Genomic DNA, 282,500 nt, shown 5'->3' on the forward strand with positions numbered 1-282,500 from the left:
CAATTCTAATGGAAGATTACAATGAGACCAGACTTCCATTGTTAGAATGGTACCATTAGGTGAAATTTCCATAGCTCAATTTTGCACTGGAATTTTTCAGTTTCTCCATTCTTTCCCTGTGGTTATGCCAGCATGTATCATAGTTTATGTCTTTTTAATATGCTTTTCCATAGCAATACTTGCCTATGCTTTACCATGTTTTGTTACACTGTGCTATTCTGTTACTGTGGTAAACCTTTATAAAAGGCAATCCCTAATGCTTGGCATTCTCCATAAAAACCAAAAGCAATGGTCCAGTGTGTTTCATTTAAACCAGACCCTAAACCAGCAGTGTGCACAGCTAGCTCTATAAAGGTAAAACCTTAAGTTTTATTTAGATTTTATTCATTTTTGAGAAAACAGTCGCGATACTGCAAAACATCTTCTGGAAAAATGTGGAGAGGGGGGAGCTGGGGCCAGGAGCTTTGGAAAACTTTTCCCATGATTCAAGTTTATTATTGATAGATAAGCCTGTGTTTCCCTACTGTGACACCCCAGTGGGTTCAGAAGGTTAGCTGCTGTAATAAATGAGCAAACCCCGTCGTTGACACTCCTTCAGCGGGGGTCAGGGGTCCGGAGTCACTAGAAAAGCAGGGCTGTACCAACAATAAAGTTCTGGGGACGAAAGTTTGAATTTTTCAGAAGCAGCGGCTCAATGAGGGCAAACTGCCCCCCAGCACCCCCGGGAGAGTTTCAGGCCCTCCATAGGTATGTCCACCAGATTTATGGTTTATTAAATATAATAATAAACCAGGGAGCTGCTTTTCCCTAATCTAGTTGTAGAAAAAATGAAGGTTTTGTTGAAGGGAATTCTACTGTTGTTTTAAACTGTGCTCATGCTGGATCACGCTAAGGGCTATGCATTGGAAAAGGTTTTTGATGTCAGTGAGTGCTGTGGATCCTGGGCTGAGAGTCGAGATGAGGACCAGTCTTCCTGCACTGTCTGCATGTGTATACCCCCCCCCTCGGTGACCCACCCAGCCTCTTGGGGTTACCTGGCAACCCAGCTGCACTGCCCCTCATTGTTTCTGCCGGACGAGAGGAATGCACTGGGAAAGCTGATAACATACCACTGCACAGGCAGGCCAGTGGGCATCTACTCCTTCTACAGGCCCTTTGTCTGCAAAGTGAAAAGCAGGTGAGCCCATCCCACCACTCAACAAAAACTCAAAGGTTTCAATACAGGCCTTTTACACAAACCACAAGCCCCAAACCCAGCCAAGAGTCTCACACATTACAGGCTGATCTGATAGGGTCCATGCATAGAGTGCCATTGAAGGCACTGCAGTCCCATGCATTTATGAATACAGCTTTGTACAGCCTCATATTGTTTATTGTGCATTAGCTAGTTCAAATGAAGTTGTGTTTGCAGAATCACCCACCCGAAACACACATCCTGCCCTTACATTCCAGCTCACCCCAACTACTCAGCCAGCATCTTGTTTACAAATTGTTGATCTGCTGCAGACTAAATGTTTATCTCAGTGACGCTCGACAGCCTTGATTATTCTAGACTCCCCACTACTGCCTCCCAGTCTGCGCTCTCCTACACTCCCCCCATAACCGATATCCCAGCTCCCAGCTTTTTCTTATTCCCAGAATAATTCTGTCAAAGTTCAAATAAAGATGAAAAACGGAATGCCAACAAATTCCACAAGATGCATAGTGAAAATGTGGGACAGATTGTTATTCTAAAGACAGGTGAATGCTGAAGTACAAACAGCAAAATGACAGTGAAAAACGATGTAGATGCACCCTGGGTGACTGATGATGCATGTAGGAAGAGGACAATGAGGGCTACAGCAGCAGGGCGCAGAATCTGAGCTGGGATGCGGTGGGGCTGGGAGGCGGAGATACATAATGGAGGGGACTGCGACCTTGGCAGCTTTACCATGTGTGAACAATCATGACAGACCCAAAGTACAAATTCCATTCAAAGGGTTTCCACTTTGTGTAAATCCAGTGCTGCAAAATAGAGGACAATGCAGAGAAACGTGAAAGAAAGATGAAACAAACCCCTCCCGGGAGGAGGATCTGAAGACATGTAGCTCTGGAGCACTGGAGCAAACACGCATACTTCCCTTGTGAGGACACCCTGTCATTCCCACAGGGATCCAGCCCCTCTGTGCTCATCGAAAACAAATAGGCATTTTCTGCTGCCTTCCCACAGTCTTTTCTCCGGTCTGTCGTTTATACACTCGTGCACGAAAAAAAGGAACTCCACGGTGGGGTTGAGGTTTTTGATACTTTTCATTGTAAACATCCTTAAACTTGGCACTTTCTTGAGAGCACGGTGTGCAATACTGTCTGTGTGGAGCAACTACTGTCTGTGTATACCATACTACCCCTGAGCAAGACTAACACTCCACACATATAGAATTACAGTATACATCAAAGGGATGCTATATAAAGACACATTAATTGATTGACGTACTGTATATATTTGATATGGTTATTACCTGCAGCATGTTCTATGATTTAAATGTGAAAAATTCAACAAACAAGTATTATACATACTTAATTATAAGCTCCAAATGTAACTGAAGCAACATCAAATGACAAATGAGAGGCTGGATTTTATTACAGTCATACCCCTCTCTCTGGCTCTACTCTGGCCCCGGGGGCAGCAGTTCTTCTCCAGTGCCCAGAACAAATGTTGTTTGTGCTTTTATTAAATATAAATGTTTGAGTTAAACAGTGTTTTTAATGTGCTGCGATAAATGATGGAGCTTTGCAGCTCTGCTGCTCTGAGGAAATAATTCAGTCTGGAACGCAGACTGCACGCAACAGTGTTCACATCTGGACCCCCCCCCCCCCCTTACTGGCAGCTGTGTGAGTCTCAGATGTTCTGAACCTGGGTCTGACACACGCTAGCATGTGATTCAGTGACTCCACCGAACTGTCAGAGGGGTTCAGTACTGGCTTTTAATACTCAGAGTAATAATGTCACAGCCAGATATCAACATGTATGTCTCTGTGAGCCGCTAGACTGGGGCTGCGTATGTGGAAGAGAATGAAAGAAAAAGAGATGCCATTCGCAGCACAGTCAGGTGGTGCATTTATCAAACCTGACAGACGGTTTAGTTATTTTTCTTGCCCCAGGTTGCAGGAAGTCCAAGTTCACGTCCTGTGCAGCGAGTATTAGGATCCTACCTGAGCCCATAGGAGAGTCCAGTGTGAGTGTGGTGGCACACGTGCTGTCCTATTGCCGTGTCGCACAGGAAGTGGATATTGTCACGCTTATAGTGTTGTGATCCCTGTGCTGTACCTGGCTATAACCATCCACAACTATAAACACTGGTTGGCTGTAACCCAGTGTAAACGAATATTGGTTCCCCCAGGAACACATTTTCGGCAAACATTTGTACCCCCAGGGGAATGCATATTTGTTCCCCTCCTACGTGCATGTTTGTTATTCATCTGTTGTATGTAAATTCTGCATGTGCAATGCTAGTAAATGGGAGCAATGTTTGCAGGCTGTTCTCATGACTGGGTGGTGCAAGGTTAGGGTTAGGGTTAGGGAAAGTGTGCTGAGCCTGTACTTCCCCTGGTCTGACCCTGGTCCTTGGACTTCTCCCTCGAGTCTTGATAAGACTTGGTGTTCTGGAAGCTCTCCTCGTTCTTTCCTGCTCAGGACTCTTATCTGATAAGAGAGTGAGAGAGTGTTTCACATATGTTTTTTCTTTCCTCTTGAAATTAGATTTTATTTTTCATCCGTCAAACTGCAGATGACCTCATCGGATTCCGACGTGACTCATCTCAGCGTCGCTATCCTAAAAGCCCAGACTGGTCTCTGCAAACAGATCAGGGGCCTCAGCCTCACGAAACACAGCTGCTTATCCGACGCTCGCTCCCAGATACCGGGCTCTCCGCTGGGTTTGCAAGGGCAGAGAGGCAGTTCACACTGGTATTTGCCACCTGCACATCTCCTAACAACTACCTTGTTCTCCTATTAAACATGGAGCTGTTCCCATTTGAAACATTTCTACTCCTTGAGCCACTGAAGCGACCCTGGCGTTTTCTTCTTGGTGTCTCAGAGCTCCCTAATAGAAGTAAGTGATAAATTAAGCTCTGATTAACCACACTCTTATAATGATTTACTGGGACTGTCTGCGCTTACCACAGTTACCAGCCTACTGTATGAATATGCTTTTACTGTAGGCTGAAGTAAACTTTTAGAAAGAAGCCCTATATCATATAATTATGCCATTTCATTTAATATGTTATTAAATGTATCACCTTTTAGCCTTTTATAGTTATGGATGAAACTTTTGAATGTCCGAATGTCAATTCTGGACACATAGTCCTGTAAATGTGAGCGCTCTGAGTCCATACCGTTTCTGTGACTTGTCTGTGAGTAATCTCTAGGTAATCTGTGAGTAGTTATAATGGAAAGAGACCCCACTAATCAATGTGGGAGCAGCGCAGTGGAAACATGGTTTAAATGATTCACAGTCCAGGTTCATGCAGAAGAGAAGCCTGTTCATTTGGAAAAAACCCAAACTGTAAATCTGAACGATAACACAGCATAATACAGAGATGATGTCATTCCTTGTTGGGCAATTTAAAAGTTTTTTTCAAGTAAGTCCGTATATCTCAATGATTTAAACTGTAAAATGTTACGCCTTAAACTATAAATCCAATTAGGATACTGGGCCAGTGTTTTTAATATCTGACTTTATTATTTCTCTCTGTGGAGGCTGGGAGGGGACTGGTGTCTTATATCTGAGACTGTACATCCCTTCAAGATTTCTGAGTGTATCACTTCTTAACCATATATTAACATGTACTGATTTGTATTAAATCTCATATCTCTATAACTAAACATAAATACATGTAAAAATAACTACAGACACGTTAGCAGGAATCTTTTCGATCTTTGATGCAGCCGGTGTCTTTATCTTTGAGGACACTGTGAAGAAATGGTGCAGCCCTAAGCAGTGTGTGTTCAATCATTTACCGGAAGGAAGCGAACTAAACCGGCTGCCTGGTTCCCCAGTGCAGTGTAGCAGGCAGTGGTTCATCAGGCAAACGATTGCTGTATTTATTTCAGTGATAAAAAAAAATATGCATATTTATGTTATTCTTTCAGGAATGGGAATTTTCATGGGACGCTGCATATTACCCAGCAGTGGGTACAACTCATGGAAATACAGCCTTACCTGTAACTACCAAGCACTTTATTACAATGAAAAGCCTGCTTAACTATTAAGAACCAAAACATTTTATTCACAAAAACAATGAAGTGTGAATATTAAAACTCATGCCTCTCCAGTCAGAACTGTCCAGGGGACAGGTGCAGCTGTCCAGTCAGGCGCAAGGACTCTGCACGCTTATTTGAGTTCAGTTGTGCTGTGTGAATGGTTTTCAAGAAGCCAGCTCAATTCCTTTTTAAACTTCCCCAAGGGTGTGTTTTACTACTTTTATTTCACCTTTCGTTCTCACAGCAACCTCTAAATGACAACCCTCAAATAAACCGAGCAAAATGTAATAACATGCCTTAACATACCATCACTTATGAAAGTGCCCCATAGTAAAAGCATAGCAAAGGGTCATAAAGCATGGAAAAGCACACAGGTAAGCATTGTGAAGAACAGCAAGGTTTGGTAAGGCATATTAATATATATGGCAAACCAGGGTAAACTATAGTAAATGTATAGTCCAACCATGGGGAAAGCATGCTAAAACTGCAGAAACACTGGGCAAAAATACCAGGGTAAACCAACAAGAGAGTTTTTGCAGTGCCCTTCATGTATGTGCACTCCCCCTAGGGCCTGGTTTTTGCAGTGCCCTTCATGTATGTGCACGCCACCCAAACTCACACTGAAGGAGCGGAGGGCTAAACATTGCACAGCACAGTGGGGTGGAGGCGAGGGGGGCGGGATGGGACACAGCGTGGCTGTCTGTTCTCACAGCCCGGTGTACCCCTGACACACAGCCAAGGTTATTTTAAGAGCTTGGTGATCAGAGTCACACCTTCCAAACATGTCAGGAAGTCAACTTCCCAACGGAGCCTCTCAGTGAATCCTGAAGCCGGGCTACAATGCTGCTGCGAGGGGATGAAGATCAAAGCTGACGGAAAAGGGACGCTTGTGCCAACACCAAGTTTTTGTGGCCGTCATTTTGGGTCAGCTGCCAACTTACCCATGCACTCAAAAATGTAACCACGTAAATATGATCCATGTGGCATCCTCAGCTTTAAACTTTTAATACTATCTAGACTTCCCCATCTATAAAAATGGATGAAGACTCCTCGTAGACCCCCTTAAAATATGACCAGCTACTTTCCATATGTAACACAGTTTACTTGCTGTGAAAGTGCAGTGAATTGAGCATAGTCCGAGCAGCCCTGTCTGTTGTAAAGGAGAGATGTGACTGGTACAGAACTTCAATACCAGAAAGCCCTTAAAATAAGCGCTTGAAGTTTTTAAGCTCTGGAACAAAATGCAGTAAAAGCTTCGACCCATCCCCATAATCACACAGAAATATGACGGATTCTTTACTGCTTTTGTTCAAGTTTGAAGAAGGCACTTACAGAGGGGGCACTGGCCTTCATAGCGACCCCCTGCAGAGAGTCACATACCACAACAAACAGGAACGCCCCTTTGAAAAACAAGCAGGGTGGGGAAACGGTCAACTGAAACTAATTACTGGGGAGTTCAGCAGCTCTGCAGCCAGTGGATTCCTCCAGTAGTCCCAAGGTGCTTTGACTAAGAGTTTAGTAGCTGCAGCAAGAAGCAGCAAGAGTTATAGATACATGAGGCATAGCAAGAAAAAACAAAGGAAACTCCACTTGAACCCGCTTCCTCTTTAAATAATCTGAACCAAAAACACTAAGGGCAGGATAGAAACAGGACCAGAGCACACAGTGGAAATAGAGTGGAGACAGACCAAACTTGACAAAGTTCTGAGATCAATCAGCTACTGGACAAGCTTAAATGGGCTGAATGGCCTCCCCTTGTTCGTAAACTTTCTTATATTCTAATGACTCACAAGGTAAAGCTTTGTGACGAGGACCCCTGTATTGCTGAGTCCAGATTGACCCAGAGCCTGACATTCCACAGCGTCCCTAGAGGAGCGGGCTGGAGGTGAAGTGAAGACAGGGCAGAGAGGTCAAGGGCAGAGGTCAGGAGGACCCACCCTGGCCAGGCAAGAGCAAACAGAGGAAGAGTCTGCCTGGCTGGGGGGTTCAGTTACAGGTCAAGGTGAGTCCTATACTTTAACCAGGAGTGGTATGGGAGGAATCCCAACAGAGAGAGAGAGAGCAAGGATGAAAGCTAACAGTCTTCATTGTGTTTCTGTTTGTACAGGGAGCACAGGGCAAGGGAGTGCTGGGGTAAAGCACAGTAAATGCATGCTATTGGCTTGGGAAAAGCCTATACAAGCAATTGTAGACAGCAGACATTTCTGACTGTGTGGGTATTAGTTTTGTTGAAGCTATAGATTCTTCTAGGGAAGCCCATATAAATCTATAGTTAACTATAGTACTGTATATTTTCATGTTCCACATTGTACACTGTAGTAAACTATATGCACACTGCTGTGGTATTTTTTTTTATTTGGGAGAATAGGGTTAACTAGATTTCCTGTGCAGGGTCCCACCTGGTTGCTCTGCTCCCCTTGTCTCAGAGAGTGATATTGATTTGAGCCCAGTCCAGTCTGGGAGCTTCAGAACTAGCAGGAGAGTCCAGTGGAACAGGGAGGACACTAGGACCCCGAGGGGTCTGAGACAGGACTCCATTCTATTAAAAAGCACTGAGTACCGTGGAGCGAGCCAGAGAACGTCTCCCACACTGAGAACAGACTCACTGGCACACAGCACAGCACAGCACAGCACAGCACAGCCGGACACAGGGATACAACCCCGGACAGCCTCTCTCCAGAGACCTCAACACCAGCTCCAGGGGCTTGGGTCTGAACCTCTCATAGAAATGGGAATTAGTTGGAGAGACAAACTGGTACATTGGAAGAGAACAAAACGTGATTTGATTTAAAGTAGACAGACTGGCAAATTGACCAGGTAACTATATATATGTAATTTCATTTGATTGTGTTTTTTTCTTATTTAAATATAGGTATACTGGTTAAGTGCTGTGAAAGTGAAGTGTTTCAGATTGGAAAAAGGTTCAAGTTGTGTTGAGAGCGTGAATTTGAGCTGCACTTGGTCTGCAGATTTGTGCACCCCTATTCCAGTGCTGTGAGCGTGCTTGCTATAGTGCAGTTATCTGAAGCGATGCAGCTGCAGAACAGCTATACTGGGGACTAGTTAGAGGGCAGTCTAACACACTGCAGGTATCTGCCCCAGATTAATGTGCTTACACTGCAGTCCAGCTGGGTAGAATCAGGTTCCCCCTACCTATGGAAGGGTGGCCATTTGGTTAGATCTGTGGACTGAGAGCTAGTGGATTCGGCTTCTACAGCCCTGGGTTCCAGGTGGCTCAGTGATTAGAGAGGAGGACCAGGGCCAGAAGGTTTCTAGTAATTGGGGTACGATAAAGCAGTTTGAAAACCACAAGGACACCACAGCTTCCCATTGAGAGGCTGTGGATACAGAGATGAGGCTGACACAATGTTTCAGCTCTGACATGACAGGGAGAGAGAGAGAATCAGAGAGAGAAAGAGAGAGCGGAGAACTGAAATGTGTACAGGACAGCAGGCTTACAAGACTTTCAAAAAGGTAAAAACTAAGTTTGAAAAATCTCTCTCACTAAAAAGAAATCCTGAACAAAAGATGCTATCTTTGCCCCCCCAAACTAAATATTTAACAGCAGAAATCCCAGGAGTGTGCCCCTGACTGCCTGGCATGATCACACACATCCCAGGAGTGTGCCCCTGACTGCCTGGCATGATCACACACATCCCAGGAGTGTGCCCCTGACTGCCTGGCATGATCACACACATCCCAGGAGTGTGCCCCTGACTGCCTGGCATGATCACACACATCCCAGGAGTGTGCCCCTGACTGCCTGGCATGATCACACACATCCCAGGAGTGTGCCCCTGACTGCCTGGCATGATCACACACATCCCAGGAGTGTGCCCCTGACTGCCTGGCATGATCACACACATCCCAGGAGTGTGCCCCTGACTGCCTGGCATGATCACACACATCCCAGGAGTGTGCCCCTGACTGCCTGGCATGATCACACACATCCCAGGAGTGTGCCCCTGACTGCCTGGCATGATCACACACATCCCAGGAGTGTGCCCCTGACTGCCTGGCATGATCACACACATCCCAGGAGTGTGCCCCTGACTGCCTGGCATGATCACACACATCCCAGGAGTGTGCCCCTGACTGCCTGGCATGATCACACACATCCCAGGAGTGTGCCCCTGATTGCCTGGCATGATCACACACATCCCAGGAGTGTGCCCCTGACTGCCTGGCATGATCACACACATCCCAGGAGTGTGCCCCTGACTGCCTGGCATGATCACACACATCCCAGGAGTGTGCCCCTGACTGCCTGGCATGATCACACACATCCCAGGAGTGTGCCCCTGATTGCCTGGCATGATCACACACATCCCAGGAGTGTGCCCCTGACTGCCTGGCATGATCACACACATCCCAGGAGTGTGCCCCTGATTGCCTGGCATGATCACACACATCCCAGGAGTGTGCCCCTGACTGCCTGGCATGATCACACACATCCCAGGAGTGTGCCCCTGATTGCCTGGCATGATCACACACATCCCAGGAGTGTGCCCCTGACTGCCTGGCATGATCACACACATCCCAGGAGTGTGCCCCTGATTGCCTGGCATGATCACACACATCCCAGGAGTGTGCCCCTGACTGCCTGGCATGATCACACACATCCCAGGAGTGTGCCCCTGACTGCCTGGCATGATCACACACATCCCAGGAGTGTGCCCCTGACTGCCTGGCATGATCACACACATCCCAGGAGTGTGCCCCTGATTGCCTGGCATGATCACACACATCCCAGGAGTGTGCCCCTGACTGCCTGGCATGATCACACACATCCCAGGAGTGTGCCCCTGACTGCCTGGCATGATCACCTACTGGATAGCTAGTAGCAATAGTTTATTTATTTGTGTTTTATTACTGGAGTAACATAAAGTTGATAACAACACAACTGGGCGATGCGTGCCAAGGCAACACAAAGCAAAGCTCTGTAGCGACACTTCAAAGATTATGATGTAATGATCCATAAAGCATTTTTAAATGAAATACAAGCTGACAAAAGGAGTGTAGGGTGGGTCTTTGAAGAAGCACCAACAGCTAAGAGCTGAATATTCCTTGGGCTGTCAACGCCCAAACAGTGTATAAAAACAGCAGTGAGGATGCTCTGATGTAGTCCACTGTGGTGAAAAGATCATTGAAGTGAAGTGCAGAGCAGAGTCTTTGAAGAAGCCCTAGCGTAGCCCTTCACATTCTCTACAACAAAGAGTGCTTCTGTCTAAAAGCAGGCTGTTTGTGTCAGCGTCCCTCTAGTTGCTGAGGTGTGTACACAGCCAGGCGTTGCAGCTTACGCTGTGATGGGACTGTTCCTCACTGTACCTGGGAGCTCTGCAGAGCTCTGAGAGCACAACGCAGTTCCATGCCTTGACTTGTTCTACTGCTACCAGGTGTCTGCTCTCCTCTCTCTCCCTCACCAGCCGAGCCTGCGGGCCCCTTATCAAACTCACACACACCCTCCCTCGCTCACACTGACAAAAACATGTACATGTTTGCATAGCTACCCTTCTGGAGACACTGTGTTGCAATTAATAACACTCACAGAAAGGAAAGCTACAGCTCTGTGCTCTTAGCAGCAAAGGGTTATTTGCATCGACATATTTTGTTTTTCTGAGTGGGGTGTGCTTTATATTATTGGTTCGTCGGGACTTTGTAAAATTGCAGTTTCCACAAACACACCCAGTACTGTAAATGGGGAGTGGAGGGGAGGAGAGGGTAGGGAAGGATGGTATGTAAGCCCTATTCACAAAAATCTAACTCATGTGGGTGAGACCCAGTGCTGCCTTTTCCATGACACACAAGTAACTCTGCAGATCTAAGCAGGACTGTTCACTTGAGGGACTCGGATATGTTAAATATGTAACTGACTCAGGGCAGAGTGTGGGGGTTTGTAAGCATGTGGTGATTGCTGTCCATAATCAAATACATTTGGTAAAATATTCAGACCTATAAAGACAATACTTATTATGGAATTCCAGAGACAAACATTGAATCAAAAAGAAAGGAAAGGAAGCAGCCACAGAAAGTAACAAATAAACTGATATGTTTCTTCCACAAAACAGAAAATAACCAACCAAACAAGCAAACACTGAATCACTTGAAAGTGCTGGAGGTGTTTTAATTACAGTTGGTTCTGGGGCTCTTGCTTATAACAAAATTGAAATGTGAGACTGCCCTCTTCTGGCCAAATCTAGCTATTGCTCTTGTGTTAATTTTCATCTTTTAAAAAATGTTTGCTTTTCGTTTTTGCCTGCTATTGATCAGCAGTGTGGAACGTGTATTGATCCACGCCATTGTGACAACACTGGTGTATCAGCACAGTAATCAAATCACCTTAATAAACCCCTGAAATGTGTTTCTCCCTTATTTGCCTGCAGGTGCGTCCCTGATATGTTTCGACAAGCAAGAGCCAACTTTCCCTCCTCCTCTACCTTCCTCCTCCTCCTCTTCCTCTATCTCTCCCTACTGGGTCCCTCCCTCCCTACTGGGTCTCCCCGTCACCCCCACATCCCCTCCCTGGTGCCCCACGCCACCCTGGTCCTCTCCAGCCCTCGCTTCAGCACCCAGCCCCAGCTGGACTTCACCACGTACTGCAACTCCAGCTGCTACCAGCAGGGGGAGCTGCCTCCCAGCCGGGAGTCCCTGAGAGAGAGGCTGGCCTACGAGACTCTGTACGCTGACGGCAGGCGCACCCTGACCACCGTGGACCTGGAGGAGGAGGGGGAGGGCGCCGTAGCTCAGCCTCCACCCACCACGGGGCGCCCCGTTCCCGCTCCCCACCGGAGGTGCAAGCGTCAGATCTACGGGGCGGACGGCCGTTTCAACATCAGGGGAAACAACTTCCTGCTGGACTACCCGTTCTCCACAGCCGTGCGCATCTCCACGGGCTGCACCGGGGTGCTGGTGTCAGAGAGCCACGTCCTCACAGCCGCCCACTGCGTGCATGATGGGAAGGATTACGTCAAGGGCGCTCGCAAGCTGAGAGTGGGCATCCTGGTGCCCCCCGGCAACGCCACCCGGACCGGGCGCCCCTCCTCCTCTGCCAGGCCTGTGAAGACGCCGGCCGTGCGCTGGGTCAGGGTGAAGAGAACCCGAGTCCCCAAAGGCTGGATCCAGGGCCCCCAGGAGATCAGCATGGACTTCGACTACTCCCTCCTGGAGCTGCGTTGGCCCCACAAGCAGCCCTACATGCGGCTCTCAGTGGCCCCCTCCTCGAAGGACCTGGCTGGGAAGCGGATCCACTTCTCTGGGTTTGACAGCGACCGCCCCGGGGAGCTGGTGTATCGGTTCTGCCCGGTGGAGGACGAGTCCAACGATCTGATCTACCAGCACTGTGATGCCCGGCCGGGGGCCAGCGGCTCGGGGGTGTACGGGCGCGTGTGGGACCCTGTTGCAGAGCGCTGGGAGAGGAAGGTCATCGGCGTCTTCTCCGGACACCAGTGGCTGGAGGTCAACGGGGAGAACCACGACTTCAACGTGGCTGTGCGTCTCACACCGCTCAAGTTTGCACAGATCTGCTACTGGGTTAGAGGGAACCACGTGGACTGCCAGCAGGACTGAGACCGGGAAGCACCCCTGCCTCCCTGAACCGAACCCAAACTCTGGACTAAACAGAGCAAACATCAAACTTCTCAAACGTAAAGAAGCAGGACAGCAGAAGAGCAGCCTCCTGAAGGCTTGGGTTTGTTTTTCTTTGTTAGGCTGTCTTTTGCTTTATTTTATTTTTTTAAACTTTAAAGCACTTTCTTGATCTAATTAAAGTATGAGCAAAACTGTGATCCCAGTCTCAGATCTAACAGTTAAGCAGTTCAGCAATTATGCTCCTATGATGGGTCATCAATAACTACTGAACACTCCATAGTGTTAAGTTAAAAAAAAATTAACACTATTGAGTTAAGTTTGTCTTAACTAGAAGTCCACCTTTCTAAGCTCTCCTGCTCTGCTCGACAGGGTCACAATGCCTCAGCTGTATCCACTGAGCCTCTCTGCCTCCCTGTGTCAGTGGGTGCTTGGCACAGAATAATCTCTCTCTGATCCTACCACTGCAACACAGCCCTTCTTTGATAGATTAGGAAAGAAAGATTGTTGGATGTGTTGATTCTCTTAAAAACCGTCTCCTGATGGAATGTTTCTTGCAATGTTTTTTGAAAAGAAAAAAGGCTTTATCTATTTTAATAAACTAAATTTTAAACTGCTTGCTTTTCTTGTAATACATGTCATCACATCTACCCACTTATACACTGTCCATTACAATAGCTCGGCGTTCTTCATTGCCTCTATCCCAGTCTTATCCACTGGAGAATACTCATTCAATCCACAATGGCTGGAGACCTATTGTAATGATACAATAAGATCACAATATGCAATACATGTGATGGTCCTGATGGGGTACTCTTGTGATGCTTTTAGATCAAATGATCATTTAATGATGGATTATTTTGTCAAAAGACACACATGTAGTGAGTTGCGGAGAGTATGTATTCATGCTATAAAACACAGCTGCTCTTCATTCTGTGCCTCTTGGTGAGCTACAGTGAGCTGTGTTGTGCTTTTGATTTGGTATCATGATATGAACGATGCAGACCTCCACTATGATGCAATATGCCATGTGAAGAAAGTATCAGATTCACCGATGCATGATTAAACCCCTGATACCCTTAATAAGTTGGTTTCGTATAAAGAAACCAGATGGATCCCGCCTCATTCCAGGAGGAGTCAAGTGCCAGACCAGTCCTGCAGCTTGTAGGAGCGGGGAACAGTACTTTACAAACGGATTTCATGGTTCGTTCAGCGAGTCAGGTTTGTGCAGAGTAGTGGCGACCAATCGGAATACCTCCTACCAGATGCACCCCCCAATTGCGCCCACCGTTAGCCAATCACACTAGTGCTAGTAGTGACGTGATATCCTCACTCCTTACAAGAGGCATTCTCACTGGTTCCTTATTGACCAGCAGCTGATAGAATGTTAGACAATGCTTTTTGAAATATGTGTTTGCATATATGAACTCTTTGCACATGTTAAAGGCGTGCTATCCATGCTTTAACAAGCACTGTATTGCCTTATCATGTTAGTTTCTTTGCAGTATCACTGGTCTTTGAATGGGCTGAGAATCTTCTGTTTCTTCAGTTTTGGCCAGGATAATGAAAATGGATTTTGCAAAGCACTCTTTTAACAATGAGTTAATTATGGGAGACCCGCACAGAGCATTAATCATGCACGTGTTTATGCAGCGTGTTTAATGTATCCATGGTGACCAGTATTAGTGCTGCGCGAGGATTTACTGGGCCCTGGTGCAAGACTGTGACGTAGAGGCTTTGCTCAACCAAACGGATCATGTTATGTACTGACTATTTCTAATTTTAGCAACACCATCCTTTGTCGTGCAACATGCACACAACACACGGTAAGACTGCACGCTATTGGATCAACTACTCCCTCTTTTGTTAAACAACGCTGCTTATGGCAAGTGGAGCCAGAAAAACTACATCCCCCAGAATCCTTCGCAAGGGAGAAAAGAGGCGGGGTTCCAAAGCGTCGTCCGTTACGCTCAACGTTGGCGCAGCGTGAGGGGAAGGGGGAACTTGTTCAGATGGCGGCTACCACAGAGAGCAGCGATGCCGGCGCTGGCAGTAAGAGAAGACACTTAGGAATCCCCGAAGCAGTGTTTGTGGTAAGGAGAGGAGCTGGGAGGTGTATCGGGGAGTTTTAAAAAGCAGGACTGGGTGGGTCAGGGACCTCTGATAGCGACCGCGCCGCGGAGATTGCTGTCTGGATCGGCTGCCGCTCGCCGCTCACATCCTTAAATGGCTGCGCCTGTGAGACTCGCCTCGATACCCCAGCCTCGCCGAGGAGGCAGCTATTGTGAGGAAAAGGGTGCGATCACAAGGGGACCAAACTCAGAGACGGTTAAAAAAAAGCACGGGCTTGTCATTCTTAATGGGATAGACCAGCTTTACATTAAGACGCGTAGAATGGGATTCTTCAATTAAAATACAAATTAAAAATAATAATAATTTAACAGTAGTCTTTCAAGCATCCAGATTTTTCACTGTTACCACTTGCCTGCTTGTCAGTTACACGCTGATATGTGGAGTATCTTGTTATTTATGGATGATGTTTGCGCATCACGTTTAAATAGAGGATATTATGCTCCTTAGATGTTTGTCAGCATATCAGATATCTTCCAGGGATGCCTCTTAAGACAGCTGGGTATAAAATGTGTTTTTTTTAACTGTCTTTTTGCTTATAAAGATTAATAACAGGAAACAAAGTTTTTAATAGAAGTTGTATCTGATTTTATTGCCAATCATTTTTTATTGTGTCGTACTACAAAAAAAAAAAAAAAAAAAAAAATCTGGAGTTATGCTATGATGTTTGCCAGGTGGCACTAGGCTGCTACTGTTGCAAAAACCGAATCCGAGATCCGTGGTGTCAGCCCGAACTGTCTACAGGCAGCCCGGAACACAGCCGTCCCTTCTCAGCGTCAGTGCAGTGCTGCCCTTTATACACGAGGGCGAGAAGCAAGCTATCACCATCTGGAATATAAACGATATATTAATAACAAACATTGTTTGAAAACGAAGAAACATTGGTACCAACAGCTAAAAACTGACTGTGGAGTGTGATCAAACTGCACATATATAAATGTAATGTGTGTGTTTTTCTCATTGTCTTCCCCCTCTCTCTTGGTCAGGAGGATGTGGAAGCGTTCATGAAACTGCCTGGCAATGACACAGCGGACGCAGTGCTGAGGAAACTGGACGAGCAGTATCAGAAATACAAGTTCATGGAGCTGAACCTGGCTCAGAAGAAACTGAGGTAGGACAGGAACCCAGCACAGGGATGCAAACAAGAGCAGTCTCACCCAGTCCAGCTTGTAATACAAGCTTGATTAGCCCCAGTGTATAGCTGTCTTATTCAGCTCGTGGCAAAATCAGGATTGGATCAAACTGCTATGCAATGGGAGTCTTAAATAGAAATGTATATTTCTATCGATGACACCAAGCCACTTTGCATTACTAACCTTTTTATCTTTTTCTTTCCAGGTTAAGAAGTCAGATCCCCCAAATTAAACAGACATTAGAAATTTTAAGACACATGCAGAAGAAAAAGGTAAGGGATGTTTTTAAGTTACATCAGTGCAGTGTCGTTGATCAGCTGTAAAATGACATTTCCTACGATTCAATGTTTTAGTTTTTAAAATGGTCAGAATGTACCACACTAGAACAACTGCTTCCTCTGCTTTCACAAAGTTTATGGATTAAAAAAAAAAAAAAAAAAAAAAAAAAAAAAAAAAAAAAAAAAAATTGGTCGAATCCATTTGACCAATTTCAGTGTGATTAACTGGCTTACGTTTCTGTCCCCTGCAGGAGACCACAGATCCCATGGAAACACGATTCCTATTGGCTGACAACCTCTACTGCAAAGCCTTGGTCCCACCCACAGATAAAGTGTGCTTGTGGTTAGGGGTGAGTGTGCATCCCATTCACTCTGCTCCTGTCCAGGTTTTGTACCACATGGACAGCGAGTTAGATGGATGGTTGCTTGATTATTTATTATTATCTCCACTTGAGATACGATGGCAATGCATTGGCTGTCACGTTTCAAAGAGAGGCGTGTCTTATTAAACTCCCAGTAAAACCAGGATTGGATTTAACTGCAATGCAATGGGAGTCTTCTTTCCATCCCTGAAGTAGCTCTCGCTGCCATTCTTGACGGTGGTTTTGTGAAATCTTTAACTTGCACACCAGCAGGGTTTCTGTTTCTCAGAGACTATGTTTGAATGTGACGTGATTAACCCCGTGCAGGCGAATGTGATGCTGGAGTACGATATCGACGAGGCCCAGGCGCTCCTAGAGAAGAACCTGGCCACCGCCACACGAAACCTGGACTCGCTGGAGGAGGACCTGGACTTCCTCCGAGACCAGTTCACCACCACCGAGGTCAGTATCCTTTCACAGTGGAGCAGCACCTCGTCCAAACAGATGAGCACACCTTTGAGGCTGGGCTGATCCCACTGATAACCACACTGTGGGGACTTTAAAGAAAGTACCAAGTGGAATAATCCCTATCCCAACTTTTATTTCATCCATAGAATCTAATAATTCTGGTGCTGCCATCCTTACAGCGCTGTGTTAGGTGTGATTTACTCAGCTCAGGTAGTGAGAGCAGCGTTAGAGAGCAGCGCTGTGTTAGGTGTGATTTACTCAGCTCAGGTGTTGAGAGCAGCGTTAGAGAGCAGCGCTGTGTTAGGTGTGATTTACTCAGCTCAGGTGTTGAGAGCAGCGTTAGAGAGCAGCGCTGTGTTAGGTGTGATTTACTCAGCTCAGGTGTTGAGAGCAGCATTAGAGAGCAGCGCTGTGTTAGGTGTGATTTACTCAGCTCAGGTGTTGAGAGCAGCATTAGAGAGCAGCGCTGTGTTAGGTGTGATTTACTCAGCTCAGGTGTTGAGAGCAGCATTAGAGAGCAGCGCTGTGTTAGGTGTGATTTACTCAGCTCAGGTGTTGAGAGCAGCATTAGAGAGCAGCGCTGTGTTAGGTGTGATTTACTCAGCTCAGGTATTGAGAGCAGCGTTAGAGAGCAGCGCTGTGTTAGGTGTGATTTACTCAGCTCAGGTAGTGAGAGCAGCAATTTGGGCATGGTTCCTGTTTTTTCAATTCCTTTTCCAATTCTTTTTTAAAATCTATTTCCAATTAGCAGCATTCTGTTAAAATGAGTCCCAGTTGAAGACCCTGTTAGTCAATTAAACTGGCTTCAAATGAAAGCAGTTGAAGAGTTATGTCTCTAAAAATATCAATTCCAGATAGGAATTGGAATTGATTTGAAAGAGGAAATGGAATTGAATTGATTTGAAAGAGGAATTGGAAGTGTAGAACAGGAATGGACCCCAACCCTGGTTGGGGAGGCTCCTGGATCCAGCCTTTGTCTTTCTTGTGCTGTGATAACTGCGCACCACAGTGTTCCTTAACCAGCCCCCCTCTCAGACATGGCGCGAGTGTACAACTGGGACGTGAAGAGGAGGAACAAGGACAACCCTTTGAAGAGCAGCGAGAAGTCTTAATTGACACGCCGTGCTCAAGAGCCCAACAATCTTTTCTGTTCTACAAAATCAAGTTTCTTTTTTTAATTTTATTCAGAGACTGGATATCCTTCACACTCACACTACTTTACAAGCCAACAGATAACCCGCTAGCAGTGAGGCAAGGCGCAAGAGTCAGAGCCCTGGCGCGCTTGGAGCAGCCCGCGGAGGCGGTGATTGGGGTCCGCGGATGGTTCGCAGTGGCTGATGTGCGGCCTTGTATACATTCTGTAACCAGGCACTCAGTAGTATTGCTTTGGCCACTTGAGAGTGACCAGGTGGCGACCAAAACCTTTTAAAGTTCCGCTGGCCATCCCTGTCCACAGGACATTTTTTTTTTTTTTTAATTAGCACCACGCCTTTCAAATTTAGTGGAGAAGCTGTGGCTGCCAGTGTACTGTGGTATTTATTTGTCTGTATAAAGAAAAAAAAAAGCCAAGTTGATTTAAGCATGGTCTGATGTGTGTGTGTGTGTGTGTGTGTGTGTGTGTGTGTGTGTGTGTGTGTGTGTGTGCTTGTTTTATCTATGAAATGAGACGTTACTGAAGCGTTGATGGTGTCCTTGTTAATAGCAAAGCTCTGACCGTTAATCTGCACTCCTCCCCTCCTCCCCTCCCAATTGTTCCTGCACTCTTCCCTTGGAACCACAGTGACCCCTGCAGGTGAAATGCCTCGGGAGCAGTGGAAGAGTGTATCCTCTCTTATGTTGTCTTTGTAGTGTTGCAGCTGGCAAAGGCAGGGCTGCTCCAGCCAAGTATTCCCATTAGTAATCACTTCAGGGAGTGGATCACTCCACTGTGTCCTCTTCATCCACACAAAGAACAGAGGCCCCCTCTCGCCTGCAGTCTCTGCACAGCACTCTAGATTGATCTGCAACGCCACAAATCGCCTGCTCTGAGCTGGAAGACTTGACCCGCCTCCCTTCCATACCAGTGGTTCCCCACACTAACCCTTGATGACTCTTCCACTCCAGGACTTTGTTCAATGAACTCATTTAGGACTGCAGGGATAGAAAGACCTGTTGCAGAGCAGTTTGAGCCATTCCTGGTATTGCTAGTTTAACAAGATGCACCTTACCAATACACTGGGGCTAATCAAGCACATGCTAAAACCTGGAATGGCTGAATCTGGGATGCAAGAGGAGTCTTTTACTATCTCTGAACTGGACTTGAATGCACTAAAAAAAAAAAAAAGTAACGTACAAAAATACGTCAGTGATTGGAAGTCGTCTGCAAAACAAATAAATGCAATTCCAACAGTCTGGATGAATCTCTTATAGCAATTGCTAAAGGTCAGACAGACTTGGATGAGGGGTTACTGGTGCTGTGCTGGGCTTGCCAAGGTGTATCTAGTAGGTCCGTGTGGCTCGTTTGGTCATGCTGTTTTTTAAACTAGTATTGAAATGAAAGGTTCAAGCACAATGTAGGGTGCAGAATTTAGGGGTCTTGTTCCTGCATATTATGGAAGGGGAATAGGAATCCCATTTCATAGCAGTCCGAACAAATCCAGATTAGTTGAATATGACCACTGCAGAATGATATAGGCTGCGTCTTCATTTAGCTACAGTCTGCAAAGCTTCAATCTACTGTGCAGTTCTGGATGAACCTCACGTGCCTTGGTAAGTGAGTTGATATGGTTAATGAAGGGGTCTCCGTGCAGACTGAATCCGCACACACCACCACACAAAGCACGGAAAAGCCGCTGCACAAATTCTCCACATTCTACTGTAGCTGCTGCATGCCGCCTTGAACACGGGCACATATATATATATATATATATATATATATATATATATATATATATTTTTTTTTTTTTTCAAAAGCCCAGCTGGCAGTATACAGAAATAAAATAGGAATTCATGATTGATAGAGAAACCTGTCTGGTTTTAAAGGAAGAGATTAGCAACTGCTTTTCAATCAATAGTGTTGTAAGTTTTCCAGTCAGTGACTGCACACAGAACAAAATGGAAGAGTTTTTATAAGCAGTGCTTGAGGCTCTGGAAAAGAGCTCTCCGCAGGGTAGGATGAACCAGAGGACACTCCCTCTGCGGCTTTTCTTTCACAGTGTACTCTGCTGCCATCTACTGACCAAAATTAATATTACAAGTTCAGATGTCAACAGCACTGGCGCTGGTGCTAAATAGAAGACTTGAAGTACTGAGGCTGGAAATATCTGTTTAATGGAGTTTAAACCTTTTGTATAAACTAGGTCTCTCATGAAGTCTGTCAGAGTTGGTGACTATTGAGTAGGGCTATGCCTCCTGTATATATAACAATACATCTCTTACTAGAAGGTTAAGTGGGGCAGCCTGATATTAGGTGGGTAGGTGGAGACCTACAGTGGCCAGTGAGTGCACAAGAGTTGCTCCAGGAACAAGCAGAGCTGTATCTCGTTTACTTGCCAGTTTGCACACTGCCATTCCTTTCCTAAGCTGTCATGACAGAAGGATCCAACAACTTCAAGCTTTCCCATTAAAAATCTGTACTTTATGTGCATTTTTACTACAGCAGGAATGGGTAACTCCAGGTCCATAATTACACCTACTGGCTAAAAAAATATACCACAATGTAAGTGACATGGGAGCATCCCCTTAGTCTGTGATGTAAGCAGGTTTGTGGTCATGTGTCTCAGGAAGCCTGTATAGAGTTGTGTGTAACTCATGAGCTGAATGTTGGAAAATGAATCAGAAAGATGGAAATGCCCCGCCTAAAATATCCCCATGCTAAACATGCTTTCTTACAGCCATGCTTTTCAGCATAGATTACAAAACTTCTCTAGGATTTCACTTGAAAATCTCAGGGCTGGTTTCACAGACTCTGATTGACACTAATCATAGACTACCTTGCCAAAGATGAGTGCGAGTCAGCCTCTGTGAAACCAGCTGTCAATCAGAAGTCAGTAAAGATTTTATGAAGATTGTTTCAGTTTGAACATCTGCAATCATTGTGTCCCATGGGTCTCACTCACCATCCATCCATCCATCCATACATCCATCCATCCATCCATCCACCCATACATAAGTGTGTTGTAATTTGGCATGGTCTTATTAGCCTACTGAAGTGTCAGTAGGGTTAAGAGCTACTAAATATAGCAATGCAGGTGTGTATGTCAGGAGCTGTATGTCTATCACAAATAGCCCATCTCCCCAAGCCAGCGTGTTAAAAGTATTTCAAGGAACCAGAGACCTGATGACCAGTTGGGGTAAAAAAGCCAGACAGGATAAAAGATATCACACTTTGTTCAGTTTAACAAGAAAAGAAACATTTTGTTTTAGTACATGTTACATTTCTCTTGCTAAGTACAGGCGTTGTTTTCTATAACCCAGTACAGCTACATACATCATACAGCTTGAGTTGAAAATTCACATTTTAGCACTTCTACTGGTTAGGAATGAGCATGCTGGTGCTATTACTGTAGAAAGCACTGACTGAGCTGGTGACCTGGGGCTACAGGGGTAGTTATGCAGAAGCAACTGGTGTACCGTTACAGCCAAGGTACTGAGAGGGAAGAGGGGGTCAAAGGAGCTGGGTGTTTTGGATTGGAAGCAGAACACACCTGTTTCTTACTCATAAGAGTCCATTCTAAAAGGAGTCTTCCAGGACAAAGATGATAGTGTTTCTGTCCTTCAACTCCAGGAAGGAGTGTGCTTTTGTGGGAGTCGCACCCACTCGGACAGAAAGAGTCCAACATGATCTGGAGGTACCTTCCCAAGTCTTAATTGGCAGACAAGGCACCTTGAAATGTCTCTGACCCAGCAACGAAACAGACAATAATTTGCTGTGGCCCCCTTCAGGTAAGCACTTTTCCAGTGTCTCCAGTCCGACACCACCTCTCAGCAGCAGGGACCCAAGCCAACGCCAGCCCTGGGGCTTGAGAAGCAATGAGGTGTGGAGGTTCACCTTGCCAGCTGTGCAGGTCCACAGAGGTCAACACAACTATGCCATTCAGCTTGTAAATGTGCTTATAGGCAGCTGAGCCCATGCCAGGAATATAAGAGAGACAGTGTCCAAGCTACACCTGGGCATCACAGGGTGGGTAGCAGGGTGGTGTAGAGTTGGGATTCCTCCAGATATACTGCCCTACCTCCTGGACAATGCATTTATAGCACAGGTGCAGCTGCATGAAATGAGGCAAGAACCAGTTTGTAAAATGATTGAGGTCACCAACATCTTTTCTTTTTTTAATTGTCTGATTATTTTACCTGCCAAATTCTGTTCCCTCTCTGCAACAACTCCCCACAACAGCTTGGAAGAACTGAAGTCCAGCGGGCTTCACACCGGCTGTTTAAACCCAGGAGCTCGACTGCGGAGATCAAAAGGCTACGGGACCCTGGAGGACAAAGGTGCCCCTGCATTTATTTACTAGAATGAGCTGATTTCTGATATATTGTTCTATTGTGAAATGCTACAGCTAACAGCAGGATGCAATTTGACTGATGGTGCCACTATCCTTATAGCAGCTTTTTAAAAAGTGCCAAAATAACCCTGAAATATTAATCTGTGATTAAGGTAACTGGTGTGGTCAGTTTTTGAAATCCTCATAAAGATAAGACTGCCAAACGTAACAGTAAGATTACTGGCCCCGAGTAGTGGGGGCACAAAATAATTAAGAGGGCACAAGACGGGGGGAGCACTACGCTTGACAGGTGGTACACTGTGCTGGTATACAGTATGTTTTGAGTGCCGTGGGAAGCTGATTTCAGTCCTCTCTTAAATAACAGTGAAATAACAGGAAACCTTTGAACCTCCTTGTGCAATTAACTGCGTTTTTGTTTGTATTGTTAATTAAGAATGCCGGTCAGCTCAAAAGCAATTAATTCCAGCCTAGAGGGGAGTTGCTCTAGCCCTTGCTGTACACACTAAGCACTGTATGCACAGGTGGGTGTACTCTGATACTTTGCAAAGCAGGGCAATCAGACCTAGCAGGCTGCTGTTGAGAAGCACCCACCAGTTATCATTGCAAATACTGCATTACCTCACACTTTCCAGGATTTCTTCTAAAACATACTGCTTTTTCAATCGAATGATCTGGAATATACATTTTACCATTGAAACAAAACAGCAATTACTTGGGGAAAATAAAAAACAAAAAAAACGTGTGCAGTAAGAAACATTGATTTATTTTTTTTTTATTACTATACATGACATGATGAGAATCAAGACAACCCACATCGTCCGAAAAAAATGTGCCTTGCTTAGTTGAAGAATTGCTGGAAATGGCACGGCAATGCATTCCCTGTGGGCACTGCTGGTTCTAGTATATATTTAGTATACGTGGGATTGCCACAGTTGAAGATGCCAGAGGCCATGCAGCACCCTCACTGTCAGTCAATGACACACCTAAGTTAGCTGCTCTTATTGTTTGCTATTCTTGTTTCATAGATTACAGTATATTAATATACATTGCCTAAAAAGCTGGAGCTCTGCATTACAGCAACAATGTCCGTGGACGTTTCGAAAAGCAAAACAATAAAAACATAACAACCAAACAAAAGAAAGAAAGAAGGGAAATGCCGCATTTCAAATTGCCCAGGTGTGGAAGGAGAAGCGCTGTGTGGCCTTCATTCCCTCTCTCCAAAACAAGAGGGAAGGAGGGAGGTCCCAGTGAACGCCCGCTCCTGTGCTGGCAGCTCCCTCCCTCCCTGCTTGTGTGTCCGGCTGTGGCTCCATGGCTGTGGTGGGATTAGCAGAGACAACGGCGGTCACTCTTCATAACCTCCTCGGAGGAGTGCACCACGTTGGGCACGAAGCCGCTCTTGACCCCCTCCCAGCCCTCCTGGATGGTAATGTCTCCTCGCTTGACCAGCTCGAAGATGTCCCGTGTCAGCTCGGTGAAGGCCTTCTCCACGTTGATGGCGTCCCGCGCCGAGGTCTCCACGTACCTCATCCCGTAGGAGCCCGCCAGCTTCTCCGCCTCCTGCCGGCTCACCTGCCGCTGCCCGTCCAGGTCGCACTTGTGCCCCACCAGCACGAAGACGATCTGGTGCGGCTGCACGTGGCTGCGCGCCTCCTCCAGCCACTCATGCACGTTCTGGAAGGAGCGCCGGTTGGTGATGTCGAACAGCAGCAGCCCGCCCACTGAGTTGCGATAGTAAGCGCGGGTGATGGACCTGCGGAAGAGAGAAAAAATCGAATCAAAACTGATTTCAAAAATAAAACAACAAAGTCAAGCTATGGAACTAAATCAATCGGATGAGTTTTAGCGTTCTAATCTGGCCTAACAGACTACTGTAAGAGTGGCCGAAGTTTGCCCTTCCTTTCCTAGTCTTTGTTCCATCCACTTCTGTTACAGATAAACTGACCCCTGGTCCCATAATGCTAGCTATTCCTAAACCTATTTGATGCTTAATACAGTCGTTCAAGTACATAAAACTACAAAGGCCAATTCAAGGATTTTTTCCACCTCCCCTGATGTTTGCAATCAGATTAAAAGTTCTGTTGCATTTTATCTTTAGTTTTATCTGTTGCTCAATCTAACATGAAGCAGGTCGAACCAACAGAGCTGCAAGCTCGCAGTATCACGTGAGCAAAACCCACACAGGCCTGGGAGCGATATTGTGTAAGAGAAAGATTCTAGAAAAGATGTGAGAGCAACTGAACTCAGAAACATTGCAAATATCTCAAAGGGGTGGCTGAGCAGAATAGCTACCTGGCATCTGCAGCTACAAGTGCTTTGAGCAACCACTGAAACATGAAGCCCCAGAGGGAAGGCAAATCTGTCAGCTCTCCAGTACTTAGCCTTTCATTTCGTGAAAGTATGTGCTTGCAAAAAAAGGTGCTAGACTGGTCCCACCACCGTTTCTCATGGCTAAGCTGAGAACGCCGAACTCGTTTTATGTGGGACTCAAACCCCAGCTGCGGTACAGGGCCCATGGGGTTCAGAGAGCACAGTATTGGTTTCTTATGAAACGGGTCAGATGAACATGAGGGAAGAAAGCAGGAAAGTAAAAACATGTAAACTGTGCAGGAAAGCACAGTAACATTACTGTGGCTATATTGCAGCCTTGAGCAGCGCTAAGCAGAAAATGAACGCCATTTGTTGATTGCGTTTAACAAAGCAAATCTCTTGTGTCCCTGTGGAACTGACCCCAACCCAACTCAGACATCTCGCCGGTACCAGGTCCTAGCGAGACTGCGCCACCACCACGCCCCTGCTCCTCACCTTTATCATCATCACCAGCCCTCCCTCCAACCTCTTCCCGCCCCGCCCTCCATACCTGAAACGCTCCTGCCCCGCAGTGTCCCAGATCTGCAGTTTAATGCGTTTCCCCGGCTCGATCTCCACCAGCCGCGAGAAGAAATCCACACCGACCGTTGGGTCGGACACCTGGGCGAAGCGTCCCTCGGTGAACCGCCGAATGAGGCACGACTTTCCGACCGTAGAATCACCAATCACGATCATCCGGAACTGGTACAACCATATCGCCTCCATCTCGCCTGATCTGTCACACACAGAGCTGACTGCAGTAGCGTATTGTCCGGCAATAACAACACACCCTTTTTATAAATGAGGGGTGCTTCTGAATTTAAACTAGGCTTGACAAATAAAGTCTTTTTTTTAAATGTATTGTTGGTTTGCCTCGTATTTGAAACTGAGCAAAAGCTTGAAAAAAAATATTATGCACGTTGGAATCACAACACGTTCAGTGACGATCTCGCAGGAAAACACAGAGGGCTTGATATTATAAACTAGTTTGATAGTTTATGACAGTTGAATGTGATTTAAATAGTGCGCATGTCGTGCTGAAAACCGGCAATACCGCACCTGTTCGACAGTAATGTAAGATTATGAAATAATTTGTTGAAAGGCGTTTAAAAGCCTCCCAGTTATATTAACATCCCACAGTGACAAGAACGGGCTACAGCTCCGTGGATTGCGAATACAAATACAATAAATAAACACAATATTAAACCAAACCGTCGTTATAAATCCAGTAAGCATTAATTGCCCAAACACCCGCGGGTTGGGGAGTAAACAGAAGCTGCAGATATACTATTCTTCAGATTGCTAGCTTTTCAGAAATTACAAATAAACACCGAGGCAATTCTCGTCTCGCATTGGCCTGCTCCTAAAAGAGCTCTAGGCACACCAGCAGCAAGGGGAACGGAAATCCCGAATGAGTCACATAAACATCAATATGAATATTTAAAAAGCTTTTTTTTTTTTTTCTCCAGTTTGTGTTCTAGCTCCAGTAATCGCCGTTTCCCGTGTCTCGCAGTCTATTTTCCTCCGCTCCGCCGCTGCTGAAACTGCAGTGCTGTGCTGTGAGATCTCCGTTTTCCTCCTGAACGCATAAGCCTCTAGCTGAGCTCCCTATTGTGCGAAAACAGGCTGAAATTCCAGGCTGAGTGCTGCAGTTATCGCACCCGCACCGGCTCCATCTTTCAGGCTGCAACACAGCTTTTTGACAGACACTGTCTCGGGAAACTCCAAGGTCAGTTGGCCTCCATTTTGCAAATATCAGCAATTTGAAACAGAGACTATAAATGTTGATTTTTCTTTTTTTTTTTTTTTTTTTTTTCAGAACCGATTTTCTTTCGCCTCTCTTTACGCTTTAATTAATTGGTCACGGAGCCTCGTGTATCTCCTGACACAAGTTACTGGTTGCTTGGCCCATTGATGAATTATTTTAATAATGATTCGTTTCTCTATGTATGTATTTATTATTCATCTATTATTATTAGTCCAGTCCAGTAGTGTTGTTTTTTGTTAAAAAGTAAACATCTCACTTAATCACAGCATCTATCTACTGTACGGATTCTTCAAACATATGAAGTAAATGTCGGTCTAATAAAGCAAGCAATTTTTGTCGTTTTGTCGTGTTTTCATATGCTGTCAGTAGAAAATGGCAACTAAAACACCATATCTACATTTCTACTTTAAAAAAAAAAAAAAAAAAATCGCATTAAACGTCTTATTTGAAATTATTTCTCTGGAAAACAGATGCCTGGAATCTAAAGGCCTGCTCTCATCCATTAAAAAAACAACCAGCGATAATGACGCGTCTAAAGGGTTAAATGGTCTCAATTTTGGTGTTGGAAAAGCGTCCTGCTTCCGTGCTGGTTGCTTTATTCCAGTTTTTCCATGTTGTAAAGATGGAGAGGTGTTTGGAAAATGCTGATGAAATGGCAGCAATCTCAGCATCACACGGCCTGACTCATCGCAGCATCAGCACCAGCACCGTAATAACCCAGACAGAGGCGGCCGTGCTTCCTGTTCTACAATTACCGTAATAACCACTGTATACTGCCCGCTTAGAAAGCCCTTGTGTTGTATAAATTACAATGCCTCAGTCGTCAGCCTTTAATCAGCAATTACCCCCGCTCCTTATCACAAACCAGGTGACCACACTGCCCCCCCCCCCCCCCCCCCCCCCCCGGGTTCAGTTCCTAATTTCTAACCACTGTGCCACACCGTCTCACGAATCGCCAGTCCTGGTTTTTGTTCCAGCCAGGAAACCAGTAAATAAATGCATTGACCAAATTTGACCCCTTCATTCCAATTCCAGTCCAGGTTTTCATTCCACAGTTCAGCTTCAGTTGCGCTGTTTCTATGGTAGTTGTTCAACTGCATGTTGTCCGTCTGGTGTAACTATGTAGGGATGCATCGAGCAAAAGCCTGGACTGGAAAAGGATTTTGATGCCAGATTGTGTCAGTGTCTTGTCTTTACCGCTAGGCTAGGCCACACTGCTTTTATTTCAGCCCCTCAACTCAAATTAGCTGCACTGCCTGCCTCCCAGTCCATCGACTCTAAACTCTAGGCCATGCATTTAAAAAAAAAAAAGAGTCTGAAGGAACTTTGTGGACTGAATTTAAATCCGAAATGAATAATATAGAAAAACAAAGTAATTTCCAATTTTGAGAAGCTATTTCAATATTTGTTTACTGATAGATGCCACGCCTGCTCCCACACTGTCTGATGTTGGTATGGCACGAGTGTGGGGAAAACAGAAAACGTGGTGGGTGCTGGCAATTGTAGTCGAGTAGCCAACCACAATTAAGAACTCATCGGATAAAACTACAACTCCCTGCATGGATAGCCACAAAATGAAAAAAGGGATGTGGGTCTTTGAACAATGCATGCTTCAGCTGACAGTGATATAAACCAGATAGGAGAGGTAGAGGATTCTAAGGAAGTTGCATAAAAGTTTGTCTGCGAGAAACAAACTCAAACGACTAGTTTACATGAAAAGCAATACGTTTGCAAAGTAGTCTGTCAAAAAATAGCGAAAAGAAGGAATGCTACATAAAAAAAGCCTGACCCAAGTGAGTCATAAACTAAAGCGCAAGGAGACGGTAACGAAGAACAAAACTCAAGATGCAACTGTTCTGTAACCGTGGTTTAGAAGCGGATACATTTCAAGATTTCCGCTCTATATCCGATAAAATCAGTATCGAGAGATAATCATATTTTTAACTAAAAAAAAAGAAAAAAGGACTTAAAGGGGCAAACACGTTATGCGCGTTATTGAGTTTAAAACGATGCACAGCAGCGTGTAAGCTGTTATAAAGTACCGCGGATCGGTGGGGGACACGCCCTTTCGCTCCGTTTATTCCACGACACCCCACAGCTCGGTTTTACACCTAGTGATCCGGATTTTCTGTTTGAACGCACCGCACCCTGCACGATGCAACAGCCGCAGCAGGAGTTTCTTTTCAAGGTTCTCGTGATCGGGGATCTCGGAGTCGGGAAGACATCTATCATCAAGCGGTACGTGCATCAGATCTTCTCCCAGCACTACAGGGCGACCATCGGGGTGGATTTTGCATTGAAGGTGCTCAACTGGGACAGTAGCACTGTAGTTCGGCTGCAGCTGTGGGACATAGCAGGTAAGAAACGGGTAGAATTTTCTGTTTTGTTTGTTTATTTATTTATTTATTAATTATTATTATTATTATTATTATTATTATTATTATTATTATTATTATTATTATTACTATGCGAGTAGTGACAACAGCTTAAGCTCATTTTTATTATTGGTATTTTTTCTGCTAAAGATTGCGTACATATATTGTAGCCGGAAATGTTTAATTGCTTAAAAGTGCCCCCCTACAAGAAGTGACCTTTAATGTCCTGAAAAAGTTGTCTGAAAGTTTCTCGTCTTCCATGTGCTTTAATGTAATGTCTCTGAGTACCTGTATAGTTTGATGCCACTGCAGGTTCGGTACATTAGCGGCTCTTGCAGAGCTAAGAGCAGGTCAGACTGTCCAGGATGCTGATCGGAGTCTGAGACCAGCCACCTCACTGTGGTGTTTTTCTTTGACGTCATTTCGTTGTACTGGGTTTTCTGCAGCACTTTTATCGCTGCTGTACAGGGTGGGTGTTTAAACAGCGATTGCAGTTCCTCGCCCCTGTTGTGTCTGTTGTGTAAGTCTTCCAGAAGGCAGTCTCATGCTCATATTAGGAACATGAGGTGGAAATTCAGTGCCAGGAATTTCACACACATGAGGAGACTGGCTCACATGAACACAGAGACACACAGACACACACACACACGCTGAATAGCAATGACACGCATGGCTCTATTGTAGAGGCACAGTGAGTTTAGCATCCCGTCTCTCTCTGTGTCATAGTCCCTCCCAGTCCAGCCGTTTGCTTGTTTGCTGTGGCAGGTCAGGAGCGCTATGGGAACATGACCCGGGTGTATTACCGGGAGGCGGTGGGAGCCTTCGTGGTGTTCGACGTGGCGCAGGCCTCCACCTTCGACGCCGTGCTCAAGTGGAAGGGCGACCTGGACTCCAAGGTGACCCTCGCCAACGGCAAGCCCGTCCCCGCTGTCCTGCTGGCCAACAAGGATGGCCTGAGCCCTCAGCTGCCCAAGCTTGACCATTTCTGCAAGGAGCACGGCTTTGCAGGCTTCTTCGAGACCTCCGCCAAGGTAGGAGCTGCCTTCCTCTCCCCTCTCTATCTGCTTGATTATTGTGCCAGCTTTACTAACGCAGTAGAGTGAAGAGTCTGCAGACACACCAACGCATTCAGCCCGCTGTCTCTGCCCTCCAGTGTTTCACAGTGATGCAAGCACTTGTTTGATTGGCCTTAGAAGCTGCATGTATTGTACTGTGGTTGGGTGACACTCAGGAGATGTCAGAGGGCTGAGCAGATCTACTATATTTCAATGCACAGTGTGCTAGCAGAAGTTTACTAAGCTTTGGATCAGCAGGCTGCCTGCAAGCTCCCAGGCTGTGCTGTTCTCAAATGAGGGCTCCATTGGCATCTCTGTTTAGACTGTTCTGGTTCCATGAACACGCTGAGCCACCTAGCAGCCCCCTCTCTTTCATAGATCTGTTTTTTTATTTTCATCCCCAAGCACCACCTGGACCCCTGTTAAGACTCCTCCTGTGCAGTATATATCGATTGGCGTGACTTCAGGCTTTCCAATGAGCTGAACCTGTTACGCCTGTGTCTGTGGCCTCAACTACAGGTCTGGTTTAAGTTCAGGTGTGGCTTTAGCTGCCATGGTGTATGTGTACATCAGTGTAGCTTTAACATTGATTCTGTGGAAACATGCGCTCCTGTAGCCATCCTTCAATGCAGGTTCCATGTGAAGAATGACGAAATCACACTGAAAAGTGAGGCACTGCGTGTCAGGGGGTGCAAGGTAGTGAACAGACATCCGTGCAGACACAAGTAGAAAAAGCAAGTGGTTTAAAATAGGCTGGTGCACATGTGGTACTTGATACGTAAAGAAATAACATTCTCGCGCCCCCTCTCTCAACGATATGCGATCTCTCACACGCTGTAATTCTCTGCCTGTCTGCTCTGCCTCTTGATTGTGTGCAGGGGTTAGTTCTATCCCTGTGTTTACACTGCCCTGTCTTCAGAGCTGACTCTGTGTTTGTGCAGAGGAGCTCAGTCTTGGGTTGAAGCCACACTGCCTGACCCCCTGTCTGTACCCCGAGGAGAGTGTCAGTCTGCCTCTGTTCCTCTAACTTTGCTGAACTGAACCAGTTGCACTGTGCCACTGCGAGTCCAGATCTCCTGCCCCCTGCCCTCTGGGATGTAATCATCATACTCCTTTAAAACACATCTAAAATATAAAGGGTTATGAGAGCATTTCTAACAGTCTCCCTCTGCTGGTTGGTATTTGTGAATGCAAGGATTACCAAAACTACACATTTTCTTATGAGGAACCATAAAAGGAAAACAGCAAGTACCAAGGCAAGAGGAAAGGCTATGATGTGAATCCAGCTGCAAGGGAAGAGCTTTGTATTTTAGGATGTGGATTTTAAGTAGACCGAACGTTTGATCAAAGATACACATCATAAAACTGTTAGCAGAACAATAAACCTGCAGTCGTAAGAAAAAAACAACCCAGCTGTGATAGAGCCATGTGAACCCCTAGAGCAGCTGTTGGTTTGAGGCAGCCTGGTGTAGGTATGGTGTGGGGGTGGGCTGCCTGAAGCCAGTGAGCAAAAAAAATGAGAACCCTGGAGCAGAACTCCATCGCTCTCGCACGGAGATGCTAATTAAATCTGCACAGAGGCGTGAGTGATTGCGTGTGAGAGAGAGAGAGAGTTTCAGCAAGAACTATAAAACACTCCAATGGACTACATTTAGAAATACTGAAAGAAATTTAGTAAATGCAATGAGAAAAAGATTTTTCTAAAATTGTCTGTCTCTGTGTGTGTATCTCTGTGTGCATGTCTCTGTGTGTGTGTGTAGAATCTCGCCCTCTTCCTCCAGTGTTGCTGTTTCCGTTCACTTCAGGGCTGCACTCACAGGTCCCGGACAATGTAAGGTGCAGTAGTTGCAATTGTTTGCCAAAGGAGGTGTTTTGTAAACCTCTTCCTGGTAACACTGGGGAAGGCATCAGCTGAAATGATTATCTATCTTTTTCTTGTACATTTTGCGAATGGATCAGCAGCTTGTTTCTTTATTGCAGGAGAACACGAACATCGTGGAGGCGGTGCGCTGCCTGGTGGAGAACATCCTGTCCAACGAGGAGGGCTCCGGAGGGGACTCTGACCCCGAGGTCGTCCTGCCCGGCCTCAACAACAATGCCAAACACAGCGGCAGCAGCTGCACGCTCTGCTCCAGATTTTAGAGGACGGCTGCTGGATAGGAGAGGACAGAAACCAGAACAAAGAAACAGGCGTGATTTCCACCCGTGCATCCGAAAGCATCGGGATGGACTGTGAGGCAGACGGATCTCGAGGCCGTGTCCTGGAGATTAGAGATTGTGTGGTAGCCCTTAGCATGGAGAGGAATGCTAGATTCCCCCCGGATGTGCATTAGCCCCCATCGATGAAGGCTCGTTTTGTGGCTTTGTTGGCGTCACCACCGGTTCATGCTGATTTTCTGTAACCTCCATGTTTGATTCAAAGCGTTTCTCTTGTCTTTCTCATGTTTGACACACTTTCATGTTCTCTCAATAAAAATAACTAATTCTTCCTGCTTTGTCCAGAAGCTGTATTTGATTTTGCTTGTACCCCTCTAGGGGTTAGGGGGGATCTTCTCAGGATTCTGTTCATTTCGCTGCTCCAAGGCTTCGAACACGTTCGTGGGAATTGCCTTCGGCATATCCTCTCCCATAGTGTGAAGATGGACAACCCTCCTCTGGTTTTAAAGACCGTGTTTGTGAGTTGCTTAGAAGCTCCTGCTCCAGTCCATCTTAACACACAGATACATGTCTTATTGATGCTTGTGTGAGATCTCTGTATGCTGCTCATTAACTTTGAACCGCATGTGTTTTTATTGTGTGGTTTGTACACTGTAATTGCTATTTTATTGTCTAATAAAACCACCTTGTGAACCAGGTTTCAATCTCAGTGGTTAAATAAATAATAAAAAAGTGGGTTTAAACAAAGAAATCCAATTTGAACTGTGATACTGGCTGACCTGCTGTCTGTAGAATAAGAAAAGCACAGTTGAAATGACCAACCTCCCTTCTCCCCACCAGTTGAAAACTGCTCACAGATTTGCATTCGTATCATTGAATGTCTTCTCTTGCTACATTGGCTACCACTGTTCTTTGTGTATCAGTATTTCTTTGTGGCATTCATCAGCATGGCCTATGCAGGAAGGGGCTTGTTTGCTATAGGTGTGAGTGTGCTATTCACAGTGCAGTTGTACATTGCTCTCAGGTGCCCTGGAGGGTAATGCTCTTCACTCTGGATCCCTGATTGGAAGCAGTGATCTGATAGAGGCTTGCCACCCCAAATCAGCCAGCACGCGGGTGAGCTTGGGCAAGCCGAGCTAACCACATTCACTCCTAAGGAAGGAGCTGTTGGACTGGCACAAAGGTCCTGATTCTTCAAAGCTTAACTGGAGCACAGCAGGGGAGAGGAGCTCTGGCCTTCCTGCCAAGCAGGACAGTGGATGGAGGGGGTGTTGCTTCATGAGGAGAACAGTAACAGTATGTTAAGAAAAGGACTATTCTATTTGCAGAGAATCTTTAAAAAAACAAGATGCAAGTGAGGAATAAGTACTGTTCTCCTCATGAAGCAACACCTCCTCCTTCCACTCTCCTGCCTTGGATAAAGGTGTCTGCCAAATAAAATATATTTCTGTTTCAGGGCAAACCACGGGCTTAGATTCTCCTGCCTGGCAGGAATCAGTCTCCTGTGCTCCAGGACCAGATGGGACTGTCGTTCACCGGCCTGGCTCTGCTGCTGTTCCCCTCTGCGTGCTGCAGTATGTCTGCTCAGGCTGCTGCCTGCCCACACACGATGCCCGAAACAGACAGCCTGACCGACCAGGTGTAGGCAGGGCAGAAAACGAGCTGGGACATCAGTGACCACGTGCTCCATTCACTGTCCACTGGAAAAGATAAGCTATTCTTTCTGTAAGAAACACAATAGTCGTATCATGACAAAGCCAGCAAGGAGAACAAACTTTGCATTTTCTTTGAACCACAGGAACGTGATATGTAGGTTGGAGTTCTTTGAGAAAAAAAAAAACACATCTTTTTATTGTCCACTTGGGGGCAGTCAACTACCGAGAATGCGGGTTTGAAGCAACGCAGAGGGGACAAGTGGCGGCAGCATTTTTCTTTTTGGTGCTTGACTTTGTTGGTTAACTGTTGACTTAAATTATTAAAGCATGCATGTTTCAATTCTGAATCATGTTGTACTTTTAAAATCTGGTTATGTAATTGATTTAATAGAGAAACACTATTTACTTTAACAGAATGGGTGAACTGTTAGTAGATTTAAATCAGTACTTATTTAATTCTGAACCTCCTGACGAGTCACTGGGACAAAGGTATACTAGTTATTTCAAGTGCTTCCATTCTAATTTCAATGCCTTAATAAAAGTTCAAAATACTTAGACATACATTAGGAAAAATGTTTTTTATTATTATGCAGCAAAAATAATAATGTACTCCAATACATAACATTTCAGAATCAAATACACATTTACTGGTTTTTAAATGATCTAATGATTTACTTTTTCATAACTAGTTCTTTGCTGTTAAATGTATAAATGGTAACACATACATTTTGCATTAATTAAAAATATAATCTGTGTAAATTTGGAAATGTGACTGCAGTCAGTTTCCCCTCTTTACACCACAAACTACCCTAGAAATGAAAGAAACACACACACACACTCGTTATGTACAAAACGCACCGATCCACAGTGCAACAACTCATAGGAAAACATGCCCCTCCCCTAACCCCAACACAGCAGGCAATACCTTTTAAATCACTACCCTATCACAGAAATGCGTAGCAACAATACAAAACGCCATGTAGAAGGAATTAGAGAGTTATACAACTTGGCAATAGTTTAGAAGTTTATACTTAATATTGTCTTAAAGGCGGCTCAATGAACTTAAAAAAAAAGACACAAAACCCAAGGAAAAGATGACCAACAAAAACAGCAGGAAGGGAAGCAGGGCTTTGACCATCTCTTAAAGCACAAGTAGCTTCAAATATTCCTTTTTGTGATGTTAACACCCATCCCATCCTCAATACTGAATTCAGATATTCCTCTCTGTATCACAAATCTACCAGATCGATGATGAAAGCTTCTCAATACTTGAACGAACCCTTGATGAAGGCGCAAGTTGTAAGGTCATTATACCAGGCTATTGCTTTGGAATAGGTCACTGTCAGGCTATTGCTTTGGAATCAGAAAGTTATCAAAAAAGGAGATGGCAACTTGCATTCGACAGGCAAAGACAATGCCAGGTGAACACTGAAGCAGCTGAACTCCGAACCAGTCAGGCTGTTTGCTTACATCGTACAGGTGTCTAAGGAAATCGATTTGGAGAATTCCAGGTTCTACACCTCGACTGCCTCTTTTATTCGTTTTGCACAACTCCACCGCCAACAGCACTAAAACAAATCCACACACAGAGCACAGGTACACTGGAAAACTCTTGGGACGTCACTTTTGTATCATCTTATTACTTTGTAACATTTTTCTAAATCAACTCCTAATGAGAGCTTTAACATACAACCAGCAACAGGTTCACACCACTCTGCAAAGTAACCCACTACTAGGACGGCTAAAAACTGTTAGCTGAAAAGGCATTTTTGTGCAATTAATGTGGGTTCTTACTGGATATAGTACATGTTTTTTTGAAGGGAAAACATTATTTGTGAGCGTAGAGATTCTACTGCCTATACATAGTAACAGGCTGTATAGAGTGAACTGCAAGACAAAAAAGCAGCATGAGGTAATGAAATATACACCCTGTACTCCAACAGCAATGAGAAGACCTGCACAGAGCAGAGCACAGCGGGGTACAGTAACAGCCCTTCAAGGGAAGGTAGTTTGTATGTTTAGAAAGTGGAGATTAGTATTAGTGGCAGGCTGTTGCTACAATTCCTACTGAAGTGGCTAACTCACTTGCCTGATGTGTAACAAACCATCTCGTCAGATCAAGCACCACTAATGAATTCAAGCTCTCCACACTAACATCACGTGTTATTGCTTACAAATCCCAGCTCTGGTCTCACCTTTATATACAGAAATGTTTATTTAAATCGTAAAAGACAGATATAATACAGCTAATACTGTCTGTCATTTTAGAAATATTTGAGGGAACCAGCAATGCTTAATGTCAAAACCAAGTCATTTTAAGTGCAAAGACTGCAATAGTTTAAGATCAGTTACTCCTTTCCCATCTGATACAGCATCAGAGTGTACTCAGAGCAGTGACCTAATGGAACCAGCATGCTTACAACCAGGAGGTTACACTGGGACCAGTTTATTTTTATTACCATACATGTAGATATTTATTAATTTTAGCACCAGAACTCAAACACAAGAAATCAATTTTGCTTTCGCTAAATCGTTGTTTTCCTTACTATGCTACAGCTAAATGTAAAAGCTGCATTATGTAAACAGGTGTCAGTGCCCTCCAGCATGGATTGCTTGCATGGATTCCAGGGCAGCAACCACCAGTCCTGGAGTCTAAAGTAAACATAGCATTAGTAGCATGAATGAAATGGAGAGGACAGGGTGGTGGGGGTACACGCAGACCAGCGACAGAGTAAAGAGCTACTGCACTGCCAAGATATTCCCAAGTGCAAGCGAGCACCCAGGCAAGCTGCCCAGGACATTGGGCTTGTCTGCATTCTTTGTACACCATGATCAGCACATGTTTAAAATGAAAGCAGAAAGGAAAATCATCTTGGGCTGTGGGTTTCCTAACTGGACTGAATTTGACAGCTTGGCAGGACACTGTGTAGCAGACGGGGTGAATCAGAACAAAATACTAAACACATGCCACGTAAACAAAGACCCCTATCCCCCGTCTCCCAGTCCAAGACACATTGCCGCCAACAATACTTGGAAATGTCACGTCACTGGCTGAACATGCAGTGAGCCCTCACAATCCGCACACACTTTCCTTTCCATTTCCTTCGTGGAAGCAGGGTTTTTTTCTCTAATTAAAAAGGCAGAAAAGTACATTTGCAAAACTAAATGATGTGCTTGTTGGGCTAATTAAAAAAAAAAAAAAACCACTGTATTATGACCTTTAGAATCTTGAGTAAACCAGTCTTTAAAAAAAAAAAGGCGTACAAAGTAAACATTTGGATTATGTTTTAAAAACACGTTTTCTACATGGCATTAAAACCTGACAACTCTATTGTAAATAAATATGTCCAAAACTCTTGGAAATGCATCTTCCAAGCACAGGAATCTTTTGGCATAAAAAACCCAATGCAACAGGAAAAAGCTGCAGTATCCCCTTTTAATGAACCTTTACTGATTCAGATTCAAAGCTATAAAAACGTCTGCAGATGATAAGAAGCTTGAGGACACACACGGGATGACGACACCCTGAAGTAATTATTTACAACACTGAAGAGAAGCGCAGTTTAATATATTCCCTGATGCATGACAGGCAAGGATATCGCTGCAGAAGTAGCATGTATTCAAATATCCGTGTGCAAGGGAAGGGGGTTCAAAAGGGGCTACCAGTGTAAACTCCAGCGCCACCTTTCCCAGCAAGGGGTGCTGTGGACCGAAACACAGATCTCAGAGCAGGGGGGGCTTTACCAGGTATAAGAGGTTATTCCAGTCCAGATCTTTATTCCAACATTGTTGTATGACCTAACCATATTTAATAAATCCTTTTAAAATGGGGCTGGAGTGTAGGTCCTAAACTAACATTAGACCGCAGCAGGGCTGCCCAATAGTGACCCCCTCCACACTCCCTCATAGCAAGTCCAGTCCAGGTTTTGTTCCAACCAGCACAATACATTTAAATTGTCAAATCTGCACAGCTTTCCTGTGGCACCGCAAAAAAAAAAAAAAAAAAAAAAAAAAAAAAAAAAAAAAAAAATCGAACAACATATTATACGTATACAAATGAAATGCAGGACTGGAAATAAATCATGAGGTTGAATGGCAAACAGGGATCAGAAGTGTGCAGCCCTGGAACGGACAGGTTAGAAAACAGGCTGAAGTAAGCCCTCTAACCCTAAACACATACTGTACATTGAAAGAGAACTCCTCCCACTCCTGCAGTCTGGAATCAGCCATGCCTCAGAACACAGGTTACTGGGGATACTGCAGGTTTTTATAACACACATGCTCTCACACAGACACATACTGTACAAACACACATGTACATCGACTATACATATCTTGTGTATGCGAATAGAAACTTCCTGTATAGAAAAAGGCGGCTCTTCGGCTTGGTTTTCTTTACATTCCAGCGAATGGCATTGTTTGTGCAGTTTTTATGTATTTACCTATATACTGTATATATGTCTTGTGCTGAACGCTGTTATCATCAGAAAAAAATAAATACAAAATAAAATAAAAATATATATGTATATATAATATATCCCCAGGCTCTTTGTCACCAGTTGTTGCTAATCCAAGCCAAGCACTGTATAGAGCGATTTCAGAAGACAAACTGCTCATGCCACAGTTCCCCCACTAGGGTGTGCTGTGGTACAAAACATATCTCATAGAAAGTACAATGGGGGGAGGGGGTGGGGTGGGGTAATGGCAACCTAAAACGTGTTTTTGGCAACCTCATTTTGATTAATTAAGTTTAAGTGAGGGTAGAGTACTTTGCCGTTTCTTATAGTGCTTCCTAAATGACGTGACACTGGGCTAAAGGGTAAGATACAATGCCTGTCTCAAGAGAAAATGGGAACTAAAAACACTGAGATTCTTCCACCCTGCTCACAGCATGTCTTCAACAGTGTCCAGCCATAGATTCTGACTCTGGCTCAGACTGCCTGTCAACGACAGTCTTATTTCTGTCCTAGTTGTAGCTCATACATGGATTACAACAAATTACTACCAAGGAAGAAAAATACCCTTTTAGGGCTGTGATCAAAACAGGGCACAGCTCATCGTAACACACACAATGAAACAGTCCAACCCTTACGCTGCTATAACCTGTCTGCAACAGCCACACTACAGAGTAAATGCAGCTTGTACTTGAATGCTATACAGTCAGCTCACCCCCACCCCCCACCCCAATGTAATGTCCTTAATATGAGAATCTCAGTGGCAGCTCCTGATCTTGTAGACTTTGGAGAAAAAAGATTTGATTTGTTTGGCAACTTAAAAGATCTAACACCAGATACATTCCTAAAGGACAAACCCTATCCCATGCCCAGGGGAAAATGCACTGGTATTTCACAACACCTGCAGACAAAAGCAAAAAAATAAATAAAAATCAGGTCTCAACACCCAAACAGGTACTTCGCCTCTCCAAATACTCAAGATACCTAAACACCAGGGGAACCAGTGACGCAAGTACCTTGTTAAGAACTCTCTCAAACACCCACGCACCAAACAGAGAGCTGGGTGAAGAGCAGAGAAAACAAACAAGGGAGAGAGAGGCGTTCAAGTAGCCAAATATCCATGGAACAAAACATTTGGTCATGCCGTACACCCCAGTAACCCCAAAACCTGCATCTCTACCGGGGGTTGGTCTAGTTTCAAAGGGGGTGACCTGATACACCTGCTAAGACAGGTAGATAAAAATACACAAACTCTACCAACGAGGATATCCAGTGCATGAATATATGATTCCCCACCCCCACCCCCCCATAAATCTCCCAAACACATTCCTATTTTTTTCTGACCTGTGTTTCTTTTTCTGAGAAATACTGTTGGACTTTACATGCCAGGGTTAACATTTTAAAAGCGGACTCTATTATAAAAGAGCCCGGCAGACACAGAGAGCGAGGTGGCTGTTTTAGACAGGGGCTCCAGTGCTGCGCAGGTGCGGGTTAATAAGTTACTGGAGCAGTAGGAAAGCAACAGTTGCGAGTCTCTGTGCAGCTTCCTCCTCGCTCTATTTGATGTTCCTTTTGCCTTGAACAAGCTGGCTTTGTCTTCTCTACATGAACTGCATCTGGAAGTGAAAGAAAACAAAAACCCAGTCACATCAGAGCTCCGGAGTAGAGACAGTGTACAGCAGCCCCAAACAACACTGGAGAGCTTCTTAGAACCACCAGCCTCAAATTAATAGTACAGATTTAACCAAGTGCCACACAAATTGTATAATGTGCAAGGCTCTAGTTCAAAGACAGTGCGTTTGAGGGTTTGAATTTAAGCAACTTCAATTTCACCCCAAGGGCAGCATTTTCCTCTTTCTCTTTACTAAGCTGTGTTGAAATGACCCCTCATTTAAGGTATACCATTTAAACAGTAAAAAGAAACTATGTGTAACTGCAGGAAGAGTGACTGTAGCACCACTACAAAATTAATGAAGTCATGCCTTATCCTTACAGCACAGTGGTAAACAGGACCCTGTATTTCTTTATTCAGATTGTTGCTAGAGCAGGCATCCTTCTGGTCAAACCCAGGTCAGTGAATGGCAGAAGGGAGCTGGGGGGCAGTGTTACCTGCGCTCCAGGGACGGGTGCAAAGGGGTTTGTAGGTCTCAAGACCGGCTGGTTGTACATCATGGGCTGAGGGGCCATCATGGGCACAGTTCCTATCTGCTGGGGAACCTGGGAGAGGAAAGAGAGAAGCAGCGTGGGTTACTGTGCTCTCCACTAGGCAGCAGTAACTTGGTAGATGCTGGCAAGTATTTAAATTAAAAAAAAAAAAAAAGTGCAATGTCTAATGACAGCGCTCACAGACTCTGAAATAGATTTCCCAAGAATGGGCGTTTAAGGATGTAGAAGAGTTAAATCGCAGATGAATCCTTACCATTCCCATTCCATACATAGGCACTTGAGGTGTTGCCATAGGGTATGCCATGGGTCCTGGTACGGGCTAAGGAGAGACGGGGGGGGGGGGTTCAGAGTTATTACTGGAGGCTCTCAATCATTACAGAGCAAACTCATGCACTGTACACAAATAGTCATACTGTTATTTATTAGAACAAGTGAGAGTAATGAAGGGCTGAGATTGGATCTGGGATTGTATGTGTTAGTTTGAAACCCCAAGGAAACCTTTGCAGGGTGTCTGTATAGCCATCCGATTAAAGTCCTGTGATGAAAGTAAAATGCCCGTCTTGGAGTCAGGTATTACTCAAACAAGGGAAGAATCACTCCAGAAACGATACCTTGCATTAAATATACTTACATAGCCAGCATAGAGAACTCCGTTCTGAGTTAAGCAGACAGAGAAAGAAGTAAAAGGAAAAAAATCGAATGGGAGTGAAACAGAATGGAGACAGATTAAGAAAGAAAGAGATAGCAAAGGTTAGCAATAAAATTTTACAACATAGCTTTGAGCATTAAACCTCAAAGTGCAGCTGCAGCTGGGTTACACATGTTCATTTCACCACCTATAATGGTAGTTCCATTAAACTGCCACAGTAAATATTTCCTTTTGGCTGTCGCTTGCAGGCAAAAATTCCCATGTCATAGACCCTGTCCCGTATTGCGTTTGTAGAAAGTTCAGAAGATTTCAAAAGGCATGCAGGGACCCCCCCACACTCACCATCTGCGGTACTGCCACGGGTGCTGGAGCCATGGGCGTCGCGTTCCACGCGGTGGTGGTGGACATGGTTTTAGACTGCCAGTGCGTACCGCCTGTCAGCTTCTTCTCCCCAGGCTGGGTCCACAGCATATCTGGCCTGCAAATCAGAGACACAAGCACAGTCAGACATACCAACAAAAGCTCTGCTTTTACTACTAAATGACAGTAGTACCCACATTTATTGTACTGCTTTTCTTCCTCTTGACAAAGAGCCTGAATTGCTTGGTCAAAGGTTAAAACCTATATAATTATATTACACACTACAGGGTCACTTTGAAGCACCTAGAGGTGGATTCCCTACGAAGATAAAATGCTCCAATAAAAGTAATTCACATAAGATTGATTGACACTTACTTGGCCAGTGCACCACCAAAATGAAGATCTGTAATAGAACAAACACAAAAACTTAAAAGAGAAAGCCATGAATATTCTGAATATTTCAGGTCCTGGAACCTCCTGTCATTCCTAGAGAACACTGCTTCTCTCTGTAGCACTTTGCAAAGGAGCAAAGCTCAGAAGCAGTTCTAACAACAGTGTTCACACACTTACTGCCCACGAGGCTTGCGAGGGAGGAGTCGAGGTCGTTGGCGAGCAGCTTGCCTCCCTGCTGCTGCTGTTGCTGCTGCCGCCCCGCTGCTGGAGAGCTGCTCTGTGTCGACACTGTGGGCTTCAGGAGATCGCCTAGTGGATCCAACCCTGCCCGAACAAACACATGCAATACCTTACTGCTGCAGGCAGAGCAAACGGGATAAAAGCGTACACAATCAAGGTTTTACTCCTCTAACTCAGTTACAAAGAGTAAAGCCATAAACTAAAGTGGGTTATAAAAATGTGTCTTTAGGTAGCCGACAGGGATATAGCCCGTTTACTATCTGTATATTTGATATTGTGCTATGTACTGTAAACTAAGCAATACTGTTTGTCCTTTGTCACCACTAAAATGTATGGTGTATAGTTTCACGGGAGCATAAACAAATACATCAAAAAATAAAATCTTTAACGCAGGTTTACAGTGTCCAATTAAAGAAACAAAAAGCACCACTCACCAATTCAGTAAAGCCATGAGACCCCGAAAGGATGGAAATGAAAAAGACAGAAAGAAATATGTAAGTACAGATCCACTTAACCCACAAATTCTACCACCTTCTCCACAGAACTTTATACACGCACAAAGACGTGCTAACCAAGATTTTAAAATCTAGCAATATTATAACTTTCCTTCCCTGCCTTGATTTTGGATATGAATTTTAAGACAACACTGTAGAAAAAAGTTGCTGCTGTTAGACCATGTGACCTACAGCCCAGGCACCTTCATGCAAGTAGTAAAGAACCAACAGTTTCTCAGCACTATGACCAGGAGACCGGTAATAATGTTCATTTTAAGTGTTGGTTAGCATTCCTTGAAGGTGATCTATAAATGGCAGGTGTAATGTAATAAAACCTGCTATTCAGACCTCAATGGCTAACTGACCAATCAAATACAATCTGTTAATATCAAAGCAATGGGCATTGGCTTCAAAGCTATGACGGGTCAGGACTCGCTGCAGACAGAGTAGAGATCACACTGGATCTGCAGGGCGCACTTTACCGCTTGTGGTCTTCACATCATTATTGGCAACTTTAGTCCCGAACACAGCGTCGAAATCTACATTCATTGCGGACAATGGAACGGCCTGTGGCATGGAGCGGGGGTCCAAACCTGGGGGGGAGGGGGAGAGCCAGAGACACCAATCATCAATAATATCTGAGCAGGCAGCTTGTTTTCAGGGGGGAGGGGAGGGGGCAATCCTGTAAGTAGTATATGATCATTTAAGGTATTGCAATAACTCAGTGATGAGATGTATTTTCATGGGAACGTTGCCCAACATAAAACAGCATGCAGAGAAATGCAGCGCACCTCCCCAGGTAGTGTTGATTGAGGTTGAGATGGCTGGAGTGCTCTGCACTGTGGGGACGAACGCAGGCTGCAGGTCGAACAGATCACTGGTCAGGTTTGGCATGCTGTGGACATAAGAACAACGTGTCATTACAGAGCATCGATTCTAACAACGAGGGATATAAAAACCAACAAAACACAGACAAAATCTCCAAGTGCTGGGAATCTGGGGAAAACATACTTCACATGCTGCTTCTGCACTCAAATTACACTGCATCAAAAAATATGTATTTAAAAAAATATTAAATACATTACAAGACTAAGGTAAGACTCACTAAACTGAATACGTGCAATGCATTCCGAGTCCTATCTACTGTACTTAAAATGAAGCTCTGAATATAGACCTACATTAAAAAGTATTCTCACTGTTAGGACTGTACAGGTAGTGTAAATGTTAGACGTTCTCAGAGGAACGGTTAAGCAGCGGTACCTGTTGGTGGAGGGAGCAGTGGCTGGGGTTGAGAAGAGGTCCAAGCCAGTGGCGGTGCTGGTGTTGGCACTGCCCCCAGACTGGGAAATGGGAGACACGGTTGGAGTCTGCATCCCGATTTCCTTCAAACGCTGTTCCTATCAGCAAACACACATTACTGAGGATGCAGTCTCAGAAGCCACTCTGCTAGGGAGGCTGAGGTGTTAACAAGGGGTGGAGTCCTGTACCCACTGGGAAGCCCCCATATAGTTTAAGGAATGCAGAGATGTGTACAGTATATAAAGGGCACAGAGTTTAAAGCACAGCATGGCCTGTATTAACCATCAATAAGGGTGCACTGTTTGCTTTGAAAGACTGTAGCCAGACCTGTTAAAGCTCTCTATAGTGGTACATTATTTACAATGAATCCTGAGACTTTCCAGACCATGTTTCGCAAACCCCAATGCAGCTATGCAATGCTAAGGTTTATGTTTATCGCAGAGTTCTGAAGCTTTTGTGTTGCTTCCCAGCTTCAGTCTCTTTCTCGGAGGACTCTCTATAGGAGGCACAGCACCCACCTTGAGGGACTGGAGCCTGGCCTGTTCCTCCTCCAGAGCCTGCTGCTTCTCCTTCTCGTCCATTCTGCTGAAGGACATGCCTGTGTTGGACAGAGTGGACACGGCACTGGACAGGGTGCTTGCTCTGGGAAAAAAAACAATGCCATTAACAATACAGCACGTTGACACCTGCACCACATATCCGCATTTCAATTTGCAAGTTACCTTTCATGAGAGATAACAGAATGCATAAGTGCAATATGTGTGCATGTTACATTGGCAGGACAGGTTCCTCAAAGGAGGAGCTATGAACTGCAACAGAAATGCAAATGTGCACTCCATGGAAATGGTACTGAATGAGATCTTGGCACGAAGGTCAAGGAGACAAAACATTTGGGCTAATCATGCCGGTTATGTGGGTCAAAGCAGACCTAGAGCTAGAAATAAGTAAGGGTGCTGTACCTGCTGGCTGCAGAGAACTCCTTGGTTTTCTTGCCCTCCAGAGAAGCCAGGTGCTGCTCCAGTGCTTCCAGCAGACTGCTAGGCGCCTGCAGGGGGGCGGGGGTTAAACAGGAATGTGAGACACTTCAGTGCAGCGATAGGACACAGCACACTATCAGCACAACAATGAGGAACAGGCTTCACGATGCACTTTCCTTTAGCATGGTAACATGCCTCAAGCCTACATATAGAAACACACACTGGCTACATGCTTTTTTGCTAGTGTTTATCACATGCTAGCATATATACAAACCTGAGAAGAAATGCACCTTCAAATATAGCTGCTTTTTATAAGAAATGCCCGGCACAATAAAACAGCACACTCAAATATGCTCCACAGGGTTGAATATATGCTCACATACACAGGATATACAGGTTATGTTTGGTTTCCAAATTCTTGTCTGGAGCTAGCTGTTGTCAGATTTCACTCAAGGACAGTATATTTTACTCCTAGTATTGCTCTGAGAAAGCACAAACAAAGTGGACGTTGTGATGATGCTGAAGTTTAATTGGATAACCACATTCAAAAGAAATAATGTTCTATTTTAAATATACTTTGGGACGTGTAAGCTGGTTCACTTTCTTGTTTATAATCATAATCACTAGCAAAATCTTAAGAGCACAATAAGCAAGCCTTCTGTCTTCTTTTAACTAGTTTTCCCTGGGGATTTACAAATGGGTAATCCCTCAAATTCCATGCTGTGTGCAGGTGCTCAAAGAAGTTGGAAGCCAAAATTTGTATCAGTCGCTACTCTGTGCTTGACATTGAAAGATAAACTCTCTCAAGATGCCCCGCATTGATAAATGCAAAATAGCAACTTGGGTCGCTGACAATTCCGGTTTTCAATACCAATTCCTTTTTCAATTCAATTCCTTCAGAGGAACTGGAATGGATATTTTAGAGACAGAATTGTTGTGACAGTTAAACTGGCTTCAAATGAAAGCAGTTGAACAAAGTGATTTCAGGTGCAGCCACTGTGGGAAGCTGATCTTAACACACCACCACCAACTGTAATTTTGATCAATAACGTGTTTGAACTGATTACAAGGGAACAGGAATTAGAATTAATTTTAAAAAAGGAAATGGAATTAAACAGGAATTGGTCCTGACCTTGATACCACCTATTGAAAAATAAACTAAAAGAATTCTCTTGTAGAAAAAAACAACAAAAAAAAAACATCCATTGCTCTCCCCACAGCTATTTGTCAAAGATGACAATCAGCCCAAGCACCAGTCTGTAGGTATTCATTTGAGTTATGTGCCTGTGTTTTCTATGAGAATTTGCACAATCCAATATTACTTTATGGTGAACAGTCATTATAAACCAAATCACACACACTGTTGCACAAATAGACAACAGTTAAAACAATTTTAAAATAAATCATTCTGTTATTTAAATTAATACATCCCGTTAGCAAAGCCATGCATAATGTAGAATTATATTAGTTAAGAAATATATAAAATAGTGCAAATAAATCAGAGCAATTTATAACCTCTCCTCCAGGCATGAGTTGCCTGTACCTGGTGCTTTGTTTCATTTATCCCATCAAGACTGGCTACTTCATTTTGGTAAATGATATATTCCTTTTCCGGGAATACTTGTAAAAGCGGATTCATACTTCACTCTTGTGAATACACTTCAAGTTGACGATATCAATTGAGAAAAGTTAAAGTCAGACAATCCCCGATTAAAAAGTAGTCAGGCAGTCGTATGATAAGAGAGACCAGAGACTGCCCCGAGTGGCTGTCACATGACGAAGCAGGAACCAGCTTTCAGGAAGCATTCGAGTTAAACCAATACTGTACATGTGCATTGGTAAACCTTTAATTAGATTTTTTTTTTTTTTTTTTAATTGCATAATTACTTTAGCACAACAAGAAAAAAAGTAACGCTACACAGTAGAAAAATAGAATGGCTCAAAATAAATATACCCTGCATTTACAATGCAAGAACTGAGGCATATAAAGTGCATTTTATGATGAGTGGCGAGTCTGTCCTGTCTCTTTAAAACTCATTGCTCTCACTGCATTTTTAAGAAGCCCGTCTTTCAGCTGAACATTGCTGGCGCTGTATCGATATACACACACAGAGCGGAAGCCTGTAGGGTGAGTAGGGAATGGAAGTGTTGCAATGAAGCCACATGGAGAAATCGACATGAAATGCACACTGACCTGTGTAAGATCTGGAATGTCACCCTGATCAATTCCAACTTGCTGTCCACACAAAACAAAACAAAAACAAAAAAGGGGGAATAAGAAAAGAAAATATATAACAAAAGGATCCATTGCTCCATGCAGTGACTGTAAAAAACAGAAAAAGGGTTCTGCATGCTTACAGACAGACAGACAGACAGACAGACTGGATTGAAATGGGTTGCACATTTAAATGCCTGGGACTGGTGCAGAACTGTGTCCTGGGCGAGTGGATCACAGTGCTCATGTAACCGCGAGACGAGGAATATATCATTAATAATAGAAAGAAAAAAAAATTGTTGTTACTTTAATAAAGCATGCAAAAAACTGGTAGTAAAGTGATTTATTTCTGTCTCTCTTGAGAGCACTCTGGCAGTCATGACTGAACCTTGTGTCTCGTTTCCACTGCTTGGATCTACGGGCCGCTGAAATCAAATGAGCGTTTTCCAAACCTGGCCCACCTCTGAAATTCTTGCTGTGCGTCAAAGGTCACTGGGGGATTGTACTGGGTTTTGTTATAAAGAAACCGACAGTAACAAATACATTTAACCAACGGCTCAGTGTAAATAAAGAGGAATCTGGTTAAGGAGAGTACAACCAAACAAACAGCCAGGCTTTGTCATTGTATTTAAAATGAATAAAAAACCATGCTGCAAAACTCAACCTAAATATGTAACAATCAGGCCATGCTGGGATCTACACGGACGTTTCCCCAGCTCTGTGTGCTGCACTGCCAGGCTGTGAGCTCTGTGCTGTACAAATCATTAACTCCATGCAGCAAAGGGCCGCAGGCAGAGCACACAAGATGCAGAACCCCAAACCTGCCAAGTCATCTCAAAAGAAATCATTACTACAGCATTTGCAAATAAAACAGAAGCTCAACTAAACATGACATATGAGTGTATTGTAACACTTATCAACTGAAATAACAACAACAAATAATAATAATAAACCATAATTAACTACACATTATGTACAACTCAATCTAAATAAATTAGGTTCCTCATTTTCCATTTCTTGTGTCACCCTCCAGCTAAACAAAATAACTGAACCCCCCCCCCCCCAAGGAGTTTAGAAATGCTTGTGGTGCACAATGGTTTAGGGGAGACTCACAGACAGTGCTGCACCAGCCCTGTACAAGCAAGCTGATGTAATAAAAAGAGGCTCCACTCTACCTCAGCCACTTTGAGAAACTCAGACAGCTTGGTCATCCTGTAGAGGAATTTCTTATACATTTCCACGGCTTCTTTACACTGGTTCTTCTTCATGTCAAAGTATTTCTCTTTAAAATTAACAAACAAAGAAAACAACGTATGCAATCGTTATCTGCTTCAATACTTGCCCTATGCTTTAAAGAAGCACTGGTGCCACGATGAAACAGCACAAACTTAAGACAGCCAAACATACTCAACATTACCCTATTAAAACACAATCAACCACAGTCTGGAAATATACAAAGTTATTAGGGCAAGACTGACTGCCACGTGTACTTCATGCATACAGTAATTGAACATTTACAAAGATACACCCTTATGTTCACCCAGTGAAGCACTCATAAATCACTTTTACAACACTACACATATCAATGAAAGATTGCAGTTACTGTACCAAACAAACCTACTACCCCAGTCATGCATCATTCACAGAGCTAGCAGATGCCGAGAGGCTCCCTTACCCAGCAGGTTGATGACACCCTCATTGTATGCTGCAAAGAGACGGATGGAGTCTTTGAAGAGCAGCATGAAGGCAGTGTTGATCACCCCATTGGTCAGCTCATTGGGGTTCGCCTGTGTGACACCACAAAAGAGCAGAAACAGTCTTAGCTCCTTCTGCAGAACCACCCCACCGCACGTTACAATAACGGCAAACACAACACAAGTTCTAATATAGCGGGATAAGAAATACATGGTACAGCTTACTTCAAAATCCAACAGTGCGTCCAGCTGGTTCTGAATAATTGGGAGCGTCTTTATCAGCTTCTCTGCATTCATGGTGCGCATAACTCCTTCGACTCTGCAAGGAAATCCCCATCACTGACATGAATACCTTCTCTGCTTTAAGACCATGACCATTACACTGCACAGAGCAACACAGTGTAGCAAGTAGACTGTGTTGTCTACATAATCTACAGTGCCCCACTAATGTTTTTATATGCAACATTTCAAGTCTTAGTAGTTACTAAGACCACGTTAGACTGAAGGATGGGAAAACCACCTAGACAGGACAGAACATTTCGGGTACTGCTACAACTATCGTTATCTGCTCCTAACGCAATAAAGAAGTCAAGCTTGCCCCAACTGTGGCTCATTTAAGTAAGCCAGGTCTACATTGCATCTTTAGATGGCTGACCATTTTTCATACGTAACGCAGCGTGCTTTGTAGACCTCACATTTCAGTATGGGTGGTCCCTTTATTCATTGGGTTTTTCTCCATGGTTTTTGAACAGACACGTCTTGCACTTCAGTTTATAAATCATGTATGTCACAAATACCCTCTCTTCATTTTGGTGAAGTCCACAGCGACGAGCCTATAGGAGAGGGCCTTTTCGTTCAGGTACCGGCTGTAGCGCCTGATAAAGGTAGACATGTCATAGCCTGCAGGAGGGAAAAACAAAGCAAATGCCACGATTTAACCCTCTTCATTTTTCTTTTACTAGAAGTCCAACTGTACGTGCCATTTCAGACCTGCAGTCAACCTATCTTGTATCTTTTTGTTGCACAACGATAAGTGACAGACAGATATGAAGCGACTAAATTTATGATTCATATCTGACACCTACGCACAAACAGTAGACCTGAACTAGCAACAAGAAATCATACTCAATCTATCTTTTCATGGCCAAAATTTGAATTCTCAGATGTCAGGGTTAGATATCAATTACAATGTGCTGTTCCCATTTCTGCAAAGTTAACTGTACTGACCACAGGTGCGAGCGTCCCTTCCCATGGCTTTCTTTACAACACTGTGGCTTCCTCATTCTGGGAAACTACCCAAAAGAAAGCCAGGTTTTGGCCGCTGGGCATCGCTGCTGACAGACATTCTTGCCCAGAGCAAATACCTCTCAACGAATTTCATTAGGAGGTAGAAAAATCAGATACATCTCCCAGGGAACAGCCACGTGCTACATACCTTGCAATGCACCTTTGTCTAGGAAGTTATTTAGGTTAAAGAGAGTATTTCTGGAAGCCAAGTACTGGATGAAACGCTGGGGGAGAAAAAATAAAAGGGGGATATTTAATTAATCCTGGAGTTTTTTCAACATGTTAATCCTGAACAGGTAATAAAATAGAAATCAAAAACCTCTGGAAAACAGCTCATAGTTGAAGCTGGTTTCAAGGGGCTTACAGGCTGTCCTCAGGCATTTATAATTCGAAGGTGGAAATGCTAGATTTTTTTTACAGAAACAGTAAGAGGAATAGTTTTGGAATCCTGCGTAATCAGATTGAAGCCAGATTTGAGTTTAAACAAACACAACATGTAATGCAAGCCTCCTCTTCAATGTCCTTTGACAATGAGGCGCAGCCTGCCACAGCTGGCTCCAGCAGAGTTTACAGGAAGGAATCTGGGGATTCCCACTGTATGTATAACCTATGGCTGAAATAGTGTACCTGCATCATCCAATCCACACCTTCCCATATTCACAAACCTGCAGCTTTCACTTTCAAATTCCCACTGTAGCAATCACTAAATACATTTTCAAGTGAGGAATGGCTACAGATCAAACCACGAAGCAACTCAAATCAACTGTCGAGGGATTAAAACTACTTCCACCAGTGCTGTATACCACTGAACAAGCCACTGTGTTGCTTGCTCCCAGTTCTTGTAATAAATACTAAGGATATCTGACTTACTCGAAGCGCATACCACTTTCTCTGATCTCGGTATCAAAGTGAGGCTGGACTGGGTCAGTACAGGGAATGAGACACACACACAAGGAACCAACACCTGCTGCTGCTACTGAAGGTGATGCTGGTGGGTCACGAGAGGGACTGAATCAACTCCCCAAGAACGGTGCGAGGATCCACCGAGTCAAATTCAGAATTGAAATTTACTTTAAAATGACAGTTTTGCAACACCCCCAGTTGTTTTTTCTAATACAGCGATGGTGTAAAGACTCACTGCCTGGCTCTTGCAACACCTCGGCTCAAAGTGCAGCTGCCTTGTGTAAGACGTGTAACACATACTGTAACATTGGGCAAGCGGATCTCCAGAACACACATTCAATCTGGGTAAATAAATGAATAGTGTGTCTACAGTGGCCTGTGAAGGAAGCTGCAGTTCAGTTACTCAGCGCACTATCTGCTGTCTCCACAGCACAGGCAGTGCCCTTATCTCAGCCCCACACCCAGACCAGACACTGCCCTGAATCCTCCAGCCTCCCACTTATCTCTGACCCCTTAATCCAGGTTGACAGAATCTCTATGTCTTGGTGCAGCCTCCCTGTCCCTCAGTCTGCTGCAGGAACACAACTATCAATAAAGGAGTAAGAGTGTGGAGACTTCATTACTTAAACCTATCCTTGTTACACACTCATTGAGTAATGACAGGCTGAGTGTGCAAATAACCGCTATAAATTGAGTCATATAGGTTGAATTGGGAGGATTATGGTGATCATTCACACTTCTACTTGGGGAGGGGATTTTGTAATCTTATGGGTATAGAAGACTTTTTTGCATTGCTTTGAGTCTTAGTCTGTACCTATCCGTTACTTGTTCCAGGACCTCACACTGCTTGTGTAAACTAAGCTTTTGTTACCTTACAAACAACAAGCAAGCCATCAGCTAAATGCGTGTATAATCCACTGTGTCTGCCCCTCTCCACAGCACATGCTTACCTCGTTTCCGTACATCATGAGGTGGTGGGTTGTGATCAGTGCTTTAAACACGACCACCCAGCTGCTGCTGGCAGACCTTTCAAAGAGAGTGTCTGCCAGCTGAGGGATGCTCACATTCATCTCGTTCGTACAGTGGATCAGATCTGCAGGGAACAAGGGGGCAGGTTAGGGCCTGTCTGGCGCTTCACAGACTAGACACCTTTCTATCTGCTTAGGGCAGGAAAGCCATGACAATAGCTCCAGTATTACAGAACTGACAGAAGAGATGATTCATTTTACACCAGAACAGTAGACACCACTGGTTTAGCTTGTAGTACTGAACCAGACACCCTCTCACACACACACACACACACACACACACACAAACCCTCAATCAAAACGTCTAGACAAAGAATTAAGCTAAATTCATTAAAGAAAAAAAAAATTGTCTATCCCTCATTTTCTCTTCCGCTAGAATACTGTAAGTGAAAAGAGGATTAGCAGCTGTACTCATTCTTGAGTTAAGATTTCAACATTTTCAGGTATTTTTTTTTATTTTTACAGGGGTATGATTTACTTAAGAAAATATGTTTTTTGGCTGGAAAGATCAACATTCTAATTTGGTCTAGTGGGAAGAGACAAAACCGGGACTTTCTACATGCATTTCCCAATCATCTCTATGGCCTTGTATAGAAGATCTGGGGTTGGAAATAAGACTCCTATTGCACAGCAGTTTCACCCATTCAAGGTTTTACTACAAACTTGGTTAGCTACAGTGCACAGGTAATACGCTCAGGTGAGTTATTAAACTAACAGCAAAACCAGGAACGGATCAAACTGCTACGTAATGGGAGTTTCCATCCCTGAGCTCGTACATTCAATCTTCTATTATTTTACAATCAAACTCCCATTGTTTTCAAAGTTTTCCTCTCTCACATGGCATGATGTAACAATGAACCCAAAGTATAAGAGAACTGATTCCAAGGACTGTAAATAGAGTTCTGCTTTTTCCACCAAGCAGCTACACCCAGAGAACAGTGGTAACATCTCCACTTCCTGAGTGCTGGTATTCATCAGAAAACAAGCCCATATTCTCAAGCACTGCAGTTATAGCTTGGAAGGGCCAGGGCAAGGTTAATGACAGGAAATGCATCATCACAGCAACGACAAAGGCCCCGTGTGACAGCACTCCAACCCATCTGATAAGAATATTCACACGGTTCATTTAACACGCATCATCATGAAGAAGGAATCAAATAAGCTGTGTGCTACTGTAGCACCGGGTGTCATATGTGCATAGAGCTGTCCACCCGTTACTAAATGAAAAACAGAAAGACAACTACACAGCTAACTTAAGAGTAGCAAAGCTAGTTTAAAAGCCTTAGATTGGCCTTGCAGTCTTTTCACATTCAGGGGGGAGCCCAATAAAAATGAGTTATCATTAAGCTAATCAGATACAGTACAAACCACACCTTTAACTGCACAGGCAAGATTTTGAAAAAAACACAAAAAGGTTAATATTCAGATCATACTGCTTGTAGTTAGCCTTCCTTCCACTTACACACTGGTTAGCAAAGTAACATTACAGAAGGTTCTAACCACTTCCACTGGGTGCCTCAGTCTCTCAGCTCTAAGCTAGATATTTAGCTATATGTTACAAGTTTAAAATCTGACTGATTTGACATGGATAAAAAAAAAAGATAAAAAAGGGAGAGCAAAAAAGTTTCCTGTAGTGCAATCTGGTGTTGAAAATGAACGATTACTAAACAGGAGCAGAGTAATTTCCCCCAAAGTTTCCAGATAGCGTAGTTATATATATATATATATATATATATATATATATATATATATATATATATATATATATATATACACACACACGCACACGCACACAGGTTGAGAGCTGAATTTTAAAATCTGATCAGGAACAATAAGAAAATGAAGGGTAGAAAAAAAAGACTGCCATCACAGAGCAGTTTGTCCCTTCCAGGTTTTAATATACTTCTTAATAACCCCCCAGTCAGGATGAATAGCCCCAAGAGGTGATGTTAAAACCTGGGGGTACACGGAGGTATCTGTCTGCATGTGAAGCTTACATTTTTACAGGTGTGTACAGGGGATGTATGTTGGTCACAGCGATTCTTTTTTTCTTTTCGAAATTAGACATGCTATAAATTCGCACGCTATCACAGGTCCCCTACTTTTTCTACTTAAGATATTGCGGTTCTTTGCTTTTATTGTATACAGTACTTCAATTTGGAACATGCAGATCACTCAAAAACAATAATATACATTAAAATGTACCGAATCACTGATGTGTTGCATTTCAAACTGAATCGAATGGTCTACGGTCATCAGACCATGTGAACTAAGCGCAGGCACCACGCTGCACCTGACCGCCCCTTGCATTGTATTATTGGAAACACTTGCATATCCTGAACTCGCTACAATGGCGTTTTTTGTTTTGTTTTTAAAACATTGGATTGCATTTCTTTAATATGATACACCTAACCTGGACTGGAAAGTTTGAATCACTTTGCCATGCAAACGGAGTCATGCCTATAACTCCGTAATGAACCTTGATAAAAGACACACAATGCAAGACACATCACTGTGATACCAACCCCCCCCCCCCCCCCCCAAAAAAAAAATCACATCGTCCAGATGTGTGGCTGATCTCCAGGTTCAAATTCAAAGCACTCCTGCATATTACTGTATTGCATTATCATTCTGAAGCAATCAAAATTACAATGCTTTTAATAATGCGTCACTTTCTACAGCTCACAGCTAACTCACCGACTAATGTAGGCTGCTAGGACAGCAACACAGCACTAATCATTAATGCTGTATATACTTACAATCCAGATGCTTCTTTTTGGGTCCACTGACTTCGTGTGTGGTGGCCTTACACACGGCTTTGCTAATTGCAGATCCAGTCATACTGTGCTGAGCCGCTGCGATCCGATCTGTTATCGACTGTCCCGACATATTTACAGGCAGGCGTTAAAAATGACGAATAAATGCAGATTTTAAGATTAACGTTCCTTTTTTTTTTAAATGGTAAACGGCTGTAACACAAAATGGTTTAGACGCAGATATAATACAAGACCGTAAAAAACAGAGATGAAATAAGCCGGTTTTCAGAAAATGAGTTCAACCGAAACGTATATAAACGTTAATATCAATGACGGATATGTTATTTTCGTATGGTGAGCGCACTGAAAGGTTTTACAAACTGCACGGGCCTGGGACCCGATTACCAGCCAGACTGGTTTTTTTGACAGATATGAAAATGTAAATGTAACAAAACTTAAAACTGTCATTAAACCGCCCCGTCTCAAAAACTTTTCAAGACACGAACAAACACAAATCGCAGACGAAATAGAAAAAAAAGAACTCTTAAGGGAGGAATACACAATTTAAAAAAAAAAGCGTGTCTCAAAAAAAAAAACAAGGTGAATACCTAAAGCTGGTTTAACATACAAAACTGTTTCGGGTTCCGGAATCTCACAGACAGCAAAATCAGAAATATTATTTTTAATTTTTTCGAATTGCTGGCGAAAATGTCGATTTTAGGCACGAGTATTACGCTAAAGGTAACTGAGTTACTGAAGATTTGTTCCTTCAATTAATTTCGTCTCCTTTTTAATCGCCTTTTTAATTTTTTTTTTATTCCGGTGTATTTGATATTGTGTTTTACTCCCAGAGACAAAATGGCTGTGCGACGATCAGGTGATCTGAGGATGGGTTGGGGTTGGATTTAGGAGGCGGCGGGGCTCTTAAGGTGGACGTGCCAGTTAAGAATCAATTTCTAAATATTTCCAACTTCAGTTTTTTTTTTTTTTTTTTTGAAGCAAAATAAAATTCTCTAAATAAATCGAGCGGCAATGTTCATTTTAAATCAACGACTATCGTGTTTATTGACACACCTGCAAATTATTTAATCAAACAAGCAAACAAAATCCTAGTCTCGTCCCTGAACATAGACACACATACCGGCACATGCCTTAAGGAAGTATTGTGCATTCCTCAGGCAACTGAATTCCCTGCATTTAAGACTTGCATTCCTTCTTTGTCGTTATGCAGTATTAACCAGGGTTTACAAGGCAATGCGTTCAATTGCGACAGAATGAGGCACAATGCAGTTTTAGTGGTGATGCTATAAAGGAAACGCATATAAATGCAGTTGTAGCCTGGGATAAGGGATGCTAATTAACAACCATGCTTTCAAAATCCAATACTCAATGCTTCGAAGCATTTTACCGCCAACTAACATCTAACCACTCTAGGCTTTATAAACTGCACAATCCTGGTTAGCCCACTTTATTTCATAACAATCCACAATATCGCTGTTCCCCTCCACCTTAAGAGCACCCTGGAGTGAGTGTGGGTGTGTGTGTCTGCCATTCCTGTCTCAGGGCCAATCCACATGCAGAGAACTGCCTGCCATGAGTTCACAGCTTAGTCCAACCTCTGCCAGTGACTACATTTACAGTTCACCAGGTCACATTTTGCTCAACCTCCATCTCTCATTCTCCTCGGCTCAGAAAGGACACTGGTAAAAAATTAAAAAAAAGAAGCACCTGGGATACGCGGCACACACTTTTGAGTAAATACTCTGTCCGTCTCTCTCGTTCTCTTTCTTGTGTGTGAAATGCAGTATATAGAAGCTGCATCTCCCTGTTGCTGGTCAGCTTCAGTAATGGGCCAGACAGCATATCAGATAGCAGAAGCTCTTCTTAGGTGATGAGCACGCTTTGGTGCAGATTTCCACAGACTTGTCACGGTTCCCAGTAGTGCAGTTGACCTTCCTGTTCCAGTACATTTTCTTTTCTTTGGGAAGTCGTGGAGGTGCATCACTATATAACAGACAGCAGCTCCGTGGTACGCAGCTTTTAGCCCCCCCATTCTTTCTTTGCTTTATGTTGCAGTGCTGTAGTGCCGTCTTCGCAGACCGGTTGATAACGGCACCCATGCATTTGAACTCCTTTTTCTTCAACTGTAACATTCTGTACCGGTCTGCCGAAAGCCTGCCTTTACAGTGAAATTTAAAAAAAAAAACAATCTTTGTGAAGTGTTCCATTGCTACCGGAGTCCCATCCAGACTGAGGAGAAGACACCAGGTGCACCGTGCACATGCTCAGCAGCCTGCATGGATCGAGTGAGCAAGTGGTTTCAGAAGCTAAACGAAGCACATTGCTTTATTCCCCTGGGCCTTGATGCACTAGCATCAAAACTCATCTAAGTTTCTCATCAGCCGTAAAGGTCAGGGTCAGTGTGGTTTCCCTGCACACTTTCACACATTAGCTCCTCAGCTGAATTGCTTGCGCTATCATGTAAAAATACTGACACATTCAGGCACATTGTATGAACTTGGGCGATGCGTGATGACCAGCCCTGCTGTATACCTGTACTATGCAGTTTAATAAAACATGGGTCAATGCATCTGTATAACCATTGGAAAAGCATGTGAAGATGCAACATTGCTGTGCTCATTTGCTTTGGTATTTACCACTCTGCAGATTTTTGGCAGGACTACAGTATTGTATAGCATACTTTTTTAAAGTAGTTTTATCTTCCATGCATGTGAGCATGGGGGGGGGGGGGGCGACAGAATGCTACAGAATACAGAGTTGTGTGCGCTGAGGAAGCAGTCAGTGTCCCAGGCAGTGCTCCGACCACATCCAGTGAGCTCTATTCCTGCTTCTGGTTTGCACAGTCTGGCTGTACAGTATGTAATTTGCATGCATACATTGTTGGGAAGCGAAGAGAGCGAGTCACACCCCCAGTCTGCACTGAAACGCAGGGAGGATGAGCTGCAATTAACAGCTTCAGGAAGTGGGTTCTGCAGCAGGACGAGACATCATTTACAAGAGATATCCTGTTAACTAACCCGAGCAGTTAGTTAACAGGATAGCATTTGTACAAAATACAGTGGGAGCTTCCATAAATGTATTTTGTACATTAAACAATTCACAATTAACTAAAAACGAACACAAAGCCTGCAGGTGATGCTCACTGTGGTTTTATTTTCAACATTTCCTAAGTGGAGTAATCCTGCACAAAATGTAATTGGCTTTTTTAGTTCTAGAACACCATTAAAAGTCATTTATTCAACATAAGTTACTAATCTGTGAAAATAGCCCCCTGGGTTTTCAGACAGCCCGGCTAAACTAAAATATTAACTTTGCTCGGGTGAACAGGCTGGAGAGGTGCAACAGCAGGGCCAGGAGACAATATCTAACCTGTGTTGGAATTTTTCCAGAAAAAACAAAAAAACAAAAAGCCAAGGCTGGCATTCCTTCAGTCACAACGGTCTTTAAAGAAACGCCACCTAGTGGTGCTTTTCAGAATCATCTCCATGACAACTGGAGCTGGCGGGGTGTTAGCAGGTCATCATAGCATATGGAGCGGCAGGCTGTTTTCATCTGGGATTGCTTACCAACGCGAGGTATAGTCTGTCTCCATGGCAACACATGCAACACATCACATCTTTTCTTTTCTTTTCCCGATGGCAACAATCCACAACCAATGAAAACGAAGTAGCTTCAAATGAAGTATTCATATATTTGTTTTGCTGTTGCCGTTACCTTTTTAGCATGTTTAAAATCATTCGAGCGGTTCTTATTGCAAATATTAAAATACCGACTTATATTCAGGCTTTGTCCCAGGTATTATGACACCTTTTCACCTATCCTTAAACTGACATGCCTAGATGCCTAGAAGAGTCAAACTTCTGTCAAGTACAATCCAATGGCGCCCTCTAGTGGTAGTGCCATTAATTACTTTGATAAATAGCCTTCACTACCAGTCTGCCAGGCCACCCAATTGCATGCATTCCAGTTCACTTGAAAGATTGTCCTTCGGGACCAGTTAAATGGCCCTTAAACTAGAGAGCTTGCCAGTTTCAGAATGGCCTCCTCTGATGTTAATAAATCTCATCTAGTGCCTGTGGTCAATTGCACCACACCAGTTTCCTGTGATATATTGTTGTGAGAGCTAGCTGTGTAGAGAAGCATACACTTCAAACCAGTCTCTATAGTAAAGCATGGTATTTTCAGCACTCGATTAGTGATATGAACTGCTCTTTACAGTCTCAAATCTTTAGCACTGCCCCTGCAGAGAATTCCAACAACTGCTGTTGAGCTGGTGACCAGCAAGAGTTGGGAACTGGGACCTGTTTTTACTGGTTTCCTACATGATACCAAGCTGGTATGTCAAACCCACACACATGTTTACAGTTTAGATTCACTTCAGAGTGTAAACAATAGCGTTCTTTTTGTTTAGGTGCACTGCAGTGTAAGGATAAGCCAATGCTGTTAACTGCTGGGAGTTCAACTAGGCTTGTACAGTAATACCAGTCATTTCATATGGAAACGTACATAGGCATGCTTTTCAGCTACTCCCACAAAGTAGATACAGTGCAAACCTGAACCAATTGTTTTGTATTGAAAGTACAACTTTGACCTCTTTCAGCACTGATTTTGGACTACCTTACCCATTAGCTGTGCATTTATCATCCTTGACTTCAAAACGCTCAATTGGAATTCTAACAAAAACTTAGATAGGAAATTAAGTCAAGTAGATAGACCAGTGTCAGCGTCTCTAGCTTTTGAAATATGATCTTTGCCTCCTGCCTCAGCCTGCCCTACAGGGACCTCCTATCTAAACGGATGAGCTCAGCAGAACAATCCTTTACTCAAACTGCCTGCCTGCAGAAGTACCCAGGGCTTATTGTGCTTTGCACTTCACCCAGTGGGACTGAGACTGGGTTCACATGTGCCTATATGTGTTATATTAAAGTGTAAACACAAATGGAATTACTCCCCCCCCCTCCCCCCCCCCCCCCCCCCCCTTCACCTTTGTAGCACCAAGTGTCCCAACTCAATTCAGGGAAATGTCTGAGGGCTGGAAGATAAGAGCTGACAGCTGGAGAGAGGGGCCTGTCTATTTTTGGGTTTGTCGGCCTGGAGCACCACATTCCGTGCTCCTCCCCGGCTCGGAAGGCACACTCTGCAACCTCCTCTCCGCTTCTAGTCATGTTTCCCAGGCCCAGAAACTTCTAGAACAGCAACCGGAGAAGGACTTCAGCTGAAGCGGACTGCATGCGCTTCACTTGCTGAGAGGAAAAGAAACCTGCCAGGTCCTGCTAGTCCAAGCCAGCTCATTTCAGAGCAAGTCAGTGTCATCATGGCTCTCCTATGTTACAACAAAGGCTGTGGAGAAAGATACAACCAAGAGGAGAACTCTGATGGTGAGCTAAGAGCACTTTTCTATCCGACCTGAGACTGAGAAAGCATAGTTTAGACAGTGCTAGCCTGTAAGTACCATCAAAGCCACTACTATAACTACTGCTCCTAACACTACTCACTACTAATAATGTAATAAGGGCTGGGAATTAATGAACTAATAGGCAGCCTTTTTAATTCATACTGAATTCATGTCAATGAGCATTGATCATACCTGTAAAACATATTAAACCTCGTATTACTCATCCTAAACTGTTTTGCTTAAAATGTTGCCAGTTTTTAAAAGTTTTTTTGGTGATTAAACTGTTTGTTTAAGACAGATTCTGACCGTATGAGAGGAAGATTACAATACAATATACTGGTCTAGATGCACAAAGCATTTTGTCCAGCGACACGTCGTGTGTGCCACATATCCCAAGTGCTTCTTCTTTTTACCTGTGTGCTTCAGGAACTATAGCAAAAAATCAAATCAGCTCACATTCAATTAATTAGACCTTTTACCATTAACCTCTGTGTCTTCATTCGTATGCAGGCACGTGTTGAGAGGGAGAGGGGGTTGTGGGAGGGGGGAATCAGTTTCTCCTGAATCTGCTTTTCAGAGACAGCTGCGTGGGGCTCGGGAATGCAAAGTGACACAAGGTAGGGAGGGGGTGGTAGAATGGAGAGGTGTGTGAGAGAGAGAGAGAGAGACCTTGGCATCGTAATGATACAAGCCCTTCTCAAATTCTTCTTCTTCTTCTTCTTCTTCTTCTTCTTCTTCTTCTTCTTCTTCTTCTTCTTCTTCTTTTTTCTCTGCCCCACAGATGTCTGCCTCTATCACTCGGGGTACCCCGTATTCCACGATGCCTTGAAGGTAAGCACCCCCCATTTCACTGCTTTATTCTCACTGATCTTTGGAGCCTTGTGTTCTTGGTGGTCATTGTTTTTATATTTCTTGTAAGCCTCTGAAAGCCCCTGATGTAGGGCCCACCTGAATGTCTTCTTTGACAGTGTGATAGGGATCCTGGGGACTTGGTACAGCTGTTATCACTGTTCAGTTAAATATATTCAGAGCAACAGGTCTGCTGGGATGCAGAACCTGCCTTATTCAAAACAGTGTCCTGTCCCTTCGGTTTTGGGTGTTGGGAAAGTGAATTTTTTCATATATATTGTTTTTGAATTCTCAGTATCGTTGTATAGCTGAATAATTTTTGTCTGCTGTTTACTTTCAGGGCTGGTCATGCTGTAGAAAAAAGACGACTGACTTCTCTGAGTTCCTGTCTATAAAGGTACAGAAAGCTGGCATGGTCTTGCTGCTGTGTAGCAGCGGTCACTGTGTTCACAGTGCATGGGGTTCAGTGTGAAACCTAGCAGGTGTCTGAAGATCCTCCAAGCGCAAAGGTTGGGCTACATTCTCAAAGTCATTTTTTCCAAATTGCCACCCAGAAATAAACAATTTGGATATTTAATTCACTGGATTGGTCTACAAATGCAAATGATGTTTTGCACTCATGATTATTCTGAATATAAAAAAAAAAATCTGGCACAGAACTGAAAGGTTGATAATAACCCTAATTATAATAAAAAGAAAACAAACTTCAGCCGAAAGTCTGCAAGCTCTTTTTGCAGTTTCTATCGAACTATAGGTTTATCACGCTTCACCCATTCCCCTTGCTTCGCCCTGATCATGCTGCACCGTTGTGCCCTGCTGCAATAATAAATCCACTGTTTGCTTGTGCTTCTGCAGGGCTGCACTCGGGGGCGCCATAGCAACGAGAAGCCCACCGAGCCCATGCGGCCGGAGGTCAGCTCCAACAAGGCTGGCAATGAGCGCCCCCTTGTGGACACCGAGATCATCTTCTGTGGTCCCAAGTCAGCGGAGAAGCTGCAGAGGGAGAGACCTAGGTACCTGAGGGGCGAGTCTTCCCTATTTACATTTCAAGCCAGCATTGCAATCTCTTGAACCGGCATGACAAGTTGCAAACCAGTACATATTAGCAGCGTTGCAGAAAACTGACAAAACCGTCTCCCCAACCCTCAGCAAATAGGTGGGGTGCAAACTGATGCCTAATTGACTTTCGTGTCTGAGCGTCAGTGACCTGCTCATTGGTACCTTGTCACGACGTTCCGTTCCACATGCTGTGGATGTGTACTCTGATAGGGTGCTGACCATGGTTCACATCCATGACGGTGGGGTCCGTGTTCCTGACACACCTTGTTTTGCGTGTTGCAGTTCTGAGGAGCCCAAGACCAAGCTGCCCATCACAGTGTCCCAGTCTCTCAAACAGGCTCTGGAGAAACTGCGGGTATCCGAGACCAACGAAGCTGCCCAGAAAGGTACTGGTGTTTCAGCCAGCGCCTTCATTACTCCATTCAATCGCATCACATGCTTGACCCTTGCTCAGAGCGTTGTTAACATTTATATCAGCTGCCAGATCTCAATTATTTCATTGTTTTCAAGTGAGTGTCAGTTTCACCTCCAGGGCAGAAAATCTTTGTGATGGCATCGTTAGCGCTGGAGGACCCTGCTGTTGGTTTTCAAGTCCACCCCACTGCTATAACCCTTCCCTCACTCTCTTTGCAGACAGTAATCTGGTGATCACTGGAACAAGGTGCAAGAACTCAGGCTGCAAGACGGTACGTTTGGGAATCCCATATATGCTTCAAGTTCTCATCTGTTATACGGGTCATCATTTGAAAACCAGTGCGATACGGCCCAAATAAAGCCCTGATGTTAGATGACTTCTCTGTAACGCATTGGACTCCAGTCTCGGTTTGACAGTATGAATGACAGCGGCTCTTGGTTTGCTTCCTCAGTCTTACGCCGGTCCCGAGACAAACGCTGAGGCCTGTATCCATCACCCTGGGGCCCCTGTCTTCCATGAAGGGTATGACAGCTCTTCTGCTTTCAAACATAACCAATGCTAATCCAGGTAGGTTCTTTTCCCTTTTTGTTCGGATGATTAACCTGATGTGTTTTCTTCACTTTTCTAGGTATAAATACTGGAGCTGCTGTTGTATAAAAACCACCGACTTCAATGCCTTTCTGGACCAGAAGGGCTGCACCACTGGCAAACACACCTGGGTCCAGAAAAAGGTACTTCAGCCTTCCCACATTACTGACAGCTGGCGGATCTTTAACTATATCCTTTACTTTCTTCCCCGCTAGGGGTGATTTCTGCTTTGTTTCCACTGCCTTTTGCCCAGGTGTAGCTCAGGTGGACGGTCTGGGCCAGGTGTAGCTGGAGGGTGTTTCCACTGACGTTCATCTGTACCTCAGCTACACCTCAGACAGCGCAGTTTCGTATCTCATACCCAGCGGGGTCAAGCTGTGCTGTGCGGAGGTGGGTCATCGAAAGCCGTGTGCTAAAGAGACTGTTTGGGACAATGGCGGCTGTAAGCGAAGGCTGTGGTGAAAACTAACCAGACACAGTTGTTGCTTCGTGACCAAACCGCATTAATAAGACTACTGACAGCCGTGTAAAGACCAAAAATAAAAACAGCCACTCATGCTTGTTCAACTTCGTCCATCTCGTCCATCTCCAGTTTTAAATAACTTTAGCATAACTGAGGCATAAGTGTTAAAGGGACTAGGAGCTCTTAAAATAAACAAATCCCCTGGGCCGGATGAGATCCTCCCAGTAGTACTCAAAGAAATGAAAGAAGTAATTTACAAACCGCTAACCAAGATCATGCAGCAGTCTCTTGACACAGGGGTGGTACCGACAGACTGGAAAATTGCAAACGTAATACCGATCCACAAAAAGGGAAACAAAACTGAACCAGGTAACTACAGACCAGTAAGCCTGACTTCTATTATATGCAAACTTATGGAAACTATAATAAGATCCAAAATGGAAAATTACCTATATGGTAACAGGGTACTGGGAGATAGTCAACATGGTTTTAGGAAAGGGAGATCGTGCCTAACTAACTTGCTTGATTTTTTTGAGGATGCAACATCGATAATGGATAATTGCAAAGCATATGACATGGTTTATTTAGATTTCCAGAAAGCTTTTGACAAAGTCCCGCACAAAAGATTAATTCTCAAACTGAACGCAGTTGGGATTCAAGGAAACACATGTACATGGATTAGGGAGTGGTTAACATGTAGAAAACAGAAAGTACTGATTAGAGGAAAAACCTCAGAATGGAGTGTGGTAACCAGCGGTGTACCACAGGGATCAGTATTAGGTCCTCTGCTATTCCTAATCTACATTAATGATTTAGATTCTGGTATAGTAAGCAAACTTGTTAAATTTGCAGACGACACAAAAGTAGGAGGAGTGGCAAACACTGTTGCAGCAGCAAAGGTCATTCAAAATGATCTAGACAAGATTCAGAACTGGGCAGACACATGGCAAATGACATTTAATAGAGAAAAGTGTAAGGTACTGCACGCAGGAAATAAAAATGTACATTATAAATATCATATGGGAGATATTGAAATTGGAGAAGGAATCTATGAAAAAGACCTAGGAGTTTTTGTTGACTCAGAAATGTCTTCATCTAGACAATGTGGGGAAGCTATAAAAAAGGCTAACAAGATGCTCGGATACATTGTGAAAAGTGTTGAATTTAAATCAAGGGAAGTAATGTTAAAACTGTACAATGCACTAGTAAGACCTCATCTTGAATATTGTGTGCAGTTCTGGTCACCTCGCTATAAAAAAGATATTGCTGCTCTAGAAAGAGTGCAAAGAAGAGCGACCAGAATTATTCCGGGCTTAAAAGGCATGTCATATGCAGACAGGCTAAAAAAATTGAATCTGTTCAGTCTTGAACAAAGAAGACTACGTGGCGACCTAATTCAAGCATTCAAAATTCTAAAAGGTATTGACAGTGTCGAACCAAGGGACTTTTTCAGCCTGAAAAAAGAAACAAGGACCAGGGGTCACAAATGGAGTTTAGAAAAAGGGGCATTCAGAACAGAAAATAGGAGACACTTTTTTACACAGAGAATTGTGAGGGTCTGGAATCAACTCCCCAGTAATGTTGTTGAAGCTGACACCCTGGGATCCTTCAAGAAGCTGCTTGATGAGATTTTGGGATCAATAAGCTACTAACAACCAAACGAGCAAGATGGGCCGAATGGCCTCCTCTCGTTTGTAAACTTTCTTATGTTCTTATGTTCTTATCTTCTCTTATTTACATGTATTCAATCAATCCCACAATCCAACGTGACCGTTTATTGCCGCACTACTACTTCCTGGGTCAGCGATACCTGACACAATTACACTGGAAAGCAGACAGCCATCTTTAACTACACCTCACTCAGCTCTACCTGGGAAAAGGCAGTGGAAACAAGGCATTATAGACCCAGTTATTGACAATACTACACACAGTGGAAACACAGTGATAAACTCCCGTTACAACTGTGTGTTTGAAGCTGTGCGTGAGGAGCTCTCTGTAAAGTCCTCAGACTGGTAGATGCCCCAGTGCAAGCTCAGATGCCCCCCTTTAATGTTGCAGAACAAGAAAACGGTGGCGTGCCGGCATGATTGGCACCAGACGGGGAGCCAGGTGGTGATCACAGTGTATGCCAAGAACGCAGTGCAGGAGCAGTCGTACATCGAGGCCAACCGCACCATGGTGGGTGGTTATTCCAAACACTGTCAAATAAACAAACTTTACGGAGATGTAGAGTGTATTATAACTTAACATTGTACCATAACCAGTGATTGGATTTGTTTTGCTAAGACAAAGTCAAATTTGGATAGATCGCCTTATCTGATTGCCCTTTACTGTAACATGTACAAATGGTACATCTCTTATTAAGTAAATGTTATGTTATAAAAGTATGGCTTTTTAGTGCCTTCTACAGCAGCCCTGTGTAATGTGGATCCTGAGCGCTCTCTCTTTCCTTTTACTTTCTCAGCTGACCATTCACATCCAGTTTGACGGGGACAAAGTGTTTCACCAGGAACTTCATCTCTGGGGGGTCAGTATTCATCTCATAGGCTGACTTCTGCATCACTGTCTGTCTGCCTGCAAAGGCTGTACTGTTTTTAAAACAGTGTGATTTCCGAAAGGAGATTTTTTAAAACCTTATGCAGTTCACTACCCATTTTGAGAATTAAGAATCCTAGACTCTGCAGATGTCCTACTACTGACCAGACACCAGCAAGCTGACTTATTTTCCTCAGCGAGAAAACCAGCCTGAAAGCTATCGCTAGTGCCACGCCAGGAGATCACCGCCTGTGTTCTTGTCTCCCCCTGCAGGTGATCAGCGTGGAGCGCAGCGCTGTGAAAATGGTGCCCTCCAAGGTGGAGCTGACCCTGGGCAAGGCGGACGCCGTGTCCTGGGGCAAGCTGGAGGACCGGCGGGCGCGGGCGGAGCAAGCGAGCGAGAGTGTGGAGGAGAGCGGGCCCAGCGAGGAGGCCAGGCCTGTCTGGGACGACTCCGATGATGATATCAGTATCAGCGATTCTGACGAGGAGTACACGAAATAGCACCCCCGCTTTCCTTTGACCCCCCCCACCATTATCTCCTTTCCATTACCTAATTTACACTCTTAACTAAATAATTGCTAGAAATATATCTTCCCACCCCCTTTCTATACTATACAGCAGTACCATTACAAGTGTCATAATTATTAACACAGTAACCTCAAAAGCACCACTACATGACTAATTAATAACAACGACAGAAATACCAATGCCGTGTGTCTGTAGCGAAGGATCTTCTTACTGTTGTGCTTCTGTAAGCCTGAATGAATGATTGGACAGGCAATGACCACACTGTATTGCATACATCTGTTCACTGGAATTCTAATAAAACATGTGTTGACTAGAACGCTGGCCTGTTTGCAGTTTATTTAAAAGTCTGCCTGCTCATAAACATTTAGAATACACCAGTAGCTAGTATAAATCTTTCATCGTTGAGATGTACCGGTTTGAAGACGATGGTGCCTGGCAACTTTTCATAGGAACTGAATGCAAACCAACGAGTTGACGAGGTCTGCTTTCTGGAAGTAGAATTCACACGATTCTAAACGAGACCATATGAATAGACGTGCAATAAACGATTTACGAGTATGAAATCGATCATGACTGCATTACGGGACACGCCAACGTTTAATTTGAATAGTTTTGCTTATAGGCTAGTTCACAAATTCCTGCATATAAATCATTCAGTAAACCTTTGCCAGTGACCACTTTATCCACTTAAAATTTTTAATATAAAATACATTATGACTGCACTTAGGTAAACAAATCACTTTGCTAGCCAGTCTAACGGCAATATTCCGGACTGAAGGACGTTTAACGACTGCAGACTAATTCCAAACCGTCGTGTAATATTGTATTTAATGCACTGGAATTAACACAATATATTAAAAGCAATTAACAATTAAATACAAAAGCTGTTAAAATATGTGTCTTTCTTGTCTTCTGTTATTTTTTTTTTCCTGTGAAAATATGTTTTCTTGTTATTGTTGAGAAATAACAAGGTTATGCATCAAGTCACGTTAGTCATCATCTGAATCGGAATGCACTGTGCAAATCAAAGAGAAAAAAGGGCTTGGACTGTCACTGAAGTGAGCGACATTCATGATCACCCAATGGCATTTTCCTTCTGCTTCTGCGAGTTCTGCTTCGGGAATCCCCGACTACAATCGCGAGTCTCCATCGACTGTCCCGTCACTGGAATATCCCTGTCTCAGGATCTCCGACTCCACTCGTCTGCAGCCTCGTGAATTTCCGTAAACACTCGGCTTTTGTCGTACGGGAAGGGGCAAGCCTTCGCTGTGAATGATGCCGCTGGAAAGATGGCCGCTTTCGGGATGCTAAGTTGCGAACACCGGCCCCTGAAGCGGCCAAGACTGGGGCCCCCCGATGTTTATCCACAGGACCCCAAGCAGAAAGAGGTGAGGTGAGGTGCGGTGCAGGGAAACTGGCTTATTCGCCGGTAGAGAGTGGACGGGGAACAAGGAGAATAACTGACTGGCTTGGGAAGGGGGCTTGCAGGATAGTCCGAGGATGAGGTGTGGGCCTGCTGTGGAGCTTCACTCAGAAACAATAACAGTGCAAATTATACCAACGTTGTATTTTTTAAATAAACTAAAAGCGTTTAAACTTCGGTTTTAAACCAGCAGCACTGGATTCAGTTACCATACAGTACCTCCCATTTAACGTCACATCAGCGAGGGTAAACAGAAATAAACCTTGAAAATAATAATGTTTTATTTAAAATTGTTATAACATTTTAACTATTACAGAACACGTCCGTTGCATTAAACGTGTACTAATATAACGGCTGTAAGCTGTCTTAGATGTTGCAATGCCCGATCTCTTGCGAAAAGATGTAAACATATTCACTGACATGTAAAAGAAATCCTAATTTACACACTCAAACCCGCACCTATTTATTATCAAGACATTGTCGTTTGTTTTTAAGCCATAGTCTAATTCATCATAAAACCAAACAACTAAATTCTAGGGCCCATTACTGGTTTATAGAAGGTAAGCTTGACACAATTTTTATTTCAGCCCTGCCTAATAAACCTGAAGCCTACCATAATTCTGTATATGTGTAGCTGCCCATGTAGTTTTAGAAAACTTCATAATGTAATATACACCGCAGAACATTGTTAGTATTACAAAAACACATGTCTTGCTTTCCTGAGGGTCAAGAGAGATTTAACTGAGCATTAGCATTCTCACTGCATCATACACCCAGTGGCTAGCAGGTCAAAGTCTACCTCTGCTTATGTTTGATACAGTTTAGTGCACCACATAGTGCCAGAACATAAATGCAGCGTTTAAGGCAGAGAGCACCGCCCTGCTTCCCTCAAGCAGGTGTGGGTGGCTTTCTCTTTTACAGTAAAGATGCCCACATTGATAGAATAAGCAGTAATACACCAGTGGGGTGCAGCATGTGTTTTTGTATCTCCAGTATATCTCTTCTGCAGAACTTGATGTGCATGAATGGTATTCCCCCCAGACTGAGTTTACAGGCAAGCAGATGCTGTTTGATACAGTGGTACTTCAGTGGCAAGGCGTTTTAAGGATGTTTGTGAGTCAGAAAGCACCGTCGTGAAACTTAACATTGTTTTTTTTGTTTCTAGGATGAGTTGACAGCACTGAATGTGAAACAGGGGTTCAATAACCAGCCGGCAGTTTCGGGGGATGAACATGGCAGTGCGAAAAATGTCAACTTTAACCCCTCCAAGGTAAGAAAAGGCTCCCCATGCTTTACTGTGTTCATGTCGCATTTGGCAGTGGTTTTAGTTTGGTTGCCATCAATGCTTTAGCTTTGCTGGCACCATGCCTGAATTAAATTGTCAGGTTCCATAATCTCCCTGTACTGATTCTTTTGCATTGGATTTTTCTCTATTTATTGGATTTGCAAATCTCAGTTGTTACCCAGATTCTCAGTGTGATCTCCTTTATATGTTTAGCATTATGTTTCCTCTGCATTGTATTTTTGGCTTGAACTGTTTTTGATATGAATCCTCTGAATTGCTGAACTAGGATTTCTTACCTTATTGCAGTAATAATGCTCATCTCATTCAAATTACCTGACTAGGCTTGGCAGTCCTCGCTCAAAGTGCTTGTTTGGCTTTCCTCGTTTGCAGATCAGTTCGAATTTCAGCAGCATTATTGCTGAGAAGCTGCGGTGCAACACGTTCCCTGACACAGGCAAGAGGAAACCCCAGGTCAACCAGAAGGATAATTTCTGGCTGGTTACAGCGAGGTCCCAGAGCTCCATCAACAACTGGTTCACAGACCTGGCAGGAACTAAACCCCTCACCCAGCTTGCTAAGAAGGTACAGGGATTCAGTTTGAATCGTTTAATTGACCAGGGAAGATCCCATTAACAGTTACAATTAAAGAAACATATATTAATCTCTTCTGTCAATTTTTACATTTTTAGCTAAACTATAGTAAAGTATTTCAAGATTAGTGCCGATCAGGGTCTATATAACCAGCTTCATTAGTGTTTTTTTTTTTGCAAGGCTTTGATTGTAATGCATGCAAGAATGTGGGCAGATTCCCACCTTCTCACTCTTGTTAACCTTTGTTTCATGTCCTAGGTGCCGATATTCAGTAAGAAGGAGGAGGTGTTCGGCTATTTGGCAAAATACACTGTGCCAGTTATGCGTGCGGCCTGGCTAATCAAAATGACGTGTGCATACTACGCTGCCATCACTGAGACCAAAGTGAAGAAGAGGCATGTGATCGACCCCTGCATAGGTAATGTAAAGAAAGATGCATGTTTATGCAAACAGGAAAGGTACCCGATAAGTTTTGTTTACAAGACAACATTTCCAATATTTTAAGAGATTCAGTAGTAGTTGTTTGATGCAAAAATGTCCACTCCTGGAAAAATGGCATTGAATGAAATCCTTATATTTAAACCTTTTGCTCATGGACTACCCCAGGATATTACAGAGGGGTAGGTTTTGTATTAGGATCCAATAATGTGTCATGACATTTTGGCATAAAAAAAGAATAACGGGGTGCTCTAGATTGGACTGTACGATACCCTTCAATGTACACTTTTCTGAAGGTGTCTCGCTGTCCCTTTGCAGAGTGGACACAAATAATCACCAAGTACCTCTGGGAGCAGCTCCAGAAAATTGCTGAGTTTTACCGGCAGTCATCCAGCCAGGGCTGTGGGTCTCCACTTCCGGCCACACCAGTGGAGGTGGAGACTGCAATGAAACAGTGGGAGTACAACGAGAAACTGGCCATGTTCATGTTCCAGGTGAGCGCAGCGCCCTCAGTGTGCAGACTGACACTATTGAAAAGTGTTGCTACTTTAAAGAAAAACCTTGCTACCAAATGACGCCTCACTTCTTAATTTTTGTGTCCATTACATACTCATTTTCGCCAGGTCTGTGGCTGTGAAAGCTGCTTTGTCCAGTTTAGCGTGTGTTTTTCGCTGTAAGGCTGATATACTCTACTTAGAAAATATGTCAAAGTTCACTTGCTCTGTGTGTGAAAGCTCTTTCTCAGAATATATATTGTCTCTGTGCCTGGTGCTGACGGTTTCTGTTTTCTGTGTCTTTCAGGACGGCATGCTGGACAGACACGAGTTCCTGACCTGGGTTCTCGAGTGCTTTGAGAAGATCAGGCCTGGCGAGGACGAGCTACTGAAGCTGCTCCTGCCCCTCATGCTGCAGGTAACCATGGGAAAACACTCAACCTGAATAAGCTTAATATAGAAACAGCATGGAATAAAAAATGGAAAAGAACTGGAATTCTAATATAGGCAGTTTTAGTCCACCAGGTGGCAGCAAAATCATTTTTGTAACTAGCAGGATTGCACTGCACTTGCAGTACATCCACATCATTGCACCAATTCATGTTTATTTGCCGGATTGTTTTCTGTTTGCAGTGCATTTTACAGTCCCAAGCAAAATAATAACGGCCCTTACCTTTCCTGTGTTTCTGCAGTACTCTGGCGAGTTTGTGCAGTCTGCCTACCTCTCGAGGCGGCTGGCCTATTTCTGTACTCGCCGGCTAGCGTTACTACTGAGTGATGGGAGTGTGGGACCAGGACCGGGAGGGCACCAGGCCCACGGGATCTCAGCACAGCCCGGGAACGCTCTGCCACAGACGCCAACCCCTCAACCTGCTGGGGGGAACCAGCCCCAAACTCCCTTCTCCGACTTTTACATCTGCCCGCAGCATCGGCCTCTGGTCTTCGGACTTAGCTGCATGTTACAGGTGGGACTCCCTTGCCCAGTGCCTCATAAAAAGACTGGGCTGTTTTTTTTTTCAATTAGCTAACTTAAAAATGCCTGAGCCTGGATGCAGTCTATCCCTGGATTGTGGCACTGCAGACTATATATACTCTCACAATGTTTGTATTGCTCACAAGTTCTTTCTATGTCCCTGGCTCTAGAGTATCGTGCTGTGTTGCCCCAGTGCTCTGGTGTGGCACTACTCCCTAATGGACAGCAGGAACAAGACTGGCTCGCCTTTGGACCTGCTGCCCATAGCACCATCCAACCTGCCCATGCCAGGTGGGAACACGTCCTTTACACAGCAGGTCAGTCTTGGGGGATTATCAGATGGGTATGTGGCTGTGTGTGTTTTTATGGGTGTGTTGTGTAGACTGTTTTTCACAATATACCTGCCCTTATTTCCCAGGTCAGAGCAAAGGTGCGAGAGATTGAGGAGCAGATCAAAGAGCGTGGCCAGGCTGTGGAAGTCAGGTGGTCGTTCGATAAGTGCCAGGAAACCACAGCAGGTAAAGGGGTCTTCTAAGGAGATATCCTCGTGTTGCAAGTTATAAAATCAGCGGAATCAAATTCAACGCCACAGTAATGGGAAGTAAAAGTGACACGTGTAGCAGTCTTGGATGCCATGTTTTATTTTCATGTTAGGGTTCACAATTGGACGTGTCTTGCACACGCTGGAGGTCCTGGACAGCCACAGCTTCGAGAAGTCTGACTTCAGCAACTCCCTGGACTCCCTCTACAACCGCATCTTTGGCGCGGGCCAGAGCAAGGACGGTCACGAGGTGAGACTGAGCTCTTTCACACATTTTGCAAACTTCTATAGGGATAGGGATTGAAGCAATGGTTATACAACAGTATGCACAAGAAATCTAGTTTATAAATACAATGTGTTTTTGTTTTGAATTCAGTTCTCAACCCTAATAAGCACTACAACTTTGTTATAGCGCTGTCAGATAATGGCAAATAGTTGAATGGGATTTAAAAGTAACTACTGTATACTTTTGCCATGTTACCACAAAGGAACTTTGGGGTCTACAGTAACTTAGTACCCTGCAAAACAAACCTTGCTGTGCTGATGATTAATGATTTGTCCGCAGATGTCCCCTGATGATGATGCGGTGGTCACCCTGCTGTGCGAGTGGGCGGTGAGTTGCAAGAGGTCTGGGCGGCATCGGGCCATGGTGGTAGCAAAACTCCTAGAGAAGAGGCAGGCTGAGATCGAGGCCGAGGTAAGCAGAGGCACCTCTCCTAGCTGGTAGCTCATTTTAACACCATGTCATGAAGCAAAAACAGCAAACTGTATCTAATGAACTGTGTCTGGGACCTCTCCATGAAGAAACACCAAATGGTTTATTCAATGGAAGAAGTCAATGTGAGACTAATAGCGTACATTATGACCAGCAATGTAAGAATGTCGTATACAAACTGATATGCCAGATCAGCCGCAACAAGTAGTAATACAGCAGTAGTTTTATTGACGTTCTTCAGGCTAAATAGAGCTGCTGTTCTGGTGGCAGTGTGTAATAATAGCAATCTAAAGTAGTTCTACACTACAGTCCAATGTAATCGGTAACTCCTGTGATGTGCTTTAAATAATTATATATATTTTTTGCACCATAGCTGTGTAATGGTTTTTGTGTAAAGAGTTGTTTCACAGTGGTCTCTGTGTTTCTCCTTGTAGAGGTGTGGGGAGTCTGAAGTTGTGGATGAGAAGGGCTCTGTTTCCTCAGGATCGCTTTCTGCTGCTACCCTGCCGGTCTTCCAGGATGTCTTGCTGCAGTTCCTGGACACGCAGGCTCCCACACTTAGTATGTCATCTAACACAGCAGGTTTAAACCCATGACTTGTGAAATTAAGATTAACTTTAATGGTTTCACTGGTAAGGGGCTGATGGTATGGCAAAAATATACAGTGTGTCTTTATACCCCTGTAATTCAGTCCTGATCTGAAGTCAATTCTTGTAAGTACATTGTTAAGTGTATTTTATGCTTTGTCTCGCTCTAGCTGAGCCAGGGAATGAGAGTGAGCGTGTGGAGTTCTCGAACTTGGTGCTCCTGTTCTGTGAACTCATCCGGCACGACGTTTTCTCCCACAACATCTACATGTGCACGCTGATCTCGAGGGGGGACCTGGCCTCTGACTCTCACCTTCCCCGCCCCCGCTCCCCCAGCGAGGAGCCCGCTGACGAGTCGGACCGCAAGGAGCAAGAGGCTGGGGTTGGGGGCAAGATGGAGGTACTGACTCGCAATGCCTTGTGCCCGTGCTTAAAACGGACGGATTCTCCTACCCTTTATTTCTATTCTGCAAATTTCTGTATTTCAAAAAATCTTATATTTAAAATGGAAAGCCAGATCAACATGTTTCTTTATTTTACATTTTTTTTTCTCCTGTCAGGATGCTGGCCTCTCTGAGTCAATGGAAATTGATCAGAACTCCAGCGCCATTTTCGACGATGTAAGTTATTGCAGAGGTGTAAAAACAAGGTTAAGTGTTTATGTATTGGTGACAAGAATCAAGGCAGTAACTCACTATACAGAAGTTGTGCAAACACTTAACAGCAATGTGATTTAGCCAAACACAGTCTTGGACGTACTTGATCCTCAGTTAATGATAGCATACTTGAGTCAGAGGGTGCTGCATGATCCTGCTGCAAAGCATCTTCGTAGTACTGTCCATTTGAAATTGAAGCCCTTGCTCCCCTCCCTATCAGAAGTGATTCATATTACAATTCTTATGAAAATGCAGGCTAATTTTTTGCCTTGGTAACCCATTTCGAGTTTAACTGGATCAGTCTGCTAGGATTCTTTGTTCTGTATACAGTGTTTTTTTCTGCAGATTCCTGAATGATGGTTTGTATCTCCCTCTCCCCCTTTTCATTCAGATGTTCTCTCCTCCGATGCACTGTGAGTCCAAGGGCAGCCCCTCCCCAGAGAAACCCACCTCAGAACAGGATGGGAAAACTCTGGCCAAGGACAAGGGTCCCGACCCGGCATTCCCTCTGGTGTACGAGCTGCCTCGGCACATCCAGTACGCAACGCACTTCCCCATCCCCCAGGTAAACACTGCCAGCTTGCATTCCCAAGTACTATAAAAACCATCTAATCTGTAGCCTTGCTGTGTTGCATGCTGACTGAAACTGCTCCACACTCAACAGGACTTGTATTCTTCTTGTATTTGGAGTTGAGCTTTGTGCACAATTAATGTGTGATATTGTGTTTGTGTGCGCACAACCACCTTGTCACAGCTGTTTTCCTCACTGATGCTTATGCGTTCCACTGAGCTCTCATTACCCACTTTATTCCCTACAGGAGGAGAGTGCCAGTCATGAGTGTAACCAACGGTTAGTGGTTCTATACGGTGTGGGGAAGCAGCGAGACGAAGCGCGGCATGCCATCAAGAAAATCACCAAAGATATCCTGAAGGTGCTGAACCGGAAAAGCACAGCAGAAACTGGTGAGTTGAGCTGTTTGGCACATGAACGGTGTCACATGATTGTGTCTTATCATCTGCCCAGAGCCCATAGCTGTTAGTTAGTGGGCCATAAACCATGCAAAAGGAAAGATATCAAAATCCTCTGTAGAAGGAATAGAAAAAGCTGTAGCAATCCTTTGTCAGTAGAGGGCGTCCTTCACGCACCCGCTTGGTAATTGTATTCAGAAGGCGGAGAGCTTCAGGCTTAAACACCAGGAATTTGAAATGCTGTCAGCAGATGTTCCTGTTCAGGCTAGAGAGAGAAATTGAGCGCAGATGACAGTAAACTGGATGGCTTAAGAGAACCAGACTGACAGCCTGTTAACAATTTTCAGGAGAGTCGTTTGCAGATTGGGCTGTCTGATCTCTAGTCTGGTAGCTGATCTTCTGCAGAGGCTGTGTTCAGGGGGACCCTTGGAGAGGGGTTGTCCTTGAAGTCTTTTAAGCCCTTTTTCTAGTTTTGTTGTTCTCAGACCTATGGCAGCTGGTTTTATCACAGATGATGTGTATCCACTCCAGCGCAAATTGGATGATGAGTGGTGGTGTGTTTTTTTTTTTAATTTAATGTCCTGCATGCTCATTCTTGTGGTGTTTTGTGTTTTTTTTTTTTTTTTTTTTTTTTTTCCTGCAGGGGGTGAAGAAGGACAGAAGCGGAAGAGGAATAAGCCCGAAGCTTTCCCCACGGCGGAAGATATCTTCTCCAAATTCCAGCATCTCTCCCACTTCGACCAGCACCAGGTCACCTCTCAGGTAAGAGACACACACTTGCCCAAACTTTTGGCTTCCCACTGCTTGCAGCCTGAATGTTCTGGGATGGGAGCTGTTTTTTTAAAGTTTCCTTGTTCTGTGTGCTTGGCAGGTGTCTCGGAATGTCCTGGAACAGATCACCAGTTTTGCCTTAGGGATGTCATACCACCTGCCACTGGTCCAGCACATCCAGTTCATCTTCGACCTCATGGAATACTCCCTCAACATCAGTGGCCTCATTGACTTTGCCATTCAGGTACCTGGCCTCTGCTTGTGAAAGGTCCTGGCCTGCCAGTGTCCCTCAGTCTAGCCCTGGACAGCCCCCTGTGAGCTTGAAAAACATAAACTCCACACCCATTGTTGTAAAACTATGAGTAGAAAAAAGTTTCTGAAGATGCCTTTTTATCAATGTAACACTCGACAGTGCTAAATTTAGAAATACTGAAAGAAAAAAAGGCAAACGTTTTGAACCTTCAACGTCTTCAGTGCTGAAATGGTTCATATTCTTATCGGTGGATGATTTGGGACAATATAAATGAAACCAGCACCTCAGGAACCCAGTGGGTTGTGTCTCATTGCCCTGCTCTGTCTCTCTCTCTCCTGGGCAGCTGCTGAACGAGCTAAGCCTGGTGGAGGCGGAGCTGCTGCTGAAGTCCTCCAGCCTGGTTGGCAGCTACACCACGGGGCTGTGCCTGTGTATTGTGGCCGTGCTCCGGAGGTACCACTCCTGCCTCATTCTCAACCCCGACCAGACGGCCCAGGTCTTTGACGGGTGAGCCTTGCATCTCCTCTTCTTTATTGCACTTCACAGGCCCAACCTTTTCGTAAATCTGTATCCCAGTCTGATTCTGTCTGGGGAGTCCTGTGTGACCTGGTGTGTCAGTGAGTGATTACGCTGTGTGGCGCCCCCTGCAGGTTGCGCATTGTGGTGAAGCATGGAGTGAACCCTGCAGACTGCTCCTCGGCAGAGCGCTGCATCCTGGCCTACCTGTACGACCTCTACACCTCCTGCAGCCACCTCAAGAGCAAGTTCGGGGAGATCTTCAGGTAAACAAGGAACGAGAGTCTGCAGAGAGAAAATATTCATTTCATTCAAGTTACTGCTTTCAGTATCATATGCACATTTTATCATTTTGTGTATTGATTTATTACTTTATTGTCACTGTTAAGGTTAGAACTCTGACTTACCCAGTAGATTCAAGCATTAGCAAGTGTAAACTGTAACTAGCCATGTGTTTGTAAGTGCAGTATCTGATGTGTCTTTGTATCCGGACAGTGATTTTTGCTCAAAGGTGAAGAACTCCATATACTGCAACATTGACCCTTCAGACTCGAACATGCTGTGGGACCCCGAGTTCATGATCGACACCATCGAGAATCCCTCTGCTCACAACTTCAGCCACTCCATGGCAGGCAAGATCCTCAACGACAACCCGGCCAACCGTTACAGCTTTGTGTGCAATGTGCTCATGTACGTGTGTGTGGGCCACCACGACCCAGAGAGGTAAATGCACTACAAAATACTTATTTTATGTTATTTTTCTCTTGATTTGATTGAAATTATTAATACGGTGTCTAGCTTGCAGTTTTTTTCATAGTTAGTACTTTCCTGCTTACACACTTTTTTTTGTCTGCTTTTTTGGTTTTCGTCTTTAAAACACTCCTGCTTGGACACTGAACCTTTGATATGATTATCAATAATAAAGACTAAAGTAATTATTGGTAAAACACTGATAATAGATTATTGTTTCGAACCTAGCATAAACCCTGCCGGTCTTTCGCTCTCGTTTTTGTTTCCTGGATAGAGTGAATGACATTGGGATCCTGTGTGCAGAGCTCACTGCCTACTGTCGGTCCCTGAGTGCAGAGTGGCTGGGCGTACTCAAGGCCCTCTGTTGCTCCTCCAACAATGGAAACTGTGGCTTCAACGACCTGCTCTGCAACGTGGATGTAAGGACCCCTCTCAGGTCTCCAGAAACGTAGGGAGAGAGGAAAGTGCATGATGAGCAGATCAGAGCTCGCCAAAGGATGTTAAATCCCTTTTGTGTATTCTGTGATTGAGAAACATTTTCTAATTTTCTAAACCATTTTGTCAAGGCACCCTCCCCTCTCCAGAACTGAATTTTGCTTTTGAGGAAACCAACTCCATGTTTACTGCTGAATTCATCACAGATGCATTTATCAAGCATGTGTTGACTAGTGTGCACCTGTTAGACAAAATAAGTGCATTAATAAATAAATAAATGAGCTAGCTGTCAAAGAAACAATTTCTCTTCCCCCCAATCCACTCAGGTGAGTGATCTCTCTTTCCATGACTCCCTGGCGACCTTTGTTGCAATCTTGATTGCCCGCCAGTGCCTGCTGTTGGAGGATCTGGTCCGCTGTGTGGCGATTCCTTCACTTCTCAATGCAGGTGAGTGCTGCTTCGTTCAGGTTCTGTACTAGAGGTTCGGACTTCCCTCTGGTATGGCTACCCCAGGTTCTGACTCTCGTAAGAATAGGAATATGTACAGTGTACAGGTGCGTTTTTATTTTTAAATGTTTACCAATAAGACTAAAGGGATATCTGCAGCTGAAAGGATTCTGGTCTCTCTTCTACTAACTATGTTTTGCTGAAATAAGAGCTTGAAGTAGTTAGAGCAAATAGCCAGGGGGGAAGGCAGCTTGAACCCAGGTTACAGCAAGGCTCTGTATATTAGATGCTACTTTTAATGTTGGTTGGGGGCTGGCGATGGGCTTCGTTTGATCTTTGCCTCCAGAGACTCTTCCACTCCTGGGAGCTTTGTTTTGGAGCCAGTGATCTGTCAGGCCTGGGGATTGAAAGCACCTTTCCCTACCTTCGATGTCAAGGACACACTGAAAGGAGGGTAGGTGTGGGATGGAGGTTTACTGAAAGGAGTTTGAGATGTTGCCAAATGTGCAGGGGCCTCCTTAGGGGATTGACGAACGGTCTCAAATACTGTGATCTGGTGTTCAGAACTGAACTAGTTATACCTCAAGACTTGGAAGCAGTGTTTTGTAGTTACTTTGGGACTGGTTTCTCTGAATCACGCTCTCTTTCTCTGTCTGTCTCTGTAGCCTGCAGTGAGCAGGATTCGGAGCCCGGTGCCAGGCTAACCTGCAGGATTCTCCTCCATCTCTTCAAAACCCCGCAACGCAACCCCTGCCATCAGGACAGCAGCAAGTCAGGTACACTTGGTGGTATATCAATTCCACATGCTCCCAGTATTTTAATCAGTGCTGTGTAAGTAAACGAGCACCGTCTCCTCCTTCCCCTTCGTCTACAGATAAGCCCTCAGTTGGAATCCGGTCCTCCTGTGATCGCCACCTACTGGCTGCTTCCCAGAACAGCATTGTGGTGGGAGCTGTCTTTGCAGTCCTGAAGGCAGTCTTCATGTTGGGTAAGTGTCACTGTGACAACCAGCTTCTTCTTTTTAATCCCTGTTCACCTTGATTTTATTAAGTATTACCACTTATAAGGTATTTAAGTACAAACCAGTGGTAATAAGTGCGCACTGTCTTGTTTTTAAATATGTGTGCATATTTGGTTCTGTGACAGGGAAGCCTGATAATCTGATAAGGGGACACGTTTTTGGTTGGGAGAGGGTAGGAGAAAATAAATAATAAAAAAAGTAGTTCCTTAACTTCAAGTTGCTCAGAATAACCCTTTAGAGAAGTACAGAATGGGGACCCTCCTGACTATTGTCCTCCTTCCTTCCCCTCTCTAGGCGATGCTGAATTGAAGGGCTCGGGGTTCTCTCACCCTGTGGGGCTGGATGACATTACGGAAGATGACCTGTGCTCCAAGAAGACAGGTGGCCGCTCGGTCTCTATAGAAACTGCTAGCTTGGATGCGTACGCCAAGTATGTGCTGAAGAGTATCTGCCAGCAGGTAGGGCTGTGGGGGGGCTAGCAAAGCCAAGTCCTGTTACTTTAATTGAGTTTTTTTCTCCTTCATCCTTGTTGCTTTTTCCATCTTTAAGCTTGCCCTGTTTTGTTATCATGTCGTTTCAAACTCTTGCTACATCAGTGACAAACTGTTCTATCAATGGAGCCTTTCATTTAACAGTGCAACAAAAGTAGGCCTTGCTTTTGTTCATAAATAGATAATTTTCTCTGGCATCCTATTAAACAGGCAGTAATGCAGTGGTTACTGGACATGTCCACACACACACAGTTACTCATCTCCTTCCATGGCTTTCCTGTTTTTTACTCACTCTCCTTCCCTCTGACCTCTCTTGCTGAAGGAGTGGGTGGGAGAACGCTGCCTGAAGTCTCTCTCGGAGGACAGCAGTGCTCTGCAGGACCCCGTCCTCGTCAACATCCAGGCCCAGCGCCTCCTGCAGCTCATCTGCTACCCGCACCGGCAGCTGGACAGCGAGGAGGGGGATAACCCGCAGAGACAGAGGATCAAACGCATCCTGCAGGTCAGCTACAGCCTCAGGGAGAAGCCGTGGGATTTCACTCGAGTCCTTTCTACAATGGCATATAGATTGTTAAACATAACTTGAACCATGTGATGCACGGAATTGTGTGTCAGTCCATTCCAACTTACTTAAATATCGGTGAATATATATGGCCACCACATGGCTGAATCGAGAGGTGAAGCTTAGTGCATTGTACAGGAGCCAGACATTTATAAGGCTGAGCGGAGTCAGGCATCTTTCCAGGCTCGGGAAGCAAAAACATTAGCTGAGCCAGTGAAGAGAGATCCTGTGGAGACTGAGAAAAGGGAATACTTATTTCATTTTTACTAGTAGATTTATGTATTTGCGCTGCAGCGTAATACACTGTAAAGTTTTACATGAAGTACATATGTTTAAGAAAAGGGCTTTCTCTTAGTCCTGATTTAAGTGCTGTTTCTCTTCTAAAAATGGTGGAAATTGATCTTGGGAAATAATTATAGGGCAAGAGATGGGTAATAGCTGCAAGGTGAAAGACACAGGGAAGTAGTAACAGTTGAAAGGATTGTATGGAATTTGTTCCTTGGCCCCATTCCATTTTGCTGGGATGGGAACTTTTTTTCACATTTGTGTCTCCTACAGAATATGGATCAGTGGACCATGAGACAATCCTCTTTGGAACTCCAGCTCATGATCAAGCAGAGCACAGGCAATGTAAGTCAGCCTGCACTGGGGGATTGTGGAGGTGGTTTTGCAGGATCAGGGAATGTTGGATGTAGCCTGCTTTACAGTAAAACATGAAGCGGGCATGAGCACTGCAGGAGCAAGGGAGTGACTCCTAGTGGCAAAACTCATTATGCTACACCACCGGTGCACATCAGTGGTTACTGTATTTTCCCATTTGTTTCAGACTAACATTCTTCCCTGTAGTGATGCATGCTTCTGAAGGATTCCTGTTGCAGTGATGGAAGTTGACTCTTATTACACAGCAGTTTCACCCATTCCAGTCTTTTACAACAAGCTTGGTTGACCACAGTGTGCAGGTAACAATCTCAGGTGTGTCTTGTAAAACCAGGAATGGATCAAACTGCTATGCAATGAGAGTCTTCTTTCCAGCCCTGTGTAGTAATTCCCTAAAAGGAAAAGCAATTGAATAATAATCTCAGTGGAATTGGTGCATTGGTATGTATTTATTTATTTCTGTATGGTTGCTGCAGGAGTTGAACTCCCTGCTGGAGAACATTGCGAAGGCGACTATTGAAGTGTTCCAGAAATCAGCTGAGATGAACTCCAGCAACCCCTCTGGGAACGGGTCTGCAGGGCCGGGCAGCATCGGCAGCGCGGTGTCCAACAGCAACAACGCCAGCAAGCTGAAGCCAGTCCTGAGGTGTGTAAGTCTGCTCTGCCTGACTTCAGCACTGCTGCTCCCCTGTGTTAGACTAACATTGTAAAGTCCTCTCTCTGGGATTGTTTTATCTACAGTATAAGACAGATCCACTGAAGTGCAACAGAGATTGACTGCACATATTTGTGGATATTCACGAGGACAAGACCATCACTAAGGTTTTAACCCCCTTGTCTGTGTATTAATTTCACTCCCTGCAGCTCGTCGGAGCGCTCAGGAGTTTGGCTGGTGGCTCCCCTCATCGCCAAGCTAGCCACGTCTGTGCAGGGCCATGTGCTGAAGGCCGCGGGAGAGGAGTTGGAGAAGGGGCAGCACCTGGGCTCCTCGTCCCGCAAGGAGAGGGACCGGCAGAAACAGAAGAGGTGATTGACCCACACAAACACAATAATCGCTGCTGACTCAATCACGCATGGCCATCGGATCACTTGAATGTGTATCAATTTATCCACAGATGTACATATGTGTGCATTTTCACAATCTAATGCAACTGTAGGTTAAGTCCCCTGTGATGACTAGGCCTGTAATTACGTATCTTTTTTTTTTTTTCCTGGTGCAATTCCAGCATGTCTCTGCTGAGCCAGCAGCCCTTCCTGTCTCTGGTGCTGACATGCCTGAAAGGGCAGGATGAGCAGAGAGAGGGGCTCCTCACCTCCCTCTACAGCCAGGTTCAGCAGGTAGGGATGGGCTCTTCAAATGATTGGCAGCATGTAGAGTTTAGACTCTAGTTGTAGATGGCAATGATAACATTTGAGTTCTTGCTTTTCAGATTGTCACCAACTGGCGCGAGGACCAGTATCAGGATGACTGTAAAGCCAAACAGCTGATGCATGAAGCCTTGAAACTGCGGCTCAACCTGGTGAGGAGGGGGGCTGGGCTGTACAGAGGAGGGGTTATTTTCTTGAGGCACAGCAAAATTAGTCCTGGTGTTTGCTTCACGGCTGAAGTGGCCAGTTTGGCTTAGATGTCGTATACATGTTTCAGACTGAATATTTATAACCAGCTAGTGTTGTAAAGAACCGTTTTGCATAGTGGTTCCCAAACTTTAGGTCCTGCAGTTGAAAGCATTCAGTAACCGTAACAGAGATCAAGAAGGAATGATTTGGGTTTCTTTAAGAAACGGATTGCTTTATTTTGTCCTGCAGGTGGGAGGGATGTTTGATACGGTCCAACGCAGCACCCAGCAGACCACCGAGTGGGCCGTCCTTCTCCTGGATATCATTAGCAGCGGCACGGTCGACATGCAGTCTAACAAGTAGGGATAGCTTTCCCTCTCCACTTCCAGCCATGGGACTCTCCTGTCTTCATTGTGTTGTGCATGCCTTGTGAGTGTGTGTGTGTGAGAGAAGGGGAGAGAGATTTATATTAGACAATCAATCCTTGCTTTTGGGTCAGAACCTTTCTCATATGTAAGACGCTGGTGGAGAGCAACTAAATAACCCAATCCCCCTCCTTCTTGTGCAGGATGTGAGTAACACGCTGTAATCACCCAAGTGGTGGGTGTCGTGTTTTTCTTTGTTCTAAAGGTGAAGCGCTTCTCCCTTTTTTTATTACTCCTTTCCTGCTGTTTTTTTTTTACTTCTCCATGCAGTCATTTGTTCCCTTGTTTCCTCTGTTTCTGATCGGCCTGTATTTCTGTCCCCCAGCAGTGCTGAATCTCTGTCTTTGTGTTCCAGCGAGCTGTTCACCACAGTACTGGACATGCTCAGTGTTCTCATTAATGGCACGCTGGCGGCTGACATGTCCAGCATCTCTCAGGGCAGCATGGAGGAGAACAAGAGGGCCTACATGAACCTGGTCAAGAAACTCAGGGTAAGGCGTTGGTTAATGCTTTGCAGTTAATTTCATGTCAAGGCTGGTAGCTGGTGTATGGTAGCTGTTTTTTAATGATTACCATCTTTTGGAATGCAACATTTATTCACTTTCAAGGATGGAATACCATTTTGAGCCCATACAGGTTTTTCTGTGGGTTTAATTAGACAAACCCTTGTGCTTCGACACACCATGCATCTTTTGTAGAAGTTACCATTTTATGTTTGCAATTGTGTATTTTCTATACGTCCAGTGTGAGACACACAGGGCTGTTTGCATAAAAAATCTTTCTTTAGCGCATAAATGGGGCTTTAAAGATGTAATTGTTAATTCTGGACTTCCGGGAATGTTAGATATTTAGTTAGTTGGAGTGGGAGTCTGGATTTCTAAACTGAATTTATTGAAATCCATGTTTCTCCTCTCGATTCCCTCCCACCCCAATAGAAAGAGCTTGGGGACAGACAATCGGAGAGCCTGGAGAAGGTGCGTCAGCTGCTCCCCCTCCCCAAACAGACCCGGGACGTAATCACCTGCGAGCCGCAGGGCTCCCTCATCGACACCAAAGGGAACAAGATTGCCGGCTTTGACTCGCTCTTCAAGAAGGAGGTGAAATACAGTGTAGACATACAGCACCTTTCATTGCACTGTCACTCACCTTTACTGTGCTTTACTGTAATTGCTTCATGATGTGTAAAAACTGAATCTCTCTTTCCGCTCCAGGGTTTGCAGGTGTCGACGAAACAGAAGATCTCCCCCTGGGACGTGTTCGAGGGTCTGAAGCACTCTGCACCGCTGTCCTGGGGCTGGTTCGGGACGGTGCGTGTGGACCGCAAGGTGACCAAGTTCGAGGAGCAGCAGCGCCTCCTGCTCTATCACACCCACCTGAAGCCCAAACCACGCAGCTACTACCTGGAGCCCCTGCCCCTGCCCCCCGAGGAGGAGGAGCCCCCTACCCCCGTCCCGCCCGAGCCAGAGAAGAAGCCCATCGAGGCTGTCAAGCCGGAGAAGATCGCCCCCACCAACACAGACTCCAGCAAGAAGAAACCGAGCAAGAAGAAGCGCAACCAGTCCACCAGTAAGACAGAGGTGAGGAACAGTTTGACCTGCATACATCCTAAAACCAGGATTAAAATAATAGACGTACATAAATGCAGATGTATTCACACATCTCAACATAATCAAGTAACTATGGCATTTCTTTTTAACACATTAGGATTATGGTGCCAACACACAACGTGGACTGACCTATGGGGGAGGGATGCCACCAGACCTTGTGCATGCCCAGCCAGGGCACCCCTTCAACAGGATGGGGTATGTGCAACCCCCCATGGGGATGTACACACAGAACCAGCCTCTGCCAGCAGGTAACTTCTCAGGAACTTCTCTAAATAGTCTATTTGCAAATCTGTTTACAAGAGGCAGTGTCTCTTGGTTGGTTGCTAAAGTATGTGTATCAGGTGTCTGTTAACAAGGCGTCTGGGACTATTGGATTCACTGAGACAGTGTAGCCATTAGCAGGGGCTCTTTTGTTTTTGATGCTTTTAACAGTCTTCGTGCAGTTTCATGTCTGTTCTGCCATGACATGCTTTTCCCTGGCGCTCCTTAACAGGCCTGTTTTATATGGAAGTAGCCCTCACAGGACATGGAGTGCTGTGCCTGTTTGGTCCTCCTCCCTGACTTCAGGTAAACAGCTGTCCTCCAGCGCCATTCAGCATTCTTCAGTTCATAATCGTCTATTGTTAGACTTTAAAACAGCTGCCACAGTGTTTTGCTGTTTCAGAGCAAAATGAATCGGCGCAGGAGACTTGGAAAGGAGCTTTTGTATTTATATGCTTTCTCCACATGTGGTGACCAAAGGGAGTTTCGAGGTGGGGGGTGGCTCCCCTGGTACTTGTCTGTTTTGATCGATATACTGTAGTCTCTTTTAAAGCCAAAACATTTCCACAAATGAAAGATCTGCTAAAAATAACCCATCTTCCCAGTCTCTACAAGCAATGTCTTCATTTTGATTGTAAAATGTCACTTTTAACAATATTGGTCTTAGTTGTTTCCACCTTCTAGTCTAAACTAAAATGACAGTGTTCTCTCATAACTAGTAGGCCCTTAACAGCACAGAGTGGTTGTCGGGTTGTGTGCTCATGGCTCCTATTGTCCCCATAATGCCATTTCACTTGCATTCTCGTCATAATAGTAAAGATGACTCTCGGCTACAGTGTATAATTTTTAAAAGCCTCTGTGGGATTATTTATTTATGGCTTTCTTGACAGTATAGGGCTACGAACACTGTAGACGGTATATATCTAGTTCTGAAAAATATCCGTATAACCCTCAGACTTCCTTCCTGCCAGCACTTTGTAGTTTTTAAATTGGTTTCATGCAGCAAAAGTGATCTGAACTCTATCAGGCAGGGCAGGAGGGCATTGAAGCTGTGAATTGTTGATGACCGTGCAGAGTGAAAATTACATGGCAGCCACGACGGAAAATATGTATGTTTGACTTGAACATCATGTCTGAATGGAACTCCTGCATTCAGTATACTTTTACACTGGTTGTTCCAGGGGCTGGTGTAGGGATAACAGATGTGTTCAGTCTGGATGCTAATAATTTACCGCGCTGTTTCAGTCTGCAGCTAGATTCAAAGAAAATAGAGTTTAGCATTATTATGAACGTCTTTAGAAGGGAAACAGTGGAGACTGCCTCTCCTAAAATCCGACTGTGGGATAGTAAATCATACACGGACGTGATGTAGTGAAAGGTAAAGCTTGTTTACTGTCATGATACATCATTTCAGGTCAGTACAGATTTTTTGAAAGGGAGAAAACAACATTTTTTACAGCGTAACGAGCAAAAACTGAGTTGCATGTGAAGTAGTTAATTTATCCGAAAAGTTGACCAGTTTCATATCCTTAGCATTTGTTCTCTAATAAATTAGCTTTTGCCGTCGCTTCAGACTGGGTCCCCCTGATGTAAAATCCGAGGACAGCTGTGGGCTCCTGTATGAGAGCTAAAGTAATGAATGTGGTTTTTGCCAGGAGGCCCCCGGTTGGACACAACGTATCGCCCCTCCCGCACCATTTCTATGGGGAAGTTGATGCCAAACCGCCCGCCCTACCCTGGGATGATGCCAGGCATGCCGGGGACGATGGCTGGGATGATGGGACTGGATCAGCAGCAGTACAAAATGGGACCTTACAAGCAGCCCCCTATGGCACAGGGGCAAATTCTGCGGCAGCAACTGCAGGCTAAACTGGTAAGACCAGGAGTCAACGGGCAATGGGCAAGGAGCAAGATTAGTGTTTTGGGGTTCATGCTGGATGGCTGTGTTAGGTATTGTTGGTAAGTGATTAGTTTGGAGAGAAGTAAGCGATGTTTGACTAGTGGGTAGAGCAGAGGGACTGGGAGTTGATTTGCACAGCTGGCAAGAACAGAGCTAGTCGGTAGAGAAGAGAACATGGGGATGTTGTGGTTTGTTAGAGAGAGAGAGAGAGAAATAATGCACAGGTTGCAGCGTCGTAGAGTCATGGGTATTAAAGCTGATGTCACGTTCCTTTGTTCCACAGCAGAGCCAGGGCATGTTGGGGCAGCAGGTGCGACAGATGGCTCCTAATCCCCCCTATGGGGGGATGCAACCTTCACAGGTGAGTTCTGCTTTTGATTGCATTGGGCAAGTTTGACTGTACTTTATTACAACTTTCATATTCCTGCCTCTTCCTGTAGAGCCTATGTTTTATCTTTTCAGCAATCTGTGTAATTAATTATTTTCCAGAATATGTCCCAAGGATATACCACCTATGGCTCTCACATGGGGATGCAGCAGCACCCCTCCCAGACAACTGGAATGGTTCCTCCCACTTACAGCAGCCAGCCCTTCCAGGGTGGACACCCAGGTGCAAACCCAGCCATGGTGGACCCCCTTAGGCAGATGCAACAGAGGCCGAGTGGCTACGTTCATCAACAGGCTCCGGGTTACGGGCACCCAATCCAGAACACACAGAGGTCAGTTACTCTGGCAATGGACCACTGTAGAACCATAACCTGTTATTTGGTTTTCTGTGGTTGGGAGAACAGTGTTTGCAAAATGCCTGTTTTGCTGGTACCGTTTTAAACCAAAAAAGTACCGTCTGTTCATTTTCCGACACTGACACCCGTGTTGTTTACTGATCTTTTGCAGGTTTTCCCATCCGCCCATCCAGCAGACACCCATGATGCCCGGAATGGCTCACATAACCAACCAGGGCGTACACGCAGGAATGAGGTCGACACAGATGCTGGCAGAGCAGCAGCAGCAGCAGCAGCAGCAGCAGCAGCAGCAGCAACAATACCTGAGACAGCAGCAGGCTTTGAGGGTGAGAATCCCTGTTCGTTTTAGATAAATCATTTAAGAGCCATGCAGGTCTGTTGCTCAGATGTTGAGGCTCACTGATTTTAGTTTTGGTTGTGCGCATATAACCAGAGCAACTTGGTTTCATACAGTTTGCCCAGTGTATGTGGTTAACCCTTTGATACATGACATTGAAAGTAGCTGGAAAAAAAAAGTTTTAGACACATAATAAATTGCTTTATATGGGGGGGGGTAGCATCTTCATAAGAGGTCATCATGCATTTCTGTCTTTCATATGTCCCCATTTCCGTCCCCATATGAGGTTGCCATGTATGAAAGGGTTAAGGTTCTTATGTTGTGTGTTTTTGAATGCATCTTATTATAGGCCTCTTGTATTTGGACCTATGCAGTGCAGTAACTACCAGGCTGTTGCTGTAGCACATCAATCGATGAGTAATGTCCTGTCCCGTCGGCTCTTTTGCATTGCGGTTAAGACGCTTGTTTGTGGTGCGCAGGGTTGCCGGTTCGTGTCCAGCATCTGCCCTGCTGCACCAGGTTAAAACAAAGTACTTGTATTCATTACATTTTGTATTTGCCTTCTAGCAGCAGCAGGTGCAGCAGCAGCAGGTGCAGCAGCAGCAGGTGCAGCAGCAGCAGCAGGTGCAGCAGCAGCAGCAGCAGCAGCAGCAGGTATCCGCCGCTCAACCCCCAGCACAGGCACAGCCACAGGCTCTGGGAATGCAGCCTCTGCCGCCCCAGCAACCCATGGTAAGGGATTCTGCACAGTGTTAAGAGTTAGGACATGTGCTCCCTTATTTAGCAGGCAGTCAATTTAAGTGGGGTAGCTGGGGAATAATCCAGCCTCTTGCGATGTGCTTATTATGTAAGAATCACCCGCCTTCTAAAGATGCAACCGCACAATAAACATACACACTGTGCTCCCTTGTTTTGCTTTTTGACTTCCACACAGAGTAGGATAAGCAGTGCTGGTTAATAGTTACATTTTATTTATTTATTTATTTTAATTAGTTTTAAAAGGTTTTGTTGCCAGGGATGATGGCTAAAGGGGAAGTTGTCCATGTCAACACTTAAATTAAGAGAACCGCTTGTACAATTGATGAGGATTTTGCTAAAGAGATGTATTGTCCAGCTGTATGTGTTGCACTTAAGTTTTACGTAGGCATACAGTGGAATTATAGCTGTGGCAGGGGATGCATTTTTTTTTTAATTGAAATTGATAAATATGGTTGGAAAATTGGAAGTGTGTCTAATCAGCACAGCTTTTGAAGATGCTGGTTGGCTTATTGAACACACTCTGTTCACAGGCCACTTTCAACAAGCTCTGAAACACATTCTCATGAGTGAGGCTGGCAGCCTCTGTCCAGTAGCTTGCCTGTGAGCCTGCATAAAAAACAGCAGCATCTGTCTGTCTGTTTTAAGCCGAGTCTCCCTGCCACTGAGCCACCTAGTGGTTTGAGCTATGTGCTGGTCAGGGCTCCACAGCCTCTTCATGCCTGCTTTAGTGATTCATTCACAGGGTGCTCAGTGTGGGCCAGGTACCTCCTATAAATAAAGGGATTTATGAAGCAGAAGCCTTTTAAAAATGCAGACCATTATTGTAGCATAGGAAAGAGAACTCTACTAAAACCAGCAGAGCAGTAAACCAATGTTGCGTGTGCCCTGAAGTATATATTTATTATTGTGTTGTACAGTTCCCCAGGCAGGGCATGCAGCAGACACAGCAGCAACAACAGACGGCAGCGCTGGTGCGACAGCTTCAACAGCAGCTCTCAAGTAAGGACCTGATCTCCCTTCCTCAGTCTGTGTTTTATATTCTATCCTCCCCTCTCTGTTAAAATATACATTTGTGATATTACTGTGTAACCTATCTTTTATTTTTGTATTCTCCTCCAACAGATACTCAGCCCCAACAGAACACTACCACATATTACTGATCCTGGGGGTTCTTGGGAAGGTGTGTGTGTGTGGCAGGGGATAAGAAAGCAAAAGAAAAAAGAACATAAGTGCAACACAGAGCTGCAACTACTGCCACTGCTGCAACCAGGGGGCCCTTTTGGAAAGCATTATTCTCTGTGCCAAGAATGACTTTGCTGGAGGTCACCAGCAGGGCTGATTTTCAGTTGGCCTGCACAGGCTCTGTATGCTATAAGCCCTGTTCAGCCACATGCATTGAGAAACGGGTTAGGGCTGGAGAAAGGAGGAGGGTGGAGATTAATTATGCTGTTGGTTTGGAGGACACACTGGAGTTCTCTGTTTCTGTTTCTCTCCTCTGGACACAGAGACATGTTTACTCATAGTTATTGCTGGTCTCTACTGACTCCACTTGGAACAAGGACTTTTATTTTGTTTTGTTTTCTCCAAGAAGAGTCTTGCTGTGGAATAACAATCAAAGGCGTTTTGTGGAGGAGAACGTGGAGTTTGTGTATAAAATAAACAACAAAATAATAATAATAATAATAATAATAATGCAATTTTTTATTTCAATTTGTACAATTCTTTTTTTTTTTTCTCTTATTAAAATCATGTCTGTGTTTTTATCAGTCTTTTGATATCTGTAAATCATATTAAATATATCCACAGCATCACATTTGCATTTATAAGTGTGTTTGGAAGCATAACTCCGTCTAGTCCAAGTATAACACCGTGTAACAAATTTATTATTTTTTTTGTCTCCTGGGTAGTAAGTGTTATTTCCTAATTGCTTATGCCTCAAAAGTATAGAAAATGGCTATTATTCCCCACAAACTTTGCTTTTGTGACCAGGACAGTGATATTTCAAAATATCACTATTTCCAATGGGAAAAAGGGCAAATGTGTGTCTTTTCTTTCACATAAAGTCAGAAAAAAAACAACATATGAATCCAAATTAACATGTATTTATACTAAAGTAATACAAAAATGACTACAAAAGATTTAGAAGTGAGTAGTTTTTCGAGATTTACGATTATACTGTATTTACAAATCCCCACAGTACTACAGTAAAAAGTAGTGTATATATATATATATATATATATATATATATATATATATATATATATATATATATATATATATATATATTTTAATTTAATATTTGCAAACACTATCAAACTTTTTACTGCTGAACATTTTCATAAATTAAAAAAAACAGCATTGAATTTATTATTTTAAAATGGGTCTTGGGTGGTGATCTGTGAGGCATCACACTTTTTCAAATTCTTTTAAGTCCATCGATTCAAAGTGAATGCAAACTAGACTGAGTTGGTGGATACCTATAGTGTTAAGTTTGGTAGTCCCTATAGTTTGCTTTTCTATGCAGTTCTTTGATCTTGGCATAGTGCAAATCATAGGCATTTAACAAAAGTTTGCCGAATTTTAACACATTGTTATTCGTTGGCTTGAGGGTGATTTACTGAGTTTGGAGCTGTTTTCCAGTGGTCTGATATTTTTCAATACTTTGTGTACTTTGTCTCTTTTCATAATACCTGCAAATATGTGGCTTTGAAGTCCATACCAAGAGCATTCTTTACGTTACATTTGTAAATCCTGAAGTTCAATAGCACTGGGTTCTGGATGACCAGAGTCCCCTAAGGTGTCATGTGAATGCCACCCTGAGTGGCAAAGCGGTTGCTAGGCACAAGCGTGGTGTGACCTGGAAAAGTCCAAGATATATCTGGCTTCGGTATGCCGAAAGCAACGCAACTCAGCTGCACAGGGGAGCCCCTGTTAACCCTTGTGATGGATGGAGGAGCATTGTTGATACGGGGAGGATACGCTGTTACTGTAACCGGGATTGACACCGATGCAGTGCCAAACTCATTGATGGCTTTGCAAGAGTAGGCCCCCCTATCCGAGGTGAGAGTCTCACGAAGCTGGAGAGTGCCGTTGATTAAATAGGATGCCCGTCCGATAACCTGTGGCTTGTCTATTACCAGGCCGTTGGCTAAAGTCCAGTAGATAGTGGGCTGAGGCCAGCCCTCAACAGAGCAGTGAAGGTTCAGGTTTTCCCCGTATGAAACCCTCACCTGCCCTGGTGTCCAGTGCAGCTTCGGTTTCCTCCCTGGCTCCAAGATGAAACGTTTTTCTGCCTGTCCAGCAGTATTTCTTGCAATGCATCGATATGCCCCTGCATTGGTTGAGACAGAGCTCAGTATTTGTAGCGTCCCATTGCCCTTGACATGAAGGAACCTCAAGAGCCTGGTGCCTGGTGCCAGCAGGGTGCCATTGGGCAACACCCATGTGATCTGTGGAGCAGGTTTACCATGTGTAGTACAATCTAGGTTGATGGCCTTGCCTCCTGGTTTGAGGATAACTGCTTCGTTTTGAGGCAATTTGAAGCTGGGCCTTCCTGCTGTAGCTATCACCTCTAGTTCAACTTCCAGCCTTGCTTCTCCCATCTTGTTGCGTGCCATACATAGAAACTGACCTGCATCAGACCTTCTGAGGCCCCTCAGCTCTAAACTACCATTCCTGTGAACCTGAAATCTACCACCAAAGTAGGGTGTTGTCCAGCTGACCTGTGGCTCAGGCAAACCCTCCGCATTGCAGGCCAACATCGTTGTCTGATAGGAAACTGCTGTTGCCTTTATGGTACTGTTTCCTGCTTGTCCGTTGATCTGAGGTTGTTTGCCTTCAACCTCCAGCTTCACATTCTTTATGTCGTCTCCCTCTGTGTTTCGTGCGACGCAAGCGTATGTCCCGCGGTCTGCAACACCCAACTGCCTGATAACCAAAGTGCCATCTCCAAGTACCTGGTATCTGGTGTTGGAGACTGTGATTATGTCATTTCTTGGGGACAACCCTATGATTGTCGGGGCCGGCTCCCCAGTGGCCTCGCATTTCATGTAAGCAGGCTCCCCGATTCTGCCCCACAGCACTGTCTGTTCCTTGAATAAGATGCTGGGAGAGTCTGGGACCAGCCTGACGCTGACTCTCATCTCAACCTTCCCCAGCTTGTTCTCTGCGTAGCAGGTGTAGTCTCCCTCATCTCTCGTGCCCATCTTCTTCAGGAAGAGAGTCCCATTTCTGATGACGTAGCGACGGGAACGCACCCCGCTGTCGTCTGACTGGAGTGCGTTGTTGATCATGGTCCCGTCCGGGAGGCTCCAGGTCACCTCTGGGTCTGGAAGCCCCGAAGCCACGCAGTCCACTTGAAAGTTTCCCCCGTAAGACACACTCTTCTGAGCTCCTCCCGTGTGCTCGATTTTGGGTGGTTTCATCAACACCTCCAGCTGGAAGAGGGCCATGTCCTCATCGGTGAGGCTCCTGGACATGCAGAGGTAATCGCCGCTATCTCGCTCTGTTACCGACTGGATCCTTAGCGTGCCATTGGGGGAGGCTGTGGTTTGTCTCTCTGTGCTGAAATAGAAAAAATACTTTTTTTTTGCTTGAACCCATTTGTAATACAAAAGAGACCCATCAACATCAATTCTATAACATACAAAAAGTATAAAAGAAAAATAAAATCCAGTTTGTATGTTCTCATCCAGTTCATAGATGTTGCTTTTGGAAGTGCATGACTTGTGGACACTGTCTTTACATTAATTATGGTTCTCTGAAACTCGTCATGCTGTAGACAAGGAAAGCAATGGCCAACAGAGTGCAATTGTGTGGCTGACTTATAAAAGACTTCTTTAACTCATTTACCCTGTCTTTAAATTTTAGAAAATAAAAATGATCTGGTGCAAAAACTGTTAATTAAAAAAAAATAAATTAAACCATAGTAATAATACGATTAATATGATTTTACCTGATGAGATAATCCACCAGTTGTTTGGATGGGAGTTTCCAAAATGCTCCATGCTGTGTGTCCTCAGACACGGGGCAGTGCAGGTAGACGGTGGTCCGGTACATGGCTGTCACTCTGTGCTGCTGTGTACTTGGGGATGCTGGTTTCATGTTTGACATGCAGGTGCACCAATCGCTTGCTGCTGCCCACTGTGTTTGTGGCAGAACACTCATACACTCCCGAATCGGATGGAGAAACGTTCATCACAAAGAGCATCCCGTTGGGGAAAACAAAAAGTCTTCTGCCTAAGAACTGAGAGGGCTTTATCTGCACCCCTCCAGGAAGGGTCCGCTTCTGGAGGGGCTTGGGCTCCCCCCTGGCTGTGCAGTGGATGTAGACGCTACAGCCAACAGTCAGTGCTACGTTCTCTGAGGCCTCTTCGTTGATAGAGGGAGGCAGAGCTGCTACATGGAGGTGGTACATCACAGTGTCAGCACCAGCTGCGTTGCTGGCAATGCACTTGTAGTCACCCTTACTGGAAAAATTGGCTGCTTGTAGCCTTAGCGTGCCATTGGGAAGGAGCGCTCCTCTAGTGTCAACAGGCCCGGAACTGCGTACAAATGTCCTGTCTGAAAGAATCCAGGAGATTTGTGCCTGGGGTTTGCCCTCTGCAATGCACTCCAGGTCAACAGAACGTCCTATTTAGACCGAAACATCCTTCAAAGTTGGGGTTTTTATCCTGGGAGGCTGTGTCAGAACCGCAAGAGTAATTACCATCCGGTCTGACCCGAATTTATTCTGTGCCGTGCAGAGGTACTGCCCTCGGTCTTGCAGCTGTAGATTTTTAATTACAAATGTACCATTTTGTAAAACTTCGAATCTCTGACCATGACTTGTGCTAGCTTGCATAGTAGCACCTGTCCAAATAAAGGTTAAAAGTTAAAAATCAGTCAGTAAGTAATATCTGCAAGCAATAATTTCCATCAAATTAGTCAGTTTCACTTCTGGCAGGTCAGAAGAACAAAGGTCATTGGGTTAGAGAGAGGCCTCACAGAGACCCTCTCCAAGGATTCCTTCATCAAAGGGGTTCCAATCCCAACATTGCCGCAGGAACTTTTAGCAGCGAAGGGGCCTCTGTTTGAGAAACTTGGAGGCCAATGAAAGTCTCTCTCTATGGTGCCAAGACCTGACATAATGATTAAAAGTCAGTCTGGTATAATTTACATTAACCCATGCGTACCCAGCTACAGAGCAAGGCAAGGTACTTGTTGCTTAAAGTATCTTGGTTTTAAGTTCCCTGTAAAGTTTCTCTCAATTCAGTTTCCCAGTAGATGGATCTAAGATCCCCCTGCCCCCAATACCTAGTTTTCTTTATTAATTTGTGAAATTTCCAAGCACTTCTGTACTATTTTTTCTTTTTGAAATATAACAGCACTATGGCAGCAGGGGTCTCCAATCCTGGCCCTGGAGGGCTGGTGTCCCTCCTGGTTTTTGTTCCAATTGTACCCTAAATTACATAATTGGACCAATTACGTGCTTATTAGAAGCTTAATTGGTCCAATTGATTAATTTAGGGTACAGTTGAAACAAAAACAAGGAGGGACACCGGCCCTCCAGGACCAGTACTGGAGACCCCTGGTCTACAGTAATACATTTATTAGGCCTGAGAATCTGTGGTCTTAGATCCTGTAGTACAAATTCTTGAATAGCACTTTTTTCAACAACAAAAAAACACAACCTTAACTAGACACAGCTGAGTATGAACTACAATCAAGCTGTTTTGTAAGCTATTAACAAATAGCTCATTCTAAAAAGATGAAAATAGAAGCGCCTACCTGTGGATACCTTGGTCCAGGATAATGAGGGTGGTGGGTCTCCTGAAGCCTTGCATGGCAGAAACACATTTGTCTCTGCCAGTGCTGGCACACTGACTGTATTCACAGAATGGATTCTCGGCTTTATTCCTTTGCCCATCAGATTCGGGAACAGCAGTGCAGTGCTGGATTTTCTTGGTAGCCAGTGGTTGTAGTGCCAGCGACCACCAAATAAAACACTTGGGGTAGAGGAAGGCTGGCTTGTGGTAAAAGGTAGAGATGGGTATACTGGGGTCACTGGCCTGTAATGCTTTGGAGAGGCCGGGGATGGTCGAGGGTGCAAGCTGGGCTGGTGGGCGACGCTTCTGCCTGCCTGCACAGGATGGTGGGGGTCAACAGAGGGATGCCTGTATTGGTTCCACAGTCTGGATTCTCCAGCTCTGCTTTCGGTGGAGCTTTTTGGAGGATGAACGGTTGAGTACAGAGCTTGTATTTCAGTTAGGGAAGCTGTCACAGGGACAAAGGCAGTTGGTTTGGCAGTCACCCCTGTGATTTCTGGATGGTTAGTAACCACAGAGTCTCTGGTGTCAAAGTGGTGGAAAGGCCAAGCCCTGTTGGGGTGTGATGGGTAACGCAGAGAGTAGTGATTTGAGGGCCAGGCTGGGGGCCTGCTATTAGCGGCCCAGGGTAAAGTGGTGATGGAAGGGTGATGGAAACCTGCCATGGGGTATTTACGAGAGGACTGGGGACTGTTCCCCTGTACAACTGGATTCAGGGGGTTTTCTGATTTGCTTCTCAAAGAACCTTCATGCCCTTTAATTATTTTTGACTGAGTTTCCCTTTGAAGGCTGCTTGAGTCCTGGAAGGCCTGTCCTCCATTTACAGCTTTCTCAGATGCCTCAGTGGATTTCCTTGAACTTGACAATGTTAAAGATGTATACTTTGGCTTTTGAGAATTTCCTGCAGGAAACGTGGTATTAGGTTTTGGGGGAAGGGGGGTAGACTCAGATTTTGCTAAAGGAGGGAACAGTGTAGACTGTGAAGGAAAAGACACTGGAATATATGAAGGTGGAGGTTTGATGTTTGTTTTCTGGGCCGGAGGCTGCATCATAACAGGGGGCAAAGCTTTTGTTATTTCAAACCTTGGCTGTTCTGTAGCCCTCCACTGTTTTTCAATGTGTGTCTGAGGGGTAGTACCTCTTTTTTCACTCCTGGTGGATTGGTGGAAAATTATCCTGGTAGAAGATGTTTCAGGTGGAAAGATTTGGAGCTTTGTCTCTTTGGAAAACCAAACAATTTTCCCTACGTTGTTGGCTGAGGGCAACATATTATTGTCATTCTTGCCATGTAAGATATCGTTTACTGGCTTGTGGTGTTCCCTCATAGGCGATTGGGTGGTCTGGAGTCTGTAGTTTGAAGAGGCAGTAAAGCTACTGCCCTTTCCTGTTGATTCAATAGCTTTAGGGGTCTTGGTGGCAGCCAACTGCAGGCCATGATGTGCTCCAGAAAATGCATCATGTGGGCCAGAATTTTTGTCCTTTTCATTTTTGGAGGTGGGTGATGATGCAGCTTTTGCTTCTTTTGTTTTGGTTGGGAGGTGGTCTGTTTGAACTATAGTAGCGTTCCTGCTGGGGATTTTGGTCTCAACCCAAAAGATACAGTGGGACTTGAATTGGTTTGTATACTTCCAACTCTGCTTGAGCTGTTTTTTTTCAGATCTGTGATTTCTCCTGTCTGCTTTCTGTTATTTGAAGCAGGGTGAATTCTGACCATTGGTGTAAAGCTACTTTGTGTCGAGAAAGAGGAACGTGGCAGTGGTTTCTGAGAAGATGCAATTGAACGATATCTGCGCTGAAAGGGTCTTCGGCGTCTCTGTTGAGGCGTCCGGCCAACAGGCTTTCCTTCCGCGGTGACTCTAGTTTTTTGGCCTTCCTGCATTTTGTTGTCTGGCTTCAGAGCCTGTGCCTTCCATTGTGCACCAGGTGTTGGCCCTGGGCTGTTTGAATGGGTTGAGGGAAACACGTTTTGACTGGGCGTTACTGACATCGTTTTAGTCAGACCTGGTTCTATGTACTGAGGAGACGTTGCTGTCTCAGGAATCTGCATTGGGAGTAATGTTGGAGTTGGCTGTAAGGGTTCAAATTCATCTTCTACAGATGCAGACTCTTTTTCAGTGTATCCAGGTGGCATTGGCACCTCTTGAGTTATAGTGTTTTCATATATTTCAGGAATGGCAAAAGTTGTCTCAGCAGGGAGCTTAGCATGAGCTTTGGCCAGTAACTGAGCCCAGCGTTTGGGGTCAATGTCTTTTACTGACAGGTTTGTTCTCCTCTTGCCCTCCCATGACTTCCTTCCTTGCTGGTCTTGACTAGTAGACCCCTTTTGGACTGCACCTGGAGGCCTCCTGGTGGTCTTGTCAGAGATCACATGGGTTTCCACCCTGCCACTCTGCGGTTCCTCTCCACCTGACCCCCGTTCCTCCTCCTCTGTTATCTGGTACCTCTGGTAGGACATTCTGACTGTTGACTCATTACCGTGCCCAACTAGCTGGGATGGACCTGAATTCACTTTCTCTTTGATTACGACAAGATGGGAAAGAATGTCCACCCCATAAAGGTTGTTGGCCAAGCAGCTGTATTCCCCAGCGTCCTCTTGGGAAGCCTTTGTGATGATCAGGGTCCCATTCTGCTAAACATACCTTCTATTGCTTTGGGTCAATGGTAATAAGATTATATTTTGAGGGAGGAACCAGCTGATATTGTTGGGGGGAGGCGAGGAGACAGTGCAGGGAAGAGTTAGAGAGTCACCACTGTATAAAGACATTTCTTTGCCATTTACGCTCTCTGGGCTGAGCAGTAGTTCCCTCACAGTTAACCTGAAAGGCACCAAATCGACTTCATCCTCACTCTGGGCAAGGCAATAGTAAACCCCTGAGTCTGAAACATCCACAGGCTTTATAAATAAATGGCCATTTTTAGATACCACCAGATGGTTGTGAGAAGCATTGGCTCTCAACAAATCTGGAAGGATCCACTCAAATTTAACTTTCCCAGAACTCATCACTTCGCATCCCGGAGTTACCCTGGTTCCGTCCAAAACAGCCTTCACCCTCCCCTCAGGCCCTCTTCGTATCATGACCCAGGCAGTGGGGACAGAGTTGTGCTCCTCCCAGCTGCTGAAGCTGTGTGAGATATGGGTGGTGTAATTCAGGACCAGCTTCGTAGTGGTGGTTTTCCTTCTGTTCAGCTGGACGCTCACATTGGGCTGCAACAGCCAGGCTGGCTCTGCTTGCAGGTGTCCCTTGAGCTCTGTAAAATAGGGGGTATATTCACTTGGTACCTGCCTGTACTGGAAGGTGGTTTGGGATGCATTCTGTAACATCTGACCCCGTTGTAGTATAGCAGGGCTCTCGTAGTAATAGGCGATGAGCCTCCACAGCCTTTGAAGCTCATCCTTCTCAATCTCGCATTCAAGCAAGGCTTGCAAGCTTACATTGACTGCCAGCTCTCCCTGCTCACCTAGGTGCTCCCAGACCACCAGTGCTCCTTCATTTGGGAGCTTGACTTTGCAGCCAACGTGCGCCACGTTTCCCTGGTTATCCGACAGGACAAAGGTGAGTTGGCCCAATGGGGGCAGAAAGTCTTGAGCGGACAAGAGTTCAGGATCTGAGTCCTCCCAGGCATTCTCACTCTGCTTCAGCAGAGACTGGATCTCTGGTTTATCGCAGGAGAATTTTTCAAGGGAATGTTGGAAGACTTGACTGCCGTTGAGGGATTGAGGAGAGAAACACAAGGCGCAGCTCTCTGACTCTCGCTCTTTCTTGTACTTTATCACCCCTGCGAGAAAGAAAATATTGTGCTAAATTAGTTGAAATATGTAAACTGTACACTGATTTTCTGGTGCTAGATTCTTGATTTCACAAATTTTGGAACTGGGATGGGATTATGGTTTAAAGACACATTTCCCCACCCCTCTTCCAGATTACCAGTCATACCATCAGACTTCCTGTTCCACTCCAGCAGCCACTGCAGCTGACAGTCACAGGTCCAGGGGTTGCCATGGAGATGGAGCACCTCCAGGTCTCCCAAGGGCTGCAGAGCTCCAGCCAGAAAGAACTGCAGCCGATTGTTGGAGAGGTAGAGGTGGCGGAGGGAAGAACCCCAGAAGCGCCCGAGAAAGGAGAGCGTCACAAAGGTGTGGAAGGTGTGGAATAAGAAGGTCTATTTGTTGTGGGCATATTTTAGGTCTGATACACTGTGTATTTCAATATGATCAGACCTCAAACATGCCCACGCTTCTTATTTATCCAGTCCATTCACATATTTGACGAATTCATTTGTTATAGGCTAATTAATGCTAAATGTGTAGTATCAGCCTCATGTCATCGTTATTTCTATTTACCCCAATACCTTATCTATTAATCAAGACACATTTACTGCAGTTAAATATCATGAACCACATGAAGTCCATGTCTATGACCTCCAGACCTGCACAGATTAGTGCAGCACACAAAAGGACTGTCTTGCTTGCTTTGCATGAGTAAGAGCTCTGTGTCCTACCCCAGGTTGATGCGCTGGGTGTCTTGGGGGAGACTGGGTGGCACGGAGGTGAGGTGGCGGAAGGTGCAATGCACTTCATTGGGACTAGGGCAGCTGCAGGACTGGGGGCAGGCATGCAGGGCGAGGGGCAACCCAAACAGAAGGGCAAGGCCAGCCAGGGCCCAGGACGGAGCGATGCCCTGCGGTGACATCTCCCTGCTCCATACACTAAATCATCCGCCCTGGTCAAAGAGGGAATAGGTTGGTTAATGGTTTAAACTTCATGTATTAATAGACTGTGATCATTACCACATGCCTACAAATAACACAAATTGAAAGAATAAAGTACAAAACTAATTCATGTTGAACATCACAAGCTGACCGTTTAACTACTTCTATACGGCAGGTTGGTGTGGTGTATTGGACTAAACGGATATGTGAAGCAGCTGTGGTTTAACCTGATTGGCAGGGTAATGACATCTAAATAGTAGAGTGAATGTTACCTGCTGCTCTGTATTTAAATGTTATTTTAAATAAATCGGTTACTTTTTCTTTAATTGAAACCTGACCTGGACTTTAGAATGCAATACACACAAGTCTGCATTAACCTTTACTCAGCGTTTGGAGACATGTTAAAAACTTGCTGTTACTTGCTATTGAGTTTGAGCTCTCGATAACAATTGACAGCATTTACAAATTAATGTGTTTCATAGAAGATAATATCAGTTTTATAATAATATATAATAATAATAATAATAATAATAAATAATAATAATAATAATAATAATAATAATAATAATAATAAAAACTAACTACTAGTTTGGATTTTAGTCCATTCCCAATACAGGAAAGGTGAATGAGAATGGAATAGTAAAAACAGGGAAAGGAAAAGTGACAGAGGGAGGGAGTGAACATGGATTTGTCCGCCAGCCTGCCTGCTTCACGCTGTGTGTCATTACAAGATATCAGTGTAATGTAGTTATGAATATGGCAGCGTGCCATGGCTCCCACAGGCCACTGTATCAGGCTAGTGGCTGCTCATTTATATAATAGATTTAATCCCTCAAGATGAGCCCCTGTCAGTAATGCAGTGAGGGGGCTATTTAATCTGAGGGTGGTAACAGCTGCAGTACTGTCTGTTTAAACAGTTTACTAATCATTCTGCTCTCCTGCCTGGGGTAGTAGGCGGTCTAGCCTCCTTCCCCAATTCCCCTCCCCATCTGTGGCTGTGAAGGAGTTCAGAGGTCATGTAGCTGTCAGGTCTGTGCTCTTTGTCCATGATGGCTTAGCTGCCACTGTGACTCTCTGTTTAACCCTTTCTAGCCTGCTGTAAGGAATGACGCCCTTCCCTACAGTCGCTAACAGCTAACATCATTATCACAAGCCAGCAGCTAGTGCTGTTGAAAAGTACCTGTTAATACCCTGTCTTCTTATGGCACAGAACATGTTTGCACAGACAGGTTTAGTTTGTGCTGCTTTTGTCTTTCTTCCTATCTGGTTAGCTGATTTCTGCTGGAATCCATGTTATATATATATATAATATATATATATATATATATATATATATATATATATATATATATATACCTTTTTCGGAGGAGAGTCTCATGGATAATGGTTTACCGCTGTCTTGTAAATCTGTGTGGGAACTAAGTTCTACATCTACTCTGATCTTCATTGCACTTTCTGCAGTGCGACACGAAATGTTGACTGGCTGTGAAGTTAAGAGTTAAATTGTTGCATCCTCATGCTGGGGCACTCACTAGTAAACTCCCCTGCAACTTTGAAACAAAACGGCATGGCCAGGCCAGGTGCAGGGCAAGCCAATTAGCACCACTACGCTTGATCACACCCTTGATATCTTGAATGTGACTGGGCAGCGCTTTTAAAACCAGTACTTCACAACACTAACTTAACACTGCAATGATCACAGGCACACACAATTCTGTAATTATTGCAAAGCATAGGCAAATACTGTAAAACGCAGTAAAATGGGACAGAATAAACACTTTTACCATAGAGTGACTTGTCAAAAAAACCTGCAAAATTCATGCCTCAGGTTTCAACACAACACGCTGTAAAAGTGAGTCACTGTAATGCTGCCTAACCATCTCTTCTCTTCTAGCTTTATACTGAATTCTTTAGATTTTTGTTACAGGCTTCTTAATATGATGCTGCCACTCTGTTGAAGTTTACCTGGGAGCTATATATATATATATATATATATATATATATATATATATATATATATATAATGTGTGAAGTGTGTAAGTGCATCTAAATAAATATTTTCTTTTTTTTTCAGAGCAAAAACTAAAATAAGTTATTTACCCCTACACCTATAGACAATAAAAAGTATGCAATATCATATGTTATATGTTCTTAATTTCTTACCTGAAAACTCTGGAAGCAAAATGTAATTTGCGACACCAGAAAACACCATGAAATTCCCCTTCCAGAACTTGATTCCAGGTAATTCTGTCCTAGAAGAGTTTTCTCCCCCTTCAAGGCCCTCCTTTGCAGTGTTCCCTCCTGGTGGCTGAGGAGCCAGGGCTCCTGCTTGGTGTAAAGTGAGAGGTGCAGAGGGGGAGCTCAGCCCTGGCTAGTCTGCTGGAGCAGTTCCTCCTCCTCCTCCTCCTCCTCCTCCTCCTCCTCCTCTTCTCCACACCTGGATTTGTATTTAGGCTCGTGCCTCGTCTCTCCCTCTGTGAGCGCTGTGCTGGATGAAGGAGGAATGTGTGTCTCTGGCAGCAGTACAAGGCACACACACTCACTCTCACTCCCAGGTGCTGCCTCTCTTGTGATTGTCTCTTGCCTCCTTCCTGTCTTTACTGTTGTTTTTGTTTCTTCCTCCCTCCCTCCCTCACTGTCTGCCTGTCTGTCTCCCTCTCTCTTTTTTAACTGTTCTGTAACTCCTGATCACTGCCTCACTTTCTCATTTACATTTCTATCTGAAAAGAAAAGTATTTTTTTCGTTAACAAAGTTATGATGTGTGTGTGTGTGTGTGTGTTTGTGTGTCCTACCTTCCCTCACTCACTCACTGAGAGGTACAGAAGTCTTCCTTTATTTCAGTAAATTCAACCTCAATACCCCTCTACCCCAGCTCTACAAAACCACTGAGCCGGTTGATTTCCAATTAGGTGTGCATCCCCTATAAAAACAATCCAATTGGTAAATCAGCTGTGGAGAGAACATGCTCTTCACCAGGACCTGCAGTGGTTTAGGATTATAGTGCCACAGCTTTTCTTGACCCGTGCAATTGCAGTAGCAGCTCTGAACATCAACCTGCTTGTTACTCTCCCCATCAGGGTTATATCTGTCTGATCAGTTTTATTGTCAGGGATATGCAGCTTTTATATATTGCAGAATATATATCGGGGAGGGCATTTGGATAACAACAATGCATGGCAGCAGGTGTGTCCACCCCTGCATGTATAATTGACAGTATTTATTAGAAGTTATTTATGAAGGATTTTTCCACTGAGATGCAAGCATCTCATTCACAGAGAGCGCTCATCTTCACACAAAACCTGGGCTGCTCATCCAGCTGATTAAATATTTCAGCGAGGTCTTGTATAAATTCATTTTTCTTTAACTCATTAAGACTGGAACATGTTCCCAGATTAAAGAACTAGAATCCACTGATGAAATTCCTGTGGAATATTCACCCCTAACAGGGCATCTTAATGACATCAAATTTCAAGCTGTTTAGATTAATAGACTCTGTCCCTCTTACTCCCTGTTCTTTTTCCAATTTCACAGATTCTGGGCCTTTCTCTATCTCATAGATTCCTTGTCTCCGCTTTCCCAATCTCACAGATTCTGGGGCTCCCCTTTCCCTATGTCACAGATTCTGGGGCTCCCCTTTCTCTATCTCATAGATTCCTTGTCTCCCCTTAACCAATCTCACAGATTCTGGGGCTCCTCTTTTCCTATATCACAGATTCTGGGGCTCCACTTTCCCTATCTCACAGATACCAGAAACTGCACAATTGTCAGAAACTGGCCAGTAGTCTGCAGGACTACCTCACAGAGGGCAGGCAGGCAGCCCTCACCAAGACACATCCCAGCCCCTGGAGCTGCACTTTAGAGGTATGGCTGTCAATGAGTCGCTGATGAACAGTATCGCTTCCCCTGTTCCTGCTCCCACATGTTCTTCTCTCATTTGCCATTCGGGAGATGAGAAGAAGCTGAACACAAAATAGTAAAAATGTTCTGCCCCAAAATTGGCAGGCCCTTCATGTTCTTGTCTATGCACATCAATAGATTTGTGATAGATGAAAGTACTTAATTAAATAATAAAAATATTTATACTGTATATGATTTATGTCTTTATTTATCCCTGTAGTGACAATATTTTGGACGGTATTGTTAAGGTCTAGAACTCTTTCCTCGGGCAGTGACTGTTTGCTAAATCCCAAGCCTTTAAAGTTGGTTAAAAAAAAAGTATTTCAATGCTCCTGCTTTTATCTTCAAATTGCTTGTGTTGTTTAACCTCTTCAGATCTTGTGACTGTGATAGAATGTGTGTGTGTGTGTGTGTGTGTGTCTGTGTCTGTGTGTGTGTGTGTGTGTGTGTGTGTGTGTGTGTGTGTGTGTGTGTGTGTGTGTGTGTGTGTGTGTGTGTGTGTGTTTGTGTGTGTGTGTTAGTGTGTGTGTGTGTGTGTGTGTGTGTGTGTGTGTGTGTGTGTGTGTGTGTGTGTGTGTGTGTGTGTGTGTTAGTGTCTGTGTGTGTGTCAGTGTGTGTGTGTGTGTGTGTGTGTGTGTGCGCGTGACACTTAGGGGTATTGCCTTCTTTTTAAATTACAATTGATATCCTTTTCTGTAGTTCCATTGCTTATAAAACCTTTGAAATGTCTAGATCTGCATTCCATTCTACAATCAAATAATGACATGCTGGAGCCCAGCATCTGAGAGATGTCAAGAAGGGGAGTCTATCTGTTATATATGTTACAGCCTCTGAATTATGGAATCAGGTAGCTTTCTGCATGAGGAGAAGCCTCTTTATGTCTCATCTGAGCGGAAGGTAGACTGGACCAGAGCAGGACTTTAATAGATGGTCTCCAGGGAGCACAAGGTCAGAGGAGCAGTCTTGTGGATGAGGAGTTACCGGTAGCAAGGTCCAGTGTTGTTTGTTAACACTAAAGAGGTCACTGCAATACTTTGAAGCATAACAATGTAAACCTTCTCTCACCTCAGTTTCAGCTAAGGACTCAAATGCAGAGAACAAGGGGGCGCTCTACCTAACGTTTTCCAGCTGTGTCTCTTCTTGCAAAGTGGAGCGCACCCAACGTGACCTGCTCTCAATCTATAAATGACAGTTCTGCTCACAGCAGGAGAGTACTCAGGGCTGAAGGCAGGAAGCCTGTTGTCTGTGCAGCCCTGCCTCTTAGCACATGGAGCTGGGTCAGCCATTGGGCTCATATCTGTAACTGGGTGTGATTAAGCTTGCTCGCCACTCACTTTACTTGTGCCAGGCTTAAGAGCAGCATGGTAACAGAGAGATCTGGAGGAGAATCATTTATGAATTTCATAACGATCCCCACGTATTATTCTATTTTTAAGCCCCAGATGATTTTCAATCTTGTTTTCTCTCTCCCTCCTTATTTTGTTTTGGCTTGGCTATCCTCCCCTCTCCTCTCCTCTCCTTTCCTCTCCTCTCCTCTCCTCTCCTCTCCTCTCCTCTCTCCTCCTGGTCTACTCTTACTGGTTCCTCAGGTGTTTATCAAACCCTGCTGTCGCTCCAGACTACACCACTGTTTCTCCTTGCCTCTCCTTTCTTCACCATGCTTCACTATGCTTTTTCTACGACATGCTGCAGTAAACACATTTCTAGCGGACAGAGCAGCTTGTCTGAGTACAGACCATGCCCTGCGTGCTGAGATAAGTGCAGCTGATCCTGTAGGTGTTGCCAAGTACAATGCCTCATTGACTCCAAGTGAAAGCCATGAAGGCATTAAAGAAAATACATTTATAATCTAACATCTGCTGCCAGATTGTATTAGCATTACATAATAACACTATTTATGAGCATGAAGCCTGGCGTTATCATTCCCCTTCATTTCAAGTGATCTGGGATTGAGACAGAGTGAGGGAGCATGACAATACTCCACTATGATGTGGGGGCATTATCATACTGATCAGGGAGTCCTGTCAATCTACATGGGGGTGGGGGGTTACTAAGAGAGACTGTCCTAGCAAGACTGGATGACAGGATGTGGGCTCGACAGGTGAACTAAACTAGAAAAAAAGCTTTATAAATACCAAAAAAAAATTGAATGTTAGAGCAGATAGAGGTACTCTTTCTTTAAAAGCGATATTACTGTACCTTACATGCCTATGTCGAATATATTACAGTCCATAGGTTTGCCCTTTTACTTCACGTTAAAATGTTACCTTGGTAACTTGGTGCTGTGTACATGGAGACGCTTGGTTGTTTTTTGTTAAAGATTTGAATAGTCTTTTCCTGTTGCTTATCATTCTTATCTTCTTATGGCATGGAGGCTCCTAGGCACTGCTGCAGACATGTACTCTATCACTTAAAATAACAGCCCACCCTGATAATGCCACACACAGACAGTAGATATTATTATCACTGTGACACTGTAAAATACGCACCTCATAATGAAGGATTAGGGTTAGGATTAGAGGCTGGGCTGGAATCCCATATGAATTAGAGTGGAAACCATCTTCAGCTTTTCATTAAAGAACCCACAGCCTGAGATCTGCAGAGGAGGAACCTGTGTAATTTATACTCACTCCACAAAGACACTCTTATCTAAAGTGTTAGCTCTTTATGACATTCCTGTGAAAACAAATGAGACCGGCTGCGTTTTGATAATTATATCCTGCATGAAATTGAACCAGCTGGCGGTGTGCAGGTAACCATAAATATCTGGTTACTTACCCAGCTAAACCCATGTAAATATTGACTGAAACAGTAAAGGACAGGGGTCTAAAGATGAGCAGTGATGGTCAAAACATGAAATGTTTACTATGTAAGTTGTTTTACCTTTTAATGGGACTGTTATATAGGGTTGCCACCTCTGAGGTACAAGAACGGGACCTCTGAACAGAGGGGGGTGTTTAAAGTGCAAAATCTCTCTCTCTCTCCTGTATTCATACAATAGGAAACACTGGCAATGTTATCACTGTTGTAATGACAACCAATTCATATTGTGAGTCTGTTGCAGGAATATTGTACCTGATTTGTCTGACTTGTGCTCAGTTTATGGTGCTGGCATTTTGAAGGCATATTGAAGGCATATAGAGATAAACATGTATATTGCTACATTCTTTTTTATGAAAATCAATGTACTAAAAGATACTATCGTTTTAGTTTCTTTTAGTATTTCTTAATTCAGCACTATTGAGTGTTAAATAGTTATGGAAGATAATAGATGTGTATTGAATCTGTGTAGAATCTGTATAGAATCCTAAGTAAAAAATGTTTTCCTCATTTAAAGTCATTTCCAACTTTGCATCCATTACTTAGTATTTGATAGACACAGGAACAAATAAGAAAGTGACGCAACAGACAAGTTCATTTCTGAAATACACCCTGTGGTAGTTCCATTAAAGGTGAGAAATAAAATAATAACAAAAACTTCAATAGCAAATATGTCATTTTTGGCCTTGACATTGTGCGCAACCGAGATCAATACGGTTTAACGAGTCATGCGACGGATTATTCCCTCTCACAGTCTGTGCTCTTATCAGTCCTTCACCACAAGCACAGAAATAAAAAAGCAGAAGGTTTCTATAATAAAAAATTGCCTTTCCAGCACTCTGCTATCAGAGCGGAGACAGAGCGGGGGGGGTCAATTAAGAAACAAACAAAAAAAGAGACTCTGCAAAATGATAAATGTTCTCGACCACTCCAGGTACCAAAACAAAATGCAAATATTCATCTCTGCACAGAGACCCTGCAACTGGCAGCTACAGGATTGTGTGGCTCGTTTCGAATTCCTGCACCTCCCTGATAAAATTTTACTGTGGAGCTGGCACACCTCTATACAATCCATAATGTTTTATTCTAATGCTCACTTACTATGGACCCCTAGATTCAAATTGTTTCCTCAACTCTGAGTCTATCATATCGGGAATGTATTAACTAACCATTAACAAACATGGAAGCACAACCTTTAATGAGAATTCTTATGTTAAATCAATCAGGACATTCTTGCAAGATTAACTCAGATGCCAGCGGGGTACATTGTGCTGAATAACCACGATAGGACTGAAGCATTAACCCCAGTAAAGTGAGTATTGTACCAGCATCCACTGCCTGCAGGTAAACATCTTAGATTGAACCCGAGTGGGGCTGAGACCCTGCATCGCAGGATACAGGGAGAGAGTTCCTTACTTGAGAGAGAGGGGCGGGGCATCACCTGATAGCCAGGCCAGATGTTGGACAGAGAATACATTAGGATAGCTTTTATATTCAGCACACATGTCTGGAGGTCACATGAGATTAATGCTTTTTCACTGAATGTTTCCTGTTCAGCCTTTCTCCTTAAACGCTCCATATTTGTGCCATCTCTCGCTCTCCTTTTCTCCAGGCTAGATTCATGGAAAGTGGATTTCTTTGATATTTATCCATGATTATTCCTGCTGCTCAGTGCCTGTCAGCACTGCCAGTGAATTATTGAGTCTTTTTCTAAAGAAAGGGAGGGAGGCAGTGTGACTCTAGTGGTTAGATCAGTGAATAGGAGGGAGGCAGTGGGACTCCAGTAGTTAGATCAGTGAATAAGAGAGAGGCAGAGGGAGTCCAGTAGTTAGATCAGTGAATAGGAGGGAGGCAGTGTGGTCTTGATCATAAACAACACATCTTAGTTTTGGCAGTATTGTTAAGCATTTTAATATAATTATGTTGATAGAAGACCACACAAGGATTACCTAAGTAAGTCTGTTGTGTGTTCCTGTGCGGGTAAGCGTCCTCGAACATATTCAGGAATAGTGAGTCAGGTTCTCATAAGCAGCTGCAGAAATCTGACCACTGTGCACCTCATTAACTGTAGTAATTAATCTGATATGAATGGAACGCTCCTGAATAGTATCTCTATAGTCTCAAGCCACTTCTATCCTCTCATGTGACTGTGTAACTTGAAATTTCCAGCATGAACTCCAATTAAAGCACAATACCACACTGCATCTTAGCAATACCACTTCCTTCCAGTCTCTCAGTTTTTAAATACACAACCCCAGCCCTCACCTCCTACAAACTGCCCCTTTATACTGTTAAGTCATAGTGCCTCCCAGTCTGTTAACTATGCTAATGCAAGCAACACTGATTTCTTTGATTACAGTGACCTCTGCTGGAGCATAAACAATAGATACATGTCAAAACCCGGTAAATTAGCAGGCATCTGTCTTTAATGTATTGCAGATTTGTAATATCGAGTTACTACATTATTATTATTATTATTATTATTATTATTATTATTATTATTATTATTATTATTAATAATCCTTGCTTGGTTTTATTCTACTGTACAATAGTATGCTATTATTATCACTGCATGCTAGTATTTAGCTCTGAACTCAAGTACTCTAACCAGTGTTGAAAGCTGCATTGAGTAAATGTGTCTCTATCTCTATGCATAGTGCTTAATATAACGGTGCATCACAACTGCAGTGTTTTTCTAAAGAGATCTGTGCTGTTCTTGGTAGTGGCTATTGCTTTGAACAAAAACATGGCACACAACAACCGCTGGTTTGTATTTGTTGTACCAGTAACTAAAAAAGCATCATCCAGATTTGTATAATTATCTTAAGGAATTCGTTATATATGGGTCTATTTAAAGCACAAAAACACTGCATTTAAACATGTTATCTCAACAACAGGGAAACATTTATTAGAGTTTTTTTTTTATAGAATCTCATGCATTAGCCATTTGTTTCTTTATTTTCAATTTACTTTAACTGGGATAACAAGAAGTCTCTTTTACAGGGAGGTTCCTGGGGCCAAGCTACTACACCACAAAACAAGAGATAGAAATCCGAAAATCCCCATTCAACAAACTGCTTAGTTTTACTAGAGCTGTTATACATTGTTATTGATACACCTTTATCCAAATTTTTAATAGATAGAAATCCGAAATTTATTCTCATAATGTGTTATATATCAAAATATCCAATATATATATATATATATATATATATATATATATATATATATATATATATATATATATATATATACCGGTATTTGATCTTTGGTCAAACCTAGGGGATGATAGTCTTAAATAACTTCACACTCTGAATCTTCACGACATATTAACTATAAATTTTGCAAGGACACACGACACCTATTGACAGCTCAAAATTTTTGGCCTGTGAAATGTAAAACCAGAGCCGTCCAGTTTTTGCTTATTTTGTGTCTCTGACAATATGGATCCAAGATCAATCCTGGGAGCCAACTTGACAGCAAACCTCTGCATGCATCGTGACACACCGGGAAAGAAAGCAGATGGCAGAGTCTGTATCAAGAGGATGCAGTCCTGGGGCTATGATAGTTAACAAGCAAAGCAGCCTGTTAAATGTGAATGCATTTATGAAAGATCTGGCCACACTACCAGTGCTGGTCTTGTATGCAGCACAGACACTATTACCAGCTCTGCTTTCCTTAACAAGTCTGCAGAGAGCTGCAGGAAGAAGTGCTGAAGAACAAAAGACACTTCCTTGTTGAAGGAACAAAGGTGCAGAACTACCCATGATACCAGAGAGGCTGGCAGTATTTAGATTAGTGGAGTGGAATAGACCCCCAAATGTCTTTCAGACTTTATTAAAAATGATGCTTATCTGAATGTACCCTGTAAAATGATTGGTTAGCTGATCCATTCAAATGACTGCTGAGTGACTGACTGCTAGAAACAAATCACAGTTTTACTTCAGTCTTGCAGTCTTCCTGGCTGACATTATGTGGTTTGTGACATGCAGCAATAGCATGGACCATTTCGTTTCTGGGCTTGATCAGTGCAAAGGGCTTCCAGCATAGCCACTTTAGACACTGAACCCGAAGCTCTTTATTCATACAGCATAATATAATGGGACTGGTAAACACTGGCAGATCAATCAAGAATTCGGCAGCAGTTTCAAAACACTTGCTCTCGTCAGTGATGAAGGGGAGCACTCCTTCTGCAGGAACAATGGGGAAAGGGAGATCAGTGAATAGGCAAACACCAGGGCAGTGCTTTCATCTCAAAATACATCAATTAACAATTCACATAAGGGAATAACAAGAGTCACATTGCAGAGCAGTTTGAGCCATTCCAGGTTTTCCGGCGAGCCTTGACTGGAAATTACTTGTACAAATGGTGTGGTGTATCTTATTAAGCTCATACTGAAAGCTGGGACGGCTCACACTGCTATTGCATGCAACGAGAGTCTTAAGTTACACATTGAATAACACCATGCAGCGGGGGTTCCTGCTAGAATAATTGCGAGCAACCTGATATTAAATTCTTAAGGGTGCAACATGAAGCTCAATAGGAAATCACATGCTAATGTAATTACAACTAATACAAAAAACATAAGACAGATGGATGTATGAAAAAAAGTATGTTAATACTGTCTTACCTGGGGTATGCGCAGCTAAAGTGATCAGAAAAATAGCAGAAAATATTTTGGTGAGCCTAATGTTAGTATCTTGGTTTCTGTTTGTGAGCCGAGCGCTCTTAAACACAGTGTGCAGGATGTGGATGTAGAAGTAAATGGTCAAGGGGAGAAACACGCTGAGCTTCATCAGCATTCGAATCTTCATGGTTTTGTCATTGAGGCTGGTGAAACAGGTCTGGTTAACGCTGTCGTAATGGCCATTCTTCAAGCCAAGAAGATGCTCGGATAGCTCTTCGATGAACACGGGCAAAAGTGGAGAAAGCAGTTCAAAAGCTACAAACAGCTTGTGGTTAATGATTTTCCAGCCACACACGATAACGGTGTAGATGGAGAATGAAATAAAGGACACGTAACAGAAGGAGAGGGTGCTGGTGATTTGCTTTATGTTGACCATTATTTCACAAAACGTCACACCCAGTCTCCACATCCTGTGGCTGTGCCAGTCAATCATCAGCGGCCACAGTGACATATTGATGATGTTGCAGATGGTGCTTCCAAGGATGAACCCCATAATGTTCTTCTTGATCTTCTTTTCTTTGCCCCGCAAGCACCTCATGACCAAAATAAAAATGAGTGTATTAATGCACAGTCCTGGAAGCAGCAATATGCACCTTAAAGAAGTAGAGAAGTCAAAATAGATGTTGACATTACAGTAGTAGGTGGAGTTTTGATCCATGTCTGAAGAAGAGAGGTGCACACCAAGAAAACTGCAGACTGGCTGCTACAAACTAGTTTGCAGACTGAAGATGCATCCACAGGGCTGTACGCTGAGATACATCCCCAGGTCTGCTGTTGAAGCCGCTGTTCAGAAGATATCAAGGCAGTGTTAACAGCTAATGGTCAACCTGAATCACGTTGGACAAGACTACGTTAATCACCTGGCTTAAACCCATCCAAATCCTGTGTGGGTTAAACATGTTTACGTGTTCCCAGCCTTTCCTTCCCTGTGGAATAAATTACTAGGGTCTTATTTTTTAATCCTTTCATTTGACCAACTACCTTCATTAGGAAGAACATGAGCTGTGTCAGAGATCTCGTGATGTGAAAGCTACGTCAGACAAACCTTTGCTTACTTTGCACTTACTGTAAACTATACTGTATTATATATTAATCTTGCATTGTAACTTTGTATTGACCTGTGACACCTGTAAGACGCCTTGGATAAATAAACAAATAAATAAATAACTAATCTCTCTCCTCTAGAAAAGTTTCACAAATATTACATTTTTATTCATTAAAAAAAAGACAAAACATTATTTAAATATTTCCCTGATATTTTAAGTAGAAGAATCTAAAACAGCTAAACTATATTATTTGTAAATTGCTGTACCTGCAACTTTGCAAGAGAATCAGTGCATATGTCCAGTATTTATTATGTTTTATTGAACGTCATCTTGCTGAATACAGGTGGTCATATTTGCATGCTAATGTCCCAGAGCAGGATTTGATATTTAAGGCTAACCTAAGTATGCTCCATGAGGGTACACAATGCTTGTTGAATCCTATTTTTCATCTAATTAAGCTGCTCATGAATTTCACATCTTTAACTAGCCTTTACTTCCTTTACAGCTTGAAATGTGTAAATCTCTCTAATGAGCTTGTGAGCCCGTTTGCACTGGTTTATTTAATTAGCAAAGTCACCCCTCCTGTGTATCCCCCCCCCCCCCCCCCCCCATGAAAAATAATGCACATGGCAGACTGCTCGACAACTTGTGACAAGAGCTTGAACAATTTCCAACTTTTTTTTGCAAGAGAAACAGCTGCGATCTTCGCCGTTTGTTTGCATGTCATTTTGTAGTGATGAGGTGCACTTGTGGAAATCACAATTCAAACCGTGTCAATGATATGACGGTGGTTCTTGAAAGATTGAATAAACCAATCAGTGTGCCTCAAGACACTCTTGTAATGACATATTTGAAAAGACTGAATAAACCATTTTAATTTAATTTGGATGATGATGAGCTATCAGGTTCCAAAACAATACGAATCACTATCAGTACCAAGAAGATGATCTTTTAAGCGAAGTTCTGTTCCTTTAGGTGGAGCATTTACAAAGGGAAAAATCTGATTCACCACAAGGGTGTTCTCTTAGGAGGTGTTCCTATATGCAGAGACGGCTGTATTGTTAAATTGTTCAAATGTACAGGCAAGTAGCTTAAGGTATTATTTTTAATTGTTTTTTGGAAATTAGCCCTGTTGTTCGAATCGATAGCCCCCTTTTTTGAAAATGATACCACTTTATTGTAAAGGCTGGTATTACTTTGAGGCCAATACCCTGGAAATGCTTCTATCAATCCTAACATAGCAGTGACATGTTTGATTGGCACAGGACTAGAGATTTTACAGACGGTCACGAGATCCTCTAAAAACCTCAGAGAAAATGATCAGTGATAAAAAGAAATGGAGGGTTCGCACGAGACTAATTTCACCGATGGTGGTAAATGGGGATTTTCAGTCCTGTGCATATTGAATTTTAGTCATCTATTGTTAGAAATCTTTAGTGCTCACATTTCAGCTAATACTCCAGCCAAACAGTTCACTTGGCATAGTGCGTTACAAAGACAAAACAACTTACCTAAGTACAGGTGCTAGAAAAATACCTCAATCCACTGCACACTTTCTAGAGCAACTTGTCTGAACTCAGAGCCTGTCTATGGCTAATTCCTCATATTCCACTAAGATTAGTGTGCCAGGGCTCTGCTATCAATGGTTATCGCTCTCACTGCACATCGTTACAAAGTGTATGAAGGACAGTTAAAACACTGAGCACTATGTGGAGGAGCTAATCAAATCTGAATGCCTGAGGCTTCAGTGTTGTGCTTGTCACGTCCCTTTTGTGCTATAAGTCATTAGATCCTTTTGCATAGAAGGCCTCGGTTGCAAGGGTGTGCGGTTCTTTGATGGACCCAGATTTAGTTAAAATGTGTTTGCCCATTGACGATGGGAATGAGAATGCAGAGATGGGAGCCCAGCTAACAAAACTGAAGTGTTTGCAGGTATCAGGCTTTTAAACACTGTCCCAGCTACTGGAAGCATGCTGATCTTTGGGAAACAAACTGAACATTTGTGAAACTGCAACAAATATTGTAATGACTGTAATGTGTTTTAAAGAATATACAACTGGTAGAAAGTATTATTGCAGATCTGTGTAAGTCCTGTTGTGGTCTTTACAGAACCAGCCTGAGCTGAGTCTGGCGCAGAGTTCGAATCCTGCTGGGAACGTGCTGATTTCTTACACATGAATTGGATGACCTAAACGAACATGTATTGATTTAAATAATATGATATATATGCTTAGTCAATAATCAGAGCAATACTGCATGTACCCTGTTTCAAATAGGACTGTATACTTGGTAGAAAATGTTAAGCAGCTGTTATGTGCAGTCTGTGAAAAAGCATGCAGAGAAAGGTGGGGCTGAACAGCTCTTGGCAGACCCTGATCAGAAGTAGGGAACTCTTTCATTTAGGTTCCACACACCTTGGTAGCTAACTTTCTGGAGAAAGCTGCTGAGCTGAGTAAAAAAGGAAAAACATACTTTGAAATAAATATATACATGTTCTGTTAGTGTAGATGTTTAAAGTAGAAAAACAATAAAAATCTTGTAATGCAAAAACTAAAAAGACTTAGAAAATTAGTGTACAGGGTAACAGGTAAAAAGAGCAGAAATAATCAAGTCTCTAATTTAAAGAAAGGAGTGAGTCTGACGGGCTCTGATTTAAAAGCAAGTATTCTAAAGTGATGAAAACAGAATAATTGAATCAACAATTTAAAGTCTTAGAACTGCTGCTATATTTCTGGGAGCTAAAGAAAAGCTGATTAAATGACGGGGCAGTCATGCATCTTATTTGAAAAAAAAGTATTAAGACTTGATCTAAAAGGAGCCCCTGAGTTAGAAGTAAACCTTTTAATTAGATTACAATAATACAGCTATTAGAATGCTGTATTTAACAGAAGCAAGACAATACAATAAAAATAGTACAAACTGTAACTCTAACAGTAAAGTTACTAAAGGAATACAAGCTAATGTTGTAACCTTGATTCTCACCTGCTTGTGGTACAGACAGCGTTGAAGATGACTCATTGGTTTTGGCTGATGAAGCTGGGATTTTTTCTGATGATCAGTGATTTAACAGCCAAGATCCTCTCTATAATGAGCAATCTTGTTACTATTAATGAACAGAAATACCTTTCGGATAACAGGAGATAGGAGTTCATCTTACAAATAATCATTTTCTATATATAACTGAAATTAATTAGAACCTGGCAGGAAGAGATGGGATTGGAAAGTGTAGGACTTGTTAATACGTTGAGTTAGATGTTGGTTTGAAATAATGAGTATTGGAAAATGCTTACAATAGTGTTTCATTCTAATCAACCCTAAAATTGGCAAAAAGCAAAGGATGTCTTAAAAACCTGCTTTGACTGGATTTTGTTTGAACAGTGAAGAAGTCAGACTTCAGTCACTATAACACTATACCATCGTAATATGTTAACAGTGGCCTGTATTTAGATTAAGAGATTTATCAATAAAAATAAAATAATATTACCATTTCTAGGAGCAACTGTTATACTGAAGTAACTTAATTAGAAATACATCTTATAATGCCATTTAAAGTTAAACTGTTGAAAGAACATAGTAAAAGTTTATTATAACAGAAGCAAGGTGTTGACAATATTGTAAATATATTGTTAAGACACATTTGAAATAATGTAAATTTAATTAAATCAATTTAAAAAATAGTTCAATTTCTCCAACTAAACAAGAAGTATCTTTTAGACATTGCAATATCAATTAAACCAAATTATAGACATGTTTCATTTATATCAAGTTTTTATTACAGTAAAAAACAGAGGTAAGTATTTGCAGAAAAAGCTGTAGAGTTTGAACGTGAAATATATAATTGTTGGTCTGTGGTTTTTCTGTAGATGTTTGTCTCAGACACACAGGAAGGGCATTAGCCCACATGGAAGGGCATTAGACCTTCAAATAAGGCTTAGTCTTTGGCACCTCTTAAAAGCGGGATTTGCCAACCTTGAATGATAACCAACAGAAGGTGCTTTAAGAAAGACAGGAGTATGTATATCCTTATATTACAAGAAAATAATGAGAGCTTAGTTATAAAAATTAGGATGTATGCTTTTTTGTATAATCAAAAGATACCGGTCCAGACGTCTCTTGAATCAGCCAAAAAATGACTTCATGCAGTGAATTTGGAAAGTGCTTACAGTGGAGTTTCATATTAATTAAAACACAGGCCTTGGCAAGTAAACAAGGTGTGTGGAAACCTGCTTGTGCAGGGGAATTTATAGAACCCAAGAGAAAGATCAAGCTTATACAAGTTAATATAAGCCTATTATATTTGACATGTTTCATTATAGCTTACATTTAAATGGAAATAACTGAACTGACCACTGAATGCTTATTCAAAGGCTTGTGATAAACCCCTACTGAAAAGGTGATGAGATCTGTTACTCAGAAGGTATATAGTAGGCTCAGGTTAATATAACAGTTGATGTCAAATATATAAAACAACATCTCTTTTTATACACATATAAACTTGTATCGTATTGCATTATATTGTAGCAGGGATCCTGTGAACTTTGTTTCACCTGACTTTTTGGAGAAAGGAGGGGTTAGAGATCCTTCTAGAAAATATCATTAACAAAGATGGGAACTGTCAAGGCAGACTGATGATCAGATTTAATTGGGACTACTGATGTATTCAGTGGAGAGAAAATCCTATAAAAACCAAGGCAAAACCCCAGTCAAGTATCACTCGACTTGTTAACTACAGGCTGTGTGGTCCATACTCTGAAGGCCCCTGAAAAACTGACTGCTGTTTGGTTGAAGTCAAGTCTCTGCATTTTGAAGAGAGTTCTCATTTTTCAATATATCCTACACTAATACTGGAAGGTAAGCATATATTTAAATTTAATATCTCTTTTATATTGAAATTATGTTTTAATCTTAAGAGAGTGACACACACACACACACACACACACACACACACACACACACACACACACACACATATGCTGCAGCAACGCCAAGCCATAATGAAAAGCAAAGAAACTCTTTAATCAATATCAGACCGCTAGTAAATTTTAAAGCTTATTGGCGTTTTAGCTTTTTAATGTTATGGTGTTTTGAGGCTTAATGTTGTTGCAGTGTATAACTAATGTGCTATCCTAGCTGGATGCTTACTAGATTGCAGGAATACATGGCGGGCCTTATTATTAGGGATTTTACCCCAGTTCTAATTTACCCCCGAAGCAGCATCAAATAAATAATATCCTATTGCAGTTTTTTATTCTTTTAAAATAGACAGTGCAAGCTTAGCACAGACAGGGTAACACACTTGGTGACTATGGCTCTACATTCCACATTTTGAATGTGTGCTAACCAAGGGTTTAAGTCAGTTTTTATTAACATTAGTCCCTTTATCGCTGCTTTTTTCTTGTGTTGAAGTATTTATTTATTTTTTTACCTTATTTGGTGGTAACATTTTACATTACGTGTGTCTAATTACTGTGTATTTACATAGTACTTACTTAGTAGATGCATGTGTAATTATGCATAATTACAATGTTATTATGCACAGTTACAATGTAGTTCATTTGTTTCCACGATATAACCTGAACCCGAACTCAAACCCTAACCCTAACCCTAACACTTTTCTGATGTGTACTTACATATACCATGCAAAAAGATTTACAAGTACATTATAACTAATTGTAATGATGTGTAAGTACACCTGTATTTACTAAGTAACTACTATGTAAATACACAGTAATTAGAGACACAATGTAAACTGTTACCCTTTATTTCAGGATTTCACATTTTTTAAGTATGCTGTTACACCAGGAAGCCTATGAAGGATGACTTTGAAAAATGTACACATTTTAAACAGAGGTATTACAAAGATCTTCAAACGGGATCTTAATCTCTCCTAACTTAAAATAATACAAAATGTCATTAGATTTTCATGAGACATTTTCTCTTTGAACATTCCGTCTCTGTGAGTTTAAGATAATAAAATAAAAACAATCGCAGTACTTCCTGTCCAAGTTGAATGCATTTGCAGTGAGCATGACGTGCACTCATCGGCTTTATGACTTCACTTTTATTTATTGCTTTTCAATGTCTGCAGATAGCATTAGGCTATGAGGAGCCCACATACCCCTTAAGACTATCCACTGTCAAGACAAGCACATACAAGGAAGACAAATAAATAATCCACATGGACAGGAATATGCAAAAAATCTGCACCAGGAACCCACTTTATATATATATATATATATATATACATTATTTGGTTTAGTTGGTCTACAATATAGTTTAACTGCATAACTATGGAATTGGGTTATCTTGCTTAGATAGGAGTTTACAGTAGGTGCTGCATAATCATACTGAGCTGCTTGAAAAGACACATGCTCCTTATTAAAAGCGGCAGCAGTGCTAGCCTCAATCTGTTGTTACAGGACACGTTGAACTGACACACACTCAAATAGCTCCATTTATCTTATCTTAGAAGCACTTTTCTTTATGTATTAGCCTCCATTTACTGGTTTACTCCTACCTATGCATGTTCCTTTATATTTCAATTCAAAATGAAAGCATTGCTTTTCATTCTGTTGCAATCTGCATATTCTTTACATTGGCTACAACCACTTTGCGCTGCCACACCAAGCTTATCTTGGGACAGTGCACCAGATAAGCCAGGTAAATTCTGCACTGTGTCAGTTAGCTTGCAATCTCTGAATATTGCTTGTGTCTGCGTTTCTGATTCAGAAAGTCCTGGGAATCTCATCTAGTACCGTGCGGTTCAGATTGAATGAACTAGATGATGCAGACAATTCTCATTGTACTGTGCCCATGACCTTGAGTTTTGCAGGACAACTTACTGGATCATTAAAGCAAAGCTGAATTCAATGAAGCAGATGTCACACCGGGTACTCAGATGCTCAGATTTTCCCCCCAATTTGCAAAGCAATTCCTTTCCAGCCTTTGAGAAAATTGCTTATTTTTTTTTTTACAAAGCAAAGCAAAGGCAAAATAGCACTTTGAAGTCATAACATCCTTATCTCTGTCTGAATCTGTAAAAAACAGAAAATGACTGCAGCGTGAAGATCACCCCAAAGACCCTGACAGGCAGCAGCAGGTCCAATCTAACCTTGGTTAAAACACCTTCTTTGATTGCACACAGCCTATCCACATGGACATGGTTCTGGGAACCCCTGTGTCAGAAGTGTTGGGTCAGTAATGTAATGAACAATCAAGTTGGCACAGGCACATCTGTGGATGCATTGAAAGCATTGGAACGTACAATACTGTGTTGGCTCCCTATTGCCATAAACAAAGAAAAGGTCCATAACACTATTTATAGGTTACATGAGGTCCTGTTTTGGAACCTTTTCAATGAAAAAGCTGAACTGAAAGTATCTGAGAATTTATTTTTGAAAACAGAGTAATTGCATGCATGGTTGTGTGTTTACAATGCAACTGCATGTTTCCTTACAAAATGAAAGTGTGTGGTAGTTGATAAAGTATTTTGTGCAATTGTACTGTGAGATTACAGTGTAATAAGAGACACCCAATTGAAATTATGAATGGTACCGCGTTTCGTTTTCTGTATTGTCCTGCTGTGTGTTTTGTTGTTATTGCTCGATGTCTAGTGGGGGTTGAAGATGTCACACGCTTTATTTCACCATAGGGTTTGTGGGTTGAATGACTGCTAAATAAGGTTTTAAAACCCATTAGGTATATGCAGATGTGTCAAATTGTTTCTTCCTGGTATCTAACCACTTCCTCTGTGGTAGGTCACATGATGATAGACCATTGGAGTGAAACTGAGCTGCAACGCAGGAAATGATTCAGCACCAGGAAGCAGCAGTAACTTTCACTTCCTGTATGTACAATAGCATATTTTGTCGCTTGTGTAGCATATTCCAGCTTAAATGATACAATACAAGGAAAAAACTTAGAAGATCTTCAATGAAGAAAATTGCTTTTTCAAATGCATTTTTAAATGCATTCAATTATAATTTTAAATAGCAAAATTATTGGCAAAACAGAAGCGATGCAGTGGAGAGGAAGGCACTGATATGGATGACTAGCTGTAAAGCGCAGGGTAGCATCGGAGTCAAATGTTTTTCAAACATTCTGTTTGGCAGGTAGAAATTCCTTTGTTAACCCATTAAGAGCCATTGTCTTTCTTTGAGGACAGGCTACTTTGTAATTTTTTGGAGCATTTTTAACTGGCATCTACCTGTTATTTAAATTTTCTATTTAACTATATTGTTATGATATCTTACTCTAATTTTGTTAACCGAAAAAAGTTTAAGTTTAACTGTTAATTCTCCAAGCATATCCCTTCAGGTGCTTTTATGATGCCTCCGAGATGATAAAGCTTCACTTCTCTGATTACATCGGGCATGTCTAACTTGACTATCCTCAAAATAGGACACAGTTTGTAGCCAAAACAAAGGATTTAGATTTTTTCTGTGAAAAAATATAGATTTTCCAAAATCCTGAATACTAAATGATTTATATATTTATTCTAATATTCACAGAACTGTTCTAGATAACAGCAATAACTCAGAAGTTAAAGAGATCATAAGTTAAATAGGTTCTTATACATCACCAAGCAGAAGCGCTACTCTGTAGTCTAAGTGGATATACAGAATAGCGACCGAATGGCCATTAACAACTACTACTGAATCATTCACTACTTGGTTTCAAGCTGTTCAAACATCCGGCTGTAAATCCTGCAGCACTTGAGTAACTCAGCTATGATTGCTGCTCTGTCTTTTCATGTTGCTCTCAATAAAACTGCACCCCACTGAGAAAGATGTATAACAAGCCTTCCCCTCTGTATTGCATTCCTATAATAAGACATGATAATGAATGATTTAAATATGTTCCCCTTTTGCAGTTTTTTTTTTGTTTTTTTTGTATCCAAGGACAAAGGGTTTGCCAAGTTTCATAAATCATTTAATGTTGTCTGAAACAATAAATAGATCATTTTTTATTTTCTTGTTTTTGGACATTCGCACAAAGCAGTTTCACATGCTGTTCTCAGCTGCACTACCAACTAAAGAACACACTTCTGCTTTGAAGAAACAAACAAACAAACATCAAATCCAGGTTTGAAATGAATTCCTTACATCAACAGGTTTGGTTGCACAGAATCGCTGAGTGCTGTTCTTTGGTTTAGGAAATGTTCTTTTTGACAGCAAACATTTGTTCAGAATAGCCACTGAGGTATCATAACAATCACAAGGGAGCGTGCTGTTTATTTTATAACCCTTATATATGCTGTACATGCACTGTGCAAGTGTTGTCTACAAATAACAAATCATGACAAAATGATCCCTATCTGCATCTTTCTCTGGAACGGTGCAGAAATTGTTCATATATGTCTTTTATTTCAATTTTCCGCACCTTTCAAAGCCTTTTTATTTCAACGCGCTGTCATATTTTTTCTGCTGATCCGACAAAATCCAGCAACACTTTGAGCTGATGAAATGCATGCTGTAGTGAACCTCATTTAGTTCAGGAGCTGACAAACATTTCAGAAGTTGTGCTGACACCAGTCCTTAACACATTACAGCACTGCTTATCTTCCAAGACTTTGATTATTCCTCAGAGCATTGTTGTAAAATATGGAACATGTAAAAGTCTTTAAATGTACATTTGGTTGATTTTTATTATATTTACTGCAATACAGGTTGGTGATACATAATTGTACAGAAATTGCTTTATGCTTGTGTACAGCAATGATACATTTTAATAAAGAGTTTTCATTTTTTATAGAAATATTCAAACAGTGTTATGAATTCTAAAACAAATGAAGAAATTCCTGCCTGTGTAAACATAGACTTAACACAGTCTCAGATTGATACTGTTTGTTTCTTAAATCATTTTCAGAAACGTCCCAAACTTTTACTGTTATATCTCCTTTAAAGTTATAAAGAGTTTACTGTGACAAGTAGATAAATGTAACAAAAACAACAATGAATTAAAAAGCAACGCACACAGATCTCTCACATTGCCTGTTAATAAACACGTGTATCTTCATCAGTTTGGAATTAATAAAATCCAGCTGGTTTCCTTTTTTGTTGTGAGGTGTTGAGCTCTGAGTAGATGACTGATGAGTGCCATTGCCATTAAAGATTCCATTGGGAGCTTTCTGAACAGCTTCCCTGTAATCTCTACTCGTGGTACTCATTACCATAATTAGCTCTGCCCCTACTTGAATACCTGCTGGAGTGCCACACATATTTTTTAGAAGCTCAAGACAATCACAGTGACAAGAGTAATCTCCTTTTAGGCCGAGAAGGATAAGGATGGAAGTAATTTTTCCAACCTCATATCTGATCAAGACATCAGCCGAATGGATAATCAATTTAGAGAGATGTATGCTAATTGCTCAGAAACAAATTGCTTCATTTGCTCATGGAAATGATTGTTAACAGGAGGGGGCATGAAAAAGAGAAAACATTTATCAAGACTAGCTTCACTTCACTGTGGCCAATGTGAGGTTTTTGATTTATTTTACCCTTTGCTTTGCATCTGGAGTAATGTGGGTTAAATATCAGGTTAAATTGCACCTGACCATGTGTGACGTGCATGTTATAGAATGGAACTGTGGACCCAGGCTAGGTACAGTGCACCCACAGCCTGAGTCTGGACTCGCTATACTGCCTTCAGGCCTGGATTAAGACCAAACCAGCCTGCCCATCGTTACACTGGCTCTGTAAAACATCAGGCTGCTCAAAGTAAATAATCACATTATCTTGCTGTAACTCCCAGGCAATAGTACAATGACAAGCAGGCACTATATCCTGACAAGCTAAATCTCTTCTTCTCAATACCCAGTCTCAATACCCAGTCGCTGCCAAAAGCATGTCTCTATACTGTTATTTGTTTAAAAATCATTTGTTTTTCCTTTTTTGTTGTTAAATGAAAGTGTTTAGTAGGATTGCTATTTTATTGGCTGCCTGATTTCGTGTCTTTTTACCTGATCGCCTGTGTCTGACCCTCACAGAGTGGCTACCTCATCCTCACCATATAAAAATGCCAATGCATACAGCTATGGCCAAAAGTCATCACCTAGAATTTTAGGATTGATATATATATATATATATATATATATATATATATATATATATATATATATATATATCAATCCTAAAATTAGTACACCAATGAAGGCTGACACCTTTGTGCCAGGATATCTGTATCTAGTTTACTACAATATATGAAGAACTGCCTGCTTCTGTGAGGTACGGTACAGCATTTTGTTTAGTTTAGAACTTTAGATTTGTGAGATTTGTCTGCATTTGTAAGTATTCTTCAGCATCGCTGTAGCTCCTAGATGCTGACTGTAGATGTCAGTATTTCACTTTCTTCTTTGTGATCCATGCTCCTCTTGTCTGTCTCAGTAAGGGTGGCAGGAGGTTGGGTTTATTTCATCAGTGAAGGTACATTATCAGAATTACACGGTACAGGGCACTGAATTGAACTTGTTGCAATCACCATTTATCTTCCTGCCCTCCAAACGGTTTCTCCTTTGGAGAATCGCTTGATAGCACTCAAAGCCTTTGGAAATCTTGTCTCTTTTTGAGATCAGTACTTTTGTCTGAGTTTAATGCATTCTCATAACGTTTTGTTCATTTAAAGATTATGCCTACATTATATAAATGAACTGTGCGCTGGTGCATTAAATATTCCAATAGAAGCGACCAGTGAAACACAGACCCTTGTGGTGCGAGCAGATGCTTAAATCCACCGTGGTTTAATATCTCACTGGGGAAGGAAGTGCTTTGAAAAGAAAGCCTTTGTGAACTGTTGATGATCTTCAATACGCTCCAGGCAGGATGAAAAGTAAGAAACAGTCCTGTTGACCAGGATATTCCCAATGTTCTCATATAATTCTTGATAAAGCGTCACATTAAGCGTTTCTAATGACTGTGTATTTACATAACAGTTACTTAGTAAACACAAGGTCAGCACCCTTAGCAGCAACACTGCAGGGTACACTGGGCACTAGTGTCTCCTACAGTAGCTCACTTCAGTGGGGCTTTGTGCAGAGAAGCAGTAGCTCACTTCAATGGGGCTTTGTGCGGAGAAGCAGCCTGTAGTAGCTGAACTCTCCAGACAGCTGATCTGTTTGCTGAGCTCACAGATTCTCTGCATCATCAATGTATCAAACTATTGCCTTTATGTTTAGGAAGCCCCACAGGACAGAAGATCACTCCTGCCATCTGTGATCTGATACAACCTTTTCTGATACCATTGTGTACTTACCTATATCATGCAAAAAGGTTTACATGAAGTCCATTGCAACTGTGCATAATAACATTGTAATGATGTGTAGGTACACATGTATTTAATAAGTAACTACTATGTTAATACACCATAATTAGAGACATGCAATGTAAAGTGTTACCATTCTTTTGCTGTCATGGTTCTTTAACTAAGGGAAACAAACAGAGCACATGATGGTAATGGGATCCACACTAGCTTGACAACCTGGGAGGCTTCACCAAGCTCTTGGGATAAGTTCTCCAATTACAAAATCTTAATGCGCTACGTTTCAGTATGTATGTAGATTTTCTTTGAAAAGCATACCTGTATTAAAAACAAAATAGGGGAATGGGTTGTACTACAGCAGTCTTGAGAATTAGCATTTCAACCACATTACGTGATACTGAGCAGATCTTAAATAATTTACCACCAGTACTCTGATACCAAGCGCAATCAGCGTCCCGGAGGAATTTAAGATTTAATGAAACAGATCTCTCTGTACATCTGCAGCAGAGGAACATGCAGAATCTCCACTGGCTTTGTAAGGAGAAGCAGCGCTGTCTTCTTTCAGAAAGGCTTGAGAACCTGGCCCTCTGTGCTGTGTATTGCTGAAGAATAACGGTTCATCATAATAACGCTGCCAGTGCTCACTGACCTGCTGCTTGGCCGATATGCAATAGGCTGGATAAATGACCATCCGCCGGATGCCTCCTGTTAGTGCTCATCTTAAAGACGTTCCAAGAGAGGTGAACGCCCTCAAAAATTAATGAAAGACGATTCTCCAGACGCATCGTTCATTCCAGGACAAAAATAATGAAACTGGCACAGTAAATGTGAATTGATTTTGTATTCATTACCATTTCAGACTAGTCCCTGAAGCTTGATGTTACCCAATCTTTTCTGGGGATGCCCTCTCGATACCTGGCACTAAGAGCCAAGGATTCAGCTGCAGTGACTCTTAAGCCTGTGCCCCCTGGCACGAGGGATGTTCTTTATCACACAGGGAATAGCACACATGATGACAGGCTCTCTGGACATGGTGCTCATTTTGACTTGATATTCCACATTCACACACAGAAGATTTCGAGAATCAGACCCGGTCACTTCTCTTACTATAGATTTTATCTACAATCAGATGAGTGAATGTTAATCTTACATAGTTAATGTATGTGATTTGTTAGCAGGGTGATTGTGGTGAAACTACTTCTTATCCTAGAGGTTATCCCAGAAAATGGTTAGGGTTAGGGTTAAATAGTGTACATTAAGATATTATAATCATGTGTAAGTACACAAGTATTTACCAAGTAACTACTATGTATATACGCAGTGATTAGATACATGAAGTGTAAAGTATTACTCTAAAGAAAATGAAAGTGTGGGTTGTCAGGTTTTTCCAGGAGATACATTTAACTAATTTAAAAGTCAGATTTCTTGAGGAATTTGTTTTAAATGCATATGGAGTAATCAAAACCTTTTACCGCATTTAACACCCCTCCTTTGAAAGTTGGCAAGAATTTCCATTCACGTTACAGTAAATGCACCTTTAAATATGATAGCTCATAACTAATTGCGTTCACAGTTGCCAACCTTTACTATAAAGTACTGCCAATGTTTGTTAAAACCCTTTTAAAAAAACGAAGATAGGATAAAACATGTTTAGCATTACTCTGCAATTCAAGAGCCATACCACCCTGCTGCATTGCTCTGCAATTCAAGAGCCATACCACCCTGCTATCAGCTGTTTGTTGTATGCACCAATCATGCTCACAATGGCTTTGCTGCATGACACAGAAACAGCAGCAGCGAGTGTAGTAGCAGAATACTAATCAGGAATGCTCCTCTGTGCTGTGGTTTGATCTCAATAGAAGATGACTCTGGTGTCATTAGCTCTAGTTTATTTGTATAAATATAACATGAATACCAATACTTGGAGAGTAGCTGATACACAAAGGTTAGAGGTAAGAAACTGAACTCATGTTATATTTTCATAAAACGAAGACACCCCTCTCCCGGACAGAACTGCATTAGCAACATTCAAGTTTCTCCAGAGTTTGCATGAAAAACGTCATATAAGAGCTCTTTAAAGACCAGGCTGTTTTCATAATTACTAATAACCCTCTTTTTTAACCCTCTAAGGTACACAAGGAATTGAGCGGTTGTTCAAACAGTGTCTTCTTAAAATACATTTGAGAGCAACTCCAGTACAAGAGGAGGAAGCTGACCAGTTGGATGACCAGATCCAGCCTGTCAGTACATTTTAAACCCTGTTTCGTGCACCTCATTGTGGGACACATATGTCCCTTGTACTGTACCTTAAAGGGTTAAGGTTCAGGTTCAGCTTTTCCCATTGCAGAATGACAGCAGCCTTGAGCTGCTGCTGCCTCCTTTAACTTTTTAGTAACAAAAGCAGGTTTTTTAATCTGTTAATAGCATTTGGAGATGCAGACAGCAGGCTGGGATAAACTTCTCTCAGAGTTGCCACACTAGCAGCCCTTCAGGAGCTGATGGAGTGTGTGGGAGAGTGAAGTGCAAAGATCTCATGTCTGGGGCTCTTAAATGAAGAAGTTAACAAGGATCAAACAATATAAGAATAGCAAGGGAAGTGGCACTGCACTTGCGTCAATGAGTTGTCTGGGGCTTTCCCAAGAGGAATGGGTTATTGTAATATGAATATTGTAATATGAATATGAACATAGCTAACTAAGAACACTCTTATTGTAACAGTAACAGTTTTGTACCATGTTTTTTCCATTCTTCTGCTGTATATTTACCATTCTTTTTACTGTGTTTTTACTATACATCAGTTACTATGCTTCGCTACACTTTACAATGCTTTTATAAAAGTTAACTTTTATAAGGGTAAAGGCATCTCCCAGGGGGTTGCCTGTGAGGTAGTTATGTAATAATCCTTTACTAATTGCTTACTGTACCTTTAAAGGATGTATATAGTTCATTAGTGCCCCCTATTAGCTAGTAGAATATGTCAGTGGCGAGGGGGGTAGAGTGTGGACCTAGGCTCTGTATGGTTTGAAGCATTTCACTGTTAAATAAATGTGCTCTGTGCTTGTACCAGCAATCGGCATCTGGACTTGCTATGCTGCCTTCTGGCCTACATTAAGATTAACCAGCCTGCCCAGCATTACAGAGTCTTGTGGTGTCTGTATGACAGTCTTCAAGTGATATGTTATAGGAGACTGCTGTGAGAAGCAAACCCAACGCTGAGGGTGCACCAAGCTCACTGTGCAAACTGACTGACATTTTTACAGCAAGAAATGCCTTGACTTAGCGAAGAGCCAGGCATGACACAAGCTTACAGTGTTTGATAAAGGAGTTACTCAGGTGGTGACTAAAGCATGAACAAGAATGTATTCGGTAGAACAACTGCAAATCATAAATATCATCTCCGAATGGATAACCGTCCCCTCTTCAAAACATATACAAGCGATTTTAATGAGCAGCCTGGGACACATGTGCAGTGGCATCAAATCCACTTACCACCAATGCAGTGTGACTGAGTAGGACATTTTCTCCGGCTCTTTATGGCTAAGGTTCTTGCTTGCAGTGCGCAAGGTCCTCGGTCGAGCCCAGTTTCCACCCTCCTGTTGGCAGTTCAGAAAAACTCTATTTTTTAAAGAATACATTTTAAACTGGTAGCAAATGGATCATATTTGGGATACCATTCTGCCTGTGAATGTCCTTGCGCATTATTACAGAGGAGATAATCCTCTATTCAGGGATAACAGGATATTTAATAAGGGTCTGCTTGAGGGGAAAATGGGCAATGAAATCCCCATCGCCTGTTCTGTAAAACCTTTGTCCTTTAGTGTATGAAGAGCAGGCTGAGGGTGTGCGGCTGGGAGGCTGTACTGGAATTCAGATACAGCAAGCCCTCAAATGAGAGAAATGAGAAAAAAGATGGAACAAGAAAGGCAGATAAGAGACAGAGAAAGAGCAAGATAAGAAAGCAAGGGAATGTAAAGAGGTGCTGTGCGTCATGAAATAATGCCCCCTGCCCTATCAAAAATAAGACCCCCACAATTGAATTTTCTTCAGCAGCTTATTTAGGATCTCGTGCTTGTTTGCTGCAGACCGGGTTAAGAGATGCTAGCGATTGCATCGTATGTGCTAGGAAAACTACTCAGCATCTTATCTCCTCAGGCGGTGGTGAGGCGGGTGTATTGATGGGAACATGATGTGGTACTAATAAGAGTAGCGTGCGCTGTGGAATAAAAAGTCAGGTTCAAGGGCCCTAGTGTTTGCTCAGAAGCAGGGGAAAGCTCGACAGGGGATCTGATCTGCAGTGACAGACAGGAATATGATGACCTGAGAAAGAAAAAGTCTTCCCTGAGGCCTCATGACTGCAGCGCATTACCTCGGGGAAGGTACAATACAGGGGGAGCTATCTGTAACGGACATCACATACCTCAGATTGTGTGGGTTGGTGAGTGTTGTAGTGATGATGTAATTGCTGGGGCTGGGGTCAAGCCTGTGATGATGATAGTTGATGAGGAGAGTGAAGGGGGGATGTTGAAACGATACTTAAATGTCTCCATTGTACCTGCTCCTTGACTAGTGACTGCACTGAAGCTATTGACAACCAGCAGCAGCAGCAGCAGCAGGGCACACATGCCTTCACTGGAGATGTATCAACACTATGGGGTGCCTTTTAATGATCTAAACAGCGGCTGTTCTAAATACCACCACAAGTAAAGCTGGTCTAATTTGGACTTCAATCCACTGCATTTTGTCTGTGCCTGTATTATTTGTTTATTTAGCAGATGCCTTTATCGAAGGCGATTTACACAGACTAGGGTGCCTGAACTGTGCATCAGCTGCAGAGTCACTTACAACAATGTCTCACCTGAAGGACGGAGCACAAGGAGGTTAAGTGATTTGAACCATTGACCTCCTGGTTACAAGTCAATTTCTCTAACCACTGGGCCCCCCAGCCATCTACTTCTACTAGTAATGTGTGTGTGTGTGTGTGTGTGTGTGTGTGTGTGTGTGTGTGTGTGTGTGTGTGTGTCGTTGCCGGACACTCAAAGAGAACCTGGAAAAAGAAATTGGACATCATACTGTTTAATTTAATATATTTCTGTAACTAGCCTTAGAAGAAAAAAAAACAACTGATTGCAACAACGTTCCAAATCTCACTCCTTCATATGGATATATATTTACAAGCATGAAGCACTAGAGTGCTACCTAGTGACTGACAATTACTGTGCTGCTCCCTAGTGATAAAAATTCCAGTAAGTGATCCTTCCCCTTGGTTTATCAGCAGCGAAATCCATAGGTGTTTAGAACACCAGCCCATTCAAACCAGATGCAAAGTTCTATTCAATTTCACCAACTCAGTCAGGGGTTATAACTCGCCAAAGAAGAGCATGAGATGGAAAAGCAGTGGCTCTCGCACGGCAGGGCTGTGGTAATGAAAGAAGGGTTTGAGAATGGATTTCAAGCTGTCAAACACAGCCCCGTCACGTGCCTCATCTAACTGAGCACGCTTCACCTTCAGCGTGTGTTTATTTATTTTGCTGAAGAGACAGCCCCACACTGGAGTTAGCAACCCTCTGGGGAGCTATAGCAGTGAGAGAGTAAGAAGGCAGACAGTATTATTAATCACCTCTCAGTGGGCTGCTGATCTAGGGAGAAAGGTATCACCCTCACCACACCCTCACTGCCCGCTTGCTGAGAAACAATCCTAAATTACCTGAGAATTGCACATCTATGATGCTCCATAATAACGATGTTCTTTGTTTTGCACTCGTAAAACTGAAGGTTAAATCCATTAAATAAAAACATACATAGCACATGGCATGAGGTCTGTTTCTATGAATGAATGCTTATTCTCTTGCACTGGCTGTATAGATAAACACTGATGCTGATTACTGTGGCTTATTGCAAACACAAATCTCAGACTCATGGACTGTATTTCACACTGTGTGTAGACGCCGTGTCCTTCCTAATGTAAATGCATGATTTGGGTAATTTGCCCACAGTGGAAAACCGGGTCCATAAAAACCTGGCTGAGTTTGAAGCAGCTGGGTACCATCAGTTAACACCTCCCTCAAGCCACTCACAAACATTTTAAAAAGGTTGTGTGCACAAGACAGTTTTTCAGTTTACAATAACATCACAGTCCTGTGCAGCTGTTGTTACCTGTTGTTTCTTTTGTTTTGCTGTTGCCGCGGTATCATCTAGCAGGTACTGTAACGATGGCTCTGCCTGAAGTTAATTATTTCTGATGCTTTTTTTATTCTTAATGTATTGTCTTTCAAAAGAAAAAAAAAACAAACAGCATTATTCAAAAAAATATATATGCATTCTAGCAATTTCAATCTCAGCGTTTCAATTTCATTTATTTCTAGTTTTTTAAACAAAAAGAACATCTTTTTGTAATTGTTGTTTTGTTCTTGACTCCGAGAATCTCAGAAGATGTGTCTAAAAGATAATATTATCCCCCTACAGTTAAAAAGATTTATACATTGAGGGTAACACTTTACATTGTGTAATTAGTGTGTATTTACATAGTAGTTACTTAGTAAATACATGTGTACTTGCACATAATGCCAATGTTATTATGCATAGTTACAATGTACTTAGGGTTAGGGTTAGGGTTAGGGATAGGGTTAGGGATAGGGATAGGGTTAGGGTTAGTGTTAGGGTTAGGGTTAAGGTAGGGTTAGGATTTGGGATAGGGTTTAGGGTTAAGATTAGGGTTAGCATCAGGGATAGAGTTAGGGATTAGTTTAGGGTTAATATTAAGGCTAGGGTTAGGGTTAGTATTTGGGATAGGGTTAGGCTTATGGTTGATAAGATGCCGTTCTATTCTTTAATATAGGCTGTTTGCTGTTTTGTTAACTCTGCGTTGTTTAGAATTAAACTCATCCTTAACATGCAAGAAGTGGATAGTGTGATTCGGTGAATTAGTGAAGTAGTCAGCGAAGAGGGCTGGACTTGTTTGTTTTCTTACCTAACTCTTAGCTGCTGTGGACATTCTAGATCTCCTCCCCGCTCTGTGAGAGGCTTTGAATGACTGACTTCAAAGACACAACCATAGAATCTAAGAAGAGGCAAGGAGGCAGGCTTTCAACGAGAAGTTTTCATCAATGTCAACACTGATGCAAACTTCAGCTACAGAAGCAGTAAAATCCTGGTTCCTATCTGGAATGAACTTCAACTTCAAACAAGACTGGTGGTTAAAACATTGATCAGCTTGAGCTGGGGGTTGAGTGGCATCATTTGAGAGCATTCTTCTGTACAAGGCAATCTGCCTGGGTTGTATTAGCAACCTCTCTGTGGTTATCCTAGAATCAGCCTGTGACAGGATAGCCAAAGTGAGGAGACTCAGAGACAGATAGTGCAACAATATACACAAAATACACTCTCTCATACAGGTACTCACTCTCTCACACAGGTCTTCTCACTCTTACAAACACTCACCAACCAACCCTCCCAACCACTCCCTTTTATACAGGTGATGCAGCTAATTGGGCAATTCACGCCTAATCAGCTGCAGCACCTTTCACACAGTCCTCACACAAACTCATTCGCTCAGATCCACACAGCAGACTCACATCCACTCTAAACACCACAAAAACACAAAGACAGGCTGCACCCTGTCACACACCCCTAAAAATAAGTGGCTGATGGAATCCAGGTGCGCTTTGCTCTAACAGTCCAGCTATCCAGGGTGTAGTCTGATCAAACCAACCCCTTCGTTTCTCAATAGTTTTACTTTTAATAGATCTATATTAAAATACAGAATTATTTTGGTCAAATTGCATTGTGTATGGCTGTTGACAACAAACTTCAATGAAGCATTTGCATTAAAGATTTCCATTGATCTTTTATGATAATGGAGTGACATCATTGTACCATACTACCATCTCAGTACCCGTGTTCGGACCACAGTGCATGATTTGTTTCAAATTCATTAAGCTGTCATCGCTGGCGATGCTGTGGGCTGCTAATGGTTCTGCAAGAATTTCAACAGAAAAAAAAGTATAAAGATATAATTCTGTTAAGGTCCCAAAGGTATTGTTTATGCAAGGCTACTTATAATAACAAATATGAAACTGTTTTGTAAAAACCACACCACCAGTGCATTGTAGCTTGTAATGTGCCCAGTGATGATACATTAAAAGAGAAATGGGGTGTGTCTCACTGTGAGTGCGTGCAATGGACATTGCAACCTGTTCTGTTCTATTTGTGGTCCTTGTCGTTTTCACTTACACTGAACTGTGGGCTTCAAAACTGATGGCAGGATACAGGGTGGGCCAAAAGTTGCACGAAATTCATTTTTATGATTCAAGTTGTTGAATTTTGACTAACCCTGCATTTAAGACAAATGTTCAAGGGTAATGGCCTAGAATATCAATATTGTTGCCTTTTTGATAGCATATCACAGTTTGGATACTGCCTGTATTAAAGGTTTATTCTGATATTGAGCAGTAATCATTCTGAAGTGTGTACTAGCTAAATCACTAAGGGATACATTCAAACACTGCAGTGCAGAAAGCATAAAACATTGTAGCATAAGTTACAATGCAAATCAATAACTCTTTATGAAACAGCGATGCAAAAACAGTTATCCTTTGCAGTTCGGCTGCTCAGGTGACCTGTCACTAATCCCCCTCTTTAAATTTGAACATTAAGTAATTGCTTCTCCTCGCTCTTGTTGAGGGAAATGCGACATGAACGAAGCAGAGCTGTCTTGGAGCTGGATTAAACGGCAGCGATGTCTGGCCATATGGAGCCTGCAAATTGTATGAGACTCTGGCAAGAACACCAAGCTGAATTCAATAATGACTCCCAAATGGAACATCTGCTGGATCATTGCCTGCAAAATTCTTGCTAAAAGCAAAACTTCAGAGACATGGATTCTGAAGTAGGCTGCAGTGTGTGTTTGAAATGCATGAGCCCTGAAACAAACTGCACTGCACATCGCAGTGCTCATACCTCCATAACACAGCACAGCACATCAATCTAACTAGGGCGCAGCATGCTGCTTCACTGAAAATGAGCACATCAAGCTCTCTGACCTGAGGGAGCTGTGAAATGACAGAAATAGCTCAACGTGGAGAGGTTTGGTTTTGGATTTTTCAAGGCAAAAATGCCTCTTCATTGAAATTACTTGATCCCCACAAGGAATTGAGATTTGTATGCGGAAAAAAAATGAAAGTAAAAAGTTAGACACACACAATATAAGCTAATGATTGAATTACATTGTCATGGTACACTGAAGAAATCGCTTCCTCATTAAAATATCATTTTCTGGTACATGACAAGGGCATTCTGAACAGGGTTCTTAAGGTGGTTCCACTTAGGCCTTGAGAAACTGGTTCAAGGTCTTTCTCCCATTGGCACACAGACGCTGAACAGGCCTGAGGCAAGACCATTTTTCACAGCGTACATTTACAACTCAGACATGTGCCTCCTAATTTGCTCTTGAGATGTCAAAGTGAAAGCTTTATGGAGCATATTTGAAGGATTTTTAATAAACTATATTCCAGTGGGAATCCCTCTTGTAGTTGTCGCTTTCAAGTGTGTCTTCCTTTTACATGCACGTCCTTGCAGGCCTGTTGATGATCCCTTTAGCATCTTGATTACCTAAATAAATGATACTCCAAGCACTCCCTTTACTGTAAATGCCTTGGCATTTTTGTTCCTAGTAGGTGCGTTAGTCAACCTGAAATCCTCAACAAAAAACATTACAACCTTTAAAGTCACTGACCTTGATGAGCTTACGCAACAGAAGCAAGTTGCTTATGTGTATCTGTGTGCAAAATGCAAATAGTGAGGATAGTGTTGGCTGGCGCCCAGAACGTCTCAGTAAGAAGCACAGCGATGGCTCCTTGAATGTGCTGGCTTGGCAGGTCAGAGTGAAGGATGCAGACGAAGGGCAATGCATTTCATTAAGCCCTAGGTAGGAGAAACCTGCTGATTAATGCGCTGTTCATTTGTTCTAACACTTGAAGACTGACCTTTTGTTTGACAGTGCTGAGGATCCTAGCGTTACTTTATCTTTCTAGATTAACTGGCTTTGCTCTGGCAGAGAATATTTCTCTAGCAGGATTCATCATGCTTACCAATATCTTTCTCTCATAGGGGCAAATGAGTAGCACTATGAAAGAATTCTTATTCTAAGACTTCACCAAATACATGTTGGAGGGGAGCGGATATTTCACGGCTAAGATTAGAAGTAGGCACATTTTAAAAATATCCCATTAATTATAGCATTAGCCTGTAGGATTGTTCTCGTTACAAAAGCTGTCAGATAGAACTGAAAACGTTTTGATAAACAGTTCAGTCAGGAAATGCGATAGATTATTTATTAGACCAGAAAACACTACTACAATATACATATTTTACACTACATTCTTTGGCCTCACCTTTCGAGGTACCCCTGCCAATAAATAGCTCACAGATCAGTGGAGAGGCTGACCATAGGGAAGCCATGGGCAGGGAAGCAGGATAGCTGCCCTCCCTGTTAGACAGAGCCAAAAAGCAGGCAGAGTCTGAGGAGAAGGAGGGGAACTCTGGTACACAACACAAAATGGTGATTATTGAACTTGTTACTTATCGAAAGACAAATAAGATATTAGCTATTCGACAGACAATTTGTTCTGGTATTTACTGTGTATTTGAAATTAAGGGAATTGAAATACATTTGCATTAGCTTATTTCATAACAAGATTTGATAACGTATTTCTCAATATGTTTTTCAGTGTCAGTTCTTTTGTATCTGTTCACATGTCTGTAAACTAAGAATGTTTTGTCCCTCTTAAAGATGTATTGTCTTAATCTCTGTTTCTGTCATGTGCTGAAACTCAAAGTTACGTACATTGCTTTTAACTCTCTCAACATAATTGCATTATATCAGTAGCAGTAAAGACACAAGTGGTTAATGTAAGCTTTTTATTTGTAGACCTTGCTGTAAAACAGAGCATCCACATTCAAGGGTTTGCTGTACTTGATAAACTGTATGAGGTATTTCATGCTGCGTTTTCTTGTTGCAACAAACAATACATTTCCATTGATGTAGAGCCGAAGTGCTGTTAGACAAAGGTAGACAACCCTGGGGTGATGAATTCATGGATAGAAAGAGACGCAAACGAAATGCTGCCTTCTGCAGCAGCCTTTTTACAGTACTTCTAGGATCCAGCTCTCGATACAGTCAAGACCCAAATAATCCACAAGCGTTCTCTTGTGAGGCTTGCTGAAACACAAGTATAGAGTAATGAAGGGCTTCTTTTTCCTCCAGTGGTAACAAGTGCACACAGGCTTTATTATGACAGCACCACTTTGACAATATTGGCATCTAGCTTCCGAGTGGCACTAGTTTAAAGGTTTTGGCCCCCTGAGGAGTAATCTCATTTAGAACTGCTGAAAGAAGGTGAATAAAGCCATTGCCTAATTTGTAAGATGTCAATCAACCCCTTTTATCCAATAATAAGCATCATATGGTCTGACGGTATATGGTTTAGCTGACATGTCTGACAGTTATCAATGCATCTGTCCATGGGCAGCTATTCAAAATGATCAGAGTGGAAATAATACCCAGCATGCATCATTCTGGCACTAATAAGTCTTCATGCAAACCGCGAGCTTCTTAACACAAGAGTATTACCCACTGTTTGTAGGAATGAGCTGTCAGCCATGCCCAGGGACTCTTCTATATTGAGTCTGAGAACTCAAACCTCTTTTGACCTTTCTGAGCACTTTGCAGTGGACATAACACTCAGTCTGTCATTGTTCTCGAGCTGATAAAACTGCTGCTGTGTATCTTCGGAGCTGACAAATAGCAAAACAACAGTTTACAAAGCCTAGCATCTTTTACATTTTTAATGCATGGTGAAAGTATCAAAAGTTGCATTCATTATTAATTACTGTAGCTCACGTTACAACAATTCTGGGATTTCCAATCAATATATTCGATCAGGTTTCATACAAGACAGTATACTCAACATACTCTTTTAATCTTTCTTCATTTCCTCAGTTTGTGGATAAGTGTCTTCTCTCTCAAGGCCAATGACGGTGATATTTTGTACCTGTTCTCCAGTAGATTTCTTCAAGATCATGGGGCTCCACTTTAATGATTAAAATGTCATCAGAAATGAAGAACCGTACTCAAATGAACCTTCTCGTAGTAACGTTCTATGTATAACTCCAAACCCGAGCGCGAGAATAGACCTGAAACTTTTTAACAAACTGAAACTCAGCTTAAATCTGTAATCAGAACTGGTACTGCGACTGTAAATCATAAAAATAAAACCAACAACTCTAAGCCGTATACAGTTTGTACTGTAAGCCGTTATGTGCATGCCAGGTCTCACACAATCTTAAGGTTGTTTAACAATGATAGCACAATGCCCGTGACGTCTTGGTTTCCAAAGGAGAGTGTAGAAACCTTGGGTTTGTATGCCAACTGCTTTAGATGTTAACCTATAGGTGGGGTTCAAGGGGGGCGGAGCTAGGCACCAACAACCTATCATCTCCTGTCATCAATTAAATCTACCTTATTTAAACATTAGTCACCTCTACCTAGCTGTCTTGTGTTTTTCGTTTGGCGTAAACCTAAGCGATTTCAAGACCCATCAACTTTCATATACCTCAATAATGGAGTACTTACAGCAGTTGTCATCGGATTCAGAGGATTCCCAGGATTTTCCGCCATTGCCAGACCATTCTCCTCCAGCTTCAATCCAGGGTCCATCCAGTCTCCGTTCTTTCTCCCCTTCTGGTATTTCAGTTACATCTGATCAGGCTCCCGATCAGGCTCTCGTCCAGGTTCCAGTTCAAATGTTGCCTGCCGTTCCTGCCACGCAAACATCGAATCTGCGCCTATCCAAGCTACTTCAGCCTCAGGACGCCCCTCCAGATCAATTGTTTTGGAAGGACTGGCCCATGAATAAATTGATAAAAACCCTCCTTAAAAACGTAGCGCAATTCCAGCAGGGAGTGATAGAGAGCCTCTTTTTATTCTCTATTGCAATTTAGTCTCAGCAGAACCAGTCTTTCCTCCGAAAAAAACATAATCAGCCGTGCCCAGCCATTCAGCGTCCTAAACCAGACAGCAGGCAGTCTATTCAGGATCAAGTCACCCCCATAACTAGCACCCGCTAACCAGCAGCCAGCCATTGAAATCCAACATTCGCAAATATTTAACGAAATAAAATCATTTATGCAGGTGTCTAATATGGAACAGGGAAAACAATCTACAGCGCTGTCATTAATTCCAGCATCAAATACTGCAGCGCCACCTACAGCTTCTTCCGGTCCAGCCCTAATTTCAGCCAGCAAAGCAGATCCTCCAATATACAACCTCGCTACTGCCTGTACATACGGATACTCTCTCAACTACTGTTAGACGTCACACTATATCTCCACAAATCAGATGTAACATTCTCGAAGGTAAGGACATTAATCTTGTTTCACTATTAATGACGACTTCGGAATTCTTGAACCATAGAGTAGTGGATTGCGGAGATTTGGCAGTAACTCTAAAACCCAGAGATCCCAGACTGCTTAAAAATCTTACATTAGGGGAATTTGTCCTTGCTTTCTCCATATTCAGAGATGTGTTATGCTCAGTATATCCTAACCGCAGAGCTGAATTGGACTCCTACGAATACTACATCGTGGAGCTGTCTGTCAGATATGGAGGGACTATGTTTTTTGAGTATCATAAAGCATTCTCTGCAAAAGCAGCCGCGATATTGGCAGCAGATAATCACATCATCAATTGGGCACAACCTGACCCAGATCTATGTAACAGAATTTTTGGTGGTCTAAGAGCTAACGCATGTGGGATCTACGCTTCAACAGCTCACTCAACATCCCTCTGCCCTAAAGCTGCAATTGCATCAACTTCTAAAGCACCTGGTTTTGCCGCTAATTCATACAGATCTTCAGTATCTAATCCTATACATTCTTCAGCTCCCCTCCATCAATCCACAAGGAAAGACAAATATGGGTGCAGTGTTAGATTTTCAGGAGGAAGACAAATCTGCAACAATTTCAATACTGGCTTCTGTTCGAATAGGCAATGCAATCTTATCCACATGTGCAGCAATTGCGGAGACGATCACGCTAATACAATCTGCCCTTTAAAACGCAAGTGACTTTCCCTGATGCTCACAGTCTTTACTCCTATAAACATCCCGGCATTATCAAGTAAATTACAGAATCATCCCGTCAGTAATTTAATCAATTACCTGATCGACGGATTACAAAATGGTTTTTCAACTGGCCTGACTCAAATTCAAAAGCAAAAATCTTTATTCAGCGACTCAAGAACCACAATTAGTGCAATCTCTCATTGAAAAAGAAATTATAGAAGGATTTATAGTCGGTCCGTTTTTAGCTCCTCCTTTTCCAGTATATAGAATTAATCCTATCGGCATTGCCACGAGGAAAATGTCAGGAAAAAAGCGTCTCATTATTGATTTATCAGCACCACGGGGGTCAAGCACCAGCAGCATTAACTCATTAATTCCCCAAGATCAATTTTCTCTGCATTACATCACTATTGCAGACGCAATACATTCAATTAAATTAGCAGGTCGTGGTTCCTGGTTAGCAAAAGCAGATATATCAGATGCATTTAAAGTAATGCCAATCCATCCGTCTCTCCGTCACCTGTTTGGTATATGCTGAGATGGGAAGTTTTATTTTTCAACCCAGTTGACTTTCGATTGCTGCAGCAGCCCGAAGATATCTGATACCCTGTCGGAAGCACTATGCTGGATTCTTCTTAATGTCTATCATGTCCCATTCTTGCTACACTTGCTGGACAATTTTTTAGTAATTTCTCCTCCTTCAGATGCACCAGCAGAAGCGATTTCCAATCTTAAAAGCTTATTTTCTGAAGTTGGCGTTCCGCTTTCAGAAGAGAAATCAATCAGTCCCCTTCATTCTTTGGAATTCCTTGGAATCATTCTATATTCGTTTGCTCATTGAGGATTTTCAGATCAGTAAAACAATTAAAAAACTGGCACTGCTTTCATTGCTGGGTTATTTTAACTTTGCAATACGTATCATTCCACAGGGGAGGACGTTTATATCTCGACTGCTAGGGCTGGCAGCAACAGCAAAAAATCTGGACTCCTATATAAATATCGCCTTAGAAGCTAGGAAAGACATTAAAATGTGGTCTGCACTTATTCAGCACTGGAACGGTCTCTCTATGTTTTATGATGATTTCATTTCAGCTCGACACGATATGGCTTTATTTACTGATGCCTCATCTCTGGGATTCGGAGGTCTATTTAACAATCAATGGTTTTGCAGTACATGGCCTGAGGAAATCAAAAACATATCTCCTCATCTAAAATCCACAGCTCTGCTTGAGATATACCCAATAGTAGCAGCTGCACAGCTATGGGGTCATCTCTGGTCTAAGAAATCAATACTATTTTACTGTGATAATTCAACTCCAGTGCATATTATAAATAAAGGACGTTCCTCTTCCCTTCTTATCATGCAATTGCTGCGGTGGCTAGTATGGATTTCAGTCTCTAATAATTTCCTAATTCAAGCTCACCACCTCACCACACTCTATCTCGTTTACAGATTTCCAAATTCCACAGTTTGGTGCCCACAGCTTTGCAATATCCAGCAGCAATGCCACAGTTCAATCAGCTGATTTTCAACTAAATCCAACTATTAATAAACTTCTTAATTCAGCTCAAGATTACATGGCATCAGCACTTGCCCCATCTACCAGATCCTCGTACTCTACAGGTTGGGCATGTTATGTAACTTTTTGTTTACAAAGCACAATTAATCCTACTCCATTCAACCAGGACTGGATCATCACATTCATAATGCATGCAAAGGACTCTCTACATCTGGCACCAGCTACAATCAGACTATATTTGTCAGGAATTCAGCATCAATTTCGTTTGATGTCCATCAATTCCCCAACTCTATTATCAATTCCAGCGGTTCGTCTCCTTTTATAAGGAATTTCTAAGTGCTCTCCGGCTCCTTCTTCTGTTCGCCTGCCTATTTCTATAGACATTCTCAGTAACTTGATTTCAATTCTGCGCTATTCCTGTTTTTCTCCATTTGATGATTTAACTATGGAAGTCATAGGTCTATCTGCATTTTTTGGGTTTTTGAGATGTTCTGAATATACAGTTCCTTCTATTGCCAGCTTTCCTACCCTCAGTATCTGCTGCAGTGACCTCAAGCACATCCCAGATTCTCATTTCATCTTATTTCTTCGCATTTCAAAAACAGATCAACTGCAGCAAGGACAATGTATTCAGCTTTCTAAGATCAACTCTCCTCTGTGTCCCTTCACTTCCATGTTAAAGTACATTGCAGAATGCAAGACCATTTCATCCTCCGATCCTTTGTTTATCAATTCAAGCCGGTCCATAGTATCAAGGCATTGGTTTTCAACACACCTTTCCACCGTAGTGTCCAGAGCAGGTCTTCCTTTGCAATTCTACACTCCTCATTCATTTAGAATAGGGGCAGCTACTTCAGCTGCAAAAGCCAACATTAACCAGCATTTAATTAAAAATATGGGGTGCTGGACTTCATCAGCAGTTGAAACGTATATTCGTTCTTCATCATCCGAAATACCCTCCACACATCAGTCCATTGCTAGTATGTCCGGAGTGGGGACGACCTTTCTGCCTGAGCCACCAAAGATTTCCCGCTAAGAAATAAAATTAAAAGAAAGGGTTTTTTTTCTTTCCACTGTGCAAAGGGTCTTCACATAGTCATTAGGGTACAGTATACTAACCCCTTTGTCACGTTAAATGTTTGTTTTCTTTCATTTCTTTCATTTCGTCTTCTCTTTTCTTCTTCACGTTGCATCAGCGGGGAGCCGGGGGTCCATCTTTTGGGGGGTTAGTGATTCCACTTTCTCCAACCCTTTGTTAAGCTCTGCTTCATTTACCTCATAGAGGAGGGTTCTCCATGAGTCAGAGGGGACCCCCAGCCAAACCCTTCCATCTGCATGTATGTTTCTTTTGGAATTCTTCTTTCAGGTCTGATGCCTCTATGTGAGGGTCCCCAAGCAGTGGCATCCCTCTTGGTATGTCGGGTCACCTCAAAGACGGTGGCCCCCCTCCTGTTTGTCAGGTCTCCTCAGCGACCGGAACCCCCCTACTGTATATGTTGGGTCAGGAAGAGCCGGAACCTCTTTTGTGTTAACAACACCAATTCATGTTTTTCTTTCCGGTTCGCGAGCCTCTTCGTATGTCGGGTAACCTCAGAGACGGTGCCCCTCTCGTATGTCGGGTCACCTCAAAGACGGTGGCCCCCCTTCTGTTTATTGTGTCTATCGGTCAAGTAAATGTTGGGCGTTGAAGAGGCAGAAACCCTCTCTCTGTGTATATGTTTACTAACTCTGTCAATAAACACTATCAGGGGCCATAGCTCCGCCTCGTGAACTGTTATCAGTGTCTGCTGTGGAAGTGAAAAATGAGATTGGGCAAAAAGGTATCGTTTACAAAAACTGAGATTACTGAAATGGCTTTTCAAAGTTGGATTCATTACATTCAACCCAAACATATATATATATATATATATATATATATATATATATATATATATATATATATATATATATATATATATATATATTTGTTATCACTAAAGTACAGCACACATACCACCAATGTCACCGTCAAGGACTGGAAAATGGCCTAGAAACAGAAGGGTTTTGTTGGATGCACCATTTTAAAGTTCCATAACTTATATGACATGCATTAAAGGTGGTCAGGATTAAAGACATACTTTTACAATTTAGCCTTTTAAACCTGACTTACAAATAGACTTGTTTTCATCTACTTTATCTGTTTTATTATTATTATTATTATTATTATTATTATTATTATTATTATTTATTATTATTATTATTATAGTTACTTTGTAAATTTTACTACTTCTTGACATTGTATCTTTCTGTTTTAATTGACATGTGAAACGCTTTGAGGTACTGTGGTATGAAAGGTGCTCTATAAATAAAATAATTTACCTTAAGACAATCCAGTAAATAAGTTCCTTAAAACAATCCAGTGCCCTCTTTTAATTGATCAGCCATATGTTCATATTTAAATTTCCATTTGAAGAACATCAGGTTGTCCGTTTCTTTTTAAAATCCAGGTGCAATCCAGTTTTTTTTAAAAAGGTTGCTTTAAAACAAATAGTCATTCCCAGCCATCACAGCTTGTTGCTACACAGTTTATAAAAAATGAAGTGTGGTTTTAAAATGCAGCTGAACAGACCTGCATTGTTGTCAAGCCGGTGTGTCCTTGGAAATACATAGTTCATTATGAGAACTCAGCGTGATATAGCAAAACAAAATGATAACAAAGACAAATTGTAAACAAACACGTTTAATGAACCCTACGATTCGTTATAGACTGAATTGGATCTGCTTTAGGTAACAGCAGGTGTGGAAATTAAAATGAAGACAACATGGGCTTCTGTGGAGCTGTGCAATTCCTCTGAAATGTAAAAGCGTGTGTTAGTAAGATTGTAGACTTTAGAAGAAGCCCCCCTTGTTGTCCATTCATTATTTATACTGCACTGAAAAGCCTAATCATGTTACACGCTTGTTTTGCCTGATTTAGCCTTGGGAAACAATATACATAACAAAAACAGATGCTTGTTAAAATGATTAATGCTAAAGGGAACTGCACCAGAAACAAGGTCTTTAAATAGACCCCCTTTTTTAGAATAGGTTGTGCTGCACACAAGAATAGCTGGTCCTGAACCATGAACCACACTGCTAAAAGCAAGGACCATTGTTATCAGTGTTGAAATCATGCAACATTAATTACCTCAACAGGTAAGACGACAGCATAACTGTTTTTGACTTCACACCTTAATAAACAGGGCTCTAAGTTTGACATCTTTTGACCCGAACCCTAAGGCTGCTTGTACTCACTGCGATAGAAAACTGCCCACTGTTTCATGTCACAGACGCTCTAAATGTCAGGGAGATTTGTGAGTAGCTTGGACTTGTGGGAAACGCTTTTGCTCTTTGTAACCCAGGAGGGGGATTTCTCGCAGCAGAACAAAATGATCTGGGGAGTGGAAGGGCTGCTGAGAAGGGGGTGGTCAGCCTGACAGACGTCTAGCGACTCCACATGGTCCAAGTCTATGAGTGTTAAGAGGGGAAGATACCTATACACTGCATTGCAGGATGAAAGAAAGCTTTTTCATGCAATGTTCATTTAGGTAAGGAGGTCCAAGAAACCAACTGATAGTCTCTTAATTGATTGTTAATCCTCACTATTGATATGCAGGTACGTGAAAAGCCTAACTCTTCTATCAGGGCTTAGCTGTGTGCAGGAGACTGCATGGGATTCTATAAGTGAAGACACCACATGGAGTTCAGCAGCACTGCTTACTGGGTGTGAGCCTGGCCCTCTTGGATATTATTCAGACTTGAGAACCTCAGGGCTAGAACCGCATGGATCAAATGACCAGCTGTGTGCTCCCACACAATAACACTTTCATGCAAAATCAATTTGTGCAATTCATGTTCAGGTAGCAACTTACTGCTTTTATTGCTGTATGATACCAAAATAATTCATATTATAGCAAATCTTAACCATTAAGGCAACCCGCCCCTAAAAAGTCGTGACCAAGGAAAAATTGCAAGGAAAAATATCACAATATACAGGAGAAAAACAGTTAATTTCCTTACTGTGCATTTACAGCATGTGTGGCACAAAGAAAAAGAAGCAAACAGGTAATTTAATTTAATATATAGAGGATCTCCAATGTTGTATTAATCTGTTCCTGTGCGTATAAATAATACATCAGTAGCCCACAGGCAGCGGTGCAGTGATCGAGGGGTACAGTGATCGAGAGGTGCAGTGATCGATGGGCGCAGTGATCTATGGGCGCAGTGATCTATGGGTGCAGTGATCGACGGGTGCAGTGATCTATGGGTGCAGTGATCTATGGGTGCAATGATCGACGGGCGCAGTCATCTATGGGTGCAGTGATCTATGGGTGCAATGATCGACGGGTGCAGTGATCAAGGGGCGCAGTGATCGAGGGGTGCAGTGATCGACGGGTGCAGTGATCGAGGGGTGCAGTGATCGATGGGCGCAGTGATCGACGGGCGCAGTGATCTATGGGCGCAGTGATCGAGGGGTGCAGTGATCGACGGGTGCAGTGATCTATGGGTGCAGTGATCGACGGGCGCAGTGATCTATGGGTGCAGTGATCTATGGGTGCAGTGATCGACGGGTGCAGTGATCTATGGGTGCAGTGATCTATGGGTGCAGTGATCTATGGGTGCAGTGATCGAGGGGTGCAGTGATCGAGGGGTGCAGTGATCGACGGGTGCAGTGATCTATGGGCGCAGTGAACGATGGGCGCAGTGATCGAGGGGTGCAGTGATCTATGGGCGCAGTGATCTATGGGTGCAGTGATCTATGGGTGCAGTGATCGACGGGTGCAGTGATCAAGGGGCGCAGTGATCGAGGGGTGCAGTGATCGACGGGTGCAGTGATCGAGGGGTGCAGTGATAGAGGGGTGCAGTGATTGACGGGTGCAGTGATCTATGGGCGCAGTGAACGATGGGCGCAGTGATCGAGGGGTGCAGTGATCGATGGGCGCAGTGAACTATGGGTGCAGTGATCTATGGGTGCAGTGATCGACAGGTGCAGTGATCGAGGGGTGCAGTGATCGACGGGTGCAGTGCAGAGTAGTTAAATTAAGCAACCAGCCAAATTAATGACTAATTAAAAGTACATTAATTTAACTTGAAAACAAATACAATCGATTTGTTTACCAACACTGTATTTGAAGAATGCTTGATTCTTCCAATTCAGACTAGCATACTTTTTTTCTTCCTGTATTTAGAGTAACTGACGTGACCACGGTTTTGTCTCCAGGGCCCCAAGGGGTCAGTGTGTAAAGAACCACTGGCAATGCACACCAGTGTCAGGCTTAAAAACATACTTAACAGAACATTCCTTAATACAGTGTGTGAATACCCTTATACAAGTTTGCCCTAGTAAAAGCATAGCAACGTGTAATAAAGCATAGCTAAGGGATAGAAAAGAATAGTAAAAACATTGTACAGCCCATAGAGATATTGTAAACCACTTAAAAAAAATAAAAAAAACATGGTAAACTATGGTAAATGCATAGTATTGCCGATGGAAAAGCTTTGTGAAAACTGCAAATTGCCTGCAGAAAACCTTTATAAAATAACCTGTGCCATGGTGTTAGATCAGGTAACAAATGTTGTAATTGCACAGTAGTTACCAAGTAGTAGCAGCAAGCATGGGTGATTATCCAGGTATTACAATGCAATTGCATGGCTAGTCATGCCCTATTCAAACTGCTATTGAATGTCTTCAAAATGTGACTGAAAAGCAGCTAGTAAAGTTGGTTAAGTATTGTTTAACAGAAAAAGTAATGTTACCAAAAAGATGCCTATATAAAAAATAAAACTATGGAAACCAGCTCCTGTCAAGCATCCTAAATCCATTAAATACTGCCAGTGGTGAAGTAACAGTTCTATGGCCCATTTAAAAAGAATTAGTGAACAGGTCAATACAAATATTTTTGTTGTAATAATCAATAAGTTGATTGTGATGAGAAAGACAACAGTAGTAGTCTGGTTTAAAATGCATACCTGCTATTGAAGGGGGAACACTTCAATGGAGATCATTAGTGTGACTGGCACAGGCTATTGTTTGTGAGGAGATCAGAAAAGACCAGACTGAATGTTGGGAACGTTGGTTCAGGGTGGGCTGAGTTCAGAGACAGAAAGCCTGCAGTAAAGAGCAGCATGAAGCCAGAAAGACTCACTGGGATTCTTCTGAAGCCTGCTCAGTTGAGACATTTGCCTTCATATCACATCTTTTGAAAGGCCACCGGGTATGTTTTCAGTTGCATTTCCTCAGCTACACCAAATCTGCATCAAAGATACTGGTAATGCGATAACCCTTCTCTTATCCATTACCTTACAGAAAACAAAGTGTTGCTTTGGTACAACTATGATAGCAGTGACTTACCCTGAAGAAACCCCATCTAGAACCAGTAGCAGAATGGAAACACAATGGATCTAGATCAAATATGGCAATACCAGTCCTGAGACTGTGGCATTGATGTGGCACTGTGGTACTATGATAGAGTCCCTGTGTGTGGTGGCTCATACCATTGGAATACCATTGGCAAAGTACATCAGAACATGAAACCAGTTACCTCTGACAGCTTTCTACCAGCTTCTCATACCAGTGACATTGCCACTAAACACAGAACCCATGTATTGCCATTGAAAACTCTTTAGTACCATGAAGGGGAAACTTAGGGTTATGTCATGCAACAAAACGTACAAATTAAGTACACTATATCGATGCATAATAACATTGTAATGATGTGTAAGTATGCATGTATTTGCTAAGTAACTACTAGGTAAATACAAGGTAATTAGGGATACTTCATGTAAGGTGTTACCAAACATTTAGTCTTCCTTTTAGAAGCCGTTCTCAGAAGCCTGAACGCTCAATGCCTCATACTTGCCTGCAGACTGACAGTGCACTGTGTACTTTTGCTTACACTGAACGCATGTTGCTAATCTCCTCCAGTGCGCTTGTGGCTCTCTCTCATATTGCCGTTCTTTGTAAATGTCATGTGTGTGTTCATTGAAGCTGAGTAAACCCGAAAGCAGAACCCAGATCGGCTCAGTGTAGATAATCTTTCCATTCTCTCGAGCACTGGTGTTAATCTCCTGCATATGTTTAATCTATTTTTAAATGTTAGATTCCACTTAATTGAACATTGAAACATGATATTGGTATAATTACTTAGATAACTTGTGTGTGTGTGTGTGTGTGCTTAAGGGAAGTGTGTTTGTTATTGTGAATAAAAGTGTTTATAATGTCAGCTGTAAGAAAGATGTAAGACTTTTAAAGAACAAAGCAGGGGTTGAGCTCTCATTTCTGCAAGAGGAAAAAGTGTAAAAATAATTGAAGCACTTTCAAAGAAGAACAGCCTTGTTTGACTTACGATGTCCTTTAACAGGCACAACCAATTGCCATTTAATAATAAATTATTCAAACACTATTTTATTTCTCAGAGTTGTATGTTAAGAATATAATCCATAATTTACTGCATTCTTAACAATTAACACTGAAACGTCTTAAAGTTGCCATATAAGGCACCGTGGCATGTTTAAATATGCATGTGACATTACTTTACACTGAATAGAAATAAAAAACAAAACTAAAAAATGTAATCAACTCCCATTTTCGCTTAGCACCATGAGTAATACATAATTAATACAGTCATTATAAAGCCTATGCTCACTATTCAAAACTGATTTCCTTTCTATGTGAGATAAGGGAGCCAATAAGACTCTTTCTGAGAAACAAATAGGATAAGCCCTATTTTATCTCAATATGTTAACCAGTGCTTTTCCAATTACGAACTCTGCATCTAATTATCACGGATTAAAAGACCAGGAAAGTCATTTGGACGTGTTAAAATGAGCTAGTTTCAGATACAGTTTTAACTTGCCTTTCTGGTGTTAAGAAACATTAAAGGGCTAACACATTGTTGGACTTTCAAATAAGAGGTATCTATACATGTGTAATAACATAGTAATAACTGGACAACTGCCAATGTTTCCTCTTCTTACAAGTGTTGATAACATGACAATAACATGTGTCATGTTGTTACATCAAGTAACACATGTTGTAAATGCACTGTAATTACCAAGTAGTAGCAGCAAGCATTATCCAGGTATTATAATGTAATTGCATGGCTATGCATGCTTTGTAATCTAAATTACTATCACATCTGTAACTATTTTAGTGTCAGTGTTCCATCATGTTGCCCAATGTAGTCCCCTTGCCTGGCATTCCAGTCAATCTATCCACACTAGTTCTGAAAATAAGCAAATGCATGCACTTTCTCTAGTATATTATGCAATAGGATTATTCATTTTAATTCAGATTTATCCCGAACTTGAGTGAAAGAAAATGAGGACGTTATCAGCCCTAAATCATATTATATTGTATAGTTGTGATATACTTCTAGCAACACAGGAGCTAATATGTTACAACTCTGAAAGTACTGCAGACTGATGAATGGATTTCATTCATCACAGTTCACAAGAGTCATATATTACCTGCACACAACTCCAGTGTCTAAGACTACAGGCATTTTTAAAATGATTTCTTTATTTTTACACCTTTCCCACATTTAATAGTAAAAAAATTGCATGGCATAACATTACACACATTTATAGGAATCTCGTCTATTGCCTTTATAATAATATGTTTATTTTCTTGTTATGTTTTTGTGTCCAGATATTATGCATTGGCTGTACATATGAAAGCACAATATTGTTGCTTGTATATTTTCAAATAAATAAATACATATCATTATGTATTTCTGTATGATTTTTATATTGCAGTCTTTACTAATTCGCTTTGAAAATGATGTGTCGTTGCTTAATTGGAACAAAATGTTTTTCAATATGTGAGCAGCACCAATGCTGTTCAATAAAGTTAATTTATGAAGGCAATGAAAAACATCCAATAAAGCTTTGATACTCTAAAGTGAAGTGGTCATGTTTTAATGAGAAAACGTCACGTGCAGTAAGAATAACTTCTGGATCACTGAATTAAATGAAGTGTACCATAAACACACACACACAAACACACACACACACACACACACACACACACACAACACACACACACACACACACACACACACACACACACACACACACACACACACACACACACACACACACACACACACACACACACACACACACACACACACACACACACACACACACACACACACACACACACACACACACACACACACACACACACACACACACACACACACACACACACACACACACACACACACACACACACACACACACACACACACACACACAAACACACACACACACACACACACACACAAACACACACACACACACACACACACACACACACACACACACACACACACACACACACACACACACACACACACACACACACACACACACACACACACACACACACACACACACGCAGAGGTGTCCAAGTTATTAAAGGGATGCTGTAATTGCTACAGCCAGCATGAACGACATTATGAACCTTTTCTGTCACCAGGAATATGCACACACAGTAACATAACAGGTGTAAGATTTGCAATGCGATAGTGGGGACTTAGATAAATATTTGTAGTTTGCTTTGCTAAACTGATAATAATGTAAAGGTTTATAAAGTAAATGGCTTCCTGAAATATATATTTAAGTCTGTATGTAAAAGCTGTTGGCTCTTAGACAATGTTGGCTGAAACTGATTGACAGGTAAGTTGTGCTGAGCACATTTTAAACCAGTGGAAGCTAATACAGAAACAAACCATATTAAACTAAGCTGTCGCAGCTGAGCTTTCGGAACTAGGGTAGCCAGAATAAAATACAACCAGATGGTTCTATAAGGGCTCAGAACATGAATGGCAAATGCATTCCCACAAGCCTCTTTCACTTGCTAATGGCTCAGAGGTTTTGAAAGCACTTACTGTATTGTAAAGCTCTAATCATCAGTTATAGCAGCTTTTTCTTCCTGTTCCACAGGGCTCCAGTAAACATATGGAAAGGTGCAATGATGGAAATGCTTTTTATTGGAGTGCTTTGATTGAGTATGAAAAGATAAATGCATTCATCAAAGTGTGACGTTTAGCTGCGCTGGTCCTCGGCTCTCATGTATTTCTAATGCAGGGATTTTTATACTTTGTTCATGTGTTTGTTAAAATTGCAGGTATTTTCAGTATTAGGGTATTGTACTGGCTGAAATCCCAGAGTAAGTGCCATCCTTGTTGTTACACTTAGAGCAATGGCATAGCTGGTGCAGCCGATTCATCACTGTGGTCATGTCCCCTGGCCGCTTGTAACACAGGCTTGTGTAGCTTCTGTTCGTCAGCTCTGTGGGAAGCCTCTCTCTTCTGCAAGCTTCTTAAACTGAAGAATACGGAGAGAACCCAGAATAAAAACCAGTGGTGCTGGTTGGGTTCACAGCTTCACTTATTAGAATCTTAAATGGACTATAAATGAAGTGTCTCTAATTACTGTGTATTTACAAAAAAGGGTCATAGAGTGAGGGTTATATCATGCAAAAAGGTTTACACATTAAGTACATTGTAACTATGCATAATAACATTGTCTTTGGACCCCATAATGCCAACAAAATCCCAGTCTTTCCCAGGGTCACGTGTATCTATGATTTTTACCCAAGATCCACTAAGGGCGTGAGCATACTACCTCTTTGACAAAACCAGTAAATACTCATTCCCACTAATCTATAAAAGGGTGACCCTGACTTTATGCAAACATGGGCATATTATTACAAATGACAACACCCATCGGAAACAAATAAAGTCACGTTATGCTTCTGAGCTGAAGTCACACCAAAGGAAATATTACATTATTATATGATTATTATATAGCTCTAAGAGGAAGTCATTGATATAGACAGCAGAGCCACTACAAAGGTATTAGGGTCTGGTATATGATTTATACAGCTCTTTATATCCAGCGCCTGTCCAATTTAATCAAAATCTTTAATAACTCTGATCCATTTTGTTACCACAAGTTTTGCTCCATATCGCCAGCGGTATAATGCTTAGTTTAGCAGATAGGATCTGTCCTAATGTAACCTTCAAAGACAAGTTCTTCAACTAACCATTGCAGGTATTTGGGTGTCCTTAAAATTTTATTCCTAGCTGTACTTGTTGTATTCAGAATTTCTTCACACATTCAGTGGCTTGAGTCTTAAATTTCCACAAGCGTGAAACCTCAGGGATATTGTGTGAGTGTTTGTTTTTTTAAACTAGTGTAAAAACTATAGTTTTATTAAACTTTTAGCACAGGATGCAGTGGTTTATTTATAAGCATTGCATTTGGAATATTTTTATATCCTGAATTAACATGAACCAGAGTCCTCAAATACAGAAGGCCCTCAAAATCACGTAATAATCACACATGTCCTATAAAGACTAAATATACCGTACTTGTATAAAATTGAGAGTTTATCGGATTGTAGTCGAATGCAAGTCTATAGGCTAGGAGTGTACAATAACATTTTGGTGATTCGTGTACTAGTAAGGTAGCTATCGTAGTCACCATAAATCTATAGGGGTCTATATTTTATAAATGAGGAATTTTTTAAGTGAAGATTCTCACCACAAAAAAGAGGGGCCAGTAATAATGTTATTAAAGCCAACATGAGGTTAAAAAATACACTTTTCAAAGCGCTGGTTAGGACTCCTTTATGTATATATTTCCTGAACTGCAATACCTTTGCAATTTATTTGTATTAACAGAACCCTTTGGCTAGTGGTGCCTCTTGTTTTCACTTCTGTGAATCAGATTTAATATCTGTGTTTCCAGTTGAATTATCACGGGAATCATTGAAATGGAGGGAGTATTCAGAAGCAATTGGAAATCATTTAGTTTTGTTCTATAAATTGCTTCGTGATTCTGCAACTTGCTTCAACTTAGAAAATATCAATACTTGAATTCATTTTCCAGACTGTGCATTAAAATAAACATGGGAAATATAAATTCAAATTATGCATTCAATATACCCCCCCCCCAACCCCCACCCACATTTCTTTTACATCAATGTAAATTTTGAATTATATGGTAGTGTTTAAAATCCGTTCTCAATATCTTATCATCATGACATGTATGGGGAGAATAATGTGCACTGCAGAAAGCAGAACATTGCTAATTAAAAATGCCAGGCTAATTTGTTTCAGTCTCTGAACACTGACATTTTGCCTGTGGGTTGTTGTGCAGTCGCTGTCAGTCGGTTGTTTGAATTTAACAACTGGAATTTTCACTCTGCTCTTTGTTGCTCTCTAGTCAAAATAGTTCCCAGTGTATTTTGAAGATGTCCATTTCATATCTGGCAATGCATTTTTAGACAGGTGTAAAATATAGAGACAAATGAAGAATGAAGAAATATTTTAAACCGCACAGACTGTCTCTGTATTTCAGCTTTATTATTCATTATTCAATTTCTTATTATTATCAACATTTCTTGTCTTATTACATATTTAAAGTAAGCCAATTTTATTTTTCTGTTAAAAGTGCTCCCGGATATAATGCTCTGCCACTCAGCTTTACAGAATTCCTTGGGAGAACCCTGAACAAAATAAATACAAATTAATAATAGTGATGCTTTATCCAGGATGCAAGCCAAGCTAGAAAACCATGCTTCAGGGGGTTCCAGGAGTGGTCTCATAATTCTAAGATAGTTCTGGAGCGGTATCTCAAGTGAACCAGGAAGACGGGATATCCACAGAAAGGTCTAACATGTTTTACTGGCATTGTTATAACTTATATAGACTCGTTCCACGCTATTTGTGTTATGTAGGTGAATAAATCACTCGTTGCTGGAAATACCAGCAGGATAATTGCATATTGATCCAGGTACACCAGGCCAGTTTGTTTTAAGTTTGCATCGAAATGCGTTTGAATACTGTTAGTCCTGTATCACAGAGAAAGAGATACTGTCTGCTTAAAAGGCAAGCAAAAAGATTTACACATTAGGTACATTGTAACTATGCTTAATAACCTTGTAATTATGTGTAAGCACACATGCAATTAGAGACACTTAATGTAAAGTATTACCCACAACCTGTAGCCATCTGACACAAACTAACAACCAGGCTTACCAGCATCAGCTTGTTTTAATATTCCTTTCTCTTGCCTTGCTGATTCACCCCACAGAGCCTAACGGCTTCAATGCAATCTGAACAGGAAACAAAGTTATCTTTCTCAAAATAAGTATTTTGTCACCATTAATATCAGTAATCAAAAAAGAATGATGGCAGAGGTTACAGACCTTTGGCATTAACCAATATTGAAACATTCCTCTAAATATGTGCAATATGATTTTATTGTTCATCTTGGAGAAGAAAATTACAGGAGAGTGAGCCAACCAATGCTGGAGCTTGTCAGTCATCACAAACGTCACACTGACATGCAAGCTTTGATTGGTGCTTGAAGGAGCGATGACACTCAGAACTATTCTGTTGGAACACCTTTCATTATTTTAAGCTTCCATTTTATATTTTAACAAACACCTAGTTTAAAGAATCAGAATCTAGGACATAGTGACCTACTTTTGTTTTTGGATGTATTGCAGACTCTGATTAGTTGGGATAATTAAAAATATTGTTTCAGAGCCTTAGAATGAATGATATTTATAAGATGTTATTCAGCTTTTATACTGTATTGGTGGTGGCTTAATCTTTCCTAGTCCCTGCAGTTTGGTAATTGTTTGGCCATGTTTTTACCTTTGGGTTCACCAAAATGTATCCAATAAGAAAAAGGTTCTTCAGGTTTTATAGGGCATGTTCCATTTGGGCATCAACTACAGTAGAACCAGGTAGGACCTCCATGCTGTGGCCATCAAGTTTGCTGGAATCATGGGAGAATCATGTGACCCACTGTTAGACACATCTTTCGTAGGCTACAGTACCTATTAGACCAGCAATCTCCTAAGTTCCATCAGCTAACTGTCTGAAACAACTATGTATCTGTTTGACAACCTGGCGCTTCCTGAATCAGTGTGTAGTGGTGTCTGTATGCAAAGGCTATAGACACATGCAGCAGCAAAACATTGTCTTTAAGTTTACCTTTCGAGCGTTTGATAAACTTCATTCAATGAATGCATTTGAGGAGTTCTTTGCTGTGCGTCGTTGGTGTTCATTTATAAATCACGCTGTTTATGCCCTTGGAGCATGTTGCTGGTGTCTCTACCCCACGGAGCTGGTTTCTTTAATGGGATTATCTATGTTCTCTCTTGGTGATCCATCAAGAAACCAATATAATATTTTACTGTTAGTATTCTTGGGATCTCACTGATAGTGAAAGGCAAACATATTGCAAGATATAAAAGGACATTAATCAAAAAGACATAGAAAATTATGTTTTCAACAGAAAACCGTGCCTCATTCACCATTTAATATTATTAAAATAAACCCACAGTATTTGTGTGGTGAATGAAATGAAAATCTTTTTTCAGAAATGCAACCTCAAATCACTAAATAAATACCAAAAAGAAAGTGTGGATTCATTTTGAGGTAATGCTTTTTCTTACTTCTTTTTTACTCATGGGTGACTTAGATTATGTTTATTTAACACTAGAACTGCCATGAGAGTCAATTTGATTCATTTTGGATTTAAAATATTACATTCCGTTGTAAATCGTATGTGTGTGTCCATTTTTGACTTTTCCTAAATATATGAATTAAATATCCTGATGGCGTTTGATAGCCAGAATTACAAAAATGACAAAGTTCTAAACAGTTCTACCTCGAACCGTCACGTGAGTCAATGTGACCCATGCATTACAATACTTAAAAAAAAAAAAAAATAACGTAAGCTATTCTATATTTTTTTGTAAATGAAAACAAAAAACAAGACATGCCTTCTCCTCCTAGCACATGTGTTTTTTATTTCAAGCCTTTCTTTGTTTGTAGACTGACTGCAAGACAGAGATTGCTATGATTGTGGATTTGTACAATTGCACCAAGATGCCAACTCAATGAAAGCCTAGCTGCTTTATTTCTCAGTGTACCTGGGAGACAGCAATCCTTTGTTTTGTTCCAGAAATGCAGCTGGGAATATATCAGAAGGAAATATTTCATCTTGGAAGTAATCATTTTGATTGGAATATGGCAAGCTGCACTCAGATGCATACAGCAAACTGAAATGACAGGTGAGATAATAACTTATGTGCCTAATATGAAACATATATATATATATATATATATATATATATATATATATAATATATATAGTATATATATATATATATATTTTGCATGTACATATACCTGTTTACACCTGTAAATGGGTACAAGTACATACCAGTGTCTTTTGAAATGTATATTTTATTACATTTTTTCACTGTTTGTAGTCGTGCTGTATGTGCACTCATTTTGAAAACAAAGCCTTTTATGTTTAATTTCCCATTTAAATACGGTGTTTCTGCATTGCAAATGTTAGATATGTCTTTCATTTTCATAATAAAGCAGTTTAAAAATGTATGGGTCAAAGTGACCCACCTGGTGGTTCTAGGTAGTTCAAAAATCTGGCGGTTCTACTGCTAAAGTATGCTTAGTAAAACTGTTGTGGACTGTTCTTAAATAAGCTGCCAACAAAAAACAGTTTCATGAGTATCAAACTGGAATGGTTAAAGAAAATGTCCTTCTTCAGCATCTAGGGCAAATGACCCTGTTATACACTGATTGTTTCAAGCTCCAGACGACCCACAAACAAATAGCATGATTGCTTTTTGAATAGGAAGTGTGGTACGCTCATGAAGGTGAATGATGCTGCTTTCATCCCTGTCTGATTTAGAATGGCATCAGGATTTATGTGCAAAAGATCACTGGCTTAATGAACAACGATGAGAAAGTGCTTTCTTCAGGGTTGTTGCATCACGGAGATACATTTGAGTGCGATATTTAAATGTAAAACTGATTAACACATTTTAGGCAGTATAAACCATTTTCAACAGCCACTCCTTTGTAATATCTTAGATGCTATGGAACTAGAATAGCATGATTCCGTTTGATGACTTGATAATGCGATTGAGATTGAAAACCCACTGTGGACCTTGGCCCCACTCTTTCAAACAGAGCTAGCAGTAAATGAACTCTACTGGCAGCTTATGAATTGTCTTGATCAATCTGTAAGTGTTCAAACGAGGTCTTTTGAAGTAGAGAGCTTTAACCCCCAAGAAAGAAGGCTTCTTTCCCTCAGTCAGCCATGCAAGGGTAAAAGCAAACTCTTCGTTGCCATAAATGAAGTACATGGGAACTCAAAGAAAACCTTTGAATTCAAAATGAAGGATCCTTAAATCTTCATAGCTCTTTCTTTGCAGTAAGAAATACCTGCATCCCAATAATACCATCCCAAAGGAGGATATAAGTAATCAGGTATTTTATGTTTTGAAAATGGATCTGTAAAGTAAAACATTTTGGCAGTATTACTTGCCAGGTCAATTAGTCGTCTTGGAATATCCAAGATTTACACATGAAAACTTACTTAATGAATGCTGAGAATTCATCACATACAGATGGCAGATTTGCCACAGATGTGCTGAAAAGGAGTAGTAATGCCCATCTCTTCCTATGAACGGTATTGTTTGTCAAAAGACTGGTGCATTTCCGAAATTATTTAATCAGTCAGATAAACCACATGCAGAAATAATGGACGTCCGTTAGGTTTCCATTCACAAGCTTGTATTATGTAACGTAAGATGAAGGGATTGAGTCATCTGTAATTCAATTTATTCTTCTTCCTCCCCTTGACTCAATATTTCAACAGACAAACCCAGATAAGCACACATATTAAGACAAAATTCATTCTTTGAACAGGCAGCCTGCTATCAAACCAGAACTACACCAATACGTCTTGCGTCTGCCGCACTGAAATATGAGGGTAGAGGGTTGTCCTTTATTAACAGGTTCTTCTGGACAGGGACTAGTGCTTATTCCTACCATAAAACCCAAAAGGGGTCTTCACTTACAGTATATCAATTATGGTCTTTGCAAGAGCTGGCAGACGTGGAAGCAGCTCTTTGATGTGGTCTACGCTTTGTAGATTTAATGGGTTCTGCAGCTTGGACCTCTGCCCAGAGCTGTTGCATCACCTGAACATTGTTACCAAAAAGGTCTGGAGATGATTTATTGTATAAATCACTGTTCACAAGCAATGCTACAGTACAGGGACATGCAAGGGAAGCAGCACAGCCCAGATATTTGTGTCATGTTTAAACCATTAACTCAATCCAGGTTTACTATGGATAACCATTGCCGAAACATGTTAAATACATGTTAAATGTTAAATAAAAAGTTTTTTAATTTATACCATGGGTTACAATCTTGTACCACATCTACCAAATTTAAAATAGCTGTCATAAGGAATCACTGGGACAGCAGAACAACCTTCAAAAGTCCATGAGTGCAAAACAAATGGTGATTATAACAGAGGCACACATACAAATCATTTTTTGTCTGGAAAGATGAGTCTCAATGTTTGCTTTAATGTTCCATTGGGTTTTTAAAAGCGCTCTCTTGAAAGCGATATCTCTGATACGGTTGTATTAAAGGAATTGGCATGGCCAGCGAAGTAGTTTCTCAAGCTGCTTTGAGACGAGAGAATAGGCATTGCATGGTGCTCATTATACTTTGGAAGATGTCCAGTGCTTCCATGTCTAGACTATCTAGAGCAGGAGATTTCTAAACCACTTCTAGTGCTTTTCTAAATGCTGCTAAACAGGGACACAAGCTATAAGCTAACAGCTAGCCCCAGTTTATCTCTCAGACTCAAAGTGGCCTTTTACTCAAATCAGTCCTTTCTTCTAATTACAGTACCTTCATTGCTGATTCAAGTCTGCTGCTGTCAGCATGCTATGCTAAATTGACATTCCCATGCTATCATTAGTTCAATTAGTGCAATCTGAAGTTACTTAGCCTGGGCTAAAACATTGTAATAACACAGTTAGCACCTGACCCGATCAACTGTTAATGGTAAATAATTACAAACAAAGGATTTCCAAATCACCATCTTACGCAATGTCAGGATAATGTTCTCTGTAACCACACCAGAATGACCTTAAAAAAAGTCTGAAGTGTTGGTTCAATACAACATTATAAGAGGGCAGAGTTTGTTGCTAAGACATCCATCTAAGGACCTAAAAAATAAATAAAATAAATACGTTTTACAGCTTACAACTTTTATACACATGTGTACACCTCAGCGCTTTACCTCTCCCTTTGCCCTGCTAACCACAAATCCAAGATGAAACAATTGTGGGTAACACTTTACACAAAGTGTCTCTAACTACTGTGCATTTACATAGTAGTTACTTAGTAAGTACATGTGTACTTACACATAATTACAACGTATTTTTGCACGATATATGCAAGTACAAAATTGGATCAGAAAAGCGTCAGTGTTAGATTTAGGGTAGATGGTTAAATTTCTTTTTTACACATTAAGTACATTGTAATGATGCATAATAACATTTTAAGAATACATGCATTTACTAAGTTACTACTATGCAAATGCACAGCAGTTAGAAACACTTAATACAAAGTGTTACCCACATGTGTATGCTGCTGTCTCTCCAGGACTCCCTTGTAAATGAGATCTGAGATCTCCATGGTTCTGTTTCTGTCCAGCAGCAGGGCACTGTTCAAATAAAAGAGCTCATTAAAAGCAAAGATGCTACATCTAGTCAATAAATCAATTGGGTCGACTGTTTTCGCTCTTTACCTCCTGCTGGGTGTAGAAATGTATCTTTTGAGGATCAATAATGTTTCCAAGTAACTAAATAGCTGAATCATTAGTCAACCCAGACTGGTTTTAAATCAAAGCCTTCCAAATCAGTGTAATTCTGTCTGTGGTAGAAATGAGATATATTTAAGATATATAGTTTATCTGTCTGTCAGTCACCTCTCTCTTTCTCTTTTCTTGTATTAAATCAGGTTAATATTTAAATATAAAATTGGATTTGATATTCTAGGTAATACATATGTCAAAAGTATTCCGTTTGTCAGGGTCAAACTAAAGAATTTAATAACTGTTACATTTGCTTTTTTTTTTTTTACCTGAAGAGAGATTTACGGCATCTGCAAATTATCTTGCAGGCAGCCACTGCAGAGGTAAACAATTAAATGAAACGCTAACTAGTAAACCCGCAAAGATTAAACCTGACAGGACATTTATGAAGTCACAGGGTCATCTAGTGTCCTTGGAGTCCGAGACAGAAGCATAAACTGTGTGTGAAACGCAATGTTGCGTTGAAAAACAAACAAACCAAAAACAAACAAATAAATCCAAATCATATGATTTATTCATGCAGAAATGCATTACCCTGTGGGAACCTGACATTTCATTTGGAAATAAATGGATAAGAAATAGGAATGAATCTTGACATAACTGGCACAATGCAACAGGGGATAATATAAAATGACAATATACTTTTTAGCACGCCTATTGTTATTAAGCTGGTGGATCCTGTCAAATACTCTAATAAAGGATGCTTGACCACCAAGGATGTGTATATAAAAACCCAGTTTACAAGAAGATTAAATACCACTGTGAAGATCATCTTTACATTATGCAAGTGTTTGGTTAAATAATTTGAAGTAAATATGCAATGTCTTCATTTCTAATTCTGCTATAATCTATAGTCCTTGATTGCTGCGGGAGACCATTCCAGAGCCTGGGTGCGTTACAGCAAAATGCCTGATCAGCCACAGAGCAAAGCTTTAGTTCTAGGAATTCTTAACAGACCAGAGGTCGCATTACGAGCTGGAATGTACTTTTTTAACAGGTCTGAGGTGGTTGTCTTAACGTATGCTTTCTTTGTGTTGTTTAGATTCATTTTGTGTACTCATCAATAGAGCACTTAGACTCATAGACTTTAAGAACAACAGGTACACCAGGGTGTAACCATTTACCAGTCCCCCCCTGCAACACTGATGTATAAATAAAACAACATTTGCTTTAATGCAGTTTACATAGCTGTTGTGATGTATCTGAAAGAAGCAGAATTGTGTTTAAAGTTATGGATAGCAGAGGGGCAGTAGTGGTGTTCCTCTGATCAGAACCACACTGAGGCCCAGCATATACTGTAAGTACTCGGGACTGTGTGCATTCCTGTGGCTCACGCCGGTGGAGCAGTAGGACGTGCATTAGTGCAGCTGGAGGAGCAGATAGCAAGCAGCAGGTGTTAAAAGCTAAAAACGATGCTGGCAGCTTGCCACCCAACCCGCGCCACGGCTCAAACAAAAGAAGCCATCTAAACATTTTATCCTGCCAGCATCGCTCAAGTCGGTGAGCTAAATATTTATAAAAGAGTAGGAGAACGAGGACAACAGCCATAAAGGAGAGGCACGGTCTGTGTGTGTACATGTGCCATGTTGTTTCTGGGAATATTTTCGGTCATAAGAGCTCTCAAACTTGGTCCATTTGTAACTGTACATTATAGGAACTATATCCCCGTTGGTCACAAGGTTTTATTTTAATTAAAAAAAAAAAATTAAAACAGTTTGTGTGAACTTTGAAAAAGCATATATGCACTGTAATATATATATATATTGATAGGAAACGTAATGTGGTACAATTGTGCACACAGTGACTGAAGGAGATATAGAGTCAAAGTTACCCCATTTTATGGTCATAATTCCAATGATAATGACTGTATAGTACAGGATTTTCACAATTATTTCTATAAAACCTCCAGTTGGTTAATTTAATTTTCTTTTTTAACATTAAATATTAAGTTTTATTTATTTTTTATTTTGAAATGAAATTAATTCCTGTTTCTCTATTTTCTAACATATACAGCTCAACACTGAGACTGCCTACAGTTGTCATTAAGTGACAATTGAAATATTTTGTGCACCACTTTTAATGACCAAACAATTACTATTTAGAAGAAGGGGACCATAATATAGAAAAACAATTATTTTACAGCAGCGCTGTTTTGTTTTAATAACCTGTGTTGTTGCTGATAATTTGAGTACCAGCTGTTTATCTGCCATCTATTGTTCTCCAAGGACCCAGCTGAATATCACACGGGCTCATTACAGGAGACCTTTCTTAAATATTTTTTTTAATAAGTGCAGAAATAATAATCTTCTGCAGTGGCAACATCAAGAGTAGAAACAGCAACCTGTATCTTTTTTTGAACTTCGCAAGCAAGGTTTTTCAAGAACTGGCTTGAAAATGTCATGCCATAGTCTTATGTGGCTTTAAACCTGATGGCATCATACTTCCTTTGAACATTCTTGAAAAGAGTTAATACAAATCAAAAACCGTATCAATCCATATTTATTGGCAGAACTGGCTTGCCTAGGAAAATGCAGGTTAACCCAAACCCCAACTCTTACTCTAACATTAACCATAACCCTAACAGATATAGGTAACCCTAACACTTTTCAATACATAGAGAATTCATTTACAACGCTCGAACACTGCACTTTGCTGTATATTACTCTCCTTGTGTAGATATAAAAGCTTATTAAAAAAAGAATGTTCTCTGGTTTATTGTAATGACATAAACATGGTTCAGTGAAATTGCCTTCTAGAGAGCCCCACTTCTCCCAGCCTGCACAGCTACCCCAGTGCTTCAGTGTGCCGTCACTCCCTGGGTCTGCCTGCGACTCTGCACTGTTCTGCTGACTTAGTGATGAAGCAGATCAATAGCGGCCAGGCTCTCATTAATGTGGCCTTTTGATTCTTGAACCTGTGTAATCAATGTCCCTTTCAAGCACATGGAAAAGGTCAGTAGCTGGTAGTTTTCTTTCTCCATTTTTTTCAGCTCAGTCAATAGCAAGGTAGAATGCATTGCTTTTTTACTTTTTTTGTCTCTTTTATTGAGGACACAGAAAACTCATTCTCTACCACCCAAAGGGTGATGGGTGGGAAAAAAAGATACATTTATCAAAGCATTTAGACTTGAGATAAGCTAAAAGTGTATTAAATGTGATCTATATCAGAGTTTATCCATCAAACCCACCTCAGCTCTAAATTTGGCAAAGGTTTGCTGGCAAGTTCTTGCATAAGTTAAGAGACAGATGATGGCAGGATATTTAACCCACAATTAATGCCATTCATTTGGTAAAATCCTAGTCAGCTGCAGAAAAGGATGCAAATCTTGGGGAAATGCTTTTCACTTACCCGTGCAAAGAGATGGGGTGGAAAGCCCTTCTCTTAAAGACGAAGGCAGAAGTGTGGCTAGCAGCTTTAACATTCCTGCCCACAATCCGATTATCTGTCGTGTGGATTTGATTTTGTAACACCAGCAAGGCCTTCCAGAGTGATCAACCAAGATCCATTACTCAATTAAGATGCTTTGTAAGCAATGGCTGGCTTGACCGCTGAGTCAGATGTAAATGTTGTTTTTTTCAAGGCTTGCCTATGGGATGTGATGTGAAGTTCCCTCCGGTACCCATGTCTTGGTGTGCACTGCAGTCCCACTCTTTAGCTGAGCTCCCAGTGAAGTGGAGAGTAGTCTTTCAGTCCAGTTTAGGGATTATTTTTTAATGGGACTGCAGGTCTTACTGTACATGTGGATAAACCTGAATGCAAATTAGTTTGATTGTGCACCGCTGGCCCCTGGTGGATCTCCAAAAGCTTTCTTATTCAAATTCTCCTAGAGTAGGCAATGAATACACTATGTAACACAATTTTTGTTCCTGGGTAGTAAGTGTTATTTCCTAATTGCTTATGCCTCAAAAGTATAGAAAATGGCTATTATTCTCCACAAACTTTGCTTTTATGACCAGGATAGTGATATTTTGAAATGTACCTATTTTACCTATTTACAATTTGTCAGAGTTCTAGATAAGGAGTCAGCAGCCTTCAAGTACCTTCAAGACTTCTTCCCTAAGCTGTCTGAGGCAAAGGTCAAAGCCGGTGTCTTCGTCAGGACCACAGATAAAGAAGATCCTGGAGTGCAATGAATTCCCGAAGAAGCTCACTAGTAAGGAGAAAGCAGCTTGGAACAGCTTTGTCACAGTGGTTCGGGGCTTCCTGGGCAATCACAAGGCCAAAAACTATGTGGAGCTGGTTGAGACTCTGGTGAAGAACTAAGGCACAATGGGCTGTAGGATGTCCCTCAAAGTCCATATCCTTGATGCTCAAATTCAAGGAGAACATGGGAGCGTACTTGGAGGAGCAAGGCGAGCGCTTCCACCAGGACTTTGAAAGCCACTTCCAAGGACAGCATAATGAGAACAGGATGGGAGACTACATTTGGGGGCTGATTTGTGAAAGTGATTTACAGTATAATGGTAAATCTCAAAAACTACTCACTTCTAAATCTTTTGTAGTCATTTTTGTATTACTTTAGTATAAATACATGTTAATTTGGATTCATATGTTGTTTTTTTCTGACTTTATGTGAACGAAAAGACACAAATTCGCCTGTTTTCTCATTGAAAATAGGTAAATTTCAAAATATCACTGTCCTGGTCACAAAAGCAAAGTTTGTGGGGAATAATAGCCATTTTTTATACTTTTGAGGCATAAGCAATTAGGAAATAACACTTACTACCCAGGAACCAAAAAAAAAAAAAAAAATTTGTTACACGGTGATATTACAGCAGAACCTTCTAATTGGTTTCAAACAAGGACTGGAGAAGTTAAAGATATACATAAGAGGAGTATCTTAGCGTTGGAAATCTATCTGTGTGATTAACTGTTTGCTATTCTTTAACTTGTCATACCTAACATACAGTATATATGACTATTACTACCTGATGTTTTATTAAATTATGACTTATTATGTTACAGCGACTGTTGTGATATTTGAACATTCCTTTGGACTGATTGCTCCTGACGAGTAATAAAAAAACAAAACAAATCTCAATGTATTATAAACATAAATGTGAGTGAACTATCTTACTACCCATCTATTGTGCTGCAGTTGGCTACAACACTAAGAAAACAAATAGTTTTTAAAATCCCATTCTAGTCCAAGTTTATGTTATATTCATTCCCTGAATAGCTATCTGATGTGCAAATAACAATTGATACAGACACTGACACATAATGCAAATTGAGACTGGATGGAATTAAAGACTGGACTGATATGGAATTGTGGTGCTGGATTTTGCCATTCTGGTGCCACATTGTCATGGCTTCCATTACAGGAGAGTAGCTGTTATTTACTTCATGATAATATTGGACTGTTTTCTCCAAGATAAAGTGAGTGGTGGGGACCAACCTAGACATAGCTTTGCCAGGTAACGTGTTTCTTGTTGGCTTGGTGTTGAGGGCTATGTGCAGCCTCCCTGGCACATCAGCACACATGACCGTAGCGATGCTGGCTCCAGGGATCAACCAAAGTGTGGTCTCCCCAGCCCTCAGCATACAATGAGTAGGAACTTGTTTGCAACAGAAACAGGAACAATTCTTTCTTTAAATTGAATATGGCTGCAGGTCAAACTGTACAATAAGATATAATGGTTGTATGCCATTAAGATGCTTGTCTTAATTACTTGTTTCAAAGTGGCTTTTAAATGTTAAGGCTGCTTTTTGTTATTGGCTAACAGCATCCTCTCCTAGAGAATCATAAGCTTACTGCACATTTACCATGACTTCTATAAAATCTATATATATCCAGAAAACTTACTGTACATGGAAATGTAATCCCTTGGTTTCAAGTGAGGTTTTGAGGATTGTCATTCACAATCAGTGAAATTCCCCATAAAATGAACACAATGGCCACATTAATATATCACCCTAGTAGCAGGTTCTTTGGACTACAATGACAGCTGAATATTGTATTATTAAATAGTTACGTGCAATTCTAGTTCTTAGCAGCTCTTACACACTTGAAATGCCACATCTACTATTCATCCTTGATAGAAAACCTGTTTCCAAATGTCTACTCAGCCATTTGGACACTGCTATCTGTTACTGCCAATGTAGTAGTTCTACTAATTTAATAATGGACCTATAGTTCAACTACATATTATACAGTACTATGTGCTCTCTCTCTCTCTCTCTCTCTCTCTCTCTCTATATATATATATATATATATATATATAACTGCTCTATATATATATATATATATATATATATATATATATATATATATATATATATATATATATATATACTCAGTTTGCATATATAGCTTGTAAACTTCCTGAAAGTTGGAAAAGTCAACCTGAATTGTAAACCCGCTTTTGTGAAATTGTCCAACAGAAAACAAAAGCTTCAGAACTCAACCATGACAACTCAACTCTGGAACATCGCAGAGGACACAAGACAGCCATATTACTTTCCACTGTACCATGAAATAAATTACCACAAATAATTTGCTTTTCTCCAAATTGCTGCTGAGCTATAATTTTAGCTAATTACATGCCAGTTTGATGCTGCAGTAACGCTTTGTTAGTTTGATAGTAAGTATTAACAGCCCCCTCTTGTAATGAGATGCTACTTTGGGTTGTATTGATTATCCCGGCATAAAGAGCACACACAAATAAAGCCTAGAGAACCTAAAGCCTTTTTCAAGTTTGCATGAAGAGGAAAGGGCATATCCTTTCTTTTTTTCATGCAGTAGCTAATCTATGCAAGTATAGAAATGTGCATGTAAGCACATACAGGCAGTCGATGAAATTTAATTCCACTGTTTCTTTGGTTCAGAATTACTGATGACTATAGGGTTTGACCTTGGAACGCTCTCATTTTGTTAAATAATCTGTGAATAATTTATATTTGATACCTTAATGCCTAAAATTTACCAAGTAGATTTCCAGGGACCTGACACAGTATTCACAAAGATATATATATGTAGGAGTTACAGTACGGACTTCCAGGTGCAATTAAAAATTGTTTATGAATTTGTGAAAATGAATTAGATATGTGTATCGTATTATGCAATCACTAGAAACAGTTCTGCTTATCTCTAGGTTTACTTTATAATAGTATTGAGTATAATGACACCAAACAAAACCTCCTGGTGCCCTTTACTGCCATGATTTTGATTTTGACTTTATTGCCACTTTATTGGTGTAAGTGCTGTTATCGAATGCAGCATTCTTTTACATCTTGCCAAATAATAATTCTCTATTTTTTATGATGTTAATGCCTACTTTACATGAGGCGTATTTCCTTGTTTCTCTGCAGACCGCTGCTAAGCTCATTGGAGGAGTTCTAGCCCCCAGTCAGTCTCCATGTTTGCTATGGTGCAGAAGCTTTTAGCAATCACAACTGGAAGAGTGCGATACCTTGACCTAATGGACAGGCCATTACAAAAAACCGAGAGTTCAGTGTTATATTGATTACATTGCACAGTGGGGGTACATATCATAGGTTTCATGTCTGCCCAACAGTAGATTCATTTATATTTGAATTGCTGTTTTAAACCAGTTTGGATATATTATGGATTGTGGGGGAAGCAGGCAGCAATTCAAAAAAAGTTAAATCTGCATGCCTTTTTAAATTGGTAACTAATATGGATCTAATATAGTGTATGACGTAATAATATATTAAAACATTCTTATAATATTTTATATATTGTAATTCAGTGTTATTATTTCTATATTCTATATTTCTGTCCAATAACCTTGTCTCTGTAAGTCGCCTTTGATAAAGGCATCTGATAAATAAACAAATAATAATAATAATAATAATAATAATAATAATAATAATAATAATAATAATAATAATAAAAATAAAGAGAACACATATTGCATTTATTGAAACCATCTGTATAACTGCTTAAGAACGCAACAGAAATGCCAAAAGCCTTGCACATACATGAATGACATCCTTTATTGCCAGAACCTGTTCTTTTATGCTCCAATTTAAAATAATTTTCTAGGACAGCAATCCTCCAGACCCACTCTACTAAAAGTCACTCTAAAAATAGCAGCTCCATTGGTTTGTGCCGACAATGACGAAAACTATAGGTTTTACGTTATTGAAAAATTGAAAGAAGTCTGATTTTTTTCACAGCACTCACTTATATCTGAAAAGGGACTTTATAAATAGATACAAAGTTGTTTCCCTCACTTCTATCAGACACAAATGGAAAGCTGTACCTGGATGCACTGTATGGTCTCAGAACCATGAATGAAACAAGTTAAAACCCAAGCTCAGTAGAATTCGTTTTAGTTTTAATTTTGCGTTCAGCCACCGCCCTGCTTCCATTCACGACCACTAAGCCTTAGTCCTGCTCTCCTAGAGGATTCTGATACTACTGCTGAACAAGAAGATAATCAGGAACATTTAAATAATACAATGAAGAGCATATCACATCTACAAATTCCGTGAGACTCCAAAATACCATTGCAAGAGCTACAGTTTTAATACTGAGCTTATATTGCTGACAATGGTAGCAATGAGTTATCCAGATGATTCATGCTCTACTATTTTTCTTTATATGAAATTCATCTTCACCACAGCGTCTGATGTATACCTCACTGCAGGTAATATGTGTCAAACCAGCATTTAACATCCAGTTCATTACCTTTTAATAACACTGTCTTAATAAAGTAAGCTGACAGAGTTTTGTTGTCAGTATAGAAATATAGTGACTGAGTATCAGGAGACAAACGCAAGATTTAAGTAAGTGAGGCCAGCAGGAACACATACAGGTGCAGTTTCATGAGTTTTCACTCACATGAAAATGCATTAATTGTGAGAAGTGTTAGTTCATGCCAGAATGCATGCCTTATACTGCACAAGTGTGATCCAGTGGTTAAAGAAAAGGGCTTGTAACCAGAAGGTCCCTGGATCAAATCCCAGCTCACTCATTGTGTGATTCTGAGCAAGTCAACTAACCTCCCTGTGCTCCTTCTTTTGGGTGAGATGTTATTGTATGTGGCTCTGCAGCTGATGCATAGTTCACACACCCTAGCATCTGTAAGTATCCTTGGACAAAGGCATCTGCTAAACAAACAAATACTAATAATGTGATCAACATCATTTTTTACAAAGGAACATGGAATGAATACGGGTAATTTAATCCACACAAATTAACCGTGCAGAATTCAAAATGAACTACTTCAGAACTCCGAGGTGATGGATAAGATATTCAGGGGTTATTCCTGTGGTATTGATTAAAACTAGCAAGAAACAAATCGGAACAAAAACAAATCGACTGTTCTTTCCTTTCACAAAGTTTTTGTGCATACCATTACATCCAACTTTGAACTTTCTAGCTTCAAGAGGGTCTAGAGTGACAAGCCTAATGAGGAGATCTTTACATCTGGGGTTTTGTAAAACATTAAGAGTAAGTCAGCTGATATGATAAGTGCTCGAGTTCGGATTTCCTTCAGACTTTTCTAAGCCCCTTGATAAGCCCCCTGACTGAAATCAGAACATCTAGAAGCCCTATAATGTCTCTTCATTTGGATACATTACAGATTGCATTCATTTAGCTAATCCCTGAAAAGAAAATGGAATGGAGTCAATTACAGGTCTATATCCCTCTTAAATGCAGAGTTCAACATCTGAAGTTGTGCCAGCGTGTTCAATAGAGCTGTTAGGAAGCCTATCACAAGGGACTGAGACTCTTAAAATGCTGTTGAATCACCCCTTGGCACAGTAAATCTCATTGCATTATGCCATTAGATGAAGCAAAGGAAACACTTGCTGGATCAAAGAGCAATGCAGTTCTACTTCGTCTAGAGAGGACAGCTGTCAGTATGCAATATCCAGCTCTGATACCAAGAGTTTGCTGGCTCTCCATTGCAGATCTTACCTGTGTGTGGGTGTAGCAGGATGGAGGCTGGGTGTGAACAGCCGACCCCACAAACCGCAAGCGAACGTCTTAACCACAATGCAAAAGAGCCGGGCTCCTCTGCATTCATGGTTTTAGAGCTTTTAACCTCATCTCATCAACAGGACTGGATACAATCTGTAATGGCAATGTATCACACAACACTGCCTGTTACACTGGCAACTTTTATTTATTACCTTAGTTTTGTTTAATTATTATTTTTTTTGTAAATAAAATTGCTCACAATGGAGTTTAACATCATACAGTACATTTGTTTGTGTGATTCCTGTCGTGCCTGCTTGCTCATGGACTGTTCTGTCACTGTTGGTATCTATTCATGGTGCATGTAAAGTCTCAGATGTGGCCGCTATTATGGTCAAGGAAGGTACGTCATGGTCCTTTTACATAATATCAATGTTATGAGCTATGAGGATTGATCCCTGGTCTTCTGGTTTGGAGATCAGCATGCTACCTTCTGCATATGGTTCCAAGAACAGATTTAGCATGGCCTTGAACTCTGACGACTGCTCCTTTCGCTGACACATATCAGCATTACAGCTTAGGCTATGTTTTCTCAGAAAAGGTTAAATTCTAAGATGTGCAACAAGAAGATTGTACAAGACATTTTTTATTACATCAAAGTGATTGAAAGTGCAAATGCAACACTCAGTTCTATTTTGAAGGTGTCTGACAGCAGCAGATACATGTCCTTAATTCAATTAATTATCCCTCAAAGCTAGAAATAAGTCTTTATTTGATGCATTACTGTTTCTTTTCATTAGAATAGCATGTGCTCATATTAAAATATTGCTCAGAATTGGATGACAGATCCTCTGTGCTTGGTTCCCTGCAGCAGTCAGTGCCCAAGGGTTGGGGATATCAGATTAAATACATTTACAAATACATTTACTCTCACTATATTTGCTTTACAAGTTTCCTTCGTGTATATTAGAATTGTGGGTTAACCGTGGTTTAACTATGTAGTCATCATTTATTTTAGGGGCTAACAAATATAATGCATATTTTCTCCAAAATGATATTTGCTATTTGACTCCAGTATAGATCGAGAAACATTCAGCTTGATAAATCAGGAATCAATCTATACTTTGTAGCAGCAGAAATAGTCATCTTATAAATGCAGATGAAAGGGTAAAGGAAGTTATCCCTGATTCCATAGGGTGTGAGGGGTGACAGCAGACAAGAGGACAGCAACTAGAACACCAGCTGGTGGAACTAAAATAGTTGGTAGCATGGCAAATTATCAGCCATATCTTCACCTATTGTCCAATTTCATGTTTTTAGATGCAATAAGAAATATCTGAAATATTGCATCTAATTGCCTCACCCATGTGTTGATGAGTACCTTCAGTTCTCAAATAATGCTGAGATTTCAAGGTCTGCTGCTAGGGGAAAATATTTACATTTATTTAAATATCTACTTAAGAAGTGGAAGCAGCCCAAGATTAATCTCCCTTTTGGACTATAGAAATTGGTGGGTTTGGGTGGTACAGCACCCAGATGACCAGGCACAGTCTCAAGAACCACAAATAAGGTTCAACACAATGTTCTTTGTAGAATCTTGTAGAAACCAATGTTCTAAACATGTCTTGTGATACTTTGCAGAATTCTATGTAGTCTATGTAACTAATGCCAGCCCGACTTTCTCATGTGTACTGAGTTCACTGAAGTTGAAAAGGTCCGTGAGTCAGGAGATTAAAATGCTTAATGAATAAATAAAGAGGACAACAGACCAAGATTGCAACAATTTCTTGCTGTCCTTCTCCGGATGTCGAGATGTTCTTTAATAAATGACACAGGTCAAAAGCTACTGAATGTGCAGCATGACTAGTCCAATTCCCAGGTGTGGTGCCGTTCCAGGTGCAATTTAATTACAGTTAAATGCAATCACAGACCAGCTGAGGCATGAGATTAACGAAGCAGATTTTTTGTAGCAGGTTTTCAAATGCAACCCCTCAAGATAACAATGCAGGCATGACTAATTCAACAGCTTTTAACACTGCCTTCCAGACTCCCTTTTTGAGCTTAAAGGCATTGGAAAAGAAAACTATCTGGACACAAAATGTATGATGGATAAAATACTCTATTTATTTAAAGGACCCCAAAATAATGAATTTAGTAAATATTACCTTGAGATTCAATGTGATTCCCTCTCTTGCTTATGAAAAAGCCTCAAAAGTAATTTTTTATAGTAGCTAGGAAATTCTAAATATTCAACAGCTTCATATGAGGAACTGTCTGGCTATGGGGGGCTGATTCCCACATTCATGTGATGCACAGGAGGCAGGAGTTACAATTAACTTCATGTGTAAATCTTTTTGCATGACATATGTAAGTACACAATTGTAGCAGAAAAGGGTTAGGGTCAGGGTTGGGGTTAGATTGTGCAATAAGATGTACACATGAAGTGCATTGTAACAATGCATAATAACAATGTCAAGTGTTACCTTTTGTTCTGCAGTTCTAGGTTTAACAGAGTCCCAAGTCAAACCGATTTGATCTTGGTCTGCTGCCGATGAAAACAAATGAGACTACAGTACTACCAACCTGGTTCAACATATCAACTGCGGCTACATCTACAGTACATTAAGTGCATCCTGGATAGAGGCAGCCTTCACATTTTTCAAAAGCTTTGAACAAAAGCTTTGGAATGTAAAAAGCTTCTGCTTGGCACAGCCCCTTTGTTTAATTTTATAATGTTTTAATTAACTCCTTTGTATGTTTTCCTTCTCTCTTTTTCTCAGAAGATATAAGTCCATTTGAATGCAAAGCCATAGTATTTTCTACGGCTGACATTAATAGACAAGGACATTGTCTATTTAATTGTCGTTAAAACCGCATGAGCGAGTTTCGCGAACGCAGTACACCAGATCTCAATCTGCTGAAGATGCTTTTTCACTGTCAAAACATTTCCTGTGGAAAGGAATACTCTGTTGTAAGCCTAAACGTGGATGAGGAAAAAGCACAAAGGCAGAGTGAATGTAAAGCCCTGCATTTGTCTTGAACTGAATCCCTGCATTTACTGGATTACTGGATATCAGAAGAACCACAAGAGTTCTACTGCATTCAAGATCAGTGACACTAACAGTAATGCACAATGTCTTTCCTGTCATGGCTATCACACAGGAGCCTTCTGTGATTCAATTTCTATACAGCAGACATGTAATCTGCACAGTAACCCAACCAGTGCATTAACCACTGTTCAAAAGTCAGGCTTGTTTGTATGAGTAGATGCTGAGGTGGTACCCTTGTCTCATCTGAAGGGGTCAGAAGTGTAGCCACAGTGCGTCACTCACAGACACGGCGCTGCTCCTTTTTAAATCCACTGGCTGATTCTTAGCACCCATTTTTCACAACTGGTTGCTTCTTAGCATGTCAATGATACACTCTGTCTGACTGGCTCTCATTGATCCAGGATTTTGCTCAATACATTACAATGAAATGCTGGCAGGACAGAGGCTTTACTGATTGTCTGTTGGCACATGGCTGTATGAAACAACAAAAGTAAGCCTGTATTCTGGCTATTAGGTGTCTTTGTATTGATCATCTGCTCCAGTTATGTGCTTTGGTATGGACTATAAGTGACCCCTTCCCACGTGCAAAGCTTATTATAAGCCTGGTAGAATGTTGTGAACTAAAGCATCTAATTGGTTACTACTTCACAGGTAGCTTGTTACTCCTCAGCACAGAAGCCCCCCCGTCGGGCTTTCAGAAGTGCTGTTCTGTGCTATGCAGTACAGCTGTGGACCACTAGAGGGAGCTAATCAAGCAACACAGCTGAAATAGCTTGGTTAGGACTGAGCCAGAAGTTGGATGCATTTGTGCCTTATTTAACTCTGTCATTTGTGCCTTGTTATAGGAGGTTGTGTGGTCCAGTGGTAACCAGTAGGTCCCCGGTTCAAATCCCAGCTCAGCCATTGAGCCACTTAACCTCCTTGTGCTCCATCTTACGGGTGAGACGTTGTTGTAAGTGACTCTGCAGCTGATGCATAGTTCACACACCCTAGTCTTGTATCTTGTAAAGCGCTTTGTGATGGTGGTTCACTATGAAAGGCGCTATATAAAGATTATTATTGTTTAACTCTGCCACGTGTGTCTTGTGTCACCATCTCTATGGGGCCGACCTGGTTTTATGTTCTACTTCGTCTAGAGTTCTTGTTTGTTTGCTGATTGTGTTTTTTACCCAGTAGGAGCTGTACTCAACACCCACAGCAAACAGCAGCATTTACATGTATTATTTACTCTGGGCCTAGGAGACTGCATGTGCTTCTTGGGAGAGATTATCTGGAGCCAATAAGATTAGAAGGTTGAGCAGTATGGATTTGGCGCCAGGGGAACTGAAAGCAATTTCCATGTTCCACAAGGACTACTTATAAATAGCTGAGCTCTTATGTAGCCTATGTGTGATCTTGCAATGCCAGGCACTAAAAATAATCTTTGCAATGTCATGGTTTCTTGTATGTACAGTGATCAAGAAAAGAAAAACTGATGGAAGATGAATAGGTCAATTTAAACATTTCCAAAACACTCTATATGTGTTTTAGTAAATGTCTCATTATTAAGAATATATTACGTTATTAAGAATTTATTACAGATGATTACCAAGGCATTCTGATGACTCACTAGTGTAAAGCTATGTTATGTTATAAACAGTTCTAAGCTTTCTTTTACAGTAAGCATGATGCGTCTCTTTTGTTAAACCACACATACAGTAGAATGTAAGACACATGACATATCACTGCTGTGGTGTGAGGCTGGCATTGGAATACTTACATTCAATCTTTCCATTCACTCCAGAACAGTTTTTCTTTCTTGATTTGCCTTTCCCTCCATTTTCATTTAGGGGGCCCCTTGCCTTCTGAAGAGTTTGAGAATCTGTGAGCTGAAGAGGTACCAATGACCTGCATTGCAATGAACTGCATTTAAAACAAGGCATTAAAGGAGAAACGAATGACCTGAGTCATGAGAGTGGCTGGAGTCCAGCAATTTAAAGACAGGGCAGGCTGGTAAAGAGGAGCTCTGACAGCATCCCACGACGGCAGTAAAGGAACAGCAGGGCCTTTATCTTGGAAGTAAAGCATTCCATCAAGGATATTAGCAATAGTAGCCTGGCATTAATTGTGCCTCAGTTGCATGTCAAGAGGTAAGTAAAGACACAGGCCTTTAATCATTACTGGATACAAAACTGGTGTAGTGTTTGGATAATACTTTACATTACGCATCTCTAATTACTGTGTATTTACAAAGCAGTTACTTAGTAAATGCATGTGCACTTACATAAAATTACAATTTCTTTATGCATTTTTACAAAGCACTTAATGTGTGATTTTTCTTGCATGATCTAACCCTAACCCTATTCCCAACTCTTTTCTGATACAATTGTTTACTTATATATATGATGCGTTCCTAGTATGCAATAAATACAATATTAATTTCCAGCACTGTCCCTCTGTACTCAAAAATAAACCTTTTTTCCCAATTTGCATTACATTACATACAATTTGCAATTATATATATATATATATATATATATATATATATATATATATATATATATATATATATATATATATATATATATATATATATATATATAATACTCTATGTAGCTATCATATGAAGAAATACAAATGAAAGCTAAACCTAAGGAAAGCAAAACATTGCATCTTAAAAGAATAGAATGAGGCAGTTCAGCCCAGCCAAGCTAAAAGAATCCACTGCAGCACTGATAATGCTGTTTCAAATTCCCTGGGAGACCAGCTTTATGATTCAACGGTATTTACTGTAGATATGCAATAAAAAAAACCTTTATATTATACCGTTATTATGCATAAGAATTCTTTCTTCTTTGTCATACTTATTGGATTGCTTAAATATACAATACGCTCTGCCCAAGCCTCCTTTGTTGGAGGCTGTAGCCTCTTATGCAGAAGGCTGAGAACATCATTTAACCCTTTTAACCCTTTTACAATCTAAGAGGGGCTGTCAGAAGATAACATGTCTACATTGCTTTCACCAATGCCATCAAGAAAATGAGAAATGGGTTCTTAAGATACCTAGTGCTGGATTTTCCACTGTCCCTCATTAAGTTCTGTTGACAAAGGGACCCTTTATTTGATTAAGGGACGCATTATGAAGCCAACAGTCATTAAGGAGAGAAAGGATCACATGAAATAGGGTAATTGCACAAGGTGGGATTATAATGACAGCTTTTGACCTTAGAGGTCACTTAAATCGATTGATGAATTATTTATTGAATCACGTAGGATGCTTTATGTGTTTCTTCTGATTTGTTTGGAGTGGCAGTAACCCAGGCAATCAGAGAGCTGGACCTCAGAAACATCTCCTGTGAAGACTAGCTGAGGGGTTTCCTTGTTCCCTGCTGTTTGTATTTATTTAGCTGGCTTTAATTGACTGCAGATTGGTTTATTTATGGGCAATTATCAATTTGAAATTGCTGAAAGTCCATAAAAAAAAAAAAAAAAAAAAAAAAAAAAAATATATATATATATATATATATATATATATATATATATATATATATATATATATATATAGTATTAAAGTAAATAAAACAGTATAGTTGTCACCGTGATGCCCACCAGCTGCCTTCAGATAGGACCCTGTGGTGCAGCACTGGTTACATGGCTATGTTTGGGCGCCAGCAAAGCGTTAGGACTTTCAGATTTCAGAAATGACTCACTAACCAGTCTCTGTATTTCCTATAACTTGTGTTTTCAAAGTGTAAAAGGGGGCTCAGCATTTTTTTAGTTTATCTGCTATTTCTAGGGCCTCAGAATTTTTCATGCTATCCATCTCAAAACAGATATGATTATTTTTTTTTAATTATTTAAATTGGTTTTAGTTTTATAGTAAATGTCTAAAAAAAGAAGCAAATACATACCTAAGCTCTGCCCCAAAGTAATACAGCTATCATTATGAGCAATTATTCACTCCTATCTTTAAATATTTACTGAGCAGGTGCCTCTTTACAGCCTTTTTAATATTTTCTACTGTCAGTTCTAAATTGATTGCAGTGTTATTTTTCCGAATTTTACGCTAATCTGTGATTTTAGCTGCTTTTAAAACCTGATCTCTTGTGAAAGGAATAGAATAAATATCAGAAAGTGCATTTGAAATTACTATATAGTGGTGCCTGGTATAAATAACGGTATATCAAAGAAATTGCAGGGATGATCTGACCATATTAACTTGACAATTCAGAGCAGTAAGGTTCATCTAATAATATTTGATTATATGTAACCAGAATATATTTCAGTACATGCAGGCCAGGTGTTTAGAAATAATATTCCAGTGTCTGATCTTCAAGAAAGATGTGCTTGCAAAGGTGCACACTGGGGGAGATCACACATTTGTCAAGTGACACATTTGCAAATACTATTTTCATAGTTGCAGAAAGCAGGGTTTTGATCTTGAAACAGCCAGCTTGGTTGATTAATGATTGATTGAATCATGCTGTATACTTTACCTATTTCTTTAGATTTTTGTTGCATAGTAAAATGAGTAATTGATGCTTATTGGGAATGAGTTTATGTCATTTTTTAAAGTTTGGATAAGAAAGTTTGCAGTGCAGAGGAAGCAAAGCATTAATCATGAACTTTGCTAAGGTTTTTTAATGCTATATTTCAATCCTTGTAATATAATAAAATATCGTGTGAAAGCAGGGTGAACAGTTACTTAGGCAAAAATAAAATAACAGTGCACTTAAATATAGCTGATGATGATTCTTACTGTATCTCTCTCATTGTAGGGAACCCCAGAGTATTGTTTAGGAGATGGACTGAAACTGTTGTGCGAATGTAATTTCACGAATAACTAAATGAAGCATGAAAAGCATATTTTCTATGTTAAGTGTAAATTACATCTAGCCATGTCTTGGTCAATGACCACAACTAATGGTTTAAAAGTGTTAAAAAATACAAAATGGAAACAAGTTAAGAACAAGTTTGGAATTGCCTTTCAGTGTATAAGAGAGGCAGCAATCTCCTATGAGCAGAGATTGTGTGTATAATGATTCTCGGGTCAAAGGCATGCTTTCAATTCAAAGGCATCTATTCTGGATATGCAGGTCAGTGTCTTTACAGTTATACTTTATTAAACTTACAGTAACAGTGACAATCTGCATGCTTGTGTATTATATAAGCCATGTATCACCTTGTAACAAGATCACAGGACCATCTGCAAAGTGTCAAAATAAATCTGTCCACTTTCACCAAGTAGGTCATTAGGATGGCAGTAACAGACGGACTTCTTTTTAATTTGCTTACCATTCAGTCAGATCACGCCTTGTGAGAAAAACGGGTGTGATATTTGGTATTACTCGGTCTCAAATGTACAGCTATGGCCAAAGGTTATGCGTCACCCGATAGAATTGATGAATTGTTGCTTCATAAAGTCGAATGAACCCTGTTGAAAAATGTTACATACCATATACTTAATGAAAAAACTGCCAAAAACTGAAAAATGTGACATTTCAAAATCTAATATAACATACTGTACTATGATGCTAATGTTAAATAAAAGATCAAAATGATGTTCCGATATATATATATATTTAAATTATTTAAAATTATTTTTGGCCATACTTGTACAAAGTTAATATAATTATTTTTTTTGTCCGCTTTGAACAAATATAACTTTGTAACAATTTATTTGTACAGTGAAACTCAATGTGATGGTTAAAAAACCCTGTCAGCTATTTGTGTTACAGTTCCCCGCAGTCCAGTGCACGTGTTTCCAAAACCGCTTCCATCTACAATAAACTGCTCCACAGGTACTGCAAACCGAACTCAGCGCACAAAAGGTAAAACCAAACCATGGTGTAAATACCTGCATCTGGTCCATATCATCGTCAGCTGTCATTTGGGTCTGAAAGAATGGTAAGGAAATGAAAAGCCAAAGAGAGAGAATTAAAAAAGATCTGTGTGTAGTTATCTCCTGACAGGATCTCCAGCCTGCATAGCTACTGCACAAGCCCTGAACCACAGACACCTCAGATACAATGAGTCTGCTGGGGTATCAAGAGAAGGAATTCTGGAATTCAAGAGAAGCTGAGTCTGTTTTGTGTTGGTTATTACACAGATCAATCATACTGATTCACTTGAGAGCTCCAAGGTCTTGGGAGGCACCCCCTTATATACCACACAGTCGCTTAAACAGACCTGTCATCTTTCTACTGTAGAGTTTACTTCGAAATCAATAAACAACAGAACCAACAAAACACCAAATCAAAAACAAAATCATATATAAAATTCCTGTAGATCTGAATCACAGCTGTTAATCAAGGTTATATATATATATAGTTCCATTAATTCTGGTTTTACAGTGATATATTATTATTTTACAGAGATATTATATAACGTTATTATTTTACACAGACATCTTATAATCGTTATTATTTTTTTTTGAACGGCTTTAATTATGCCTGCTGTATTTCCTGACTTGGAAGATAGAGGTTTTATTTTCTGTAAAGCTTTTGTATTATTAGAGAACTTTCACTGTTTTCCAACTGTATTGCCTATGCACGGCAACGACCTAGCTGAGTGTACCTGGGTGTCAAGTACCACAGCGGACCGTAAATCGTGGAGCAATCTCTTTGGAAGATTGCAAGCATTGGAATGCTGTGTGACCATTGTTTTGAAAAATGACACAATGTTACAATGACTGGATTGTATTAAGCATTAGTAGCACTGCAGTACCATAGAGCAATCCCCTTGCAATACTGCTGCTTTTCAAATATTGAACTTGCATATCCATCACAAGGCTCCACCTCATTGCAGGGCACTACGTTTTCATAGAGATTATTAAAGATGCATTAGGCTTTGCCTAAGGTGAGACAACACAGCAGGTAATATTTGAGTGGGAGAATGACTAAGTGCACGGACAATATGGAAATGAAGTTTGTGTAAAACAGACTATGGTACACTTGCTGACATGCACAATAAATGCAAGCACTTTCAGCAGACTTAAATACTCAGTTGTTGATGGTAACCAAAATGAAGTTCAGGGGAAAAGAAAGCAGAGACAGGGCCTCATGCAGCTGCAGTGACATGTATGTCTCAGAGAATCTATTTTAAGAAACACTTATTCAATAAAGAATGACAGGAGTGGATTGATAGCTTTCACCTTTTTGTGAGGGGTTGCATTGATTGACAGTATCAAAAGACTACAAGACTGAATCTGTAACATGACTATATATATACTTTATATTATTGTAGCAATATTATTTGTCAAAACTGCTGATTTACTGCATTGCAACAGCACAGCTACAGAAATACAAGCCCCCACTGCTGTTGAAATTGTCAGCTGCAGTTTATATACTACAGTCAGCAAGCTGGATGCATGTTTTCTGCAGGCCTCTAGTATCTCTACACACCTCTATGCCAACATTTGTCTTGATTGAATTGTTCTTCTGCAAAGGCAGGGATTGTGTTAATTGCTTTGCTGCTGTGTGCTTACTGGGATTTGTCTTCATTTGCTGGAATGTGTTTCATTCCTTGTCATTTGGTAGACTGTAAAGAGCCACTTACATTTTGAATTGCTTATTAATTGTCGTGTAAAGCTAATAATGTATTTTTAAATGGCCTGTAGTGATTAATCACTATGCTTCCTTGTACCTAGGGAGGCGTGGATTGTGTGGAATGTATTTTTTTGTTATGCTATTCTATTTTTTCTTATTTGTTCTTTTGAAATACCAGTTTAGAGGTATTTTGACGGGAATCATATTCCATGGACTAGTAGATTCAACACAGCTTTGCTGGTTCCAAGCTCAATGCATACTGTATATCTACTGCAGGATCCTCCCTCAAATACTATGCATTTTCATTTGCTGTCAGATATTGCCTCTATTGAAATCGTGTTTTTATTAAGGTATTAATAGCAGTAGTTCAGAACATCCTGCACCACTAGAGTGAATCAGAAATGTCTTAAAACCCACTTAGAAAGGGTGGACACTGCCTGGCAATTGAAAAAGGCGACTGGACGTTTCAACCCATCCCACCCAATAGCAATGACCAGCAGGGTTATATTTAGTTGGTTTTCTGGTTAATTGGGTGACATGATCTGTGTTGGAAGTTGTCCCTTCTACTGAACAGAACGTAATGTTCCTCATTTCATAATGCAAGAAATTCAAACCATTTAAACCATTTAAAAAAAGATACAGTTATTGTTTTAATGTATTAAATGAATATATAAACAGAATCAATGAGACATGGGTTAAGTGTGGAACTGGAACTAGAAGCGTTTTGTTTTTTAATGGTAATTCCAGTTCTGTTTCTGCAGCTGCTACTCTGTTGCAGGTTTCTGCTGGAGGCTCTGTTCTTGAGGCACTGCAGCTGCTACTATCTATGACAGATATGTTACAAACACACTCTATTATTATTATTATTATTATTATTATTATTATTATTATTATTATTATTATTATTATTATTATTATTATTATCATATAACACAAAGCCGTTATCATTAAAACATGTTGGCACTGTTGTGTATACCTGTGGCAAAGTGCCCCGCCCCTGGGCTATTTATTTGTGTAGTGTATTAATGTTGGTCTATAGTCATTGGTACACGGGATATAAATGGGTCTGTGGAACACAAGTGTTTTAAAATGTATATTTGTATTTAGACACGAGGATTGTATAGCACTTCACGTGCAGGTAAAATGTTATAATATGCGAGCATTGCACTTTATTAATTCACGTGCAGTTGTACCGAGACTCCAATCGAATGATTAATTAGCAACGGAGTTTCGGTACACTGCATAAAAGCAGTGGGGTTGTGTGTTCGATGAGTGGAGAACGGGATTGGAGACGGAGGTTATAATAATCAAAGTAAATAATAGCAGCCCACTGTGTTTGTCTGTGTAGTCCGTTTTGTTTGTCTCTTTGTTTTGGCTAAAGTGCCGTGTCCTATTTTTTGTACAACTGTTTTATTTTCTACTAATAATAAACCGCGCAGCAGCACATTCATTTATCATATCATCTCTCAGTACTGAGTGTTTCTTCTGGTCTGACGTCCCCACTACAGCCGTCTTTGTCACAATACCCAATCAACTTTGTCGAAAAACTAGTTGAGGGACAAAATGCAGACTTGGAATACAAGCAATCACATAGAAGCTGCTGTTTCTGCAGGTGCAGTGCCCAGGGATTTATGTAGGTGCTTTTTGATCGAATTCAGCTCGTCCTTACCTATAAAGTTTAGATAAAATGTCAAGTACAAAAAAGCTCTTCAGCAGAGCGATTTTACGAGACTGAAAGATCTCTCTTTTCGGTTGACCACTCTTCTATAATTACTTGTTAAAACAGCTATTCAATCCTCAATCAGATAAAGAACTAGCATGCAAATTGTTATGACAGTGCATCACTTTTTTAAATGGAATTAATACATGCTTTCCATTGCTTGGTAGTATAATCTGTGTTTCTGCGTGCAACCCCTTGCTCTAGCACTCCCAAACAGCCACCACAACCACAGTGTCCTCAGTGCCATTCCAAATCACATAGCTGTGGACCTGGCTCAAAATCTGAAAGCACCCAAGGGGAGGAACTTAGACAAGCACCCCTGATATTCATCAGCAGATCTAAATTAGATGCAAGTTATTTAACCTGATGTGATATGACTTTGAAGCCAGTCCTGAGTTCGATAACATGCCCTCCTCTGTCGAAGGGAAGCAAGTCATTTGTACAGGGTTTTTTTTTGTTTATTACTAGATTTAAGAACTGACATGAGAACCGTAAATAACAGAGTTATTGATTTCCATTTAAGTGCTTTAGCAGAGAGACAGTCCAACTGGAGAAAATTGTTATTTCATTTGCTCATAGCAAAAGATATGTCTTGGCAAAACCTTGTACACATAAAACAACATGTCTATCCTTTCCAACGGAGCTCCTTGTGTTCACTGTGCCATTGACGTCATTGTGGTCACAGCCATTGAAACACACCCCACTGCTAGACACAGCCTTCCAACAAGTGTAGGGATGCTGCATTACAGGGCAGTGTATACAGTATGTTGGTGACATTCAACGCAAGATTGTAAAAATCTTTTCTTGTTTATTCCTGTATCATTTGTGTATAACATTGGTTCCCTATGAAACGGAGCAGCAAGGTGTGAAACTTCTAAATAATTACAGGAAATGAACCAGCTTCAATTCATTCTGACCGCAGTGTGAAAATTAGTATTGTCCATTGGTCCTTGGATAGAAGATAGAAGTGGCTAACACCTCACATTAAGTGCCTGTGACTACACTGTAACAACACTGTAATAACTCAGCAATTACATGTATGGCTTACAATGCTTAATTACAGAGTGCCAAATATTGGCACTTGATAAACTGAACCATGTTACTGTGTATTTACAATGCAATTACTAGGTAAACATGTGTGCAATTACAATGCATTTAGAGACATGCAATGTACCAAAGAATAAATAGAGTTTTGTGGCACTACCTGTAAGTGTATTCCAGACAGTCAAAATGCTACAGGGTTAATAGTCAATTTATTTTTTTTGCTAAGTCAACTTGTACATCGACCTGAACAAAATAAATAAATAAATAACTTGTCATTTACCGTGCATTATTTAGGACATCAGATCAAGCCTTACATTATTGAAATGATTTAGTTGGCTGTGCAATTTGCAGCTAAAAGCATGTGTTAATTTCATTAAAAAAGTGCACTGTCATAACAATTTGCATGTTAGTTCTTTATCTTTGGGGATTTAATAGCTGTTTTAACAAGTAATTATATAAGCGTGGTCAACCGAAAAGAGATGCTTCAGTCTCTGCTCATGTGCTTTTTGTGCTTCTGATATTTTACCTAAACTTTACTGGTAAGGACAAGATGAACTGGATTGACTGCGGGTTCCAGAGCTGTTATCCTATTCTCAAGCACCCACATACATTTCTGGGCACTGCACCTACAGAACCAGTGGGAAATGTGCGTTGACCTTTGACAACCGAGGATCATAGCTACTCTGGAACATTAATCTGGGGCTCATCCAGCCTAAAAACGCTCAGAACCCAATATGCTTGGAAACGGATATACATGGGAGGGGGAAGGGGGGGGGCGGGGGACCCACTGGGGTCACTCATCTGAGCAAAGTCCTGGAAGAGGCAGCCAGGTGAGCTATAAAAGGTAATAAGTGTGACTGACACACAGCATCTTGAAAATTGAAACAGTGCATTTTAAATTAGTGACGGTCTCCCATGAAAGAAGATCTTGTTGAATTAAATCACAGCGTGCTGACAAAGTAAAGCTATCAAAAATACGTTTTATGATGAAAAATCATGAGCAATAACAGGACTGGAAGGTATGCTGTGGTCTGTGAAGATGTAGGTGGCTGGTACAGGTAACAATGAACAATGTCTGCTTTTGTTTTCAACTTCTACAGGATTAGAGAGAATATGCTACAGTGCCCACTCTTTGTTTTGCTATTTGACTTGCACATAACTTGCATATATATATATATTATATTATATATATATATATAATATATATATATATATATAAAGAGTATATATTAGTGAGGGGCCCTTATACAGCAAGATATATTACTGGTACAATTTACTTTCAGCATGACCTAATCGTGAATGAACCAAATTAATGAATTATAGAATCATGAAGTAACGAGGGGGCACTGTATTTAGAAACTGTTAAGAATTCTATCATGGATACCAAACCTTATTTATTTTTCAAAATCAACCTTTAAAAGAAACAGGGCAGACTCTGACCTCATGACCTCTAGCCATCAATGAAAGTTCAAGGTTCTTTGGAATATCACTGCCAACAAGTACAGTCAAAAACACTTTCCTCCAGCTACTGTACGATTAACACAGTGGAAGTGTATGGCCTGATAGCTGCTGTACTGGAAAGGAGACCAGCAGAGACTGTAAACTACCTCTGCAAACAACTACAGGTTAAAGAGTACGCAAGGATGATGGGAAATGTAGTTCTGACAGGCCCATGTGGGTACATGTGAAGCCATCTTAAAAAAGTCCTTATGTACCCTTTAATGATCCGCTTAAGACATGTTTTCACCCGAATCTGAAGGTTTTCCCAAAAATCTAAATATAAAAAAACAAACAAATGTCTATTGAAAAAACAAATCAATGGACAGTGAAGAGAGGCAGAATGATTGATTTTTAAAGAGACATGTTTAAAGAGATTCATAGAAATGTCTACAGCAAAATTCATAATTACTGCAGTGCAATTATCTCTGCACATCTTTCATATGAATGTGTTGTTAAATGTGCAGTTCAAGGCTGTAGTAAACATGCATGTTACTACTGTAATTATCTCATGGGGGGAGCATTCTTCATCTGTCTTTTTAAGATGTGATTCAGAAACTTGACAATCGTTTCGAGATCAATCCCTTCCCAAAGTGATCCCATTGGTTTTTAAATTTGATGGCCGTAATCTCCACTGAATTACATTTTTTGAATGGGTACATTTAAAAAAAAAAAAGTTTTAGCTGCAATAAAAATGCATTGCACAAAAACAGACTAATACTTTCTACCACACCAAGATTTTATATGTTTGGACGAGTGTGACATTGCAATATTTGTTATACATCTTCTGGCTATATATAGATGCTCTGTCAGCATTGCTCTGTGTGAATTAGATGAGGATAGCACCAAACATTTCTCCTCTTCCTGCTCCTTTCGCTTACAATAAGCCTCATTATGCTTACATTATGTTGGAGAAAATCAAGCTCAAGGTCAAGTGAAAGATTTTCATCTTCTGATGACAAGCTATCATTCTATTTCCCTTTCATAACACGCAATAGAGTGGACTGCTAATGCAGTGTACAGAATCACATACAAATAAACCTGAGAACTTTCAATCTACAGCTTAATGCAAAGTAATGAAAGGAAGACATTCATGATGATTGCTTAGCTCTGTTAATACAAGGCTGTTTGGCACATACTATTACATCATGCACTGGGCAGACAGACAGCCAGCCAGTTAGATATGCATTCTCTTGATTGCACAGTTAATATGGCATTCCAAATTCCATCATCCGTCCAGTGCTAAATTAAGTCAATTGTTCTATTCATTTGAATCTATTAATAGACCTAAAATACCCCAAGGCATTTTCACTTCATCACATTAATTTAGCGTTTTCATACATAAACTGCTTTCCCAGCTGTGCATACTACTTTTGTAACAGTGCAGAAATAGATCCCCAGTACATATGTTGCTGCAGCCCTTGTATTTAAAAGCATGGTACAAGAAAGATCGAATAAAACAGCGTATGGTGATATGTTGCAAGGGGCTGGTCTGTGTTCATGACAGCCTATCGCCTCCAGCAAAAACTGCAGTGCTGATTAAGGTTTTTATTAGAACCAGATCAATATGTTGATGCAGTTTTGTCTCCTTGATTATGTGAGCTTTTGCTTTTAAGTTCGGATGCTCAAGCCCCAAAGAAATAAGTTTAGACTTTGAAATAGGGATGCGTTTATTTAAAAAAATAAATAAAAAAATCCTGTAAACCCTTCCATTTAGTGCCAGTGCCACAAACATGACATAACCACACGTCACTTCTCCTAACATATCAGTGCAGAATGAGATGAGAGGTATTTATGTACTGAGAACATTGTATGATGATCACAGCCCACTGAGATTCAACTATACAGTGTAGTAGGGGGCTAATGACAGCCTGACTTGGGAAGAGGTGTTGTGCAGTATCATACAAATTGGTATTTTATACACATGGTTTTCTTCCTGGGAGATGTGGATCAATGAAGGTTAGATAAGGTACTAGTTTGCTTTAGTGCATCGTAGGTTATTAAACCTTCCCAAATGACCTTAATGACAGTGACACTGCAATGTCAGAATCATAGTACAGGGGAATGGGGGTTTTCTTGACAGTTTTATTTGAAGGCAGGTACTGCTGTTTGATTGTCCTGTACCATTTTGAGGATGTTTGTAATATTACTGCATTCAATCAAGTTTTGGGTTTTATGTATTTATGTATTTAAAGTATGTTTTTAAGGTGCTTTTAAAATTGAAGCGGCCATAAGCATGTGTTAACAATAGCTAGATCTCCCTTTAACATAAGTTTTGTAAAAAATATATTACTGTGACCATGCACACCGACAGGACTGTATAAGTGTCTCTTTTTTTAACTGAATATTGAAGTTCAATGACTTGAAAGTGGAAAAAAAAACATTGTAGAACTGTCTGTGCTAGAAATGTCTGCGATCTGAAAACACCTCCAACCTCTCTGTCTCTACTGTCTGGAGAGGCCATGCTGCGTACAGGCCCAGTAATCATTTCCTCTGGTTTTCCGCTGCTTTCCACTGTTTATTGGCTACACACTCATTTCATTTTTTTGTATTAGGGGTGTTCTATAATTAATAATGGCAATGGTAAAATCAATGCTGTAATTGTAGGAAATCAATGAACATAACACTGCAGTTTCTAATATGTGTATAAAAGGGTAACCAACATTCTGAGTGTGGTTTGTAAACCATGTGCTGCAGCACTGTTCCTCTCTGGAAGCCACTACATTGATCAGGCATGCATTCTAGTGCCATTAAGATTACCTGAGAAATGTGCTTTTAAGCACACTACATTTGTTTTGTGTTTTATTCAATTACCTCATATTACTTCCTTTTGGCATAGCACTATCAGATTGTTCAGTTTAGCTGGCAGGGTGCATGGAGTGAGGCAAACCGTAAAGGTTAATCACAAAGATTGTTTTGGTGGGGGCCTGTGACTCAGAATAAAAAATAAACAGTCTGAGGGGAATAACCCCCCCCCCCCCCATACAGCATGGTAAATACAATAATACAGCATGGTAAATACAGTAATACAGCATGCTTTTCCTCACTCTCTGCTAGTTTATCACATGCTTTTAGAAGGCTGGCTTCAATGAGTTGATTGTATTTCAGCATTAATGCTTGTGTAAACAATTTGCAGGCTCTGAGGTGAGATTTTTCAGCTCGCTGCTGATGGAAACATTTGAACATAGATCTCAGAAGGTGAAGGCTTTAAACGGCAATGGCACCCAGTCCATTGAAGTCTGCGGATTTCATTAAAAATTAGAATTTTGATTAGGCTGCAGCATTGGGTTCCTAAGACAAAAAAAAATACCAGCTTCTAGACAATGGACTTGACTGCATTGTCTTCTGCATTACCTGTTAACAAAATGCTTTCTGCTCATAACTTACTGGACATCTTTCCATGGAGGCAGTGTTTGAGCAAGACGCGTGGTAAACAGCAATTCGTTAATTTTATTCAGAAAAGTGCAACTCATCAACTGTTGGGTTTGTTGGTATTATATCTCGATAGTTTAACCCTCCTATTATGTTCAGAATTGTTATGTTGGGTCACATTGACCCGATGCAATTTCAAACTAATTTAAACAGTCTTAAATTGATTAACTGTTTTTATTTGCAAAGGTTTTACTCTTTCATGCTCTTTCATGTCCATCTTTTAGTGATAAAACTTATTTGACTGCCAACCTGGAGCGCCTCATTTTGGAGTGTCTTTACAAGTGAGATGCTGTTGCAATACTGACAGAGAAAATTAGGATCTGCCATGTAGCTATGGAAGTTTTTTTTATTCCTGCTACATAGATAAATGCCACGGGTCACAGGTCACGGGACCCTAAACATCTTATTTGTATACATGACCTGTTCTAAAAAAAATAAATAAACATCTCAAAGGTTCTGTTTTCTGTGTATAAGTTCATGACCCAAACTTAGGAAAAGCCATAAAATATTGAAAATGAAAAGAAAAGCTAATTGGAAACTAGAGTTGGGTCAAATAGACCCGAAACCTAATAGGACGGTTAACAAAATATCTCTAAAAACGGAAATCTGGATCTAAAATGATATGCACTGTAACAAGCACAATTGTTTTAATTTTTATTTTTTTTTATTTTTTACTGATGAGTCAATTAAAATCCAATCCAGTAATACAAATTCATAACTTTTAAGCTGAAACTGGATTTGTATTTAGCAGTATAACCGTTCAGCAGTTATTACATCCTCAATATGAATATATATATATATACACTGTGTGTGTGTGTGTGTGTGTGTGTGTGTGTGTGTGTGTGTGTGTGTGTGTGTGTGTATATATATATATATATATATATATATATATATATACATATATATATATATAAGATATATACATAAACACACACATATATATATATATATATATATATATATATATATATATATATATATATATATATATATATATATATATACATACACACACACACACACACACCACACACACATATATATATATATATATATATATATATATTCTGTTTTAATAAGAAATTTCTCAGCTATTTGTTGGATACATAACAGCAGTTAATAGTCCATGTAGAATTCATTGTCAACAGCTAGGAAGGACTCTGTGTCTCTGCAGAAAGTAAAAAGTAACTTATTCTCATGTTCTGTATCAATTTTAGGAGTAGATTGAATCTAAAGATATGGTGCTGCTAATTCCCTATGGGACTGAAGGCAATAGTACAGATCTGAAAATAAAATACATGAAAGATACGTATTATGAATTACAAGGCAATATAAATCATCAGAAAAAAAGAATTTATATATGCAGAAACAGATTAATCACAGGGAATGCATACTGTATAGTAGAATATTAAATCTGACGGAGCTTTAGTTGTGAACGTTATAAAAAAGACTTCCGTGCTAGCACCCTGTGACAGAGAAAGAATGAATCTTGGTCATAAATCTCCCTCCCGACCTGAGAGGCCGCTGTGTAAAGGGAACAGTGTGCCCCGGACTGGATGGTCTGACAATTCATTCCAAGGGTTAGGTGGAAGTCGGCAATCCAGGAAGGGGGTGGAGCTATGACACACCAAGTCATTGATCCAGAGGGAAAGCGATGTGGCAACTGGGGATTGAAGGAGAAACTGTTGCACTCGCTAACCAAGGGGGCATGACTGACAGTACAAAAGAGGACGTGGTAAGGTGATCTGTGCCTTTTGTTATGGTTAAGCTGAAACCGAGAAAGGAGAACTAAGATTTAACCATGAGTGTTTATCATGATTTCAAAGATGGACAGCTATCTTTGTTGTGGGAGAAGGTCAGATCGTGTCTATTATAGGCATTGATGTTAAGAAAGGTGTGCCACTACATATCATTTCAATGTGAGGTAATTTCAATATACTACAAACGATCTGAAACAAGCCATGGCTGTATCACATTAAGATCAGGATCTACTATAGAGTGTTAATATATTCTTAGTGGTAGATACTGCAGCAATACTTTTTTCAACAGTATATACACTTTTGTTGTTGCAAAATAACCAAAGAAAACACAGCTGAATTTCAGCAAGTAAAGGGTGTGTGCAAGCCTCTTGTTTCCAGTAAAACAACGGCATTGCATTATGCATTTATCTTACCAGGTATGCCTGCTGCATGATGATGAGCCAGTTAGACACCTTGCCTTCCAAATCAGTAGTATTTGCGCAAGGTGAGCCTCCTCATGCAAATGGCTTTAATAAACAAACTGATGAAAAGGCAGTTCTTAAAAATATATATATACACACACACACACACACACACACACACACACACACACACACACACACACACACACACACATATATATATATATATATATATATATATATATATATATATATATTTATTTAACATTATTTATACAGTAACAGAAATGAAAACATGCCAAACACATAACTCTAACCTCCCCCCTTCTTATGCTCATTGAAATGGATGTTGGGGCTTTCATTTCTAAATCATAGACGGCACTGTCGTTTTTATTTATTTATTTATTTTTATGCTGGCTTCTAAAATACTTACTGCTAAAATGCATTAAAAAAAAAAAACAATAAAAAAACGATATGATTTATTATGAAAACATCCTTTTCAGGATTAAAGGAGTAAGGATGATGATATTGTCAGTACTGAATCTGTGCTCAAATTCAAGACACACGTCCTGCTCAGTTTAACTAAAAACCGCAGATGTAATGATTACAGTGGAGGTCTTGTCTCAGGGGTACCTCTCTACCTGCCAGGCACGTCAGTCACTAGTCAGAAATGCAGTCTGGCAGCCAGCAATTTCATTTAGCCACCATCCATTTTCTGCCAACATATCCTGTGATATTTACTGTAAACCGTTTAGTTTTTCTCATGAACAACAGTGCGATACTTTATATCTACCAAACACAGTGGGAACAGTTCAATTGTTTATAATTGAAATCATTAAAAAACTAACAACAGCAACATACTTTTACAGGGTGAAATAAATAACATTGCGATGATGCCAACTGAACTAAAGAACTAGCCCTTACTCTTGAATTGAATAAAATACAGTTTAATATTCATTAAGATGTTTCAGGTGTTAGATGTTGGCTTCTTGAACACCAGGTTTACTCCATTTTTTTACTCCATTGTTACTCCACACAGTCATGGTCAAATGATCTGGATTCTACATAAGATCAGTCATCTCAGCCACAGCAGACAACACAGTATCTCCTTGGAACGAAGGAGTGCAGCTAATTCATCAGCTGAAATGTCCACAGCAGGGGGTGGGAGAAGGGGATTTTAATATAAAGAAATTCATAAAGAAATAAAAAAACAGCAGTGAGAGCATATTAATAACTAGATGCACATCCCTGGGGCTGTTATATCTGCAAACTGACAGTATAAAAAGTACAATTTATTAAAATATGCTTCACCTACTTTGTAGAGCACACATTATAGCACAGCTTTCTCTCCCTGCAGGCCTACCAGGTTCAGGTTATTTTCATTTTTTCATTCTAGTCTCATATTCAGAGGATCCTTCCACACTAAACAGACTTGACTGGTTCACTGATGACGGAGATGAGGTTGAAAGCTCTTAAACCACTGATGCAAAGGAGCGCGGTTGGTGTGGTTAAGACGCTTGCTTGCGGCGTGCGGGGCTGCCGGTTTGCACCCAGCCTCCGCTCTGTTACAGCTGCATACCAAGTTTCATTGCTGTAGAGCACGTTCTGTTACCCCAGTGCAGGACTCCCATTCTTCTGTTTGTTAAGCGTGAAAAGTACATTTGAAAGCAAATACTGTACATAAACAAACATACCTTCACAATGAAAGGGGATTTGTTATATTTTACCTAATTTACAATGATTTAAATGGTTTGTGTCATACTAGTGCCAAAGCACATACAAATGCATTAAAGCATATTAAAGGTATTGTAAATCACTGATAAAAATGGAAAGCATAGTAAAGAACAGCAAAGGTGCAGTATACGTATGAGAAACCGATTGGAACAGGCAACTTTTCTGTACAAAAATACTATGGCTAACTTTTTAATTAACAGGTTTTGAAAATGAAACACTTAATAATACTTCTTGGCACTGTAATCCAGTTTCTGCATAAACATCTGGTCCAGTTCTAAGCCGATAAAGGCAACTTGTCAAGAAATAAAAAGAGAGATGACAATGGTGTGTCAGTTTCAGTGTCAACCCTCACAAAAGAGATTTAATAATCAAAGAGGCACGCTGCCTACAATGGGAAAGCAGCAGCTCATAATTATAACTGCCTCAGCTTTAAGCCTATTAGTGACAGCTATGAAGGTGTTCTGCTATTCAAGGAAGGAGGAAGCTTAGTTGACCAGAAAGACCTTCAGCGTGAACTGAGAATATAAATGAGGATAAAAATACTTAGAAGAATGATATGTCACGAGCAAGATTCTATATTTAATAATCTGATTACCATTTTTATGAACTTTTAAGACATCAAGCATTCCAGCTGTCTAAAGGACTCGGAACGTGGCTCATATCATGTGCTCAAGGTTCATGAGCTGCCATCTTGCTTGTCAGTCAAAATGCTATCAGTCCTTCTAATCTGCATGCAGATAAATGGAAATGCTAAAGCTGTGGGCTCTGTGAAAAAGAGAGCTGGGTTTGGTTTGGTCTGCACATACATAATACAACTGCTGACGCAGGTAGACCCTGCTCTTGTTATGTCTTTAAATGTTTGTATCTTGATGGATGATCATACTGTAGGAATTACAATTGGCGTGTACCGTTCTGGTGTTGGGAAGCAGAGGAGTGCAATCATATTGAGCCGAGGTCTCGCATTCAAATGTTCCACCTTGCACTAATGTCAATGGGAAGAACACTTTACATTGTGTCTCTAATTACTGTGCCAGGTCAAGGCTACTGCACCACAGCCATAGCTACACAGGTGGGCACTGAGCAAAAGCTTGCTTTGTTTACATCAAGGAGGAGAGCGTTCACTCCGTAGGATAACTACTATGGAACCCTTCAGCTGCCAGTCAGTCATGTTACTGTTTGTGTACTCGGGCTGTCACATCTTTTGTTGTTGATTTTAGTACACGCATCACTATGTTGTACTCGAACCGAAGACGCTTAGGGTTAGGGTTAGGCTCTATCATGCAGAAAGATGTACACATTAACTGCATTGTTTACCAAGGAATGACTATGTAAATACACAATAATTAGAGACACAATGTGAAAGTTACATTTTAAGTATTTGTACTGTAAATTGACAGCGTCTGTTTTTGTGGTGTGGTGCAATGTTAATGCTGTGGATTTATATGAATTTTATCAATGCATCTGTCCCTCCCATCCTGTGTGCATCTAGCTACTTCCCTACAGTACCAGATAATCATTGTATTTGTATCTCTGTAAATTACCTCAAATAACTTTTCTTTTGCTATATAAATATCCATTTAAAGGCTGCCCTCTAAAATGACCCCTATATTTGGTTCTTTTTATTAAATTGCTCTTTATGGTGTAGATGCAGTGCCTGTGCTTTCTGAATCTGCATTAATATTATTAGCATGCTAGCATAAGCCTCCTACTGATTACCAGAAATGAATGCTTCCTGTTAATGCATTTGGTTGTCTGGCTTTTTTATTAACAGCAAGAAAGATAAAGAAAACGAGTTTTGAATAACAGCACAGCTCCTTCCTGTGATACAGCCCGCTGGGATTTAGAATTAGAAGTGCATTTGTTTTTTAGACTTCCTGCTTTCTCAGTTCATACACTTGTACTGATGTTGTGCAAACTTTTTATTTTATTTGTTTAAACAAACTTTATCCCCACCATTCACACCTATTGCCTTGAAAAAGATTACCGCAGTAACTCTGTCATTTCCCATGTTTGACCTGCAAGTTGCTCCTGCTTCTTTATTGGTATATAAATTTGTGTTTAATATTTAGTCACTGCATGCACAATTGTACCATGTTAAGTTTCCTATCGGTGTATCTGTTTTATAATGCATAATGTTAGTTTTTTCAAAGTTATGGCATGGCAGCTTCTGCTATGCCATAGAGTTTCCATAAACTGTTTTAAAATTTCTATAAATGTTATTACAATGTGTGACCGAAGGGGATCTACGGAAAGGTCCGCCCCTGAGTGCAATGAGACAAACAAATACAAAAATGAAGTAACCCTTTTAATTGACAGAGCTTTTGTTTAGGTCTAGCAGCATCCCCGTTAAGTGGTGTTATTTCTACATGAACTGAAAATAAGTAGAGCAGCACATTTATGAAATGTCATCAAAGTGTGTTCAGTTAACACACCATGTAACATTTAATAATTCAAAACATACATGTGTGGCTACTGGAAAACTGGCAGCCGCAGTGCTCATGATTGATTTGTTTTATTTTTTGAAATAAAGGAAACCTCTGTATTATATAAAAAGCCAGTGGAGTTTCCACTATTCTGTGCATTACCAGGTTAACACAATCTCACTCAACTGGACAAGAAGAAGGTTGATTTTAACTATGCATATTAACATTGTAATTATGTACAAGTACACATGCATTTACTAAGTAACTACTGTGCAAATACACAGTAATTAGATGCACTTAATGCACAGTGTTACCACAAGACGAATATACCACTGACTGGTTTTGATCTATCAGTGTTTTATGTGTTTCCTGTCTTGTGATTGCGACATCCAGGATTGGATGGTTTCCATTGTTTCCTTGTATCTGTCGGTCCTGTTTTTTTTTCATATCTTTCCCACAGTGATGTAAAACATGCAAACCCCCTGGCAGGACTGCAGATGCAGATTATTGTTTTATTTTATGATGCTCTTGATATTTGCAGCTGGGATTTGTTGTTGTTGTTGTTGTTTCACAATCTGCCTTTCCTCCTCTATGTTTGTTTTGCATATACACTGGGTGTCAAGATGATTGTCGTAATGATAGAATGTCATGAGCTACCGTTATCTGATTGCAACCATCAACCAAATGGATGTTTTGGGAAGGGACAGTATTTGTTTGATAGCCCTTCCAGCAATCACAGGGATGTCAGATTCAGTCAGCTGCATGAGTTCATCAGAGCTGGCCGGTCTCAACTCTATACAGTATGTGTGCAATCAATAACAATTGTGTGGAATATATTAAACTGTAGTGTGTTCTGTCTCTCCAGGCCAGTTTGACTGACACTTGAGCAGTGGCTCCTTAAACAGAGGGTATTGCTAATACCTGAACAGGGACGGGGGCACCGACGGGATGAAATGGAGTGACCAGTTAAATCCATCTCCAAGATCAAGATAAACCGTCCAATACTTATTAATGTCATCATTCTGTCTATTAGTATTCCACAATCGCATGGCTTATGTGTAGTGTGTGTGTTTGTAAATGGAACTTCAAAACTGATGTAAATGTAACAAGGGTCAGTGCAGCACTCCTGCCTCACCATCTTTTATTCTTTTCATTTGTTTCACATGGGAATTAGAAACTATGTTGTCCTTCTGATAGGAGGAGCCATCCTCTAATCATATGCCTCCTTGTCTTTTCTTTGTTCCTCCTCCTCCCCTGCCTCCACCTTGCAGCATGCCTTGTCCAGGGGAAAGGAGGCCCAGACTACCACTTGTCCTGCCCGTAGGCTATAACTGCCATTAATCAATGGTCATTACATTAAAGTTCAGCCCGCTTACGGGGCAGCTAAAGCGCTCCAATGGGCCAAAATGTATAACATTATCCTTCATGGGCATGGCTCTGTCAAATGCAATAAAGAATTGTTCAATTCAAATCATTTGTGGATTCTCCTTTGTGAATGTGAAGGTATAGGGAAATGTAGGGATAGGTAAGAGAGCATACTTATGTGGCATGGAATAACCCAAAAGAGTATTTGGATAGATATCTGTACACATTGTGAAGTGCAAGGCCGTAATGCAGGCCTTATAAATAATTGTCCTTCAGATATTGTACTGAGTGTAGCTTGGGGCATTGGAAATGGATTCTGCAGCTTGTGAAAATGGCTGGAAGATAAAGCAGGAGAAAAAATTAGCACTCTTCACAATGGCATTGAAACCTTCAGGAGACTCTGAGGTTCTGTGGGGACTGGATTCCATTCAGTACAGCTTCACTGCATGTCGCTGTCCTTTGTAGCAGAACTGATGTCATTTCAATTAGCACTCTTCACAATGGCATTGGAACCTTCAGGAGACTCTGAGGTTCTGTGGGGACTGGATTCCATTCAGTACAGCTTCACTGCATGTCGCTGTCCTTTGTAGCAGAACTGATGTCATTTCAATTAGCACTCTTCACAATGGCATTGGAACCTTCAGGAGACTCTGAGGTTCTGTGGGGACTGGATTCCATTCAGTACAGCTTCACTGCATGTCGCTGTCCTTTGTAGCAGAACTGATGTCATTTCAATTAGCACTCTTCACAATGGCATTGGAACCTTCAGGAGACTCTGAGGTTCTGTGGGGACTGGATTCCATTCAGTACAGCTTCACTGCATGTCGCTGTCCTTTGTAGCAGACGTGATGTCACATTATAGCCATCAGACTCTGTAAATTTCTTCACAGTCTTCTGCTCCAATACCCAGTCCACACTCAATAATGCGCAACTTAGACTGAAACCACATGATTGCCATGCACTGCAGTCCCAGTAACAGTGCTCGTGCATTGGATAGGAAGTGGGACTAGAGCATTAACGCGTGCCATATTTCACTTTTGTATCCATAACGATTCATCCATTTAACTTTAGGCAAACAATAGAAATACATTTAGACAAGCAATTTGTCAATGCCTTTTCTTTAATCAACAGACAAGACTTCTCGTCCAAATGTTTGTCCGAGTGCATTACCAACTCACAATGGGGACTGTGATAAATACTGCTGCTGCTATCCTACACTGCTATGCAAAGCACCAGAAAGCAAACAAACAAACAAGAAACAAATACGAAAATGAGAAAAAATTAAATCATTTATTTGTCAAGTTTTGGGATAACATGACTGAAAATGATCTTTATCACAATTTTTTAATTTTTTATTTATTATTTCGCTTCAAGGGTAGAGGAGCAATAAATGTGATCTAATTCCAGTCTGTGTTTTTATATGAAGATACTGCCTTTATATGTTAAAAAAAAAAAAAAAAAAAAAAAAAACATTTTCAATCAATGATACTGACTGTATGTAAAGCAAAACCGAGGAACTTTTTTTTGGTAATTAATTGTGAACTACTAGTTTACTTACATGTTAACAGATGTTTTGTGTTAATAGGTAGTTAATAAGTACCTTAGTACTCATTTATAAACTAATACAAATGTATAATAATACCACCTGATCCTGCTTACAAAACATTACTACAGAAACAGTTTAAAAATGCATTTAAACAAATCTAACTCGTGTCAATTGCTTGATTGACCTGGAGTTGATAAACCCGAAGTAGTTATCTGATGCCTGCTGAACAGTTTTAACTGGCCATCTGATGCCAACAAATGAATCTAAAAAGCCACGGTTACTGAATGTCTGCCTTGTGTCTTCTTCTTTCTGTTTGAAATAAAAAGGGCAATTCAATTTAAAGCAGAAGGCCCATGCATTAAAGCCCAGCCCAGAAGCCTGGCAGGTTTATTGTTTTTTTTTTAGCACAGGTTACAACCACTTACCTGTATCCACATGAATCGCGAGGGCATGTGGATTTTCTGCATTGTATTTCCAGGGGGAACTTATTTTGCCAAGGACACATGCAATGGGTACTTTGTCACAAGGACAAAGCAATCTTTTTCTATTATAGAACTTTGCAGCACAATGTCCCCGTGTACAGTGATGCATGGCTGCAGTTAAAAGTAAGCTCAAAGCTTATGATATGGCAAGTTATAAAGCTCACAGTGTCTTTATTTTTATTGATATTCCTCACAGCTCACTGCAAACACTTTACTGCTATTTCCAATTTACAACCAAAGTCATCAAAGCCAAGTAGCAACTTGGATATCTATTATAATAAGTACATTTATAACAAGGCCAGTGCACTTTACATTAGGGAATGGCTGGAATTTTCAGATCTATCTGTTTGCTACAGGAGGGCTCTAATAGGTTTTTTTTTTAATGAATTGTCTTTACTTCATTACAATGTTACAGAAAATGGAATGGCTGTTCCCTCAGTGAAGGAAAGACCTTCAAGAATACCTAGAGGCCCCTTGCTTTTAGCTGTAATAAACTAGAAGATGAAAAGCATACCTTGTGAGTATTAGGAAGCATGCTTTTAAGTTGCAATGTCTTCATATATTATGCTTTCGATCTATTCATTTTACATTAATATGCACTGGGCATCTCCTGTGTGGAAATCACTATATATTAAAATATTTTCATAATATGCAATTGTGTTGCAATTATTTAAAATGAGGCATTATTATCTTTGGAAAATGTTTCCTCTTTAAGGGTTTTAGCCTATGATCTTATATACACTAGAAATAGATCATTCAATGAAGCAAAATAAACATCCAGAATTCTAGTTCAATATTAAAGAATATTGCAATTGAAAGCTGATTTTAAATTTAAGTCTGCTTCCGTTTACCTTTCTTTATGTGGGTCAGCATCTTTACATTTAGTATTTGCAATTCAAATAGCAAGGTAAAGGCTGAATACATACATACATACATACATACATACATACATATATATGTAGTGAATTTCAACAACTAAGCTAACATAAGAAAAGCAGATGGTACAGGGCCTCGAGCACACAGAGATAAAACACAAGAGTAATTGATGAAGCTCAACACATTCACTGTTATTAAATCTCACATTCAAATCATAAAAAATGCTAGTGCTTTCGGTTTTTCTGAATAAAATTGAATCCACCGCTTCTTACCATCCATGGTTTATATATCCTTTATCTGATAATGAAATCACGACTGCAATGTAATCAAATGTTATTGCACCCTTTCTTGCTGTTACCTCTGTCTTAAAGTATAGGAGATATATAAATATACATATAGATGATCTCAGTGTGGACGCTCAAGTGCATGACTGGAGGGTTATTAACAATAGCTGAGGGTGTTTTAACATTACCTGCTATATTAATGGCAGCTACACAATACTCACTGATTATATTTAATGGGTTTAAAAGAGGACAGATTGAAATACCCCATGGCTGGTTTCACTTACCTTTATTAGCGCTAATCTACTGTTATTTTAGGTAAGGTAGTTCAAGATTTGTGCGAATCCCTTTAATCAAAATGTGGCCCTTCATACCAGTTTGACTTTTACCAGCAGCTGTAATGAATGCTTTCTCATTAGACACCATCTACCACTCAATCTGATCCGTCCTCGTTAGTAAAATGTTTATTACTCATAGTTGAACTGAAACAGACCTTTATTAATACAGATGTTCAATTAATCATTTGTTGAGAGTGTGTATTCTGCCCTGTCGTAACTATTGCTTCATTAAATTGTGTGACAGATTACAGTGCATTAACTAGAAATAAATACTTAACATATTTATGACACTTCATTTGAAGCAGACTGTAATAAACATAACTTCATAGGGTCAAAACAATACTGTATAGAATTCATAATATAATTGTGATTTGACTGCAATCAGGTAACATGATCAGACTGTGCAGCTGTGCTCTGTTAAGGACATGGCTTTTGACCAATCAGCGTGCAGAATTTTAACATGCCTTTTTTAAGTTTAATTAATTACTCAGTAATAAATGCACACTAATTAGACAGTAACCCCACTGTAACCACACACATGCACGTGTGCTGCCATTGCAGCTGCATTAGAAAAGACTGCTTTCAGACATGGCACCTCAGTTTTCTATTCTCAATATTAGTGCTGGTCTAGTAAAATGTCTGAGTGTGCCCATATTGATCTTTGTACAACCTAACAAATTCAAGAGAAAGGTTTAACATCCATGGACTTCAAACCCATAACCAAAATAATTACATTATTTTTCTCCTTACTGTCACACCAGCTCTGTTGAAACATGTTCATATAGCCCCAGTGCATTCATTTACAGGGAATTAGAACCAGGCAAAAATAAGCCGCAGGTGCTTCATTGCAATGACTCCCCAGGTCCTGAAAAAGTTACTGCAAAATCAAGTACTCTCCCATTTCCTAGTGCCCATGCAATCTATCTAGATGAGTTATAATCAAGTTTTTGGTTTAGACATCAACATTTATTATAGCTTCAGCCTATACAGTACATGCAGTAGAAAAACAAATTGCGGCTTTTTAAATTAGCTTTGCTAATACAGCAAAGCTGATTCACTTTCAGGCTGCCGATAAAGCAATTGTCATGCCTTGTCAGCCCAGATTTATTTTACACAATAGCACAGTAAAGTGATTTGTAAATTTGTCAGAAGGAGGGATTTATTGATTGTGAAAAATGATGTTTTTCTACCTGCCGATAGCAAGAGTCCCAGAAGGAACGATGAACACCGCAATCTCAGCCCAGTACTGTCCTCAAAGCAAAGAGCCAGAGTAATTTTTTTATGACAGACTAATAAAATTTCAATAAATAAGACCAATAAATAATAGTAATAAATAATAGTACTATGACAACTGAACCTTGAAATTTTCAATGAAAATAGACAGGGGTTTATAAGAGTTGCAGGGATACATTGGTTTTGTTTTTCTAAAAGTGAGTTCAAACTCCAAGGCAAGTAAGTAAAATCACTGACGTTGCACTCTGTTGTAAGCTGAGAAGAACACGAGGACAGCACACAGCAATCCAGTGACTCTGCTTTTCCATTAGCAAAGATCAGAAAGAGAAAAGAATGAAGAAAGTGTTATCTTCGCTGGTGCAGGTCCTTACTTTAACTGAAAACTACCAATTCCCAGTGGAGTAATAAAGGAAAGTTAAAACAATGGGAGGCTTACTGGGGCTTTGCTCTGGGAACGTCATTTGCCAGCAACTACTTTATCTGTGTACTGCATGTGCCGAGTGCTTTGACATTCATTCTGAGCCACTGCAAAGCAATACATCACTTTGTTTCCTTTCCAATTTGAATCCATTGATTGCACATTCATAAAACTGTCCTATTCTTATAAGCCTGGTAACAAACTGGCTTTGAACATTTCATTGAGCTTGTTAATCACACAACTAATTTGTTTTTAGTTGCCGGTTGCTAATTATGTATTAAATATTAAATATAAATGTAATAACAGGTAGGGGAAAAGGGCTAAATATCAGGATGGGTACGATATGTAAATATCTTTCAGGCGGATACAAGGAGTTTTAATTACCTACTTCCCAGAGTTGAGGAATGATTGTTGATTTTATCTGGAATGAATGAAAAATGATCGGAGATACAGAAGAGCAAACTCTTTTTGCAGACAACGCCCAAGCAATGGCATTTAATATACAGTTACAAGTTGCAATGGGGTGAAAATCCCTCACATGTAAATAACGTTTATGTTTGTTATTTATTTGTGTAAATAGCTTTTTTATATTTTAATAGTGCTTGTTCTCATTAACTTCTATATTTCGCAGTATACATGCACATACTTTAGATTTAAATGTGTTAACTTTATTACTTTATAAACGTTCAATTGCGTTCGTTTGCGTTGTTAAGCGTGTGTGGTGTTTGAACCCAGGAAAGGTTAGTTTTGAGCCCTGATTTAAATACTTAATTTCCATATGAGAATGTGGATGGAGTAGAGGAAAACATTATTAAATGAGGTTTGAATGATGCAGGTGTGTATAATAGGCAGCACGTGGGCTTCATGCTCAGTCTTGTGGAGACTAGGGCTTAGGAAGGAGCACCAGTGGGTGGCTGCCAAAAATAGAAAAAAAGTTAGAATTCATTATTATTGTTTAAAAAAAATAGTTGTTCTTGATTTTTGGGAAATAAAAGAACTCACTAGCATCACTATTTTAGTGGATGCCTGATTTTCTGCCTTTTTGCCTTATCGCTTTTACCTATCTAGAACATGTTTTTTTTTTACATCTGCATTTTATGTGGATTGTATGCTTGTTTCAGTGAAAGCCTACAAGGATTTACACTGGTGAACTTGTTGGATTGTATGGTTTCATAATGTTCGGTGAACAAAACAGGCACATAGAAAAGCTTCCTTCAAATCTATGGAAATCTAACCTCGTAGATCTATGAACATAAACCTTTGCAAGTTACAAAATAATTGAAATTCTATAAATAGATTATCTCCATCCACTATATATCCTTAGTCCATGTATCTGGATTCCAAAGGATGCAAACCAATCCCAGTAAATAACCATTTCAGATTAGAGGAATTGAAGAGAAAAACTTAACTATGTTAAAAAAAAACTATTTTGAAAACCAGCATCGTTTTGGTAGGTATGTATACTGTAGCTATGCAGGCACTTCAGTATACTTTCCCCAATTACATTTCAAAGGATCTTTGAGAACAATCAAGACACGTCAGTGACCTGTGACCTACATCACCCAATTTAAAGAAGTTTTTATTTCAGCTGTTTCATACCGCATATGATGTTGTCAAACCATCAAGCCTAACAATGACTGAGTGAGCAATATGAAAAAGGCAAATTAGAAAACCTTTACCCTCACCAAATGAGTTCATTCATTTTAATCTCCACTGTGTAGTGTATTCAATACACTTCAAATTAATAATATGGTTATTATTCAAGTTAGCATAGCCAATGTGCTATGAACTATATTACCAGGTTCATATAAGGTTATATTTTCTCTGTATCATTCTTCTTCTTCTTCTTCTTCTTCTTCTTCTTCTTCTTCTTCTTCTTCTTCTTCTTCTTCTTCTTCTTTGTTTTATCAGTATTATTATTATATATCTTTTTAAATTACCACTACAAATATACTAAATGAAAACACCACGTCTTAGACGGCACACCAGCTGCGCATTTCTGTAACACATACGTGTATGTGTGCGTGTGTGTGTGTGTGCGTGTGTGCATGTGCGTGTGCGTGTGTCTGCATTTATTCTTATTTAAACAATCAATAGTTTTGCCTTTAAGAGTTAAACATTGATTTGCTTTTAATGTTACATCAATGTCTTTAACAAAATATAGGATGAACCTACCTGTGGATCAAACCCCTGTCTCCAGGTCCAAAGACCCACAAGTTACCTGCCGGCTTTGATAAAGATCCAGGGCCCACTTACAGGGCAGAGAAAGAGAGATGCAACATTATTTTATAAGTTACTCTGTTGTGTGTAGGATGTCTCTGATTGTTTTAAGAGATCAGGTCATGCAGGTAAAGCGTGCAAAATAATTCCTATTCTAATAAGAGACAAACCATGAATTAATCTCAAAAGCTAAGATTGTACTCAGGATGTGCTATTAAACATACTTTTGCGCACAGGATGCCATCTGCAGATAGGATCAGATGCGCTGAAATGCTGGCATGTCCTTAACAATGACTGTTTGGTTTCTCTCACATCATTTATAATACTTAATCCAGTCAGCTGCCAAAGTACTTAATTACAGTTTTTAAATCATAAGAGCCTTCTGCTTGTGGCTTCTGATGGTTTCTGCCCATTTAGAAGAATGAGCTAGATGTGGGACACCACAGGGTGAGGATACAATAAAAGTGATTGACCTGTTTCGCCAACCACAACTCTATACATGACACTCTTTATACCACTTGAGTGATTGCAGAAAACCATTCAGAGGAATAACACTTCTTTTATATAGTGGCATTAAATCCATTGGTTTGGTAATTGACAGGAATGATCTCATAAAGCCTGAACTAATAAAGAGCTTGAACAGCAGTGAAAATATATAAAAAAAAGATTGAGTGCAAGAGCTTATTAATAGAGTTTCCCAGAATTATTAAGATTAGTCATGAGTCTCTCACCATTCCAGATAACGATGTCATAATAAGAGGTACATGTTGTCTCTTCCCCTCCAGCCCCAGCTGAAAATGCACTCAGAGATCAGAATATTAGATTTTAAATAACAGAATAAAACTTCAGGCAATAACTGATGTACTACAAATCATTCATTTAATTTCAAGAGCTGTTTGATGTGTTGCTTCAGGTGTCTGAATTAATTAGGGACCCGAGAAAATGAAAGTTGCCCTCAGTGCAGAAAGTATCAGGCTTTCAACAAGTCTAATATACCTAGACTAAACAAACCCTTATTTCTCGACAAACCCAGAAACAGTTTAATTATTCCCATTACACCCTTCCACCTTCTTGCTCACATTACTTTTAATGCAACAACTTAATTTATTTATTTTTTAAAACATAGCCTTCGGCATAAACATGTTAAGCTCAGACGTGTCACTGATTCTCCCACTAAAGCCCACTGATGCACGTACATTTAAGCTCTGAATATTTGCTTGAATATCATATAGCTTAATCAGTCTGAGGACAAGCACACTATTTCATTATGAACTCTGCTATTGACTGTGTCTTTTGGAAGAGACCTGCATGTAGTCCAATCTGTAAAACATTAATATTTGACTCTGTACAGTAGCAGGTGTAAGCTGTGTTAACAGTTATGTACAGTCATCACGCACAATGGCTTATTTATTTGAGCCTATTTTTACTTTCTCCTCTGTGGACAGCAGATGTTGTTAATTGCACTTATTCCATACATGCCATGTTTAATATAATTTATTTTGCATGTAGTACAGTATTCTGAACAAAACTGAGTTCTAAAATAATAAATACAAAATACAGTACATGCTTCCTTTTTTTGTTTGTTTTATAACACATAACTGGTGTGCATGAATATTACAGAAGTTCAGAAAAAAACCCAGCTTGGATTAAAAAATAATCTACAGGTCCTGCTAAACAACTTTTCTGCCTAATTGCGTAGTAGTCAGATATTCGGGGCTGGAGGCATCAAAGGGGAGCTTATTGTACATGTTTGAAATTCTTCCCTCATTTTCTGCTCCATAGAAACCATAGGACAGATCAGGCGCTGCTTCTCCTTACTTAAAAAGTAAATATTCACAGATGAAATGCAACATTGTCAGTACTATATAATTAAAATAAAACAGTGTAATTTTGTTGTCACCTAAGACTTTCCATTCCTCTGACTCATTAGTGAAGAATAATATATGTAGTTTTATAACGCTTGGATTATTACAGGTTTATAGATTTGCTGTAGAGTCAATTGAATACAAATAAAACTTTAATGCCACTTGCAGTCAGCTCACATGTTCCGTTAGCATCTTTCAGAAAGGTCTCCATGGCACCACATTTCAACCAACAGATTAGAGATGAAGAATTTAAATTTGAAAAACTGTTTGGAAACAACAGTCTGTGCATGCCATTCCTGAACAAAATTCACTGGGGTTACTTAACAATAGAAAATATGGATACATCTCCTATGGAAAATTCAACAGTGCAGTAGATACCTCTAAGTACAATACAAAATCATCAGTTTGCCACTCATGCAATGCCATTGAGGATCATTTGTTAAAGATAATCACAGTGAAGAACATGGTTCCCAATGTTTCTATAGCTTGATTCACATGCTATAGTTTAATAGAAAGTTGAATTTTTGTTCCAGTGGGGATTACTGCTTTCCTTTTAAGAAGCTGTTTAATATGAAGGCTGCATAATACGTTTCTCTGGCTGAAGGCTGGCTGTCACGCCATAGAATGATGATCATTTGTTTTGCTGGGAAGGAATATTGGCTGAATGGGAGGCAGTTAATCAGCTGGCTCAGATACCCATTCACTTTGCTTGCCAGTCTCCTTGGACACCAATGCAGTTTATTTTCTTAATCTTAACCAATTTACTCCTTAACTGATATAATGTGTACACTTCCCCGTCTCTATCACAGACAGGTCCCTGACCAACTGTCCTTCATCCCGCTATGGTTATCACCGGGATCACGAAACTACAATCTGAGAGTCTTGGTTTATCAGTTACTGAAATAGCTTAAGTACCCAACGAATGTTGTTTAATGGACTGACTTCCGATCACTCAAGCAACTTACTCTAAAAGACTAAGTATACATTTCAGGTTGGCCATCAGTGTTTAATGGGACCGGTTCAATGGAACAATGTCAAATGCACTAGCATGACTTGATGGCCACTCTTCCCCTGGAGCCAGACGTCACCCATGTGAAACATAGATAGCCAATGTGTATGCATGGCATTTATTTGTTGTTTGACACTGAGTGAAACTAAATGAAACATTTACTTGGCAGTGAAGGTTGATTGCATGTGTACGTTTTCAGTCCATGCTCAGTGGATGTCATCATAGCTGAGCTGTTTCAAAGTCTGTGTGTTAGATGTTCTTTGTAGAAAGGAAAATGAGTATCCAGTGAATCCAGTGCAAACCAACTGGAGACACACTGAAAAGTGTGTACTGCAGGAATAAAACTCATGTATATTTTGTAAGTCTATCATACAGTATATGGACAATTCTCAGTTAACACAAGAACTTCACCCTGATCCTAATCACTATGCATGGAACATGCAAGGACTTGCACTGCTTGCGAACCCAAATGGTACTTAAATGACACCCCATTAGAACATGACATATTGATAGAATGCCTCCAAGAGTGTAGTGACGTAGTGAAGTTTTAATGGTTTTATGTTATATGGTTCATATCAAATAAACATTTACAATATATTGAGTATCCAACTTTATCCATGATCAAATACATAAACATGCTTCTTTGCAGGAGCTGGTGCATGGATTAATTCTTAGTACCGGTAACTATAACTGTAATTTAATGAAACTGTCATGACTATCTGAATGTATTATCTGATCAAAGAATAAACTCATTTAACCTTCCATTAGATGCAGTGTTGGTATGTGACTAGGCTTATTGCATACTCATCTGCATACTGCATAACTATTTACACCATTAGTGTTTACTACAGGGCATTTGCACAATATGTCATGGTTAAGGCTCATTCTAAAATTATGCACTAAATTCTAGCATTACATATGCCTATATATTAGCTGGGTAACTGGGTAAAGAATTATCCACAATTGGCCCAGGTAGCCTATATAAATTGTATGAAAGAACATTATGCTCTTCCTGTGATAGTGTTAAAAGAAAAAAAGAAAAAAATCTTGTGTTCCAGTACTCCTTTCCATCGGAATAAAAGAGTATTTATTCAGCAGAGAAACACAGCTGAAGAAAAGCAACGAGGTGCAGTTTATCAAGTCAAATTGTTCTTCGCAAATGACAATGTGCAGGTGGAGGAGGTTCCGGTGACGTCATCTGTTAACCACCCCTGCCACCTCAGAGGGACTCGCTTCCCTATCGTTCTGTGATAGCTAAACTCCCAATGGGGCCGGTGGAGGCAGCTGAACAGCAAAGTAAAACAGGCTTGATGGATGCTTTGAATTCAATATTCTTAGATTGTCTTTGATGTTTCCTCAATACCAGTGAGGACTCGCCACAGAATAAATTAGTACTGCTTCTAATTTGTATCCCCATTGCTTCATCCAGAGAGCATGTAAGCCTGAGCTGAAAATGAGTCATGTTCCTATCTCTTCACATGAAAAGACCCTTTGAATATTTCACGAAACATGAGCGTGGACCTCTTTTAACATCCACGAGCAACAAGTATCAACAGAGGACTTTAAATGAATCCTTAACTGAAAAAAGAAACATCTAACAAACAAACCAAAAAAAAAAAAAAACAACTTATGGCATGTTGATCCTTTCGGGCGCTTCATCGTTTTAAAGTTACTTATTGATTAAAGTGATTTATTCCAATCACACATTACTACAGATTCACGTAAAAGCCTTATAAAAGCCTTAGTTTCGTTTTCTTATAGCAGTGTGCAGTAGTGTTATAACCTGGTATTAGTAAAACACTTTATAACACATTGATAGTAAAACGGTAAAAAAAGCGACAGTGTGAAAAAGAAGCCATCTCCCATTTATTTACTTTTGGTTTTGCTATCTTGACCTGCAGCTGAGATTGCAATTGGAATCCATACCCCCTGCTGTCACAGGTCCCATCAAGAGTATGATGCTTAGTTCATAGACTGACAGTGGAAAAAGGGCTGCAAGGAGGGAGCACGTTTGGAATGCCTGCAGCCGAAACACTACATGGGGAGAGATAGAAAACAGGAACAGGATTTGAATACAAAACTGTAGTTTTAGGATGCTGCAGCATTAGATTTACACTGAATGCAATAAATGACTCGCAATAACGTGCTGATTCAATTTGGATCATAAGTGCTCCGCGGGGATCATTCCCTGCTAAAAGTGTACCATGCTCCCTTTAGCAATTTGCTCTGCCTACACTATATATATATATATATGCTATGCTATACGATATATATATATATATTATATCTATATTATATATATATGAAAGAGAAAACTCTATATATATATATATATATATATACCGAATACTATATATACGCCATATGCTGCATGGCTTATGAATAGCATTATTTGCATTCTCTTCCACGAAACAGTTTATAATGAATAATGCATATTGTTCTGTGTGCCCATTTATTTGGGCTAGAATATGGGATAACACAAGAAAAATGTAACATGTCTTACTTACGTATTCTAGGGTTGTAAGACCAGAAAGGCACACTATTCCCTGTATGCAAGGCAACTTAGTTTGAAAAAGGTCAACTCAATTCCCATGCAGTTAAGAACAGGTCACAAGGAGCCCTTGCTGTTATTAAAGGCTTTATCCTTCAGAGATTTTCTGCAAATCCCCATTTTAGCAGTTGCTCTGAATAGTGAATTGAGGCTTTCACATCTGCAATTAAAGTAATGGCCTCAGAGAAAGACACATCCCTTATTGTGCTGTAAAGAAAACTCCCAAACATGAAAATGACTTCATGCAACCGGATCAAAACAGGGACTTAAGAGCTTTAACCAGACTAAAAATACTGGGAGAAAAAAAGGATCTTTAGGTTGATGAAGTTAAGAGGCAGGTGATTCAATGTTTAGTTTCAAGTTAAATTACAAAGGCCTAATGGATTCAGTATTGTGAGTTTAGGGATGATTTTTATTGCATTTAGGAGGTTAGAAAAAAATAAAGAATACTCAGAAAATCGCTTTCATCCAATCTCTTTGTTACACGAACACAACCAACAAACACTCTACGCACAATAACCATACCCTTTTCTGCTAATGCAGTAGAGGTTATGTTTGAACATATTGGCTGAATCTCTGTACACTTAGGATTCAATTTACCCATTGAAACAAGTGAATCTCCTCTCAGCTGGTGGGCTAGCCATTTTGAGTATCTAAACTTGCAGGACGAAAGCATATACAAGTACATTGCACATACTGATCTTATTTCAATGTATAATTAGTGAATGTAGAAGGTAAACCTGTGACCTTTGGGACTACTGTACAAGTGGGATTTGAGGAGTGGAACGTATACAGTATCAGCAGATATTCTCATGATGCATTGGGCTGAAATAAATATTATGTGAAACTCTGATTTGTCAGGAAGCAAGTCTCTTTGTGATTCCCTAACTGTGATGAATGCGTTTCTACTTATCTTTATTGAATGTTAGATAGAAGACAGTTTGGGAGTGGGGTTTGTAACATTGTACATGAAGGCTCCAGAGTACAATTCATCCCTACCGAGCTGAGGGCTCCACACATGAAAGTAACACATGGAAATGGATTCATCGCTGATTCTTTGCTCTTGTAATATTATACTGAAGGGAATAAACAGCAGACATGTCATCTATAGACCCAGCCTGGGGTTGAGCACTAAATCACTGTGGGTTCATCAAAGCCTTGGATGCCAAGACAAGTCCAATCACCATTCGCAGGCTCAATGTTATTTTTTTTGACGCACAGTGCTGCTTTAAAAAGACTCCCACAGACTCCACTTGTGATGTGACTAATAAGAGATGCTAGTCAAAACCGTGTAAGTGAATTCACTGCATATGCAGTATGTTTTTCATGATTTGGTCCCATATGGTTACATCATTCAGTGCAGATAACTTTTGAGCCATTGCACTGAATTGTAAATGAGCTGAGCTACACACCTGGTTGCTACAGTACAGCAATTCAAAAACATGACCTAGCGCAAACAAAGGGAATGAACTGACAAAAACAGCGAAGTGAAATCAGGTGGGCAGCATTAAGGAAACCTTACTGCCTCTATTAGAACTTTGACAAATGAGTTAGAGGTAATTTAGCCAAAGTGCATGGTCGTACCAGTCACCTACCTAGAGCACAAGTCCACCCATCTATAAGAGAGTTTCATAGAATTTCAACATCTCTATGAGTTAATGGGCTGAGCTAGTGCCCAGAACAAGCCACAAAGCTACGGTGGTGGTACATATGCATACTGTTCATCTATGGAGAGATGAGAACAAGGCAGCAATTCACTAGATGGGGAAGACTGACATCAGTGAACCACAAGAGTGCAGCACAAACAGTTTGAACGTCAGCCGAGTCCCACCTGTGGATTCTTTCAGTTTTTATCTTTTTGACGTCACCGCTCCTTGAAATCAGCTAAGTCATCAGCTTGTTTGAGAACCCAATGCCCAATTATAAACGTGTGATCAATTTCCATATTACAGTCAAGGAGTCATTAGAGGTGGCATTTTCTATACAGAAGGAATGTTTTAGAATTATGATGTAAACCCCCCAAACACGGATAATAACAAGCTGTTTTTCTCCCGTTGTCGTCATCGTCGTTGTTGTCCCTAATGAAACAAAAAAAGAACCTATTTTTTTCCCAGAGCTTCAGACTTGGTACAGACGTACTGGGTCATCAAATTTACATATACAGTACATTACTTCTGAGAATTCCCTTTCATACTCCTCTTTTTTTTTAAAAATGCACTATTCTAGTGAAGGTGACTCTCTTAGCTCAACTAGGGCTGTGTTTTACCTTTTCAGAAGTGCATTTTTAATTTTGCCATCCTTCGTAGGGGACTATCAATGAATTGGAAGCACACAGTTTTCATTTGGCCTAAATATGTCAGCAATATGCAGTGAACAATATTTAACACACAGTAAACTTCTCTGGCTTGAGAGGAGATGGGAAAATGTATGTGCTGGTTCCATTATAGGGGGTAGGATTGAATTAAGACAACTCACGAGAGAGTGACCATCTTAGGGCTTTAAGTTCAAATCTCTAGTACTGCCTTCCTGTGATATTAAATATTAAATTGATGGCTTTCCTCTGCTTACCTTGTGGATACTTTGATGCTTGTCAGCAGTAGAGAGAAAATGTCTTTGTCTAAAACGTCTAAAATATCTATAATGTTTATATGCTTGTTATATACCTTGTCTTTATTTGCTTATGAGAACAAAAGTAGTGCATTGTACCTGCTTTGTTTTAGTTCTCTCATGCCATGTTTATGCATGGATATTTTTAACGTCACTAGTTTTAAACATGCATACTTTTTAAACGAAATACATTAGCATGCATTCCGTTTCGTATATTCAGTATATAAAATAAAATATGCATAAATGTTGAAAAGGTCAAGCAATGTTTCAATGGGAGAACCTTTATAAAAATGTATATATAAAGACTGTAGACATGCAGGTCTTTTGAATGAGTCAAACACAGCAAGAGAAGCATCTTAAAAATGTAATTTGCAGAAACGATTTCTTAAATTGAAGGCTCATGTTCCCATTGATTGCAAATGTCTTGGCTTTTCATTAACCACAGTGGAGTAAATTGCAGCATTGAGCACCCTTGGTTTCTTTTGTAAGACAGTACACAGAGTCACAGAGCAGAGTCACAGGGATCAAAACAAAGAGCAATCAGCCGATGCGTTCACCTACAGATAGGACAGAATCTGCCTGAAATTATAATTTTGATTTTTAAGAACATAATAGAGGTTGATTGTATTTGTGAAGAAAAAAAAAATGTTTGCACATTAACAATGAAACCATTTGTTTTTGCTCAGGGGCTTTGCTTATTGAATTGCTGACTGGTTAATGAATGATGATGTTCTGTACGAGGGATAACAAACAATACCAAACAATACCTGAAAGAACTGGTGCATGCAATCTTATTGTATTGACATCGATGAGACTTCATAGAGATGAAAGAAACCAAATTATGTTCTGCACTTCTGATCCTTGTGACATCAGCTTCAAACACTCACTGTATTATATTCTTAGTATGTGCAATTATAATTTTTATTAACATTTATATTATATTATTGGCAGGTCATTGTAACATTAACCAATGTCATCTCAGAATTACCCAACTTCTGCCAGTAATGCACCCCAAAATGTGTGCTCAGCACACGGAACGATAACATTTAGCAATTTAAGAGCTTGTCAATGCAGCATAAGTAATGTCCCAGCATCACACCCAGCATAAACCAAATTGCTTTTAAAGAACAGCTACTGTATGTGAACAAATATATTGAACAATGTCGCACATCACTCCCTCACCTAGTTTAGTCAAAGTGGATATGCATGATGAATTAAAAATGTGTTTCTGCAGTCCAGAGCTCTTTTAAATAACACCAGAACCCAATAGCGCAAGGAGCCTGTCAGTGTCCTTCTATCACCACTGTGAGCACAAGAGTAGAGCAGGGCTATTTCTGTTCATGTTCGGTGTTCCCACAGGGGATGGGTCTATGCAATGTGCCATAGGAAATCATTTCATGCACCACGGCAGTCCATTGAATCTAATTTAACATTCTGTTTGGTTGCTGCAGCATCCCGACACCTTTTTGCATTTCTTTCCTACCCTTGGGCGAAGTTCACCATGTCTTATTTTTTATAAATAGTTTCATTTCAGAGGGACACAGGATATGCAAGGCTTCTTTTTATGTGGTGAAATTCTGAAGGTCAAATCTGTTAAAGGGAAGTGACAAAATCCCTTTTGTAATTATTTACAGAGTAGATACTTACTTAACTGCATGTGTACTTATATTGTGCAAAAAAAAGTACATTGTTAATGATTGAAAAGGGGGGACAGTTTATTACACAAACATTTTAATGACACATTTTTGTAACATTTAAGGATCCCATATGCAGTAGACAATCAATAATGCTCTTACAAATATTATGTTGGACATTTAGAAACACTAACAATAACAGTGTAATAAGAATAGCTGAGGCATTGTTAACAAACCTTATTATTTCCATAAAATGTTCTTACAAGCCATGAAATGTTACACTTGTAATGTGTCATCAAAATGCTATTGTAGTTCTTTGTTATCATGAAACCATGTATAAATGTTTTAATAAATCAATGTTTAATGTATGTATTGTAATCCTTAAACTAAGCTAATACATACCCAAATTACAAAAAACATTCCAACAGCATTCCAAAGAATGTGTGTGTATATATGTATATATATATATATATATATATATATATATATATATATATATATATATATATATATATATATATATATTAGTTGATGAGCTACTTTTTTTCTTATAGCTTGATTATTATATTAAATATTAGTTTGAAAAACATGTTTTCTTGTGTTTTTACATTATTATGAAAAGGTTTTCTCTGAATGCCATAAAGAATGATGACAGTTTTGTAGGTTCAGTAGTAAGGGAATGCTATAGGCTGGCTGAGATCTAATCTCCCTGGGTTTTGTTAAGATAACCCAAGCTTATGAAATGACTAGATTGGAAATCAAAATGCAGAAAATGGAGATTCATTCTGGAAAAGATCTCCAAGGCTTGACTGAAAGCAAAATTAAATATCCAGGATCTAATGTCAGACCCCTCTGGCTTCATGGAAAAAAATAAATAAAAAACATATTGTACATCATTAAAACATATATGAAGAATAATTATTGTGGCACACATCATTTCCAAACACTTTACAATTAATATTTATTTTTTCAAGCGGTTTAGCACTGTCTGCCAAAAGAAACTGACATTCTACCAGAACAAGAGCACGTGGACATATCTTTCTCATTAATATAGGCCACTGATAAACCATTAGAATAGTGATCTGTGCATTTAATTCTCGTACAATTACCTGCCTGCTGATGCTAATATTGTTCATGTTAATGCTTTCTGACCGTGTCCTTGCTTATTCACGTGGACCCCCTTCCACTGGAGGAGTGAATGAAGGCAAGCCTGGCTTCATTGCTTGACGAGACTCCATGGCACCCCAACTGTGAAACTGCAGCATTTACACGGTGCATCTTACTCACGGAGCACTTTTCTTTTTCTATCCTATTCATAAAGAGCTCGTGAGATAGGAGATGGGATTGCTTTTAGTAATCAATAAATAGGGATCTCGACGCTACAGCCATGTCAAGGTTACAACATTGACATGCTGATTGCACCTCACTGTAAGCTGCTGGCTGCCATGTAAAATGCATTTAAGGCAACTCGTTTAAGAAAACACATAATTTTTTCCCCCCTGCAACTTATAGTATTATGCACTACAGAAATATAAAGAAATCAGCTGGCAAAGTGACTGATGCTGCTTGAGAGGCATCTGTGATTTACTACGCAAGATGAGGTAACCACTTAGTGGAAGGTTAATGTATTGGTAGCTTTTATTTTAGATTGGCTGCTAAGTTTCAACATATGCATTATAGTGCAACGTCAATTTACCAGACCAATGAAGGACGTTAGCAGCTCGATCAGCATATTTCCTGGATAACTGACCCACATGTTGAAAGTAACAGGGATGCATTGCAAGAAATGAAAACTAATGCAAGTGCCTAGCATCGTCTTCTTTATGCTGCAGTTACAAACCAGGGTAGCCTGAAAAATATCACCTAACACATTTTACAAAAAATATATAGAAATCAGAAATATGTTTTGTGTCCAAGTAGAGGTGTGGTTAATAGGCTTCTGGACACTCGAAGCCCTTGTATCATTTAACTGTTACAGTGAAACATTGACTGAAAAAGCATCAGGTAGTTCTGTCCTAGCAAATTAAAGTATTATCAAAAATGAAACATATTGTGAGTAATTACAAAAAAAAATTAATATAAAATATATGAAAAACAAATCTGAATAATCCTGAAGGGTATTATTTATTTTCACCACTTCCATTTGATATTACTTGACTGTGATCAATGAATAGAAGAGATTGCTGATTTTATACAGTAAGCTCAGACTGCTGATTTAGTAGCCGTTGTGTCTGGGCAAAGATTTATCACAATTAAATCCTGCCATTTAATAATAATGCGCCCTGAAGCTCTGCAGCTGTACCTTGTATAGTGGGTGGGATCGGTCTACTCTCTCAAGTGGGGGTGGGATTTCAAGTGGGCATGAATGCACTAAATCTTTTCTCCTTCTTATTCAGAAAGTCTGCAGTAATGCTCTTTCCCTCCTAATGGCTACACTTTGCCTCTAGACCCATGCAGTACAGGATTGTTCCTTCAATGATTGATTCAATTCATTTCTATCCAGTGCCCGCAGAAGAGCTAATATTTGTTAAATAATCGTTATGTCAAGGGCACCCGGGTCAGTTTAATGAATTCCCAGATTCTCGCAGTGTCTTCTCTTCTATTGCCATTGCTGCCGTGGTGCTTTACTTTCAATGTTCACTTCAATACAGTACAATACAGAACAATAAAAGAAACTACATGGATACATAAACAATGCCATGATGTCTGAAGGTTTAAATAGAATGGTGTCAGACTGTGGTGTTACATTAAATGTCCTTGAGATGATGGCTATGGAAGCCACAATTGGTTTTGGCTACTTGGTTTTGGTTAATGGTTTTCTGCAGCCTCCACTAGCCAGCTTTTGTAGTTATGGTTGTACTGTGCTGTATTTGTTCTTTACACAGTGGCAGTGCCAAGTGGCCATGTGACTTTATAGCCATGTAATTGCTTGACTTCAAACCGTAATTTTTGCAATCTACAATTTTTGCTGCCTGCTTTTTTTTCCATATTGCTGGGAGTAGACCTGAAGAGTAGGCTATTACATTTGCGAAATGAGATGGAAATTGATGGCATTCTCATTTTAAGCAAACAGTGCAGTAGTTTAAATATTTCGCTAACTCTTCAACAGAATTATAACATCTATTAATCTACATATAGATATTGGTAACGTTTTAAGTTAAGGGACCGTTATCGTTGGATATATGCAATTATGTAATCACATAATATTATAATGTGTAACAGCAATGTGTCAATGAATAGGGTATTGTAATTCAGTGTTATTAATTTTAATCGGAATCCATTATAATATGATTAATAACATGTGTACAGATTGTAGTTAACAGATGTCTGAAGTATTGAATATATTGTTTGGTGTACAGATTACACAGAACATAATCTTTTTGGAATGGATAGTCCTTTGTATTTGGAAATTATCCAAATCTTTTTGGAATCAATTGCCCTTTTTTTGGAAAGTTGCCCTGTTTTTTGGAATCAATAACTAGTCCCTTCCAAGGCGGGTAGGTAGCTTTTTACTCAATAACTACTTAAGCTACAGTAGCTGCTTTAAAAAACGCAGGGCTGTCACGAAACCTGATAACTAAGGTGTGTGCGAATCTGTATGCATTTCTGCTGAATATTGAACACAATAAACTTTTTACCTATCCAAAACACATAAGCTACATTTTATCTGATAATTATTCTGATCTTCACCTACCTGCTGTTTGCAACACAATAAACAAGCTTATCAGATAGTCCTGTAATATCAAAGTAAAGCAACTATCCCTGTCTAAACAGTCCTAATAAAATCATATATCAGAAATAGCTGTAGCACAGTGCAAAACATACATTAGACGCTTTGGTGAGATGCAGTTTTTAGCTCAACCCGGCAAATATGCTGAACAGGAAGAATAAGGGACACAGCTTGTGGAGCGAGATAGTAATGCATACAAAACAAGCTGAGTGTGACGCACTCCTGAAATCATAAAAGAAGCAAAAAGCTCAAAGTCAGTGTAAAAGAAAATGGAGCTATTGAAGTAACAGGGAGATTTTAATCTCCGCCGAGAAAAGTCTATTTTCCCCATATTCTACGGTATCTGGTGCCTCTCGGCACTCCTTCTTTGTCAAGCAGAAGTATGTGCTGAGCGCTTCCATGAAACAGCCAGCCTCTCAAATGGTACATCTGTGTGAATAACAGAGAGAGGATAAAGCAATCTGGTAACATGAAAGGAATCACGGTTCCCTCCCTTGATATGTTTCCAGCGTTTATTATTTATTAAAGACCAGTAAGTCTCCTCAGGGAGAAGGGCATTCCTTTCAGCTTTAAGAGTTCAGTACCAGGCATCCTGGGAAAACTGGGACAGTTTTCAGCCTTCATTTTTTTGTCCCAGTCAGAAACAGTTAACTGGATTTGCTATTGCATTCAGTGTGCTGAATATGTTAACAGTTAAATAATTCATTAAGCTGTGTTTACACCATTCAAAACTAAAATAAACAATCCTATGGAGTATTTGTTTAATAATTCTGATTATTTGTATATCACATTGAAATGGTAATATGTGATCTTTTTTTGTGACAAATGAAGCAAGTTCTGAGGTCTGGCAAGGTTGTCTGAGATTCGTACACTAGCTGTTTAATAGTTACTGTGCCGATTCTGTCCTGTGTCTGTCTTGCATCCTGTGTCTATCTGTCTATATATATATATATATATATATATATATATCATTATATATATATATATATAGATATATATATATATATATTATAATTAGAATATCTTATACGAGTTGCTCAATTCCTTTTAAAATTCGGATTCTTGTTACTCTAGGTCAGTGTCTTCCAAAAACGTCTCAGCCGCAAAGCTCATTACTCAAGAATAGAGATTTCATAAAATAGAGAAAAAAATATATCACTTTAATAACAGCACAGCAAGACACAATTATTTACCAATTATGTGCTTTGCCTGAATGCCTTATTAAGTTCTGTTGTTCTCAAACTGATGCACAATCCTCTCCCTTTTTATCCACGTGTCATGCATGCACTCTGGCACATAAGGGGATGATATGAACACAATGTGTTTAATTAAATAGTAGCTGGAAGCAACTCTGTGAACTAAAGGGCTGTTTAATTATACAATTGCCTTCATCCTTAGATGTGCAGAATAATAAGATTTGGTCTTGCATACTTTCCTATCGAGGGATACAAAAATAAAATAAAAAAATACCTTTAAATAATATCCTCATCACACAATCTAATTGGGAGCATTTACTTGCTTATAACACAATGCAAAATTATGAGAAATAGTAGAGCTGATGTTTTCATCATTCTTAACCTTTTTCAGCATTTTTTTTTTAATAATGAACTGTCCATATGCAGTCATTAAAAACGAGAAGCACAGTTATGAATACTCTGAAATGCAATACCATTTACCATATGGTTTTACTGCTGCACTTTGAATCTCAAAATCAACAGCCTGTTATTGAAGATAAACCTTATTTCCTCGCCAGGATTCAAGCATGATTTACAGTGCTCATGTTGCTTTCTGAGACAGCATGCATAATGTGCTCGTGCTCGGCTCTGAGTGCAAAAAAAGATTTTCCAATGTCAATATTCAAAAGTGATACTTTACAATTTAGAAGATAAAGATGACAAATGAGTGCTTGTGTACTTTCATTTTTGAGTTGCAAGCTATGCAGATATTAAGAGACCAATTCTATTTTATCAACTTCAGTATTTAATACAAGTAACAAATAAGTATATTTTAGCAACACAGTGCTGTTCGTTTTTATAACTTAGGCTATAAACATCTTTCTGTTTTTTTCTCCAACACAGAGACAACAAATGACTATTAGTCTGGACTCTTGCCTGTAAATTGGCAGTGGCAGGTTTTTATTATAGTTATCTAAAATGTTATTTTAAGGACAGACCTCTTGAGAAGAGATGCCCCAAATGGCAGAAATCAATGGCATGCGGAAACATTAAACTAGAGTCATGCAATAAAAAACCAACATTCAATAAGAATGTTCAACCATTTAACCAATAAACCTTTAAAGAGGAGTCAACTGAAAATATTGTATCTGTGCTCAATATATTATCGCTTATGATTCAACACGACGTTTAGCAGTCCAGTAATTAAAAAGGGATTCTGTAATGTTTTATGCAAGAGAATGAAATTGGGAGTTGTTATGTCAACCAAACCAAATCCAACAAAATGAGCTTGATTCTCAAATATATTTACTCATATTATACTTATACTATATTTCCTCACTAGCACAATTATTTTCAGAGGAGAAAAAATGCACAATTAAATGAACAAACTAGAAATAAACCTGTCGGGCTTTCAACTTGATTGGTGTTTTTTTTTTTTTTCAATAGAGCTAAAACATGTGCTCTAATAAAATGTAACCCAATGTCAATCAATCAATCAGTTAATCTTTGTTTTTGAACCGTGCTTTTAACGAGGGCCACCTCAAAGCATTTTACATGAAGAAAAAAACGAAAGAAAAAACAAATAAAGCATACCAGCAATTGTAATAACAAGAACAATACCCATACAATAGTTAAAAGGATTAAAATTTTATAAAAAAGTTTATTAATAAATTAAACAGTCAAATAATGCTAAAAAGAAAAAAAAAATGTAAAATATGCCAGTAACACTTTATATTAAAGTGATGCTTATTAATGTTTTATAAATCTATAATATACGCCTAATAACTATGTTATAGAGTATTAATAAAGCATTATAGATGGTTTATAACCATGCAATAGCCTTAGACAGAATGATGTTTAAACATCCCAAAGAACAATAGGTGGCTAAAAACTGTCCCCTTTATAAAAACGTAATTCCGGATATATATATATATATATATATATATATATATATATATATATATATATATATATATATATATATATATATATATATATATATATATATATATATATATTATATATTATATATATATATATATATAAATAAACTTTATTAAGTATATTTATAAAATTCTAAAACATTATAAAACAATAAGCAGCACCTTAATATAAAGTGTTACCAATATATGGAGATGAGAGAATATTATTTTAGGATACTGGATACACCAGACTATAAACATGTGTTTTTAATCGAGATTTAAAAACATCAATGAGGAATCTCCCCTTACAGTACTGGGCAGATCATTCCATAATTTTGGTGCAATTTGGCAGAAACATCTAGCACCTGTGTATACTGTGTTCTAATATTAATCACAAATCAGTGTACAAAATGAATCCGTAATTGTAAATATGTACTGTACGAGGATTCAGATGATTCCTAACTGTGAGATACCACGCACCAAGTTCATGGAAATGGCATATGTTTATTTTTAGTTAGTGGAAAGTTGGCAAAATGTATTTTTTCCCTTCAAATAAATGCCTTTTGGCTTCATCCCTTAATGAGAGCCACTGGGATAGTTTAGATACAGTCCAATACGATGCTGTTGATTTAAATTTGGGTTGCAGAGCCTGGGAGGGTCTCTCTGCTCTTATTCCTGTCACCCAGGAGAACCCTTTCTGCTTACCCACACTCCTTTATATTGCATGGCTTCACAATGCTGCTGTGTAATTGCCAGCATCCGCAGAAATGGAGATTTACTTTGCTCATTAAGTTTGCAATTTCTTGTTGTAACATTGAAGTCGTTCTGTAGGTATTGAACTGCTTAATTAGCGCCTGATAAATCCCTATACATTATTCATCTGTTTGGGTCTTTCTTTTGTTTTTTGGTACCCTTCTAATTTTCAGGAGGGAAAAACAACAGGTAGCTGTAAGCAGAATTATTTTAATTATTTGCTTGCTTTTGAGACAGTGTTATAATCTAAAGCTTTCAGAATGGAATCACTCGGAACATCTATAGTCTTTTTAAACAGTGCTTACAGAAGAGGCTTGATAGCATCAGCAGAGGGAGGCTTGAATAGATTTACATGCTAAGTTAAATACAGATACAGATCGTACAGCCTATCTGTAATGTATTTTTAATAAAGGCTTTTCTTTTTTTTTACAGCTGGTGCTGTTTTTCTTGTAGTGCCCTTTTCTCACATAAGTTTCTATCGTACATTAAGCTGACAACCCGCCTGTTGTTATTTTCAGAGCAGCAAAAAAAAACCCAAACAAACAAAAAAAAAACAAGATGAAGGATTAAATACCGCTACAAGTGGGAACAGAAAATGTAATTAAAACAAGATATCCATCTGTAACAGCCAAGAAAGCGCTGTCAGACTGAAACGTAAAGGTTCTGAAATTGCTTTAAAAACTAGGTAAGAATCAATAGTGGTACCTTTCACAAACATAGACATAGCATGCTTGCACAGTGGGAAGTAATGATACACTAACTACTGAGAGACAAAATCCTCTCATGACAACTTTTTATTTATCAATTCAGCATAACAGCAGGAGGATGTATATTGATTGTCAAAAAGACCATTGGTTATAGATAATCAGCTGGGATGAAAATAGTTTTATAAATTGTTCATCCTTAACAAATATAAGCTCCTTCCTATAGTGGGATTCTATTTAAACATGCAGCCTTAAGCCTGTAATGGTACTAAGTCAATTTACCAAAGAATGTTTTTATCAGTTTCACCTATCGTACTTCGCTACCTGCTAGAGGTCTGCACATGCAAATACAGCCACTGTGGAAAAAGCAATGCTACTTCAATGTGGAACCTAAGAAAAACCTGTTTTTTCATTGCCTTTTTCCATTCATGCTGCAAAGATGGGGTGTCTTAAATGAGGCACTATATGGTTTAGAACAAAGCTACCTCCCCTTGTACACATGATCATCAAGCCCATGCATTTAGCTGTGTTGTAGAATCTAGTCATTGCTGTGTTGTACCAGCACTTAGATTTCTTAGTTTCATGCATTGGGCCGTGCTGTTTTCTAATTGGGATACTCAGCCAACAGCCCTACAAGATACATCATGCAATATTCTACATTTGACTTGCATAATCTTGTGAGCTATATCTGCGTAAGGAGGGCTGAAAGGTGGAACTCTTTTAAGTGGGGTTAGCAGGTGAGACAGCTTTAAGAGACGCCCCGTGTCTGGAAGAGGTGCAGCAACTACACTGTATTTCTAATTAGTCTGCTTTTTAATGGGGCTCCTCGTGAGGGATAGAGAAGCTGCTATGCGAAGCAGAAAGCTGACGTTGTGTCTCGACAAAAGTTGCTACAAAGAAGCACGGTAATTAGGATCCATGCTGGCAGCTTCTGGAGCAATCTGAGTGATTTACTGCAATCATATTATAGTATATAATATTTGACATGGATTCAGTACATTTGAGCTCTCGGTTTAATTTACTTCATGTTGTTGAAAGGAGGCAGGGGGCTGTTCAATTACCTAAACAGTGATCTAAGTACCTGTAACATTACAGCTATGGTGAGACATTTCTCATCACCTAGAATTTAGGATTGAGATACTAATAATAATTTAAAAAATTATATTAACATAATTTAGATCGATTACGTAACATTATTGAATCAAAGAAATTACAAAACGATATTGCAAAAGTCGACCGGAAGCCATAATAGTAGACAGGATTTCATGTTAGATTTCGAAATGTCAAATATTTCGATTTGTGTCAGTTTTTTGTTAAGTATATGGAGAAGCTACAAAGCGGTGTGTAATTCAATATGTTAATTAACATTATTCAGCAGATTTTATTTGACTTTATGAAACAAAATGAACTAATTCTATAGGGTGATGCAAAACCTTTGGCCAAAGCTGTAGATCATTAACCCTTTGCGGTCTGATGTCGGACCAGGTTCAACATTACAATTTTCCCTTTCCAGTCCGATGTCGGACCTTGTCCAACATCATCAAAAAGACGTAACGCACAGGTCTCTAGTCATTTTTTCACTGGAAAAAGCAAAACCTTTCAATGGCCTAGTGAAACTGATAAAAAAAGCCGTATCTCATAGCCCCATGCACTACAGAGATAACACAGACATAAAATAGCTGCTTCTGCATCCAGTGGTCAAAGAATATCACAGACATTTACAGAGCTTTTATTTGATGTTATAGTAATAAAATAATGACTTGGATCGCATTATTGAGGAGTTTGATGATAAAACTAATGACAAGGAGAGGATTTATCAGTATGCACGTCTATAGAGAGAAAAATGGAGTGAACAAGGGGTGGGGCTTGACTGGAGATACAGTACTGAGTGTCCTTATGCGATACAATGCCTTTTAAATAGCGCATGTGAAAATAAATTGGACCCAACGCATCCGACAAGCGCTGAATAAATGGACTGCAAAGGGATAAAAATGGGTACCTTTACTTACCTGATTTATGAAAACCTACAGCATCTCCGTTGGTGTATGTGAGACTCTTCTTGCATTGTGTAGTGATGTGTGAACCAGTTGCTAAGAGCAGGATCCCAGGGATATTATGTGACTGGGCAAAGCGTTTCCTGTCCATCACTGTCAATATTGGTTGCTGCACAAAACTGCTATTAGATTATTTGGATTGAGTTCTCCATGACTCATAGGTGATGACCCCCAGGGCAAGGCTTGATGCTGTTTACTAAGCTAGTTCACCACTCCCATCGAGACAACTGAAGAAACAAAGTTGTCCGCTTTCTTTTTAATTAGTCATTTAGCAGACACTTTTATCCAAAGCGACTTACAGAGACTAGGGGGTGAACTATACATTACAACTGCTGCTGCAGAGTCACTTGTAGGACCTCAGATTTATTCACAAATTCAAGCAGCTGTTTCTTCAATTGGTTGTGGAGCTCTGCATCACAGTTGAGATAAACTGAAGTTCCATGCAGTGTGCATAAGGATAAAATATGCAAAAAATCCCCCCAAAAACAGATTTCCTATTTGGTCTTTTAAAGCTGTAGACATTAGGACTGTTGTTGAGGGTATCCTAGCTCTGCATAACTGGATGTGGAGCAATTAAAACATGACATGTTTGGTGTGCACTTGCAGTATACAAAAAGAGTGCATTCATTCATTAGTTAGTGTCCAAAGGTATATGTTCTTTTTCTTGTCTTTGCTGTGCTTCGATTACTCATGCTGTCCTTGGGTAGATGGCTTCTATTTAAACAACAACTGTCTAATCAAGGCTTTATCATTAGTTTAAGAACACTGTTACTTATCTTCCACTTCAATTTTTTTCTTCCAGTTATACTACTTGCAAAGAGAGCAAACAAGACGCTGAGGGATTGGGGGTCTGCTTGCTTTGCCAGGAGTAAGCAGAAGTGCTGGAGCGGCTCTGTGAGTGTATGAAAAACGCACTGGGCCTGTGTTACAGTAGTTTGAAGACTTGGGTTTTCAACTAATGCAGCTGAGAATATTCCAAGGCTTTGATGAGCTCAGGATTCACGGTTTGATTATGTTGTACTTCGAGGAAGGCTCTGCTGACTCAACCAATAATAAATATTTAATCAAAACTGTGGTTCCCGCAGAATAATTCTATTGCAGCCACTGTTTGATGAAATCCGCAGAAATCGACTTTTGGCAGCACTATTTGGTTATGTGTTATTATTTTGGAAAAACATTACAGTAATATTGACTGTTGTAATTGCATTGTAATAAAACAGTAATTTGCACATATGCTTGTGCAGGTATAATCCAACAGCATTCCTATGGCAAGCTTACATAAGTAACTAGTAGGAGTGGGCAGAAGAGCCATTACTCACATACATAGGGGGGGGTCTGGGTAAGCACAACAACATGCATGCATCCCACTTAGAAACTGACCAGACAGTGGTTTATGTAATTTGAAAGTGATTTGGATTGCTTTAAAGTCCTAATATTCATTTTTACCACCAGTAGATGTTGTGATAAATCCGGGCGTGTCATGTTTGTAATGGATGCTTGTTTATACTTGTAGCTCGGCCCTGCTGTAGTAATTATTAACCTGTTACTGCGTGTGTCTAACTCATCACTCATGTTTTTTAATTCTGTCATTGTTGTTGTTCTGAAAGGGAAACGTTTCTGTGAGTTGACCTCACTAGATGAGCTGATTTAAATCATTCCCTTTAATGCCTTGTTATGCCTCAGGATGGCAATAAGGGTAAAAATACAATGAAAGAGTAATAGCAGTGGGTTTTTGAAGTTATTTATTTTTTCACACATTATTTGGACATTAGTTCTGTTTAGCCCCATAGAGGGATTGAATGACTGAATAATACTAATAGAAATTAACTTTGAGTCAAAGTTATATTAAGACTAGAGAGTTAGATGGCAGACAGTTATGACAACTTGTTGGACTCGTGTAATGAAAGCTGACAGGCTCACTGCACAGTGACATTGCACAGCAGCAACCTTAGCTTGTTTCCAAAGCCCACAAGCAGGGCCTTATCTAGCTGAGAGGGGAGGAAGTGCTGTGCAGTTTAATTAGTACATTCAAAATTAGGAGGTAATCATCTATCTCCAAGAATTAGCATAGACATGGAAAGATCCCACTCTCAAGATCAATTATCAAATTAGATAAGCACAAGCTAATTTTGTAACTTGCTATTCTCTATTATCTCTATGACTATTACTGCTCGTAATTGCATGCATGCAAATATGGCTTTTCTTTACCGCAGTTAAATCTACAGCAGTGTAGACAGAGTATGGCTCTTTGTTTCTGCACTGGAAGTATATCATGGGAAAGATCAACCACACTGGTACCAACCTGAGGAGAGGACACCTTCTCACAGGAGTGAGACTATAGTTCTGTGCACATTCTATAAAGAACTCATGAATACATTTGACATAACAAAGTACAGTATGCATTTAAAAAGTGTTCATATCTATCTATCTATCTATCTATCTATCTATCTATCTATCTATCTATCTATCTATCTATCTATCTATCTATCTATCTATACATATATATATTTTACACAGTCCCCTCCCTATACTATATATATTTTTATACTATTTTTTTTTATTCTTTTTTTTTCCTGTTACTAAAATATAATATACTCAAGTCAAATAGACCAAGTTTTCAAAGGTTTCAATGGCTGTGTTCAGTCAGGATGCTTATCATTATTATTGTTAGCACTTGAAACGCCATCACTTTACATTCCAGGTCTGTGCTGTGTTGATATGCATTTCACCTTCAGCTGCACAGCCACTCATAACTCATTTCACATACCCATTAGCCATATGGTTCTACAAATCATATCAAATCAATTATATAAGCAGCCCTGTTTTATCGATGCTTGCTGTACCATTATAGTATGCACATCTCCATTTAAATGCACGCATTTTTGTAATGTTGTTTAATAGGTGCTAGCCATCATAACCCTTTTCAATCCAGGGAACTCATCCCACTGAACTAACTGTTTCAAAATGTTTAAGCAGTGCAGCTGGGTTACAACAGCAGCATACAAATATGGTCAGTTTGGTTCCCTATAGAAAATCGCAGCATCTTACAATATGCAATCAATTCTCCATACTGATGAAAGCAAGAACAAAGAAAGTGGGTGGTTTTGGCCCCCAGTATTAAAAGAAGTGCTGGCTGTTAGCGTAACTATTAAGATAATGAGATTACTGCATTTCAGGCTGCTCTGGCAAGCACTGCTTGACTAAATTAAAATGACAGGATCAATAATTTGCATTCATGGGACCATTAAGTGAAATCTTTTGTGAAGCTTTTGTTTTAGAATGCTACAGTATGGTCGCAAGAAAGACGTTTTTAGAAGAAGATGCACTATAAATGCTTTTTTGTTACAAATGATTTCTCTACTTTTTGTTGCTTCTTTGTTTCATTTTACCAATAAAGATTTTAACCAATCAGCAAGCATGCATGCAGTTGTGCATTCAATTTGTGAAGAAATCTGATGAAATAAATATTTAAAGTAAGATTTAAAACAGATAATCTTTTGAGTTTTTACTGCTCTAACTCCCCCCACCACAGCTCGAGAGAACTGAAGGTCAAGTCCCTTACCTCTTTTGCAGTCTGGAGCTCTCCCCAGCCGATGCCTGAAAGCTACCGCCCCCTGGAGGTCAATAGCTAGCCCTGCATTGAGCTCACAGGGTGCCTGACCATTAGGGGTCACTGTAGTATATGAGCCAGAGACAAACACAATTCTGAAACGGTCTGGTTTTTAGCATTTTCTTTCCTTAATATTAACGTAAACAACAAAAAGGTAAGAGATTGAAAGGATAAGCCTCCACTTGGTGATTTTTAGTTATTTGGGTGTGAGAGTTTTATGCAAAACAGGAATACTGTAGCCAAGAGGGTTATAATTATGTGTCATTTTTGATGTTAGGTTTGGCACTTTGTTCCACCCTCCTCTTCAATTAAAACAAGAAAAGAAAAGAAGAAACATGCTTTCTGCTTTTTCAAAAACAAAACAAAAAAACTCTTATAAGTAGAAGATATCTTTAGAAATACCAAAAGGCTTCTAGTCACAATGTTTGTTCAACAATTTTACTACTTGCTTTTCATATTTCTGCCAAATAAGATCTGACAGGGTCCCATCACCTGCTGGCAGATTAAAACACCAATGTTACTCAGAGCCTTCCACTGAAGGAGATAAAGAGCATATTTCAAAGTGACCTCCATAGGTCACGCCTACAACAGAACATCAATGACAAAACAAGGCAGAGCTTATCAGAAACAATCAAACAGTGTTTGTTTTTCATGCACCTAATATACATTTCAATGCAACAATGTTGTTTTATTTTTTGTTTTGTTTTTCACTCATAAACTGCTGTTTACGTTTACATTGTCAAAATGCCAATCTATCCCATTCAGATGGTAATGTTTTTTTTATTTGTTTTTTTGTTTCACTTCAAGCATAAGCAAGCCCTCTTTTAAGACAGATGCAGACAGTCAACACACTGCACCCTTTAGTCTAAGTCTAAGCAGTGTGGAGCAGTCAATTTGTTTAATGGAGTAATCCTCATTATCCTAGGGAAAAAAAAACAAACTAAAAAACCCAATGGCAGTACCGTAGACGCTCGCTAACCAGTTTGAACTGGGATCCTGTTCAGAACTGAATGAAATAATGATTGGATCTGTGCTATATTTACATTTCTGATTCTTGTATATTATCAAGCACCTGGAATAAGCTTTTTTAAATTTTTTTATTAAACAGGGGAAGCTGGAAATGTTGGTAACACTTTACATGAAGTGTCTGTAAGTACTGTGCATTTACATAGAGGTTAGCAAATATGTGTGTTGTTACACATACTTACAATGGTATTAGGCATTGTTACACTGTACTTAATATTTAAATCTTTTTTGCGCAATATATGTAAGTACACAACTGTATCAGGTTAAGTTAATAGTTAAGGTTAACTCTTTTCTGATACAGTTGTGTACTTACATATATTGCACAAAATATTTACACATTAAATTGTAACTATGCATAATATCATTATAATTATGTGGAAGTACACATGTATTTACTAAGTAACTACTATGTAAATGCACAGTAATTAGAGACAGTCAGTGTTATTGAAATACTTGGCGCACTTATCCTAGAATCATGATACTGAAGTCAGACTTCTGCTGCTGCTTTTAGCATCTATTTCAATATGATAGAATTAAAGGTCAGAGGTTTGTATCAGTGAAACTATACTGTAACTGAGAGTGGCAATAACCAGGAAGCTTCTCACTGGATTTCAAATGCTGCTCCATCAAAAGAAAACTCATGCTTTGTAAAGAGACCTCCGGAAGGCCTGTGGAGATGAAACAAAGGAACGGATAAGACATCTATTCATTGAAAGTCTTTACTTCTCTTGTGCATCCATTCATCATTAAGAAATAACAGGCCAGTCTTTTCCTATTGGTGATTGTAGAGTACTGTTACTCCTTGGAAATATCTGCATTGCAAAAGTCAGAGAACTTTGAGCTAAGAGAAAACAGGAAAGACCCAGACCAGCAGCCTGAATTCTGAACAGCTGTTTTGAGGCATTTGTTAGATGGTGGGCCCTGGAGAAGAGTTTAGATAAAAAGTGCAAGAGATATTGATTGCTGTGCTTTTCATTTGCCCATATTGTAAAACAGCACACATAACACAAAAAGGAACCACAGCCAAGGTGGATTAAAGAACCGCAAATGCATTAAAGCACTTTCGTAACACATAGTAATTCATATATAGTGGTGCATTTCTAATCTCGGCACGCCCTTATAGTGATAACTTTGAGTCAGGATCAACAGAAAACAGTTCTGATCTAAAAAAAAATATATAAAGTTATAAATTAATATATCTATACACACACACACACACACACACACACACACACACACACACACACACACACACACACACACACACACACACATTACGACTACAACAAGTTATCGAAGATACAAATATGTTCATATTACTGGCCACACCTTTTGATTGTGTGATTTAAAATTCCCCTTCTCTCTAAGAAAAGATGAGGTTGTGGTTATTTTCTTTTTTGCAGTGCATGTATTTTCAGCATTTCAGCATTAGGAACATGTAAGACCAGCTGCAGAATGACAACTGAAGCAAGTTCTGAGGTCTGGCAAGGCTGTCTGAGATTCATAAACTAGCCGTTTAATAGTTACTGTGCCGATTCTGTCCTGTGTCTGTCTTGCAGTTTTAAGAAGCTGGCAGATCAGAGTTTATGTGCTCGTTTCTGTGAGCCCTTTGGGTAGAAAAAGGACATCAAAAGCGAGAAGAAGGGCTCTGCTAAACAAATGTATTTTAATTTTTTGCCAAAATCATAGGCCTTTCTGAATCTGTAACAGACTGCAAAATAAACAGCAAAGGATACAGGACTGGTGAGGACTTCCCTTTTTTCAAATATCTATCTATCTATCTATCTATCTATCTATCTATCTATCTATCTATCTATCTATCGATATATATATATATATATATATATATATATATATATATATATATATATATATATATATATATATATATATATATAATTTTGTGATGTATTTTTTTCATGTAATCATTTGCAGGTGTCTCTAAACACTGTATAAGATTTTCAGCCATTCAACGAGCTATACCGAGGTCTCAGCCAAAGGCTTTCACAATGAGACAGCTCTGAGATGTATAATTGCATATAGGTTGTCATCACACAGATGCAATTTAGATCTAATTCTGAGAATAAGCAGTTCTGTGTACCCACCGGGGTCTATTTGAATGATCTGAACTGGCATGGTTCTTAATTAATACTGCTGTCCTAAAATGTGTGTAAATGCATTAGGCAAATCATCCCTGGGAGGAAAAACAAGCAGGATTAATACAGAAATACAGAGAGTGGTGGTGTTACTGTCCCCCACTGTTTAGATCAATACAATGCTTGATGGTTGCCTATCTGATGACATTTTCTGTTTAATTCTGCTGTGTACCGCAAAACCAGACTAGACTCTCCAGCTTTGTACCTGGTATTCACATCATGATTCTATCATGACCTCATGAGTTCATCTCCCTGTCTCTCTTATCTTCTTCCTCAGCCTGTCATCTCTGCTGCTGTGGCTGGGCTGGTATGTGTGCTGATCATTGCTTCTGAATTCAGATGATTGTTATTAATTAAAGTAGGGTTCACTCATCAAATGGATCTGGAACTGTTGTTTGAGCTGTCATTGTGTTTCATATTAGAAGCTGGTGTGTCACTGGAGTATGTTGCCCTGCTACAGAAAAATCACTTACAAAATACCAGAAAATACAGTAAAACCATTATTTCAGAAAAGCATGGTAATCTTTTATAAAGGGTTTGTTTTTAACAGTAACTAATTTACACCCAGAGGACACTACAAATCTCTAAAGCAGTTCAAAGGTGCTTAGTGATTTTGCTAGGTAGTAAATCATTGAAAGATATAATGAAATATTAAACAGTAAAAAAATTTAAAAAATAAAAGAGATTCAGACAAGTATGCCAGGTTGCATTAAAATAAATGTGCATATATTTCACCAAGCCGTTATAGGTTAGTGTTAATTTAATGCAGCCGATTGTCAGAGACATTCCAGTCAATGCAAATGAATAACTTCACCAAAAACAAGTGTCTATACACAGCTAAACACCTGAAGATCAAAGTCATTCAGACTTTGTACATATTTGACCACACAGAAAGGTGTCCTGAAAGACCTTTCACTGTAACCTGGAGACTTTGAACGATAATCTCAGGAACAGCTCTCCTTTTTGAGAGCACAGATTCCAATTACAGATCTGCTGAGTGCCTCGTTCAGTCTATAACTCTTCACATGAAGCACTCCAGTGCAGCCTTCACAGTTTCACAACTGTGAGGATTAAACAGCTGTAACGCTGTATGTAAATTAGAGCAACTCCCTCTGTCAGTTTTCGATGTAGCAAGGCAAATGCAGAAATAATTTTATCAAAAAAGACCAAAAAAAAAAAACAAGCTTTATGAATCCCATTTGGCTATTGTTATTTTTGAAATGTTAGTTTAACCTTTCAGTGACCACGACGAGATATCTGGTCGAACGGCTCCTTCACCACAGTGCAGTTTTAATCTGGTTGATCACTGTTTTATAAGTTTATTATATTTACAGTACATGTTCTGAATATTTAATTTCTTACCTCATCAATATCCTATTGTATACAAATAGAGAGATCAAGCAATGAATAACTTTTTTTTTTTTATATATTCAAGGGTCCAGAGTGATTATTTTAGGGTAACACTTTGCATTAAATTTGTAATTACTGTGCATTTTCATAGTAACATGGGTACGTAGATATCACTACAGTGTTATTATGCATAGTAATATATGTAATGGTGTACTATATGTAAGTACACAATTGTAACAGAAAAGGGTTAGGGTTAGGGATAATACCATTGTAATGATGTGTAAGTACACATGTATCTACTAAGTAACTACTATGTAAATACACAGTATTTAGACTCACTTAATGTAAAGTGTTACCAAATTTGGAAACTTGCATTGATTCTATTCCAATGTCAGAATGATCGAATCATACTGCATCAAATTACTCTGCAGTGCGCCTGGGTTATTCTGCTATTGCATGCTCATTCATGGTATCTGTAACTGCAAAACATTACACTATGTAACACAATTTTGTTCCTGGGTAGTAAGTGTTATTTCCTAATTGCTTATGCCTCAAAAGTATAGAAAATGGCTATTATTCCCCACAAACTTTGCTTTTGTGACCAGGACAGTGATATTTCAAAATATCACTATTTCCAATGGGAAAAAGGGCAAATGTGTGTCTTTTCGTTCACATAAAGTCAGAAAAAAACAACATATGAATCCAAATTAACATGTATTTATACTAAATTAATACAAAAATGACTACAAAAGATTTAGAAGTGAGTAGTTTTTTGAGATTTACGATTATATTGTTTTTATCCGGAATAGTTAGTAAGCGTAGACATTAACGACCTAAGCAAAAACAATAACATGCAGAATATTCTTAATAGGATGTGAAACGGGTATGAAATTAAATCCTGAGAGAACATTGTTGACTCTGAGTTTCCTTTAAGGACCCTTTTTCAGTGGGATGTTCCCTTTCGACTGTAGCTGGCTCTCGTCCTATACAAATTCACTAAAAATCTATTTTGCTTAATGCATACAAAACATACATACAATACCAGCAAATACATTTATATTTGTCATTCTTTTAAACACATTTTGGTATGTATGAACCGTATTGTCATGTTTGTTATTGCCCTGCTTGTGTTAGGAGCCAAGCGAAAACCAAAAGCCACAAATGCAATATGATTTATTTTCCACAACGTAAATTTGATAATCTAACGGTGTAAACTTCCTGAACCAATTCCCTTTATAGTGTTGCAACTTTTTCTTTTTGTAGGTTCAGGTTTAAAATATGATTATTATTATTTTCCATGGAGGTGTCTGGGTGAATGCAGGTCATTAGAAGGCAGCAGAGATGTTGCATTACATTGTCAGCAGGGCAGCATTTGAACACAACAGGCTAGATTCTGGAAGCATTTTACTGCATCATTAGCATGATTTTTTTTTTTTTTCAGAAAGTAGCACAAGCAAAACTCAGACATTAAATGTGTGAGCTGTAAGTAGCTGTTGTTAGTGCGGCACACTTTGAAATCAATGTTGAATATTTCTATATAATTTCGTAGAATTTTGGAGCTACATTCTGAAGAACTCTGAATAATGAAAATGCCTTAAAAGTGAGTTATGAAGATGACTTTAAAAGGATTCATAATTATTTTAGTGGAATACCGTAGCAAACTGTTGGCCCTACTGGGAATTGCAAACATTACTTTAAAAGCATAAGCGTTATAACGATTTGGATTAAAAAAAACTGTGAGAAGCCAGCAAGCACAAAAGCTGTGTTTATGTAATTTGAAACATTACATTTAGACTTTGAGTAAGATATTGTGAGTGTGTGTGTGCGTGTGTGTGTGTCTGTGTGTGTGTGTGTGTGTGTGTGTGTGTGTGTGTGTGTGTGTGTGTGTGTGTGTGTGTGTGTGTGTGTGTGTGTCTGTCTGTGTGTGTGTGTGTGTGTGTGTGTGTGTGTGTGTGTGTGTGTGTGTGTGTGTGTGTGTGTGTGTGTGTGTGTGTGTGTGTGTGTGTGTGTCTGTGTGTGTGTGTGTGTGTGTGTGTGTGTGTGTGTGTGTGTGTGTGTGTGTGTGTGTGTGTGTGTGTGTGTGTGTGTGTGTGTTGTGTGTGTGTGTGTGTGTGTGTGTGTGTGTGTGTGTGTGTGTGTGTGTGTGTGTGTGTGTGTGTGTGTGTGTGTGTGTGTGTGTGTGTGTGTGTGTGTGTGTGTGTGTGTGTGTGTGTGTGTTGTGTGTGTGTGTGTGTGTGTGTGTGTGTGTGTGTGTGTGTGTGTGTGTGTGTGTGTGTGTGTGTGTGTGTGTGTGTGTGTGTGTGTGTGTGTGTGTGTGTGTGTGTGTGTGTGTGTGTGTGTGTGTGTGTGTGTGTGTGTGTGTGTGTGTGTGTGTGTGTGTGTGTGTGTGTGTGTGTGTGTGTGTGTGTGTGTGTGTGTGTGTGTGTGTGTGTGTCTGTGTGTGTGTGTCTGTGTGTGTTGGTATTGGCGGTCTCACTTTGACGCTCCCTCAGATTCCTTTCTAAGTCGATGGATGAATATGCTTGGGGTCATTATCTTGTTTGAGCATGGATCCAACAACCAATTAGTTCCGAGCCAGATAGAATGTAATGGCGCTGAAATGTGGAAAGCTACTTCTCCTTAGTGATGCTGTTTTTTTTTTTATCTTGCCAGTAAGAGTTTGAAATAGCTCCCAACAAGTAACCCTTCACTGCTGTTCCATTTTACTTACAATGCCTCAACCAGGACGTGTTTCCTCGTTATTGTTTCCTGTGCAAAAATGTAATCATTCATGACAAAGTAAGCTTCTGCATGTTAGTGTTTTTTTAAACTTGCTCAAAATTAGAAGCTTTAAGATATGTCTTTGTTCCAAATATTCTCTCTCTCTCTCTCTCTCTCTCTCTCTCTCTCTCTCTCTCTCTCTCTCTCTCTCTCTCTCTCTCTCTTTCTCTCTCTCTCTCTCCACCAGAGGAATAAGATATTCTTAAGTAACAATTACAATATGTAATACATTCCAATATTCATATCATTTCTCAATGCACTCAAATGTTGGTGAATAAGGTGGATTGTAACTCTGCAGCACAATCTATGAGTTCTCAATAGCTAAGCAGACTCTCTTTACATATGTATAAAAGGCAGCACTTATGACTGAGAATTCAGAACATTGGTCTTTATTGTGTGGGCTGGAATATTCTGTACTCACTCATTTGCTCTGCCCTAGTTTATGCAACTGAGCCAACTCTCAGCAGCAGTCTTTTAGTTACTTGAATAAAAACAAAACAAAAAAAAAATTATAGTTGGATAATATTGACTCTATTTGTCATGTAAAGCTCACTTCCTATGCTATTTTTTTTAAGTGCAGAATTGACATTAATTGATTATATACGGCTGCTTCAATTATGGTAGCCGTTAGCCTTCGTTTAAGACTGCAAACCCTTGCTTACTGGAATTCCTGCATTTATAATCACACTCATCTATGCATGATATTTTAAACAGCAATCCCCCCTAGAAGTGCAGTGATACCCCTGGTACATTTACCACTAATGAAAAACAATTGGCTTGGACATTTGCTCTTGAATCTCCCCTCAAACTGGGTTTCTGCAATGGCGAAGGACAAGACTGTTATACAATCAATGCGTAAAATGAGAAACAAATTTTCCCTCCGAGTCGTCCTGCTTTTATTAATTTAGCTCAATACTTTAAGAGATTATTATACTGCTTAGGTATGCGAGTGAGAGTGCTGCTCGGGAGTGTTGTTGAAATGGTTCCTCGGTTAACAGCAGAACAGTAAAACACCGGGAGATGATTAAAGAATGGGTGTGGATTAAACAGCAGGGAGAGGGGAGCAAGAAGTGAAGAGCAGGACACTGAGCGCAGGGACGCCTAGCATCCTTCAACTACAATGACTCGTAAGCTCGATTTAATTATAGCGCTAATATGAGCTGATGTGGCCAAGGTTCAGAGTTGAATCGCAGAAACAGTACAGCACTGATGAAGCAAGATCCATCTACAAGAGTGAAGAATGCAGTGTGTAGGTCAGGAATGCAGTGGGCATGGAACACAGAGTGAGAATGTTGACACACTCGGCTGCCACATGATTCATTGCAAGATTCTTATAACGCTGTGTTTTTATAGTAAATGAAGGACGACAACACTTTTAATCTGCAGTATCTGTGGGGAGAGAGACTGTGTGTAGGCAGGACTTTTGAAGAAGTGACGTCATTATTTTGGAGCACAGATTTCAGTGAAAAGCATATAAGCTTACAGATAGTGTGTATGTGTTTTATTTCAATGCCTCTGGATATACATATCATCTCATTATAACAGACAGCCAAACCGTTTCTGGGTAGACTTGGGCTTTGATGGGCTGATTTTAAAATGTACTGATGTGGTGTGTTAAGGTATAGGGGCTATTAAAGACAGCTCTAAAACAGACTATAGTGACACTGGATAGTGTAGAAATGTAGCTGTTGTTGGCCGGAAAATGCTCGAAACAGCATCAGAAAACAGTAAAAAACGAACAGCTGCAGAAGGACCACGCAGTAACCTCTCCCACATGACCTCGACCCGCTGTCTAAATTCTGTCTCTGTACTTCAGTCACCTCACCCTCATGACCTCAACCTGCTGTCTAAGTTGCGTCTCTATACTTCAGTCACCTCTCCCACATGTCCTCAACCCGCTGTCTAAGTTGTGTCTCTGTACTTCCAGCGTATTTGCAAGGGATCTGGAGAGTATGCCAATATGTTAGCCAATTCAAAATGTTGACACATCTCCAATGTCCCTAATTTTGAAAAACGTCAACCTAATAAAAAAAATAAGATCTAATTTTCAAATGAGCCCATCTCCTGTAGTTAATTGCAGCGAAGGTGGATTGTGTGACGTACCTGACTGTTTTCTTTTAAACCCATTTTCTCATATTATTTCAAAGAATCGCTCAACCCTATCCAAACCCGTTACCTAGGTAGTGAAAATAAGCTTAAGCTGAATTAGATTTTACGAGTTATCAGAGGGGGTGCTGCCAGAAAAGCAATGTCTGACAGAACATGAATTTTAATTTTAATGGCTTGTGTTTCAACACTGCAGCAAATGATATGCCAATAGATATGCACTGGTTACCGGAATGTTTTTCATTTCTAATTATTAAATGTCAAACTTCATCAGCTTTGTTTTGCATAGGAAAGAAAGCACATTTATGCATCATGGCACTTCTACCCTACAAGCTATTTTTTTCTCGATCACTAGAACATCATTGACTTGAACATGACGCAACTACAATAGAGCGTCAATTGTTCGAGCTTTGATAAACCGTACTGTCTAATCAACTGAACGCACCTGTAATCACGTGATGAATTACGTGTGGTGTATTACGCACACAGCTTCTGCTGCTATAACAGTTACGAGATTTAGCTGCCAAAAAAAAGGACCAGAAGACTGAGGCAAGTGAAAGTTACAGAATTATTCAGACCACCAAAACCTTAGATGGAGCACTGTGAGCTTAAATGGCTGCAGTTAAGCAAATTAAAACAGTCACCTCGTTCTTGATTTTAATTCCATTTCATCAGTAAGGGCTGGAGATCCTGTCTATGTTATTGAGCAGCTAAGAACTTTTATTTTATTCATTTCAATTGCATGTTATTTTAATGCCTTAACAGCAATTATCAAAGTATAGAACATTTTACTGAAGTTCTGTAACATGTCAAAGTTGTACTGAATTGCATTCTTTGATGATTTTTGAAGTGTGGTATATGGTACGTTTAATTACAGTATTTCATTACCTTATCTTAGATGTTAAGGTTTTACTGAATTGCATTAAATTCATAATTTGTAAGGCTTTGTAATTTTGTGTGCCTAATGTGATAGAATAGGTTAGCAGCTATATATCATCGGTAGGTATTTCTAAGTACGTGTGTATGTTAAGTTTATTCTATACATTATTAAAGGTACAGCAAGTGTTATTAATACCTTATGCAAACTAGTATCAATCCCAATTAGTTTGGTTAATTGACTCTCTGCTGTAAATGGTGACCATGTCTTGCATGATGCAGCAGAATCACTTTTATGCACAGCAGAGGTGGGCAGTTTGCTTGTGATACTTGAATCATTCTCAAATGTGTTTTAAGAAGAAACTGTTTGAACAACTGATGGAGAAATATGTATATGATAAAAGTATCCACATGGTTAATGCATTTTCTTCTTGCCTCATGAATATACTCACAGCAATTACAATGTTTATTAAAAAGCATATTTTCCTTTAGGATTTTCATATACCGGGCTGTGAAGTGCCAGCCAGATTGAAACATTTTTGCTAGCTGTGAACATTTTAATCTTAGAGGGTTGGCAAATCAGGCTGAAGCATCTTTAATGTAATTCCACTGCTTGCAGGCTAAGACACTAAATTAAAATGCAAATGAGATAACGAGAGGAACCCCACTAACCATTGTTAACCTAGAGATTCAAACAAAAAAAACACTGACCCATGCCAACGCACAATACTCACATTGATTTTTTTAAAATCTTGCTGCCACAGTATATTCTGATTGTTATCCATTAATGAAAAATGAAGTAACCTAGTTTAAAGTCACTACACATGCCTGTTATAATGCTAACTGTAAATACTGTGTGTATGCAATCTTATATTTTAACAACACTTCTTTCTACAGTTGGGAGGTCAATACTTTCTAGTGGGCACACAGTTATTAAAGGGCTGAGCTGGGGTTCAGACCATCATTGTGCCTCCAAAACTAGAAACCCACAGGAAAAGTTAAAACAACAAGAAAATTTGGACAACGCCAACTGCAGTTGTGCTAAACCCTGCAATAGCTGCAGTGCCAACTGTCCAGATGGAGAAAGGGATGCTTAAAAAACTCACTAACACATGGCGGGATGTGCTGTGGAAACTGGACCTCACAATTAGGGAAAGCATGTGATTGCTACAGGCCACTGACTGTAATAAACACAGATGCAGCTGGACCGGTTGCCAGGAAAACGAGAACATTTGAGAAAAAGAAGCTCACAGCATGGACTTGCCAGAAAGTGAGATACTATCAAGCTTCTGAAGAAAACTGAATATGCAAGCTCAGAGACTATAGACTACAATAGATAAAACTGAGTCTGAACATTTCAATGACTGTTCTGTACAGCAAAACAGTAAACACTGGGCAAATCGTTTCTCAAGTCTTTGAAACAACTGTGCAGACCAGCTCTTAGTTTTTTCACGTGCAATTTTAAAACACTTTATGAAGCAAACAGAAGACAAGAAAACAAAAATGAAAACGAGGGCCAAAAATAGTAAAGCAAGACACATGCATGATGATTTTAGTACAACATCAATATCCATCGGCAAAAAGTTTCCACTGTTGTCCAAGAATAGAATAGAAAAGAAGACTGGCAATGGTGATTGGTAGTGACTGGAGCCGCTTCTTACCGGGGGTTTGATTCAGCACACCTCAGCTGGTGTTTCCCAGTCCAGGCTCCAGCTGTGTCACTCAGGACACTGAGCAGCTGTAGGCACACTGTCATCCACTCCTGCTGAGCTCATCCCCAGGCTGCTAAGGGGGAAACAGCAGTCCACAACCTGAGGAGACTGCCTGCTCCACAGCTGCTCCAAACACAGTACAGCATTCATTTTATCTATTTATAGTCTGTCAAATGTTATTGATGTGTATTTTTTTTTTTTGCTGTTGTGCAAAGGAATACAATGCAGGGATACAATACCACATAAAACAAGCAGGAAACAATACTTTCACCGCTCCTTACAGTCCTTGCTAGTTTTACACAAAACGTGTCTTTACCTTTGCTTCAGAATTGAACCTAGCTAAGCAGTACTTCTGTTCTTACCAGACAGCAAACCCCACTGGTTTTTTCCCATTGCAATACAGTGTGCAAGTGAATGACATAGGCAACCACAAGCAACCATCTGTCTTAAGAAGACACAAATGTGGCACCTCTTTAATGACTGGATTGATTTAGTGTTTATTGTGCACTGAAGCTGTTTTTTTTTATATCAGGCTAATTCTGTTTAGTGTTCACTGTCAGCATATGACATTGAAAAATTGTTGATGCCTTTGGCAATATAAAGATGAGTCAAGCCTCTACTTCCCTGCCAGGCAAGTGGGTACAGAAATCAAACCCCAATGATGTTTTTTACTGTTCAAATTTATTCTGCAGCCTCAAAGCAAGAACAACACTGTTTTTTTATAAATTAGATACAGGTTGTGTTGCCTACTGAGGGCTCCACTATTTTTCCAATCTAGATGAGCGACCAACCCCAGTTTTCTTTTTTCCAAGCCCCTGTTCCTTTTTTTTGTAACATTGGAGAAATGGCACATCAATTATTGACAGCCTGAAGGGCCAGGAATGTGCATTGAAATGCTACTACATCGCAGTTTTGAAAAGTTCAAATAGGAGCATCATTTCCTGCTGAACCTTCCAGTTTAGCTGAGTGCTACTGAATTTCCGTGGTCGTGCTCTGAGCTGCTGACATTTTCCCGAACAGTAATCAGAACCGAAGGACCCCAAATGCTGCCATGCTGTGGTACTATGGTTAATGAGGCAGAACCTGTGGGGTTTAGTTAGGAACACATGCAATTCTTGGCCGAATAGATCAAGGTATGTCTGCATTAGTTATAATGGGTTCCTACATATTAATTAGCTATGTAACCATTTTAAGAGTGTTTTTAAGAATATATATGCTGCCTGCATACAAATGGGAGGAAATGAACTAGGAGTGTACCGTTCGAATATAGGCCACAACAGGCCCTCAGTCTTTTGCTCCCATTAGGGCTGACTTCTTTAAGAACTGTGTATATAATTCTGCTTGTAAAACAAACCAGTAATAGCAAAGGAATAGTTGATACATAATTGTTATGATATTTATCTAGATTGCCATGCTTAGCCCATGTCAAGTGTACATATTTTATTAACTGTTTTTTTAATTATGTATTTTTGTATTTTAGTATTATTATTTTAGCTAAGGCATTTCAACGAGAAGGACTGAGTCTTCTGTATCCCATGTGTAGATATCTATAACACAAAAAAACTAACAGGACTGACTGAAAGATCAAAAGTGCATTTGTGACTGTCTTTCTCATCCTCAGCTCCATTTAGGTCCTTATTTAGAAAAATTGGCATTGATTCTCCTGTCATTTTACATGCTTCAATTAGTGCGGAAAAGGGAAAAAATACAAGGTTCTGGAAAGTTCAGATGTTTCACCAGCGAATCCCAAGATTATGAGATGACTGGAGTTTCATTGGAAATGACTCCATCAAGCAGATAAATGGACAACACAGGCTACCCTGAGCATAGTGGTCTGGAGAGAAAAGACAAATGTAAAAGATCTAAATAATACCCTTGGTTGATTTTCATCAGGAAAGATGCTTCGTGAATCCGTTGAGTCTGCTCTGGAAAAGTCTCTTGCAATGCCCTTGAAACCCATCTGGCAGGCAGTCTGTTTGGCATCTGCTGCAGGTCTGGCTCTTGTAACCTCAGGCTGTGCTGAGTGTCCTGCATGGGAGCAAGGGTCAGGAAAACTAGAGCATGGCTGTAGAGTCCGTCCTGGATCAGGAGCTCAAACCAGCTCAGGATGCTACTGTAAATATCTGTGGCTCCTGACCGTCACACTGGGAATTCGTAGGCCTCTTCGTAGAGTTACTATGACTGCATGTATACTAGGACAGTTTGGGACAGCAGGCTTTTCAACTCACATAGCAATTCATTCTGGTATGTTTTACCTGTATCAGGTACCTTTCACAGCAGGACTACACTTACCAGTATGCATTGGTGAGTGAGTCGAAAAGCCTGACCTGTCTCACACTGTCCTAGCATACATGAAATCATATGGTAACCCTATCTTTTCTGGAAACTGCTACATGAAAAAAAAGTTATACAATTGCATGCAACAACAAAAGCCTGTTTCAATGTAAAAGTAACAGATTTATAGAGAGAACACACCTATAAGGCAATGTTGTTGTTATTATTATTATTATTATTAATATTATTATTAATTAATTAATTAATTAATTAATTAATTAATTAATTAATTAATTAATTAATTAGGATTTTGATTTCTTTTTTGAAGGTTCTCGATCCCAAAGCAGGTACAGCAGGGCCCCAGGAAAGATCTACAAAAGAATTAGAATTTTTTTGATTAAGAATAAAAAGCTTCTGTTATATAAAGTTCTGCGTGCTTCTTTCAACTCCATTGACACTTGACAGGATATCATGCATCTCTTCTGCGAATCAGATGAAAAATAGGTTCTGCTTTAATTTTTTTACAAATAACAGTGACCTTTGCGGGAGAACATGATGGCAAGAGAATGGACTTGACCTTTAGTTTTAGTGCGTCTTAGGATAATAGACACTGTCACTTTATACCTATGCCTCCCATAGGCGTTTCACTCAGGGATTTCTATTAGCATTTAAGCCCTGCAGTATCTAATTTACTTAGGAAAGTCAAAGCAGTTTTCCCAAATGAAACTTTAGCAGCAGATTGGTAGCACTTTAGTTTCAGAATCCATAACCAATCAATAACCTTTGTGATAAATGAGTTATAAACAATGTGATTAACATGTTATGAATAATATAATTAAAAAAAAAGCTATACAATAGTACTACAGTGGTGCATATGTAAGTAAGACACGTAAAATAAACTTTATAATTACTGTATGACATACGATTTCCACTGATCACGTGTTATTACTGTGTTATTACATAGATGCGACTTCTTGTTATTAATCAGCAAAAACCTTTAATAACACTTTTGGAGATGTTTTATCATGGATCTGTAAACTAAAGTGTGACCTAAATGATGTTATTATGGTACATTTTCACTGAGAATAGCACAGAGAATATAAGCTATGCTTTTGCAATTTCCATACCTATAATACTCCTATATTTTGATTTACTACACTTGCCTGTGCACACCACAGCGTGATCACTATGTTGTGACTGTTTGTTTTTTTATGAAAGCTATACTGCAGAAAACCTTTAATGAGGGTGTTATTTCTTCTTCAATCTTTCATTGGAAATACATCTGGGAATATTCCTGGCCTTGAAACAGGGTAATATTTTTCAAATGTTTTGGCGTACACACTATAACTGTCAACAGTGCGGGCCTACAAGTTAACTGAATTAATCACAGAGCCTCCAATAAAACTGAGGATGATCTGTTTTAGATCAACGACAATATAATGGAACTTCTCAAGGTTAATTCAAATTTAATTTGGAGTGGCTAATATATTCTATTGTAAAGGGAAGAAATTAAAACTGATACAAATGATATCGTTCTCATGCACAGTGCTCATCTGTTTATCTTAAATGACTTCAAACTAATCTCCCTTGGAACGAATCCCCATAGAAAAACACATATTCATTTTCCATTCCCAGCTGGCACACACACACACACACACACACACACACACAAATATCTTTAATGTTTTTGTTTGGAATTTAACACAGACCCAGTATGCCTATTATCAGATCAGTAGAAGATCAAATACAATCACACATTCTATAGAACCAACAGCTAATGGATTTCATTTCATTTTGTGTGCTAGCTAGCTCTTAATTCCACAGTCAGCAGTATTTCTTAAAGTAAAGTGCTTTCATGACCACTGCCCGACCCCTTTTCCTTTAGGATTAGTATTCCTCATTATCAGCAATCGCTTTATAATTAAAAAATGCTGTAGCATGACCAAGGGGATTTGCCTTGGCTTTTTCAATTTGATTGTCAATTCCCAGTTTCTGATTCTCATAGAACATGTAAATAAAGATCGCTTGCTTGGGACAAAACAATGAAAAAGATTCACCTATGCAGGAGTGTATGAGTGACTGAGATTCATCCTGTACTGGGTTCCTTTAAGCTTCCAGCGTCTTTGTGAATTCATTGAAAACTGTTGGTTTTGTCGATGAATGACCCTAACAGCAGGTCCTGTACTGTAATAACTATGCAATCAATGTCATTCTTAAAATATTATATCCTGTGTACAAAGCAATCAGTGCAGAATTGTTCAGATCTCTGATCCTGCTTGCATTCAGATTATCCATTTTCTTGCTATGCTGCCTGGTACCCTAAGGGGATCTGCATTAACATGGTGATCTACATCATAACTAGAGCTCACTTTCCCCTGCTTGAATCACATTAGCCCTCCTGCTTTCAAATGAATTATCCTCTTGCCAAAAGGATATTTATTTGGAAATGTGTTCAGCCACTGGAGACCCATGCAACCAATAACTCTGCAGTGACTTCGACTGCCCGACTCCTTCATGCCTGTTGCTTACTGCGATGTGCCTGCCATCTGACAAACCAGAATCGCCTAATCATTCCCTACCACTGCCCACCTCTTTTATCAGACTTTGTCAGGGTAAAGGATGTGCTGATGAGTCTTGAATCAATAAACCGAATCTTAGACTGGAAAGCCTGTACTGATCTGATTCAAATCTACAAAACAGACCCCCTTTTTCCCCCTTGGTCACACTCATTCTACTTTATTCAGGGCATGCACATTGATGATATTCATGTTTTTCAATGCTGTCCCATTATTTACCATGTATGTTGTCCCTTTTCCTGATGTCCCCTGGTGATTCTGATCCATAACACTTCCCATGCATGACTCCTTTCTCTTTCTAATCGTACCACAAACGCACACAACCCGTCCTCCCGTCTCTCTTGAGTGATTTTACTGTGGGCATATCTTTCCCACAAACCAGTTGATTTGATGAGATATTGCTATTTAATCCCTGCTACACAGCTTATAAATCTCAAAGGCAGGAGCTTCATTTTTTGTTCTTTGTGTTAATTTATTTTGTTTTCATGCGTTACCAGTTTTGTTTCCGGTTCATCATGGAATATGCACTCATCGATGCATCATGCTGTCATTCTCTATTTTGTTCTTGCTTATTATTTGTAACTGATTTATTTTACAGTTGGGTGACATTTTTTCATTCCATTTATCTGTTCTTTGAACAAAGAATTTAGTGGAAACATCAATTCAAAAATCGAACAGCCGACCCAAAACTTAACAGCAACGCCCTTACGTGATTTCACAGTGTCTGCTTCCACTGGAACAGTTACGCTGGAGGACAGAACTGGGAAAGCTTCTGAAAACACTCCCCTTTCTGAAGATCACACTAAACAAATCCAGTAAGGACCAGTAGGATGAGTGGCTTGAATCGCTTCAGTGCAGCGAGGATAAAGAGGAGAGGAGAGGGCACTGTCAGGATCTTCCTTTCCAGTGCTGTTCCTTTTCACACTTGTATCCTGGTGGTTGTTATTTTGTTAATATATTGACCCAAAACATGCCTGGGTCTATTTAATTAACCTAAACAATGGTGCATATAAATACTGTCAAGGCTTTAATATTATGCATTTTATTTTGCTAGTGTTTTGCTGTTACAAAATCACCTTATTTAATGAAATCATAGTGATATTTAGATTGGCAATCATTTATTCTGCACAGTCCTCATTGTCTGTGTACACAATCAGTAATAATAATAAAATACTGAACTTGATGGGTTTCTATCTACATTTGAAAAGCTGGGAAAGGTCATACTCATAAAATACATCCCATAGCTGAAAAAAAGGTTATAAACAAATATGCTACAATCATTAAAAAAAAAATGTCACTGATAAAAAAATATATAGAATTGTAACATGCATTGTAAGAGGGAGGGCTCAGTTGTTAGTTTGCACTGTGTGCAGATGCCAAACCTGCTGAAAGCAGCGAGAGCAACAACAGAAAGAAAAACACATTGTTAACCTGCACTAAGGGTTATAAAAACAAGCGTGTCCATTCCTGTTTCGGTAGTTTGATTGTTGAGACAATAACAAAATGCTAAACAGAACACAAAACAAACCACATTAACAAACTAAACAGCGCAAGGGTCCAAACAAAATATCTACAAAAACACAACAAACAAACATCTTCACCTCTCACCAACACGTTAACCCTAATCATGGCTAATCTGACATCCATGATCTTTATACACCCCCCCCCCCCACCACCACACGCACCCGTCCCTCGACAGGGCTTTCACCCTGCCCCACTGCCACGCTAACAGCAATTAACAAGGGATAATGCTTTCTTACAGTAACATTTGTAGTTTAAGCTCCATGTCATATTAAAAGCAATTCTAACATTTCTTATAAACACCTTAATGACATGTTCTTATAGCACTGTATTGCTGTAGCATGTCATTAGTATTATGAACACATCCTTTATAACACGTTTATAGATAAGCATGATTGACTATAATGTAACAAAGGCAAACAGTGAGGTAACACTGTATTTTCAGCATCCATTCTAAGGGGTTATTTATCTAAAACATTTACTAATGTACATCCAACAGCCTGTTAATGCAAATACAGATCTCAAAAAGGTATAATGGTATTGCAGTGATAATATGTCTAGTTACAATCTATGAATGCCTTCCTTACAGCCTTACATCTTCATACTGTCTTCAAGAGAGCACTGGGAGGCTGAGGGTTGAGGTGGTTTACCAATAGCAGTTTGCCAACCTAATGTTCTGGCAATGTAACATTGAACTTAAAAGTAGTAACACGACATCAGCTGTTTGAGAATGTGTAGGGAAATAAAGGCGCTCCGTATTTTACTTCATTGTGGTTAGTAACCCTCTACTATTATACTTTTTTTAAAGCCACTGAATTTCTTTAGTTATTTTACAGCTGCTCATACATATGAAGACAACTCGTGTATTACTGTTTGTTTGTTTTTTTCTACCAACGATAGAGTGGTGTTATGGGATGACTGGCATGAGACCTTAATTGTCCTTGATTGCGTGGGTGGTTGCCACACTCTAAATCAATTACCATTTCTCTATCAAGGCATTTCTGAATAATGTGTTCCTGTGGCTGAACAAGTAGGATTGGCCTTGGCCTCCTGCCTTTGTTTGATCACACATTGAGACTAAATATTGTTTTTCTTAATCGAGAGAGTTGAACGTACATGCTACATATTCTTTCAGTCACTGCTTCAGCAATTATTCTGTCATCGTCATGGGCAGGGTACTGCAGTATAATACAGTGTATGATGGTTTCAATTCTGCGTTTGCAGGTACAGTGTTCTGTAATACATCTCTGGGCTGGAGGAAGACTATTTCCTATACAGTGAGTATAAGAACCTCAATCTGCTCTGTGTGGAAGTAGGCGGTTTCCTGTACAGCAGGTATAGAACCTCAATCTGCTCTGTGTGGAAGTAGGCGGTTTCCTGTACAGCAGGTATAGAACCTCAATCTGCTCTGTGTGGAAGTAGGCGGTTTCCTGTACAGCAGGTATAGAACCTCAATCTGCTCTGTGTGGAAGTAGGCGGTTTCCTGTACAGCAGGTATAGAACCTCAATCTGCTCTGTGTGGAAGTAGGCGGTTTCCTGTACAGCAGGTATAGAACCTCAATCTGCTCTGTGTGGAAGTAGGCGGTTTCCTGTACAGCAGGTATAGAACCTCAATCTGCTCTGTGTGGAAGTAGGCTGCTATATGCATAGTATGAGCCTCCCATTGAGACATGATAAAAGATTGCATGAAATTCTAAGCAAAAAAGCACCCATTCATCTCTCCTAATCTATTTCAACTTCATCGATCTCACCCCCCATTGATTCGTCTGGCATTGATGGTTCAGCAGTATCAATGATGACAGTGTAACACACAACATTGCCTGTTAAACAAGCACAGAGTTTTAAAAAAAACATGTATTTAGGCAGATTGACCAGATGCATTTTCATAATGAGCTAGCTTGCAGGGAGTAACAGTATGTGCAGAACTACAAATAAGCAGCTAGGCCATGCACGCAGTTAAAATGCCATGCTTCTGAGTACATTGAATAAACACGTACAAGTGTCACACAAATAAAGCTTACTATTAAAAAGCATGAAAAGGCATTTTTCTAACGGTGCACAGAGTCTCTCTGGTGTACCTTTGTATGTGAAAGCAAGTGAATCCCCTGGGAGGGCTCTGTTGTATTGCCAGCATTTATATCATTAAAATACAGCTTGGTGCATACCTTTGATTTTTCAACTAATGAGCTTTTCACAAAACGTTTTGGTGATCTCAGCACTTTTCCCAACACTCATCAATATTTAATTGGAAAATATTGTCGGCTTCAATATCTTTAGAAACTCTGTATTTAAATATTGTATTTGCTAACTCAGAGAATAGCTCATTTGAAAGATTTATCTATTTAAATTGAGGTTAGTACTGAAATATTCACTTTATACCATAGCCATTGGAAAATGTGCCGTATAAAACCTTTTAAATCTTCAAATGATATCTTTTGATTGTACAGATGTCAGCGCATCTCTGGTGTGACATGAGACATTTAGCAATGAAGTAAAAAAAAAAAAGATTACACTCAGCAGAATAAAAAACAGGGCTGGTACCAAGTGCCCTGCTGAAAACTATTAGCATGCATTGTTAGCATGCACAGATCAAATGCTCAGAGAGGGGATGGGCACAAATACTCAAATATATACAGTATGTATCTTTCTGTGATTTGGTTGGGCAGTAGCTAATCTGAGACTTTTTAAAAATAAAGCTTTTTTTTTTTTTAAATTATGCAGAATATTGATTGTCTTTAATATTGCTTAGTTTTACCATTACAATAGGTTTGAACTGATCTTTATTTCTTTACTTTCTGTTGAATAAACAACAATATTTACTTCAATACATTGTTTTTGTATTATTTCACATACCCTCACGTGCACTGAATTTCAAGAGAAATCAAATGAAATACTGCCCAAAACAGATTCCTTTTTGGTACACTGGAAATCCATTGCACTACCATGGTGACCAGTTCACTGCTATCTTAGGGCTACATAAACAGCTATGGGTTATGAACTGAGATTTTAATAACTCAATCCCAACAGAGTTTTCATGCTTGTAAAAAGTTAGTTTGTTGAAACGATAAATGTAAAATGCCTGGTGTTGAGTTTCTGTGATTTGGGTCACAGTACGTTGTTTGTGGGCTTGATCCATCATGTGACCAGAGTTGTGTTTTCCGGTGGTGGTTTTGTGAGTGTTGTGGGATGCCTATTCACTATCTTGTCCTTTGTGATGTCACCGAGATGCCTCTACTTTTCAATGGTTGTTGCTGAATAGTTGCACAGACTCCCACACTGTGCACATAGGTGAATGAAATCCGGAAGAACTTAAAACTTAAGGGAAACTCGATAATACAGTTTAAATGGGAAGATCGGTTTCTGCTTGCCATAGGATTAGATTTGTTAACTCAAGATAAATGAAGGAATGAAATCCAGAACACTATTTTCAAGCTTCAAATCTGAAGGGGTCTTTAACATGGGGACTAAAAGCACATTTCTAATAGAACTCGTGAAATAGAAAATCAAGGTGGTCAGCATGCCACATGGTAGTTGACACAGAAACTATAAAAAAGACGAAGAAAACATCTTGCTTTAAACAGCAAAAACAGAAGGAAAGTAAAACACTGAAAAGGCAAATAAACCTGTAAATTAAAATGTTTTAAAATCACAATAAAGGCCCTGTTTACCATTTTTTGATTGACATAAAACCCTTGTTTGTACAGTTGCTCTTATACCCTCCCTGAGGCGGTCAACTACCAGACAGTAATGCCCTCTATTATTATTATTATTAGTTTACTTGACAGATGCCTTTATCCTCTAATCAGCACCCCAGCAACCTGTACCTCTACAAGCCACATTATTTGTTTATTTGGCAGACATCTTTATCCAAGGCGACTTACAGAGACTAGTGTGTGTGAACTATGCATCAGCTGCAGAGTCACTTACAACAACGTTTCACTAGAAAGACAGAGCACAAGGAGGCTAAGCGACTTGCTCAGGGTCACACAGTGAGTCGATGAGTGAGCTGGGATTTGAACCCGGGACCTCTTGGTTACAAGTCCCTTTTCTTTAACCACTGGAACACACAATCTCCATGCATTATACTTGCACACCTCTTGTTTGAGAATGTATGTATTACAATATCCTAAACATGGAGGCAAACATTTCCACTTGTGGGTTCATGTTGTAAAGTCCTGCGTTACAAGCGTTACTATGCTAAAGTTATTTCATAACGAACAACAGCTAGAGATGAATTGTAGCAAGCTTGATTACTATACTGCAACATCTAGCTCCTTCAGGGGTGCATGGGCAGCTGATTCAAAACATCTTAAATCGACATTTCATTATTTATGTATTTTATTTTAAATCTGCTTGGGGATACAAACCTGTCTGAATTAATCACTGTTTGGTGGTCGGTTTTAATAGAACTGATGAAGCAGAAGGTTGTGTACACAACATGGGAAATCTTGGTTTTGTACTTATTGCAAATAATGTTCTTTCCATACTGTACAGCAAAATACCTAAAAGGCAAGGGGTATGAAGGAAGACACATTGTGGCAGACACATTATCACATTATCTTTCCAGGTTCAGCCCCTTGGTGGGCATGACAACCATGACAGTGTTCTCTTGTACCCTTCTTAACCAATCCAGTGGCACACCGATCTGGAAATGCACAAATAGGTTACAATGTAAACACATGCTTATTTCCAACATTAAAAACTTTTGGCAGCTGCAACTGTCTAATGGACTTACACTGTATTTAAACACATAGTTGTGAATTTTCGACACATGACACATCTCTTGAATTGTTTGCTTATTAGATATCTTCCTCCAAGTTCAACAGCAACAATCCTATCTGGGAGTGTCAGATTTCTAAGCAAAATGTACACATTTCAATCTACTACCATCAACGAGACACAAATCATGCTGGAATATTTATATCAAGCCTTGCAGAAAACAGAGATCACACCCAGCTGACAATGTAGAGGCATTTTAGCACACTTGCTAGAAACTTGGATATAATCAGAAACCATGCATAATTTAAAGTTTATTCTATTTTTTTTCACATCCTCCAACCTATTTGCAACCTGACAGATCTAGTCACTTTGCTAAAACAGCTGTTGATGACACAATGTTATAATTACAATGGTTTATTACAACGCTGTAAATGAAACTGAAGTGGCTGTGGTGTGATAACGCAAGATACTAGTACAGAGTCTCTGCAGCAAATATAATAAGAGGTATGATTAGTAGTAAGCTGTGTGCTGCGAGATACAAGATGGAGTGCATCCATGATCAATAGTATTGGAAACACGAATTGTCAAGTGGAAGAACTGAAATACACTGGCTATCCATCAGACATAATACATTCAATAAAGATCAAGATCTGTTGCCTGAATGTATGGGACCCCGGTTTTCCCGGATCTGATGAAATAGCCATCTTGGTTTACAGCACAGTGGTTTTCTCAATGTTGAAGGTTTTCTCAGGGAAAGATAGCACTGGTCTTTGGGTAGTTGTCTGAAGCCTATTGGCTGGACTGTATGGCAATGAAATGATGTACAAGAGGTTTTTAAAGCTGTACAAAATGTTTGACATGCTTGAATAATTAAACGAGGAACAGTGAATAAAAAAAATGTTTTAAGGATTCAAATTAAAAAATAATCTCATAATTTGTTCTGCTCTAGCTTTAAATCTCACTATGTCTGTGTTTAACTAGATTTTGTTTCTATTCACAAACAATGGATTTTGTTTCATGGATAGTCCTTCCTCTTCACAGACACAGACACAGCATTCCCCACCTTCCTTCATTTCCCACCTCTCCAGTGCTCCACATTTTTCATCCTCTCTTCCTGGACTGATTAGGAGCAGTGTTCATGAGATCAATATTTTCTACATCACTACCTTCAAGGCAGCAATGTGCGTGGATTAGTCATGGCTGTCAACACAATCTGTCAAGGGGGGCACATTCACTGAAAAATAACTTTTAAAAAGTACCCATTTTACTTAGCAGCACAAAACAGTTTCCTGACTAATTGGAAAGAATCAATACTGTGTCTCAAAAAATCTACTGTATAAACCAACACGTACAGTGAACTATTTATATATCAGCTAATGCCCAATCCTTTACATAATAATAATAATAATAATAATAATAATAATAATAATAATAATAATAATAATATATGTTAAAGTTTGTTAATAAAAACAGTAGTACGAGTTGTAACAGTAGTATATCTAAAGTACCACTGTAATTGTATTTATATTCTATACCAACTGTTGGTAATATAATATCTTATAATCCAAAGGTCATTTAGCTATACTATTTCTATGCAGATAAATGTAGGACTAAATAACCTTATACACGAAATGTAATAGCACCTTCCGCACCCTTCCTTATGAAATGTAATAGCACCTTCCGCACCCTTCCTTATGAAATGTAATAGCACCTTCCTTCCTGCTTCCTTATAGTCTGATTTGAGTTATTAAATATGATTTGGTAACACTTAACATGTCTCTAAGCACACTGTGACTGCATTATAATAACACTGTTATTACACATGCATTCATGTAGTTACAATGCCTTATTACAAAATGAAAAGAAGTTGGAAGTTTTATTAGCTAGCATATCGTACTGACAGTTTTGAGCTGGGTCGCAGTAGACATGTAAAGGTTAATTCAGCCACAGCACAGTAAGCAAAGTACTTTAGTATCTTGTAAATATATCATTTTGTATGGACTTGCAAAAGTCATGAAGATAATTGGCGGTATAAAAATGAAACGCATCATGTATCCTTCATATATTACAATATGCATTCTGCACACTGGTGTTTCATTATTGCATGGTCCCTTCTTCTAAGTGTTACCCTCTTTTTGTAGATTGAGTTTTTTGCTTAATTGTTGCAGACACTCCTTATACAGCAAAGGGGTTTAGGATACATACATTATATGATGTGCATATACCCATCTCAGAAACTGTGTGCAAAACTAAATACCCTGATTCCTAGCGCTTTGTTTGGATCTTCTGGATGTTATTTAATGCATATCTCTGCAGCAAAGCATGGATGAGGCACGCTTTAGTCTAACCTCAGTGTGTATTCTTCGATGTATAAGTAAAGATGCAGGGATAGCCAGAAGCATGCTATTTATCATAATAAAGCTGACACTTTATAGTGTAGCTAAATCTATTAGGTTAACGAAAACCTCTGTTATTGGTTTTGCATATGGTAAGAGCATTTTAAAGAGATATTGAAATCCATGGAAGTACACCTAGGAAATGTTGCTCTACATATTAACATGAATACACTAGCAGTAGCAATGCAGTTACACACACAACTATCAAACATCAATGATACTGATAATGCTGCGCAGTTAATGAGAATTTAACATTTGCTATATTTTGAAGCAAGTGCAAAAGCAAATGCAACTCATCTGAGATGAAAAAAGCCTGCAAGGTATGTAATATTAAGACTAGATGGGTGCATAATCAAATCCTAATACTGTTCTGTTTTCTTCTTCTTCTTCTTCTTCTTCTTCTTCTTCTTCTTCTTCTTCTTCTTCTTCTTCTTCTTCTTCTTGTACTTCTTGTAGCAAAAATTCTACATTGATTTAAGCATTTTGAGAGAAAACGTATCAGTCAGGCTACAGAAAGGGTTAACAATGATTCCAGCACCATCTAATGTGTTAGACAAGGATATTTTGCTTACTTTTGTATTTTCTTTGTATCTTTTTTTTTTTAAGTTCTTAGTTTGCACCTTTAAAATCATTTTGCACAATTACCTCAACCCTATGACAGATAATTAAAACAGAAACTAAAGCAATATCTGGTTATAACTGCTCATCATGTTACTAACCAATCCAGGCATAAACTGGTTTCAGCACAGTTTAAATTCCTTAGCAGGCTGATGTATCAGTTTAGTAAAGCTCCAGTGTCTTGTGGAAACTGTCGCAGTCATGTCATGATGCATCAGGATTGGCACGTGGATGAGTTGTGTACCCACACCTACACAAGCCTTTCTATAGCCGTTAACCATTACCCAGCCATTGAATCTTTTTCTCACTACTACGGGAAGCTGAAATGGGGTTGTGTGTTCACCCTACGTGAAAATGTTACATGTACAGACAATTAACACACATTCAAGAGAAACCATCTGATTAAAATAAGTTGGGCTTGTCATATCCCAAATAATCCAAAACATTCTTACATTTTTCAGGTGTCTGAAAAACTTTGATGCTTGATCCAAGAACGAACTTCAAGATCTTATAAATAAATAAATAAATAAATAAATGTCTACCCCAAATACATGTGATGGAAACACACTGACTGGGGTTTGAAAGACAGTTACAGTTAAGCTGAGATGAGAAAAACATGGGTGATAACTGTATATACACAAATATAGCAAGCATGTATATTATAGCATGACTGTGTATTGTAATTGAGTGTTATTATCTCTAATTGTAATATGTTAATAAGATCATTAATAACATCACACAAACAATTAAAGACCTACAAGATGTACACATCACTATGGACCCAGTCTAAACAAATCAAAATCAATACAGACATATTTAATATGGTGGAGCTGATCACCCATCTGTCTGTGCATGGTCTTTAAAGTTAACTCTCACAAAGGCCACAATTACTCTGCACTTCACATTATCAGTATCACTCATAGTACCCTGCTCAAGTTGTGACCTGTGAATGAATTCTTGCTCAAGTTGTGACCTTGACAGTTCTGATACAGTGATCTTTGAAGTGGATATTTCAGTAGCATTTTTTAATAGCAGCATGAATTGCTAAAACATGACTTTTTGAAGTTCATGATCCCGCAGCTATATATCAGCACCTTGTACCGCTTATTTATCGGTCTACCAACCGCAACAGGAACGTGTTTGTCAAAGCTTGCAGTGTCGCAGGCAAGACGGTAGATTTGAATCTGGAATTTAACATTGAAAACTGGTACCTGTTGCAACTATGATAGAATCTTTGTTTAGAAAACGTTACAATCTAGTTTTATTTTACCGTATGTTTTCTCCAACAAAATAAAAAGAATTTTCAGAAAGTACTGTACTAATGTGTGTGGTAGGGTCGGCAGGGCAATTTATTTATGCCTTAACATAGATTCACCATGCTTTATTATAATTTGCTTTGTTTACTAGTGTAAGCTTTTATAAGGGAACTGCTACAAGTTGCAAGAACTAAACTTAAATCATATTCAAAACTAAGTGAGATTCTGGACATGCTTAGTTCTGCAAAAGCTTTAACATATTCACCACTCAATATATCTGGTGCGATCAGCAATGTCCCAGTTCACAGGTAATATTTCCCACTGCTTGTAGGGTCCTGGCCTCTCTGCATTCATACGGTCAATTCCTTTAGAAAACGAAATGTTAAAAATGGTTTGTAAATATTAATCAAGAGAACATCCCACCACTCTGACTTTTTATCTTAAAAAATGCTAAAGTCCTACCTAAACATACCAAGCATGGATACTATTCTTTTTTACTAATTGATGTTTATGGAAACACTTCTTGAGGATCTACATTCCACTACTGTTTAGACAGGGTTCTTTGTGCACCAAGGAAGGACAATCAAACAGTGCGTCTGAGTTTTCTATTTAATATGTGTAAAACAGCAACAATCAATTAACAGTGAGTGTATTTAGATTGGTTGTTGTTTAAATCGATTGACCCTTATATGTGTTGCATTGTTCAGTACTGAAACAGAACTGCAGTGTATTACCTGGCACTATAACTTATTATTCTTTTGAATCAAGATTTTGAAATTGATGGACAGACAGAATAAATTACAATTTGAGCCTGACTTCTTTTCTCGGAATAGATAGTCTGCCCAGTGGCACTTATTAAACAATTGTATTACTTTCCACACTTCCAAAAACACACGCCGTCTTTGTTGCTGCACTTACATTACAAAATTGTATATGCTGTGTGGCCTTGGATTGTTGCTGATTCGCTGTTGAAGCACTGGGAATTTCACAAGGTTAAAACACCTACTTTTTAATGCTGTTCTTGTCTCATCTTTTACTTTCCCATTTGTCAAGCAAAGTGACCAAAGTGACGTTGGTCAGACAATGACAAATGACCCCTGTCACTTGACCAAAGGCTTGGTGGTGCTATTCTTAAAGCTGTGAGATCAAGGGGCTAGGTTGCAGCTGATGAATGATCTAGCTAAGTGCTGTAACCTTTTACCTTTGGGAACGATTCCTTAAAAAGAAAAAACCCAGGATTATTCTAAGTCCAATGCTGTGCTAAAGGTTAAATTGGTCATCGAGTTAATGAAATTCAGCAGCTTTGGTTTATATTGTGTAAGCTCAAAGTCAGCTTTGTGTGAAACGGTTCTGTTCATTTCAAATCCAGCAGTGGCACTGAATTCTGAATTTACAAAACTGTGTACAGATAGAAATATAGAGGAATAGATTGACTGACTCTATTTAAAGTCCAGAGTTAATGACTCACACCTCTGAGATTGCTACCAACAGATCGTAATTGGCAGGACCCAAACAAATAAATATGACCTTTTGGTTTTCATTTTAATTTGCTCTGCTCTCTCTCTCTCTCTCTCTCTCTCTCTCTCTCTCTCTCTCTCTCTCTCTCTCTCTCTCTCTCTCTCTCTCTCTTTCTGTCTCTCTATCTATGTGGTTTACCAGCAGTGGTTTCAATTCAACTACTTCACACAGCACGGGTCAATATTTACAGTATAACTACAAAATATGTATTGTGTATGTACTGCTTGCACACACTATTAGATTTGACCTTATTGCACATTATTCATCCATTCCTATTTATGAAGCTTATTTTTTTAAATTTCATATATGCAGCCATATCCAGTTGTAAAAGGTTAGGGATGAAGTAGGCCTGGTCAGGAATTCTCAAAGGTGATGTTATTCTGCTTACACACAAGAAAACAGGCTGACATGCAAAGGCAAAGGTACGGTAACCTTCACCTGGTTTTGCTGCAGTGAGTTTGTGAAACATGGGCCAGAAACTGGATTGTTCCTCATGTACTTTTTTATTGATGAAATGACAGCATGACAGCTGCATCAATGCAAATGGATTTTAGCATCTATCATACTGTACCACTGGCTTCTGAGTACCCAGGGGAGCATAGAGATGTTACATAATATAACACTGGGCCTAATTTGTGTTCTGTTGTGTTCTGTTTGCACCAGTGCAAAGCATGCCTCCGTTTTCTTACAAGGATAGAATCAACATGCATGATAACAGCTCAGGGCACTAATTTAATTGAAAAAAAATGAGGCAAAATCTTCAATGGTGTTTCTTTTAGTAATCAATGCTTAGCTTACGTGATCTTTAACCACTGTATGGATATAGCTGTCTTATATATATATATATATATATATATATATATATATATATATATATATATATATATATATTATACACTGTGGTTTTATAACATCCTTTGTAATACATTTATACATGCATTTTCGATCATTTATAATTGATCATTTATAACTGATCCTTAAACTAAAGTGCTGACAGACAGTGTTCCTGTTAACTGACAAGCAAGACCACAGAGTTACTGCTTAAACTGAGTGTCTAAGAATATGTTTTAATTGAATGAAGCGATATAATGACTATTTCTTAGAATACACATTTCAGCATCATAACACGTGTGCCAACAGACACCTTTATTGCTGTAGCTGTAGCACACACAATGGGAAAAGACTGGAGCAATGATTTATTTGTTCCACACTTTAAATGTAGCAGGTGTAAAACAGTTCATGTACGCCATTCTTATGCCTGCATTCCATGGATACTAAAGGCAAAAATTGTTGAATATTTGCATTAATCGTTCATAATTTTAAAGCAATAAAAAAAGACTACCAACCATCGCATAATGTATTTAAATGACTATATTCATTAAAAAAAACAAAAAAAACCACTTAAATAAAAACTGTGTTTTCCTTCAACTGTTCACCTTTTGCTATATTTTTCATGATTTGGCGGGAGAGGCAAATGGTGCTGTAAGACATTATTTGCCAGGGCAACAGCCGCATACACAATAACTACCCTTGTTCTTGAAAGTCAAAGGCAGTCATCTTCACAAACCATTCTTCGTTTTCATCGCCAGGGCCTTGAGCATACAGTAAATGTTTTAGAGTACAAAACAAATATCTTCCAATGGAAATCAGGAGTCAGTGAGTTTACAGCAGGGAGAAGGCTTTGAGGAAATAAAGTAATGCAACAAAAATAAAAACATTGAAAAATATTCACATTGTGTAATAAATAAACAGATCCTTTAATTAAAATGTGTTGCTGCCAATTAAATACATATTGAAACGCATGCACACTATCTTTGAATGAATGTCTACCTCAACTTTGCCAGTTTTCATTGAGTACTTTTATTAAGGGACAGGATCACTGCAAGTCTCTCTGCACAGCTCTTGTTACACTTTGTTTCTTAACAGGGACACAAAGTATCCTAAATAAATAATGCACAGACATGATTAGTGGACTTCCAATCAGCAGGGGTACTCACAACATCACTAAACAGCTTCATAACCTCCAGCAATTACCAGTAGCAGACTTACTCATCTCTTCCTGAGTGTATAGATGAGACTGTTAAAGCTCATGCTGAGAGGTGTGAGTGAAGTTCTAAATCAATCCCACCCTCTTTCTGACAGGTCATCAGGGCACACCTTCTTTCAGATCCCCAGCCCTGGAACCTTCATACTAGAGGCCTGGCAGGATAAGATGGAATGGAATGTTAACCATTACGAGTTGGGTCATGGTATTCACTGTGCATCTGCCTCTCTGTGATTGCACTGTATGTGTGTGCTTGCACATATTTTGTTTTTGAGATATGAGACAGTTTTTCCCTCAACCAAAGCTTTCCCTCAGTACTATCTTGAAAACAGTTCAGTCAAGAATTCCCACACAAGCTGTGCATATGGTTCAGGTAATGCCTCCCACAGGCTCAAACTGCATTATGAAAAATGCTGAAAATGCAAATGGGATTTCTCTAGTAAAATGTGCTGACAGGGGCCTTCCATTTCACTAGAACTATATTAACAAGGCTCATCATTTAGCCTTCTTCAAAAAGCACCCCTTTACAAACGTGTACCACAGGTGCAGCGCTGCAAAGTATGATACTGTATGGTAAAGCACAGTGAAAGCATGGCAAATCATATAAGCAAGCATGGCAGAACAGTGCTGGTAGTGCATGGTTTTATGGTAAAGCGTGGTAAATGCAGAATATAGACATATAATCAAGTCATGAATAATCCATTACAGTAAATGCTGGTGTCCCCGAAATATAGAGGATTTGGCCTGCAATAGACCGTTCGTAACATTGCAATGATTAATGTTTTTAAAAACACCTGTACACAGCTTACCATCACAAGCAGCTCCATCAGAAATCAGACACAACACAAGTGGGATTGAACACCAGACCATATACACAGTACCACTGCAAAGCAAGTACTATAGTGTGCCTGCAATAATCATTGATATATGTGTCCACTACTGGAGAATGGATGAGCACTGCAGTACTTGGGAGTGCTGAACTCAGGCACTTAGTTGATATATACAAATTACCACTGTGTTATAGGAGCTCCACTCATTCAGGTCACCTGTGATCCTTTTGGCTCTAAATGGCCTCTATCTGCCTGCATTGACTCCAGAATTACTTTGCATTGAACACCCTTTGAAATAAATTAGCTGCGCAGAACCCTGAGTGACACGTGGTTTCTGCAAAAAAGGAGGACGCCTTAATCATAGAAACCTCAGGTAATGATGCAGAAAATGACTTATGCCAGCAGAGTGAACAGGCAGACACCCATCCCACAGCCTCAAGAAAAGGTCTTCCATTTCTGAAGAACCAGAGTTTTAACTTCTTGACGGCACTTGGTTGTACAGACTGATAAGCAAACATGCTTCCCACATTGTGGATTTAGCAGAACTATATTTCCATGCAGGCTCAATTCACGACTGTGTAAAAGGCAGTAATACTGTAGGAACCATAGATGTAACATGTTTTTAACAAACGATGATTGGCAAGGCCATTGCTGGCTGGGTAGCACAGTGGCATGATGCAGAAACATTTTGATTGAATATTGCCACATGGAAAATAACAGGAGGAAACAGCAGGGTTGGGCTTCACTGTTCCAAAACACACATTCTCATTTGAGGCTGAATCCCCACATACTCTTCCCCCTTAATAATAACAGTTGTTTACAGCTGCAGATGATGTCAGGAGTATAATAAAGTTGCGGAATGTATTACCCGGTGAATTCAATGTCTGGTTGATTATTCCCACAGAATTACAACATCATTTATGACAGAGCTGATATTACACACATTATTAGAAAACACCTCCAGCATCAATTCCTCTTCTAAAATAGTTTCCAAAAAGCTTCCCGAAAATATTTCCCAGTGCTATTATGGGGATCTTTGTGTGTACAGCGTGATGTTTTTATAAAAAGGTTAACGTTTTTCTACATATCATGCTTTTAATTGACGTTACAACAGGCAAAAAAAAAAAAAAAATTGCTGCCCAATAACTATTCCTAACTCTAACTGGCATACCCATTTACTTTATACAAAGCCCAATACAAAATCCAGTTGGAGCCTGGTCCTAATTAAAATGCTCAAAAACACAACAGTAGAGCAGCACTGTTAAGGATTTCTCTCTTTTGTTTTCACTCTGGAGGTGAAAATTAATTAACTGATTTTTCCAGCCAATTACATAGACTTTATGTTCTATTGGCAAGATTCTGTCTGCCACTGCTGTACTTCATCCCTATACTGTCACTGCATGTGCTTCATTATCAGTGATTGGCCTTTGTTCAGGCACACGGTACACAGTACTGGAATTCAAATATAAAACATTGCATGAACAGAAAGACATTCAGGGGCCTTTTTGTCTATATGTAGCTTCTAGTAAGATCAAGTTACCCCCATTGTGTTCTATTTAAATGATGATAATAATAATGTAGAACCCAGCTATTATTAAGCTGCATATAAAAGGCTCTCTCTATAAACGCATCTGTCCATACCTGTTTGTTTCAGTGGTGCTTTAGTTTATGTTATAAGTAGTTTTCTACAATCGGCAAACATGGTATTAATTATGGTATTAACATTTAGATTTCCATTAACACTCTATTACGATATGCTTGTGTTAATGTTCAATGTTACCTAGCGTAATTTAAGTCTAAAAAGCTGTCTTCAAAAGGCTGTTCCAGTCTTAGCCTTTTGAAGGAGATGTGTGTTGAGTAGAAGAGTCCTGTACCACGAGCAGATTATTTTGAGTGAGCTACTTTATTCTTTCTATTTAATTCCACGTGTTTTTTGTTTACCTGCACTGTAGAACATGTTTCCACGCGAAGTTGCTATGCGCGCTTCTTTCATACAGAGTGGCATGGATTGCGACTTGGTGTACAGGAAGAAATAATGGGATCTATTTTAATAATCCAGGTATGTTTGACCTTGGGCCCTTTATTTACCAGTTTACCAAGGTTAGAAATAACAATGACTCTAACGACGCTCTCTTTAGTGTATTTTTCTGTCAAGAAAGGAGCTATTTTAAAATCAGCAAAGCCTGCCATATTTACATTTTCATTGTGTTTCCAGGGGGATCAGGCACCACCCCCTGGCTATTAATTCCCCTGGTTATTAATTCCCCTGGTTATTAATTCCCCTGGTAATGGCCAGGGCTGAAAGCATATTGCTGTTATAAGCTGTCTCAAGTAGAAATACATTAAAAACCCTTTAATCTGTGTTCTGTGTTTGTTTCACCAGCTTACGCTTTGAATCGTTTGTTCTGGACCGTGAATTTCTTGAGAAGTAATGATCAGCCAGACTGCTTCTTTTAGTTTCCAGTGTTCTGTCAGTACTCTAATTATTTATTAAGTGGGTACAGCCTCAAATTCCCAAACAGATCGAAGATACAGTGTAATAAAAAAAATCTCTAGTACCCCTGCTGCTGCTTTTTTGTAAAATATATTAAACTTTCTCTGATAGTCAGAGCCACAGAAACAGCAGTGTGGTTTAGATGTCTGGGAAACTAGGTGAATGATCCAACATTGACCAATAGGTGAATGATTGAACATGAATAATCGAACACAACTGGCTTGTATTATTCAGTATTACCCCACATGCATTTGGTTTATATATACATTATACATGGCAGTATTTACATGCATTTCTCAAGGGAGTGTGTGTTCAAAGTCAGACCGTGGTGGTAACTGTATGTATACAATGCATGGTAAATAAATAACAAATAACTCCACAACTAACAGAGTGTATATTGTTATTGTGCTACTAATAATGCCGTCTTCTATTACAGTTTTTTTTTTCTCAATTGATACATCAATGTTAATGAAACTAGAAAATCCTACGCAACCAGAACTGCATTGTTTTTTGCATAACTATAATTAATTTATGGTTATTTTAATACAAAATGGAAATCTTAAACATATTTTTGCAAAACACTAAGTACAAGTCTCAACATTTGACACAAAATGTATTTGAATGAGTCTCGTTAATCAAAATCAAAGCATTTGTTTGCAGCAGAAAGCAATCAATTCCAATTGCATTCATCTATACCTCATATGTGCAAATGCAAACTGCTCAACTGTTCAATTACCCATCAGACATTAATCATGAATGAAAGAGGCCAAAGGTGAATTCACAGTTGTTGGTGAGAAATGGAGCAGACCAAAGAGGGAAGATGTGAAAGACAAGGACGACAACCTGGAGCCCTAAGAGAAAGGGGTGTCCATATGCATGGCAGTAGGAGTAGACACCGAAGGGGAAGGCACACTTGGAATCTCTCAAATGAGATACGGGCAACAATGGTGGACCATGTGATAAATCATAGACTTAAGATAAGAGAAGCTGGGCAGAGGGTACAGCCTAATCTGAGCAGATCCACAGTGGCATCATTCATTCGAATCTTCAGGAATGAGAATAGGTAAGAGACCATACATCTAATTTCTGTATTCTATTACAGTAAATTTGTAAGTGCAGTTTTGCTGTCATTCAATTCCTGCATTCTTATCTGTCAACATTCAATTAATTTATAGATTTGAAAGAAACCCCCTTCTGGCAGCTGAGGTTGAATCTTTACAGCTCAACAAGAGGTTGCTATAGTGGATATGGTGGTTGCCAAGAATACCATCCATTTGAAGGAGACTCAGAGCTCAATCATCCAAGATAATGAAATATTTCACAATGTAAATAGTGTCAGTCTAGCAGCAATTGACTGTGTCTTGAAGTGAAACCAGCTGACAATGAAGCAGCTGTACAGGGTGCCTTTTGAACAAAATAATGAATAGGGTAAACTAGATGAAGTACCAGTATGTACATGTAAGTAATTTCTGCACTCCTTACAATACTGCAATGCAAATGTAATAGCTAACAATATAAAGTATACTGACATCTTCACGTTGTATCATCTGTGATACTGTTTTTCTTTCTTCAGGGAATAGTGGAGCTTGAAGCCAGTATCACTCTATATGATTGTATATATGTGGATGAGGCTGGCTTCTATTTGAACAAACGAAGGAGATGTGGGAGGAATGTCATTGGTCACCGAGCCACAGTTGATGTACCTGGTCATTGAGGAACAATTACCATGGGTGCTGCTATCTCCAGGAATGGTGTTTTTTTTCCATATCACCAGCATTGGACCCTGGACCCTTGATTATTATAAAGGATGACAAAGACAGAGAGAGTATGCACTAAGGGTTAAACATACTGTATTGATGTTTGTATTTAGTATTTATTATACCGTTGTGAAATGGTTGATAATGTGAGCTTTTCATTAGACGACAAATTGTATTGTTTTGATATATTTATTTCATTTTGTGACATATATTTGATATTTTGAAAGCATTAGAGCAATTTGAAAATGAAATGTGTTATTTTGCAAACTATGTTTCAGTTTTGAGTGTTGTGTTAACTGTTTTGACAAAGTAGCACAATGTTTTAAGAAATGTATGTAAGCGATTGGGAAAAACTGTAATCAAAACTTATCGTTTTTTAATGAATTCATTTTAAACCCTCACCACATACCACTCCATTGACTAGAAATACCACAAGAGAAAAGTACAGGCGTTTAATAACAATGTTGAGCAAGAAATAAAAAGTTTTCTAAGCAGTTACTTTTCAAGGAGAGACACTCCTTAGGGAGTTATGGAATTGATATCCTGGGGGCCAGGTTGCTGTGAAACAAGGCTTGAACATCTCTACCTGACTGTATCAAGAGGGATTTTAATGTATCTCTTAAAAGAAGAATGCATCTATGGTATACGCCAGAATAACAAGCCCCGGAGAACCTTTAGAATCATTAGCAGACTACTGAAGTGCTAGTAATGGCAATACAATGGATTGAGAACAAATACTGCAGAGCCGTTTTTTCTGCAATATTGTCAAATGCCTGTGTGAATGTGGGTAAATACACACTAGGCAAACACCTCTAATTCTAATTGCATTCCCTGAAACGCTGTGTTCTGTTAGCAGGCAGAAATTATGTGTAGATATTTGAGCAAACTGCTGACTCCCCTTGTTTGTGCAAAGAAAGCATTTCATTATTTGCGTGGAACGCTCCATATTTACAAAAGTGAGAACTTTAAAAAAAAAAAAAAAAAAAAATTACAATTGTAAACTGACATTTACCCTTTATCGGTTTCAAACACTAAAGGGAAATACAGAAATCTGTATTTATTAGAAAGAAATGTGATCCTTATATCAGTTCCTAGCCACATACCCCCTTTTTAAATGGATTCTATAGCTGAGACTAGAAGGCTATTGTTAATTATTTAGTGGGGCTGTCTTAGAAACAGTAGGCTTCTATACATATATAGGCATTTATCCAGGCAGAATGCTGTGCTTTGAATCTCATACTGAACAAGCCCTGGAGGAACTGAAGCTACATTTAACATGTTTGCAGCAGACGGGTCTACAACATCTTTACCATAGAGGTTGTGTCACCTCTAATGGAACCATCATAGGCTGCTTTTGTAGACATGAACATGTCTGCTTCCGCCTTCTTATTTTTCCCATGTGTATCCAACCCTATGTTGGTCAATCCAATTCTGCTAATGTTAAGGACATTTTTTTGGACCAGTTTTGAACGTGAACATTATTTTTAAACAGTATGATCTTTTATTATTAATGATGTTAAAAGAGTCACATTTTTTTCCCTTGCAGGCTCAATTCACATCTCACCAGCCCTTATCCTTTGCTTTAACTCACAGTTTGAGTTGGTTTGATTGGGATTTCACTTAATTGACCTGTAGTAGAAAGAAACTGATTATCAACCAAAAAGAAAAGACCAATGTCATGCACAATGGCAAAAAAATAAATAAATAAATAAATAAAAAGCTGCACTGGTTACCCACACTCACTCCATCTTTCATGACCCTGACCTTGTTCCCTTGCTCGAGATTAGCTAGCCATCACTACAGTGGCCAGCTCAGCCCGAGGGCTGCCAAGTGAATTTCCACTGGTACACTTGTGTTGTTGCTAAAGCAATTTCCTGCAAAATGCTAGGCTACACTGATGACTTGATTAACTTCAGGGTATCAGCTCGGTGTTTAGGCCACAGGAGACCCTCTCCATGGTGGTCCCTCGGCTGTGCTGTAACTACAGCTGCCTGCTGTAGGAATACTTCACTGTTTCAGACGTACGCCGGGTATTTTATAATCAGTTAGCTACCAGAACAAGCTGTAAACAAGACCTGCATTGTCGGTTCTCATAGACTTGTGTTCAATCCATGCTGGAGTGTTGCTGTTTCATGCAGTATGTCCTAATATGAAATCTTTCTCCTGTGAGCTGATAATGCGCTACAAACCTCAAAGGGTTCAGCTTTTGCCAAAAAAATAAAATACATGAGATTTAATCTTGCCATAGACCCCCTCTCCAATTTTAAATATGACATATTAAGTATGAATTATTCTTGTCCCTTACTTTATTTTGACTTAAATCATTTCAGAAATATTTATTGCATTAATTAAAATGTATTCTTCTCATAACCCCCCCCCCCCAACATTCTGACATAAAATAATTTCACATATATTTATTACACCACAATTAACATACATTTCTGCCGTACCTCTCTCTGGAATTTTGACCATAAATCAATGTATGGCCTCAGTATGTTTTACTGCTTTGTATTACCTGTTTGGTCATTTAACCTAAATGAATAGACTCAATATAAAATCACTGACTCTCTCTCTCTCTCTCTCTCTCTCTCTCTCTCTCTCTCTCTCTCTCTCTCTCTCTCTCTCTGTTTCACAATTCCACGCCACCCACTCACAAACACTTCAGAAGTTCATTCTGCTCATCATTTTGGCTATCCTGATTCTCCTAAAAAGGTAATCCAGCTGTGTCAATAAGCTACAGAGCTGGTTAAAATCAGCCACATAAAAACCTGTATACATTTTGCTATATTGCAGTGTGTACATTTAATCAGCAATAACATGTATGATTCTGTGAATCTAAATGCTTTCCTTTTTTTAAATGCTATTGAACGTAAGCAGTGCTTCCTTTATTATTCTGAGGCCTTGCTAGGAAAACTTGCCATTGCATAAATGTTTTGACAAGAGAGGCAACACAAGTTCATAGCAATCCAGCTTTGTGTGGTAATTGCACTGAAATACCCATAAATAGCTTTAATTATAAAGCGATCGAAACTGAAACAGTGAAACTGCTCAGCCTCTGCACTTGTCTCCAGAATAAACATAGAATAAATATAGAACATCAGGAGTGACACTAAACAATGCACACATAGGGAAAGCAAAGGCTATTCTAAACACCTCTTTAACTCTATGTTAATGCTAACAGTCTTATCAACCAGTCTGCTTGACTTATTGCCCCACCTCCCGAAAATATTTTGTGTGTGTTGATATTAAGATCAGCTTTTGTTAAAATCATTAAAATAGACCCCAGTGTTTTATTGGCTCAGACATGCTGTACATAATAATAATAATAATAATAATAATAATAATAATAATAATAATAATAATAATAATAACACAATTATTTCTCAGTTATACAAGGAAAGAACCCTATGGTGAGGGTATGAGTTAGTGATTGTGTGAAGCAGTGAGTGAGGGAGAGAGACAATGAGTGATGGTGTGAGTTAATGAGTGATGGTGAGAGATAGTGAGTGATTGTGTGAGTTAGTGAGCGATGGTGTGAGTTAGTGAGTGAGGGTGTGAGTTAATGAAAGTGAGAGGCAGTGAGTGGTGGTATGAGTTAGTGACTGAGGGAGAGAGACAGTGAGTGATTGTGTGAGTTAGTGAGGGAGAGAGGCAGTGAGCAATGGTGTGAGTTAGTGAGGGAGAGAGGCAGTGAGCAATGGTGTGAGTTAGTGAGGGAGAGAGGCAGTGAGCAATGGTTAGTGAGTGATGGTGTGAGTTAGTGAGTGATGGTGTTAGTGAGTGATTGTGTGAGTTAGTGAGCGATGGTGAGAGACAGTGAGTGATTGTGTGAGTTAGTGAGCGATGGTGTGAGTTAGTGAGTGAGGGTGTGAGTTAGTGAGAGTGAGAGGCAGTGAGTGATGGTGTGAGTTAGTGACTGAGGGAGAGAGACAGTGAGTGATGGTGTGAGTTAATGAGGGAGAGAGGCAATGATTGAGTGTGTGAGTTAGTGAGTGAGGGAGGGAAGCAGTTAGTGATGGTGTGAGTTAGTGAGAGTGAGAGACAGTGAGTGATGGTTTGAGTTAGTGAGGGAGAGAGGCAGTGAGTAATGGTGTGAGTTAGTGAGTGATGGTGTGAGTTAGTGAGTGATGGTGAGAGATAGTGAGTGATTGTGTGAGTTAGTGAGCGATGGTGTGAGTTAGTGAGTGAGGGTGTGAGTTAGTGAACGAGTGAGAGGCAGTGAGTGGTGGTATGAGTTAGTGACTGAGGGAGAGAGACAGTGAGTGATGGTGTGAGTTAATGAGGGAGAGAGGCAATGATTGAGTGTGTGAGTGTGTGAGTTAGTGAGTGAGGGAGGGAAGCAGTTAGTGATGGTGTGAGTTAGTGAGAGTGAGAGGCAGTGAGTGATGGTGTGAGTTAGTGAGGGAGAGAGGCAGTGAGTAATGAGTTAGTGAGTGATGGTGTGAGTTAGTGAGCGATGGTGAGAGACAGTGAGTGATTGTGTGAGTTAGTGAGCAGTGGTGTGAGTTGTGAGTGATGGTGTGAGTTAGTGAGAGTGAGAGGCAGTGAGTGATGGTGTGACTTAGTGACTGAGGGAGAGAGACAGTGAATGATGGTGTGAGTTAATGAGGGAGAGATGCAATGATTGAGTGTGTGAGTTAGTGAGTCAGGGAGAGAAGCAGTTAGTGATGGTGTGAGTTAGTGAGAGTGAGAGACAGTGAGTGATGGTTTGAGTTAGTGAGGGAGAGAGGCAGTGAGTGGTGTGAGTTAGTGAGTGATGGTGTGAGTTAGTGAGTGATGGTGTTAGTGAGTGATTGTGTGAGTTAGTGATGGTGAGAGATAGTGAGTGATTGTGTGAGTTAGTGAGCGATGGTGTGAGTTAGTGAGTGATGGTGTGAGTTAGTGAGCGATGGTGTGAGTTAGTGAGTGATGGTGTGAGTTAGTGAGAGTGAGAGGCAGTGAGTGATGGTGTGACTTAGTGACTGAGGGAGAGAGACAGTGAATGATGGTGTGAGTTAATGAGGGAGAGATGCAATGATTGAGTGTGTGAGTTAGTGAGTCAGGGAGAGAAGCAGTTAGTGATGGTGTGAGTTAGTGAGAGTGAGAGGCAGTGAGTGATGGTGTGAGTTAGTGAGGGAGAGAGGCAGTGAGTAATGGTGTGAGTTAGTGAGTGATGGTGTGAGTTAGTGAGTGATGGTGTTAGTGAGTGATTGTGTGAGTTAGTGAGCGATGGTGAGAGATAGTGAGTGATTGTGTGAGTTAGTGAGCGATGGTGTGAGTTAGTGAGTGATGGTGTGAGTTAGTGAGAGTGAGAGGCAGTGAGTGATGGTGTGACTTAGTGACTGAGGGAGAGAGACAGTGAATGATGGTGTGAGTTAATGAGGGAGAGATGCAATGATTGAGTGTGTGAGTTAGTGAGTCAGGGAGAGAAGCAGTTAGTGATGGTGTGAGTTAGTGAGAGTGAGAGGCAGTGAGTGATGGTGTGAGTTAGTGAGGGAGAGAGGCAGTGAGTAATGGTGTGAGTTAGTGAGTGATGGTGTGAGTTAGTGAGTGATGGTGTTAGTGAGTGATTGTGTGAGTTAGTGAGTCAGGGAGAGAAGCAGTTAGTGATGGTGTGAGTTAGTGAGAGTGAGAGGCAGTGAGTGATGGTGTAGGTTAGTGAGAGTGAGAAGAAGTGAGTGAGTGTGTGAATTAGTGAGTGAGAGAGGCAGTGAGTGATAGTGTGAGTTAGTGAGAGTGAGTGTGAGAGTATGTGTATGGTGGTTTAGATGTGTATATGGTTTATTGAATCCCTTTTACATGTTAAGTGAAAGGAACTGTTTTTTTTTTTTAAAGTGTTACTCCTACTGTCACCCATCTCCCTATCAACAAAAGCTTAAATAACAATTTGTATAAGCTTAATGAATTGTATAAAGTGGTGCCATTAAAAATAATACATTTGAGGTATTTTACCAAGGGGTCCTGAATTTCACTTTGGGGTCTTGACCCCTTTAAACCTGCTCCTCTGGTTTAAAATGTAAACAGTACCCCACTAATGTGAATACTTCTTGAAGCTGCTAATGTTTCCCATGAGGCTCCCGCATCATTGAGACTCTGAAGCAAACAGAGCTGCTGGTTAGACTTCAGACAAGGCTTTCATGAGCTGCTATTGCTAGCAGCACCCTTTCCCTTTGGGGAGACTGTGGACTGTGCAAATAGATTCAAACATTTAGTACATTGTAAATATGCATAATAACATTGTTATTATGTGAAAGGAATCATGCATCAACTGCATAACTACTATGCAATTACACAGTAATTAGTAAATACACATGCATTAACTATGTAACTACTATGCAATTACACAGTAATTAGTAAATACACATGCATTAACTACGTAACTACTATGCACTTACACAGTAATTTGTAAATACACATGCATTAACTACGTAACTACTATGCACTTACACAGTAATTAGACACACCCAATGTAAAGTGTTACCCTTACATCTTAGCAGAGAAAACTATGCCTTGTGATGGCAAAACTATGCCTTGTGATAAATAAATAGTGCTCAAAAGTTAATTTGCTTTCAAGGTTTAAGAAATGGATAAGCTGAAGATCCATACACCACCGACAACAACAAAATAAAATAATGAATTGAAAAAATAGTGATGATAACAATTTGCCCTGAAAAAATAAATAAAATAAACTTTTTTTAGGTAAACAGCATACAAAAATACATAAGGATGTATTCTTCTTAAGAAGGATTTGCAGCATGAAGAGAAATTTGATGTATTAACTCCATTGGTGTTTGAGGAGCAGATGGGTTTGCTGAGTGTAGGGTACGTTTAAGGAGAATTAATGTAGAATTGGATTACCAAGGACAGTCGAGTATTGTAGAAGAGGTCTATTTGTGAAAAGGGGGAACCCAGCTTTGTTGCTGACAGGCCAGCGGCGTGACTACAACAGGTGCAGTGGAGCCTACACGGAAAGTGAGAAAAGCTTACCTACACGAGAAACGTCTATGTGCTGTCCCCCCAGTTAGAACCCGATCTGCGCATGTGTGGGATGAGTTAGGAGGAAGACTTCATCAAACGACGAGTCACCAAAGACGACGCCGTTGACCTCCTAACCAAGCAGAACAATCCAGAAAGACCGATGTGTTGCAGTGCTGTAAAGCGAACATATGTTAAGACGTTAAAACGAGAAACTATTGATTTCTGTTATTGCCCCACAATGTCTCCTGTAGTTTATTATTATTATTATTATTATTATTATATTATTATTATTATTATTATTATTATTATTATTGATACTTCTACTGTTACTACCTACTGTTCTAACTAAAATAATCAATATACAGAATTAGGGTGCCCGCAGAACAAGATTCGAATAAAGAGGACAAATATAATTGATAAACAAGAAAAACATTATGCGGTGAAACATATATAAACGTGTAGCAATGTTTTTTTTTTTTTTTATAGAACCCGAAGAATCCACAGTATCATTTGAAGACCGGAAGAAAGCACATGGTTCCTTTACCTACACTCCACACTGTACATCAAATGCATATGTAATTGTTAAAATTCACTTCTTGTTTTCTTTGCTGTATTGGAATTCGCCGTTGGAATTCAGCACCATTGACAGCTCCCCCATATGCTTGACAACATTAAGAGAGTTTATTTAAAACCTGCTTGTGGGCATTACAAGTTATTTTTTTAACGAGCTGCTTCAGCTAAGCCTCCCTTGAGGAACAGGGTGAAAGTTGAATCTGCTAGATTCATGATGAACAACATGTTAAAAAGACCTATTCGCAAGTATCCAGCGATCCGTCCTCTCCATAAGGGTATTTGCTGGGGATGGAGTTACTTTGGAAGACACAAGTCAGGTTCGAAGTGAACGCTTTCATTAGATCTGCATGTAACCCAGATGTTCCCGGTATAATACAGCGTGCCGCCCGTTAACCCTTTGAGGTACAAGGGATAACGTGATGCAAACGTTCGTGTTTTTAATGAGGTGCACGGAACAATGTTTAAAATGTACTGACAGGTTGGATCTGGTCATCCAGATTGTCAGTTTCCTTCTCATGATGGCTGAGTCACTCTCAAATATATTTTAAGAAGGACCCGTTTGAACAAGCGCATTATCCCTGGTGTACCCTGAGGGGTTAAACCACATCAGTTATCTATTAGTTAGGTGTGGCTTGTCAGCAACCATAAAATTTTTCCCCCCCTCAGATTTAATAACAATGTCAAGTACTGTACCGGTCGCTCGTATTTTAGAATTAGTTTTCGAGACATGCTCACAAAATGCACAGCAGGAACGCGATTTGCATTAAACTATAACATTATCTATATTGCATGAGAAGTTGCTATCCCAAACAAAGTGTTGTTTTTAAGTCTTCTAGCATTATTTATGGTTGCAGTAAATAACAATACAGTTAAATGAGATTAATTCATTATTCAGCAGTCATGGTACTTATACGTGAGCTGAAAATAAAATCTGGTAACACAGTAATTTAGCCGTTTATTTCAACATTTGCTTAAGTTATATCATCCAACAATATAACTTATTAGGCGATTATATATTATATATAATATATTTGAGCTAGTACACACACACACGCACGCACCCACGCACGCACACACACACACACACACACACACACACACACACACACACACACATATATATATAGATGATTAGTTACGTATGTTTTTTTTAACTTTAATATAGCTATGCTTCGAAAAGCAGAAAAATCATTGTTGTCATTCTGTTGCATAAGATGTAAGTGTAATTCTTAAACATTTTATATTCTTGGACTGAGGTGGCATCAGCTCGTCCAAGATTAATGCTAGCTGGGGGGCTGTGAGACCAGTCTCGCGTGTGTTCTAACTCTGTAGGGCTTACAGTAAGAGGAGTTTTAAAACGGTAGCCTAAAGTATACTGTAATCATTAAGGTGACATTGGGGTTAGCAGATCGTTAACTCTGTCTATACATACCGTGTGCAATTCTTTTATTAGAATCGTATACTGTGTAAGCATAAGTACATGCTATATGCCTAGTGTTTAGCTTTCTGCACGAATGGAAGAGAAGAGTTCAAGATTTTGTTTTTAAATGACTGTCTCATTCCGTGCCTTTGTAATGATATGGAAACGGTGATAGAAATTGGAAACATAATGCACTAGGTTATCCGGTTAGTGTACAAAGCAGGCGGGCTCAGTAGTTGTTCCGTTTTGTAATTATGCCATTAAGAAACGCGGCTATTTCAAGGCAGATGGGGTCTTTGAAAAAGCGACCTCTGCAGCTTTAAAACATGGTGAATGGTTGTTTTAAATTACAGTCCACGTGAAGATAGCGCGTTTCTATTGATTGCCCCTCAGTGTTGGCTAACGCGCACTTGGGCTGTGCAGTCTGGTTCTGCAGTTGTGAGGATGCTAGATGCTGCTTTAATTCAACGTCAGATCAAGTTTGATCAATATCCCCCTGCTGGCCCAATTGGAAGAGCCTTATTCACAATCATCTCTGGTCCTCCCGGTGTACCACCATCTTTGGGATACCTCACCTATTTTTTTTTTTCAGTGGCAGAGAATTTGATCCGCAACCCAGCTTGCATCTCAACCTGACTGGGGCACTGTGAAAGAAAAAGAAAAGAAAGGAAGGACTGAAGAAAAAACAAAGGATTGTCTCAGCGTTGCAAGGCTGTGAATACATGCTTCTGCCTTTTCACTTTCGTTTTAGGAGTTGAATTTAGAGGTTGGAGAAAATGGGACGTAGTGTTGTACAGACTGTCTTTTTTCTATTTTGGCTTGTCGGTAAATCCTTTGGTGGCTTTCCTAACACCATCAGTATAGGTAAGCAATATTTATGCAAAACTAGTAAAAAAAAAAAAAAAAAAAAAAAAAAAAAAAAAAAACACGGTATCGGTTTTGTTTCTTGTGTGTAGCGTTAAAAGAAAGCGAAATGGGTCTTTTTGTGCAGCAGACATCATTGACTGATAGCTAAAGTAATCTGGTTTTAAGTTTGAAATTGATAAACTTGGTACTGAGTCTGCATCTCTTAGAAACCCGCTTTGCCCTAATAGTTGTGCTTATAAACACACACACACACACACACACACACACGCACACACACAAAGGCTGGATTTCGCTTCAAAATCTAATGCAAAGTTACTTGATCTTTAGAATTCTGTAAAGATAATTAAAAAGTAAGAGTGATATCTGATTAGAAATATGTGCGGCATGCATGAATAAAAATGTAACCTATTTTGAATAAGAAATAAATACACTATTACACACCAGTAGACTAGCGCAAAAATCTCCAAGGGTGTTCTTAGTTGCTGCAGTTTAATAAGAATGCTGATTAGAGCTGGATACCGTACACAATGCATATAGCGCTTGTGAATAACCATTTTGCTGGCATTTAACAAGAAGACTCTTGTTATTCAATGTACATCTAAATAAAGCAATGATCTGTAAACTGCAGCTGCACGAGGTCCGTGCTTCTCAGCTCTGCACGTTTACACAGACATACCTGGTACATGCAGTAGTACATACAGTAAAGACTAGGTTGTGTTTGGCTCTGTTTTATTAACAATTAAGAGGTAATAGAGCATCCTCTCTTTTTTAATCCTTGCTGTTATCTTTTTTTACTTGTTTTAGGAGGACTTTTCATGAGATCTACAGTGCAGGAGCACAGCGCTTTCAGGTTTGCCGTACAACTGTACAACACAAATCAAAACGTGACCGAAAAACCCTTTAATCTGAACTATCATGTAGATCACCTCGAATCATCCAACAGTTTTTCTGTGACTCATGCTTGTGAGTACCCCTTTTGGATTTCGTTAATGCTTGGTTTCCTTTTATAAGCTTTCTATGTTTTGCCGGAGGACCGTAAGCTTTTTTCTTTATCGGTGAAGGATGTTCTTTCAGCCCCCCTCCCTTCCCCTCTCCCTCTCTCCCCATCTCTTTCCCATTGCTGTAAGTAATAAAAGAAAGTACAATATAAGAACGACTGTAATACATAGGGGCATTGTTAGTAAAAACATTCCGATGGCATCTATATAATTATTAGGCTACTGAGTTGAAATATTGTCACGGTTTATGGATGTGGCTTCTATGTAAAGTAATTAAGAGCAGTACGTTCACTTGCTAGTTTTGACCATGCAGGACCGCAGTCTAGTAAAGTACAATATTACCTTAACAGTGCCTGGCTAAAAATATCCTCATTTATTTATTTATGCATTTATTTATTTATGTATGTATTTCATTGTTTGTTTGTTTATTAATTGTGCAACAGTATCAATGGGTTTGGAAGTCTGGCTTCTGTGCGAATTCTATTGAATAATATTGAATAATTAACCATATTACTTCATTATTTTGCTTAGTTGTAACTATCGCTTTTATATTTGGTTACTTAATCGATTTTAATAAAACAGGAAAATATGGCAGGTTGCAGATGCTATTCCATTTTGCAATTTTTTTCTTTTTTTTCTTTTAGAAACAAGCAGGGTTATTGTTTTTTCATCTGTAGAAGTAGTGAGATACTGGTGTGTGTGTGTGTATATATATATATATATATATATATATATATATATATATATATATATATATATATAATATAGTGCCTATAAGTAACCATATAAACGTCAGTCTTGTTAGACACTTGTGTCATAGTCAGTAATGTAGTCTGCACAGTATGTTTCACTGCTGAGGTGCAATTAACATTTGTAGGTCATATTCTCTCGATATGTAGGTCATGAAGTAAAATGCTCACATGCATTATTTTTGCATTCTACTAGCTTAATGTCCCTGGAGTGTTATTCGAAGGTATGCTGATTCCATTCCAATAACGACCTAGAGTAAATAGCTAAAGCATTGACATTAAATATCCAGCCCTGCAATGTATGCGTGGGGCTCGTGTAAATGTGTGTGTGTGTGTGTGTGTGTGTGTGTGTGTGTGTGTGTGTGTGTGTGTGTGTGTGTGAGGAGATTATGGTGCAAACCCCACAACACGTCTTCTTTCAGGATTTGTACATATACTTGCTGGATAAGGCACCATTTCACTGCTCAGCTGGCATTAGCAAAATGACAGTTATCATGAAGTAGTCATGTCTCTACAGATTCAATGTGGAACTGTCAACAATATCAGGTGATAATAACATTACCCATATTCCCATAGTCAGAGTTTTAAACCCTTACTGATACGAAGATTAGTAAAGGAAAACCCTGCAGGAGAATTTATTGTTCTCTCTATAATAGGCTATCGTATATTGATTGAGGTGGATTCTGCTGTCATATAAATGCACAGAACTGTTTCATCATGGAATCGCATTATATTGACAGGCAATAAAATAGCACAGTGAAGTGTATATCAGCAGTAAACACGTTAAGTGAAGTTATTTATTGGCATAACTGTACCTTATAAATGAATTGGTAACATGTTTCAAATGTTAGATTTATGCTGAACTCTCGTGCTAACAACATGGGTAAGTCAGTACTGAAGGGATCTGATTTCGTTCACTTACATACTTCTGCCATGCAGATGAAAACTCATTGTATTGGCTTGGATGGCTCACAGCCTAATTCAGAGTTGGTGATAGCCTTTGCTATTCAAATCTGACCTGTATGACGGTAGTATTGTGTAAGTATAATCTGTCCTTATTCTTAGTTTACAATGCTTTACTTAATGGTATAATTATATAACGGTATAATGTGCTGAGCATTCCATAGAGTTACAATGTAGTGTTTTGTGTAGTGCTAACTAGTAGGACCAAGATGCAAATGGTTATTACCTGGCATGGCTAAAAATAGAATCCTTTGACCAAGGTCATGGAAGGTGGTCTTCTGTAATAGAACTATATTGTAATTGAATAAGCGTTGCAGTGTGTAGGCTTGTAAATTAGCTTTTATTGCTAATTTCAAATGGTCTCCTCTAGTTTTGGACTATATCATATCTGTATGGGAATTGCTACACCACCAATAAAATGCCATTTGAATTCTAAATAATTGGATTAGCGATTTCAATGCAGCCAAGATGATGATGTTCTCGATGACTGAGTGTCGCAGACTGTCCAAGTGAACTCCTTGTGTTCTCTTACATTTTCTACAAAGTTTCATTGCCAGCTGTGTAAACTACAGCAACAATACCAATGCTACCAATGCATAACTAAGGGGCTGATTCGATCCACCTCTACTCAACATAACCACGTATTTTTGATGCAGCCCAGGGTGATTTCCGAGTGCTGTAAAATGCTCTAACAATATCCAGCTGTTTCTCTTTGGGGTATAGATTGATTGAATGAACCCCTTATTCAAGTGGTTAACCTAGTGTGTAAAAAGCAGTGGTCCAGAAAAAAATAATAATTATATTAATTATAACATTGTATAAAACCAAACTTGATTAAAAGGTTCCTTTGAGAAGTGAGTAAAAGTTAAAGAGCTGTTTGTATTAATGAGGCAAGAAACAGATCTATTGAAGAACCATAGGACAGTGAGTATGGGTTGTGTTTTGGTTTTACACATGCATTGTTTAAATTCAATGAAGGAGTAACAGCTATCTGATCATAGGCAGAACCAATTTATGAATTATTAATTATGGATTCATGGCTATTGTGTAAACCCTTTATTTAATTAAGCTGTTATCAATGTTAATGTACAAAAGGATTATACAGCCAGTAAATACTTAACAACATCACTGTCTGTCAGGATGGTCCTGGCATTGTGTGAATAATATTACATTCAGTTGAAAGACTACAGTAATTAAAATGCAATATGAAGGCAAGGCAAGCAATACATATGTTTTATAGAAGCCTTTTCACACCCACAAAATATTTGACTTGGAAATAACACCAAGTATCTTCATGTCTGGTTATTGGAACCCATATTTGAATATGACTAAGACATGCATACCAACTCTAAGGTGAGGAATGAAAGTGTACCGGATACATAGAACATTGGCAGAAGAAATACGTTATAGTGTATGGTTCAGTTAGTCTGGAATAGATGACTAATTTAATGTTATTATGCTAATTATGTTAGCCTTGCCCATACCAAATAGCTGCGTCAATAGATGTTCTACCATAAATGTGGTGTGCTTTGCTTGCTTCTTGTGTAGAAGGTTTAATTGTGCTCATAATGGAATGTTTCCATGAGCTGTCTGATAGCTTAGCTCTCCCGGTATTAACCTCACAACAGGTTATGCTTAGTTTTGAGTCGTTTCTTCTTCAGTGGTCTTCATCATCATCACCATCATCTGCCCACAAGTCAGTGTCTGAGGGACCGAGACGTTCTGGAGATGTCTTTGCTATTGGCTTGCAGGGAGCAGTCCCAGTGAACTAACAGTGCTGCATCTTTATTCTCTCCTCCTGTACTGTACTACAGTACATCTCCCCCAGCCTCTGCAGTGTCAGCTCATTAGCACACAGATCTCATATTCCCTGGCATTGCAAAAATTGCTGCTCTACACCTTTACAGCCAACAAATGCTTATGGATAGAGATCTGTTTGCAAAAAAAAAAGGACTAGAGAGAGAAAGACAGAAACGGTAAACTCAAGGTTAGCAGCAGTAACATTTGCTAGCAAAGCATTGCCGTCAATAAAGGAATCTATGCAATTTCATGCATGTTGCTCATGCAGCAAGAGGCGAGAAAAAAATGGGGCCTGATTGTAGAATCTAATTAATCCAGTGACAGACTCTTTGCTAAATCGAAATAGCCCATTGGGATTCTGCGCTCCATTCAGTTTTATCACCAGACTTCTTATACAGTAAATGTCCTGTCAATAGAATAAAATAAAATAAAAAATCCACTAAAATTGGAACATGCTAATTAAAAAAGCTATAAAATGATTTGAGCAATTAAAGAAATATGAATATTTGCTCTTTGGATGTCGCCTCTTATCACAGTAAACATCAAAACCCTCATTGTTAGCTGTGAGTCGCTTCATTTGTTCACTAACTAAGTGCAGAGGTATGTTATTTCTCTCTCATGTTGCCATGTTTCTGATTGTGTTGAAAAGGCCATTCTGCAGCAGTGCAATGATGACCTTGAAGCGAATTGTACAGACAAAATTTAGTCTCGTATTGCCTCAGTGCAATTTCAGCATTATGTAGCATCCAGAACTAGTAAGAAACCAGTTCAGTGCATTTAAAGGATGTGTAGCAGGTAAATACATTAGCTATCTGAATGCAAGACTGGGTGCGATCTGGCGACCCAGTGCACTGCAGGTGTGTGCCTTAACCACAATGCAAAAGAGCCGGGCCTCGTCTGCATTCGTGGCTTTAGACCGTTTAACCTCCTCTCATCTCACCGAAGGGGCACACTCCGTGCCGGCAGTGTATCACACAGCACTGCCCATTACCCTACCTAATATATTATTCAGCTCTTTTACATTCATTTTGTATCCTTTTTTTCAGTCATCACATTCTGGCGAGCGCAGTTGAAAGCACCCCTATAACCATGACAGAGCTTTCACTCTGCAGTATATGAGGTCCACGTTTCACCTGTCCCCTGCAGTACTCTGCCTTATTTGCTGTAAGTGGTGTAAATGTGCTACAGATGAAATAAAAAGTCAAAAAGTCTGTATCAGGAACTGATAGTGCAGCAGCTCACTGGATTTGACGCATGGGTGTACCATTCTTTTAAATGCAAAAACGTGTGATTGGTATAGAAGGAAGAGCATTTCCAGCAGCTCCTCCCTTCCAGCACTAAAGCTATGCAGTCTGCATGTTAATCGGTAGAATCGCATTCATTAACATGCTTTAAGTGGTTTGCAGCACTTGACGAGAGACAGCACTCAAGATTAAATATTTGTAGGTTGTCTTGTTATATTTGGCATTATTGTTGCATACTGTACACAATCTATTTTTCTTCCTTTCACACTGTGTACTGATCGAATTCAAGGTTGCAACAGCATGCTGCCGTTCTGTATAAACATGTTGAGTTCATACAGGAACGCCCCCAGAAATCTTTCACATGGTACGCACAGGTGAACCACACCAACATCCCTTCTCAGGCCGATAACGACTCTGCAGCACCGTGCTGTAAAGGGTTTCAGCCAATCAGTGCTGCATTTTTGTTCTTTCCTGAGTTTCACAGCACCTACACTGTCATTAGAAAACTGCAATCAAATATACACAGCACGCTGCCATCAAGACAGTACAACAACTACAGTGGCAGACACATAGTCCACAGCAACAATAAAAACTACAAATTAACCTATTTCAATGCAAACTAGGGGACAAACTAGCTCACAAATCTGTTATGCTGGTTCCGTTTCTAATTATTTTACTCTCACAATCACTACAACTAAATATAACTCATCCCCTAAGCATGATATATAAACATAAACTTTGTTTTTTATGTTAAATGTGACAAAACAGGCAGTTAAAAAAAATAAAAATAATAATAATAATAATAATAATAATAATAATAATAATAACACAATTTGGCAATTATGTGTTAATAATTAGGAAAATGTATTTTAATATACGTAAGCCACTGATAAAATGAAAATACAAATGAATCTTTAACTGTGCACTTACCTTGCTCGTCCTGTAAGAGCCGCAGAACTCAGATCATGTAGTAGTACTGTACTGACGTTCGATTTACGTTCGGTGCTTTTACTGATTTTTTTCCCCTCTGGCATTCTGGATCATTAGAAGAGAGATTTTTGCTCTTTTTTGAAGCTGCAACCAAATGTATCTGCTTCCATTTGCTCATTACTATGACTAAATAAACAGGGTGGCTATTGAGATATGGATAGGTGTGTCTTACAATTTTTTAAACAACCAAGTAAAATAATAAGACAGTGCAGGAATGCATGGGGCTATGTCCCACAAGACAGCACAGGCCCTCTGTAACAAAAAATGCAGAGTTTCTGTGAGAGTTGTGTGGCGGCTGGCCCACATTTAGACGCAGCATGTTCAGTTATGCTTATGACACTATCACATTTAAACTTTAGAAAGAGATCTAATCTAGGTGCGTATAGGCTTACTACAGCCATGGAAGCATCTGTATGCTACAGGGAACATTAGTAGTGATTATGTGGCACATTAAGATTGCACACATGCCTTGAAATACCCACTCAACTATTAAATCCATGTTAATGCATGTAGATGTTTGTTTCACATAATAAAAGACGCAATCTGGAATGGAGAAAATACCTTTAAGACACGGCTATTAAAATTAAAGTGATCGCTTGCTGTACTGAAAACAGTGCTTATCTAAAAAAGTGTTCCTTTAGTCACCTATAAAGGGTAATGTACAGCACCTGCGTGTGTGACATTTTAAAACACATTTGTTGCAGCAGTAATGTATGTTTTACAGTGTTGCAGTACACAGTTGGAACAATGCTGAAAGAACTAAATAAACTAAAGCTTTTTTTTTTATTTTTGTCTTTTGACTAGAAGGACTCAGGACAGTTTTTTGGTTGATATAATCACAACAATTGATAATCTTTGTTGATTTAATAGCAGGGAAGAAACATTTTTGCATAAGTTTGGTAGCATACAAAAACTTTATATCTCCCTCAGTAAGATTTTGATCATTCAAGTTTTCAAGTTTGGCAGCTTGTTGAAGTTTATATTAGACTCTCATAAGCCAGCGGTAACTGACAATGTTCTGTATGAATTATTAAATCAAAATCTGATACCAATCAGATTGAAAAGACACCAGAATCATGTATTGGATATTAAAGACAAGTGTAAAGCAGTGTGACTGGAGGGCAGTTTTATGATAAAGTACAGAAAAGTATGATAACACAAGTGCAACAATTAATATCTCCAAGAAATAGCACAATCTAACCTTCTACCAATTGCACTTAACACACCAACTGCTTATCTGTTTAGCTCTCTCTATCTGTTCTCTCAAACTCTCTCTCTCTCTCTCTCTCTCTCTCTCTCTCTCTCTCTCTCTCTGTCTCTCTCTCTCTCTCTCTCTCTCTCTCTAGTATGAGAGTAGCGATTAGTGTTAAAGCCCGGAGAGAAGAGCGAGAGTAGTAGGGTAGCAGGATGTAAAGTTTCAGGGAGCGTATCGGACAGTAGTGCTACGAGAATCGCCCAAGGCAGTGAGAGACGAGAGGGAGGAGAGTGGGAATTGAGGTCTTTTTCCACAACTGCTCTAGCGAGGCAGTCGTATCTTCTGTCTTGTCTCCCTCCCTCTCTCTCTCTCTCTCTCTCTCTCTCTCTCTCTCTCTCTCTCTCTCTCTCTCTCTCTCTCTCTCTTCTCTCTCTCTCTCTCTCTCTCTCTCTCTCTCTCTCTCTCTCTGTCTCTCTCTCTCTCTCCTCTCTCTCTCTCTCTCTCTCTCTCTCTCTCTCTCTCTCTCTCTCTCTCTCTCTCTCTCTCTCTCTCTCTCTCTCTCTCTCTCTCTCTCTCTCTCTCTCTCTCTCTCTCTCTCTCTCTCTCTCTCTCTCTCTCTCTCTCTCTAATCAATTTTGAAGCCCACAAAGTGCAAAGTGGAAAGTGAAGTGGTATCTGTAATAATATCAGTAGCATTTGCAGGAACAGTCAGTTAAGTTGTTGTCCCAGGTGCAGCAGTTACTTGCTAGCTTCTTCCTGTTATAATGATTGTATTCCTTTCTGATTTGCTTTACCTTGGCTCTTTCTTCAATACAATACAATGCATGCTTCTATTTCTATAGCGCCTTTCCTGGCAGAATCTTAAAGCACTTTAGAAACAAAGAGTTAGAAAACCGGGGTAAACAAAAAGCTAAGGCCATTAATTCTGGAGTCTTGGGGCATAGTAGCTAGACTTTACTTTAAATCCAATTTTTAAAAAGCTTGGTTGTTTTTTAATCAGTGTCCTGCAGCAAAACCATATCCACAATCTGTTTAAAGCCTAGGAAGATCAACAGCTGGTTTAGAATGAGCTGAAGTGTCTGGTGTAAGCAAGCAATAGCAAACACGATGTTGAAAAAAATAAAATCCTTTGCTTTTGCCTGTGAAAATACTAATGGTCAAGATTTAGTTTCTTTACCTTTAGCTGATTTCTATTAGTCCTTGCCTGTGCTGTCCCTACACAGTGTCTCATTCTTCATCCTGTCACTTAGCTAATGGCGTGTATCCCCTCTCCCTTTTATTGGATTCTCCAGATTTCCTCCACACCTGCAGATGGCTGCTTGGATGGCACACTCTGCAGTCTGCTGCTGTACATCAAAAATGTAACGCAAAATAAGGAATCACTTTGCTTTTCTGTGTTAAAACGGGAGTATTAGTTACAGACCTGATGAGGTATGCTAGCTTAAAAGGAATGTTACCGCAGGCATGAAGATCTGTTTAGTCATTATAGTAGTCATTATTCAAATGTATGCCTGCACTGTTTCTAAGTCATTCAGTTCAAATCATTTTATAAGCAAACATTCCTGCAGATTAAAGCATGATCCTGATGGTCTGGTTCATGCAGAAGCAGCCCTGTCGACCCAGCCAGCAGATTCAAGTTCTTCATGACAAGAAGAAATATAAGCGGTTTCAGTCACTGAGTTCTGCAGTACATTCCCGATGATGCCTCTGTTGTGGTCATTTTCAAACGTGCATTTCAACATCTCAAAGCATGTTTGAAACAACATAATTAAAAAAGAGCATATTTTATTTAATACATTTCAAGGTTAAAAGAACAAAACTAAACAAACCTATGGGAAGCTGTATAATTTACACAAGAATAACATAAGCTGTAAATTATTTAAGTTAACCGCAATCCATTCTGAAGCCAGTAGGCAATTTTATTTTAATGATATCCTATAAATATGATTTTATGGTGCTGAGTATTACTGTGTATTCCTGCCTTTACCCTGGAGTGGAGCCTTAAAACAGTACTGCCCTGCCACAGGCTGATAAAGCGGCACACCTCAGCCCACTCACACCTCTTGTGTTCTTGTGTTTCCGACGCCATCTTTGCTGTGGGGAAACAACAACATTATGGTAATTTGTGGAAGTCATTGGAACATTTTAATTTTAAATGCAACATATTTGGAAGGGTTGTTAAGACACATTTAACACTCTCAAGAACTATTCAATATTTTAATCATTAAAACAAAAAAAAAGTGGCAGGCTAATTTGGTGCAGGTTTTTTTTTCTAGAAAAGAAAAAGAATGGTACTGATGCATAATT

General features: G+C 40.2%; 9 protein-coding genes across 20 annotated transcripts in view; 6 read left to right on the forward strand and 3 right to left on the reverse strand.

The window, feature by feature from the left end:
• The first annotated feature begins 3,842 nt into the window (after nucleotides 1-3,842).
• LOC121318897 (serine protease 23) lies at nucleotides 3,843-13,442 on the forward strand. Of its 3 annotated transcripts, none has more exons than XM_041256079.1 (2): nucleotides 3,843-4,091; nucleotides 11,626-13,442. In XM_041256079.1, the coding sequence occupies exon 2, from the start codon at nucleotides 11,639-11,641 to the stop codon at nucleotides 12,806-12,808; it is 1,170 nt and encodes a 389-aa protein (XP_041112013.1). In that variant the 5' UTR covers nucleotides 3,843-4,091; nucleotides 11,626-11,638; the 3' UTR covers nucleotides 12,809-13,442. The 3 variants fall into 3 exon arrangements, with proteins under 3 accessions (XP_041112013.1, XP_041112014.1, XP_041112012.1); XM_041256080.1 differs by lacking the exon at nucleotides 3,843-4,091 and adding an exon at nucleotides 7,131-7,244; XM_041256078.1 differs by lacking the exon at nucleotides 3,843-4,091 and adding an exon at nucleotides 7,720-8,059.
• A 1,362-nt stretch (nucleotides 13,443-14,804) lies between these two features.
• LOC121318899 (prefoldin subunit 3-like) lies at nucleotides 14,805-18,627 on the forward strand. Its single transcript, XM_041256083.1, has 6 exons — nucleotides 14,805-14,919; nucleotides 15,943-16,067; nucleotides 16,295-16,361; nucleotides 16,619-16,717; nucleotides 17,057-17,195; nucleotides 18,233-18,627. The coding sequence occupies exons 1-6, from the start codon at nucleotides 14,839-14,841 to the stop codon at nucleotides 18,307-18,309; spliced, it is 588 nt and encodes a 195-aa protein (XP_041112017.1). The 5' UTR covers nucleotides 14,805-14,838; the 3' UTR covers nucleotides 18,310-18,627.
• A 4,800-nt stretch (nucleotides 18,628-23,427) lies between these two features.
• Nucleotides 23,428-27,680, reverse strand: LOC121318898 (ras-related protein Rab-39B). Its single transcript, XM_041256082.1, has 2 exons — nucleotides 25,544-27,680; nucleotides 23,428-24,436 (listed from the first exon to the last, which is right to left on the reverse strand). Exons 1-2 carry the CDS (start codon nucleotides 25,756-25,758, stop codon nucleotides 24,010-24,012), a joined length of 642 nt encoding a protein of 213 aa, XP_041112016.1. The 5' UTR covers nucleotides 25,759-27,680; the 3' UTR covers nucleotides 23,428-24,009.
• A 64-nt stretch (nucleotides 27,681-27,744) lies between these two features.
• On the forward strand, nucleotides 27,745-33,137 carry LOC121318900 (ras-related protein Rab-38-like). Of its 2 annotated transcripts, none has more exons than XM_041256084.1 (3): nucleotides 27,745-29,157; nucleotides 29,902-30,206; nucleotides 32,211-33,137. In XM_041256084.1, exons 1-3 carry the CDS (start codon nucleotides 28,956-28,958, stop codon nucleotides 32,370-32,372), a joined length of 669 nt encoding a protein of 222 aa, XP_041112018.1. In that variant the 5' UTR covers nucleotides 27,745-28,955; the 3' UTR covers nucleotides 32,373-33,137. The 2 variants fall into 2 exon arrangements, with proteins under 2 accessions (XP_041112018.1, XP_041112019.1); XM_041256085.1 differs by having other exon boundaries at nucleotides 29,941-30,206; nucleotides 32,211-33,135.
• A 4,175-nt stretch (nucleotides 33,138-37,312) lies between these two features.
• LOC121318901 (phosphatidylinositol-binding clathrin assembly protein-like) lies at nucleotides 37,313-55,823 on the reverse strand. Of its 4 annotated transcripts, none has more exons than XM_041256087.1 (19): nucleotides 54,961-55,823; nucleotides 52,124-52,266; nucleotides 50,419-50,494; nucleotides 49,781-49,883; nucleotides 49,209-49,302; nucleotides 48,965-49,076; nucleotides 48,465-48,571; nucleotides 47,269-47,310; nucleotides 45,057-45,142; nucleotides 44,616-44,739; nucleotides 44,059-44,189; nucleotides 43,590-43,693; nucleotides 43,281-43,391; nucleotides 42,242-42,388; nucleotides 42,047-42,074; nucleotides 41,654-41,789; nucleotides 40,916-40,981; nucleotides 40,606-40,713; nucleotides 37,313-40,112 (listed from the first exon to the last, which is right to left on the reverse strand). In XM_041256087.1, the coding sequence occupies exons 1-19, from the start codon at nucleotides 55,088-55,090 to the stop codon at nucleotides 40,098-40,100; spliced, it is 1,863 nt and encodes a 620-aa protein (XP_041112021.1). In that variant the 5' UTR covers nucleotides 55,091-55,823; the 3' UTR covers nucleotides 37,313-40,097. The 4 variants fall into 4 exon arrangements, with proteins under 4 accessions (XP_041112021.1, XP_041112022.1, XP_041112020.1 ...); XM_041256088.1 differs by having other exon boundaries at nucleotides 42,242-42,373; nucleotides 44,059-44,195; XM_041256086.1 differs by having other exon boundaries at nucleotides 44,059-44,195.
• Nucleotides 55,824-60,058: 4,235 nt separating this feature from the next.
• On the forward strand, nucleotides 60,059-67,129 carry zgc:92429 (uncharacterized protein LOC445063 homolog). The gene is made up of 11 exons (XM_041256091.1): nucleotides 60,059-60,356; nucleotides 61,155-61,204; nucleotides 61,563-61,619; nucleotides 62,078-62,235; nucleotides 62,564-62,667; nucleotides 62,915-62,967; nucleotides 63,148-63,218; nucleotides 63,325-63,427; nucleotides 65,806-65,925; nucleotides 66,212-66,274; nucleotides 66,556-67,129. The coding sequence occupies exons 1-11, from the start codon at nucleotides 60,293-60,295 to the stop codon at nucleotides 66,784-66,786; spliced, it is 1,074 nt and encodes a 357-aa protein (XP_041112025.1). The 5' UTR covers nucleotides 60,059-60,292; the 3' UTR covers nucleotides 66,787-67,129.
• Nucleotides 67,130-68,067: 938 nt separating this feature from the next.
• LOC121318903 (mediator of RNA polymerase II transcription subunit 12-like) lies at nucleotides 68,068-90,788 on the forward strand. Of its 2 annotated transcripts, XM_041256093.1 has the most exons (44): nucleotides 68,068-68,201; nucleotides 69,402-69,506; nucleotides 69,912-70,103; nucleotides 70,371-70,530; nucleotides 70,869-71,044; nucleotides 71,352-71,462; nucleotides 71,737-72,009; nucleotides 72,188-72,334; nucleotides 72,436-72,535; nucleotides 72,672-72,808; nucleotides 73,124-73,255; nucleotides 73,708-73,834; nucleotides 74,031-74,260; nucleotides 74,421-74,480; nucleotides 74,908-75,081; nucleotides 75,335-75,479; nucleotides 76,129-76,247; nucleotides 76,357-76,500; nucleotides 76,853-77,016; nucleotides 77,160-77,291; nucleotides 77,521-77,748; nucleotides 78,050-78,194; nucleotides 78,537-78,657; nucleotides 79,323-79,433; nucleotides 79,532-79,645; nucleotides 79,973-80,136; nucleotides 80,492-80,671; nucleotides 81,290-81,361; nucleotides 81,865-82,034; nucleotides 82,253-82,414; nucleotides 82,615-82,726; nucleotides 82,819-82,908; nucleotides 83,195-83,304; nucleotides 83,726-83,861; nucleotides 84,306-84,467; nucleotides 84,582-84,947; nucleotides 85,075-85,225; nucleotides 86,894-87,111; nucleotides 87,422-87,499; nucleotides 87,628-87,857; nucleotides 88,033-88,207; nucleotides 88,786-88,950; nucleotides 89,895-89,976; nucleotides 90,100-90,788. In XM_041256093.1, exons 1-44 carry the CDS (start codon nucleotides 68,103-68,105, stop codon nucleotides 90,135-90,137), a joined length of 6,507 nt encoding a protein of 2,168 aa, XP_041112027.1. In that variant the 5' UTR covers nucleotides 68,068-68,102; the 3' UTR covers nucleotides 90,138-90,788. The 2 variants fall into 2 exon arrangements, with proteins under 2 accessions (XP_041112027.1, XP_041112026.1); XM_041256092.1 differs by lacking the exons at nucleotides 88,786-88,950; nucleotides 89,895-89,976; nucleotides 90,100-90,788 and having other exon boundaries at nucleotides 86,897-87,111; nucleotides 88,033-88,249.
• A 583-nt stretch (nucleotides 90,789-91,371) lies between these two features.
• LOC121317883 (matrix-remodeling-associated protein 5-like) lies at nucleotides 91,372-112,437 on the reverse strand. The gene is given in 8 exon segments (XM_041253978.1): nucleotides 91,372-93,540; nucleotides 93,932-94,069; nucleotides 94,071-94,827; nucleotides 95,746-97,465; nucleotides 97,765-99,560; nucleotides 99,719-99,944; nucleotides 111,328-111,401; nucleotides 111,843-112,437. Coding segments are annotated over 8 exon segments (7,188 nt in total). The 3' UTR covers nucleotides 91,372-91,658.
• Nucleotides 112,438-271,578: 159,141 nt separating this feature from the next.
• The window catches only part of LOC121318904 (glutamate receptor 3), an 82,590-nt gene continuing 71,668 nt past the window's right edge, over nucleotides 271,579-282,500 (forward strand). Inside the window, exons 1-2 of one of the 5 annotated variants that reach the window (XM_041256098.1) lie at nucleotides 271,579-272,251; nucleotides 273,059-273,217. In XM_041256098.1, coding sequence (XP_041112032.1) covers nucleotides 272,164-272,251; nucleotides 273,059-273,217 — 247 coding nt within the window. In that variant the 5' untranslated portion in view covers nucleotides 271,579-272,163. The remainder of the gene's footprint in view (nucleotides 272,252-273,058; nucleotides 273,218-282,500) is intronic. The other 4 variants (XM_041256096.1, XM_041256097.1, XM_041256095.1 and 1 more) reach the window with 4 other exon arrangements.

The sequence above is a fragment of the Polyodon spathula genome, chromosome 7 (genome assembly GCF_017654505.1).
Source record: "Polyodon spathula isolate WHYD16114869_AA chromosome 7, ASM1765450v1, whole genome shotgun sequence".
Taxonomy (NCBI): domain Eukaryota; kingdom Metazoa; phylum Chordata; class Actinopteri; order Acipenseriformes; family Polyodontidae; genus Polyodon; species Polyodon spathula.

Excerpts from the sequence above, each read along its gene's own strand:
- LOC121318897 (XM_041256079.1), top strand. The coding sequence starts at position 11,639 with ATGTTTCGACAAGCAAGAGCCAACTTTCCCTCCTCCTCTACCTTCCTC.
- LOC121318899 (XM_041256083.1), top strand. The coding sequence starts at position 14,839 with ATGGCGGCTACCACAGAGAGCAGCGATGCCGGCGCTGGCAGTAAGAGA. Across the intron at positions 14,920-15,942 it reads TCCCCGAAGCAGTGTTTGTG|GAGGATGTGGAAGCGTTCAT; the intron begins GTAAGGAGAGGA and ends TCTCTTGGTCAG. Across the intron at positions 16,362-16,618 it reads GACACATGCAGAAGAAAAAG|GAGACCACAGATCCCATGGA; the intron begins GTAAGGGATGTT and ends TGTCCCCTGCAG.
- LOC121318898 (XM_041256082.1), bottom strand. The coding sequence starts at position 25,758 with ATGGAGGCGATATGGTTGTACCAGTTCCGGATGATCGTGATTGGTGAT. Across the intron at positions 24,437-25,543 it reads GCGGGGCAGGAGCGTTTCAG|GTCCATCACCCGCGCTTACT; the intron begins GTATGGAGGGCG and ends TCTCTTCCGCAG.
- LOC121318900 (XM_041256084.1), top strand. The coding sequence starts at position 28,956 with ATGCAACAGCCGCAGCAGGAGTTTCTTTTCAAGGTTCTCGTGATCGGG. Across the intron at positions 29,158-29,901 it reads GCAGCTGTGGGACATAGCAG|TCCCTCCCAGTCCAGCCGTT; the intron begins GTAAGAAACGGG and ends TCTGTGTCATAG. Across the intron at positions 30,207-32,210 it reads TCTTCGAGACCTCCGCCAAG|GAGAACACGAACATCGTGGA; the intron begins GTAGGAGCTGCC and ends TCTTTATTGCAG.
- LOC121318901 (XM_041256086.1), bottom strand. The coding sequence starts at position 55,090 with ATGTCGGGACAGTCGATAACAGATCGGATCGCAGCGGCTCAGCACAGT. Across the intron at positions 44,740-45,056 it reads GAGTTCTCTGCAGCCAGCAG|AGCAAGCACCCTGTCCAGTG; the intron begins GTACAGCACCCT and ends TTTTTTTCCCAG. Across the intron at positions 42,075-42,241 it reads CCTCGCAAGCCTCGTGGGCA|ATCTTCATTTTGGTGGTGCA; the intron begins GTAAGTGTGTGA and ends GTTCTATTACAG.
- zgc:92429 (XM_041256091.1), top strand. The coding sequence starts at position 60,293 with ATGGCTCTCCTATGTTACAACAAAGGCTGTGGAGAAAGATACAACCAA. Across the intron at positions 61,205-61,562 it reads TATTCCACGATGCCTTGAAG|GGCTGGTCATGCTGTAGAAA; the intron begins GTAAGCACCCCC and ends GTTTACTTTCAG. Across the intron at positions 63,428-65,805 it reads ACACCTGGGTCCAGAAAAAG|AACAAGAAAACGGTGGCGTG; the intron begins GTACTTCAGCCT and ends TTAATGTTGCAG.
- LOC121318903 (XM_041256093.1), top strand. The coding sequence starts at position 68,103 with ATGGCCGCTTTCGGGATGCTAAGTTGCGAACACCGGCCCCTGAAGCGG. Across the intron at positions 83,305-83,725 it reads GTCGACATGCAGTCTAACAA|CGAGCTGTTCACCACAGTAC; the intron begins GTAGGGATAGCT and ends TTTGTGTTCCAG. Across the intron at positions 89,977-90,099 it reads GCTTCAACAGCAGCTCTCAA|ATACTCAGCCCCAACAGAAC; the intron begins GTAAGGACCTGA and ends CTCCTCCAACAG.